General features: G+C 39.8%; 11 protein-coding genes across 11 annotated transcripts; 6 read left to right on the top strand and 5 right to left on the bottom strand.

Moving 5' to 3' along the window:
• Nucleotides 1–60,936: 60,936 nt before the first annotated feature.
• On the top strand, nt 60,937–61,983 carry LOC135477171 (uncharacterized). The gene has a single exon (XM_064757326.1). It carries the CDS (start codon nt 60,937–60,939, stop codon nt 61,981–61,983), a length of 1,047 nt encoding a protein of 348 aa, XP_064613396.1.
• A 4,789-nt stretch (nt 61,984–66,772) lies between these two features.
• LOC135477170 (tenascin-like) lies at nt 66,773–72,551 on the bottom strand. The gene is made up of 7 exons (XM_064757325.1): nt 72,497–72,551; nt 71,793–71,915; nt 70,271–70,408; nt 69,388–69,525; nt 67,987–68,109; nt 67,458–67,588; nt 66,773–66,892 (listed from the first exon to the last, which is right to left on the bottom strand). The coding sequence occupies exons 1-7, from the start codon at nt 72,540–72,542 to the stop codon at nt 66,773–66,775; spliced, it is 819 nt and encodes a 272-aa protein (XP_064613395.1). The 5' UTR covers nt 72,543–72,551.
• Nucleotides 72,552–79,967: 7,416 nt separating this feature from the next.
• LOC135476088 (uncharacterized) lies at nt 79,968–82,054 on the top strand. Its single transcript, XM_064755989.1, has 3 exons — nt 79,968–80,114; nt 80,889–80,975; nt 81,555–82,054. Exons 1-3 carry the CDS (start codon nt 80,033–80,035, stop codon nt 81,863–81,865), a joined length of 480 nt encoding a protein of 159 aa, XP_064612059.1. The 5' UTR covers nt 79,968–80,032; the 3' UTR covers nt 81,866–82,054.
• Nucleotides 82,055–110,119: 28,065 nt separating this feature from the next.
• LOC135477169 (perivitellin-2 31 kDa subunit-like) lies at nt 110,120–112,166 on the top strand. The gene is made up of 2 exons (XM_064757324.1): nt 110,120–110,139; nt 111,368–112,166. The coding sequence occupies exons 1-2, from the start codon at nt 110,120–110,122 to the stop codon at nt 112,164–112,166; spliced, it is 819 nt and encodes a 272-aa protein (XP_064613394.1).
• Nucleotides 112,167–123,883: 11,717 nt separating this feature from the next.
• LOC135476785 (potassium voltage-gated channel subfamily B member 1-like) lies at nt 123,884–134,820 on the bottom strand. Its single transcript, XM_064756917.1, has 2 exons — nt 134,200–134,820; nt 123,884–125,165 (listed from the first exon to the last, which is right to left on the bottom strand). Exons 1-2 carry the CDS (start codon nt 134,743–134,745, stop codon nt 124,302–124,304), a joined length of 1,410 nt encoding a protein of 469 aa, XP_064612987.1. The 5' UTR covers nt 134,746–134,820; the 3' UTR covers nt 123,884–124,301.
• An 8,219-nt stretch (nt 134,821–143,039) lies between these two features.
• On the top strand, nt 143,040–146,007 carry LOC135476713 (potassium voltage-gated channel subfamily D member 2-like). The gene is made up of 2 exons (XM_064756826.1): nt 143,040–143,747; nt 145,693–146,007. Exons 1-2 carry the CDS (start codon nt 143,241–143,243, stop codon nt 145,906–145,908), a joined length of 723 nt encoding a protein of 240 aa, XP_064612896.1. The 5' UTR covers nt 143,040–143,240; the 3' UTR covers nt 145,909–146,007.
• Nucleotides 146,008–161,704: 15,697 nt separating this feature from the next.
• On the top strand, nt 161,705–166,978 carry LOC135477168 (potassium voltage-gated channel subfamily B member 1-like). The gene is made up of 2 exons (XM_064757323.1): nt 161,705–162,220; nt 166,133–166,978. Exons 1-2 carry the CDS (start codon nt 161,705–161,707, stop codon nt 166,976–166,978), a joined length of 1,362 nt encoding a protein of 453 aa, XP_064613393.1.
• Nucleotides 166,979–170,125: 3,147 nt separating this feature from the next.
• On the bottom strand, nt 170,126–172,533 carry LOC135477167 (uncharacterized). The gene is made up of 3 exons (XM_064757321.1): nt 172,513–172,533; nt 171,382–171,480; nt 170,126–171,055 (listed from the first exon to the last, which is right to left on the bottom strand). Exons 1-3 carry the CDS (start codon nt 172,531–172,533, stop codon nt 170,126–170,128), a joined length of 1,050 nt encoding a protein of 349 aa, XP_064613391.1.
• A 4,082-nt stretch (nt 172,534–176,615) lies between these two features.
• LOC135477166 (Na(+)/citrate cotransporter-like) lies at nt 176,616–189,347 on the bottom strand. Its single transcript, XM_064757320.1, has 18 exons — nt 189,189–189,347; nt 188,496–188,611; nt 188,069–188,128; nt 186,849–186,987; nt 186,317–186,387; nt 185,828–185,906; nt 185,296–185,366; nt 184,696–184,826; nt 184,233–184,350; nt 183,628–183,759; nt 183,374–183,502; nt 182,652–182,753; nt 181,297–181,401; nt 180,769–180,860; nt 180,106–180,206; nt 179,746–179,907; nt 177,710–177,847; nt 176,616–176,786 (listed from the first exon to the last, which is right to left on the bottom strand). Exons 1-18 carry the CDS (start codon nt 189,345–189,347, stop codon nt 176,616–176,618), a joined length of 2,076 nt encoding a protein of 691 aa, XP_064613390.1.
• A 5,576-nt stretch (nt 189,348–194,923) lies between these two features.
• Nucleotides 194,924–240,112, top strand: LOC135476285 (nucleoredoxin-like). The gene is made up of 7 exons (XM_064756271.1): nt 194,924–195,313; nt 222,262–222,516; nt 234,534–234,738; nt 236,182–236,270; nt 236,436–236,526; nt 236,718–236,827; nt 237,406–240,112. The coding sequence occupies exons 1-7, from the start codon at nt 195,005–195,007 to the stop codon at nt 237,592–237,594; spliced, it is 1,248 nt and encodes a 415-aa protein (XP_064612341.1). The 5' UTR covers nt 194,924–195,004; the 3' UTR covers nt 237,595–240,112.
• Nucleotides 240,113–245,321: 5,209 nt separating this feature from the next.
• On the bottom strand, nt 245,322–249,029 carry LOC135477165 (3 beta-hydroxysteroid dehydrogenase type 7-like). The gene is made up of 4 exons (XM_064757319.1): nt 248,888–249,029; nt 247,999–248,163; nt 247,208–247,423; nt 245,322–246,860 (listed from the first exon to the last, which is right to left on the bottom strand). Exons 1-4 carry the CDS (start codon nt 249,027–249,029, stop codon nt 246,304–246,306), a joined length of 1,080 nt encoding a protein of 359 aa, XP_064613389.1. The 3' UTR covers nt 245,322–246,303.
• Nucleotides 249,030–280,761: the final 31,732 nt, after the last annotated feature.

The following is a 280,761-nucleotide window of genomic DNA, read 5'->3' as shown; positions in this document are numbered from 1 at the left end:
GTAAGTGCTGGGATAAGCAAGTGTCTACCAGAGCCCTGACCTGTTGGTAACCTTATATCAATAATAGAAGACTTTCAGCTGCAGAAGAAGAGAATGTTGTATAATCAAACTAAACTCAGTAATAACCTCTTCTTTATAGGGAATCACAAAACGGTTTATTTCATAACATGAAAAGCAACATGCACATATGTAACAATATGATTAAAAACGTACAGCATACAGAGCAAAACCAGAGAAAGGACGACTGTGTGATAACTGGCCAATGGTCACTTGTAACCGGTGAAATACGGCTACTTGTCAGTTCACCTCAGTCAGGCTTTTATTCTGAGCGTCCATATGAACGCATACATCGTGGTAAGTCACATGGGCCCTAGCACCATGGTTTAAAGTCAAATACAGCACCTGACTAATGTTAATGTCCACTGAAAGTCTACCATTCAAAGTATCTTAACTGTCATTAAATATTTCTTAGATTTTTTTTCAATACAGTAAAAGTTTAGTGCAACTTCGTCTTGACACAGCTCAGTGCTTCTCCTCTATCGACATGAAGGTGACGTCACGTTTAATCTAGCTCTCTAACGTCGAAGGTGTTTCCGCATTTTAGTCAAAGCAGCAGCCTGTGGCAAACAAAAATTTGTGGACTTCGGCGACGAAATTTCAAGTGATAAATAGTTTTCTTGGAAATTGTACATACCGGAAGGATATTCCTGCCACTGCTTGAACTATTGATACAGTGAGCCTGCTATATCATTTACACTTTAAGTAGCCTGTGGATGCACGGCCGGGGTATTTGTGGCTCAGGTCGTTGCCTCCGGAGGTGTTGTGCTGGTGATTTTGACCCCTATTAAATATTTACAAAATTACAACGGAATTGTTGTACAACGAGATTCATACTCAATGCTGAAAGAAGTGGAAATAATTCTAAAGAGCACTGACTCTGAACTAGGCATTCGATTGTCACTGAATTTTATGCTTCAGTTGCTGACCTAGTTATGGCGGACGTAAGAGAAAGCGCGTCGTCTTGAACACGTCGTTTCAATAATTTTACTGTATTTTATAAAGTAAAACAGAAAATAACCATCCCTTTTATGTAAGACAGAGATAGGAGCAAAATTTAAATTTCTCAATTCTTATAAAATTAGAGAAAAAAATTATATCGTAAGGTTTAATTAATTTTAAGCGTTGTTTGGTGAGATGCTGTCTTCTCACTCCCATCCACCTCCGGCATCATTTATGAATTTTTCACTGACTTCCATATTTGTTATCTAGAAACGGCTGACTAAGCGCTAAAATGAACGAAAAAAATGTGTATTTGGGTCGGTGAACGCGCTTTTGGGTGGGACGGTATACTACTTTTTGACATAATTTGTAATATTACCGGACTTGTAAATCAACTGAATTTACATCTGTGGTGATGCAAACCCGCCCCACAACACTTGGTGAAATAGCCCTCCGGCTACACTTAACTAAATAGTTCTGAACGATTTCAAAATGATGTCTTATGCAGTAGTTCTGTGTTATCGTATGTCACTTCATGGAGGGAATGGGTAAAAACTACGTCAAAGCTTAGGCCGCAGTCTGATAGCGACGTGTTTGATTGGATAAAATTCTGAAAATGTCTGCCCCCATTTACACCAGCCATTTGTGCAGTATTGACATTTTGTTCTACAACTGTTCCGAAATCTCAATAAAATAATAAAGTATGTTACATTTTAGAAAGCTTGAGAATCCCGTTGAACGTTTGTGATCTTGTGAGGGATGTGATTACTAAGACAATTTAAACAAAGGTTGCCTAGCTTTTTTCACCAGTTAGTTTTAGCTGATTTTACTCTTTGACGACAAACGATTTCCAATTCAAAACTCCTCTATTCGTTTGCATGACTAAAGTGAACTAAGGATTTCCCTGGACAATGAAATGAGACTTAAGCCGAATTGAAAATTGACACTGCTATAACTTATTAAACAAATACTTAAAGGAATTTGTCTTGCTCCTGCCTAATTGACAACATTGCTACTCATGAAGTATTAAAGGCAAAAAAAACTGATTAACACGAAGCGCATGTCAAATGAAAGACCTTGAAACACTCTGGAAGAAAATAGTTTGACTTATCTTTTTAGAATTCTTCTAACCGACTAAAATGCATTTAAAACGTAGGATTCAATGCTGGTCTGTTGGTACCCAGATGGTATCAGTGAAGTCACCGCAACACTTTTGGTTTGAAATAGTTCGTTTCAAGACCCATTTGTTGAATGTATTCATATCTGTAAATGAAGATGCATTTTGAAGTGATGAAATATACCAGCTGTGTGTGTCGAATGGCAAAAGGCTGATGTGTTCTCACTGGTTCAACATGGTCAGCAAAAGCCACCGCAGAATTCAAAGTTTTCAATACATTTTACTCTAATATTTATAATACTCTTTATTCTAATAAATAAATCAAACTATTTTCCTGGGCAATATTTAATGGTCTAACATGCACTTCATGCTGGTGTGTTCTTTGCCTTTAACACTTCATTTGAGCAATGTTGTCAGTGAGGCAGAGACAACACGTAAGTATTTCCTTTAAGTATTTTTTTAATAACCTATACGCGTCCAAATATGCATATTGTTTCATGGGTTCAGCACTGGTAGACACTTTATTGTCTTATTTTATTGCTGGTAGCCCGGAAGATGTGCCTACGCTGTTTGCGTGCTGATCTTATTCTGGGTCTTTGAGCTCTTGCCACTTCCTGTCACGTCACTGCTACCTGCGCTTTTATTTCCGGTACTGGGTATATTAACAGCTCGTGAGGTATGCGCGGAATATACTAAAGTAAGTGAACATGAAAAATTTATTTATGACTTTTTTGTTACTTTTATTGTCACTGTAAACCCACACGTTTAGTTCAGAGCAGGTCATTTATGTAAAAGCTGTAGTAGTACATTTGTTTATTTACATGTGCCTTTGCACCCAGCATGCACTGGCTGGTCCGGTATCAGTACACTGTGACTGCGTGGGACAAAATAGCTGGTGTCTTACACGCGGTATTCCAGTAAGGAGCCACCATCGATATGGGGACATTGTAAATGGTCTCTTACATGGAGGTAGATGTATGTTTAAATCAGGAGATTTACCAAGTATCTGTCACTTGGTAAAGTGACTCCCGTTCCCACCCTCCTCCACCCCTCTAAATAAAACCGGTATATGACAGCTGTTATGTGTAAGTGGCCGATGTGCTGTTGAAAACTTGGAGTAATGGAAAAATCTTCAGCTGCATTGTACTGAATTTTGATTGTCTTAGTCTCAGTATCATAATAAAAACGACAACATTACATTAATGTGTCAGTCAAATAATTTTATCAAATTGTCCCTTTTCATCAGGATGCCACCATAACAGTGATTGGTATATTCGCGTTGGTAGCAGCCGTAGAACGTTGGGGTCTGATGCTGTTCGGTACAAAGCCACACTGATAACGTTGCAAAGTGATCGTTAACATATATTTTCTGTTGTTTTCTCTCAATATTAATTAGCATGTTAACAACAATTAGGGCAAGCATTCATTATCAATTGTGGCTTCACTTTCCGACAGATTTTCAAATTTTAGAGCAATAATCCAGGAGCTATGGCAACGTGAAATAATCACAGTTTACGTCAGTCAGGTACCGAGTGTGTCCACTGTTAGTATCAAGAAGAGCGCGAACCGACCTCTCTGTTTTCACGTTACCATAGTTCCTGGATTATTCCCTGAAATATGAAAACATTGTGAACATTATTATTTACTCTATATATTGCTATCACCTGTCGACAAGCAGCTCATTCAAATTTAAAGTTACTTTTAAAATCAGAACAATTAGCGTGTTATTATGGCTCGGTTTGACAGGCTGATTTTGGGGATGTTGGTGTGTTCTTCTGTCCTCTCCATGTTTATCACAGCTGGAGTAGCGGTGCTTATGTTACCCATCATCCGTAGTATGGTGGACAGACTGAAAACCGCAGAGACAGATAACGGTTTGTAGTTTACATTTATAGTCCTATGATCTTCTCACACTGTACCCTAATGCAATTGGGGATTTTCGAGTTCAAACTCTTTTATCCCTGAAGGTAGAAAAAGTCCAAGTGTATCACATGACCTGTCAAAAGTGTTAGGCAACTATATTGTATCACATGCCCTATGAAATATGGGGCCCAAAAAAGTGTCATAAAAGTTATTAAAAGTAGTCGAATAGTAGAGAAAATTAAGAATCTGAACATTTGTGAACTTCAAAAGTTCTTAAAGAAAATAGGTGTCTTCTGTGAAAAGGGTGAGACAGATGATCAGAAAATTAATGTCGGCAAAGGTTGCCTAACATTTTTCACCATTCACATGACACAGCAGGACTGTTTTACTTTTGACGACAAAAGAGTTTCAACTCGAAACTTCCCTGTTCACATCATCATATTAGTGTTCTACTGGTTCTACTTGCAATTATGCAATTATTCATTCTATGAATTTGACCTCAATGTGTAATTGTGTCAGTAATGACAGTACATTAACCCTTGACCAGACCCTGTACTCGAATCCAGCTTTTGGTTGTCATACTGTCTCAATGTGCAAATTTGTCTACGTGTGCTGGAATAATGTATCGGTTTCCGTTATGTTGTTTGTGGTATACCTTATAGTTTTTTGGTGGTTTGTGTTATGCGTCATTTTGGGAATTGACCTTGTGATTATTGACCTGGAACTTTTTTGGTTGACGGCTGGTAGACGAATCTCTGTTTCGATGCATAGATCCTTCAATCTTTATCGGTTTCTGCCTGCCCATCGTCACCTAGGTGAGCTAATTTTGAGTGCAGCACAAACAAAGGTACGATGAATAATTTGAAGGTCATATTAAATTTGGATAGTATTGTTTTTTCATGAATTTTCCTTAGTATGAATATGTTGCTGTCCTGTATCAGTATATCTCTAATTTAGTTAAATAAATAAAGAAGTTTAATCATAGACCAATGACGAATAATTAACTAAAAATAACACCACTGCAATTGTTTACCTAGTTTTACCTTGGACACAGTGCTAGGGGTCATGAACATTGATTGTTTACGTATTTATTTGAATAGTTAGAATAAAACCCTAGCTGACGTAAACTGTCAAGAAGTCCGGGTTTCACAGCTTTACGTGTGACAATATGTGAACTATCACACTGTCACCACTCCTGTGGTTTTACTGGCTTTATGTTGTTATATCTTAATCATGAAATTTCGTTTCTATTTCTACAGCCCTCCACCCGAAGAGGAAACTTCCAGACTGTATAAAGCCATGTGCCATCATACGTGTACATTTCAGGACGCTTCGAGTTTTGTGAAAATCTTCATGTCGCAAACAGGGCATGTTACAAACAGGACGTCACAAATAAGACTGTTCTTGTTTATAAATGCATAATACATTCACGCCTTCTAGTATAAGCGTACAACGGAATTTTGCTCTTTTAGAAATCTGTTTTGTACGGGGATTTTCATGGCTTAATGACCCAGGAGTCTCTCATTATTCTCTATACGTGTTAAAGAAGCAGGGGAAGGTCTACCAGTAGCCTGAGGGAGGTCGTGGGTTTCCCCCGTGCTCTTCTGGGTTTTCCTCCCAAGATAATGCTTTATAAGTGAATTTTCTTGAGTAGAGTATAAAAGACCAATCCAATAAATAAATACATGTGCAAGCTCTACACATGCAAATTGAAGTCACGCTTTGTTCTAGTATAATCGTACGTGGAAATTCCACTTTTTAGGGATTTTTTTTATCTCAGCTTGAGATTTGCACATATTCTTTTCTATCACCTCTTCTATTAAAACCTGCCTTTTTTTCTGAAATAAAAGAGGACGGCATGGCGCGTAAAACACAGAACTGGCGACAGCGAAATAGTTGACAAATTTGTAGGATGTAGAATCAGGAATTTCATACCTTGTTTTGACTCACTTCAGGTTTTATCGACGTTACGGGCTTCAGTCCAAGGTAACTTTCGTTAGCTGGTTAATCTTCGCTCTCCCCATCGCCATTATCGTCGTTGTCCTCGCCTGGATTTGGTTCGTCATTTTCTTCCTTCGAGGACAGTACGTCTTGAACTAAGTTTCAACCTAAAACAAATGCTGCAAGAATATGTAGCTGCATACTGTGTCATTCTGCACAGCAGAAAACTGGCTACAGAGAACATTAGAAAACTAGAGAGAGAAATGGACAGACTAATATACATGTACATGTTAATAGGGATAATGTCAAATAAAATGAAAGCGCAGTAAATCTGGGAGGGTTTCCTCTACAGTATACTTAGTAAAACTTGGTATCAGACAACGAATATGAAGTCTCGATTCCTGTGACGACACCTGGTACATTTATAATTTCCAAAGCAGAATTTACTATCTTTACATGTGAGATATGAAATCAGCTTCTTTAAACATTTAATAGAATAAAAATTGCTGCCGCAACAAGGCATGTTTATTTATATATTTGATTGGGGGTTAACGCGGTACTAGGGTGTTTTTCACTCGTCCCCTTCTCTGCTCCTAAGTCAGCGCGAGCTGGATTTGAGCCTGTCACATCAATGGTCAGATGAGAGTGGTTCCAGCAAAAAGTCAGTAATACATATCTCTGCTCTATGTTCTCAGAGGCTTGTTTAGACGTCACACTATTACAAAAGAAGTTGCAAAATCAGAGGAACGCGTTCGAAAGCATCTAAAGGCAGAGTACAACAGTTTAGGTCCATGGAGGTAATAATTTTTTTTCTTAAACTGTAAATTGTAAAAGGTGAATTAGCAAGACTGTCATATGTTTTACCTCATATTTCTGACTTGTTTTAATTTGCACAAGTATTTTCTAGAATTCAAACGCCCATATAACTATACAAATATCCTGTAACCCATACATATTTTCCGGTAACACATCTATGCCTTTGGGATGTTTTTTTCTTAGTAGTCCTACCGTGTGCATTGTGTGTACTATTCGCTTTATCTCTATCATTCTAAAACCAATAAACTTGTCATGGCTAGACCACTGATTTGGCGAAGGTACGTGTATAACTAGAACAGACAAAACAGCAGGAAGGCGTGGGACGGAGTGGGGTCTGTTTCTTAGTGAGTACTTTCGACTTACACCCATGAAATCATCACATGTGTAGGCCGTCACCGCTTATAAGCCACTAGCATACCCTTGACACGTTGCAAATTTTCAGCCCTCTATGACGTAGCGTAATTCCTGTCGAAGCAATGAAAAACATTGATATATTTTGCTTGGAAAACCTGACACAGGTAAACAAAATTGCTAGGCCGTCGTAAAGTCAAGAGAAACAGTTATCAATTTTATATTGTTTCTAAAACTTTGCACTTTTTGTCACAATTTCAGCTATCCGGAGATTGTTGCCCTCGTGTTTCTGCTTCTCTTGGTAGTTTTCTTCTTCACGCAAGACTTGTACTTTGTGCCTGGATGGAATTCGTTTTTTAAACAAGGGTGAGATTTTCATTTTCCATTACGTGTTTAATGTCACTTCTGTCATTTATCAGTTTAGCCTTTAGCGAACACTCAAAACATAGCGTCATATTATTTCGAGATGCCAAACGACAACGACTGAACTCTTCAAAACACATGCCTTACAGCTGGAGGGGGTTTCACGTTATGATTTCATCGGGACAACATAGGCTCCCGCAGTATACAGTTCGGTGACAGTTGAAATATGTAAAACTATGACATCACAGTTTCGAATCCAACAGTCGTTGGCTTGAGCGTGGGTACACGATCGTGGACGTCTCGACTGTGAAGTTTACGGTAAAGTTGACGAGGGTAGAGTTCACGACGATACAGCTCACGACAGTAGAGTTCAAGACAGTGAAGTTTTCACAACGGTAAAGCTTAAGACGGTAGGGTTCATGACAATAAACGATAGAGTTTACGACGGTAGATTCCTCTCGTGATCCACGAGGTCATATGCCCCAGATGTTGTCGAGTACAGCCGACTCAAAATTGGCAACTGTGACAAGCTCGTCCCTTGCCAATGTGCCAGTTACATTCAAGGTAATTCTGATGAACGAAAATTCTGATGAACGAAAACCTTTAAGTTGAGTGAATCAAAGAGTATGCCATTTGTTCTGAATTTCACAGAGGTAAATTTTGGAAGTATCAAACAGGTCTCAAATCTTTAACATTGATTTTAAATCCTTGAAAGTTGTTTATATTCTTTGAAGAAAAAAAGAACGACGACATTAACAACATAATTGCAAAAAGTTATGATCGCCAATATTGTTTAAACAAAAATTTAATTATTGAAAAATAATTAAATTTTAAGACAAACGCACAAAATGTAACACAAAGCAAAGCTACACCTAACAAGTAGCAGTGTGACTGGTGATGCCCAAACAAGTATAAAATTCATGGCCTGAAAAAACAGAACCTCAAGTCTGGTCAATACTGTCGGTGTAATACACGGGAACTTTAATGTCGTCTGCTATTGGCTCAAATAGATATAGCAGTACAGTTGTTTCTGTACTGTCCCAATCGGGCGGACGGCTGAGGACGGCTCGTTTTTAGTCATTAGGCCTATTGCGTTTCTCAGAAGCCTTTCCGGTGATATAATCTTTAAACACGTTATATTCTTTGAAGCCATACTATTCCTTCAATCATTCAATCCTTATAGGTATGTTGGAAGCTCCGCCCCTTCCGCCTTGCTAGTGGCCCTACTCTTTGTTATTCCCGGTCGATCCCCAAAACAGCTGCTGGATTACAGTTCCAAAGGCGAGGGGAGATAACTCATTACCATGCGTTATAATAGTAATATTACACAAGTTCGGAGTTGTGAAGTGAAATCTGCTTAAACCATGGTGCTAAGGTGGTGTTAACTGATACTGTTTATTTACTTAATTGGTTCGTGTTGGTGAATATTTCACTTATATGACGCTGGGAAGCATTATGATGCGAAGGAATCCGGCAGAGCTCGGAGGAAACCCACGACCACCCGCAAGATCCTGTCAGGCCTTGCCACAGCTACTATTTAAGGAACATATAAATCAAACAATTAAGCGCATTTAACCCTTGAAAAAATCTAGAACAAACTAATGTAATTTTTTTATATATAATTTAGAATTGTCCATCTAAAGAGCATGACTTTGTTTTTTTATGTTTTTTTTAGCTTTCTGTCACTGTAAATAAAATCGATTTGTATTTGTATGAGTTAAAGGCATAAATGACGGCTTCAAACGGTTTTCGTTTATCGCAGACGGTCATGACTCGCGATTTGCCCCAATGGTCACGTGGACAGACGTTAATAAGAGTTTACCCTGGGGCATTCTTCTGCTCATGGGTCCGGCTTTCGCTCTCGTCAAGGCTTCACAGGTGATTACCTCAAGTGTACTTGAAAATCAGATTTCCGAGTGAATTTCTGTCAAACGTCTTGCAAAATCGCCTGGTTACCGCTTTTAACGGCAACATCCAGCTTGTCAAGATAGATCAGTACATGCATTGTCGGCCAGTGGACAGAGTTAGCATGCATCTCGACCAGAGTCATCTGTAAATACCAGGCTTATTTCCTCATCTCTGGCGATACCTGTTATGATTGGTTGTTTCCCAATTCTAACACTTGTTATGATTGGTCGTTTCCCAATTCTGACACCTGTTATGATTGGTCGTTTCCCAATTCTGACACCTATTGTGATTCGTCGTTTCCCAGTTCTGACACCTGTTATGATTGGTCGTTTCCCAATTCTGACACCTATTGTGATTGGTCGTTTCCCAATTCTGACACCTGTTATTATTGGTAGTTTCCCAATTCTGACACCTGTTATGATTGGTTGTTTCCCAATTCTTACACCTGTTATGATTGGTCGTTGTGTATAAATGCAAAGAATTAGAAGACCAACATTAATGAAACAGCTTTTTGGAAATTGAAATTCAGACAAATCTGCCTGGAAATGAAGTGACTGGCCCCCATTCTCTCGCTCAGAGCCTATTTTAACGTAAAAAAAACAAACAAAACAAAAACAAATTGGATCTGAACTTTTTTGGTGTTGCTGTCTTCCTTCAGGAGTCCGGGCTAACTGGCCTGATAGGTGTGTACTTTGAAGGGTTTGTCCACCTGGAACCCTGGCTACTGACCCTTGTAGTGACAACAATGACCACGTTCCTTACTGAGCAACTCGGCTGCCATCACCATGTTACTGCCCATCGTTGGCCATGTGGTAAGAGACTTTTATGAATGCTACAACTGTTCAAGTCAGTGATTGTTCACCATTTTTCTATGTTCGGACTATATCTAAATATTTTCATAAAATGTGGTGATATAATATAGGCATTAAGACCATAGCAGGAAGAGTAAACTCATTATAGCCACGATAGTGTGAAATCCGAGAAGATAACAGCCTATAGTTCAACTCTGCATTAGTCAGTAATGTCTCTCTCAGTAAATGTCCATTCTTTTTTGCATTATTCTTCCATACCATTTGAGTCTAATAAAGGATCTACATGAGATAAGAAAGGGGAAAAAATATACTACATTTTGTGCTAGAGTACAACGTTAAACTCCGGGCATACAAACTATGTACCCACTCCAGTTACTCGCCTTTGGTGTTAATGGTGACTTGTTCTTAGCACAATTGATGACGGTTACATGTATACTGAAGGTAATTTTAAAACTGACTACATGGTTACAAATAAAAACATGAGATTGCCCTTTGAGTACGAAGGCAAACCAATAATGGACACGGGTTTTAAAATCAGGATAAAATGCAACTTATTTCCCAAGGAAAGACTGGCAGGAGAAAATTAACGAAAGCTTAGTAGACATCCGTAGGCCAAATTTGACTCTTGGACCTAGGTTAGCGCGGTCTAAATATGTAGACAGTGTACAGCTATTCTCGGCTTTGATTTTCAAAAGAGGTTTATATCATAATAATGTAGTAGCTGACAACCATATGAATAACACGTTGAAATATAGCCGGCATGCGCATTTTAAGACAAACAAGTTTTACACCCTTGCACAAATAAGATTTACTTAAAGGTGGGAAAACATAAAACAATTATATACAGTTGAGATTAAAATTAGTTGTAAATGTGGTCTTCAGTATTTTATGTTTTGATTTTTCTTCAAAGAGAAAAAGACAATTCAAAATTTTTTTGTATGGTGGGTATTTTGGACCACCTCTTGGCATATGTAGTGTTTGTGTAATCATGATATAAATGAGGATGTAACACATGTTTAATAAATATATCTCCACTATAATTTGGTCATTTCAGGTAAAAAATGTGTTCAGTCTGGATTTTGATCATATTTATATTTTTAATATATTCATAAATGTTATTATAACTCAGATTAAATGCATACGTTTGGATATAAACAAAAAAATCACATTCAGATAAATTCATTAGACACGCATCACGTCCTTGTTTAGAACGTTATTATGCAGCGACGATAAATACCAAAATGTGGTCCAAAATACCCACCATACAAAAACATTTTCAAATGCCTTTTTATCCTGAAAATCGCATTTTGACATCATTTTTATGTTTTCTTCTGCTTTAATGATTTACAATGAACATGCTTATACTTCTTTTCTACAAACGGCTTCAGCACAATTTCTTACACCACAGGCTATACTGGCTAATATGGACCCATTGGCTTTGATATTCCCTCTAACACTGGCTGCTAAGTTTGCCTTTATGATGCCCGTAGCTACACCACCCAACGCCATCGTCTATTCACTTGGGGTACTAACAGTAAAAGACATGGTAAGTGGCAGGATAATCATCCTTTATTTACTTTACAAGCTTTAGTTATGTACTTTAAACCAGACATGTGGCACATTGAATAAAGCAGGGTGATGGCGCGCATGTGCAACATATCAGTACCATTTTGCAATAACGCTTTTTAGCCAGTAAAATACTTCAGTAGCAATGAAAACCTATGTATTTGGCGAATGAATTTAAAATGGGTTTATAGGAACGTCTGGCACATCTAATATGGGTGCTCCTTTCCATTTCTCGCAGCGCCACTTGAATCCACAAAAGAGTGTTTCCAATTTTTTATTGCTACATTGTCCGCCTTAAGGTTATCTTGTGACATAGGGGGAACCCTACAATTTGATTACAATAGCGGTCTGGCTGCTGCTATGAGTTGAGCAGAACAGTGAGTTGACAACAGTGACATCTGCGCATTGATTGAATCAGATTGAACATCGTGAAACAAATATATATATATATATATATATATATATATATATATATATATATATATATATATATATATATATATATATATATATATATATATATATATATATTGGGTCTGATCGTGTATCAAACGAGATTTATGAGCAACACCATCGATTTACATCTCGTTTCCCTCGGATTAACTGGACACATTGTCCATATTTCCTTATAAGTACACAGCCGAGACTCTTACCTTTTTATGCACCATTGTTTTGGACAAAAATATGTTTCGACGTGTGTCTTTATATAGGCCGCCGCTGGATTTGTGCTCAACATTCTAACTCTAGTCACCCTAAATGTGGCTGCCCATACCTGGGGTAAAGCGTATTTCGGTTGGGATATCCTACCGGAAGTGATGAGGGTCAACGGTACAGCGACTCGGAGTTAAGGGGTCTGAATTCAGCGCAGAGTTTGTATGTCTGACTACAACAACGACAACCAATATTTACCTTTTTCAAAATACTTTTGCCTCGATGCTTAAGCCTCTTACAGCCCAATATGGTTTATCCAATAAAAATGCTCACCGGAAAAGTTCTTTGAAGAAAGAGTCTCGTGTTGTAAATTCAGCTGCCATAATAATGTTATCCTTGTTTTTAATGACATGAGAATTTATCATCAGACAATAGCTTACAATTTCTAAATCCTTGTATTTATCTACTATTTATGTATATTTATTCACTTGAGTGTTGTTTAACTCGAGAAATCCTTATAAGATGACGGTCAGTTTTCTGGGAGAATGTAACAGTAGTGCACTGTGGAAACCACTCGGATTTGAAGCCCTAAATATGTAATCGGTAGTTGCATTCCTACGTAATGTGACTTGCTATTTTAAGCCACCCAGGTTACAGTGATCAACTAAAGAAATAGTCCAACACATTTCCCATCAACCAACCAACGTGTGGTACGTTTTTGATCATTGAATGCCAGAAACTTTTAGCAGGTCAATATGACTGAAGTCTTCAGGGGAAACAACTCTCTACTCATTTTGCTTGAAATTCCCCAAAACCACAGATAGTTTCGTTGACAATATCGAGATTAATATTGAGTGACTCCGCCAAATGTTCGACGTGCAGCGCAAAATTTAGATCGTATTACAGTGCGCCATGTGCCATGAAATATTACTCCGTGGAGTTACATACACTGTGGTACTGAGCAGCGCTACACAGCTTGAAGATGACAAAGATAACTAGTTGAGCACAGTGGTGGCGATAAGGTGCAGATTTCACGCACGGCCGTATTGTTAAATTAAAATACTTGTAAAACTGCTGTTGTTAACATGTGCTTGTATGTGTAGCAGTCAAAGGAGTATGCACACAAGCTAAGCTGTCATTTGTGTGCCAGAGTGGCGCAAATAACTAGGAGCCTTTCACCAGTGCCGTTGCTGTGATTTGATTTATTTACTGACTTATTTGGCTGGTGTTTTACACCGTAGTCAAGAATATTTCAATTATATAACGGCGGCCAGCACTATCGTGGGAGGAAAGCGGGCAAAGAAACCCACGACCATCCACAGGTTGTCGAAGGGGCCTTTCAAAGTACAGCCGGAGTGGAAGCCAGCATGAGCTGCCCTTGAACTCCCAGCGACCGCATTGGTGAGAGGCTCCGGGGTCATTACGCTACGCTAGCGCGTTAACCAACTGAGCCATGGAGGCCCCCGCTGTGAGTTGAGTGAGTGAGTGAGTGCTTGGGGTTTAACGTCGTACTCAACAATTTTTCAGTCATATGACGACGAGCTGTGAGTTGAAGTCCAGCTCATGCTGGCTTCCTCTCCAGTCGTACAGGAAGGTCGAACAGCAGCCTGCGGATGGCCGTGGGTCTCCTTCGGTCTTTACCCGGTTCCCTCCCACCATAATGCACATTAGCATATTTTTTCTAAGCAAAAGTATAACAAACATATGATAAAATAGCAGCCGATCTTGTCTTAAGTCAGGTACAAATTAACTACTAGTATTAGCTGAACATCTACTATGGACTATATTCTAGGCACTGTTCAATTAATAAAGCAACCGAAAGTGAAAAGTAGAAAAATCAAAATCAAATCAGGCTCCCAAATTAACGTCCTCTACGCACCAAGCATGGTTAACAAAGGCTATTAATGGTTAGAGAAAGCTCAGTGAAAATATGACTGACTTTCTTGGTGAAAATCCTTAACTTTATCCCCAAAGCAACCTAAATACAAGATCGCGCAGATAAACATTCACATGTTGATCAATCCAATTCATTCAGGGTCGAATAAGTTTGTTACATGAAGCCGAAATTTACATCTACCGTTTCCATGAACCCGGCTTCTTTCGTCTCCCCATCAGTCGGCAGCAGTTTAATTTCTACCGGTGCGCCATGATCAATGGTCACTGCTCGTTCTGAAAATTTCCAGTGCAGTCACCGGAGCTACAGCTACACATGGGGATGATACATGTATTTTCAACAAGTGTAGACTTTACATCACTGTTGTCGGTGCAGGATATCTAGTTGTGGCAAGTCGGTCTACTGACTGATTTAAAACAGTGCTTTTTGACCACTTATTACGCAAAAATAAACGTATGTGATAAATAGATTATCATAAAGGTGTGTGTTCCGCGGTATTGTATCAGCTCTCGTTGTATGGGGTCGGCCTACCGCACTATCGCGGATCACACACTGTTATGATAATCCCTATATACTGTTCAGGAGTTCAATATGATCGAAGACTAGAGCAGCGAAGACAGTGTGAAAGCTGGCAAATGGCCACACCTAACCGGTGAAACACGGCTTGTCAATTTACCTCAGCCAGGGATTTATTCTGACTATTCCTGCAAATGTATAAGTAGTGGTAGCTTACAAGCCCCCTATCACCACGGCTCGAGCAGAACTAAATAAAAAGTGCAGGAATGTTAATTGCAATTTGGTAGAAATCAGTGGTCTAGAATTACCTGTACTATCTTTATTGTTTCTGTTTTGATTAGAATTACATGTACTATCTCCATTGTATCTGTTCGGATTAATATTAATGTCACTAAAATTGTGGAACGTTTTTTCTTGGGGGAGGAAACAGTAAATCACATATTTATGACCCCTCAAATATTTAGGTAAGGACCTGAAGTCGTGCACATTATCTTTTGGAAACCTTTTATCACGTGACTTGCTGACCATGTTGAAACTGGTCGATAACAAGTTTGACAATAATCTCTAAATTGTGTGAAATAGTCTGTCTGATAAAGTTTTGGACGCTGACTTTGAAAATGCATTTTTTTCGAAACCGGACGTGGTTATTTCTTCTTAACGAATGAAGCTAGAGACGCAGTCTTAACATCACCCCAAGGCAAGGAGATGAAGTTTACTAGAGGTGACGTCTTCCAACCGAAAGTACGACATACCTAAAAGAATCGCACACTTTGGCATTTTTCATAACTCAAAATGTGTGTGTGTGTGTGTGTGTGTGTGTGTGCGTGTATGTGTTATATGCTGTTATCTGAAATATGTATCTCCATATTTATGTGTACATACTTTGTTAGCTATTATGTTGTTAATTGATGCTTCGAGGAGATCTCATTAGTAGCCATTAGGCTGGGAGAAATCTTCGTTAAATCAATAAATAAATAATTAAATTAAGGTAGAAATGGATAAAGCGTTGGCTGTCGTCAATCACGTGACATGGTGGCCACGTTGGATTGATATGAAAAGGCTTGAGAGTCATGTTCCCCAGAACCCATTGTGCGATCAACTCGAAACAAGCGTGGGCAAATTAGGTTTTCGCTGATACAGCGGAAATTACATTAGGTGAAAATAAAAACGGAAAATCTTCCTAAACTTAGCCTGACGTATCTGGTCTTATTTATTTCCTGCGACGTGAAAAGTGTTGTCGAGCTATAGGGTGATAAATGCATGCTGAAAATCGTTCACCGTACGTGAAATTGTCTGTCAGCAACCTGCAGATGGTCGAGGATTTCACCTTAGACCGTAATGGTGGCTGCCGTCTTATAATTGAAATATTCTGGAGTATGGCGTAAAACACCAATAATATGAATGAAATCTAACGAAAATGGCTGAAGTGTTTTACGAAAATGTCGGTATGTTTAGGTGTTCACAAACTGTCTGGACATTTGATCGCGTGTCTCTCACTTATGTGTGTGTGTGTTGACAAACTGTTTGAATGAATGAATGAATCCTTGAAAGTTTAACGTCGCACTTGACAAGGTTTCAGTCATATGACAACGAGGATTCATTAGGTGCGTGTATATATACTTTATCTTCTTGTGGCAGGACGAGTCCTAGCCCCGAAAATGCGTATTACGTTTTCTAGAGTTCACAGTTCGTGTGTCTTTAAATAAAACCTGCTAGTCAAGAATCTGCGGAAAATTACGCCCAGTTTCGACTTCTCGAGAATGTGAGTGACCCCACCAGTCTTCCATACATACACATACCTCTTACTGTTTCTTCATCTTTTCCAGACGTTAAAGTCCAGCCATGCAAAAGTGCTCGCCCTATTCAGTCACACTGTCACACAATAGTTTCATTTAACTGATGGAGGCAGTGAAATCCTAAATAAAACCAAGGATTGCCCGGTCCCTGTGGCTTATAAAGTTGCAGCTCCACAGTTGGTTTGATCATTTGTCTACCTTGGTCTGTGAACATCCCATACACCATCTGCTGGTCACTGTTCATAAGCTGTTCACTAATGAAAAAATGAACAGCTCGTTTGTATTGTTCAAAATAAGTCAGCAATGTTTTGGGTGTTCCGATGAACATACCACCACCAATCCAAAGCGAGTTTTGTTTAATCAGCGTCGCTGGTTCAACGCTTAGGGAAGCTTCGGCTATTTTTGTGTACGCTATTTTGTTATCATCAAAATCCCCGGGCACGTGTAAAGAAAAACTGAATTTTGTGTCCCCGATATCCCGGAAGTAACCAACATCCAGCCATGCGTAGTGTGCCGCGGAGAAGGTACTGTTCTGGATAGTGCGCGCGACCACCTCGTACTTGGCATGCTGCGCGCATGGATAGTCAGCCAACACTGTGTTCGGATGATGCTTGGGATAACTGGGATCTGCGAAAATCGTCTGTATACGTGGTCGAAGTTGAAAAGCCCACAAGGACGAGCGATTTTGTATAAAAACAACAGATGTGTGTGCCTTAAGCTCGAGTCGGCTGTCCTCTATAATCTGTTTAAAAGTCAAGTCGTCTGTGTAGACGACCAGATTGTTCTGCATTCTGCCGAACACGCTCGCCCATCCTTTGTACAACTCGGGGGTAAACGTTGTCGAGGAACCTTTCCGAAATGACCCCAAGTTAAAAAAAGCGGTCACAATGGTGAAATTTGGCATGCGTTGAGTGAAATTTGGCATGCGTTGAGTGACGTTTAGCATGCGTTTAGTAAAGTTTGTCATACTTTGTGTGAGCTTTGTCAAGCGTTGAGTAAAATCGGGCATCGGTTGAACGAAGCTTGTCATGTGTTGAGTAAAGTCTAGCATACGTTCAGTTAAATCTGGCTTGCGTCGAGCGAAGTTCTTCATCCGTTCATTGAAGTTATCATGAGGCTCGCTGAGCGGGGAGGAGGTGAAGACCGGCATCTGTCAAACATAAACGTAATTCGTGAATCACAATTTATTATACATGTACTTCAATATGTTTCAAATGTCAGATCGCGGACAGTTTTGTGGTTGGAAGAAAACCTAAACTAGATAAACAACCAACATTTGGCAGGTAACTGGCGAGCTTTCCGACGTGTCAACTCGGTTCAAAGGACAATGAGAACGGGCAAATACTTAACCATTTTCAATATTCCGATGAATCTCCATTTATATCATTTTTGGCGCTCTGCTTTTGTTTCACTTGATAGCAGTCCGTAGGTGGTAATGTTCTGATTTTCACGGCAAATGTACGTATCCAAAAGTGAATTCGAAAAGAGTGTTCGATTACAATTTTTCCGAATTTCACTGTCCACACATCAGATGCCACCGTGCATGGTGGCTACATTCAAATTTTAACAGTTTTAAATCTTTTGTCTTAGTGGTGCTAAAATGTACTCTGTCATTGCAACAGATTATTCTGTTATACAGAAATTTTATTTATTTATTTATTTGAGAAGAGAAAAACAGGGTGTTTATTTAGCACTCTCCAATTTTCTCAACCGATGTAACAAACTATACCATATCTCACGGTACCAGGCTAAGCACTAGAACTTGATTGCATTTATGCAGGCGATCTAATCGGCGACCTAATGGATGAACCGTCCACTACGAAGTCGGGAGACTCGGGATCAACCCGGGTAGGGCTCATACCAAAAACTTAAAAAATGGTACTTGCAGCTTGGCGGTCAGCGTCGGTAGATTAGAGCAAGGAAACATGACTGGTTGACCCGGTGTAATGTGACTTGGTGGTTTTTGTTCAGCACCCCACCCTCAAACGCCTTGTTCAATATATATATATATATATATATATATATATATATATATATATATATATATATATATATATATATATATATATATATATATATATATATATACACACATTCACACATACACACACACTCACGAACACACATACACAGATGAGAGAATAAGTTGATAAACAGACATGGTGACTCACATAGTAAATCGAGGTCCCCATGCAAATAACTGTTACTGCGAGGAAGATTCGCAGGCGACTTCTTAGTCTGGACATGCTGATAAAACGCCTAAAACAAACAAGCAGTGACAACAACTGGCTCAAATGAGCAGAAATTGAACATTTCCCTCCACTGGGTATTAAGTAAGTAATGTAGTTCACGGCATGCCCGTGGATACAACATTTTATCCATAAGGATACAAACCATCACATTTAATACAGGTGCATCTTGTTCTCTGATTACAAACCATCACACTTAATACAGGTGCATCTTGTCCTCAGATTACAAACCATCACATTTAATACAGGTGAATCTTGTTCTCTGATTACAAACCATCACACTTAATACAGGTGCATCTTGTTCTCTGATTACAAACCATCACACTTAATACAGGTGCATCTTGTCCTCTGATTTCAAACCATCACACTTAATACAGGTGAATCCTGTTCTATGATTACAAACCATCACACTTAATACAGGTGCATCTTGTTCTCTGATTACAAACCATCACACTTAATACAGGTGTATCTTGTCCTCTGATTTTAAACCATCACACTTAATACAGGTGAATCTTGTTCTATGATTACAAACCATCACACTTAATACAGGTGCATCTTGTTCTCTGATTACAAACCATCACAATTAATACAGGTCCATCTTGTCCTGTGATTACAAACCATCACACTTACTGCAGGTGCATCTTGTCCTGTGATTACAACCCATCACACTTGAAACAGGTGCATCTTGTCCTGTGATTACAACCCATCACACTTAATACAGGTGCATCTTGTCCTGTGATTATAAACCATCAGACTTCATACAGGTGCATCTTGTTCTCTGATTACAAACCATCACACTTAATACAGGTGCATCTTGTCCTCTGATTACACACCATCACAATTAATACAGGTGCATCTTGTCCTGTGATTACAAACCATCACACTTATTGCAGGTGCATCTTGTCCTGTGATTACAACCCATCACACTTGATACAGGTGCATCTTGTCCTGTGATTACAACCCATCACACTTGATACAGGTGCATCTTGTCCTGTGATTATAAACCATCAGACTTCATACAGGTGCATCTTGTCCTCAGATTAGCCTACAAACCATCAGACTTCATACAGGTGCATCTTGTTTTCTAATTACAAATCATCACACTTAATACAGATGCATCTTGTCCTCTTATCTGAACCTTACTTTTATACACATCCTGGTGTTTTCCATTGCAGATTTATATTTGTTACGTCCCAACATGTAAATTTATAACACGTCATATTCGGATTTAAGACAACATAAATGGATAGGAAACGATGAAACGAATTTAGTTTTAGCTTCATTTTTTTTCAATTTTGCCAAGCAAATGCCCACCGCAGCCATAGCAGGGCATGAATGCAGTCAATCCCGAGTACAGTTTGATATAGTCTTAACTGCTACACAATTTAAAACGCAGATGTCTCAAGTCGATCTTGACTTGTGCTGGAGTGGGGATCCCGTCATTGATTACTGCCTTTAAACCAACCTAAGAAATCAAACTATTCAGCAATTGTGCCAGAAAATCTGGAACAAAATTTGTGTCAGAATTAGTAACTTAAAATGAGCCTCGTTCTCATACACCCAGTGGTTGAGAGCGGTGATACCGTCAGCGCCATGACGTTCTCATACACCTTGCGGTTGAGAGCGGTGGTACCGTCAGCGCCATGACGTTCTCATACACCCGGCGGTTGAGAGCGGTGGTACTGTCAGCGTCAAGAAAACATTCGAACTGCCATACTGTCGTTCAACAACAACCAAAACACATTGAATATTAATCTCCATCTATCATATTAAGTGCATTGCATCATTTGCACATTTACAATACTACTAATGGCTACGTACACCAGGAAATGCGACTTCATGCGCTCATAATACTGGCCACTATGTAAGTAACATTCAACAATAATCAAACAAGTTGATCAAAGTACATAACAAAGAATACATTAAACAACGCTTGCTTTGAAATGTACAATGTTCCATGTAAAAAGTTCGTCAGAAATATGCCCACGGTAGCAGGGTAACGTTTAGCACTGATTTCCGCAGCCATCTATAAACTTGTTATCAATGACAAAAACATGACTCAATCAATTTCACAAACAGCGAAAGTCTTGGTCAGGTTTTACCTCGGATTCTGTAAGAGATATGCAAACACAGCTGCTAGGTCAGGTGTTAGTGACATTATAATGTCACTGCTGGGTATCGGGTGAATTTATGAACTGCAAAAAATCCATACGCAGCTTTATATAACTACTGTCTTCATTGCAATGTTGTGTCAAGAACAACTGCTTTATTTTATTTTATTTTTTCATTTAGCAAAATTTGAATATTTGAACTCAGTAATTATTCATTTCATTTTGCTATTGTCTTGATCTCGCTAAACTGAAATGTGAAATACTAAAACAATGCCTTCGCTTTGTACAGTTACACTTGTGTACAGCGTGACCATTTTCGGCAGGCCGAGTGAGTATTAAACGGAGACACATAGGTGAAGATTTGATACCATAGGGCGACCACGGCGCTACCACGGCGCTACCATTACTACTGATTGAGTGTCACTGAAGGCCCTTCTTATGGTTCATCTATTAACGGTATCAAGCAACTTCGGTGATTTTGTTTAAATCCGTTCTGGTTATTTTAAACGCTATATAACCATCCCAAAATACCGTGTCATCGTCCTGTAAGTTTAGGTGTCTTTAGGTAATGATGGGAAGTCCAGTTCTGCAAGGGCCAGTGACGTGTACGTTGTCAGAAAATCTGAGAAAAATTCCCCTGGAAAAGAAACATCAAAATGGCGTCTATAAAAATGTGCTGTGTATTCGTTCACTATACTTTGTTCTTGTATCATTCACATTTAATACAAAATAACAGGCAATAAGTTCAAAATTTTGCTTACCGTTTCTGGCAAAACGTGGTAAGTTAGCGCTGACATCATTATTTCTCGTTGTTAATATGTGTTCCTTACCTGACAAATTTGACAGTTTCCATATGTGTATTCGATTCAAATCAAGCTGATTAAATACAATTAGCCAATTTGAATGTGCATGTGCTATACATATATCCACGTCCTGCATGAGCCGAAACACGTTTGGACGCATACACTTAACGCGAGTGTTAACACTTATTAGGGGTGGATTCTGACATGTATATGAGGGGCCTCCGTGGCTCAGTCGGTTAGCGCGCAAGCGCAGCGTAATGACCCAGGATCCTCTCACCAATGCGGTCGATGTGACCTCAACCCCAGCTCATGCTGGCGTCCTCTCCGGCCGTAAGTGAGAAGGTCTGCCAGCAACTTGAGGATGGTCGTGGGTTTCCTCTTGAGTACGACGCAAAACACCAATCAAATAAATAAATTAATACACGTATGTGTACTGTACATGCACGTAATAAAAGGTTTGAACCACACCGTTAATTATCTCTTCGAGCATAATTTATCGTTACTAATTTGCGTTAACATTGTCAGGTGTAATTTAAAGTTTGTTTTTTATTACCCTACTGGATATATATTGCTGCTCATTTATTTCAACCCATTCGGTGGTATTGTTAGTTATTCGATAAAGAAAAACATCTCACGTTCACAGTTTTTTTTATCTGAATGATGGCACAAGCTGAACAGTTTCATTCGTAAGGGTGTACCCACTAATAAAATGAGACATTGTATTTCAACACAGTTGGACCTTTTCGGTGGGTTTTTGGCGCCAGTCCAAATGTTGAAACCATGGAATTGACCCAGCACAATTTTCTATATTTACACCCATAGAAACACAACCCTCGATTTCTCTACGTAGGTTTTGTTTCCTTCTGCTCTCACACACAGGTTTTCGTCAATCAGTATTTACACACAGGCTTAATCGGTATCTACACACAGGCTTAATCCATATCTAGACACAAATTTAGTCGGTATCTACTCACAGACTTACACGGTGTCTACACACAGACTGCACTACCTAGAGGCGGAAGTATTTGGCCTGTGGAACTTACACACCTAAGTGACTTTGGAGTAAGACATTATATTTAGGGTGAGTGTCCAAAGGCCTTGCGGTTTTGTACAGTGCATGGCAAGCATTAAGATTATAGGCGTCAAGGAAATGACCTATAAATTCGAATATGAAGTATTTACACGTGGTCTATATAGGCATTTTAAAAACCCCGAGCCACCTACCTTACGTCACAAGTAAACTGTTGCAACTACAGCTTCAGTTAGCAGATACCATTGATACCAGTGTGGCACGGCGTAACACGTCTTAAGCCAACTGAAATTAGCATGGGAGTTTAATATCTCATTACGCTGAATGATTGTATTTCAGGAAAACATTGTTTTAGAAATAAAATTCTCAGCGTTAAGTTACATGTGACTGACACGAGCGCTCAAATGAAGACTTTCAATGTTCTCTATATAGCATTGTCTCAGTCGCTAATTGCTCTTTATTTGGAAAGACAAGACAATGGGAAGCTGGTGCTTATGTCGTTTTATACACTTAGCAAATCCAGCCATAAATCGTTGTAGTAACATTATAAAATAAAAGTCGAATGTGCCTGGAGCTTTAGGCCCAACCCTGTCTAAGTACACTCACCTTAACACGGCTAAGGCTGACGAGAGCCTAACACATTTAACTAAACACTGCCGAGTTTCTGTGGCATAAACCATAGTTACGGTTTACTCATTTACTGTATAGGTGCATGCTGACCACAACATTCCATTCTCACCTAGAGATCATGCTGATGGGGTAGGTTACATTCAACACATCGTCAGAAAAAACACCAAGTACAAACGATTTCCAACACTGCTGAATCGAGGCAACCGTAAATACTGGGTTGAATGACACAATAACTCAGGGCTTCAATGTGCACAACAAACGCAAATCGTGAGGATCAACAAAACGTGTTTTTGGACAACATCCATGTAGTTCAGACAATGTTTTCACCGCCGCGTGTTAGCATGTAAGTGTGTTCGCGCGAGTTAAACGGCCTATTTCCGGATGTCCGCGATATTGAATAGTATATTTACAAGATGCCTGCTATAGCCGGTCACTGTAAGATGTTATCAAACGTGCAGAATGGACAATAGTCTAGAAAAGCTTCCACAAAGGGCATGGAAACGTGTATGTACACAGTTAGAAAAGCTGTTTGGGAAATCTTACAGATATATATTGGAAATTGTAGCGTGTATTTGTATTAGAAATGTGACGAAAATGTATAGGAAACTGAAATATAAACTGACGGTCAAAAGAAACTTTACAAAGATTTAAATCCATTTATTTTGCCAAAGCAAAAAAAAAACAGGATGACTGAAGTTTAATATATTAAAAACACCAATGACTTTAGATATTGAAAGTTTTGAGTAAGAACGGACAAAGAGGCCCTCAAATCATTTTACAAGTGAATAAACAGAGAAGGGGTAGAAACATAGCGATTCCAGCTTGGTTAACAATGGGTAGAGTATTCAAAAAGTTGATTATTTTTAAAATCACTCAATATCAAAACCAATCAATATCGCGTGTGGCCACCCTTTCCTTCAATGCATGCAAAAACTCTCCGATGCATAGAAAAAATCAGACGTCTGATGAGATTCGTTGGCATTCATCTTGGAGAGCGATTGGCTGCAAGATGTGGCCGTTGTCTTACGCGACGACCAATGATATCCCAAAGGTGTTCTATGGGGGACATATCTGGGGAACGCGCAGGCCACGGCAAGATGTTGACGTCGTTGGCATCTAGGAAGTTCTGCACAATTCGAGCTGTATGGGGTCTGGCGTTGTCATGCTGGTACAGGACACCAGGTGGCTACTGTTGAAGGAATGGCAGGACAACAGGACGTGGAATTTCATCCACGTAACGCTGGGCTGTTAGGTTCCCATAGATAATGACTAGTGGTGTTCGTTCTCTCCACAAATCCCAACCCATACCATCACGCTGCCGCCACCAAACGGTACCATCTCCTGGACGCATGATACAGCCGTTCGTTCGCCTCTTCGACGGTAAACTACCTGTCTGCCATCGGCTCGGAACAGGCAGAAGCGGTTTCAACCTTAAACACAACACGTTGCCAATCACGTCGCTGCCAACGGCGTACAATTCGAGCCCATCGCAACCTCTGCCGACGAAGTTCGGTTGTCAACAACTGCCCTCAGACTTCTGGGTTTGCATTTGTAATTTCTTGCGGATATTCAGAAAATTCACTCATTTTCAGAGTGAGATTCTGACCACGGGAATCTAACACAAACGCCTGTCCAGATTCCTGTGGTCAGAGGCATGTGTCAAACCGTAATCAAATTTCCACCGACCAGAAATCGCATGTGAACACTAAGATGAGATTCCGGCGTTCAGAATGCTGTCAGGCGTTGAGAGTGATACATTTTCCAATACGTACCTGTATCTAGGATGTTTGCGACGGTCTGGGAATCATTAGTGTAGACCAGTGAAATGTTTTACACTTCGTTAACGTGAAAAGTAAACGAAGTGGTATTGATGACGTCATGTCGGTGACGCCGAAATCAATTCAGTGACCACTGCTGCTTACGCAGGATGACGTCACAGTGAGTAGACCATGTTATGTGCACAACTGCCGTCAGCTTCTAAATTTAGCTTGCCACTGTTTACATATGCTAAGTTCAGGGCCTGCTGTTTGCCTCTACCTTAGAATGTTCCAGAAAACGATTAGTTCGGTGCGTGTTTGTTTACATCAAGTGTTCAGGAATTTTCTTATTCTAGACAATTCCATCAGGCTATATAACACCTATGAAAGCAGGTCAAAGGAAGAGAACGGAGAATTATTGAAAGTTTTGGATGCTTTCGCTGTGTGCAGGCCTTTTGTGCTGAATTTTGGTGTCTTTATAGCCTCTGGCTTTGTTATATCATATCTCCACCGAGCACTTGTTCAGTTTGAACTTGTATATTTAATTTGTTCTCTTGTGTACACAGTGCTTATTAGTACACGGACCCAGTCTGTAAAATTTTGTGTATATTTCGTCATACACTCAGTTATACTGTGGATTTTCCCTCTAATGAATATTGCCTCTGTGCAATTTTTAAGCATTGTGGAATATATGCGTCCGTTTGGACTTGACGCCGTTGTACATGTAAGTACTTTAGTATTTGTATAGATACTGCTATCCTTTCTTGTTAAACTTAAGTACTTTAGTATTTGTAAAAATCTTATTATCTGTTCTTGTTAAAGCTAATAAATTGTTGTAAAATAAAATCTGCTGGTTTTGGTTACTTTTTTGTGCGGCTAAACTGTCGTGTATTTCGAACAAGCCATCTCTTTATAATACAGACAGTTTGGGTCGTAACAACCATATATCATAATGTCATTTCACTATAAGCCTAGGGGCCTCCGTGGTTCAATTGGTTAACGCGCAAGCGCAGCGTAATGACCCAGGAGCCTCTCAGTAATGAGGTTGCTGTGAGTTCAAGTCCATCTCATGCTAGCTTCATCTCCGGCCGGATTCCTCGCCGTCATATAAGTGAAATATTCTTGAGTATGAGTATGGCGTAAAACATCAAAGTAATGTTAGAAAAAAAGCAAACATCTGTCGCAACATTTATTTATAATAATACTTTTTACGCATGCATTTCCTTTATCCAAATTATCAAGATGCATCACGTGATTCTTAACAACACCTAGGATAAGTTTATTGATAACTGTTGGTTAGTTCCTGGCGATCAGAGGTGAGGCTAAACATAGACAATATAGACAATTCTACCAGGGCCCCATAGATTCCAAGATTCAAGGGAGTGTAGGCAACGACACAAGCGCTATGAGGCGCATGTACTAAAAGCCAAAATACGTTGTCACAGCATAAGAGCAATTAGTGAATCAACCCATCACGCCTCAACCTGGAGTCATTAGATCATTCAGCTCCAAGTATTATAACTTTGAAAGCAATGTTCTACCGAGCAGCTCCATTGGATTGACCCGGTCGTGTACGGTGAGGGCTGAAAACTGGTCTGTTTACTGCTTTATGTCGCAGAGATTTTATCCGCGATGTATTGTCTCTCTTGACACGGGATCCGCGATGTATTGTCTCTCTTGACACGGGATCAGGGTGGCAGTACGTACTGTCCAGGCGTCAGTAACGTTGGTCGGTTCCATCTGGGTGGCAGTACGTACTGTTCAGACGCCAGTAACGTTGGTCGATTCCATCTGAGGTGAATAGATCTCATTGTAAGTTTACGCAAGGTATAGAAGCCTGGAGTAAGTGTTGGTAAGTATGTGATACATGTAGCATGTCATCGGTGGTTTTGGTTGATGTGTTATCCCTGTATTTATAATACTACCATTAAACAGACTGTTGTTGAAAAATGGCGTGGCATTGGTATTATATACACTCACTGGCCATAAGTATTGCAACATACAGAAAATTGAGAAAGCAATTCATTTTCACATGATATTTTATTAATTGATGGCAGGCTCCTAAATCATTTAGTTGCATCGTAGGGCAGATAAGTTTGTTTGATAATAACCGTAACTACTATATTTCACTGATTTTTGCCTGTTTCAATATTTTGTTGGGTACCCTCGAGCTCGTATGATGGCATTCATTCTTCTTGGCATTGTGTCATAAAGCTGTCTTACTCTTTCTGGACTGATATTAGCCCAAGCCATGAAAATGGAGCGGATCAAGTCATTCCTGGTGGTGGGCCTGTCCTTCATAACTGTTCGGCCAATGTCACCCCAGAGGTTTTCAATCGGATTGGCATCCGATGATTGGGCAGGCCAGTTGATATGGTTGATCCCTCGTTCATGGTACCATTCCTGCATCGCAGCAGCCCTGTGGGGAGGGGCATTATCACCCTGAAATACGAATGGGTGATCTTGGTCGCCAAAGATGTTCCTAATAGATGGTAGCAAATTCTCCTCCAAAATCCTTCGGTAATAGACGTGGTTTATATTTCCGTCTATGAGTACGAGTTCACCGACACCATGTATCCCGATGCATCCCCATACCATTATGGAAACTGCATTATGGTGCGCGAAGGTCAGGTTTTCGGGATTATGGGAAGTTCTGATCCCGCGCCACACTCGAATTCTCCCATCATCGAAAGACAAGCAAAATTTAGATTCGTCGGAAAACACAATATGGCGCCAGTTGTCATCCACTGTCCAGTTTCTTACCCTGGTTGCCCATCTCACTCTCGCCCGCCTGTTGACCGGAGAGATAAGCGGTTTTCTTCTGGAAAGACGGCTAAACATATTGCACTGATGAAGCCGCCGACGGGTAGTCTTGGTTGAAATTCTCTGACCAATAGCATTGCTCCACCTTTCAGCCAAAAATTTTGCAGGACTGAAACGAGCCAACCGCGTGATACGCAAAAGGCGTCTATCGTCTCTCGCTGTGGTTTTCCTTTTCCGTCCACTTCTGGGTAATTTGTTACAATTGCCACTTTCGTTATATCTCCTACAAACCCTATAAACAGTTTGACGACAAACACGAAACCGTCTGGTAATTCTCTCAACCGGAATACCCTCAGCTCTCAATACAACAATCTGTTGTCGTTCAACATCTGTCAACTCCCGTGTCTTCGGCATAACTAAACCATGTGAAATGCTCTTGAGCTCTCAGCAGCGAAGAACACTTCAACTTTTTATATAAGGAAGTGCAGTCTTTATTGCGTGATATACACGGCTCCTTAGGGTATTGATATGTTAATAGCACGAGGCCGTGGTTGTTCTCAATTTTCTGTATGTTGCAATACTTATGGCCAGTGAGTGTACATGGAATATAACTCTATGGTAAGAAATCAGTAGATGCGAAATACATAGACAAGTTTTGTGTCTCATTTACGGGGAAAAGTATGTTCTAGAACAGTATCGAAGCCAACACCCGTAAGACATCAAGGTTAGATACTTTTCTTCGACAAATGAACAGATTTTAATATTTTTAGAGTATTTTTAGACAGAATTGCATACTCCATAATTTACACAAAATGATACCAAACACCCGTATTACACAATATTAACCCAGGCAGTGGTAAGACTGTTGATCATATCCAACAATGTGATGCTTGAGTGTAATAGGCGAATACTGTATGAAACAATATCTCTTGTTTATGGCATACATTCACAGAATAGATTTGTTGATTTCACTGTAGTTTAGGGTCTCTTTTATTATTATTTCATTCATATCATGACGGTGTCTCTCTTACAGAAGACTGCACTCAAGACTGACTCAAAGTGCTGCCTCACTGGAGCACTGTGTTCTTCGATCTGGTCCGTATATGGTGGGGCAAGGTACAAAAGAGGGTCGTAACCCTAAGTTGGTTGTAAATCACTAAAGGTCACGGCAGTAGCCTAAACTTACAATCTTAGTTGTGACTTACTGTCAGAAGTTACGATCTGGTCCATCCGGTTGTAATTACGTACAATCACCCCCAAATTAATTTAAAGCTCAAATTATTGCCTTAGCTGGCCTTAGGTACATTCTTACATACAATGTTCGACTCGATTTGCAAAGATGTGCAATTCAATTGTCTGAAAAAGACGTTAAAAGAATTTTTAAAAAAAATATTGTTGTTAGCTGCTGAATCTTTATGATGTGTGAAATGGAGGGAGAATAAGTCATTGACTCGTACACTTTTTACACAGACTACACTATGTACGAGTAAACGATCGTGATCGCAACTCTAGAAGTTTACAACCACCTTGCAATTCCTGCGTGCAAGGGACGTGACTTATTTGTATAGTCAGTTGTAGGCTTAGTTGTAGAACTCACAATCGACTGTAGCTTGGATCTCTTTGTGCAAGAGAGCGCGGAGCACGATGCCTCTGACTCACACATTGCTTATAGCCATTCTGCGCCCATTATAAACAGCCCTACATATCAGTCTGCTTGACCAGTACAAGTGGCAAGTGCATAATTTAGTGATGAACTGCTGGTTAACAGAGGTAGTCACCTCGAAGTACAAGCCAGATGATTCAGGTACAGATACGCAGGTGTCAGTGGTTGATAGATTACAAGTAACGGTAGAAAGTCACTGACTTCAGAGTGTGTTTTGTATCTGGCGAGCGTTTTCAGAACCATGCCCGAGAGAAGGTCGTGGTTTTAAATAATATTAAAATATGAAAAACATTGATGAAACATCAGTTTATCCATAAACAGTATCATAATACTTAATTTGTATATAAAGTAAGTACCGGACGATGTTGTGGAGTAAGACTTTTACATATATATTATTGGAGTGAGTGGTAAAAGACTTTCTCCTTCGGATACACATATGTATTAATTGTTTTCAAATATCACTTCGTAGAGTTGATCATCTTATTTATGTTGTGAAAGTTTGCCTGAACTATATCAAGTAATATGTGAATCATCTTGATAAATTTGGGCTTCAGTGTAGGATGTGGTAACATGAGAACAAAACTAACAGCGGCAACATATAAATGTTGCTTGATGTCTCATAGGACGTACATAAAGGAATGCTCAGCGGGAAAACAGTAGCGTCCATTATGTAAGCAAACTGTGGTCTGAACTTGAGGCGCTTTTTGTAGACTACATGCTTGGTAAGCATTAGCGTAATATACCTCGGTGCTAAATCCCTCGGTTTATTATGTAACCGTTCACGGGGTGTACAACCGCGATCAAAATCCTCTATTATGTAACCGTTCACGGGGTATACAACCGCGATCAAAATCCTCAAGCTCATACGAAAACTCATTCGCATTGCGGGGTATAAATACCTGTTTTTGCGAAATCACAATATTTCTGTAACTTCAACTTTTGCATGGGTGTAAGGTCGGATATGATCACACTATGTCACCCAAAACTAAAGAACGCAGTGCTAAAAAATGTAAAAGATTACGGCAGAGTCAGCAAAACCAGTGCAATGGCAACAGTGTAATACAAAGGTAATAGTCTCACGTACCCTTTTGTGACGCGGACCGCGAGCCGTTACCACGTGACGTCGACCTACGTGCTAGATCTATAGCAGTAATTCAGAGCGCAACCCTCCGAGGGATGTTGATATGTTTGTACATGAGTTATATTAACGTGTTTGTATATGAGTTATTCTTAAACCTTGAACTAGACTCATGAAATGAAATCCACTTCAGTGGTGTAGGGCGGCGGGTAGAGTATAGACATTGCATAAGGCATGGGTCACTTTTGGTTTCTGATGCTTCATTGCTGGTCAGGACTTTACCACTAATTTCACTGGGTGAGATAAACACAGCAATGTTTATAATCGTACAGTCAGCGTTACAACTTCACGGTGCCATCATGGATGGCGCACTACAGTACACATCTAGAGCTACCCTCGCAAGTTGGTATCCGACCATTAATGTGTACAATTATAATCTCACACCCACTTACACAATTATAAGAGACATTGAAATCGAGGGAGAAAAAAGTATTTCTGCCCTACTTTTTCACAACTTCGATCTGAAACACAGGCGACTACGAAATGTGGGGACTACGAAACTAAAGGTTTACATAATGCCCAATAAACGGAGATTCCCATAGATGCTGTCATTAAAAACTATACACATATGTGCCCAGTTCTTATATATAGCCTGAGTAGAAAATGCTTAGAAACATTATAAATGTTTTATAGCATCATCAGTGGAATATGCAGATATAGCTTGGGACAATATCACTGAATGCCGGATAAATACCATAGAAAATACCCAAAAGGATGCCCTTCGTGTCTTCCCTGGTTTAGTTAAAAGATTTATTTCTAACCTACTGTACAAAGAATCAAGTTTGATACAAATGCGTAACCGACGCTACATACATCGCTTGCTTTTCATTCAAAACCATATCAATGATGCTTCAAGAAATGTATTTGAAAAAAAAAAAATTACCACCACCAACGTAACAGCACCAAATCAGAGCAACAAACCACTGGCAAGTTTCCATGAAGAAATCTTCCCATTGTAGTTTGATTTCACTTTTTCTCCATGTAAACGCTTAATCATTGTTCTTTATAATCCTGCCAGGAGTGTACCAGGCTAAAACTGGTCACAGACCCCCATTAATTTTCCATAAGAAACAATGTAAACGTTTAGCGCCGTAGCTCAGTCCCAAACATTCCGTAGCCAATAAGCTTTAGTGCATACCTGGACCAGCCTGTGAGACTTAAAAAATAGACTAGTATCCGTGTTACCCACTGATTTACATAATGAAACTCTTTAAAAGACCACCCAGCCAGGCACCCCCTCGCCCTCCTCCCCCATGACTGCTGACTGGCTGACCAGCTCGCCATGCAAAATCATCCCTACACCATTGTTGTTGTCTCACAGTAGATTATTATTCTGCACAGTCAAAGGGTGTCCTCGATGGACACAGAGTTCCAGCCCAATCTGGAGGATGTGAGTGCACACCAACCTGACACAAAGAGAATACGGCGGCTAAGACGGTGAAAGGTAGATTCCACGGCTGGATCAGACAGAGATCCACATGTGCGGGAATGGGCCACTAAAGGAATGCGACTCATGGATACACAGAAAATGGTGTGTATATGGAACACAGTTATGCTTGAGCACAGTGAGACCGAAGGCCACTGTCCACTGCCCAGGTTAGAGATAGCTGCAGAGAAAAAGTGGGGTCTAGCCTGGGTTGCCACAAATTCTGCAAAGAGGTAGAATGCAACAGACCTGGCCAAAAAGCTGCTGGGGTGAACCAAGCTCTTCAAGTAAGTCTCCAGGGAACACTAATGGGGAACACCCGAGCCAGACTCCTATTCGCAGCGATGGACGTGCCGCCTGCCACCCGTAGGGACATGAATCGCACTGCAAACCATGTCGCATCTGCAATCACCAAGCTGAACTGAGAGAATATGGAAAATAAGGGGGAAGACGTAAAGACACACAAAAGGCAAAGAGGAGAGGATGACAGCACAACAGATCTGGCCATAGATGCTCGCTACAACAGCATTACTATAACCAGCCCCAAGAAACCAGGCCAGAATGTTTGACAGGCCATTTCCCTGGCTGTGGAGACGTCAACAGACAAGCAATACATTGTCTCAGCTGCACTGAAGAATAAATTGTGTTGGACTGGGTCCTGGCTGAGAGGGAAAGGCTTCCAAGCAAAGTGCTCTGGAGGACACGAGGAGTGCACAGCGAACACAAACCCACATGCTCCCTGGTCCGTAACCACGGAGTTGAGCCAGGATGTTAATGCCTGGTGTAGCTTGATATATGTATGTGTGCACAGTGGTGACATGAGGAAAATAAAAGCTTACCTACCCAGGCTTGTGGATGCAACGGTCAGGTGTCACGGTGGGGACTGTCCCAAGTGCCCGCAGGAACAGTGTGGTTTGTTCAGCAGGAGAAACCAAGGGCTGGTGGGAGAGCTCCCTGTTTTTATCCACCAGTAAACTCTGCCCTTTCAACATGAATGACAACGATAGGAAACTATTGACCAAAGTACTGCACATGAAGTAGAGCGAGACAGCATTCGCCAGCCTCCGGATGAACACCAGCACCCAAAAGTGTGAAGCTGTCAACAGGTCACTCAGTGTCTCCTTGCCCAAGAATGTAAACTACAGCAGAAATACGGAGGGAAAGGAGGCGTCCGCAATCTACAGACTTAACAATTGCCAGGACAAGTCCACTGATGCCAAACTCCAATCTGTCGGCGCCAGTATTTCACCTAGCAGCGAGAAAACAGTGCAACAGATTGAAAGGGTGAACCAGTACCACAAGGTTTATAGGAAGCTACTGACAGTTAAGGGGAGATAACTCCGCAATACATCCAGAAATGTCCAAGAGCACATTCAGTTCAGGCTTTCGAATCCAGAAGAGAAAATTGACTATGCCAAGGGTCAACTGGGCAACACCCCAAAAGATCACGCATACGCTAGATATTTGTAACCGCCAGTTTGTATATAATTTGTCAGCACTGTGGTCCCTTATGACAGAAATTATTAAATAAATACAGAAATTGAACAAAACCTGACACATCTGTTTGTTTATTACTTTTAATGAGAGGAAACCAACCTTCTCAGTCTTAAATGCAGCATGCACATTGCGTACTGCCCATGACCAAGACAGCGCCCTACGTTACAACAGCGCTGCCTGTTGGTAATACCATGCGGTTCCACGCTCATGTGGTCGACATTTACACAGCCTGTGTTGTGGCACACGTGTGAACAATCTAGCTTGGGATCTAAATGCAACACCCCCTGCCTGGCCATATAAACAAGTCTACTGATGTATTTTTTCTTCCATCGATGTGTGACGGGGTATTTGTAGGAGGCGAGGCCATATCGGCCATCCATCGCCAATGGTCCAATCCACAGCCGTCAGGCTCCGTTTTCACTATAAGCACTGACATTTTCAATTTTTTCAGCAATTCCTGCTCTAAATATCTCCATTTTCAAGAATGAATATATATTCATTCAAAATCACATCAATAATGCATCATGAAATGTATTTGAAAATAAACTACCACCACCAACATATCAGCGTAACCTGCACCAAATAAGAATACCAAACCACTGACAAGTTTCCAATAAAAACAACCAGCCTTAGTAATTCCTTCTTTTCCACAAACGGTGCGGGGGCAAGAACCATATTCAATTAGAACCATATTCAATCAAGAATTTACCAAGAAATAAAAATAACTCTGGGAAAATGTTTTATCTCTCAGTGCCACCAGTATGGTGTAATTTTGATGGCTGAAGTTCAGATATAACCTTTCTAAAGAGTAAGAAATTAATGTACCTCGCTCAATAACAAATTTTTTAATATAAAAGCATCATTTACTCTCCAAAATGTATCAGTTTGTTTTGAGGGCTGCCTTTATATTAGTTATACCAAAGATTCTAGACCATGTCCTTTTTCTCTTTTTTTTTTATCTGTACCCAGATATTCTCTCAGATTTTATCATTATGGTATATTACTATAGTTCTCGATGAGACAAGCTGAGTACTTAGCGTGCCAGCGCAGTACAATGGCCCATGCAGTCGGGATATAGTTCATATAATCCCAAACCCTGCTTCTGGGCGGGAATTTAATTCAAAATGATAGGACTGATACGTAAACACTAGTCTGTCCGATAACCTGCAAATCTTGCTCTAAAGTGTGATTTCGATTTACATGGAGAACATGGCTCGCCCTCTGACCGATGCAGTCACTGTGGGTTCAATTCCATCCCATGTTGGCGTCTTAAATGGTACGTGGGAGAATCGGCCATCAACCTACGGATGACTATGGGTTTCCTCCGGCCTCTACCCGGTTTCCTGCCACCATGGTGCTGGACGCCGCGGTATAATATTGATATATTTAATAATTCCATAAGGTTGCACTAGTTTGAAACAAAACTTCGAGTCACCGCAAGCCACTATGTCAAGAGAGGAATCAGTGATGAGAAGGGGCAGAAAATAGGTCAAAGTAATATTTTTCCACCTCAGTGAAATTGAATAAACGACGGAAGACGAAAACCATCACGTGATCAGTATACACAATAACCACGATCCAAAAATATATCGGCTCTAGTTCGTTTGCACGGCCTCTCACCTTTGTGACACACGCGTTAAGCAAACACTCTAATGTGTTGTCCTATATAGATTGGAAAAGGGGTCTTGGCTTTAATTCATTCTCTTAGTTGTGTGCAGGGGATGATTTATTCAGTTTCACGCGTCGAGGTCTGTCAGCCACCTGCAGATAGCCGTGGGTTTATCGTCGTGGGTTTTTCCTCCATCCTAATGATGGCAACCGTCGTATAAGTGAAATATTTTTGAGTACGGCGTTAAGCCCTAGTCAGATACATTCATAAATTCAAGCAGGAAATCGAACGCGATGCAAGGAACAATGTATCGTAATTAGAAAGCGAAACAGACTACAAATGTAGGTGACAGCTCCAAACACCCTCGTACAAAGCCATTTTTCAGTACTCATCCAGTTCACCTTTCTGTTATGTGACAAGGGTGCAGCATAACACCAAGCATCTACCGGGGTGAGTGTATATGTGTTTGTTAGCACCCTATAAGTCATAAAGTTACCTTCGCTCATGTAATTCTTGTGCATTTTACAGCTGACATGTCAATTTAGTGATTAACAGTGACATGTGCTCTTAATCCGGATTCGGGGCCTCGGTGGCTCAGTTGGTTAGCGCGATAGCGCAGCGTAATGACCCAGGAGCCTCTCACCAATGCGGTCGCTGTGAGTTCAAGTCCAGCTCATGCTGGCTTCCTCTCCAGCCGTAAGTGGGAAGGTCTTCCACCAACCTGCAGAAAGTAATGCCCTGAACTAATTTGCCATGATGGGAAAAATTAGGGTTTGGAAAACATCTGTTTACCAACAGATGTTAACAAACATAACGACGAATAGCTTTACTTAACTGTCGAAGTACATAGACAATGAACAATTCGACACATTCAACCTGCATGTACAAATTGTAACAGTACTTTACAAAAACTGGCAACATGGAGAAAAAGCATGACAAAAATGAAAAACAATCAACTTGTTTGATCCCTACACTACCAGTTATCATATACAATTCGTCTAGTGCTGAAAACCACCACACCTGTGTGAAAATACCTTTAAAAACTTGTTATTTTTATTCATAGTCAATTAATAAAGTTGCTATATCACAAAAAACAGTAAAGGTAGAAAAATCAAACCTGGCGTTTTCAATATCCAACATATGAAGCAGCTTTGGACGTTTTGTGCTGTTTGGCCAGTCAAGTGGTTTAGCAGCCTTTTTTCAGTTGTATTGGTAGGGTTAAACCATCTTTTCCTGTAAAACGACTTACCACTTTGCAAGTTTTAGGTGGATCGCTGTACCTATATTGTAAAAAAAATCTTTTTGTTTGCTTTGCAAGTTATGTTGTATCTGACCAATGAAATTAGCTAAAATGTGTGTCAAGTCTAAAACTGCTCAAAGTGCTTAAATAAACACACTGTCTTGTACTGCTTAACGTATGGATTGCAAATCTGTAAGAGTTATGTTTTCCCACACCGTGTACATACGTACCAAAATTGACAACCTCCTATTCAAATAACACTGGTGCTTCGCAATAAATAACAATCTACGTTCACTGTATGGTGCAACGACTGGTTGACCCGTATCAGTGTAATGACTCGGGTGGGACGGTTTACTTGCCTTCGGTAAGTCGTCTCAGTGAAGCAGCGCTAGATAAAAGAGCGATGGAAATCCGCCCTGCGACAAGGAGGTACATTACATACACCCTAAGGATTCCTTCGTCGTCATATGACTGACAAAATTGTTGAGTACGACGTTAAACCCCAGGCACTCAATCACTCAAGTCGGATTTTACTTTGGACACTGTGGTTCATTTGTTGCAGATCGTGATGCCGGGTAGAACTATAATAGTTTTTTTTTTTTTTTTTGAAAATAAGAACACTGGTTTCGACATGGTACAGGCAATTCACACGGTTTATTATCTGATATGGATAACGTCTATATTTTTGCTCGTATTAGACATACCTGAGGTTTTTTCAGAACATAGAACTCATAGATTTTATGGTGAAAAAAGGCTGTCTGTGCAGACCGCTTGGAAGCCGTATAACTGCAGGTAGTTCTAAGTTCTCTTCTGTTTTTTGAAAGCTTTAACAGGTTTAAAGAGAAAAGTTTTTATTGCATGTTGTTGAAATTTGGTGATTTTAGGAACAGGGATGCGAGGCAAATTTTGGCTGTGTCTTAGATTTTGATCAACACATTTAAAATTCTTCTTCTCAAGAACCAATGAACGTATTCTTTTCAAATCTGAAATACTTGTACAGTGATCCCAGTTAGAATAAGCTTGAAAAACTATTGGACTTGCATTGGAAACTTTGGAAGCTCGCTATCGGTCGAAACTATGACGTCATAAAACGTGTCTAAGTTTGATAATGTTTTCTTGTATTCTGGTGTATTTGTCAACGCTGGTCCCGAATCTGCTTTCGGATTTGCCTATCTTTATAACTTTTTGAGATATGGTCAAAAACTTTTTGAGTCTCGTAAATTCAATGACCTGTAACTCGAGAACTCGTGCTCAATATCCAGGTGGAGAGACTGCGCTGACTTTCCCGATCGCCGGGGCCGTTGTGTTCGTAAATTTGTGTTATTATATTATATAATCGTGTCAAACTTGACCAATGGACTTTAAAAATGGACCATTCTTTTGGTAGAAAGCTCCGGCGTCATGCAGGCATCTCAATGTCAGGATCATCTAAACCGAATGTAAATACCTGTCATATTTATCAATCTCTTTTATCAACTTTTCTTCTCTTTAGGTTTTCTCTGCAGGAATTGATGGTCTAATTTAACCTGTGGTTTTATTCGTGTTTAATTTTAGATCCTTATAGTAAAGTAACCCTCCCTTTGTTATGCCATACTTTAGGTATTCACCTAACTCATGTTGTGTATAGTATTATGTTTTTATTTTGTGTTACTTTGTTTTATAAGGGAACAATAAGTTGGATCATTTAGGTTAATTTCGTCAAGAAATAATGGTATTTTGGGTGAACAGTTTCAGTTACATTAAATAATCTTGAAAAAAGTTCATTATGTGTTTCTCTGGGGAACTGGGTATTTACGTGGAGGTTTTAGTACTTGTACTTTCACTAGCTATCTCTTTGTTTAGTACCGGTACGTCATGGATAACATAAGTCAGTACAGAGTGGCAATTGGGGCATGACATAATTATATGTGTTATAAAGTGAGTCTACATCTTCGAAAATTATTTACATTATTTGAAAACATGCGAATTATATTCCTGGGAATTGAATCCCTTGCTGGTATATTTATTTTTTTTTCTGTTCTCAGTACATTATGCAATCTGCATTACTCATTAGTTATATATATGGCAATCTTAATGAGGTGTGGTGATGTACATAGAAACCCGGGACCGCCAAATCAGCACAATTTATCTTGTTGTCATTTTAATGCCAGGAGTTTATTGGATTAAGGCGATGATCAGCTGTCGTCTTATTTTAAGTTAGATGAAATAAGACCACTGTATTATCATAGAAATATAATTATGATGGTATATGTGTGAGCGAAACCTGGCTTAGTGGTGATATTCCTGATGATACTGTTAATGTAGATGGGTATTGTATAGAAAGAAAGGACAGAGACAGACGTGGAGTAGGGGTGGCAATTTATTGCAAGAAATCTTTTAATGTTACAAGACGTAAGGATTTAGAGAATGGCAATGAGATGATATGGATAATGGTGGAACAGAATAACAAAAGCGTGCTGATTGCATCATGTTACCGCCCACCTAACCAACCGGTTCATTTAAGTGAGCTTTTTATATATAATCTGGAAAAAAAATTTAACTTCGGTCTTAACAGAAAATCCCGATGCCATGTTAATAATGGATGATTTTAATGATAGATGTCTACAATGGGAAATATACCACGATATGAGCGAATTGAAAATGAGCCTTTATGATATGGTAGCTGGGAAAAGTATTTTTCAACTAATTAATGAACCCTCTCGATATACTGATGATGATGCTTATGTATTGGACTTAATTATAACGGATTGTATTGGTTATGTAATTGGCTACGGAGTTGCCTCACCAATGGCTAATTGTGCTGACTATTGTTCTGTTTATTGTACTATAAACATCTTATGTAATGATAAACAACAGGTTTTTGTATGACATGTGTGGGACTTCAAACGTGCCGATTTGTATGGTCTGCCCAGTCTTATCTCTGTTACACCATTTGATACCGTTGGTCATATTTTCTCTCATGTTAATGACAAATTATTTGTCTGGAACAGTTTGTTTTTGTCATGATGCAATGAATGTATTCCGAAAAAGAAAGTCATTGTTAGACCACGTGACAAGGCTTGGATGACCAAGGATTTTCGGTACAAGATACGAGTGAGGAATTGTTTCAAAAAATATAAACGGGCCAAGTCCGATGGAGATAAGTTTCGATATTATACATCTAGAAGGGAGACCGATAATTCTAAACGTCAAGCAATACCGCGTTACTCCACATATTTGAAAGGTAAACTCTCCAACCCCCAGCTGGATACAAAAACATACTGGTCGATAATGAAATCTCTACTAGGATCGAAAGCAAAACCACCTATTCCTCCTCTTACTGTCAATGGCAAAAACATGTCCAATGACGTTGAAAAGGCGAATGAATTCTGTAAATTTTTTACATCTCAGTCGGCCCCGCACCACACAGTACCTGTTTTATCACCTTTTACGTATGTTACAGAATTACGTCTCAGTTGTATACAGACTGTGAAAATGAGATTAAACATTTCTTTGAGACACTGAATACACGGAAAGCCTCAAGGTATTGATGGTATAAACAACCTCATGCTTAAAAATTCTGCTGATTGTATTGCAGCTTTCGTAACGAATCTTTTTAATTATTCCGTACGGACAGCTGCCTTTCCAGCAGCATGGAAGCTGTCTCAAATCTGCCCTGTATTCATAAAAGGAGACAGACATGACGTTTTTAATTATCAACCAGTGTCCCTCCAACCCTCTCTTTTTAAGGTCTTGGAGAAGGTCGTGTATAAACATCTGTATGAGCAATAAATATTCTGAGGATTTGGTTATTCTAAGAATTATTCTTCCTAACTTCCTGTTGCATGGAAATCGGGGTGCATATAATTAAGTATTACTATTTAATGTGTACAGAGACTAACCTTACTCCACGATTTAGCGTTTTCATGTTGCATTTCAGTGCAAGGCGAGGAAATCCATAGATAGAAAACAACAAATTCACGTCAGTTATTATTTTAAAAAGTTTTATTTAAAAAAAAATACAGTGATGTTAATTGCAGTCTGTAAGACTGGTCTAAAAATACTCAAAATGCTGTGTTGACTCCACATACTAACATCACTGTCCTTGGTTTTACCTATTATAAAATCTTCTTAAGCCGTGGTGTTAGGGAAGTGTAATTTGCTCATATTCAAGCATTTGCATGTAGACTTAGACTAAAACTCTGACTAAGATAAATTGACAAGAGGCTGTATTTCACCGCTTATCTGTGACGATTTGCCAGCTATCACACTGTCGCCGCTGCTGTAGTTTAACTCTTTGTGCTGTCAGTCTCTGTGGGCGTTCAATTTTATTTCATTATGTTTACAATACGTTAACACCTGAACTATGGTCACAAGAAGGCTCGAGTGAGTACTTGAGTGCTTGGGGTTTATCGTCGTCAAGGCGACTCGAGGAGCAGATTATAAAACTAAGGCGGGAACGTGTTTGACGTGAACCATTCACATTCATGCTGGAAGTAGTCTGATTGTTATTTGATACAAGGAGTCGACCATGACAAAGGGCCTCGGCGACCTGTCCATTCAGACTGCTGAACTGGAGAAGACCTACTCGAGCGAATGTATGTACTAACGGCGCCTGACCTTCAACGTGTTCCGGGAACGAGAGGTTTTGCCCGTGGATTCTGGCTTCTGCGCCAGGTAAACCATCTGTGGATGAAAATTTTACTTGCGTTTGGTCGGCATGTCCGAGTTACCATACGGGTGAGTCGTGTTTAAGCTTAACACTAAACTGTCGGTTAATATATACAGTCTTAACTAGGCTAGTTTTAAGCATCCCACAGTGCTAACCGTCACTGCGAGCTGCTGGAGCGTCAGACAAAGCCTAGCTGTAGGACAGGGTGGAACCACAAGCATTTGGGACCGACCAGTAGAGTAAAATAAAATACTCCATTTTAGTCACGAAGTAAGAACCACCCAGATGTATACTGGTGTTCGATTTGGAAAATTCTGTGAATTATCACCTATGAACGAGAGGTCACCGTCGTGATTTTCAAGATGCCCTAATCAGATACATTCATAAATTCAAGCAGGAAATCGAACGCGATGCAAGGAACAGTGTATCGTAACTAGAAAGCGAAACAGACTACAAATGTAGGTGACAGCTCCAAACACCCTCGTACAAAGCCATTTTTTCAGTACTCATCCAGTTCACCTTTTTGTTATGTGACAAGGGTGCAACATAGCACCATGTTGCCAGTGGGAAGGTCTTCCACCAACCTGCAGAAAGTAATGCCCTGAACTAATTTGCCATGATAGGAAAAATTAAGCTTTGGAAAACATCTGTTTACCAACAGATGCTAACACATATAACGACGAATAGCTTTACTTAACTGTCGAAGTACATAGACAATGGACAATTCAACACATTCAACCTGCATGTACAAATTGTAACAGTACTTTACAAAAACTGGCAACATGGAGAAAAAGCATGAAAAAAATGAAAAACAATCAACTTGTTTGATCCCTACACTACCAGTTATCATATACAATGCGTCTAGTGCTGAAAACCACCACACCTGTGTGAAAATACCTTTAAAAACTTGTTATTTTTATTCATAGTCAATTAATAAAGTTGCTATATCACAAAAAACAGTAAAGGTAGAAAAATCAAACCTGGCATTTTCAATATCCAACATATGAAGCAGCTTTGAACGTTTTGTGCTTTTTGGCCAGTCAAGTGGTTTGGCAGCCTTTTTTCAATTGTATTGGTAGGGTTAAACCATCTTTTTCTGTAAAACGACTAATCATCTTTAGATGAAATTTCACTTTGCAAGTTTTAGGTGGATCGCTGTACCTATGTTGTCTTCTTAATTTTTGTTGTACATGTATTGTATGTCAAATAATCTTCTTATACCACAGAACTCTGGATTTAATCGTGGGGATTCGACTGTATGCCAGCTTACAAAAATTGTTTATGACATGTACAACAGTCTTGACAGTGGAGATGACACCTGTGTACCTTTTTTAGATGTGAATAAGGCATTTGATAAAGTCTGGCATGATGGTATCCTGTTTAAGTTAGAGCAGTTGGGTATTGAAGTTCCTCTACTTGCGTGGTTAAAAGATTATTTGTTTGACAGAAAAATCAAGGTTTGCCTTAACCGCACTGAGTCCAAAACTTATCCAATATATGCTGGTGTCCCACAAGGTTCTGTATTGGGCCCACTTCTCTTCTTAATTTTTGTCAATAATATTAGTATGACTATTGAATGTAATACTAACATATTTGCAGATGGCACAAGAAATTTTAGATTTAGCAACATCTGAGGCTAAACCTAATAGTGATATTGAACGTCTATCCAACTCGTCTAGTCAATGGCTTGTGTCATTTAATGCTACCAAAACTGTTTATCTCTTAATATCATTGAAAAACAATCCCTCACATCCGAGATTGTATTTAGATGGCGTAGATGTGAAGAGCGTTCCGTCCCATAAACATCTCGGAATTATTCTGCAGCACAATGGTAAATGGAATGAGCATGTAAGAGCCATAGTTAAAAAAAGTAATATGAAATGGAGTATGATTAGTCGCGCCAGGCGAACACTTACTAGAAAGTGTATGATCATACTGTACTTCGGCTTGATAAGGTCTGTTATTGAATATGGAGATTTTCTATTTGACAACTGCAGCGTTTCAATATCCAACTCACTGGAAAATGTCCAACGCCGAGCAGCACTGTTATGTACTGGAGGCTTACGTCGAACTTCATATAAATCTCTTTTAAATGAACTAAAATGGGAACCCTTATACAGTCGGCGTAGATCCAAGCGCATTCTGTTTTTTCATAAAATCGTCAATGGGCTCTCTCCTCCATACCTAAAGACATTTCTAACTCAAAAGGTAAAACAGCGAAACAAATGCCTACAATCTTAGAAATAGACATCGCTTTCGATTATTTAAATGCCGAACTCAGATTTTCTCTTCTTCCTTCTTTCCTAAGACTACCAACGAATGGAATTCATTGCCCATTCATATCCAAATCTCTTCACTGGAAACAGTTGAGAACGCTTTGTACTCCCAAGACAGTATTAACCGTGATCTAACATCTGGGTATAATTCATTTGACACCTTCCCTCTATTGTGCTCTGTAGAATGAGAATGGGACTGAGCGCTCTTCACGGTGACCTCTTTAAATATAACATTATCGACGATCAGTCATGTAGTAAACGTAAACATAAATGTGAAAATGCATCTCATTATTTCCTTGACTGCCCTGTCTGTGCCATTCATAAGAAGCACATGCTAAAAAGCATCTTTAGAATTATATCTCCTGGAGTTCACCCTTCTGTATGCTTGACTAGTTGTTCTAAACACATTTGTACTTTACTCTTGTTTGCTTCACCTGAACTAAGCATGAATAATAATCAGTTGATCTTAAAATCTGTACATAATTTTACAATCATGTCCAACAGATTCACCATCCAAGCCCAGCAGTAATGTGATTTGATTTTGATCTTTCTTTGTTCCCATCACTTTATTCTGTACATGTGCATGTCATTTGCTCTCTTTGTTTTCTGTGTTATTTTATGTATATACGTTGATCTTATGTTGAGGAGATCCCCTCGTGGCTATAGAGATGTGGGAAATCCTCAATAAACAAATAAAGAATTGCAATTACAACTAAGAAAGCTACAAATCTGAGATTTGCACAACATTATAACCCAAGATATGTAGTATTAATAAATGCGGACGGATTTCCAGGTTACTATGTATTACTACACATGCATTGCAGGTAACCTGCGCAATAGGTCGGCCGCCTGTCACTCACACCGAAAAATGAACAACTCTCCCTCCTCTACACAGCCATCAACGGACAATTTTCAATGTTTGCACATAAACCCATCCCTGTTCGCCATGCATCATGGGTAGTTCTCAACAATCCTGATGGCATTCCCCCCCCCCCCCCCACACCGTGCTATCAGGAATATAAGACTAAAGCCATGGTCAAATATACGAAAAATGTACCTTGAATCATGACGAGCCCAAATCGTGTTACTCTGGTCAAATTCAACCGTTAAAGAATTATCGCGATTTCCAGTTTCTAATCAGGTCTAGACCTTACATAGAGACGGGCTTTAGGGTGCCGCACTAAAAGTAATTACGAAACCGTATCTCTTTTAAAGAAAACAGCTCACAACATCGCTTTTTCCTTCTAACTATTTAGATCAAAATTTTACGTCTTTGTAGTCTAGTAAGATTTCCTGTCACCTACCTGTAGTCTGTCCTCGCCCACTCTCAAGACTGAACTGAGCCCATGCAAACCAGGTGGTACACCAAAGTGGGATGATAGCACACCATGGGTTGAGCACCGTGAAATGTGCATTTTTTACCGTACGTACTTTACTTGGTGCGGTGATCGCCAAGGCCTAACTCGACGCATTGTATATGATATCTGGTGGTGTAGGGCTCAAACCCAGTTTATTATCTTTCATTTTTATCATGCTTTTTCTCCATGTTGCCAGTTTTTGTAAAGTACTGTTACAATTTTTACATGCAGGTTGAATGTGTCGAATTGTTCATTGTCTATGTACTTCAGCAGTTGAATAAAGCTATTCGTCGTTATGTTTGTTAACATCTGTTGGTAAACAGATGTTTTCCAAAGCTTAATTTTTCAGATCATGGCAAATTAATTGAGTGCAGTACTTTGATAGTGTTTTCTTAATTGACATTCCTTTAGGCCTAGATACTTGGCCACCGGTTTCGCTGTAAGGAACGTAACAGCCTTAATTCTAACAGTTCGTGTAAATGCAGAAATAGCAGTAAAATAGCAAATAACATACCACATCCACTCCTCAACTTGTTTGATTCGTATTTTACACCGTGCTCAGGAATATTTCACTTATACAACGGCAACTGGAGGGGGAAACCGGACAAAGCGCGAGGAAAACCCACGACCATCCGCAGGTTGCTGGAAGAACTTTCCACGCACAGCCCACACTACTGTAGTTACATTAATTATACTACGTGATATGGATGTATGATATTATTTAGATTATTTGGACCTATGGTCTGGGTGACAAGCGTTGCGTTATTTGGTCTGCTAGGTGATATTGACTGTTCGTCTCTCTGAACACAGCCTTGTACTACGTTCCATATAAGGAACATTTAGAGCCTTTACCCTTGTGCGTGACATATACAGCAGACTTTCAGATACATTGCAATGGGGCGATCCAGAGTTCTACAGCAGGGAGCAGGAAACTTGTTACCCCATTCCGATAGTGTGGCTCTGTGGCAGTGTATGTTTACTCTTCGCAACAGATAATAGCAAAGGTACAGGTAGAAGCTGCAGTCACGAATAAATTCTTCACAGAAATGTTCACACAGACAGACATTTGCGGATCACTGCGTGTAAATATTGACTCCTTTCTTTCAGTCTAAACAGCATAAGCAATGTGCGTTCAAATGCACTATTGTCAAATATTTTATGCATGTTCAACACATTGCACTCTAAGTGCAATTTTCATCACTTGATTTTGCCATCATCAAGTTGATTGGACCATTTTGTCTGATTTTAATTAACATTTTGTTCAGAGTTTTCGTTTTGAAATTAAATCACTGGCGAACCACTCTCTCATGGACAGAAGCGAATCAAAATGCCTGCGTAGTATTTGTTAGGGACATAAAGAAATGCTGAAAATAAACTCAAAATATTAATCTGTAAACTTTAACAGAAAGTCCTTCCTTTGAGTGATGCTAGAATGTACTCTGCATTCTTCTGTTAAACATAACACACATATTTTATTAATTCAACATAAAGATTCTGATAGACTAACAGGGTATTATCTTGAATATGACAAAATAGTATGTTATAATAACAGAATAAATTCTAGCATCACTTCGACAACTGACGTTCTGTTGTTTGTTTGTTTATTCACCAACTGTCAGAATACAGATGTATACAAAGATACAATAAAGAAGATATTAGTATAAACATTTATGATTATGAACAAATGTTTAAATGACTGCAAGCCGGGAATAAAGTGCGGGTGGACTTATTCTCTTCCCGCTATACATGTAGTTAAAAGTACATACAGTAAGCATAATTAGAGAAGAAAATCAGGACATGCATAGATGTACCGATACGACAAGATACAAGGCTGGCTGATGGTGATAAGATATAAGTTAGTTTAATGCTAGATATCTAATTCCACAATAGTCATGAGACGGTTCTTTAGTTTATTTTTAAATATAGAAAAAGTGTTGAAAGTTTTGAGATATTGGGGAAGTTTGTTCGAATGAGTGGAATATACGGAGAGGTTAGTTCTTGAAAATGGTCTTTGGGGATTTAGTCTTTGATTGCGTGAAAGGTCTACAAATAACAAGAAATCTGGGTCTAGTCGGTTGTTGAACATTGGATAGTCTGGTGTTCTCAAACACCGGCACATCGGGTGTGGTATCCATTATGGTGTTAGTCATATCAGGAAGGTCAGGACAGTAACGACATGTCCAGTGAAACGGCTCTTCATCCTGGACAAACTGCCAGTAGAACTCGTTTGTAATGCCCGCTCCACGTGCCCGTTCTATGTTGCCACCTGTTGCAGGTTTCACACTTTAATGCTGCATGGTCGTCCGTAAGTTCATCTTGGAAAGCAACACAATTAAATTCCATGGCGTTTACGTAGAGGAGAGATGTTATGACGTTCAGTGTTTTTGGTTTAAATACTGGTTTTAGGGTCATTTTCCTGGCGGATACCGTGGCCTATCAAATCAGTGTTTGATTTTTTGAACACATGAATATTTCTGATAGATAATGGCAGTGCGTTGCTATGCTATTTACATATGTATAAGAGTTAATTACTGGAATTAACAGCTGTTTAAATGGATCCTTGACAATCTTGAAGGTCGCATCAAGGTACCATGTCTTAGCCAGTGACAAAAAACTCAGCTGTTTGGAAGTTGCAATCACGAGTTGGCGGTAGCCACCAACCCGTACATCTCCAATCAAGAATTCCTCTGATATATAGCTCTCGTCTAATTGTAGAAATAAAACTAAAGGCCAGCTTCAGTAACTATGCAAGGTTACTTTACAATTAACGGAGATCGATAAATATTGGGTGATCTTGTATATAAAAAAGATTCCTTTATACAAACTGCAGCCGGAATAGATGAGAATGGTTTCTAATTCTTATACACTTGTTCTTACCATGAACGAAAGACCAGTCGGGTCCTTTGGTCGTAGTGTTTGTCTGGCCCTGTTGACAGCTCTGACGATGTTCACAGTGGCTGGCAGAGCAGGACATGGAGTTTTTTCTTCCAAATTTTCCATGACCGCATTCTCTACAAACATTTCTTTTCCAAAAGAAGCCGGAGTTCGCAAACAGGCAACGATGTTTGGAAACGTATACGTTACTTGAACAGAGCATTGAAATAAGAGCATATATACATACGCCGGCATATAAGCCATACCGATTGAACTTGCTCCAAATATAGTGACACTTGCCACCTGTGATGCAACCATTCTTTGATCAGTCTTAATTCAGCACCATTAGCAGGTGTTACAGCTCATTCTAATCTTCTAAGTGTCACTTCTTAGTCATGGTCTAACCAATTGAAGATCGTGTTCGTTCTAATAAATCCGTATAATTATTGTTCTAATCGGTTTCAGATCGTTACCGATAATATCTCATGTACTGTGAAATAAAACAAAAGAAACTCCTCTCTTTTTAGTTGGCTCGGTCAAAAGATAGCTGACACACACTCGTTCATATCATTTGTCCGAGTATTGCTTATTAGTAGTATACAATTTGTTAAAGATTCTCTCGTTTCAAAAGAAACACATTAGTATGAAAACATTTTTGGTGCTGGAATTACAACGTGCTTTAATCCTAGGAACCAAAGCATATGTGGCTTAAAATGGGTACAAATATTTCTAAAACTGTAGTTTATTGAAAATAACAACAGTATATATATCCAGATGTCAATTTATTCTCTAATGTTTTATTCTTCGTGCTTGGCGAGGTGAGGTAAAGGAAGATATCTTGTTGTCCACTTTCAGAACTCCGCTTCCGAGGCTACTCGCGGTCACTTGTCTGAAGAGTAAGAATGGACTTTTCCTGAAATAAAGGCATCAAAAATGAACTACAAGCTCTCAATACAAACAAATGCAGATAAGAAGGAACCAATGATCAAAAAAATATCCACTGCATAGCCTATATCGTTAAGCCACCTGACAGTAGACAATTCCACCTAAGGTATTAGACGATTTGACTTAGAGGAGTTGAATAAATTAATTTTTGGAGTGTAAACTCTTCACAAGTCGCAAATTCGCTTGTAGCACGTGCGTGAGGCTCTTGTGTGTTCAGATGACAGCATGCACACAAGCTTGTCGTGCACATCGTATTACCGATAGACACACGTGATAACACTTAGTCATTTATACCAGCTCTAGTGGCTGTGTTTACCTACCTCTTACAGAATCTGCCGTAACACCTGCTAAATCCGCTATCAACTAATGACGCAATTCTCACAAATGTTTCAAGCTGGCGACTTCAGTCAATTTTATGCCGTTATGACGCTTGATTGACTTGATTAATGTTCAGTTTATTTGTTTGATTGATGTTTATGCCTTACACAAGAATATTTCACTTATACAACGGAACTCAGCATTATGGTGGGAGGAAACTGGGCAGAGGGAAACCATCCGCAGGATGATCACTGTTAAGCGCCACACGCACTGGTAGTCTCTATGCGTCTTAGAATGGTTTGTTCGATCATAAATCGTAGTATTCATTGGCTACAAACAGCTGTACTCCTTAGCAATTCTTTTTCTTCTCCAGCCTTCTGCACTGCGCCTAATTTGTGCTACACAAACCAATAACTGTTAGCTTTATGTGCTGATGTGCTAATCTGGAGTGATAAAGCCTTCAATGCAAAAACAATTGTTCACTATGACGGCCAGTTTTGTGTGTGGTGGGAATCGGGATAAACAACCGCTCTTTGGCATGTTACTGGTCACTTTTTCCATGCACTTTTGGTGGCGTTCTATTGAAAACAGGCACACTCAAAAGAATTAATCTCATAATTTTTAAGACATAGTCTGCTGTCTGAGTGATTCTGGAATGTACTTTGCTATTGCAGCAGTTTGTTCTGTTAAATATGACATTATTAATTCAACATAAAGATTCTAGTAGAATAGCAGGAACTTATATTGAATATGACAGAATATTGTGTTATAATAACAGAATACATTCTGGTATCACTCAAACAGAAGACTTTCTGTAAAATATTGGAGTGCATGATGTATAAAACTGTCTAGTATAAGTAACTAAATAAATAATTCTCTCTATATACAAGTATTTCAAACAATTTTCATTTATGTCAGATCAGTTTACACTTTGCAGTGGTCAAATAGAGCTGACTGCCAGCTTGACAGCGGCGCATTTATAAATTAAGTGGTCATTTCAGGAATTTTGAGCCCACGATATTTTTTCAACTATGTTTATGATTACCCTGTTGTACGTGTTCGGACTACCTACTTCAGACTAGACATTATACAACCATATATTTGTATCATTTTTTTACAAATCACATTAGTTTGTGTGATAATAATTATTATTGTTAAACTCCTACGCGTGAATGAATGACTGGATTAACGCCCCATATGCAAACTAAAGGCCAAGTGGGCAAACTTACAGCCATCTGGAGGTCATCATGGATTTCTGTAGTTATCTGTAACATGTACACACAGTACAAGATTTCTTTGATTTTGATGATGATGTTCGATGATCTTTTTCAGAGGATAAGAAGCACTTTTCTTATTTCTCAGTTTATTCCTAAAGATTCTCACATGTCTCACAAGTCCTATGTACGTAGGTCTACGATCACTCTCCTCATCTTACTTGTCAGTCATAAAAATCTGCACTTTTTCATTCATTAACTCGGTTTTTCAAGTGTGTTGTCCTCAAATACCATATCAAAGCCGTGCGCTACTAAACCATGTTCTTTTTAATTCTGCAATAATCCTAACTTAATGACGGTAAGAAAAACTTTGTTAGCTGCACTTTTCGATTTGAGTCTGCAAAGACTCGTCATGTTCCGCAAATAAGATAAACTTTCGGAAAGTTCGAATTGAAAACCCCATTATGTATGGGAGTCTTAACTTTAATTTTTGATGCAATAATGAACATAAATGAACAGAATGAACTATGAGCAACTATTTTTAAGAATGAACATGGTCTTAATTTCGGGGAAGAACAGCTGAATTTGTAACCTAGAAACGGAGTCACGTGACTCAAAAATGGCGGTTTGCGTAGCATTAATAATGTTATGAAATCATAATTACGTGCTATGTGAAACCTGTTTTCGACGATCAGAGCTTTGAGACTTTGAAGACAGCGACCAGGTTAATGAATGTCACGATGTATCCAAAGCGGTTAATGTGGAGCTGAGCTAGGAACATAACCGATCTCAGAGCTACCTGTTCCCTTTTCGATTTTTCTATCGGGACTAATATATTGGCGATGACATAATACATTGATTTATTGTGAGGCAATAGACAGCGCGCTCTACCACCAGGTGTGTTACTTATTCATTTGATTCGCGTTTTAAGCCATACTCTTTATTTCATTTTTACGACGGCGGCCAGCATTATGTTCGGAGGTTACCGGGTAAAACCCGGGGTAAACCCACGACCATGCGCAGGTTGCTGCTACCTTCCAGGCATGAGAGGAAACCAAGATGAGCTGAACAGCGAATTCAATTAAACAGCACAAAAGGTATGTCATGTACCAAACGAGGTGTTGTGGTTTTCGCTAGGTTCTGCCGTATTTCTGTCACGGATAAACGTGGTTAGCGTCATATAACAGGACCCCGTCACGGACAAAGTACCAATTAAGTAAACCTATAAACCATACATAATTTGATGTGTTTAACTTGAACAGGTGGAGTCTTTTACCTGCGTATGGTTTGCAAGTTAAATTACGTAAACTGGTTTATACCTCTTAGGATGTGTATAATGAATGGTTTGAACGACAGATAATAAACTGAGCCGGTAAGACCCACAATGATTTTAATATTTCAATAGATTTAACACCTTCCTGTCAGCAAGGTTGACATTTGAGGAACATCCAATGTCTCGAAACCATCCCTCTGTATTATGTATATGTCCCTCGGCGTTTGGAAATTTTCAATAATGACGTCAAGAGTGAACTTACCAGCCTAGCGGGAAAAATTTAGGTAAACCGTGGGTGCTACCATTTTTAATTAAGATAAATCAAATGCCAGGTAAGAATCCAAGGTAAACTGTGGTAGTACCATTGTTAATCAAAGGTAATGTATTTAAGATAAACTGTGCTGGGGGAGTATATGTGTACCTTACCATGGTGAAAGAATGTTGCTAACTCAGCAGGACATCTAACATAGAGCACTTGTTGTTCTGGTACAAATGTTGCAAATGTAAGTATATGTATAGCCGCCACACATTGTGTAAATATGTAAAATGCTGTACCTCCCATGCCACCCTGACTGGTCTGAGTGTCATAAACGAACGAACGAACACATGGTACATGTACATGTACGTTGGCATTGTTATTGTGAACTAGTACATGACGTGATGTAGACAGGCTAGTGACTGGGTGACCACTCATACATTGTTCACATTAACCAGGTTGTAGTATCGATTATGCACCGGCAGACAAAAACACATGGCGTTTTGGTCTCTACTAAAAGGGTGGAGAATCCGTTTTAGAGAGGTACGGTAAGAAAGTGCAAATTTCACAACCCAAGTACAATTCTGTAAATTTCCAAATAGAAAGTATGAAACTTGATCAAAACACACATAAAATGTAGATGGCCATAAAGGAGATGTTTGCTTAGTCATAACCCCACAAAACTGTAACCCCGATCAAAAACGCCAACTTTTCGTTCAAGTGAGGCACTGTACTTTTAATTTACAGTGTAAAGATCAACGTTAACCAGAAAACTATCTTTACTGAAACTTTGCTGTGTGTATTTCTACTAGTTGTCGGTGCTTCGATTTTGGTTAAGGTTTGTCTTCATATGTAAAACATAAACTTTATAATGTGATCAGTTTTGTCAAATTTTGGCAATTTTAAAATTCGAATTTCTCTCCTGGCCTCTCAAGCATCTTTCATAGTACACTGGACTAGTGCAATCACTGTGGGAACAGGTTGCACCCACAGGAAGAGCTCGAGTCTTTGTGGTTGTCTTTTTTCTTTGAAAACGTACATTTGTGGGCGTAAAGATATATGCCATGTTGAATTTAATAAATGTTATAATGAATTACAATGGGTAACCTGTGATATTACGTAATATGTGGCAACTATATCGAAATCATAGGTGGATCCTTGTGGAGAGCATATGTGGTTCTCTAGTTATCATTGACATTAACTTACTATGTGTGCTGGAAGTATACCGCTGAATGTTACATTTGTTATATATTTATTTTACTGATTGCGTGCTTAAGAAAGTTTTTCAGAAAGTTACATTTGAGATGCAGCGATTTTCCCCACTCTACAGCATCTTAAAAAATGACATTTCAGTGTGATTAAACCAAGCTACCATTTTTCAGTGCACGTATGGAGTTTCATAAATCGAATACTTGCCGTACAACAGAAATATATGAGTAAAACAGATCCGAAAAAAGAAGTGTCCTTACGAGTGTGGTAGCAGCTGTCACTCGCAGCCACAGTCACTTTTTCTTGTCATTGGTATGTACAGTTTTTTGTACTGGGGCCGATTCCTCGCCTCACCGTACCAGATCGTTTAATGCTGTGCTGTTACTCAATCCAAAACATACCATGGCCAATACGCATTGGTGCATCCGTAGTTCAACCTGTTAAAAAGCGGCCATGAAAATTTTGACTTAGGTTGACTGTCAAAATCTAGACCTTCCAGTGTTACTTTTGTGTGAGTGGACTTCACTGACAGTCACATCACTCTTTGACACACTAGGACCTCTCTCCAAGACTTTGAAACATTCAATGAAATTCATACCTGTGCAAGGTTTAGACAATTTGCATTATTTCCATACCAAGCATGCGCCTGTATACAGAAAATTGTCGGACTGACAATGAAAAAAAACAAAACAAAAAAATTTACACCCTAAATACACTCTAAAGCGGAATTTTCCGATGATCGCAAGTGATAGTAGAGTGCTGATTTTATTTATGGCTATACTACAGTAACCACTGGCGCCAGCACAGATTGTTGTCTACACGTTTTATTTTCTTATTTTGTGACTGCCAAGAATCATTTCTCGAGAACATGTGAAGTTTCACATGATTCCGTCCTAATTTTAGTTCTTGGTGGTATGATGAACGTCGCCTAGAATTGACGTTGCAATTGTTGACATGGAACGTCAGTAATGCAACTCGTATACGAATGTCTCTTTCGACGCACATACTCGGATGCCGCAAAGATTGATTTAAATTACAAAAACAGAAATGCCCGTGTGTGACTGTCAAATGTTGCACCAGTAGAGAAGCAGTCATTGTTTATCTACCCTAAGACCCGGATGAATGATGTACACTGAGCTACTACAGTATGTCTAGTGCCTGGGGAACAGAAGGTTTTTCTGCATGCTTTCTTGAGCAGTTAGAAAGTGTTTAGAAAGAGCCTCCAAATGATCGAACCTTTACATTATCAGTCACGAACAGTTTAACTTTGTAAACCATATGTTTGAAATACTATTAATTCGACAACAAAATTGTCGATTACCTCTAAAATGAGATTGGAACAGAGAAGCATTTCTCCAAATCAGTAAAATATCCGTCTTTCACCAATGTTAAATAATAAAAAAAAACTTGGTTTGCGTTTACGCTAAACGTTGAGAAAGGCGCGGACTGCGACGTAGTGGAACACAAGGCGCGGGTTCAAACCGGTTTTTGGGCAGTGAATTTGCACATTCCCCAGCTCTCATTGCACAAAAGGCAGCACTAGCTTATTATCATCATGTTCCCATAAGCAACCAGAGCGGGCGAATCTACTTTTCCGCCTAATGTCCGGATCTGGAACAAGTCTTTTCTGACGAATTATACCGTGAATATATGGCAGTGATAAACAGATGACCGGTTTAATTGTACGATACGCAGTTAGTGGACGTAAATAGCTCTGAGCTTTCATAGTAAAATACTGTATATAATCTGTATAGATTAAAAATAATATATTGGAACTTACCTAACATATAGCTTGACAATTTATGAAGAATCTTAAAAAAAGAAAACCTTATGTGGTTCAAATTAATCCCCCCAACACACACACACAACTTCACATTGTTAAGCACTACAAAAAACCCCTATGCAATTATTGGAATCGAACTCATTACCCTATTCCACAGAACGGTTTCAAGACACGAATGTTACCACTATGTTGAATGTAGGGTTTCTCTGAATTTCCAAGTTATTTCTATTTATTAAATTATGATTTCTTGAACCAACACGATACGTCTTATAGCTCCCAAACTAGACACTAAATAGGTGGAAATGATTTTGGTTCACGTAATCATATTTTTATTACCAATGGAACTTCGACAGGAAAACGCCTTAAAAGTGGAGAAAACATAAAAATGAAATAAAGCTCAAATGAAAGAGTGCGAAAAGTTATTCCTAAATATGGTCTTCAATAGTTTTTCCGACTTTTGCTTAAGGAGAGAAAGACACTTGAAAATAATTGTTGCATGGTGGGTATATTAAGCTGTGTATTTTTATGTAATTGTACTGTTATCAATGTTGGATTCTTGCAGTTTACCTTACCGTAGATGAGAAATGTTTTGTTGTACATATTTGCTTACATTGCTGCATAATGTCTTTTGATTGACATTCTGTTACTTATCATACATGTTCTTACGTAACTAATACATTTGAATGCATTCTATTAATTAGTCAGAGTGTCATCGCTGGAAGACTCTCGGTCTTTTGTGTGTCGATCAACTTGGCTTGGGTAGACAAGTTTGTGTCAGTAGGTGACAAGCCTCGGCCACCACCTGGTTCTAATCCCTGGAACAAGTTTGGAGTTGTTTCCTTTGCTTGTGGATCAGGAACAGCCTTTATAACCCGGGAGCTGATTACCAAAGTACATTCAAGCTCGGGAATAAAGCTGCTACTGATCATAAACAATTCCTCCATGTTCCAGGTAAGCCAACTATAAAGTATTAATATTTGGAATGAAATGATTGAATATGTACATTCTGATTATGTAATGATTGTGTTCTAAGTATCGTACATTTCCTTAGACATTCAAGCTCGCGAATAAAGGTGATACTGATCATCAACAATTCCTCCATGTTCCAGATTTTTAGAAACGCGATATTGTGCAACTCAATAGGTATTTGGGACCACCTATTGGTATTTATAGTCTTTGTTTAGTAATGTCATAAATGAGGATGTAACACACGTTTAATAATAATTTTTACACCAGAATTTGTTCTTTTCAGCTAACAAATGTATTAAACTAAAATTTGAATCATGTTTATATTTTTAATATGCTCATAAATATTAACATAATGTAGGTTAAATGCACATGTTCGATATAAACAACTAACAAATTTACATTCAAATAAATGTATAAGACAAGCATCACATCCCTATTTAGAACATTATTTTGCAAGAACAATCAATACCAAAAGTTGGTGCCCCATACAAAAATATTTTCAATTACCCTTTTCTCTTGAAAAAAATACATCCAACAAAATATTAAATATTATATTTGCAAATAGTTTTTGGCGCTCTTTCATTTGATTTTGGCATCATTTTTATGTTTTCTTCTCCTCTAAGCTAACAAAATCTGCTTTTGACCGTACGTTTGTCTTTTGATAAAAAAGAGTCTAAATTGAATCACTCCAATTTTTCACACACGTTCTTCAGTAATTGCACTTTATATTCAAGTAAATTTTACTTGTTTTGCTCCATGAGATTAGGGCCTCGCTGCTGCACTGAAGTGGGACGATTTCCTATCTTGTTGCAAAGGGGTCCTTTCATGCTAATATATTACTGCTGTACGTCGTTTCTCCTTACAGTGGTATGACTGCATAAACAAACATTTAGTCCTGTTTACCTAATTTTGCTTAAGCCACGATTCCAGAGGGAATTGTTATTGTTACTATACAAGCATTTACATGAACACTTAGTGTTGTGTATTTTGTATTTTACAATGCTGTACCAGCCGGCGAATAAATGAAATATTCTTGAGTATGTCGTAAAACCCCAATAAATTTATTGATTTCATTATTTATTTGATTGGTTGTTTTAAACAACGGTTAGTGTTTTATGAGGGCTAGCTATCAAACTGTCATGTTTATTTAATTACAGCCCAGTCTCAAGAACCACCAGCCCTGATAATGTAACGTTTATCATTTTGTCTATTTAACGAGAATTTAGTGCCGTGTGTCGTGTTTTAGGCAATATATTTGTGTCATTTTGTCATTATCTGTCTGAATGCTTTATACATGCATTATCAAATGAGCAGAGAAAGTTCAGATACAAAAAAGTATGAGAAATATCATAAGTATCAGCTTTCTGGGCATTGTGTATATACACTGTAAGTACCAATGACACGCGTTGAAATATACACAAAATAACTTATCTGATAAAACCAAACTTTACAGAATGCTTATGTAGTGTTATTGTTTTAAATAGGCATGTGTAAGGGTACCACTATTGGAGAGTAAAGATGAGAAACAATTGGCTTGCTTAACCCTTAGATCAGCGATCTGGCCTTACACAAGATCTAACAAAGAAACACGAAGATGCTTAAATAAGTTCAATACATGTATAATACAACTGACAATAATATAGAAAACAATACAAATAAATACAAAAATGTATAGTCCCTTACTAACGACAGCGTCCAAATCCGGATTGAATATTCCGGTTTACACAGGCGAGTCAGTCTCAGTCAATATAGAATCCACAGTTAAGAGGAATTCTCCAATCAAATGATAACAGTGCGATAAGTGACGAGGGTACAGCAAACAGAATATGGTTGGTCCACAGCTGCCTGTGAAGGTGTAACTTCTCAGGGTGGACGGGTTGACAGTAGCGTCCGTGATGCCGAGCTGGCGATGTATGTTTCACTTCTCGGAAATATACACGAAGTCACTATGAGGGTAAACTTGGATGAAATGTACATAATGGCACTAAGAGACAATAAGCGATACAAACCGCAAAATAACGTTCTCCAAAAAATATAGCAAGTGGCGAAACATAAGCTCACAAAGTGCTGCGTACAGAAAATGGAGTATAAATAACGAATGTCGAATGGCTTGAGAGAAGATATTTCCAAACCTGGAAAAGTTCTTCACAGTGAATGACAGTAAATATGACTGCTCTCAAGTGGACATGGATAATTGACCGCTCTCAAGTGGACATGGATAATTGACTGCTCTCACATGGACTGGAGTAAAATGACTGCGAGCTTTACAATTTTCGATTTGAGTCGGCAAAGACTCGTCATGTTCCGCAATAAGATAAACTTTCGGAAAGTTCGAATTGAAAACCCCATTATGTATGGGAGTCTTAACTTTAATTTTTGATGCAATAATGAACATAAATAAACAGAAGGCACTATGAGCAACTATTTTTAAGAATAAACATGGTCTTAATTTCGGGGAAGAACAGCTGAATTTTTAACCTAGAAACGGAGTCACGTGACTCAAAAATGGCGGTTTGCGCAGCATGAATAATGTTATGAAATCATAATTACGTGCTATGTGAAACCTGTTTTCGTCGAGCAGAGCTTTGAGACTTTGAAGACAGCGAAGGTGACATGACCAGGTTAATGAATGTCACGATGTATCCAGAGCGGTTAATGTAGAAGCTGAGCTAGGAACATAACCAATCTCAGACCTACCTGTTCCCTTTTCGATTTTTCTATCGGGACTAATATATTGGCGATGACATAATACATTGATTTAGTGTGAAGCAATAGAGGAGATGGATTTGTATAGGAAACTTTCCTTCTAACTCCACGCATAGAGCACTAATAAAGAATAACAGCCTTGTTTGACAATTGAAATATTGGTGTTACATTGTAAGCTATATTTAACGAAAACCGAAAAATGTTTACTTAGCGTTAATAATACAGATCTGGGTTCCGTGTAATGTACACACGCAAGTATAAACACATGTATGCATGTTCAATGTGTTAGGAGATAAGCGCGCCGGCGCGGCGCAATGACCCAGGAGCCTCACACCAGTGTGGTCGGTATGAGTTTAAGGCAATACTGCTGGTGTGGTGTTTATCTATAAGCATTTAGATTCGTTCATTCAGTGTTTCTGCTCTGTTGTACAGGACGATGAATACATACATTTTGCGGTAAACACTAGCAGAGAAGGGAAATAGCTTATATCAGAAGACCACTGCTAACTAGCCGACGGGACAGCGCGCTCTACCACCAGGTGTGTTACTTATTCATTTGATTCGCGTTTTAAGCCATACTCTTTATTTCATTTTCACGACGGCGGCCAGCAGTATGTTCGGAGGTTACCGGTTAAAGCCCGGGGTAAACCCACGACCATGCCCATGTTGCTACTACCTTCCAGGCATGAGAGGAAACCAAGATGAGCTGAACAGCGAATTCAAATAAACAGCGCAAAAGGCGTGTCATGTACCAAACGAGGTGTTGTGGTTTTCGCTAGGTTCTGCCGTATTTCTGTCACGGATAAACGTGGTCAGCGTCTTATAACAGGACCCCATACCGGACAAAGTACCAATTAAGTAAACCTATAAACCACACATAATTTTATCTGTTTAGCTTGAACAGGTGGAGTCTTTTACCTGCGTACGGTTTGTAAGTTAAATAACGTGAACTGGTTTAAACCTCTTAGAATGTGTATAACGAATGGTTTGAACGACAGATAATAAACAGAGCCGGTAAGACCCACATTGATTTCAATATTTCAATAGATTTAACACCTTCCTGTCAGCAAGGTTGACATTTGCTATGAGGGGATGTCGGACATCTCTAGCTTAATTGAATGAAGATGGATACTAAGTGTTATGCCTTGGACTATGTTAAGTTAGTTAATACTCAGTGAAAGGAATCTGTGATAATCTGTGTTTAATCCGTGATACTCTTGTTTTACTTTCTTTCAGACGTCAGATCACCATGTTTCAACTGAGAAGATGGCTAGTATTCTTACTTACTGTAACAGTTGTTTGCCTGGCAACTTGGAATTACTATGTGAGTAACTGTGTCTGATTAGACTGTACAAGTGTCACAATCGTGGAGGTAACAGAAGAACTGGATTATTCCAATTCCCAGACATTGTCCATCTTCACACAATATCAAACAAAGAAACGTGAAAATTCGATATTCCAATTCCCAGACATTGCCAATCCTCACACAATATCAAACAAAGAAACGTGAAACATTCGATTAACGCGTTGCTATCGATGAGACCACTGAAACCAGGCGTATGAACACTGAGGTGGCAGACTTGTCGTTTCGTGTAGCAGGTGTGACTAACGGCTTGTGTCAACAGGTTTTTGAGCTACGTGGTGAAGGGATGGAGGCAGAATCTTTGCTGTACTGAGTTTACATGACACAGTTTGTTTTATCGGTTGTTATAGTTCCCTACCACTAATAAACCACTACGTATCGCCAGTATATTATATGATAAATAACGAACCGTTCCCGGAGTGAATCTCTGACTGTTAATAAGCTATTGTCCGTGAACTGTCACACATGTGACACATGTGTATGTCATCTATACCCAAGACCTCAAGAACAATGAAAATACTATTGTGTTGAAAATTCCCTTGCCAGAATGGTATGGAGCTCATGTTCTCATGTACCAAGAGATTGAAAGTTAGGCACTCTAATTGCTCTGCTCTGCCAGCCAGAGCCCTATAGGCCCTCCCCCAACCGCCGACCAATATGAGAAATACTACGTAATCAGTTAGCTTCCTTGTTGAATGATATCTCCTCCTTCTATCCCCAAAACTACCATGACACGTCACCAAGAGGCATCTGATGTTGTGTGGTTAATGTAATAAGAGAAACTGTCATGGGGCGGCTGTTTTCAAATTTACTTTTCAATATGCACCTTTTCGACAAAATTCGTTACCAGAACAATACTACCTATGGTTTGATATTTGACTGAAACGAAAGCAGATCGTACAACTCTAGACCAAAACCATAACAATGATGATTCATCAGAGTATTTAATGTTGAACAATAGTGACAATATGGCCTGTACGTTCATCGGTAAATTGCCAAAATTTATCCCGCGCAGGTTTCCTGCAAACGTAAAACTGACACCAACTAATATGTGAAATATATTTGACTATGATGGCTTTAAACAACAAAGAAATTCATAAATAAAAAGCACACATGTATTGTCAAAATGTATTTTACGAATAATCATTCACAATGACTTTTGGCAGGTTCCCGTCTTCACGTTCCCGATGTCAGGAAATTTTTGCTGGACAAATGATAGCGTCACTCGACGCATGGTAGACTTCACTGAAAGCTTCACTGAACCCGTGACAAATCCCACTCAACCGCTGACAAATTTCACTCAATCCGTCACGAAGTTCACTCAGTCCATTCCAAACGTCACTCAGCCCATACCCAAGTTCACTAAAAGTATGACAAACTTCACTAAACGTATGACAACATTCTCTCAAAGCTTGACAAACGTCACTCAACGCATCACAAACTTAGCTCAGCGTGTGCCAAACTTCACCATTGTGACCGCTTTTTTTAACTTGGGATCATTTCGGAAAGGTTTCTGGACAACGTTTACCCCAGAGTTGTACCAAGGATGGGCGAGCGTGTTCGGCAGAATGCAGAACAACCTGGTCGTCTACACAGACGACTTGACTTTTAAACAGATTATAGAGGACAGCCGACTCGAGCTTAAGGCACAAACATCTGTTGTTTTTATACAAAATCGTTCGTCCTTGTGGGCTTTTCAACTTCGACCACATATACAGACGATTTTCGCAGATCCCAGTTATCCCAAGCATCATCCGAACACAGTGTTGGCTGACTATCCATGCGCGCAGCATGCCAAGTACGAGGTGGTCGCGCGCACTATCCAGGACAGGGTGTTTCCCGCTGCACACTACGCATGGCTGGATGTTGGTTACTTCCGGGATATCGTGGACCAAAAATTCAGTTTTTCTTTACAAGTGCCCGGGGATTTTGATGATAACAAAATAGCGTACACAAAAATAGCCGAAGCTTCCCTAAGCGTTGAACCAGCGACGCTGATTAAACAAAACTCTCTTTGGATTGGTGGTGGTATGTTCATCGGAACACCCAAAACATTGCTGACTTATTTTGAACAATACAAACGAGCTGTTCATTTTTTCCTGAGTGAACAGCTTATGAACAGTGACCAGCAGATGGTGTATGGGATGTTCACAGACAAAGGCAGGCAAATAATCAAACCAACTATAGAGCTTCAACTTTATACGCCACAGGGACCGGGCAACCCTTGGTTCTATTTAGGATTCCATTGCCTCCGGAAATTAAACGATCCTACTGTATGACCTGTATTACAGTATTAGGAGTTGATCCGTTGCGCTCAAACGTTTATTTGTTCTCCAGTGCAAACAAGCTCAAGTGCAGAAATCAGTACACCAGTCAGAATGCAAATGTATCACAGGTTTTAACTAAGCAGATTTTTGCTATATTCGAAACTGTTTAACTCTTTCGCTTCGATAATGCCCGCTGCACGCCCACAAAGCTCAAGACTGATGAAGTTGTCCGAGAACGACTGTATAAGCAAACCACGAAAGCGGACAAAGGCACCATGATTCCGGAACAGTGGGTTCACCACGGAGTGCAACTCTTAAGTTCTGTCACTATCCTTAGGGTACACATCAAGGATACCGGAAGCATCTTTAAATATCTCCAATATCTCGAAACCATCCCTCTGTATTATGTATATGTCCCTCGGCGTTTGGAAATTTTCAATAATGACGTCAAGAGTGAACTTTCCAGCCTAGAGGGAAAAATTTAGGTAAACCGTGGGTGCTACCATTTTTAATTAAGATAAATCAAATGCCAGGTAAGAATCCAAGGTAAAAGTACCATTGTTAATCAAAGGTAATGTAAGCTGTATGTAGTTAAGATAAACTGTGCTGGGACAGTGTCTGTCTACCTTTCCATGGTGAAATAATGTAGCTAACTCAGCAGGACATCTAACACAAAGTACTTGTTGTTCTGGTACAAATGTTGCAATTGTAAGTATATGTATAGACGCCATACATTGTGTAAATATGTAAAATGCTGTACCTCCTGTACCACCCTGAGTGGTCTGAGGGTTATAAACGAACGAAGGAACACATGGTACATGCAGATGTACGTTGGCATTGTTATTGTGAACTAGTACATGACGTGATGTAGACAGGCTAGTGACTGGGTGACCATTCATACATTGTTTACATTAACCAGGTTGTAGTATCGATTGTGCGCTGGCAGACAAAAACACATGGCGTTTTGGTCTCTACTAAAAGGATGGAGAATCCGTCCCAGAGAGGTACGGTAAGAAAGTGCAAATTTCACAACCCAAGTACAATTCTGTAAATTGCCAAGTAAGAAATATGAAACTTGATCAAAGCACTCATAAAATGTATATGGCCGCTAAGGAGGTATTTGCTTAGTCATAACCCCACAAAACTGTAACCCCGATCAAAAACGCCAACTTTTCGTTCAAGTGAGGCACTGTACTTTTAATTTACAGTGTAAAGATCAACGTTAACTAGAAAACTATCTTTACTGAACTTTGATGTGTATATTTCTACTGGCTTTCAATGCTTCGATTTTGGTTAAGGTTTGTCTTCATATGTAAAACATAAACTTTATAATGTGGTTAGTTTTGTCATATTTTGGCAATTTTAAAATCCGAATTTTTCTCATGGCCTATCAGGCATCCTTCATAGTACACTGGACTAGTGCAATCACTGTGGGAACAGGTTGCACCCACAGGAAGAGCTCGAGTCTTTGTGGTTGTCTTTTTCTTTGAAAACATACATTTGTGGGCGTAAAGATATAGGCCACGTTGAATTTAATAAATGTTATAATGAATTACAATGGGTAACCTGTGATATTACGTAATATGTGGCAACTATATCGAAATCATAGGTGGATCCTTGTGGAGAGCATATGTGGTTCTCTAGTTATCATTGACATTAACTTACTATGTGTGCTGGAAGTATACCGCTGAATGTTACATTTGTTACATATTGATTTAACTGATTGCGTGCTTAAGAAAGTTTTTCAGAAATTTACATTTGAGATGCAGCGATTTTCCCCACTCTACAGCGTATTAAAAACGACATTTCAGTGTGATTGAAGCAAGCTACTATGTTTCAGTGCACGTATGGGACTTCATAAATCGAATACTTGTCGTATAACAGAAATATATGAGTAAAACAGAACCGAAAAAAGAAGTGTCCTTACGAGTGTGGTAGCAGCTGTCACTCGCAGCCACAGTCACTTTTTCTTCTTGGTATGTACAGTTTTGTACTGGGGCCGATCCTCGACCCCACCCCCCACCCCTCACCATACCAGATCGTTTAATGCTGTGTTGTACATCAGTTCCAAACATACCATGGCCAATACGCATTGGCGCTTCCCTCGTTCAACCTGTTAAAAGGCGGTAATAACGATAAATACCAAAAGTTGTTGCCCATTACAAAAATATTTTTAATTACCTTTTTCTCTTGAAAAAAATACATCCAACAAAATATTAAAGATTATATTTGCAAGTAAGTTTTTACGCTCTTTCATTTGATTTTGGCATCATTTTTTTTTATGTTTTCGTCTCCTCTAAGCTAACAAAATCTGCTTTTGACCTTACGTTTGTCTTTTGATAAACAATAAGTCTAAATTGCATCACTTCAATTTTTCACACACACATGTTCTTCAGTAGTAAGTAAGTTTTACTTGTTTAACCCCAAGAGAAAAGGGCCTCGCGGCTGCGCTGAAGTGGGACGATTTCCTATCTTGTTGCAAAGGGGTCCTTTCATGCTAATATATTACTGCTGTACGTCGTTTCTGCTTACAGTGGTATGACTGCATAAACAAACATTTAGTCCTGTTTACCTAATTCTGCTTAAGCCACGATTCCAGAGGGAATTGTTATTGTTACTATACAAGCATTTACATGAACACTTAGTGTTGTGTATTTTGTATTTTACTATATTCATGAGTATGTCGTAAAACACCAATAAATTTACTTGATTTAATTTATTTATTTAGTTATTTATTGATTTATTGATTGATTTTGTTATTGATTTTTACTTTTTATTTTTTTTTTTGGATTGGTGTTTTATGCCGTCCTCAAGAATATTTCACTTATACGACCGCGGCCAGCATTATGGTGGGAAGAAACCGGGCCCAGGAAATGAATAAACTATGCTGTTCTTGACAGCCTTGGATAGTTTAATGTCATTATAACATTTTCTGTACGATGCAATCTACACTGTAAGAACTGAATGCAAATTTACAGCCTGAAGCACTGTTAAACTGTAGCAGTTTGACTGTTTACAGTGCACTTTTCTGTAAATGTACACTGGTTTTCTCGGTTGATATGTAGATTTTATTAATCTGCAATAGAGTTAACTGATTATTTGGAATGGTATATATATTAATATACTACTATTTTGGGTGTAAATATGAAACAGCACATCTTGTAAATCCACAATGAAAAGAACTGGTCTCAAAATTTCCAGCATTTTTCTCTGTAAAATGACAGTGTTCACTGGTGTGTGAGAGACAACAAGATATCTGAGATACACTACCAAGAAGTTGTGTTCCATCTGATACGTGTGCCATACTGTTGCTACTTTTCTGGTTTTACTGTCTGTGCAGTAGTATTTTGTTTTGTATTTCTGCGTATACAAGGCTTCTGCTGGTGGAATCATACTCCTTACAGCGCATGCGTCGCTCTCTGCATAAGCTTTACACCACTGCCACGAATAGAAAATTTTGTACAAAAATCTTGAACAACGCCGAGGTCACTGGAGTCACTGATGAGGCAGGAAGTAATGTCATGAAGCACAGAAACTTCATTCTGTTTTACAATACCTTACAGGCAATCTGTCTCTCTGTCAGAAGTATGCACAACATGATTCTAACCATCACCTGAAACAGTTTATTTATGGATGTTGATTAAATAGTTCCGCGCGAGGACACATGCAGTGGTGAGGCCAAGCCTAAGCAAGGTCACGAGCTAGTGCTGGCTCCAACTATCAAACCAGCCTAATCCTGTCAGTGATGTAAAACGAACGTAGGGAACCACGCATGCGCTGTAATGAATATTTGGTGGATTACCATCTCCGTCGCCTGCCCCTTTGCATTGTTTTAATGTATTTCTGCATTGAATGTGACGACAGCACAGCTTTTTGAGTAACTTGAGAAACGTGACGTATTACACATATTACAATTAACATCCCCGCATACTTCTTAAGTCATGGGGCTAATTTAATAATACTTCAGCATTTGCATGAGCAGTAAAAGAACTAACCCTAAATGAAGTAAATTGACACCAGGCCTTATTTCACCGGTTGCCTGTGGTCAGCTCTCATACTGTCGTCGATGATCGGGTCTTACTCTCTGTGCCATAGCCTTTTTACATTCTATATTCGACTACCCTTTCTAATGGAAATTTGACATTCAGCAATTGGCAGATTTCCAGTTAATTTGTGACATTTTGCTTATATGTTTTGCTCTCATAGATAAACCAGATGGTGCCTGTCACTTTCCCTTTACATCACCCCGAACACATAAATGTATATGTAATCCAAACTGTTAAAATAGTTTCCTTTATTAACATTTTTCAAAATCTCATTTATGTTGACCTAGTGATAACATATCTGACATGTAGGACAAAACTTACACAGTCTTTAGGTGTACAACCGAATGGAACACATTTGGTGCAATATTGAATAATGAGATTGATGATCACAATCTATACTCGTGCGATGTGAAAAGAATATATTAAAACACATTCACTTTTGAACAATATTAAGCCGTTCACAATAAGTCTCCGTAATTAAAACTTTGTTAAATGTTGTATACAGAGGGAAAAATGCATAGCATGACGTAATAACGCTTTCAGATAATAATATTGCTGGATTTTTTATAGTGTCTATTCACGATTGGTCTTCAGTAAGGTAATAAAATAATCCAAACATTAAACGTTTGTACGGCCAATTCCGCTTCAATTTCTTGCTAGTTTGTCCATAAATATACCGTAAAGAGACGGAAATACAGAAATTCCGGCAAAGAGACCGTTCACATCATTTTATCTTTATTTTTCAGACATGAGTGTTATGGCCAATGTACGAGTCCATAGTTTGACACTGGTTGGTGCAATTGCCCAACAAGCGGTGATACCAGTGTCTTTGCATTCATCTTCATACTTTTTTGTAACAGTAATCTCCCGTTACTCTGCAAGAAAGAAAAAGCATCACAGCATACAGGGTGTTTAGCGATTTGTGCTGCAATTAGAACTGGAGGATTATGCGAGTGTAAGAAGACACCGGTGATGCAGTCAACTGTGTACTTCATTGGTAAGTTACCATTTGCCAATAATAGCACTGTCCCCACAGCTCTGGTTTTAATCTCAGTGCTGTAGTCTTATGTGTATTATGTACTTGGCAGGCAAAACATTCTCTGTGTATTTCTTTTTCAACATGACCCATAGTTTTCTAACAAAAGGCTTAAGGGACTTGCAAAATAGAAACAACGGTTAACTCCATGCACCTATGTTTAACCGCAAGGAAATAGCGTTGGTTTTGCCCCAAATATCTTATAATTTATAATGGAAATTTCGCCGTTTCTGGTCTGCTTTTCTCTCGAAGACAAGTAACATTAAAGTTCATGCAATTCAAAATCCCGCCACTTAACGAGAGATTTCTCCGACATAACAGAGAACAGAAACAGGAAGCTATTCATGCAAATCTAACCTTCAAGAAAATGAATTCCCAGACAGGAGCTTGTACTGTATACTTACCCTCAGGGGTGCCCCCATTTCCATCACAGGGATCTTTGAACACGAACAGACTCCATTATCGCAACGGGCTTGTCCAAGGAAACAGTCCGTCCTCAACATGCACTCAAAACTGCTGCCACAAGAGCGTTTCTCTATAACATAACATAGTTCTCTACAACATAACACATTTCACTACAACATAACTTATTTCACTACAACGTAACTTGTTTCACTACAACATAACACATTTCACTATAACATAACATATTCCACTACAACGTAACTTATTTCACTACCACATAACACATTTCACTACAACATAACATATTCCACTGTAACGTAACACATTTCTCCAAAACATAACACATTTCACTACAACATAAAATATTTCACTACAGCATAACACATCTGTATTATCTACTATCTATTATTATCTAAGAAAAATACTGTTTCACAATTTCAATATTTTGCACAGTGCGACATCTAACGCGACCAATGATTATAACTGCCGATATTATAATAATCGTTTGCATTGCAATCTTTTATATACCTTTGTTTTCAGACCTCTTTAATCCAGGGCAAGCACAGACGCCGTTTGTACACTTTGCAGAGCCAACGAAACACAGCATTCTGATGGAACATTCCACGTCCGTGTGACACATTGCACGGGGTTCTAAAATAAATTCGAAGTAAAAAATAATACAAGAGTATTATCGTTAGTTGGTTTAACTCTATCTGAGTTTATCGCATTGTAGATACTTCCTGAAGTGACTCACCGAGTTAGGTGCGCGCGCCCATAAAACTTCTACGAGGCAAACACAGCACGGGCTCAATGTCATCTTTGGACAGAGAACTTGCTGATTTGCAGGCTCTAATTGTTTTTTTTGGCCTTGGGGAACTCAGTTACAGTGAAACTATACTGTATAAACCGTCTTGTCTTTCACTGAGGACGGCTGGCCTCAGCCCTTACTATATGCAAATCGATATGTCACAGGGTGAGGAAGTTCGTCAGTAACTGGTACGTAGGTATAATCTTGGCATTTGCATTTTCACCCGTATTACTGTCAGGCTTCTTAAAAGTGATACATATACACTGTGGTGGTGAACAACATTTAAGCAAAATAATCTGTTCGTATATCAAAACCACACGGAACGCCATAAGAACATATAATGTGGAACTCAAAATATGTAAACGACGGCTATTTTACTCTTTAAATCGCAACTGTACGATAAGGGACTGGAATTATTTTCTAAGTAGTACGGTTGTCGGGATCTTATCTTTAATATAGATAGAACGGGAAGTATCCTGTGCTTACAGGTCACGGGTCGATTCCAAAAGCAATTTTCTGACTTAAGACAAAATTAAAATTTCATCAGAGTATTTTTTTTTTGGTTCCGTATGTTGACATTCTGATAAATTTATCAGGAGATAAAATTGTGCTTCAAAGTTTGACTTGCATGTAAGTCAGAAATAGCTCTGTGGATTCGACGCCCTATAATTTAACAAGTGTGCATGTGAAAAGCACACATATATTTAAACAAACCCAAAATCTAATCCACAAATTGTAAGCAAGGCAGCATACGACTTTGATCGGTGTTTTACACAGTACTTAAGAATATTTCACTTATACGACGGCGGCCAGCATTATGGTGGGAGGAAACGGGCGACTATCAGCAAGTGGTTGCAAGACCCTCCTACATCGGCTGAAGAGGAAGCCAGTATGAGCTGTGGCTAGATAAAGCAACATTAATTGCAATCCAACTACTTAACACCATCACCACCCAAACTGTTTGCCTAGTAATTCTTGACGAGAGAGCATCTAAGAATAATTCTGAATGGAAAGAAGATACACAAACAAATACATCAAGATACAATTGATATAAAAACAACAATGGAACGAGATACCGCGGAGGCAACAGTTAACTGCTTCCGGTTCTAGAGAGGGTTTACCTTTTCTTTTGATTGGTTGACTAATCAGACCAGAAGAGCAAGCACAGCCCCCATTGCTGCATACTGGTCGACCGACAAAGCAAGTCATGGAAGACAAACACTCCAAGTCGTTTTGACACGAAGGCAGGAATCTGCGCTCTACAAACCAAAATATATAAATATTTAGGGCTCTTGGCTGCTTACATTTTACAAGAAACTGTCAGATTTGATTTTTATCTGTATAGACGAAATGAGACCAATTTAGGATAGTGTCCACCTTTCGAGTGGTGTCGACTCATTCATCAAATATGTCACTGAAGAACATACATTCAACTGCTGGTGTATTTTTTTATCGTTTACTTTCTATGCATTATAAGTTTGAATATCCTATGCAAAGGCTTGCTCTTACTGAAATATTTGCAGTTATGAAACGCAGTGTTCTTTCCTCAACCCAAAATGAACCGACATTAAACTTTGTGATCATCTGCATATTTTAACCAAGTAACCATAATTAACTATTCTAAGTATTTTATATTGATTTATTGATTGATTCTAGATTTGATTTTTTTCATTTTATACTTTTATATCAGATTCGTTGGTACAAGAAACCTGTAGGCCCGGATTAAACCACCCAAAGCCTCCTTGCTAAAAGTAGAAGCAGCGGAAGCTATAGAATCAAACATGCAATCTCGACTTATTTGTCGTTGCTAACTAGCCCTTTAACCGTCTTAGCCAACCAGGTCTAGGGAGACAACAACAAAGAGAGAACACTGTTGACCACAATGATCAACGATTTGGAGATTTGAAAAAGCACTGTTGGCCGCAGAAATGAAAATATTTGGGAACAATATGATGAAAGGAGACAACGGAGGCGAATGCTGTTTCCCGCAGTAGAGATGTTTACCTTGAATTTCAGCTGGGAGATTGATAAGACCCGACGAGCAGGCACAACCGCCATTTCTACACACAGGTCGACCAACTAAGCAGGCCATGAGAGCCGAACATTCAAAATCGTTTTTACAGGAAGACAGGAATCTTTTCTCTGTGAATTAGAAAACATAAATCTCAAGTTTTATGTACAAGATAACACTGACATCGATATTCTCAATTTACGTGTGATTTATCCATTTTAAGGAGCAATTTGGCTCTTCGTCCAATATTTTCAGAATTGTCCCTCCTCATTTGTACAAGTAATGCCTGCACGAAACCTTCTTGGACTGCAGAAAAATGATATGTTTGAGACATCATGTAACTTCTCGAAAGGGATAGTTCAACGACAGGTTGACCCGTATCAGTATAATGGCTCGGGTGGTGGTGGGGATAGGGGTGGGGGTAAAACAGCACTGGATAAAGGAGCGGTGGAAATCCGTCCTGCAAAAAGGGGGCGCCTTACACCTTGCATGCACTCTAAGGAATCCTTCGTCGTTATATTAATGTTGTAGTTAACAATTTTTCAGTGATTTGGCGTCATATGGAGTCATTAGGTGTGTGTGTACATACATTGTGTCTTTTTGTCACGGAGCAGGTCTATGCCAGTAAAGTTCTGCCGTCATTGAAGTATCTGGCCAAAAGACACCAGACATGACATCCCACCCAGTCACATTATTCTGACACCGGGCCAACCAGTCATGTGTTTTGCTGAGTGCCAAACGAGGCAACAGCAACTACAATTTTTTGGAAATTTTTAGTGCCCGATGCGAATTTGAACCTGAGCTCTCCCGACTTCGAGGCGGATGTTCTAACCATTAATCCACCAAAGCGGTGACACAAGAAGTACATGGCAGTGAACAACTGTGATGATAAACATGATAGATTAAACAACCTATATAAGATTACACAAAATGTTTTTTATTAATGGTTGCACACATCTAATGTATTTGTACATAAACAGTTTCTCTGACGTTTATATTTATTATCAAAATTCTCTCTGGCTGAATTAAACAACGCGGGACAGTCAACATTTGTGATCTGTAATGGTAATGACCAAACCTAGTAACATAAGTTGTCATTCACAGTCATTTGACCATTAATGATCTGTAATGGTAATGACCAAACCTAGTAACATAAGTTGTCATTCACAGTCATTTGACCATTAATGGTCTGTAATGGTAATGACCAAACCTAGTAACATAAGTTGTCATTCACAGTCATTTGACCATTAATGATCTGTAATGGTAATGACCAAACCTAGTAACATAAGTTGTCATTCACAGTCATTTGACCATTAATGGAACTGTTTATTCGGGTTTATCTTTATTACATTTGATTTGAATTTAATCAGGGCATACATCATTTATAGGCCCAGAATTATGGTTATCATACCATATTATTATTGTTATCTTTCCAAGACCATTTCTTTCAATGTGTAGGATCTGTAAATAACACTGCCGTGTAAGAAATAAGATAAAAAGAAAATCTGATTTTACCTTCGACCTCTGACCGCTTCACGGGTGGACACCGACACTGTCCTTTCCAACACTCGCCTATCCCAATTCCACAGTGCATTATGACGGTGCACTGCCAACTAGTGGTGCACGCCCCTACTACATCTGTAAAATGTACAACAATGTTAATAAAGCATAAGTTACTGGGCCACACCTAACATATATTAAAGAAGTAGAGCATGGGGAGAGTAACATTGACCGGAGCAACAACAACAGTGTGATACATGGTAACTGGTCACACGTAACCGGTGAAATACGGCCTCGTGTCAATTTACCACGGTTAAATTTTTTTCTAACTGTTGGTGTACATGCTTAAATAGTTAGAAATTACATGCTCTCTAGCAGGGTAGCAATATGTAATGTCGAGAATCAGTGGCGACAGATATCATTGTTCCAACAATGTCCAAACTTGTATAAAGGGGAACGCAATTTTAGTGAAATGGTTCTCGTTTTTGCTCTCGACCTGTCCCTATGGGCAAAATCGCTGCGACACACCACACAAGATGAAAAAGGAGCTTTATAAAGGTGACCAGCTTGCCTTTCCAAGGATGGTGCCTTCATAGAAATTCTATCTGCTCATAGTTTTCTTTTGTTCTGGGAACCCATCATTTCAGTACGACACATATACAGTTACTGTACATTGTAGCATTATAACATTAATAGAATGCGCCAACAGAATAACTCACCGACAGCGCTCAATAACAACACAAATCCAAGACCGTTCCACAACATGGCGCCGTTCTTGTGTATGAAGACGCAAAAACCAGCAAAAGGAATTGCAGGCGGCTTTATTAAAGAGAGCTGAAATAACACGTGTCTGATAAGAATGTCTATGTAGGCAACAGCGATAAAGCAGCAAAAGTATATAGGCCAAGGGTAAACCAAGGGTGTTCTTTAAGTACATTACAATGATAAATCCAGTAACGGGAGGCCTGATAAAACTGGAAATGTTATCTACCTAGAAATAAAGCTGGACAATTTTCTATTAGGTATTGTTTACTGGTATTAGCATTTTGGGTTTAACGATATCTATAAAACCTACGCCGTTGCATTCTACTTTTGATTGAACTATCCAGTCAAACAGACGACATATCAAACCTGCCTCGCTAACCAAACACTTAAAAGACAAGTTCGTGCCTTGAGTTTGAAATCTTTGTTTTTAACTAAAATTGGTCCCCAAGACATTCAACTAAAACTTAGTACATATGTAAGGTGTGTGTACACAAAGATGTGAATAGAAAATACACATTAATGCAATTGTGTACGTTTCTTTCAGTTAATATATTTTTGTTGTTTAACGCCATACGCGAGAAACTTTCACTTCAGCAATGTCAGTTCGTTTTATTTGAGAAGGAGACCTTTAACAACATACTAGGGTATTGAATATAAAATTACTTCATATAAAACGTTCCTAAATTGATGAAAACTGAGCACGAAACGCATTATACTTTTTTTCATTAAAATATACATAACTCATTTATATTCATGGCATTTTAGTTACGTCTTAACGCCATTTATTTACTGCAAGGGAGCAGCCGGAATTTAATTGTCTAAAGATATAATTGTCACAGAAGACTGCGCAAATTATTTAAACATGGCTACATTATTCAAGGCTGCGCAGTCCGTGTAATATTCTTATCGTATCGAACACGAGTCATGCATATTCATTTGGATAATTCAGTAATTTACAAATCTAATACATTCAAATGCCTGGAATGTGTCAACTATATGCATCAATAGATTTACAACATGCTCAATGTTCAATTCATTTCATGTCGTCCAAAGTTTCATTGAGTCAGGGGAATTAAACCTAAGAATTATAGACAGAGCTACGAGTAGTTTTGTGTAATTCACACATTCTGAAAATGTTTGTCCCACTTTTGGTCGATCTAATGTTCTCAGCGTTATCAATATGGACGAATCAAGTGATGACTGGATGGTTGGTCGAAATGGCAGAATCCATCGACAAAGGTAAGTTTTGAAGAAATTCTTCTTATGTGACGTTTGTAGAATTAAATTTAATTTTTGGAAATTTTGTTCCAAGTACATTGCGCATGTACATACAAAAGAGAAAGTGCACCGGGATACCCGGATGCCCAGGATTCACTTCATTTCCGCTTTTATTGAAAGGGAAAGACAAAAACAATGAAAATCACTGTGAAATCTTCCACCTGCTACTTAGTACACATATAGAAATCACCTGTGAAATTTAAACAAAAAAGTTTATCGGCGATAACAAACCTGTTGAATTAGCTTTGTCGACGTGGCGGAACTTTGTTTTAAGATCAATATTATGAAATCAGCTGCAGAGTTTACGTTATTCATAGCTCTACTGTGATCTTGTATACGTGATTAGGGGTGAATATTGTGACCTACAGATGACCAAGCGACAAAAGATGACACCTAAAAGCAATATGCTGCATGATCCGTTATTTACACGCAGATCCGTTACTTACACATACATTTAACTCCGTGAGAATGAAGTCTGCCTTTCACGTGTGAGAAAGTTCATCATTCAAAGTACAGTGGTTTACTTTGCGTCACACCACACATGACTCCGACTGGCGTGAAATGAATAAAATAATTTTGACTACGGCATATATAACACCAAGGACGCTAATTTCTCTACCAGCTCCAGAAAAAAAGTGTACTCTGTCTACTAAAAAGGGGAGCATTGTCTTATACATTGATTGAAACAGCCGCTATTTGTGAAAAAAATAACTTAAGAAACTCCAAAAACTGAGATTGGTTTTACATTGTGGGCCAGGTAGTTTTTGTCTGCGACCAAACAAAGAGCTTACTCCAAAGCCAAAGTCGTTTATTCCTTTATTTATCTAATTTATGTCTTACGCTGGAGTAGCGAATATTTCCTTTATAAATTTGTAACATTATATCATTATGTCGAGTTGAAAGCAGGCAAAGCTGCTAACAGACATTCCCAAGAAAGAGCAGAAACCCGAGACGACATTTATATCAAAACATATCACGAAATATCCTGTTTTTCTTTGCAGAAAAACCTCTCCAAGTCCTGTTAGCCTTCACAAGAGTTCGTGAACACGCCTGTTTAAACGACTCTGAGATTGAAGACAATGGATCCATCCCCAGCTCTGGATATCGGAGATACCCTACTATCTTAACAAAACCTGGCGTTTACTACCATCTGTACAGTGAGACAGACCCCATCTGTTATTCCTTAAGCGGTAAGTAGGCGATGGGATTAGAATGGAGGTATGAAAGGAGTTGCTGTCGTGTGCCAGACTACAAATGATTACACTATCGGCCATGTTGGATGTCTAACAGGATAATTCCATGGTATCTCCTGGAATATGCCTGTCAGTGTGTGTGCACTTGGTCGTGATGTTCTTCTCCTACAGATCCAAGATGAGAGTTCAATTCATCTTTAAAAGAAGTTACACGTACATGCACCCTAAGGATTCCTCCGTCGTCATATGACTGAAAAATTGTTGAGTACGACGTTAAACCCCAAGCACTCACTCACTCACCCCCCTAAAAGAAGACTAGGGTTCACCCCGAAACTACATACTGTCACATGAGCAAATTTGCTTTATACCTAGACGTACAATTAGGATGAGACAAAAAAGTCCATTGAGGTGACATGCTATTTTGATATATGCAATTACCAACTCGTTTGTCCCGAAAGCAAATATTTTTATACAAGTCACAAAATAAGCCAAGCAAGATAAATCCAACACAGAATTTGGGTTTGCATTTAGCGATGCTTTGAAGTGCTACATGGTATTGTTGTTCATGGGATTTGCTTCCTTAATACGTATACAGAACAAGCCTATTGGGACAAGGGCAACATATGAAATACAATACCTTTGTAGTGAAGATCCGTCGATCAAATAAGTCAACATCTAACTGTTCCTCCGTGATTATGCATAAAGTGCTGTTGATATCTTTTTTTCCTGGTGTGCAGATTTGGAGGACATGGAAGAGGACATCCTCTTCGAGCTTCGGGATATATCGATGTCAGGTGAAGAGCTTGAGGACTCGGTGTTTGTTAGCGAAGAGGATAACGTCATTTGAGAACTGATGCTGTCAGATCCGTCATAACTAGCAGTCTCTCTGCACATTTCGAGAACGTTACTGGTATCTATTAGTTATGAGGTCTCATCCTGATCACCTTTCTGTGTTTAACTACTGCATAGCTATTCGGTTAAAAGCTTCCAGACTTTCTCCTAATATGATACTGTAAGAATAAATGTTCAAAGTCAAAAACAGTTGGGGGCCTACGTAGCCGAGGTGGTAAGCTTGTCAGCGTGGAGTATAGTCCCAGAAGCCCCTCACCAATGAGGTCGCTGTAAGTTCAATCAGATAAATAAATAAATAAATAAATAAATAAAGGATAGGTTTTTGACAGATGAGAAACTTAAAAGGAGGTTAAAAGCTTCCAGGCTCTTTCCTAATATGATACTGTAAGAATAAAGTCAAAAACAGTAGCTTATTACACTCCTAGTCCTTGGTAAATGGCGATAACAAACACTTGTCTACATATTAGGCCGACTTATAAGGAAATGATATATAGGCTTGTTCATTACAGGGTGTATTTTACGAAATAAAAAAACGATGTTTTCATGTAAGAAAAATTCTTAATTTAGTTTGCGTTGATTCATTGGAATTATCTACCTAATAATTTTGTGTTTGATTGATTTTGCGTTGTACACGCGGCCTATTTCAGGGAGCTCATTTAGTAAAATTTCCCCTTAACTACCATGACGACATATGTTTTAAAGATATAAAGTGCACTTAGCTAAGAGCTACTTAACACTAAGTATGCTTCACCGGTCCCAGCATTATGGTGGTAGGAAACCGGACAGAGCCGAGCCCACGACTATCAGCGGAATGGTAGACCTTCCCAAGTACGATCGAAGAGGAAGCCGAACTTATTGTGTCCCCATTAGTCAGAGGCTTATGGATAATTGGGCTGCGCTATCACACTAACAACTCGGCCACAGAGAGTCCTAGCTTGAACTATTAGTGTTTTTAATAACGTACACGATACTATAATCTATGCCTTACACTAAAATTCGTCAGAGGCATGCCAAATGATGGTCGAGTACTCTTGGTTACCTGTATCGATTATACCAGGAAATTGTGTATTGCGTTGAACAACAATCAAATAGAAAAATGCAAAAAAATGTTCATTTATGCAAATAAACTGACCGTAATTTGACAAAGTCACCAGCTAGCTTACATAGAACGTTAAAGAGACATACAATTCCCTTAGATCCATTCATCTTTAATATTTATATTGGAGCTCCGTGCACGAAGAAAGATGTAAACTGTGAAATATTTCAATCACAAATTGCAAAAATTTATGGACAAGAATATTTTGCAACATTGAGACTTTGTAAATGTCAGTTAATGTACATGAATCCAAAGGATCTCGTGATTCTAAATTGAAGGTTTGATTTACAAGAGCTCTATAAATTTTGTAAGTCGTGGTTTTCAGTCTGAATAAGCCCTGGATACCTTTTTTCAAGTTTTTCTCGCATGAAAAAGGTACAGAGTATGCTATATACATACTATTTGCGTTTTTCCTGTTTCATACCCGAATGGATAGAAAAAAGTTGTTGTACAATGGTCTAGTGTGTCACCCAACATTGCTGTGCCGAGAGCAACGCTGATTTATTTATTTGGTTATTGTTTTACGTCATACTCAAGAGTTTTTCACTTACACCACGACGACCGGTTTTATTTGAGGACATATTGACAAACGTTTTCCGATGTGACACACAGTTACATGCATGCGTACCTTATTGGTGGGCGATAGGTCGTTTAACGAATGTTAGATTGTAGGGCGGCCACATCAGCCACGTCAACCGCTTATGTCTATATAATGTCTGCGGAGAGAACGAGAAATGTACCTATGCAAATTCCCAAACTATGGTATAGTGTGCAACACTGTCGTACCGACGGCAGCCTAGAGTTGCACATGAAATAACTGATGTTTATTTATTTGTCTACTTCCGGTTTAACGTCATACTCTTGAATTATTTTCACTTAGCAAAGCAGACATAAAGTTATAAATCTTTCCAAGCCCACGTTTTTATACTCTCCTCAGGCAGAGGCCGTAGCCTTATAGTTGACATGTACCAACTTCTGCCAAAACATCCTGCATATCATTGCACGGGGATCTAGACACCGCTAATTCAGACTGACAGGAACCAACTAGCCCTGAGCCGAAACAGATTGTCATTGTTGTTTCATATCTTTGGTTCAGAAAAATCTGGACACTTTTTTCATACTGTTACCTCTGTTCATTACTCTCCAACCCACAATGCCTCTCTGAACTCATATCCTCCTTACTCTTTCTGAACTTTCACGTTACTCGTTTAAATTGAAAGGACCTCTACTGTGGAACAGCTTGTCAAATCATCTGAAATTTATAAGATCCATTTCAATATTCAAGACTCGACGTGGATGTGAAATGATACAGGGCCGAAATTCTTTGTAACCACATACTTTTGTTCAGTTTCTATAACAGATCATGGGATGTAACCTGTATTTACTAGCTAGGTTGATCTCTTAAATGTTATGATTCAACTTTCAAAAAATATTTTTTTATTATGAGGTCTACAGCTGACGAGGTTTACAGCTGACATAATTTATCTAACTGGGTTAAAACAAACCCCATGGGGTTTTCGTCCCGCGAGATATTACTTCATATATTTTATTATTGTTTTTCGAGTTTATGATTCTTGTATGCCACCTTTATTTATTGCATTATTTAATTTGTTAAAATATTCTGGTAAATAAATCAAAATCAAATCAAATCAAACCAGGCAGCTGTATAGTAAAAAAATACACTGTAGCCTCAACTGTTAACAATTTGTACTGTAAACAAAAAACCTGTAGCCTAAACTGCCAGCAAATTGTACTGTAAAATACACTGTAGCCCAAACTGCCAGTAAATTGAACCGTAAAAAATACATTTTAGCCTAAACTGCCGGCAAATTGTACTGTACAAAAATACATATTAGCCTAAACTGCCAGCAAATTGTACTTTGAATAAGTACGCTATTGCCTATACAGCCAGAAATTTGTACTTTGAAAAATTACACTGTAGCCTAAACTGTAAGCAAATTGTACTTTCAAAAAGATTTATTTATTTATTTGATTGGTGTTTTACGTCGTGCTCAAGAATATTTCACTTATACGACGGCGGCCAGCATTATGGTAGGAGGAAACCGGACACAAGCCGGGGAAAACCGGACACAAGCCGGGGGAGACCCACGACCATCCGCAGGTTGCTGGCAGACCTTCCCACTTACTACCGGACAGGAAGCCAGCATGAGCTGGAATTGAAGTCACAGCGGCCGCATTGGTGAGAGGCTCTTGGGTCCTTACGCTACGCTAGCGCGCTAACCGACTGAGCCAAAGAGGCCCCCTACTTTTAAAAAGATACACCATGTTTTATTGTTTTTATTGTTGGTGTAATAACCTTGTAGTTCAATTGAACACCGACATTAGCATTCCTGGTATTACAGTTTGAATACCAATCTACATATACGGCCTAAGCTGGGAAGGGCTTAGTTATGTAATATGAAAATGTGGTCACGACAAAATAATTTATATATTCTGTATGGATGTGTATACATTCGTAGAATTATAGTAAAACTAGCATGAAACGAATAGCATGAGCTAAGATGGATTTATATTCATTACCCTAGGTAAAAGTTCGTGGTCAATTTCTTGTCCTGTTGCTGTTCTCTTCTACCAATAGTACATTTGCACAGTCAGCGCTGATTGGTCAGTTAGAGCAACTCTCTTACCATTTAATATAAAATGCTTTCAGAAAATTGACCGGCATGTATTTATAACCCGTTGTAGCCAGAGCGGGTCGATTTATTCGGGTAATTGAATATTTTAAATCAATTAAAAGCTGAATGCGACAGTAATGCAAATTGATGTAATAAATATTCCACCTTGATAGCAGATTTTGATTAGAATCAGCGCGTGCCTGCATTCTTTATTGACCTACTGACTGCGGTAATTCCTTTCCATCTGATATTTAAATGGATTTGAGTGTTACTTTATCGTGACAATTATCGGGGACTGTAGGGATTTAAAACGTGCACATTAACGTTATTCGTCACTCAGCGTTTGCCTGCCACCGAAGGAAGTATTGCGTAGGGACGAGATCTAAGAAAATAGCTGTATTTTTCTTATTAGGTAAGAACAACGTGGGATAGAAAATGACACGCTGCCACACACCAGTTCTTGTGTTGACTGCAGTTCTGGTGATAGCGCTGGTAACCTGCTTACGCCCTGCGGACGGTAAGTTAGTATCAGTAGAAGCATAGCAAGTCAGCTAGTTCATTTCCGTGTGATATAATCTAAGGCTTACTGCTGCAACTAATTGCTGATATGGAAGTCCAGTCTTGTCCATAATGTATTGGATCTTGGATATCGTATGTGTCTGCTTATGTGATCTCTGTTACATCTGGCTTTTGGAACTGGGATTTTCATTCACGGTATATTTTTGTCGGTATCTGTTGCCTTTTACAGAACATCCATCTGGTGCTATGGTGCACTCCATCCAAGCTTGCTGACAAAAAAACGTTAGAAAACGAGTCAAGGACTTTATATGTGCACAGTAAAGAAAAACTTCCAATACTGAGAAGATATCGCCTACAAGGAAAATAAAGCCATTTCCTTTAAAACACAAGGACAGATAAAAGTGTTATTATTGGGATTTAAGTACACCAGCATCACTTCCTTGTTCAGTTTCTCAAGGCGGTACTTTGATCATTACACCTTCTTGTGCTCTGTGAAACGTCCTGTCGTTAAAACTAAAGCTGTCGGCCTATACTCGAACCATGATTAGTATATCTTTTTTATGCAAACCTAGCAAACGCTTTATTTCAGTACACAATCCTGTGAAATGTGTGAGTATTTGAGTTAAAATTAATACAGTAAATAACCAATAATTACGACAAATTAACATATTATTTTTAAAAAACGCTGAATGTGATAAAAAGTGCATGTTTTATTTGCTTTTGCTATAGTACATGTATTGTATAATATTAGTATTACCGTTATATTTTGCAGATGTTGGCGATGTTGGGAACACGATAGACAAACTGAATCGTCATCGACGACAGATATTGGTCCGAACCTTTAATAACACCGAAGCTGGTTTGTTAATTTTACATTGTTTTCATTTTTTTTGTGCTCTTGGTCTAAGTGTATTAACACAAGGCTGTCTGTATCATTTTACAGACAAAAATCGAAACGGGCAAAGGGCCCTCGTTATCTTTCTCTTAATACATAATAAGAGAAAGGACAATGTATTTGTCTACATGCAGCGCAGCGATAGCCATTGTAACTGTATAATACTGATATCAAAACGACAAGGAAAATGACCAGAGTGAAATTTGATCTGGCGACATCATTCATAATCTTATGGCCAAGGTACGAAACTTTTACGTTTATTTGTTAAAAGCGTCAAAAGCTGCAATTTTTGCACCTTTTTGGCAGAATTTCATCGTCAAAATGTTGATCAAATTGTGAATATTTTGCTCTCGTTTAATATATCATTCACAGGATGCAATTAAATGGATATAGTCCGGTGCTAAATGTGTTTATAAATCATGGCCAACAATTATTTCTGTTCATAAATGCTTCCTAGGTTATAGTTTCCTGCAGCCGACAATGCGAGCAAGCAGACATTGTAAAACCCTGTAAATCCCAGTGTTTTCCCTTTCTCTCTTACAGGTAACACTGTGTACTTGGGTAGCGCCTCCCTTTCCGTGGAGGAATATGGAAGCTATGAAGACCTGTACCCATGGCTCCTGAGTCAACAGCTGAATAACCAAACCAATTTAGGTCCAACAACAACAACCCAGCCTCCGACAACAACATCTGGGGGTCGTGACCTCACCCAGGCCTGCACGTGCATCGGAGGACGCTGTGTGACCTTCCAGGAGATTTTTGACTTGTGTCTGTCCACCGTTAGAAACTCTGACACATGTCTGGCAAACTTAGACCTTCTCTGCGAAAACGTTAAGACCCAGAGCGCAGGCTAATCTGAAACAAAACAAAAACATAATTTAATAAATGCAACACGAAATTCATCAAATATGCTGCCCTTTCCTTAATACGCGGAAAAAGTTAAAACTCCCAAGTTACAAAAAATCCTTATTAAACCGCTTCCTACAGAAATATAAATTTAAAACAAGTTTATTGTAGTCATGGTAATATTTGTTTCTGATGTCATTTTGTGAAGAAATAAAACGTGCTGGTCACAACAATCTCTTGTGTTTGTTACCTTAGTATATATTATAAAAAAAATTGCTCAAACATGTTCATTCGTCCTTACTTAGTTTCACTGTATATACCTGATCACCTGATCGGCGGCGTCACTAGTTTGAATCCTGCTCTCAGTGGTTGAGAGCGGCGATAAATGTCAAATAAACATATACAACATGAATGAATCGTTAAGGCTTAAAGATGTTATATCAGTTGGACGCAGGTAATGTCAGACTTGGTGTAATAGAGAGCAAAAGATTAATCACTTAGATTTGTGAACTTCTTTTTGTAACAATATAGATGTACTCAATTACATGTTGGGATTAGATGAAAGTGTTTACTTGGTTTACACTTCGGCGTCTGCATGCGTGGGAATACACCACACGACGACCTGAACACCTTCATTTTTGCAGTATGCGATCACGGCGCTGTGACTGTTGACGTTGTATAATTCAGCTATAACCTGCTTGAGATGGGTTTGCTGTCGAGCAGTCAAAAGGATACAGAATCGACGCTGATTGTTTGAAAATGGAGGCATGGTTTCCTTGGTTAAAATTTGCAACCTTGGTCACCTTGTAGAAAAGTGCCACATCTTAAATTCAGCTTAGGCCATCACAAGGGCAGAGAATATGTACATCTTGATACCCACTGATCCGGCCGTGACAAAAATCAGTCGTGTAATGCGAAATCAGCCTTCAGAGCAAGATTTGCAGGTTACAGGGTAGGCTGATGATCACGTGTCAGTCCTATCATTTTTGAATTAAATTCACGTTGTGAATCGAGATTTCGCATTACATGAAGTACATCCCCCCAAATGAACTATATCCCCCCAATGAACTATATCCCCCTAATAAACTATATCCCCCCAAATTGGTCAAATCGAAACTTTGACAATAAACAGGAAGATATACATGAAAGTTTCAGTAGAATAATTTTCTGGTTGACGTTGATCTTCATATAGTTAATTTTAAATGCACTGTGCTTTATTTCAACAAAAATCATTACTTTTGCCATTTGGATATGTTATTACTATGAAACTATCTCTTCTATGGTCGTGAAACTTTAAGGCTTGTGCTGTTCTGATTCTGAAATTTAGAGAATTGCCCTCGAATTGTTAAATTCGCACTTTCTTATCGTACATCACTGGGGGCGATTCTCCGCATGCCATACCATTTCTATTTGTACATCCACAGTGTTGTGCTTCAGTAGTACACAAATTGTGTAAATGTGTACAAGGATTACGATATGAGGAAACTGGGCAGAGCCCTGGGAAAAACCACAACCATCCGCATGATGCTAACAAACATTTCCGACAGGAGAGGAAGCCATTATTAGCTGAACAGCGATCGCATTTTTGAGAGGCTCCTTTGTTAACAACGAGGTCGCCAGTTCGAATCAGTCTGTACTCTTCAGTACCCTATAACAACTCCTGTTTTTCTGGAGGGAATGTAATGCTGTTTATTTTATGGTGTACATTTTTTTCGCTGTCCACCTGCCATTTTTGGTGTATAGGTGCGTGCTTGGTATCAAAATGATGAAAACTGTCTCAACTTTGGGCGGGTATGAGTTTGAATGATGAAAGTTTGAAATTCTGAGCGAGAGGCTGTATGGAGACAGGTGAAGATAAAACTGCGGGCGATGTTCCCTTGGCGTTGCTAGGCACGCTTCACAAAAGAGCAGATTTTATGACTGCTTTTTCACAATGCATACAGCAAGGCTTATTGACCACAGAATGTTTGGGACTGAGATACAACACTAAACACCAACACTGTCGTTTATGGAATCTTAATTGGGGTCTGTATGTACGGGAATGTGTTATTTTCCTAAAAAATAGAGGGAATTATGAACAGACTTTGTCCGGCTTTCTCAAGACTGACCCTTGACCGTAAACGCCTAATGGAAATATTTTGGAGTATGGCGTCAAACATTTATTATTTAACTAGATAAGTGTAGTAGCAGACAAATCCCAACATATCTGTGTGTTTGGGGACTATCAAAATGTAAATTTTAGGTAAAACAAGAAAAAAAATACATGAGAAATTTGTTTTTAGTTGGTTCTTTACTTTTAACTGATTAAAATCTTTTCAGCTTCCCTCTAGGATTTGTAGCAGCCTTATTCGCTCTTTTCTATATGCTGATGTATTTTAATTGGTCTTTGACGCCGCACCTGAGACATTTTTTTACGTACATGACTTGATTGAAGTTGATGAGCACTGGAAAGCCGCGTGCTGAGTGTAAACCACTCCTCTTACCAGACATCTGCCAAATCGCCTGACTTTACGCCACATCCAAGCCAGCATGAGCTGGATTCATTCCTGTGACTTCAATGGCGAGGGTGCGTTCGCCAGTGTCAAGAATAAGGCTTATCAACAAAAAGCCAGGACAAGATCATTAATATGTATGACTGATACATTATACCAGTCTTTGTGTGAACAGTACTCAGTAACACTTAGCACGCGATGTCACGTCTTATTTAAACATCGTCAGCGTGGAAGCCAGGAATACTTCCACAAGCGGGGGTATCAAGCCGTGAAATGCATGCTACTTCATGAATATTCATTGTCTATTAACAGGCGAAAGAGGTGCAATACTAAAAGTACACCCTGACGATTTACAATGAATGTTTTCAGGTATAAGCCTCACCGAAATGAGTTTGCAAGTGACGTATTGTTTGATAAGTGTTTGTTTATTCTGTTATTAAAAAGATCACACAACGCATTGAACACTCAGCTTAAAAACTGTCTTAAGAGTATAAGTTAAAAACTCAACGAAAGTGAACAAGCTGAATGAGGTGAGATCGTTCATCGTCCCCAACAAAAATCAACAGACAAGGTTTGTGCAAAAAAATTGTTTCTTAAACATACCCAATCTGTGGGAGACTATCCGCCGTCCACTAATGTGAAAATACGTCACAATGACGTATTTTCTCTTTGTCTGATAGTAAAATGGGGTTTTACTATCTACGTTGTAAGTTGTTTGTGTCAAACAGATACCAGTCAAGTCCAATAAAACACAGATAGATACCAGTCCATTCCAATAAAACACAGATAGATACCAGTTAATTCAAATGAGACAGAGAAAGGTACCAGTCAGTTCCAATAAAACACAGATAGATACCAGTTAATTCAAATGAAAAGGAGAAAGGTACCAGTCAGTTCCAATAAAACACAGACAGATACCGGCCAATTCCAATAAAACACAGACAGATACCAGTCAATTCCAGTAAAACACAAACAGACAGTAGTCAATTCCAATAAAACACAAACAAACAACAGTCAATTCCAATAAAACACAAACAGACAGCAGTCAATTCCAATAAAACACAAACAGACAGCAGTCAATTCCAGTAAAACACAAACAGACAGCAGTCAATTCCAATAAAACACAGACAGATACCAGTCGATTCCAGTAAAACACAAACAGACAGTAGTCACTTCCAATAAAACACAAACAGACAGCAGTCAATTCCAATAAAACACAGACAGATACCAGTCAATTCCAGTAAAACACAAACAGACAGCAGCCAATTCCAATAAAACACAAACAGACAGCAGTCAATTCCAGTAAAACACAAACAGACAGCAGTCAATTCCAATAAAACACAAACAGACAGTAGTCAATTTCAGTAAAACACAAACAGACAGCAGTCAATTCCAGTAAAACACAAACAGACAGTAGTCAATTCCAATAAAACACAAACAGACAGTAGTCAATTTCAGTAAAACAGAAACAGACAGCAGTCAATTCCAATAAAACACAGACAGATACCAGTCAATTCCAGTAAAACACAAACAGACAGCAGTCAATTCCAATAAAACACAAACAGACAGCAGTCAATTTCAGTAAAACAGAAACAGACAGCAGTCAATTCCAATAAAACACAGACAGATACCAGTCAATTCCAATAAAACACAGACAGATACCAGTCAATTCCAATAAAACACAAACAGACAGCAGTCAATTCCAATAAAACACAAACAGACAGTAGTCAGTTCCAGTAAAACACAAACAGACAGCAGTCAATTCCAATAAAACACAAACAGACAGCAGTCAATTCCAATAAAACACAAACAGGCAGTAGTCAATTCCAGTAAAACACAAACAGACGGCAGTCAATTCCAATAAAACACAAACAGACAGCAGTCAATTCCAATAAAACTCAGCTGACAAAAAAATCTTATTGTGGACATAACTCTTATCTATTTTGTTTCTCAACTACAATATGAGGGCTTCTCTGAGTTCAGTAAACACGGAAATAATTATGTTTATGGGGGCTTCGTTGATATACATGTATCATGCTTTTTGTGTTAAGATAATACATGACCTTATAGCACTAACAGCCAGCTAAATATTAACTTCAAATTATTAACATACATAATTTCATTTAGGGGCAGTTAACCGTGATGTCTATTCACTTAATAGATTTGCATGTCGTCAGTCACGATATAATTCTATTTTATTATGTAAATTCACATATATCGATCCGTTAAAGCGAAAAAGGTCTGCATAATTAATAAACAATTAATATTTTGTCATGCTAAGAGGGTATATACGAGAATAGTGTGGATACTATGCTAATTAGGTAAAATTACGTGCACTCAAGTGGTCGTTGAATTTAAACATAGCACGAATCCGTTGGAGTGGATGCCAGATCGGGCATATATAAACTACGGACTTGTCCATAGCCTTCAAACTCCGGAGCTGGACTCCCGAAGAACATAGGTGAGCAGGCCTCCCTGAAGAACCCTCGCAATTTTCGTTACAAAAGTTATTTAAGCTTCGCTTTAAGTTTTACAAAGCAAAAACTACTTTAACCCAAGATGAAGATTTTCGAGGTTACCTTTTTTTTCATGGCCGCTGGAATGTCTGGTGTAAGGTCATTCGCCATCCCCAACAAACTCAACAGACAAGGTTTGTACAAATAACTTGTTTATCAAATATGCTCAATCCGATGGAGAATATCCGCCCTCCACCAATGTGAACTACGTCACAGTGTGACAGTTCGTTGTAACTTGCCAAAGGTCGGGGGGTTGTTATGGGCACCGGTTTTTTCCAACCGGAAGACTGGTCGACACAGGTAAACAAATCGTTAGTATGGCGTTACACTGCAATGAAATTCATAAATGAATAAGCACATACTCCTCTTTTGTAATGTCAAAAAAGAAAAAAACCGATGTCAGGAATTAAACAGCATTACAGGTTTCTTCTTCCAGTCAGTGCAGCCTCTTGCTATAGATATGTCAGTGTGCAAGCTGGGGTGACAAATTGTCGGATATAATAGGCTGTACTACATGTTCCTTCTTCTCAAAAGTATCCAAAGTATTTCACACTAAAACTTCTCTCCCGAAACAGTAAAAGTAAGTAAATAAATGTATAGTTAAAAGTGAACAAATGAATAACAGATTTAAGCTAAAAACGTAGATTTAACTTAGTTAATAATTTGGAGAAATCGAGTAAAGATCTACATAAGAATGAACAACAAAAACACTATTAAAATCGATTTCCGTGGATTTAGGGCATTCTGTTTTCTTTTTAACGAAGTCTTTCTTTTTTGTAGAGCGCCAGGCGGCATTTCTGGGAAGCGGTGAAAACCTGCAGCCTGGTCTTGGCGGGTCTGGACAACTGCTGACACAAACAATAAGTAAGAAAGATTTTCTAATTATAACATGGTATCAAATTCACAGACTGTAGTTGCAGATTAAATTGTAATACAAGTGGTGCAGCACTGGCCCATGCATGTATAAAGAATGCCCGTATGAATTCATCACTTGCTACATGCCGACACAAGTATATCGGGAAAACAGCACGTGAGAGTCATTTAATCGGACGATGATAGAGGGCATTTACATATAACTTTCGCATTCCCATATGTAACCAAGGTTTAAATGTGTATAAGTTAGGAGTGTACAGTTAGACTGTTCAAGACATCATCTACTAAACATCGAAACACCAATAGCTTGCATTCAGGTTTTGCTTTACATGAATGTGAAACTTCTTTGTGGTACAATCCGAAAAGTGTATTCAAACTTGTGAGTTAATGTCCATATATTTGATTCAGCAAATTACGACTTGAACTTTTGCGTATATTGTGTCCTTCATCAGATGTCTGATCTTAATGATGAACTGTGTATCTAAGTAGACATAGAGATAATCGGTAGCTGTGACATTTAATGTGACTGTATGTTTAATTTGATGACAACACTGCATTTTGAGTACTATTTACTATTTTGAGTTTATTTATTTATTTATTTATTTATTTATTTATTTGATTGGGGTTTTACGCCGTATCCATGATTATTTCACTTATACGACGACCGCATTATGGTGAGGAAACCCACGACCATCAGCAGGTTGCTGGCAGACCTTCCCACGCACAGCCGGAGAGGAAACCAGCATGAGCTGGACTTAAACTCACAGCGACCGCAATGGTGAGAGGCTTCTGTGTGATTTTACGCTGCGCTAGTGCGCTAACCAACTGAACCACAGAAGCCCCACTAGACCGGTGACGTCTGATAAATTGCTATAAACCCCACTGGCTTGGTGAGTAAATTGCTACTACCTATGCATTTACATGAACAGTTCGAATTAAACCATACCTAACGTAAATTGACAAGAGGCCTTCTTTCACCGGCAATACGTGTGACCATTTCCCAGCTATCACACTGTCGTCGATACTCCAGTTTCGTCTACGTCTTTGATTATATCATTTATATATATATAAGAATTTTTCGGTGCCAGTGTGTATTACGATCTTAAGCCTTAAAGATCATATCCATGTTATCATGCATGTAGGATACAGCCTTATTCTGGCAGTGTTGTCGTGCCAACTAGAGGAAAGTCAACCAAATCAAAACGTACACTGGGAAAGTCTTTCTTATGAATGTATAACTTCTTGGTTTATCAAGAAGTCGTGTATCCGTAAGAAAGACTTCTCCAGTTTACTTCCTTCCCAACTTCTAAACGCCACACAAACATGCAAATGAACACGGCTATACAATTTTGATTTCGTCCTAATGTCGTACTTCATATACTTTCTTAGTTGTTAAGTGGTTTGTGTTAAACGTCGTTTTGGGAATTGGCCTTACGATTGTTGACTTGGACCGTGCGTGATCGTTGATCACTGGAATTAAACAATCTACGGCAACAACATTCTATTTTTCACACTATAAAATGTTATTTTATCTACATAGGCCAAGTTAAGCCAATGTTTCTATGTTTTCTACCTACCTATGTATAACATACCTCACTGTTTACTTCAGCCGTTAACGGACAGAATGTGACTGTGCCCGGAGGGCTGTCAGCCGCGTCCTGGGGTGTCGAATCCGGGGAGATACTAGGCATGACTCCAAACTTGACCTCCTTTATTGTCGGTCAAATCTTAGGCCTCGGCAACAACCGGTCCGCCATTCTTCTGGACGATAGAAAGAAACGCCAAGTATCAGCTGCAGGGATAGGTCAGCCCATAAGTAAGTTGGTATGGATAGGCTAAGCGACAGCTTCTTCTTCAGTTTCTACCATCTACGTCTACAGCTATATCCTGATGGACGAATGGACAATTTGGTACATCATCCTAAAATGACGCCTTTGTACACTGATTAATTAACTCCATCATAATTCTAAAGTTAGCTATATGGATAAACACAGTATCCCCTACAACGGTTGCCTCCCTTTGTATGCAATGAATGAGGACACAAGAGTGTTGTTGATGCATTGTAAATTTCTGCATTGTTAGTTTGTTTTGTTTAAAATAGATCAGAAATTTGTCTGTTTTGGACAGAACTGAAAACTTTTTGCTAGAGTTACTTTCCGGGGGGGGGGGGGGTGGAATAAAGAGTATTATTATCAGCCATTTGTTAACCAATCAGTAAACCTATAAATCAACTCATCCATCTCCAGGGGTTGCATACTTGTATTTTCCTGTTTTTTTTTTTCAGATGTGAACGGTCAGAACTTGACCGTGGCCGGAGGACTGTCCGGACTGTCCATGGAAGCCAGCTTCGGATCTCCTGAGCTTGTGTTGAACAGTAACGGGACCTTCTCGGTTTTTCAACCGGCGTTAACCGGTCAGGCCATTGATGTCAACAACCCCGGGCGCTGTTTCTGGGCGACAGGAAGAAACGTCAGATTACACTGGGACAAGGAACCTTCCCAATACCCACACAAACAATAAGTACGTTATAAAGGGGTTAGGTTTGGAGACTAATATTCATCAAACGTCTCGTCTCGTTATCCTCTGGGATTCTGCGTAATGCTAAATGTACCTCATTTGGATCAGGGTGAAGGCGCATAAGACCTTTTCACAGGACGTAGTGAAGTTAACCAAAGACGTTCTATATGCAAGATGTTATCAACCAACAATTACTGTATAGCTGCATGTAACAGGGATATTTTCTTAAATGCCATAAACATTCCCTCAGAAGGGTAGCTATACATATATCGGTGACGAGCGCTATTATATCGCTAAAAGAATAGGAATATACATGGTTTTCTTCGTGGGAGATACATACAAACATAGGTGCTTAATTTCAAGTTTTTATGAGTGAGTTAGTTTTCTGTGCTGTAAAATATACAAAGTTAAGTAAATATTTCCTAAAGAGAACACCTATACATTCAGCCTTCAACTAAACATATCTATTTGTTATAACTCCAGATGTGAACGGTCAGAACTTGACCGTGGCCGGAGGGTGGTCCGGACTGTCCATGGAAGCCAGCTTCGGATCTCCTGAGCTTGTGTTGAACAGTAACGGGACCTTTTCGCTTTTCCAACCGGCGTTAACCGGACAGGCCATCGACGCCAACAACCCCGGGGCGCTGTTTCTGGGCGACAGGAAGAAACGTCAGATTACACTGGGACAAGGAACCTTCCCAATACCCACACAAACAATAAGTACGTTATAAAGGGGTTAGGTTTGGAGACTAATATTCATCAAACGTCTCGTCTCGTTATCCTCTGGGATTCTGCGTAATACTAAATGTGCCTCATTTGGATCAGGGTGAAGGCGCATAAGACCTTTTTACAGGACGTAGTGAAGTTAACCAAAGACGTTCTATATGCAAGATGTTATCAACCAACAATTACTGTATAGCTGCATGTAACAGGGATATTTTCTTAAATGCCATAAACATTCCTCAGAAGGGTAGCTATACATATATCGGTGACGAGCGCTATTATATCGCTAAAAGAATAGGAATATACATGGTTTTCTTCGTGGGAGATACATACAAACAAAGGTGCTTAATTTCAAGTTTTTATGAGTGAGTTTTCTGTGCTGTAAAATATACAAAGTTAAGTAAATATTTCCTAAAGAGAACACCTATACATTCAGCTTTCAGCCAAACATATCTATTTGTTATAACTCCAGATGTGAACGGTCAGAACTTGACCGTGGCCGGAGGGTGGTCCGGACTGTCCATGGAAGCCAGCTTCGGATCTCCTGAGCTTGTGTTGAACAGTAACGGGACCTTCTCGGTTTTTCAACCGGCGTTAACCGGTCAGGCCATTGATGTCAACAACCCCGGGGCGCTGTTTCTGGGCGACAGGAAGAAACGTCAGATTACACTGGGACAAGGAACCTTCCCAATACCCACACAAACAATAAGTACGTTTTCAAGGGGTTAGGTTTGGAAACTAACATTCATCAAACGTCTCGTCTCGTTATCCTCTGGGATTCTGCGTAATGCTAAATGTACCTCATTTGGATCAGGGTGAAGGCGCATAAGACCTTTTTACAGGAAGTAGTGAGGTTAACCAAAGGCGTTCTATATGCAAGACGTTATCAACCAACAATTACTGTATAGCTGCATGTAACAGGGATATTTTCTTAACTGCCATAAACATTCCTCAGAAGGGTAGCTATACATATATCGGTGACGAGCGCTATTATATCGCTAAAAGTATAGGAATATACATGGTTTTCTTCGTGGGAGATACATACAAACAAAGGTGCTTAATTTCAAGTTTTTATGAGTGAGTTTTCTGTGCTGTAAAATATACAAAGTTAAGTAAATATTTTCTGAAGAGAACACCTATACATTCAGCCCTCAGCTAAACATATCTATTTGTTATAACTCCAGATGTGAACGGTCAGAACTTGACCGTGGCCGGAGGGTGGTCCGGACTGTCCATGGAAGCCAGCTTTGGATCTCCTGAGCTTGTGTTGAACAGTAACGGGACCTTCTCGGTTTTTCAACCGGCGTTAACCGGTCAGGCCATTGATGTCAACAACCCCGGGGCGCTGTTTCTGGGCGACAGGAAGAAACGTCAGATTACACTGGGGCAAGGAACCTTCCCAATACCCACACAAACAATAAGTACGTTATAAAGGGGTTAGGTTTGGAGACTAATATTCATCAAATGTCTCGTCTCGTTATCCTCTGGGATTCTGCGTAATACTAAATGTACCTCATTTGGATCAGGGTGAAGGCGCATAAGACCTTTTTACAGGACGTAGTGAAGTTAACCAAAGACGTTCTATATGCAAGATGTTATCAACCAACAATTACTGTATAGCTGCATGTAACAGGGATATTTTCTTAAATGCCATAAACATTCCTCAGAAGGGTAGCTATACATATATCGGTGACGAGCGCTATTATATCGCTAAAAGAATAGGAATATACATGGTTTTCTTCGTGGGAGATACATACAAACAAAGGTGCTTAATTTCAAGTTTTTATGAGTGAGTTTTCTGTGCTGTAAAATATACAAAGTTAAGTAAATATTTCCTAAAGGGAACACCTATACATTCAGCCCTCAGCTAAACATATCTATTTGTTATAACTCCAGATGTGAACGGTCAGAACTTGACCGTGGCCGGAGGGTGGTCCGGGCTGTCCATGGAAGCCAGCTTCGGATCTCCTGAGCTTGTGTTGAACAGTAACGGGACCTTCTCGGTTTTTCAACCGGCGTTAACCGGTCAGGCCATTGATGTCAACAACCCCGGGGCGCTGTTTGTGGGCGACAGGAAGAAACGTCAGATTACACTGGGACAAGGAACCTTCCCAATACCCACACAAACAATAAGTACGTTTTCAAGGGGTTAGGTTTGGAAACTAACATTCATCAAACGTCTCGTCTCGTTATCCTCTGGGATTCTGCGTAATGCTAAATGTACCTCATTTGGATCAGGGTGAAGGCGCATAAGACCTTTTTACAGGAAGTAGTGAGGTTAACCAAAGGCGTTCTATATGCAAGACGTTATCAACCAACAATTACTGTATAGCTGCATGTAACAGGGATATTTTCTTAACTGCCATAAACATTCCTCAGAAGGGTAGCTATACATATATCGGTGACGAGCGCTATTATATCGCTAAAAGTATAGGAATATACATGGTTTTCTTCGTGGGAGATACATACAAACAAAGGTGCTTAATTTCAAGTTTTTATGAGTGAGTTTTCTGTGCTGTAAAATATACAAAGTTAAGTAAATATTTTCTGAAGAGAACACCTATACATTCAGCCCTCAGCTAAACATATCTATTTGTTATAACTCCAGATGTGAACGGTCAGAACTTGACCGTGGCCGGAGGGTGGTCCGGACTGTCCATGGAAGCCAGCTTTGGATCTCCTGAGCTTGTTTTGAACAGTAACGGGACCTTCTCGGTTTTTCAACCGGCGTTAACCGGTCAGGCCATTGATGTCAACAACCCCGGGGCGCTGTTTCTGGGCGACAGGAAGAAACGTCAGATTACACTGGGACAAGGAACCTTCCCAATACCCACACAAACAATAAGTACGTTATAAAGGGGTTAGGTTTGGAGACTAATATTCATCAAATGTCTCGTCTCGTTATCCTCTGGGATTCTGCGTAATACTAAATGTACCTCATTTGGATCAGGGTGAAGGCGCATAAGACCTTTTTACAGGACGTAGTGAAGTTAACCAAAGACGTTCTATATGCAAGATGTTATCAACCAACAATTACTGTATAGCTGCATGTAACAGGGATATTTTCTTAAATGCCATAAACATTCCTCAGAAGGGTAGCTATACATATATCGGTGACGAGCGCTATTATATCGCTAAAAGAATAGGAATATACATGGTTTTCTTCGTGGGAGATACATACAAACAAAGGTGCTTAATTTCAAGTTTTTATGAGTGAGTTTTTCTGTGCTGTAAAATATACAAAGTTAAGTAAATATTTCCTAAAGGGAACACCTATACATTCAGCTTTCAGCCAAACATATCTATTTGTTATAACTCCAGATGTGAACGGTCAGAACTTGACCGTGGCCGGAGGGTGGTCCGGGCTGTCCATGGAAGCCAGCTTCGGATCTCCTGAGCTTGTGTTGAACAGTAACGGGACCGTCTCGGTTTTACAACCGGCGTTAACCGGTCAGGCCATTGATGTCAACAACCCCGGGGCTCTGTTTCTGGGCGACAGAAAGAAACGTCAGATTACACTGGGACAAGGAACCTTCCCAATACCCACACAAACGATAAGTACGTTAAAAAAGGATTATTTTTATAGACTGAAAAATAACTTTGCTGTGGTTTTAATTCTAGAAGAGTTTTGTAGAATAATGCATTGCATTATGTGGATAATTTCATCATATTTTTACAAGATTCAAAGGTATAAAACATATATAAATAAATCCTAGTGACAATGCGTCCATAAAAGCTATTGACGTCAAAAACGCTGGTGTCCTATATTTAGCATGTATTATTATATTTATAATAAGGAAACGTCGTATTACCCTGGGACGGGGAACTTCCCTAAGCACAATAACTAGGCTGAAACAGAGTTTTGTATTGGATTCTCCAAGATTACGTTGTATTCTTGAATTCTGTAATTCTCGAAGAAAACTTTGACCAATATTGTTTAATTGTGTAATTACTTTAAACCATTTTAACATAATTTACATGAATTAAAATGCATCACATTTGAGCCATATTGTATGCTTAATTTTCGAATGTGTAAATCAATAGAATACCATATGTCCACGATATTGGACTTCGTTGACTTATTCGTGCAACTGAAAAATAAAAATTTAACCAAGGATAATGGTATGTTACAAATATTCCAGGCGATTGAGAACGTTTAAAAACACCTTTTTGCCTACTGGTCAAAATGTGCGAATCCTCGACTGTCTGCAACGTAGCATTTTCAGTACAATGGCCACGGAAATCCCTTCGGTAAAACTTCCGTAAACAAATGAAAGAACACAGACAAATTCGACAATGAACCCTTAAATCGGCATTTCTTGTCTCTTCAGATGTGAACGGTCAGAACTTGACCGTGGCCGGAGGATTGTCCGGTCTGTCCATGGAAGCCAGCCTCGGTTCTCCGGAGCTTGTGTTGAACAGTAACGGGACCTTCTCGGTTTTTCAACCGGCGTTAACCGGTCAGGCCATCGACGCCAACAACCCGGCGGTGTTGTTTCTGGGCGATAGGAAGAAACGTCAGATTACACTGGGACAAGGAACTTTCCCAATACCCACACAAACAATAAGTACGTTAAAAAAGATTATTTTAGAGACTGTAGAGAAAGTTTTGTCTGCTATTATTTCAATTCCAGAACCAGGAGAAAGTGAATGCTTGGGGTTTAACGTCGTACTTAACAATTTTCAGTCATATGATGACAAGGAGACCTTAGAGTGCATGTAAGATGCCTTTTATGTGGCAGGACAGATTTCCACCGCTCTTTGATCTAGTGTTTCCTCACTGAGTCGACTAACCGAAGGTAAGTAATGCGCCCCGCCCGAGCCATTATACTGATGGAGGTCAAGCATTCGTTGCACTGTCCCCTTCATGCTGAACGCCAAGTGGGAAAGCTACAACTTCCTGTTGTAAGGTCTTTGGTGGACTTACCCTGGATTTACCTCCTCCCGATGTGTCCTTTCTATCAAGTCTGCTGTCGGGGCCGGTCAATTCCAGAACAGTCGTCAAATGTATCGTATTATGTAAATAATTTAAGTATGTTTTTGCAGGATTCAAAGTTATGTAAAATATATAAATGGATGCTAATGAAGGCGCGTGTATAAGACATACGGAAATCCAAAAAGCCGGTGTGCTGTATTTGGGTAACAAGGAAACGTGTTATTACACTGAGGCAGTCAACTTGTCTTAAACACAAACTGTCTAGGTCGAAACAAAATTACATGTATGTATTAGATATTTGAAAGATGGCGTTATATTCTTCAATTTTGTAATTGTGGAACACAAATTAGACCAATATTAGTTTATTATTGTAATTCTTTTAGACCAGTTTAACAGAATGTACAGAAAATCAAATGTACTACAATTGAGCCATATAGTATGCTGCAGGTACGGTTGTATAAATCAACCCATAGTAATGGTAAGTTACAAATGTTCCAGGCAAGTGAGAATGTTTTAAAACATCTCTCTGCCTTCCGGTCAGAAAGTGCAAATCCATGTTTTCCTGTAAACCCGGATGTCTGCTATATAGCATATGCACATTGCGAAATGAGAGCACTGAATCCTTGAATCGACATTTCTTTCTCCCTTAAGCTGTGTGCTCAGATTACACTGGGACAAGCGACCTTCTCGATACCCACTAACAATAAGTACGTTCAAAAAGCATTGTTTTTAAAGACTGCGAAAAAACCTTTGACTACTGTTTTTTTTAGTTTGTTTGTTTGTTTTTTGTTGTTGTTTTTCTGTTGTTTTTTTTTAATTCTGGTAGAATCATGTATTTTGCATCGCATTGGGTAAAAATGTTATCATGTTAAACAAGTCGAAGATATCTATTGTTTTTTTTATAATTTCAGATGTGAACGGTCAGAACTTGACCGTGGCCGGAGGATTGTCCGGACTGTCCATGGAAGCCAGCTTCGGATCTCCTGAGCTTGTGTTGAACAGTAACGGGACATTCTCGCTTTTACAACCGACGTTAACCGGACAGGCCATCGACGCCAACAACCTCGGGGCGCTGTTTCTGGGCGACAGGAAGAAACGTCAGATTACACTGGGGCAGAGAACCTTTCCGATACCCACACAAACAATAAGTACGTTGAAAAATATTTGTTAGTTCGGGATTGTCCAATTTACTTCTTTTAAAAGTCATCCGAGATGTTTTTAAAACTTAGACAGGGTTTTTCTTTTCAGTTATTGCACTAGACGGTTGATTCAGATATACTCATACTTCATTAGTTATACGGTAGAGGAAATAAATAGGTACCAACAAATATCCTTGGACTCTTTATTCTAGCAGCATGACTTAAACTTGTTCTGTTGATATTAAAAATATCATCTTACAAAAACACACAGATTTTAGCCATTGCAACTCCCATTTCAAAATGGTGACAAGAACCCTCTCATACAACAGTATATCCCATCATTTCAGATGTGAACGGTCAGAACCTGACTGTGGCGGAGGATTGTCCGGACTGTCCATGGAAGCCAGCCTCGGTTCTCCGGAACTTGTGTTGAACAGTAACGGGACCTTCTCGCTTTTCCAACCGGCGTTAACCAGGCAGGCCATCGACGCCAACAACGCCGCAGCGCTGTTTCTGGGCGACAGGAAGAAACGTCAGATTACACTGGGTCAGGGAACCTTTCCGATACCCACACAAGCAATAAGTACGCTGAGAAATATTTATTAATTCGGGATTGTCTAATTTACTTTTTTCAAAAGTAACTGGACTTGTTTTCAAAACTGATATAAGGTTGTTTCTTCTCTCTTATTCCACTAGACGGTTGTTTCAGACAGACCTATACCTCATAAGTTACACTGTAGAAGAATATAAAATACCCACCCTGACAATAAATCGGTACCAACCAATGCCTTGGGACTGTCATCTTGCGAAAACACGCAGATTCTAGCCATTGCTACTTCCATTTCAAAATGGTGACAAGAACCCTCTTTCACAACGGTATATTCCATCATTTCAGATGTGAACGGTCAGAACCTGACTGTGGCCGGAGGATTGTCCGGACTGTCCATGGAAGCCAGCCTCGGTTCTCTGGAACTTGTCCTGAACAGTAACGGGACGTTTTCGCTTTTCCAACCGGCGTTAACCGGACAGGCAATTGACGTCAACAACGCCAGAGCACTGTTTCTGGGCGACAGGAAGAAACGTCAAGTGGCTACCAAACCAGGTTTGTTTCAAATTTGACACAAATCGTTGCACAACTCAAAGAGTTCTCTTCTAAGAAGATTGTATCCAGGTTTATAGTGAAACACTTATACAGTACCCGGGCCCACGCCGAGACTGTTCCCTTAACAGTCGGAAAGTTTTAGACTTCAGATTTCCTGCTAACTAAAAGTTTTGCTTTTCTTGTTATCGATCTTAGGGGGGAGGGGGGGGGGGGGGGCTCCGTGGCTCAGTTGGTTAGCGCGCTAGCGCAGCGCAATGACCCAAGAGTCTCTCACCAATGCGGTCGCTGTGAGTTCAAGTCCAGCTCATGCTGGTTTCCACCCACCATAAGGCTGGTCGCCGTCGTATAAGTGAAATACTCTTGAGTACGGCGTAAAACACAATCAAATAAATAAATAAATAAACCGATCTTAGGGCATTGATAGAAATCGGCACTCCTGTTTTCCCTATTCACACACCTGATTACCCTAAAAAGGAGAAATTCTTTGGTGTGCACCGTTCAACCGAGAAAATTACAGCCATTCTTCCTCCACAGATCATTTGCAGACAGATGTTTCTATATGCTTATACTGTGCGACTTCATTTTTCCGGATATGCTCTGACGAATTTGTGCAATAGATGTCGACTATAAAAAGACCAATGCTGAAATACAATTTAATTTAAAGCAGTAGTGTGCACTTCACGTAACAGTCATGAAGCCAAGCCGTATGGCTTAACTACCTACCAAATACACAAGTGTCTATGTATTTTTCAATACAATGCCGTCATTTGTTTTCCTATTTCAGCAGTTACTCCGGAGGACCTCGTTCTAACAGCTGCCGCTATTGATGTGCAGACCAGAACCTTGTTCCCAGGGGCCGCCGAGGGCGATGACGGAATTATGAGTAACATGGGGTTGGACGGAGAGGGGTTTGACATGGACCGTGAATACGAAGGGGCGATAGACGAGAACTTGTGCGTGTGCTCAAGCCAACTCTGCGCATCCTGGCCAACCTTCATCGACACTTGCCGGAAGATCCAGAGCAGCTCGGAATGCGTGACAGCTCTCGAGCAATTGATGATCGTCGAATGTCCCGATGCTTCTTAAGGCGTTCATGTACCAAAAATTAATTTTTTGCACCTTTATTAAATCAGATATGAATATCTGTATTGACCATTTCCAGTAACAAATTTTAAGATAGTTTTATCATTCCAAACATCACAAAGATGCAGTGCCGTGCTCGGTTAAGAATTATATATCAGTTTTATTTTATTTTTTAATCTGTTTACATTTAAGAATGAACAAGATGAAGATGGGACATTTTTTTACGCCTGCTTAAATTCGTGGACTTAAACACATAATTATAGTAATACAAATTTTATCTGCAGTTTTATATCTGCCTGAATGGTTTTGACATGTTTTAATAACTTTGCTTTATGCAATTTTATATCTGTGTCTGATAGTTATATAAAGTTTATATGCCATATTGTGTGTGTATAGAAATCTGTTTTGAGCGTTTCGATAGCCGATAAATGTAGCCTTTGGCAGTTTGTATATATCGGCGTGATTAAGCGGGCGTATTTATACACATGGCTAGTCTAACTACCTGTGTGAGCTATAACTGTTTGTAATTACGGACGGTATCAGCACAGGTGAATGCTTTATTATAAACATTACTGCTACTCCACGGATCAGTATGAAATGTCGAATTGTCTTTTTTTTTATAGCAGGCATGACACATGTAATGTGCAAGAATATACAATGCTTATGACAGGATCGTTGCAGCTTCTCAAATATATCTCTTAATGCCAATCATTGCCACCCTTATTTATATGACTTATCAGGTATATGTAATCAGATTTGTATTCAAAGACAGAAATTACCTATTATTTATTCAGAAGATATATTCTATTATATTAAATTATTACACATCATGGTTACGTGTCCGACATCACCACCGTGAATTCTAATAAGATGTATTAATTTAAGTATGGTGGCATTTACCCTACATTTACAGTTATTTAATCAGACTTTATATCGTATTATAATAAAAAATCCTTACGCTATGTAGGGCCTCTAACAAATATAGAGATGTCACTAAAGAAAAAAATGCATGTTACAGAGAACAAAGACCCTTTGATTCAAATAATGTATGCTTTCTTATTTAAATTGTGGATTTTGCGTTTGGTGTATAGACTCGTCATCAGGTCATTCGGTAACATTTGTAAACTATGACCGTGGTCGTGCTTGATTCGTTCTTTATGAACTCAGTCATGAAATATGTATTGACCAAATGCTAATAAAATATTATTCCTGCGAAAAAACACTTAAGCTTTATAAATTATGTATTATATCATAACTTCGATAGCCCAGTGGTTAGAACGTCCGCCACGAGGTTGGAATACCTGAGATCAAACCGGAGTAAAGTCATATTAAAGATTATAAAAATGGTACTTGTTGCTGTCTCGCATGACGATTAACACCGAGAACGTTATAAGAAAATGGGACAGGGAAGGTGTCATGTCTAGTGTCTTCGACATGATACTTCAGTGTCCTCAGTACTTTGGGGCCACGACGTCGAAACACAAGCATTTATACATGTGTAAATGTAAACAACGATTGGAGTTTCAGTACTTTTGTGTTTATCTGGCATTTTTGTTATATGCCGTCCGTGGAGCACCATCCACATTAGGTGAGAACACTACTTGTTGTTACTGTGGCTCGCATCAAAAAAACGTCGATCTAGTGAGCTATATAAACAGTGTAAAAATCTCCTTTATGGTCACCCAACTAAAATAGGTGTCTTGTTTTCAAACATGTTTCTGTTACAGTTTAGAAATGAGTCCAGTTGTACACATGAAAAATGTTTCCGTATTTATGTGGTGGATATCTTTTGGTGGATATTTTCAATAAACAGTCCAGTAAAAATCTCTGTCTTCATATTAAATGTGAATGCCACATGCTTACATGATACATAAAACATGTTGACCTACTATGTAAACGCCAAGCGGATTTTGGGGTGGAAGAAACCGGGCAGACACTGGTGAAAACTCGGGCAGACAGTGGTGAAAACTCGGGCAGACACTGGTGAAAACTCAGCTGTACCCCAACAAACAAAAAAGCACGGAATGCTTGTAATTTTGTAGGTTTGACACATCTGAATTCGACACACAACATTACCATCTAGGACAGTTTTTACCCCTCATATCTGAACATTTAACGACCGGTCGATTATAGGTCCTGGATGGAATTTTCCCCTGAAAGTACTTTTTGTCAGCGCGTTTAATGTATCTAAATGTAGATGTATCGATATCAACATATAGTATATAGCGCAGTGTATCTAAATGCATCAAGGTCCACATAGTATACCATGAAGATACACTGTGTTATATACTATGTGGACCTCGATACATCTACATTTAGATACACTGTGCTTTATGCGGTGTGGACCTTGCTATATTTAGGTACACTGTGTTGTATAGTATGTGGGCCCTGATACATTTAGATACACTGTGCTATATTCGATGTGGACCTTGCTACACTTAGATACATTGTGCTATAAACTATGTGGACCTCGATACATTTACATTTAGATACACTGTGCTTTGTACTATGTGGACTTGATACATTTAGATACACTGTGCTATATAATTTGTGGACCTCAGTACATGTCCATTTAAATACACTGCGGTAAATACCAACTGGGCCTCGATAAATGTACAATTAGATACACTGTGATACATACTATTTGGGCCTTGTCACATTTAGATACACTGTGCTATATACTTTGTGGACCTTGATACATTTAGAGACACTGTGCTATATTCTATGCGGACCTTGCTACATTTAGATACACTGGTCTATATGCTATGTGGACCTCGATACATTTACATTTAGATACACTGCGCTACATACTATGTGGACTTGCTACATTTAGATACACTGGTCTATATACTATGTGGACCTCGATACATTTACATTTAGATACACTGCGCTTTATTATAGAATATTTCACTTACATGACAGCAGGGCCCGGAGGAAACCCACAGCTATCCGCTCACTGTGTATCAGTGTATATTATAGCGTTGTCACTCCTCTAGTTTTTATTATCTTTGCTGTAGCCTTTTTGATCTCATTTTTAATTCATTTCTGCCGATGCATTCAAAAATACGTCGCATAATCTTATGAGTCATCAACAGTGTCACTTTTTTTAGCCTTTTGGTAAGAAGTCGCTGAGTCCGCATTCACTGTGTATCAGTGTATATTACAGCGTTATCGCGAGATAGACATAATTATCCAACTTCAAATCAGCAGAATTAGATTAAAATTAATCATCTTCATTTAAAAAACAATTATCTGAATATCTGAACTAGAAACTGTGCTAAATATACATTAGATCCGCACGTTTTGAAATTTCTTAAGGACAAACAATGCCATTGATATATGTTTGTTTTCTGTTTACATTAATGGACCACAATCGCTAGGTCACTGCGACTGTCCAGTCAAGCATTTATGCCAGGGATATCGCGCGCTCAAATCCATCACTCGCTGCATTGATTACAGTGTTAATCTATGGGATTTGCCACATACAAAGCGAAGCGATGTGGTTTACTCTAAGCACCCCCCACGCCCTTTCGTCAACTTTTCGCCTGCGGATAGCTGTGACTTTCCTCCCGGCCCTGCCCGGTTTCCTAAGACTATAATGACTATAATGCTGGCCGCCGTCATGTAAGCGAAATATTCTATAATACGACGTAAACACAAACAAAATAAATAAGTCAATAAATAAAAACATTTGATCGCTGTCACACCAGTACATTGCAAAGATTATTTCTCACCTTCAGCAACACGACATTCTATTTGCATTCTGTTTATACTACACATACCTAATTTTTTTTCCTGTAAACCATGGGTTAATCAGCATAAATTATAACATAAGCGCCTTTCCATTTTCATACAGAAAAGTCAACGTCACGGTGAAATATATTTAAAGAGTTGTGCTTATATGTAAAAATATGTATCAGATATGATTAAATATCTTCTAGCCTAAATATCGTACTCAGCTAAAGTGCTTGCATCAGGTTCACATAGTATAAAGCACAGTGTATCTAAATGTATTAAGGTCCACATATTATATAGCTCAGCGTATCTAAATGTATCAAGGTCCACATATTATATAGCACAGTGAGGAAAGGGAGTCAGAGCAGATGAGAAATCTGCTACCTCCTAGCTCTGGAATGGACTGAAGTGCGCACAAAATTGCCTTGGCGTCCGCAGTAAATACAGAACAGGAATTTGGAAACCGAGTTGAAATGGTTCTGGGCCCAAGGACTGTGGCAGAAGCCACGCCATCACCATTCTTGGAACCGTCAGTGAATATGCGGTGATAAAATGGATACTTTGAACACATATTACTAAACTCCTGCTGGTATACTAAAGGGTTGGTGGAAGATTTCTTCAGGGAGGAGAGCGAGGTATCAACCTGAGGCTCAGGACATCTTCCTGGATGCGTATCGGGGTGATAGTATCCAGCCCAAGTCCAGCTGCTTGCACATGTTCCTGGATGTGGACACCCAGTGGAAGAACAATGGATGGCTTCTGAGCATATAAGTCTTTAAATTCCGGATGGAAGACACAATCAAAGGCTGGGTTGGATGGATTGGCTCTAAGCTTGGTGATATACTGTAAGGATAGTTTAGTTCTTCGAAGCTCCAGGGGAGGCTCTTTTGCCTCAACCTACAGACTCTCCACAGGAGAGGTACGGTAAGCACCTAAGCACAACCGTAGGGCCTGGTGATGTACAGTATTGAGTTTCTTCAACTGGGAGCGTGACGCACCTCCATAAACACTGCAGGCATAGTCTAGCTTAGAACGAATCAGTGCTCGATAGAGCTGAAGTAGGGTTTTACGATGCCCTCCCCATTGAGCACAAGAGACAACCTTCAAAATATCAAGCGCCTTTAGGCAACTAGCTCTGAGATAATTAATGTGAGATTTAAATGTAAGGTGCTTATCGAAGATCACCCCAAGGAATTTTGCCTCTGGCACAACCTTGATGGGGGACCCATCAAAATACCTTGGGGTCTTCATGGGGGAAGTACTTCCGACAAAAGTGTACACAGTTAGTCATCGACTTGGAGAACTTAAATCCGTTCTCCAGTGCCCAGGCATGGATTTTGTTAAGACAAATCTGCAGCTGTCTCTCAATAGTGTGCATACCTTTGCCTCGACAAGAGATACCAAGATCGTCCACAAAAAGGATGCATTCATACTAGGAGATAAAACTCTGGCAAGGCTATTAATCTTAATGCTGAAGAGAGTAACTGATAAAATGCTGCCTTGAGGAACCCCCTGATCTTGTTCAAAGTAGTCAGATAGGGTAGCCCCAACCCGAACTTGGAAATGACGATGGTCTAAGAATTTACGAATAAAGTCAGGAAGCCGACCTCTGAGTCCAAATCCATGCATATCTTTCATAATGCCATATTTCCAAGTAGTGTCATATGCCTTTTCCAGATCAAAAAAGACAAATACGACATGGTCACGATTAACGATACCGTTCTTAATAAAAGATTCTAGACGAACAAGGTGATCAACAGTGCTGCGATTCTTTCGAAATCCACATTGAATGTCGCCTATCAACTCATTAGTCTCCAAAAACCAGACTAAGCGATCGTTAATCATCCTCTCCATAGTCTTGCATGCACAACTGGTTAAGGAAATAGGACGATAGTTATTTGAATCGGTAGAATCCTTTCCGTGCTTTGAGATGGGGACAATAATAGCGTTTTGCCATGAGGCAGGAAAATTCCCGGAAATCCAAATGGTATTAAAAAATCCAAGAAGCACCCTCTGGAAGGTGTCGTAAAAGCTGATAGTGGATATCATCTGGCCCTGGAGTTGAGTCATGGGCCTTGCTAAGGGATGCGGATAGTTCATGTAGAGAAAATGTAGCATTGTAGGATTCTTCATTTGAGGATGTAAAATCAAGAGGACTTGCCTCGGTCCGTTCCTTGTTACGCTGGAACTGAGGCAAGTAATTATCTGAAGACGAATGGTGCGCAAAAGAAGCGCCCAACCTATTGGCTATGTCACGTTTTTCTGTCAAAGAATTATTCCCGTCTTTAAGATGATTGACAGTGACATTGGATCCCTTGCCTTTGATGCGTTGGATCATATTCCGGAATTTTGACATAGGGGTACGATGATTAATCTTAGAAACATAACGTTTCCAAGAGTCACGTTTGGACTGTTTGATAGTCCTCGAGTACGCCTAGCATCGTCTAAATTACCGGGAGATGGTCTACATCGGTACACGCGCTCAGCACGTTTCCTGAAACGCCTAGCTCGTTTAAAGTCCTCCGTGAACCACGGTTTCTTAATACGGGGAAGCACACAAGATTTCGGGATACATTTGAAGGCTACATCGATTAGCTGATCCGAGAATAACTGGATAGGATCAAGTGCATCAAGAAAAAGGTCGCTAGTAAGTGTTTCACCACACAGAACAGCAAAGCGGGGCCAGTCTGCTTTATCATAACTAAAGCGTAGAAGGGAGGAAGATACCGGCTCCTCAAGGGTAAGTATGGTGGGGAAGTGGTCGCTTCCGCACAGATCATCATGGACGCTCCAACTGAATTCCGTCTTCAGCCCTGCATCAGCCAGAGCTAAATCAAGGACTGAATAAGTGCCGTTTGCAGGATGAAGGTAAGTATGTGTGCCATCATTTAAGACGCATAGAGAGTTATTAGATGTAAAATCCTCCAATACAGAGCCCTTCTGGTTACGTTTAGAGTCACCCCAGAGAACACTGTGGGCATTAAAGTCACCCAAAAGAAGACACGGTTTAGGTAATTGATCATATAAATTTTGCAGCTCTTGTTGGTGAAGAGTAGAAGAAGGTGGTATATAAATAGAACAGATTGTATACTATACCCAGTGTGATACGCACCGCCTGCAAATCGGTGTTCAGTGCCATTCTATTGTGTATTACACCCTGCCTAATCAAAAGAGAAGAACCCCCTGATGCCTTTCCATTCGTAGACGTGGCAATAGCGTGATGCGATACATAACCTCAACATTGATAACTAGGATCAGTCATCAGAGTTTCCTGCAAGCTTAAAGCTATAGGATTGAGGTCTTGAGCTAACATCTGGAGCTCTGCGAGGTTACACCTCAATCCTCTACAGTTCCACTATAAGATCATTGTAGTATTATTAATATTTATTTGTTCTTTTTCTTTTTCTGGACTTTTTATACATCGCTGCCCTACACTCAGCAAAATCCTCCTGTGACAACGTTATCAACTTCCTCTGCTTTTTAACCTTGTCAACTTTAGAATCACGTCGCAATCTGCGATAATACGACCCCAGGGATGTTGAGACAGGTACGAAGACCTCACCCTTGCCATTGGTATAGGCAGGCAAGTCTTCGGGTGCATCCATTTCCGAAAGAGATTCCTCCATATTGGATTATCCACCAGCCCTAGACATATCAGATTGCTGAGAGCTTCCCTGAGGATCAAGACAATCTGCTATATCTCTAGTGTCTAACTGTGACATTGTAGACGGGTCAGGGTTGAACGCGCTACCCCATAAGGACGGGCTCTTACCAAGTGCACCTTTGGAGGGCGTCACGCCACTGGGTTGCGTCTCCTTAATGCAGGATGGCGTAGTATTCGAAATTTCTGACGATCTAGGGGGTCCGGAGGTATTCAAGATTTGACTCATACTGACAACCCATTCCGAACTATTTGACGTCTGAGATGCCTCGCAAAGGCTCTGGGGCCCGCCTACTACTGGCGATTCGCTTAACTTACTGACCTTGTAGCATCAATGCGCTTATTTCGAATCTTTGTGTTGGAGGACATGGAGTTAGTGACAACTTGCCACTCTCCAGCTTCCTCGTTATCAGCAGCAGAGTTATCCAAAGTCCCCTTATTTTGTTGACTGGAAGGAACAGACTCGCCAGAAACCCCAGTTTCCATATCATCCCCATGTCCCTCACTATAATTACCATCATCATCTCCTCGACCTTCATTCTCATCTTTATTGTCACCTTCAACTTCATAAACATTACTATCTTTATCATCATCATCATTATCATTGCAATCGTTATCGTCATTATCGCCATTGTCATTTTCATCGCTCAATGGGCAGTCCTTTTGAAAGTGGCCTTCCTGTTTACACTTGACGCATTTATCCTTTAAAGGACAGTCGGCCTTGAAATGTTCTGTGCTATCACAGATGTGACAGGCACGGACCTGACCTTTGTGCCACAAAGGAATTCTAAAATTCCCAACCGAAATTGATTGTGGAATTATCTCGGTCACACCACTCATGTAAATACGGCTCATACCATTCTCAAGTGACCTATCAAAAAGGTAACGGCTGACGTGATGGGACCGTGCCATACCGGGACATCAAACCTCGAATGGTGTCACCGGGCACCTCGATCGGACATCGAGATCTAACCAGGAGCCTTTGCTCCTCCACATCATATATTGGACAATCTACCCCTTTGAATGTGAAGCCGCTAGCCAAAAGCTGCTCCTTCACAGTTTGCGTAGCCACTGTAACATTCCAGACATCTCTAGAGACATTGATTAGTCCCTTTAAGACATTAGGCCCACTCCCCACTAACTCCTTTAGCCGATTGTGTACTTCAACCAGTTGTACACCTCCCTGCATTACAAGCTTAAGGCTTAAAGGTCTATTTACTCGCCCTGCCCACAACATTGTGGGCCAGGGCGAGAACTACTACCCTAAAGAGAGGACCACAACTATGCGTTTGGAACAGTGTGGATGCTGAGTGCAAAATAGATACGATATTACAAAGTGGAAACGCACTAAACTATGTATAGGCTATTTACAGAGAGGCTAGTGAATACGTCCTGCCGCTAAGAGCGACAGAACGTAATGTCGCACCACCCTCAGACTGGGTGACCACTCAACAAAAGCTGAGAGCACAAAGGCTAGTTCCACGGCCAGCCAGGGATCGCATTGGTTCCGGTGTTAAAGCCAGGAGATTTGCCACATACAAAGCGAAGCAATGTGGTTTACTCTAAGCACTCAGATACCCCCCTCCCCCTTCGCCAACTTTTCACCTGCGAATAGCTGTGGGTTTCCTCCGGGCCCTGCCCGGTTTCGTAACACTATAATGCTGACCGCCGTCATGTAAGTGAAATATTCTATGATAAGACGTAAACACAAACAAAATAAATAAGTAAATGAATAAAAAAAAGGCATTTGATCGCTGTCACACCAATTGCAAAGATTATTTCTCACCTTCCGTGACTCGACATTCCATTTACATTCCGTTTATACTACATATATCACATTTTTTTCTGTAAACCATGAGTTAATCTGCATAAATTATAATATAAGCGCCTTTCCATTTTCATATAGAAAATTCAATGCCACGGTAAAATATATTTAAACAGCTGTGCTTATATGTGAAAATATATATTAAATATGTTTAAGTACCTCCAAGCTTAAATATCGTACTCAGGTAAAGTGCTTCCATAACCAGCTCACGTACCCTTTAACCCTACTAACAACATCACGGTCAAAAATACGAGTATCAGTTATGTTCGCCGTCTACAACTTTTGTGGAGTGGACTATTCTCCACGATGTGGATTTATCGTGTGTGAGGCACATCGGACAATTTCTGTCAGAGATGGGTTTACGAAAAATCTAAATCGTGGAGAATACTCTCCAAAGGGAAAATATGACTGCCTTATCAAAATTTTGCCCGCTATTTGGTCTTAAAATTCCCAATGTGAGCAAATCAGAAGCCGACTGTGGTTCACTAAAATCCCTGATTGAGAAAATGTCAGGTAGAAAGCGCTACGGATGTTCCAAATGCCAATAGGAAAACTCACAGCGTTTAAGGAAAGGAGCTTTGTTAAACCTTGTATAGCATACAGCATATAATGCATTAGGCCGCTTCAGTGGGCTAATAGTTAAACCGTCCGCCTCGAAGTAGGGAGACCCGTGACCAAACCCTGGTCGGTTCACGTAAAAGACTTTAAAAATGGTGTCGAAACTAAGCTTATGGAGTTTAACATCATGAACTGGACAAAGTGTTCTAATTTGATTTTCTTTGCAAGAATTTGAACTTAGAAAATATCCATGTGTAGAGCTTGTGTTGTTACGGGTCACTAACTAAAGGTAAGTTTGGTAGCGAGTGTGACTTGTTTTACAGATATGTGAATGTAGGCGACTCCCTAAAAGAAACAGCCTATAATTTAATTGCAGTGGCATGGTCTGAGCAGTGTATAACTTCGTTTATTACTGGAGTTAGTTATACACCCCTTATCACGGCTGTGTTCAGAGAACTTGGGAATACAACAGTGAAACATTGAACAATACTCATGTTTTTGATAATGTACATCTATTACATAGGTATTACAAGGGAACAATGGCCAATTTAATATTCCTGAAAGCGTTAATAAAGTTATTTCCTAACGTATTGTTCTAAACATAGCAAGTGTATTTATACTCAGTTAGCACCACGGTTTATACACGACACTGTTACATAAACAATAACCCGACTCTTTTCGTAAGCCGTTTTCGGCGACTGTGTCAAATTACCGGTGATTTCTACTGATATTTAATCAACCAGTTTGACATAAGGCCGTTGAAAATTATTTTAGCTGAGAAAAAAGGGCGATATCACGTCATGACGAAACCGAACGTGCAGACTGTGATCAGAAATACACCTAATTTAGACACCCGATTATTAACGCAATCTGTATATGACTAAACCACATTATATGACGCTTAGGGAAAGAAAGTAGGCATTTCAGATTAGACCACAGCTCCGCCACTCGACGCACGTACATATACAAGTACAAGCCAGGCTGAGGTGATTCGCCTTCATTCCGGAACCGTTCAGCGAAAACTAGAAACTGAGAACTCAGGCGTAGATCACACACCCCGTCCACCACACATCACACGTGGAGTTTTCGCAGTAGGCTGAGCATGGCCAGTGGAGAGTTCAGGTAAGAAGTCTGTTTTCTTTCTCAACTCAAAAAGCAGTGCATCACGGCAAACATTCTATTCATAAACTGGCCTGTAAAACATGCCGAGCCTCTAGAAAAGTCTTACAGGTATTGTAATTCGTCATTGTTGCTGATAAAGAAAGTAAAATCGGTGAAAGCAGAAAAAGCCACGACCATCCGCAAGTTGCTGAGAGACCTTTCTACTTACGACCGGAGAGAAATCCAGCATGAGCTGAACTCACAGCGACCGCATTGGTGAGAGACTCCTGGCTCATTGCGCCTGTGCGTTTACCACGTCGACCATGGAGTAGCAACCTTTCATTATTTTTTCACCGAATGAGCAAAACGGTTCCCAAATATAGGCAGATTTTGCACTGTAGAATATCCTCATAAACCCACCACTGAAACTATCTAAAATTGTCTTACTTGGTAAAATTGTCTGGAGTCGGATTAAATATAATTAGACGTACAGCAGACAGGGTAAGACCAGAGCAGCTACGACAGTGTGATAGCTGCCAAATGATCACATGGTCCAAAAGGTGCAGTGATGTTACTAGCAATTTATTAGACGTTTTGAATTACCCATAATGCTGCGTTGTCATCACAATAACATTGAACAGATCCAATGATAAAGTTCTGAGGTGGATTATGTTGGCTCCTCACTATAGCAATAGTCAGGAACCTTACCTCTGATATCGCGGGGAATCACGTCACCTATCACGTAGAGGGCCGTCCTCACTGCAGATGTAGTAAGGCGTAATACTGATGGGTGCTCGACAGTCTATTCTGCAGAGGCGAATTTCCATGACGCCGTACTACATCAGCTGCAGAGGCTTGTCATTTACTTATTGATATAATTGTTCTTTAAGTCTTTACTCAGGAATTTTTCACTTATGTGATGGCGATCGGTATTACTGTGCAGGAGGATTAGGCGAGGGCCAGAAGAAAAATCGTCTGACCTTTCACACATGTGGATATTTTTATTTATTTATTTATTTTTTTATTTTTTTTTGTGATTTTTTTTTTGATTGGTATTTTACTTATGCGACGGCGGCCAACATTATGGTGGGGGGAGACCGGACAGACCCTGGAAAACCACAACCATCCCTAGATTGCTGGCAGACCTTCTGACGTAAAGCTAGGAGGAAGCCAGCGTGTGAATATATATAATGACTGGGCTACGATAAACATCCTTTCAGGCAAACTGATTTTGTTGCTCCACTTTCAGGCCATTGCTGTTCTTGGCTGCAATCGGTTATGTCGTCATCTCCGTGTCATCACAGACATCTTCACGGAATACCGCCCGTCGCATAGAGCATATCTCCGTGGGTGACGCCGGAGTATGGGGCATCAACAAAGAGGGTAATGTCTTCTACAGGATCGGGACATTTCGGAGGGAAGACGTCGTCGGGCGATCCTGGCAGCCTGTGGACGGCCGAATGAAACAGCTAGAAGTAGGTCGTAATGTCATTTGGGGTGTTGACGGGGCTTTCGGTGTTTTCATCAGGGCTGGGATTATTAAGTCGAACCCTGAGGGTTGTGCCTGGGTACAAGTCCAAGGAAGGATGAAGCAAGTCAGTGTCAGCAGAAAGGGGCACGTTTGGGCCGTAGACGTCAATAACGACGTGTTCGTGCGAGTTGGTGCAAACATAGGTAACCCAGAAGGGGACAAATGGAGTTACGTTTCGGGAAAGATGGCCCAAATTTCCGTGGGAATGTCGGGGGTTTGGGCCGTTGATGACACTAATAGAGTATTCTACAGACAGGGCACCTTTGGAGATACCGGAACAGTCGGAACTGCCTGGACCACTGTGGACGGGTACTTCAAACACGTCACTGCCGGTGAGGGTACTGTGTGGGGGGTGACGATAAACAACGATATCTTCAGACGCATGGGGGTGACTCGCCAGAACCCGATAGGACTCCGATGGGAATACGTCCCCGGAAAACTCAAGCAAATAGACATGGGCAGATTGACCGTATGGGGGGTGAACAATGAGGGGAACATATTTACCAGCTTTATCTAAACTATCATCAATCGTTGAAGTGAAGTTAAAATCTATGAGTGACATCTCAGAATCAGACCGTTATGAGTGTAAATTATTAGCAAATATTTATAGGAAAATCAGTAATCTGACTTGCAAGAAAATTTCTGCTGAAACCTAAGTGTCTTTCTTTTCAAAGTTTCCAGCCGAATTAAGATATTGCACATCTAAAGAGACATACCGACGAAAGAAATGGGTTACATTGGACACATAACTAAATCTCCTGGGCCTACATTGCCAAAAAATAGGAATAAAGAGAATTAGAAGGTGAAATCCGTCACCGGTGTTAACTGTCCATCCAATGAGATAAGATGTAACCTAGGATGCGCAAAATGAAACGTTCACTCGTGGATCGCACCGGTAAACAGTGTGATAGGTTTAGCGCCAATATTAAGTCCAGTAAAAAAATCTACGATCTTCTTTCCTATTTAAGGTGCATTATAAAGTATTCGTAAGTACCAACGATCTGTACGGCAGAAATGAAGTTAACTGTTAGGCCGCGTAATTACAACACAATACCCTGTTTTATATTTCATATTTCGCTGAACATCTCCCGTCGTTTAGTAAACAAGGGGACCCAGTCAAAAAAGTCACTCTTATGCCATACTTCTAACCATAGCGACTTGAGTGAGTTGACGGTCGAAGGCAAACTCCATATAAAACTGAACATTCCATTGAAATTCCGATACATGTCAGCTAAAAATTGGTAGTCTCATCATTATACAGATGACGTTTAAAATAAAATGTAAATTAATATGTCTCTTTAATAAACACAAGAGTGTGTTATTGGTTTGCTAATCATTCTGAATCTGAGTTTGAACCAACTCATGTGACATGATGCATGTCTTATCTTTTGCGTGCCTGTCGCCTGTAATAAGTCCTTATAATAAATCACGCTTTATAAACATGTGTTTACTTGTACCGTTATATTTACTTACCGTTATATATATATATATATATATATAGGCTTTTGGTAACATGTGAGTTTCCATCTAGGTGAAAAGGTTTCCACCTCCAGATGAAAAACGGTTTCCACCTGGGTGGAAACCTTTTCACCCAAGTGGAAACCTAAGAAAAAGTTACAAAAGTTAGGAAAAAAGAAAATGTGGCATATGGGCCACTGTACGACATGGAACTGATTGGAACTCACATATAATGGCTGAAGGATTTACTCTGCATACGGATGTTTGGGATTTGCTTTGATCTGTGGTCTTTTCAATCGGATTTAGGGATGAATTTCCAGAAGAAACCTAGGTCAAGTGGAAACACGAATAGAGCCTCAGTCCAGCCACAGTGTTATGGTCTATTACAAGGATGAACAAGGTGTCAGTCAGTGAGCAAAGTGCGCTGCATCTCACCATGAGCTCGCTGGTCGCGGGTTCAGTACCGGCTTAGGGCGGGGATTTGTTGATTATCCCACACTCACTGTTCACATGTGACAGCTAACAGTTGATGGTGCTAGCTGGGCCGTTGATCCAGTCTTACAAGGACGTTCCTTAAAGATCAGTTGTCTTCTACTGATGAGGCGTGCAGGTCTGTACGTCAAACATGGAAAAGTTGATATGCAACGCCAAAAGTGGGTGGTTTACTCCGTGGTTTCCACCCCACTCCACCCATGAAACTGACTACCATCGAAAAATAATATATAAACCCAAATCTACCGACAACAGTCAAATCTATGAGCACACTGCACCGCTTTGGTGGCTTAGTGGCTAGAGCCTCGAAGTCCGCCTGTAGACCCCCGGATCAAACCCTGGCCTGGTCATACCATAGACTTTAAAAATGTTACTTGCAGCTGCATCGCTTGGCGCTCCGTACTGAGAGACAAGGAAACATGACTGGTTGACCCTGTGTCAGTATGGTGTGACTGGTTGGAGTGTCATGTCTGGTATATGTAAACATATCAAATGACTTCTCGTAATCATATGACTGGAAAATTGTTAAGTACGACGTTAAGCGTACATACGTACATACATACGTACGTACATACCAAACACTGCAACGCCGATTTTCTTCCGTGCGCTCAAAGTACATACTCTAAAGGTGGATAAAATGAAAAAAGACCAGGGAAGGCTGTATCTGTGCATCATCAGATTGGCTGTTTTAATGCTTGGGTTTCATTAAGTATTACATGAAGAGATTTCACAAAACTGGGCTTGGGTTGAAACAAAAATATCAAAGTTTCTATACTAGTACCAATTTTAATACTGAAACACTAAACATCCCATTATACCACAATATGGCCAATAAAGCCCATTTTTCAATCCGAACATTTAATTTAACTTTTTCATGAATCATGAAAGGAAGAGGAGATATGTTTACACGCAATATTCTTTGGACCTTCTCGTCGAGTTTTCTTTTTCTCCGCCATCAAGACTTATGTAACTCCATGTCAGGGTAAAATGGTTTATCAATTACATTAAAACAAAGCTGTGTTCCCAGACAGTCTATCCACGCTGTTCTGTTGCACACTTGAACATTTCTGTATACCTCTGTTGTATTAATGTCTATTTATACATGTATGAACACCATGAAAACAATCCCAATGCAGACATGTCGGCCAATGTGAGCATTTATTGGTTCTTTCAGCCTAAGTAAATTGCACATTGTTGAGCAACTTCAAAACTCACCAGAAAATATATATAATTTTAAGAAAGATGAAACTTCAATAATGCACTCTGCAACAGTCTCAAACAATGGTTTAAGCGTCACTTTAATGACAGCTGAACGTGGTATCAAAGTTCATGTATATCAGAAAGCCTCTGTAAGTTGACAGTTGCTCGTCAACGTAACAAAAGAATAGGAAGCAGTTAAAATGACATGTTATTCTCTCGTTCGACTTCCGGTCTATAAAAGCCAGACTCTTCCAAGCCTTCGTATTCGGACTGTCCACCGTAGAACAATCGTCTGCGCAGCGACAAGGGGCGGCGATCAGCTGTTAACAACTCTAGCGTAGATGGACTAGGTATCTGCGGGACGGCCGTCGTTCCCACTACTTTTTCTGCTGGGGATCTTAAAGCAGCTGCCTTAAGAACAAATCTGTCAAAGAGTTTCACGAGTATCTCATTGGCCAGTTTCCTCAAGAGAACTTCCGTTTCAGACATAGTGGAAGTCTGTTGCGGTATGGGAGTGGCCATTAGTGGTGCCTCAGTCACAAATTCTGCGCCTCCCGTCGTACTATCTACAAACGACTTAACTTTTGACATATCCGTGAGCTCTAGTAGTAGCTGTGCTTCTGGGACAGTCATGTCATTACCTGATAGCGTCGTCTCTCGATGGCCTGTCAGCAGCGCATCTCCTTGCTGCATGTTGATTCCTGTTGAATTTGATATGGTAGAGTTATCTCCCGTTGTTGACGTGTTCTGGTTCCAGTCTGTATTGTACATATCTTTGAAACTCGATCGAAAACTAGTTTCGTTTGGACTGGTCGAGTAGTTTCCTGTCAAGGGTTGAGTTGAATTGAGCCACATGTCAGTAGTTTCGTTTCCGAATAAAGTCTCTGAAAAATACAAAACCGAAGGCGACATAAAGGTATAAATAGTTGAGAATGTAAGATGATGTAAGCATAATGCTCAACTCTATTAAACTGTGGTACAGAAGCGATAACTACCTGCAGGAAAATATCTCATTTTGCACGAAAACAGTAGATGGGATAATGAACGAAATCGGCGAAGCGTATAATGGACGAAAATAATAGTGCAGACAGAAAATATCCAAACGTCAACCAACAAGTCTGTATTGATAGGATGTTCATACCTGTAACCGCAAAGCAATAAGTATATAAAATTACAATGGAAACAGGCACAAGCCAGGTTGTAGGGCGAGCAAATCATCTGAACAGAAACGTCATAGAAAATATAAAATGACAAGAGAAAACTAATTAAAGGATTAGATTTTCTGAGCCTCACGGTCCTGGTTAGCTTAGAGGGAAATTTGGGCTGACTCCTAGTGAATATATCCACCGCCATGGAGTTATAAATCTAAGTGTAATGCGAAATACATCACGCGAGATCATTTACCTTGTACACAGCCACTGCACTAAATCCGCATTTAAAAATGGCAATCTAGTTCATCTCATGTCATGTTAATATCGGATGAAATCTACAGCCCCATTGCGTTATGTGTATTTTTCCTCTCTAGCTTGCATACACATTATTTCACTTTATTTTTCCCTCTCAGTTGTAAGTTCCGGCAAATACGCATCTGTTTTGTGTTATAACAAGCAAAATAATGCAAAGAAAATCAGTATTTATGCATGACAAAACAAACTATGACCTTAGATCAGCGCGATATTAATACAATAAATCTGTGTTCAATTTTATGTAATACTTTCTGCATTCGTGTAGTCATGCTTAAGCTAGGGGAAGTTGAAATTCTGCACCACTGATCGGGCATATATCCGTGTGTCTATAATGCATATTCATGAATACTGAATATATCTTCAAATAGTGTGCAGCCAGACGTGAATAAACATTACCACAAAGTCCCGCGCACAGGTGTATGCGCACAGGCTACTTCCTGTTGCATACATGCATCAATCGCATCTCCTTACTTTCATAGTTAAGCCCGGGCAAATTAAAACCGCTCTATTACACATACGTGTAATTATTATTTTACATACCGGTAATGTATGGCGCATTTATTGCATGGTCACCCAATGACTTGGTAGGAAAAAATCGGATTATACAGGCATCAAGCTTGTTAAACATATTGTAGACATTTTCCGCAATAATCCCGCTAAATTTAAACATGTATGCTCTCTTTTTAAGTATGTATTTGTGTTGTTGTGACAAGTCTACTTTCGACAGAGGTTCTACATGTTAAACTGAACCCCCCATCTTGTATTCTACGCCCCTGTCCTCTACAAATCAACTTTCAATTTGAAATTTTGACGAGGCCATGAGAAACGCCATGTTAGAGAAACCGGAAACACAATGCCCCGTTACTCGTACACTCAAAAAATCTGAGTGATGCTAGAATGTATTCTTTTACTTTAACGCAATAATTTGTTATATTCAGCATAATATCCTGCTAGTTTAATACAATTTTTATGTTGAATTAATAGAATATGTGTGTTATATTTAACTGAATAATCTGCTTCAACAGAAGAGTACATTCTAGCATCAATTAGACAACAGATATTCCTGTTAAAATAAACCGATTAATTTTTTTGAGTGAATTACACGCACATACGACTAAGAAGGAAAACAGCGTTCGCATGACGTCAGCGAGAATAGCTGCATTCTCAAGTTATAGAAATAACGGGGGTTTGACTGGATAATATTATAGTCTATTTCTTTTAGAGAATCGCTTATATTCAGCTGTCTGTAAAATCTGTCACACTCGCTAAAATTCGAAAAAATTGCCTTTAGTCAGTGGCACGTAACAACACAAGCTCAGCGCATGGATATGTTGGAAATCTATATTATTGCTAAGGAAATGAATTTAGGACAATTTTTCTAATTCATAATGTTAAAATCCATAATCATAGTTCCGACTCCAGGAACTCATTACCTCGGATGACGTCATAATTATTTAAAAGCAAGCTGCATGCTGAACAATTGGCGTATAGAGTAATTTGTTTTACAAATGGTTACACCACAAAGCAATGAGAACATCTCCACGCAATAACACAATCTACATTACTGTCTCAGCCAATATACTACATGTCATTTTTCTTTATAATTCTTAAAATCCAGCTCTACCATACAGCCGTGAAATAAAATTCATTTATTAAGGTTATATCATACTACAACGTCTAAACAGTTTCTAATATGGTGGTGTCAGTAACAAGATTTACAGTTAAGTCGATAGCACTTTAGGTAACTGGTGTCGCCCTCCTTCAAAACACATTGAACTCTGGTCAATATCCAGCATGCCAAATGTTTTTGAATAATTATGACATCCCCATGGCAATGGGTTCTTGCCATCGAAAACTAGTTTATGGACTTTAACATTATGATTTCGAAAAAGTGTTATAAGTTCATTTTTCTTGAAATAATATAGAATTCCAACATATCCGAGTGCAGAGTTTGTGTTGTTACGTGTCACTGACTAAATGCAATTTTCGTAGCGAGTATGACTGATTTTATCGGGAGCTGAATATAGGCGACTGGCTAAAAGAAATAGACTTTAATTGCGCTTTGTATTTTTTCAAAGTGCGCTGTTCTGCTTACTTTGAACTGGGACATCTCGTTGATTTAACGTCACAAAAATGGAAACATATGCTTTTGTAATTTATGTGGAATCTTTTATCGATACATGTATACATTTGGCCTAGTGATGACTTTTCTATTAATACACTGGAGGCTCCATTGTTACCCATACTAGTTTCAACAGTTTCACGAGAGTTCATAGCTGTGACCGACCTTGCTCTCAGGCGTAACCCTTCCCCCTGTGAGAAGACCTTATGCTTCCTGGAGCCGTTCAAAATTCTAATAAAAAAAACCTAACATTTAAAAAAATCTCGCAAATGATCACATAAGGATTTGCGTTTAAATTTTTCGCATATTTTACCAACAGCGTTTAACTAACTAACCAAGCGTACAGAAAACTTCGGCATTACATATCTTCCCTTTTTCTGTAAAAGCACTCTATACATAAACACATTATACATTAAACAGACAGCTACTTGACTTACCCCACGGGACTTGAGTGTCGTTTACTGGAATAACAAGAGCGCCTGTTATTCCACATAACATTAGTCCGTAAAGAAGTTCTGGAAGAAGCATGGTGTCCGTGGAACAACGGGATATCATCTGAGGTAGGTACTAAAACCAGGACTTCGAGCAAATCAGGGAGCGACCATTGTTCTTATATAGATACCTCTGCAGATGCGAACCCGTATGGCTAAGGTTACGCACTACCCTGGAATTACCTGTTGTTGCGTAATCCACTTCAACAAGGCTCTTTGATTGACACGTTTACGTAACTGACGATAGCAAGGAGTGCGTTTTGCGAAGAAAGTCCTACCGCGAACTGGATCAAGTCATAAAGGTACAAGGCAAAGATTGTGAATTTATTAACATAAAACTTTCTTTATGCTCTGTACAATAAATATGCATGAAGGCTGACTTTCTCTACCTGTGGCGGTAGTAATATTCCCCTTCATAATCAGATTGTTACGTTTCTACATATGTTTGCCCACATAAAACACAATCACCATAAATTAATGTTCGGTATACCTAATCCTGACATCCATATACATAGTACCCAGGTGGGATGGCAATATGGCTATGTCCAGGTTCAACAACCTGTAGACGGTAAACATACTGTATAAAATGGGGAGGCAGTCGAGCGTTGTAATTCATATACACACCTGTCAAACTTAAGCGTTATAATGTGATCATTATGCCCGAATATTCATACTCCATGTGACGTATATATGTTACAGACGCTGTCCTTTCGCAGTTGAATAATAACAGAGAATAATTTATGTATTAATAAGAAAGCTCCGGATGGCCGCATCGCCTCAACCGCCATTTTTTCCATGGCGCAATAGGTTGTGAGTTCGAATTCACGCAGACATCACAATTTGATACATTCGTTATACGGGCTTTTGGGTACTGGTAAATATTTCTTATTCACGTTATGTAATATGAATTTCACGTGATTTACTTTCAAATACAGACACGGTCATTCAATTGAATAAAATCGAAATTGTTTTACTCATTCATAAAGATAAAAATTTCATTGTATTTATTTAATGGAGATTACTAAGGGATTACAAGCTGTCTTCCGTGAATTTCACGGATGACAACAAGAGAGGGCCCCGCATTTTCATCGGCTGAGGTGGCATGGTAAATAGAGCATTTGTCTCGTAAACTGCAGATCCGGGATTGAATCACACCTAAGACTTTAATATCGACAATTGTGGCATAACTTCTCTAGGCCATCAGTATAGAGGTAGGAATGGACCAAGTACACACACGTCTGCATGGTGTCAGAATAATGTGGACTACATGTATGTGTCACTATATACAGTATGCCGAGCGGGACGCTATTCTTAACTATATTCTTAATAATCAAAGTTAACACAACATCCATTAATTTTAAGGAAGGACGGGGTATGGGTAAGTCAGAATGACGGGGGCGAGCTTACTTAGTGTTCACAGTATTGTAAGCTCACTAGAGGTCTAATTTCTCAGGTATCGTTAACCCATCTGTCAAGCCGTCCTCACTTCTCTCGTTTTACTCTCCGTGCAGCAGTGTTTTACATTGTATGCTTGTATAAACCAGGATTCTGCTGCTCGACTAGGTGTCCCCAAGCCTTGCTCCCTTTGATTTACTTATTTATTTGCTTTGTGCTTTACGCCGTACTCAAGAATATTTCACTTGTACGACGGCAGCTGCTCCCTTTGAAGTGCTTTCATGTAATTTTTGATATGATGATAACACAGCATTTTTATTTATTTATTTGATTGGTGTCTTACCCCGTACTCAAAAATATTTCACTTATACACGGCGGCCAGCATTACGGTGGGAGGAAGCCGGGCAGAGCCCGGGGGAACCCACAAACAATCCGCAGTTTGCTGACAGAACTTTCCGCTTCCGACCGGAGAGGAAGCCAGCATGAGCTGGACTTGAACTCATATCGACCGCATTGGTGAGAGGCTTCTTGGTCATTATGCTGCGCTAGCGCGCTAACCAACTGAGCAACGGAGGCCCCACAGCATTTTTGGTTTAATTCTTAACAACTGATGTGTAGTTTGACACATCACTGCATTTTGTGGGATCTAATTCTGCTCAAGCCATGTTGCCAGGAGGGAATAACTTATACAGGCATTCACATGAACATCGAGAGTAAAACATTAACTGCGGTAAACCGAAAAGAGACCAAATTTTACTAGTTATGTGTCGCTGTTCTGTTGCTATTTTCCATGCTGCAGTCGTTTATATAGTATTGACACAGGATTACCTAGTCCAACGTGTTATTGTTACACGGTCGCTGTGAGTTCAAGTCCAGCTCATGCTGGCTTCCTCTCCGCCCGTAAGTGGGAAGGTCCGCTAGCAACCTGCGGATGGTCATGGGTTTCGCACGGGCTCTGCCCGGTTCCCTCCCACCATAATGCTGGCCGCCGTCGAATAAGTGAAATATTCTTGAGTACGGCTTAAAACACCAATCAAATAAATAAATAAATAAATGTTATTGTTACAACATAAAACACAGCAGCATAGAGAATATAACGAGAGCATCGACGACAGTGTGATATAGCATCGACGACAGTGTGATATAGCATCGACGACAGTGTGATAGTTGGCAAATAGTCTCTCGTATCCGGTGAAATACGGCCTCTTGTCAATTCACCTCACTTAGGGTGTTATTCTCTTATTCTAAAATGCTTACACAGTACCAGCTTCGGTCGCTGTGAATTCCAGTCCAGCTCATGCTGGCTTCCTGTCAGGTCGTACGTGGAAAGGTCTTTTAGCAGCCTGCGGATGGTTGTGATCTCCCCCCCCCCCCCCCCCACACCCCACCCCACCCCCCGGCATTGCCAGATTTCCTCCCACCATACAATGATGGCCGCTGTTGTAGAAGTAAAATATTTTTGAGTACGGCCTAAAACATCGATCGTAAAAATAAATAAAATAGAAGCAAATTTTAGGTCTCCTGTAACACCATGGCTTAAGCAGAATTAGGTAAAAATTGCAGTGATGTTAACTGGAATATATCGTATGTCACTAATAGAAAACTACTCAAGCCGAGGGACTGAATGTTTTCAGGTGTTAACGACGAGGTACCAATATTAGCCTGTGAAGCTTCAATCCACGTGGAGCGACATGAAGCTTTAACCTCTAGTACACCCCAGCTACTGTTGTGAAACTTTTTGAACACATGAACGCAATAATGGTCTGGATGTCAGATAGGTTAGAAGGTTAAACAAACTTAGGCGATAGGCCTAACAGAGCATAAATGATACCATTAACTGGCGTGCCATTGCCAGTGTCAGTGATTAAAATATGACTGCATGTTCCGTCAACCAGGTATGTTCTAAGTTGGGGACCGTCTCCTCTGTACATAAAACCTAGGCTCTTTATTTATGCTGTTTGTGCTTTACGTGGTACTCAAGAATATTTCACTTATACAACCAGCATTATGATTGGAGGAAATTGGACAAGGCCTGGAGGAAACTATCCGCAGGTGCCAGCAAGCCAGATAGGTGCGCGCAAAGTTATGACTAAAGTAAAAGCAAAAATTTTCCAGTCCTCGGATTTTTGAGACGGGTTTGAGACAGAGAAATAGAAGAACCCATTCCCAATTTACCCACACTACTAGGTGCCTTATCAACTATGAACATGATATATATTAACACTGGGGTGAAAAAGCATCATTTGAATGCAATTACGTACCATGTAGATGTAAAATTGTCAGCCGCCACATAGCCATTTTCAACAGTTAACTATTGAAAAATGACCTCAAAAATGTCTGCTAATGCTAATCCCTGCATTAGGCGAGCTACTTCAACCTCCAGCTTTGACCCGGGCGACATTTGCGACGGTGGTATATAAGTCAGTTCAGTAACCATCGGAGCAGTGCTCATTTGTCAAAAATGTGGTCTTCAATATTTTTTTCGACTTTTCTGTGAAGAGAAAACGACATTTGAAAACATTATTTTTGGTATGGTGAGTATTTGGGACAACCTTTTGGTATACATAGTCTTTGTGTGATAATGTTAAAAATGAGGATGTAATATATGTTTAATAAATATATTTACACTACCAGTTGGTTTTTTCAGCTAACCAATACGTTCAACCTGGTGTTTGATCATGTTTATATTTTTAATATATTCATAAATATTATCCAAATTGTATCTGTCTGTATATAAACAGCAACTTTACATTAAAATAAACTTATTAGACATGCATCACATCCATACTTAAAACATTATTATGCAACGACGAAAAATACCAAAATGTGCTCCCACATACACACCTTATAAAAATATTTGCAAATATCCTTTTCGCCTAAAAAGAATGGGAAAACTTATTACAGACCATACTTGCAAATAAGTTTTTAAGCTCTTTCATCTGACATTGGCAACATTTTTATGTTTTCTTCTCCTTTAAATAAACTGCTTCCCCACTTAACCATTACTGAATGCATTAGCGATGATGTAATGCTAGTAACGAAGTGGTGCATTGCCCTACTTACGTAAGTATTGCTTTACGTGCTACATTCTTCTTTTGAGTTTAATGTGGTACAAATAAAATGAATTTTTCCTCGTATACTCTTAAATCAGGGCTGCTGAGCTGAGTGTCAATCATAATGATATGTGCCAGGTGGCATCACTTCCTCACAATACGACTGATCCATTCGAATTCATATATACTCATATACGTACGTCAGTGTATGCGTGAATTAAACAGGAATGCCCGAAATAACTATCCACCGCTGGGCAAGTAACTGGTGAACATTCCCTGAGTGTGGCCACGGATTTTCCCCTGAAGAATGAGTTCATAGTATGCTGGTATGACGGAAGGCATCTCATGCACACACCTGCAGTTCTATGCATATTCTGCATACCAATAACTGTCTCAAAAGTCTTTAGATCAGTGGAGAATTCAGAATCTCAAAATCCATACCCAATATGAAACAATCATAGAATTAAAGAAACTACAAAACACATTGTTTTTATTTTTATTCTGTGAAAATATCGAACCATTAACAGCCTTATCAGGATTTGCACATCGTTGTTCGTTCAAAAATATTGCAAACCATATGAAGTCCATTAGAATTTTATCAAATGACGATCGTTATTGTCACTAAGGCCACAGAGGCAGGGAGAGCGGTGAATAAACTACATTGCTAAAAGTTAGTGACAAGCCAGAATACGGAACGGCCATAAAGTGTGACGTTCGCGAGAATGGAATGTGGGTGACCGTTGTTTGGAAGTTGTGGTTAGGGGCAAATGTCACAGTATCGTTCCACCACGGTGGGTGTTACAGTTAATTGTCGGTTTCCCCAAAGACTACGGGGAGAAACTTGGAACTTGAATTCTTGAAATGCCAATTGCCTTTTTCCAACTGCTACATTACAACCGCGCTTCAGTAAGTAGCCAGTAGTCAGCACTTTATATCTAGCACCAGATATCAGTTTGTTAACCTTTATTGAACCTTTCACATTGAATCCTCTTTCTTCGTGTATTTTCCACACGTGGGTAAGACGGGCAATCCCTGTCCATTGTCTTCCAGACAAACGTCCAATTTTGATTCCTTTAAATATTCTCGCTCTTGGAAGCCATAGTAGAGGTGGAAATTGCTGGCGATGATGGGGATGGGTAAGGCCAGTAAGATCAGACCGGAAATCGCACAGAAAGCCGCTATGATATAACCCGCAATGGAAACAGGGTACGCGTCACCGTAGCCCACAGTTGTCATGGTGATAATGGCCCACCAGAACCCGCGAAAAGCACTGTCGAAGGTTTCGTTCCCTGCGACCTCGGCGCTGTAGATCAGGAAACCGAAGAACATAGTACCGGTGAAGAGGAAGATAGCGAGTACGCCCAGTTCGCGGAGACTGGCTTTCAGGACGTAAATAAGTATGCGCATGCCCCTGAAAGTCCAGGCCAGGCGAAAAACCCGGAAAAGTCGCGAGATGGTGATAACGTGCAGTAGGACCATACCGACCTTTGCACTGGTTATCAGTTCGTAATGGTGCCCGGAGAGAATAAAAATGTCCATCGCCAAGCCCGGGATGAGGTAGAGAAGGTCGCATCCAAACATGAATGTTTTGATGACTACGGTCATTCGAGGAGCAGAGTACAGGCGTAAGACGAATTCGATCGTGAAGATTGCCAGGCAGGCCAGATCAAGGGAGATAACTATGGTGAGAAATCGACCAGCGCTGTCCAGGATCTCCCGCTCAGTTTCGTTAGCAGGTGGCCGCTTAATCTTGTACAACTGACGGACTCGAGGTAAAGTGGCCAGCGAGTAACAGAGAACGGAGACGAGTATCAGAGACACAGAGAGTATCGTCCATACCTACAACAAGAGCAACACGAAATAGGTTAAACACAGCACAAGTTAACAGTATCCATTGTGCATGTGGACATATATGGTTGACTGATCGATTGACTGATAAATTGACTGACCTACAAACTGCTTGTTTGCTTGATGCATTTGATTGTTTCCATTTATCTAGCCCACCATATCTATCCATGCTGGTAGCAACTCACTGTCCTTGTCAGTTCGAGCCTGCAACCTTGTTGGCCAAGTATCGATCAGTTTGAGGACACAACTAGGCTTCAGCCGGGTGATCCAGTGAGAGTTCTATAACGCTCCACCTGTTATGAAAGGATTTATTTATTTATTTATTTGATTGGTGATTTACGCCGTAAAGGAGAGTTATGAACTAAGTGACTGATGTTACAGCTATCGGTGTTGTCAGTCAGTAACAAATCACTTTTCCAGACTTTTGAAAAAGCTGTTCATCGCATAGAATTAAGCCTTGGTAAAAAAAAAATTAACAATGACATGAAGAAGTTACAGATCAAGTTTGAGATTTGCACTGTTCAGTTCATTTTCGACGTTATTATTTATGGTCGTTTTTTGCCTGTGGTGAACTGTGATAACAGTTTTCCGGGCATATAAAACGGTTGGATATTGTGAATTAAAAGCTACAAAAATGTTTGAAATACGACCTATTCTAGACCAAGTTCGAGCATTGGATCGTAGCGTCCACTTTATATATATATTCCACAGAAAGCCAGGTCTCCTCTTAATAGTACACAATCATGTACGTTAGAGGACCGTCAGCCTGTACTACGTCCAGGTTCGGTAAGATTGGGCGCCCGAAAACCGTCAACCTGGTACGATTGGTTAGCACATCGCGTGGCGTGAATTCAATAGCCGAGTGTTTTAATTTCATTTTCCACTAATACTAGTACTTTGAAAAAAGTTGTCATTTGTTCGAATTTGGTTTAATGTAAGGGGTGGGAGCGGGGGGGGGGGGGGGGTGAGTAAGCTTTATCCAAGCTATGTGCATTCACTCAGTCTACCCATTACCCCTGTTCCCGTCACGAAAATGTGCTAACGTCCTTAGCTACTTCAACGGCACTTTGGTGATGGAACGTCAAAGGTGATATCAATAAATGTCATTCTCTTGATAAGGGCGTTAACATTCTCACCAATACTGCCGTCCTTAATAAACGTAGATGCTGAAATCCACCAGAAAGGTGTTTTGTTTTCTATATTATCCGGGACCGTGGAGAAATGTAATGTAAAATACAATAAAACATAACACAATTACAGCTTCGAGAGCAAAACAACGGCAGTGTTTTAGCGGGCAACTGGTCACACGTCTTCTTCACTATGAGTTTTCTGGGACATCACCTTTACAAGTAAAGCCTGCACACGTAGTAGACTGACATTTGAACGAGGCGCAATGTTTAAACAAAATTGTCATTGGATAAAGGGAATGCTTGCATATTAACTGAATATCAATCTACAGTTATGAATTTGTCCTCGACTAATATGGTCCACTGCATACTAGAGAACATGTGCGCCTTCATTTTTTTTTAATTGGCATATATTCTTGCAATCGTTTTAACTTAAAGATATAGGTCAAGAACTGATTGGCGCGGCATCTGTATTCTATGGCTGTTTTAGTTATGAAGCTTGGTGTTTATAACATGGCATTCCTGTGACGCACCGCTGTTGGCGTGCTGCATGGAGTATGGTCTGCTTCAGGAAAGAATGAATGACTGACTGTTGGGGGTTTAGCGTCATAATAATTTTTCAGTCATGTGACGACGAGTCATTAGGTGTGTGTACATGTACTGTGACTTTTTGTGGAAGGAATTGACCATGTCACCAATGTGATGTCGTCACTTAAGAATCATGCCGAAAACACCAGATATGACACCCCCATCCAGTCACATTATAATGACACCAAGAAAACCAGTCCTTCTCTTTCCTCTAGCCTTTCAGCGCTGAACTCCAGGCGAGACAGCGTCAGGCTTTTTAAAGTCTTTGATATAACCCGACCCGGGTTTGATCCCGGCTTCGAGGCGGACGCTCTAGCCATTAGGCCACCGTAGCGGTTCCCACTGCTTCAAGACAGAGCCCCAGTGTTACATGACACAAAAATACGTCATAAGGCACGTTTAACCCAAATAAAATTCAGACTAACTAAAATACTGTCAGTACGGGGCAGTTTAAGTTTGTTAATGCGCGTGTGGTATATATTTATTTATTAATTGGTGTTTACGCCGTACTTAAGAATGTTACCCTTATACGAGGGTTGCCAGCAGGAGTAAGGATGAGGAAACTAAACACACTCAAGGGAACCACAACCATCAACAAGTTAAGGGCAGACCTTCACACGCAGGACCGGAGAGGAAGCCAGCATGAGCTGGATTTGAACTCAGAGCGATATAATTGTGCTACGTTAGTGCACTACCCACTCAACGTGGTTTGTAACATGCAGCTTTACAGCACATATATATCCAAGACGAGCACAAAGATGCTTTTTACTTTATTTCTGAACCGGCAAATTATTTATTTCTGAAACAACATTTCATCGACAACTAATACAAACCCATTATTTTATTTACGCCAACTAAAAATCGTTCCCGTGTCAAACAGTGCGGGGCCATTTATTATTTATCTATGCGTTATGCTTCATGTGTGGTTATATCACCGACCACAGAGAAAATTCTACCCACATTATAACACACATCCCAAAATGCTTGTGTACACACTCTAACCAAAGCTCTAGAGGGTATGGACAGATTTTTCATTTAGTCCAAATCACACGGACAATACAGCAATTTACTGCCGCTGATAAAAACACTTTTATAAAATATTACAGTGTTAAGGGAAATATTCTTTCCATGTTACTCCATCGATCAGGTGTAAATGATGTCAATGTTAACAGATGAAACGCTTTAAACAGTTGTATCTGGTTATTGACACGACACCCTTAATTGATAATTCCTTCCATTACTATGGACCTCATGCATGGGTGAAATATGAAATCATTAAACAAATCGTACACTGCAAACTCTGAGCTCCATGCAGAAATCTATCCCTGTGGGTGTTTGTACATAAATATATCTTTTTTAAAAGGTTCAGTTGTAGAAACGGCACTGTAAGAGATTCACGTCTGAACAATCACAGTATATTACCTCAGACCTTAGTCACCACCCACTCCACCACCTCCTCCATCACCTCCAGCTCGCCTATCAACAACCACCTCTAGCTCGCCTATCAACACCATCTCCAGCTCGCCTATCAACACCACCTCCACCTCGACTAGTAACACCACCTCCAGCTCGCCTATCAACACCACCTCCAGCTCGCCTATCAACACCACCTCCAGCTCGCCTATCAACACCACCTCCACCTCGCCTATCAACACCACCTCCACCTCGACTATTAACACCACCGATATCGCAGTCGTGGCGACTGGAAACAGGGAACTAAGGGAGTCATGGAAGTGCGTTTTCTGCTGTAATGTAGGAAGTGTGAACAGCTTGGACATAAACTCCTGTCAAAGTGTAAATCCTCCTCCCCCTGGTGTCTTTTTTCCTTTCTTTTTTAAGCTTTTTTAAAATTCATTTCATTTTTTTCACTATGCCATTGTTAATTAGGGAAGGTGTTTTATAAAACATCCGGAGTTCGTTCGTTTTTGAACTCCAACCCAGGTACCACCCACGGCTTTCCATACGTGCACGGTACAGTTTTAGATGCGGGACACGAACTCCTCACTTGACCTTATTACTTTAGCCCGTTATCTTGGCTATCGTGGCTCATTATTGCTGAAAAGCGGTTTTCTCTCAATACAAAGGACTGCCATTCCTCACTGTGGACGGTAAATTTGATCACAAGGCAAGCCGAGATTTTAATTAGTGATTATTTCTGGATCATAAGTAGATGGTTTTTGCCGAACACTCCGGTTTCCCACATCCATAAAATTTACGGCCATCTTATAATAATCCCGAGTACTGGGTTAAGCAAATAAATCAATGTGCCTTTCTTATAAGTAATGTTATTATTGCCAGACAATCAAAAATAAAATATGTTTTTTTGCAGACATTTTTAATCTTAGTTAAGCCGAAATGCTATATTGCATGAGTTAACAGTGTTAATTGTTCTTGCTTCACTAACCAAGAATGACCATGTATCATATAAAATAAACGGTAGCTATTAAATTTCACAGTTGACTTACCAAGGTACCGCAGATAATCAAATCAGAACGACCCTAGAACATTATACATAGGCCGTACATAATCACACCACGTGATTAAATCCTTGCTGGTAAATCCAGAGAGAGACAGGAAAACGAATGAATGAACGAATGAACGATTGTGGCTTAACGCCACATCGGCAATTTTGCAGCCATTTCGTGGCGAGAACAGGTTTAAAACAGGAGCCAGTGAACGGTTTTCAATAAAATGGAGAAAACCTAAAACCAAAATAGACCAACATATTTAAAACCACTTTATAAAAAAACCAAACCTTAGTTAAAAATCAAAAACCACAATATACTGATAACAATGTAGAAAATCGTATGTACATATAATTCATTTGTATATATTAAGAACTATATTATATGATATAGGCCAACGGTTTTTAAATAATTTATGACAGGGAAATAAAAAGACACGACACCTTTTTCTTCTAATGTAAACAACTTTGATTGTTCGGCAAAAGTGTGTACCCTTACATCCACTTGATTCAACTGTATCGTTAGTACTCATTCTATACACATTTTACTATTATTTTCTGGATTACTGATGATGATACTCTATCGTTAGTTTTTTTTTTATTTATCGCCCTACATTGGCCAGGCTAACAGGGTGGGTTGTAAGATGTAGGTAACTGATAAATGGCGTATTTTCACTATAACCAGCAAATATCCCACTGCCATCTTTAAATTATTAGCGAGATGATTTATTTTAAGCTTTTCGATTATGATGTAACGCGACAGCCAGCAATGTAGGGTAAATTAGCATATGAAAAAAGGCACAAAGTTCTATGTAAGTGATTGATCGATTAAAATAATTAAACACAATTATGCATATTCTTCTGTGCCAAACTCCTCACAGCCTATGTGCCAATCTCAGCCTATGTGCCAATCTCCTCACAGCCTATGTGCCAATCTCCTCACAGCCTATGTGCCAATCTCCTCACAGCATATGTGCCACTCTCCTCACAGCCTATGTGCCACTCTCCTCACAGCCTATGTGCCAATCTCCTCACAGCATATGTGCCACTCTCCTCACAGCCTATGTGCCAATCTCCTCACAGCCTATGTGCCAATCTCCTCACAGCATATGTGCCACTCTCCCCACAGCCTATGTGTCAATCTCCTCACAGCCTATGTGCCAATCTCCTCAGCCTATGTGCCAATCTCATCTCCTCACAGCCTATGTGCCAATCTCCTCACAGCCTATGTGCCAATCTCCTCACAGCCTATGTGCCACTCTCCTCAGTCTATGCGCCAATCTCCTCAGCCTATGTGCCAATCTCCTCACAGCCTATGTGCCAATCTCCTCACAGCCTATGTGCCAATCTCCTCACAGCCTATGTGCCACTCTCCTCACAGCCTATGTGCCAATCTCCTCACAGCCTATGTGCCACTCTCCTCACAGCCTATGTGCCAATCTCCTCACAGCCTATGTGCCAATCTCCTCACAGCCTATGTGCCACTCTCCTCAGCCTATGCGCCAATCTCCTCAGCCTATGTGCCAATCTCCTCACAGCCTATGTGCCACTCTCCTCACAGCCTATGTGCCAATCTCATCAGCCTATGTGCCAATCTCCTCACAGCCTATGTGCCACTCTCCTCACAGCCTATGTGCCACTCTCCTCACAGCCTATGTGCCGCTCTCCTCACAGCATATGTACCACTCTCCTCACAGCATATGTGCCACTCTCCTCACAGCCTATGTGCCAATCTCATCAGCCTATGTGCCAATCTCCTCACAGCCTATGTGCCACTCTCCTCACAGCCTATGTGCCAATCTCCTCACAGCCTATGTGCCAATCTCCTCACAGCCTATTTGCCACTCCATATCGCTGTATGTATACATTAGTGCTACCGCAAGACCACAAGTTTGACCTTTCGACCATTTATAACACACCTGTTGTTGTTTTGGATTAGCCTCAATATTTACATGCCCTCGCGCGGATCCACAATCATATTTCATTTAAATATGAAACGTTAACTTTTTCTTGGAACTAAATTTTCCATACTTTGTATAATAGATGGGGAATTATGTATGTATATATGAATGTGAGCAGGCTTGACGCCGAATTTTTGTTATTTTTTCTAACATCACTTTCTGCCTGAAGACCGTCACCTCTGTGACCTTGGCCTTGTTCATGATGTCTTTTTTTTACAAAAGTTACCATTGGTGGCAGGAGTGTGTGTATGTGAGTGGGGGGAGGGGGTGTAGTGAGTGGTGAATGCACTGTGAGAAGTATGCTAAACAATTACAAGTAGCAAAAAAATGGACTTTGTGTCGGAGTGATGAGATCTTTTCTCCTCAACACTATACAGCCAAGGGAGATAGCTTCGTATTGACCACTACAAAAAGACCACGTACATATATTTGTTGATCACGTAAACTGCCAATATTGTGAATTTATTGATAAAATATCACTTAGTGCAATACTTAACAAAATTACCAGGTTACTTTTCAACGCAGGCCTGTGACAATCTTCTTCTTTTCACACTGCTATAAGTTTAACCACCACACATTATCGAGATAATTGCAAATAATCATGTCTGTCTACACCTTATGACTCCCGATCGTCAAACGACGTAAGACTCCAAGCATTCATTGTGCATACTTACACTAATACATACAAAGAATCTCTTAGCGGTCCGGAATTTCTCCTAAACATGGTTTGGCCTTCGCTTCGCCTTGGCATGATTAACTAGTATAACAGACTTTTCTGACCTCAAGTCCACATATACGGATACACGTTAAACTATCTTCACGCATTATCATACATCGCGCTGCCAGAAAAAAAAACTTAAGTACAACTATCTATATACTCTAAAACGGACATAGACAGTACATGATGTTAACGCCAAATTCTGAGATAAAAGCCCACTTGTGACCAGGTATCATGGACGAATGAGTTACGGTTAAGTTATGATTTATTTATGATCTGACACTCACATTTTCGTGTACTCATCGCGTAATTTCGCTAAAAATGAAAGCATATTAAATTTATTTTCCAATTTGAAAAAATACAAAATTTAACACGTGAACATCACCAATACGGTTTTTATTGACAGCGTAGTATAAGCTGGTACCGACGAAAATAACACCCATGTAGTTACAGGATGTAATTGCACAGGAAGCCATTTGAAAGTTGTATGCCATCGGTCGATTATCTCAGTACAAAAGGCGTGGGCCTAGGGGCCGCCTGGGCCCAAGAAAATTGGGATGCTAGACTACTGGGGTTTTATTCTTTACATTGATCCATTGTTGTTGTATGTGCTTAACAGCCTACAGTATACATGTATGTACATGGGCCTTCATTTTGTTGGTCGCCATTAAATTCGTTCGACTTGGTTACTTGATTTTTTGTATTATTTTTTTTTTTTTTGCTTTTTTACGTTTTTTTTTGAAAATGGTACGGCCACCCTACTGGTTTCGATGCCACTGAGTTAACATGCTCTCGGTTGATGCTTTGCAACAGAAATATTTTACCGGGAAATTCGCAGATGTCTGCTTCATATGACTCTAGCATACAGAAAAGTTGCCGATATTCGACAAAGATTCTGCTCAATGGTGATTGTGTCTCAGTATTTAAAGACTGTCGGCCTACTTTTGTATAATATGTTATCAAATAAATATGTTTATTTTGTTATTGTTGTTATTGATGTTTGTTTATTTTTTGTTTTAGTCTTTTTGTATACTTTGTTTGATTTCTTTATTGCAAAAGTATGGTTGAAATACCATCGAGGTGGCATAATGCCAGAGCTATTTATTCACACAGAAAACTTCGCCCACCTGCTCAGTTTTGTGACTCCGACTCATTAAACACGTACATTGAACAAAGCAAATTGCAGCTCCCAACTGTTCGTGTTAATATTTGTTTTTATACCTGAATGACTGTAACCAACTACCTTGTGGTATGTAAACAGACACGTTGCATAACAAAAAGCTGTATGGAGCTATTACCGTCAGGTATTTACATGAGTGTGGGTCGTTTATCAAAACGAAGCAAGTTGTCCGTGAACATAACTTAAGCTCTGAGAAGATAAAAACACGTTTGGTTCAACAATTGCGTTACTTTCTTGTTTGCAATATATGTGATAGAGCTTGGACAAAGCTACTATCGTTGATTATTGTGTGTCTGTTCGTTGACTTCAATAAGTGGTATATAAGTGTCAGCAATTCACCCACAAAAAGATCCCAAATTCAGCGAAAAGCATCACAGGGCCTAACATAAGGCGACAGAGAGTATTTATCTCTTTCTTGATATTAACATACTTACATATTGACACTAGTATTACTTATATTTTATTACTTTCCTAAGAATAGCCTAACTTATGTGAGGTTAAAACGTGTGGGTATTAAGAAGCTACCACTGGCGCTGTCAACCTTGCTCTAAGGCGTCAGTACCTTCTGAATATGAACAGCTCAACTGATAAGCGTATACAGTACATAGGAAGGCATGGGCACACCTGTTTTTTATCCCATGACTGTGCCCCCGCCCTCTTCTATCTTTTGCCTGAAGGATGTAGGTCGAACAGAATATAAACAGTTCTATAAGGTTGAAGCATAGACTGAAACCTGTATATCTGCACAGCCATTACTTTATATGATAAAAGTACAGGTAGATGTGTTTAGAATTATTCGGACACTTTACGTACATTATTTTCAGTATTCAGAAAAGCAGGTCGCTTGACGTGAGCTTTTCTGTCTGGGCATCCCTAAGCTGGCTTCATCTCTTTGGTTAGTGATGAATATTACAGTATATAAGTAAGTATGTACTGAAAAATCGCACTGGAATGCATATGCGTAGGCGGTATAGAAGCATATATTACCTTAGCAGCAAGTGATGACGAGGGACACTCCAAAATGTTCCAGATCGTAGATCTAATGCTTTGACTGCCAGGGTCATTTATAGGTCTTGTCGATATGCGAGCAAACTGTTTTGCTAGACTGTCGTCGACTTCAATTTGTTGTGATTTGCGAGAGTAGTTCCTCCAGCAGCAATCCCCAATCCAAGTCTCCGAAAGCTGCCAAAAAGCCAACTCTTCTCTTACCACACGGGAACAGTAGTTTTCCGGAATGTGAAGCTCTCCGGTCCTATAAAACCGAATGATTTGAGAGAAAAATTCCGGATCTCTGTCGAAGAAATATTGTCCGCTGTGAGGCAGATAGCTCTCGTCCTGAGGGGAGAGATTAGCTAACCTTCCCACCCCAGCTGCCTTCAGTGTGGCCGAGCGCGTTAGGGTAACGCGACCACCGACGTTTAGAGTAATAAGAGTGTCGTCTGCTAATACAGTTTTCCCTGAATTCTCCTCATTCCCGCTCACATCGCTGAGGTCGATTGGTTGGGGATTCTGTGTGGTGTCACCGTCTGTCATACTGAGAACTGAGAACGGTTACACGTCTTGTTTCATTGCACGCTGTCCCAAGATCATAAAGATGTAGGCCTACGTGTATTAAGCGCGGGCACTGCCTCGGCCGAGAACTTCTAGAGACGCGTTTGTGTGCCTCTGCTGACAATAGAGTTTCATTCAGTGCGCAGCGCGCTGCCTTAGTCCGTTAGCACAGCGTGTCCTCCACGGTCAACTAAACATACTACTTCCCGCCTAGAAAACTCGGGTTTTCCACAATAACAACTGAATCTGTACCCTTTCGGCCAACGAATTAAATTCTTTAAGTCACATTCATTACATAGACCTTACCAGTATTGATTCATCGGAACCCTATTGAATTTCAAACGCCACCCTTCACGCTTGTATCCACTACCCCGGATCATACCGAATGCTAGATAGTTAATATAGGTCGCCGGGATTAACATGTGCCTGGGTCAGGCTTATGTTTACACCAGACAGAATACGCTCATATGTTGTAAATACTTAGGCAAAGTGTCTTCAACTGTAGTGAGGAGAACGCCAGGGTCTCAATAGGCTATTAAAGTGTCCTCCTGTTTTGGGTTGCCTTTTCTTTTTGTTTGTAATACAGCCAGAGCGAAAGTGAAATACAGTCCTGAAAACGATGTAAATTGGCAATCACAGGTACAGAAATAAGATAAGAATCTTAAGTTACACAGTACAAAAAAAAAAACAAGGTTACAACCCTTGCTGTAAAAGAAATAAGTAATAGACTCGTGTCAAGCGTCTTTATGCTTGCAACTAATGTCTTATTAGCCAGTTAAGTGCAGACCCATTTTACCTTGCGAGCTCCCATCTGGACTGAAGCCATATCACATAATATTAAGATATATTAATGTCTTTTTATAACTTGCGTAAATCTCTCACAATTAAGATATCTTACCACCACTGTATTTACCATCGAACTCGATTCAGATTATTATGTTCCACATTAGATTCAGTTTTATTTGCCTCCCATGGACGGTGCTGGCTGAACGCCCCCAGAGACGACAACCTTTTTAATGCAGTTCACAAAAGTAATTCATTCACTTGCACTTTTATATAAGTATATGTCGGAATTTGATAAGGATCAAAGAGCATTTGATGCTAACGGCATAAAGTATATAATATGTTATCGTCATTTTCACATACGGTGTATGTGCAACTTTTGTTTAACTTCTATTTAAAACTTGACTCATTATGTATACAGAATACTCAGTTCCCCGGGCTCTGCCCGGTTTTTTCTCGCCATAATTCTGGCGTAAAGCAAATCTAACAAACAAACAAAATGCTGCATTCATCAGTGTGTATTTTTCTAATTATACTTTTTATACATATGTCAACAGCGTATGTCTTTCTGTGAAATTCTGTGGAATTCTAGAATTTAGTTCATTCCATAAGATTTTCATATCACGTCTTATGTTCTGGGCAGATTTATTGTTTTGAAATTATTCTCCAACTGTATATGTTGTTCGTTGACTTCTGTCCTGTAGATCGATACCCTTTATGCAGAAAAAAGTTTAAATGATGAAAAGTAGTACAGGTATTCAGTTGTGAAGATGAATACGTCAACTGGAAATGTACAGACACGCCGTGACAGACGTATGAATCATCACAGAGGGAACAGGTATTCAGTTGTGAAGATGAATACGTCAACTGGAAATGTACAGACACGCCGTGACAGACGTATGAATCATCACAGATGGAACAGGTATTCAGTTGTGAAGATGAATACGTCAACTGGAAATGTACAGACACACCGTGACAGACGGATGAATCATCACAGAGGGAACAGGTATTCAGTTGTGAAGATGAATACGTCATCTACATAACGGGATAAACCGAGACATTGGCATGACATTACCGAAACAATGTTCAAAACGGCGTGAATGCCCACCTCCCAACCACCCCTATAAGCAATCAAGCACTCATATTTTCTGTATTCGGACATTGTCCTAATATTGTCTCCATTCTACACAAACAATTAGTGCATAGTGAGTTTTAATTACACGTCGCAGTGTGTTTATCATCACTCTAAGTGGCGTGGCCATCCCGGGTAATGGGTGTGCATATTGTACATGAAACAGCTATTTTTGGGTCTACGATCAGGTTTACAGGTTAGGGATTTACATTTAAAGGGAATCTATAGTTAGTTTCAATTGAGCGGATAAGTAACACCCAACACATAAAAACCGGGGACTACAGGGCTATAACCATTATACACTGCTACTGATGGAAGAGTTCTGTCGACACATCACAGTGCCCTCTATGTTAGATCCATTTGACAGAGGTATTCTGTTCTGGGCTTGACTACAGCTTGTTTTGTGTCTGTGTACTAACGATTTAATTGTGGAGACACCTGCCATTAAGAACATCAAAGAAAACATTTCTTTTCCCAGTTCACAGGTATAAAACAAACAGCACTCTTGCTGTTTTAAATACGTTATATCGTTTGCCAATAAACCGGATATATGGTAAAGTGGAAAATCGTCCCCAGAGAAGTGTAAATTTCAAAATAAGAACAACAATATTTGGTCAAAGCGCCGATAAATATTTCGTGGACATCAAATTTAAGAGAGGGTAACAAGGTTATCAATAAATTTTGGTTGAAGTAAGACGTTGTATTTTTAATTTACAATACGAAGATCGGCGTTAACCAGAAAAGTATTTTAATGGAACTTTCCACTTCGGGTTCAAACCGGGCGTTAAAGGAAGGAACAATCTTCATCAAGAGCCGCGCGTGTAGTCGGCGAAGGCAATTGATCACAATCTCTTCATGTAAAGCTACCCGAAGCAGCCTTGTGGTCGTTATTGATAGAATAGTGCCACCAAGAGAAAAAGACAACCGTATGCATGACAAGTAAAAACCAGAGCAGCGACGACACTGATAGTTGACAAATGGTCTAACGCCACCGGTGGAATTCGCTCCTTGCCTTCGGGTTTTATTTTAACTGGTCATGTAAATTCTTAGATTGTAGCATCTGAGAATAATGGCCCCCTACTAGGGGACATCGGTCACATTCAAGTGTCACTGTCAAACTGTAATTGTCGGATGGTCGGTTCACCAATAACCACAACGCTCCAGACACGGGTTATGTAATTCTAGGTAAACCGCCCAAGGTATATAACGGTCAAACAAACATGTGCGGACAACAAACCGATTCGGTAATAACACCATACATGCATTGTGTGAGTTGAAGTGAGGTAATACGTAATTACAATCGGCGAGATTTATACAGGCTTTAGGATATCACGCTGTTACAATCGTGAATGAATTTCTTGGAGGAGATTTCTCCATTCGGAGTTCCAGAACTCGTATTATTTGTCCCAACTTTTAAGTGCAGGTTACGTAAAGTTGCCCTATGCCCCCATGTCGACGTTTGACCCCTGTTTCTAATTTTTCCCCGTCCACATTTTTCTTATCTTATTGTGACTGAAACTCCCTGAAACGTCAGACAACTTTACACACGTATTTAATAATTCTAATAATTAAGCTATTAATTTTAGGAAACAGCCTGTTGTCTGAGTGATACCAGAATGTATTCTGTTATTATAACACAACGTTCTCTCATATTCAACATACAATGTATTATCGTGTGGTTCTAATAGAAAATTTATGTTGAATCAATACAACATGTGTGCTATATTTGTCAGAACAATCTGCTGCAACATCAGAATACATTCTAGCATTACTCAAACAACAGACTTAAATTTTTTGTGCGTACTCAAACGTTTGAAATGGACAGTCGTGAATGACTGGTGTGTGAGATAGAAAACCTGTACCATTTTAGGTTCGCCAGCCCTTAGAATTGTTTGGTGCGATGCCAGTTGTGACCAGTAATAAATGCATTCACGCAGGATTTCCTATCTCCCCTGTCGAAACTGTTGCAATCTATAGTTTCTTCAAGACAAAATTGCAAAATCAAGTAATAATCTTTGTTTCTATAGGAACTATAGCATATCAGTTTTCTGTAGGACTGAATTCAGGTTTTTCTTTCTTTTAATATGTATATGTAAGACATTTAAAACCAAGGTTGACAACATGCCTAGGGCCAGGGTAATTCTACATTTCCACACTGCCTTTCTCTACAAGTCATTTATAAAACCCGTGCAGGCAGGGATCTTCAGTTTAGCACCAGTCAGATACCTCTTTCAACATTGCCTACATCTAAGCATTAAGTATACATATATTTACCTCCCACCTGAGAATATACGCAATACATTATAAATCAAGCGCACTAAATCAAACACAGGGTTACACTGTGAGAGACAATAGCTGCAGTATTTACAAATCACAGAAAATTTTAATAACGAAAGCAGCAACAGTAGATCTCACAGCAACGCAAAACACTGATAACAGACAGAAAGAAAAACTCGAATTGGAAGCAAGCTATATGTGTATACAGAAGGTTATAAGAGGTTTTGGCACTCCGTTGTTCAACGCAAAACATAATCGGCTATTCGGTGATATGCGCATGTGTCATCTCGCCAGCTGTTTCGTTAAGATATGATCGACTATCTTCAAAGCGGGTGTACATGTGCACACGGGGATAATTATTCAGTTCACACCAGGGTAAATTGTTTGCTGACATGCGAGGAAATAGCGTGCACTTTCCCGTAACTGTTAAATACGGCATTTGAATGACACGCCTGAACTCTCAAACGAGAATCCTTAACGCTGTTACACGTATGTACATCTGAAAACGTATAAACTGTTATATGGTATTTTCAACACTTAAATGTTACCGGCCGTCCAAAGTTGATTAACCCTCTCAGGATCTTTGTTTTTTCTGCACCTCAAGTCTAATTACCTTTCGTAGTGAATATCTTTTTTATTCCTCAGTCACATGTGTTTAGCACATGTACCTCTAAGGTAAAAAGCTAATTAACAAGTTTGTGCATTTCACATCTATCAAATTTAGCTCTTCACAAAAGCTAATCAGTCTTCACATTAATTTCGTTCTCCCCAGACTAAAATTTTAACTCTCCACAAGAACCAAATGTATTTTCGATTTTCTCTATCCCACAGTTTTACATCTCCCCAAAGCCAGTCAACCGTCGGTGAGTTAGGTTTTGTTTTCAGTCTACACCTTACCTCTGCTTTAAACATAGTCAAATTTCACCTGTATTTGATATTAGCCAAAATATGAAATACGATATTAGAGCATTTTGAGGTGTGGGGCGAGGATTGGCGGAGAGAAATGTTCATTTGGACGATCTAATCAGTGTCACCTTATGGCAAGTGTGTCAAAATCTTTATTTTCTGCGCCGAATATTGACCCTTGTGATGAGATTTAAACTTTTGTCTTATGTCAGAAATATCTTTGTGGAATATTCCGGGTCTACCCAAAAGGTTGAGAAATATTCCAGAAACAGTAGAAAGTTTGGTTTTTATAGTGCTTGAAATTTGTAACATTCCAACGCAACTGCTGTATCAGCCTGGTGCAATAAACATCTTGTATTTAGAAGTCTGGTTGAGACCGTTCTAAGTTCTTTTTGTAGTTACATTGAACTAGATTAGACATCCCAGGTCTGTTCACTGTTGTCTCCGCGTTTTTCGGGCCTCTGCTCTTCAAATGGCTGTTGGCTACAATATTGTAACAGCACATTATTCAAGTAAATCTTTATTTTTGAATAACCTTCAGTTGCCATGTGAGAGACGAATAACAAACAGCACGCAGGCACTATATAGTAGGCACTATACAGTAAAAAAAACAGACAAAATTTTTTTAAAAACCCAATGGAATTGCGGGGTATTAGACCAGTGTAACGTTTGTGCAAAACATGCTGGGTGTTGAGTGCCGTAAAGCGATAGATAGTAAAACAATATATTCAAGAGGGTTGAAATTATGATGTTCAGGAAGACTGAAAGTAATTTTACCTTTGTGACAAAGCATTCAGGAGGATTGAATTTAGATTGTAGTTTATATCACGCCAGAACGTTCACAGATGCACAATGTGTTGTGCTAAAACAAGTATATATGTTTATGCAACTACATTTATTAACCAAGGTATTGTTTTATTGCTATATATGATATCGTACATTGAATTTCTATGCATCGTTAGCCATTGAAATTGTATCTAAATCATTTCATACAGTTGTCAAAATTCCACCTCACTGACTCATTTGATGGTGTCAGGTTACCCTTCTTGACCTCAGATCTGAGAGCATCATCTACACAGCGATTGTCACACAATGGTGTTCCACATTCGCAAACTAGGAATCGCCAAATTACACGAGATCTCGCGTTAACATTTCTTCTTCAATTATCACGCACATTAGCTTCCCTATTCCATTAACTTGTCTCCACTCCAGTTTGAATGAATTTTGTCGTCGGATTTCGTAGATAGCAGACAGTGCCTAACGACAGTGTCATTGTCTGATGATGCTTGTTGACACTGTTCATCTTTGACATTCACGTATTAATAGCTGCACGGCCTTCCATGGTGCTGCTGGGAATTGTGGTAAACGTATTTGTAGGCCTGTGACATTCGTTATAGTCTGGGTCACATGTGCCTCGCAGATCATGTAGAGCATGCGCCTATTCTACTGAATATCTCGTAAACAGGAATGGATGGGTGGGCACGACTGCTGTGGGAGATCGCCACAGCTGATACTCGAGGGAATTAGCGCTGGTTTATTGATATCTTAACTGACACAGTTCTAAGGGATCATTCATCACAGGAAAATTTTTCCTACATAATGTACTTCAAGTCAAAGCTGCGGAGTGTATTGTTCATAGCGATGACGATTTGTCGCGAAACTTACTCTTCATGTACTGCAAGGCAACGATGGTGAATCCGAGTCGAACTCCTTGCTAACCAAAATGTAAAGACAATTTGAGAATAATTAGAGCAGCTAAGTACATTTTTATCTATAACATTACACTATACTAACCACCACTGTCGTGTTAATATGTGTGCACATGTTCCATCAATGTCCTCATTTTGATGTGTATTTGTCTTGTACTGACAATAGTTTATTGATTGATTTATTTATTTGATTGGTGTTTTACGCCATATTTCACTTATGCGACGTCGGCGAGCATAATGGTGGGAGGAAACTGGGCAGTCCCCCCATGTAGGGTTAGAGAGGAAGCCAACATGAATTGGACTTGAACTCACAGCGACCGTATTTGAATGTAATAATTAAACAATGCAAGAGACGAAATATATGCGCTTATGTGTAACCGATGGGATTATATCTAATGCAACAAGATTTATTATTCATTTTTGGACGCTGTCCAGAATAGCAATCTATAAATGTGTTCTTTGGTTCACCAAGAACACAAGCACAGTGTGGCTATTTCAGAACTAAAGACAGGAATTACTGTTATGTCATGTATACTGTGGTGTTGTCTGGGTCTCTTGGAGGAACAACTAGTACGCTCGGCCAATCAAATCCGTTTATACAGTGTGTATGAAATGTAAGTGTTGTTTTTTTAATCGGTTCACCCATTGTACATGTAGGCTGCATGAGATCAGTCCTTTTTAAAAGTAAATTGCAAATGATCCCTTAAGTAGGCCGATACGCACAGTAGAGCACCGTGCGTCATAAAAGAATTGCAACGTGGAACGGACTGACGAGCTGTGAGCCTGTCGCCTAAAGCCGTGGTACACAGGCGGAGTACGGGAATATCGGAATTATACATAGCAATACATCGCCTCTCGTCCGCCACATGGTATGCCCGGCTCATTCGGGGACCTCGGGCGATCAGGACTAGAGCAAAAGCTAGAAAGGCAGCTCGCTTCAAAGGGAAAGGCGAGGACCCAACCCTTATCCAGTGAGAAGGATATTCCCGATAATAGCACAGGAAAAAGACGGCGACGTCACCCAGTGCCGTGCATGCATATCAAACACATCAACGCTGGAGTGACAGGCAATGCAATTAGATTGTCAGCAATTGATGTAGTTAGGAGAGTTTGCGTGAGGCAGGACACTGTTGAGGTGTGAGGTGTAATACCTTGTTACCTACTGAGCTGATCAATAGACGACAAGATCTTCCCACACATATACCTTTAGATGTTTCGGGTCACTGAACCTCATTGAAAGTACAGTGGGACTGGCTAATAACCAGGCTACCGAATGGAGACGGGATAACTTGACCCTCGACCTAGGCTTTATTTACGGAAGAATGGCCAGAAATCCGGTTTTTCTGTCATAAAAAGCAACCGATGTTGTTGTCGTTTTCCTACTGCGGAGGGGTGTTATTACCGAGTCGGTCTCACCGCTTTACAGGGCAGCTGTACCTCCGAGTTGGTGTAGCAACAAAATAACACTAACGCGTGTAAGTTCTATGTGGTGAACAGTATCTCACAATAACTGCCCGTCTTATCGTACGTACAGCAATCCATTAACGAGTTTGTCACAGGAATCAGGAAAGTACCAGTTGCATGCAAAGCGAGAACGGGTTTTGTAAAAGACTGTTTTCAGTGAAACAGAGCAATACAACCGAGAGACTTGTCAACCTTCCCCTGTTCTCATGGAGGCTACCGCTATGTCTGCCGTAGTCCCGTCATCTGAAGATTCCACTCTCGACACCATCCTGCGCATCAACGTTGGGGGGTCAATTTTTATGACCAAGTTACAGACTTTGAGGAAGAGAGGAGTGGGGAAGTTAAGCAAGATCTCGGAAGATGACCCCACTTTCATTAACAACAGAGGCGAGTTCTTTTTTGACAGAGATCCGAATTTCTTCAGCTATGTCCTTCAGTTTTATCGCACGGGAGAGCTGCACATTAGCGAGACTTGCTGCACGAAAACCATCAAATCTGAAATGGAATTTTGGGAATTGGACGTGGACACGATAGGCGACTGTTGCTGGGGGAATTATTGCAGAGCTGAGGAGCAGATGGAAAGCACAACTCGACTTACCAAACACCTGAAGTTCTTATCCGAAACGACACCAACAGACACTGGGAAGCCCCTCACCTGTAAACAACGCCTTTGGCTCATGCTAGAAAACCCAACTTCCAGTATTCCTGCAAAGGTAAAGTCTAAATCATCACTAAATGCATAGATATTTACCTTTGTAACCTATAAACACTGAACAATTTAACCTAACATAGTCTTGTGTTTCCTAAGTGATATTAGGCTATATTATGTTGCTACAAAATATGCCTACTACAAAATATTGCTTCAATAACAAAACGTTTTTATAGTCTGAACTCTGCCTTCATTCAGATATCATACTACACTGGTCATGTAACAGATTATTTTTGGAGTGTAATGAATGGACCATATTAAATAAGAAACATACATGTATACATATTTATAAGGTTTTGGATAACACTTACTTTTAAGAACTAACGTCTGTAACAAAGGGTGTAAAAAATCTGACATATGTATATCAGTCATAGAACCGGCTGCAACTTCTCTTATAGCAATGTACTCGACTGAAGTATCGTTATCGCTGAAGCTGTTTGTCCTTTGACCAGTAAGATCGCAGGTTCAAATCCAGTTCTCGAACTGACCTGGTAATATTCGTCTGAAAATATATGGGACAACATCTCCCCAACAAAAGGATAGTTTCGAGTTCGAAATATTTTCACGTTGACGGTAAAGAAACAGTCTTCGTCTATCACGTGACTTGTGAAAAATGCTAGGCCACCTCTGTAGACATTAATTTACCCATCACTCACTCCGTTCCACAGGAACAAGTCACACATTCTTAGTAGAAACTTCTCGAGTTCACAAAAGTTCAGCTCCTCAATTTTCTCCATCGTTTGTCAACTGTATATTACTTTTTTGGGAACTTTTTTCAGACGCCCATGTTATAGTAAATACAATCCGACAATACAGCTGTAGTTGCCTAACATTTTTGAAAGGTTACATGATACAGTAGAACATTTCTTGGACATTTAACTCCCCTGTTCCCCTGTTATCTGATGTACACGGTTATGCGATACGATATAGGCCATATGCTTATGAACTGCGGTCTGGAAATGTTCCAAGAAAATTTGCTAAAATTGTTGGTCACATGGATCTCTCGCACATCCTAATCTAAACTATTTTTAACATAAGCAAAAGGCCATCAGTTAATGAAATCCTAGCTGTACCCAACCAGCCTAAATCTGTGTGTCTCTGACTATTTCTGACTTCTATACTGACACAAACTTTAATGTACACAGCATCAACTGAAAGGCCCAAATCCAGCAATAATCAGCATGAACTACGAAGTTGTATCGCATTTCAATCCCGAATACTGCTCATGTACATGTAATTTTCGCGTAATGTTGGTCTTTTTTTCTTTAATATATATTTTACTTTTGAGTTCGTTCGAAAGAATTAACGTCTATCGCCGTGCTCAAGCATATTTCGTTTATACGACGGTGGCCAGCATAATGGTGGATGGAAACCGGGCAGAGCCCCGGGAGAAAACACGACCATCCGCAGGTGGCTGACACACCTTCCCATGTACGGCCGAAGAGGAATACAGCATGAACTGGATTTGAACTCACAGCGACCGCATCGAATCGAATGGGAAACAGTATACCCAGCAAGTCTACGAAGTTGTATCGCATTTCACTCACGCATACTAGCCATGTACATATAGCTTTCGCGTGTTGATAGTCTTTTTTCCGGAATATATATTTTACTTTTGAGTTCGTGGGAAAGGGAAAGAACTAGCGTCTAATGCTTTTGCATATATTTAAGTGAATCTCTCCACCATGCTGGTTCTTGTGTACTACAGCTGCCGAAAAATGACTCCTAGGAGACCGAGCGTTCTGACCCAGTCAACGTTCGCTCGGATACTGCTGTCTGTGTCAGGAAGTTCCTCTCTAAGTACTGTTTAGTACGTTTGTTTCAAAAAGGGCAGCGCTAGGTTTCCTCCCTCGATAAAGGTTATTGGTGTTATATCATTATGTAATAATTTTGAGGAAGGCGGGAAGCCCTACAACAATAACCTTTTTTTGACTTTCTTTGTTTTTCAGATGTGGGCAGTCGTATCTGTGATACTTTTGATGACGTCAATCTTGTGCTACGCTCTGACGACTCTTCCTCAGGCAAAGCGAGGCTATTCCAAAACTTTGATCAAAACAACTCAATGTGGACGGACGCCGAAGTTGAAATACTCAGAGAACTTCTTGTTCACTGTGACCGTTGTAGACATATGCTGTCTCGTGTTTTTCACCGTTGACTTTTTCTGAGAGTGTTCTCCATCCCTCGTAAACGAGTGTTACTCACATCGTTCTGTTTTACAGTGATTTGGTCTTCCTCATTCCCGGGTGGATGCTCGACCCTTGTCATCCTCTTCGGATTTGAATTTCTGGTAGATGTCGCTAAACAGAACAATGTCGTCATCGTCATTGTCCAGATCTTCACAGTCACTCGGCTCTTCCGCATTTTCCGTCTGGCGTGCTACTTTCAGGGAATCCGCATATTACTGTACGTCTTGAAGGCTAGTTTTAGAGAGCTGCTGTTGTTAGGTGTCTTCATCTCTATAGGAGTTCTGCTGTACGGCTTTCTTATTTACGGCGTCGAGGTGGGAGAAAATCAAAACTTTGACAGCGCCTTCCGAGGTTTCTGGTGGGCGATCATCACCATGTCCACGGTGGGCTACGGAGATTTTTACCCAGTCAGCACGCTTGGTTACATCATTGCCGCTTTCTGTGCCATTTCCGGTCTGGTGATTATCGGGCTTCCAATTCCAATCATTGCTAGCAACTTCGATTTGTACTATGGCTTCCGAGCAAGGGGTAACCAAAAGAATATAATAGCTGATAGTAAGGTACAACCATCAGCTGATGATAACAACACAAAGGAGACTTGTAATTAGGAAACTGTATATATATTATCGGCTATTGAGAAAGTCCGAAAAAGCTGTCGAAAGCTGCATGTATAGAAAGGGATTAACCAAGTCGTATACTTGTATTACACATCATGTCATTGCATATGTTATTGTTTAACATTGGGAAGCGCATGTTGGCTTCCTCTGCGGTCCTAGGTATGAAGTAACCTACGGATGGTCGTGGTTTCCCCCCGGATTCTGCCCGGTTTCCTCCCACCATAATGCTGGTCGTATATAGTGAATATATAAGTATAAGTGAAACATTATTGAGTAGGACACGGCATAAAACACCGAATAAATACATCAATAAATAAATAACACTGAGGCTTGCTTTGCAACATTGGATCTCTGGAGGCATTTTCCCCATATGTATATAACAGTCTATGCAGGAGTGCGTCTTTTCAGCCTGATATAATGATGTAATTGTTTCCTAGGTCCAAAGCATTGCCTTGTGCATTAGGCGAATTATTGCAGGTGCATACATCCAGAAAAAGATAAATGATTTTATCACGAACTCGGCGTGCCTTTAATATTCTGCTTTGTGTCGTATATGCATTTGTTACCAGCGGATTCTCGATTGGCAAAGAACATTTGGCCGCCTGGCAAAGAGTCACACAGACATATAACAAGAGTCACACAGACATATAACAAAGATGTCAATGACTGGGTATACTGAGTGTACGGCCTTGACATGAGTGAATCAATAACCAACTGCTTTAGATGCTGCTCGATGGCGTGTCTACATTTTCCAGTATAAGATAGTCAGGAGAGTTTCGCAGGTGTCAACCTGTTGACGAATCGTTATGTTACATGTGTGCAGCCTGTGGCTGGTGTTTGACAATAGAGCAAGTGCTCAGAGGCGAACATATTATTACTGTGTAAGGAAAGTCTGCCCTAACCGGCTATATTATACAGAGTATCTTTCTCCGTGCAAATGGCGACTCTGGTTCTTGCTCGACTGACTCTTACGCTCTTGAAATACTAGGTACAACTTAGCTTTTGTATAATTGATACATTTTCGACTGCAATTCACCATTGTCCTAAACATTGACTTGAAGGGAAATGCAAACTTAACATAATCACTTCGTTAACTCCTGTATGTACTGGGCGTTATTGAGACTCCGGATGTGGAGGTTTACTGGTTGCTCGTCGATTTTTCAAATTGAACAATTTTGTTAAATCACGTTATCATGATGCACATGCATCAACGGTGTTTTGTATCTGAAACGTTGGCGAACTAAACTTTTTATCGTGGATGACTGCTTGATATAATTCAGAGGAAATTTATCCTTGAATGTATTGATTTTTAAACTCTCGTATACCATGTGAGAGGGAATTTTGAGTGAGTGAGTGTTTGGGGTTTAACGTCGTACTTAACTTTTTTTTTCAGCCATTCCGCGACGATGGAGTCCATCTGATGCACGTACGTGTAATGTGCCTTCTTGTTGCAGGACGGAATTCCACTGCTTTTATCTAGTGGTGCTTCACTGAGACGACTTACCGAAGGCAAGTAATCCGCCCCGCCCGAGCCATTATACTGATACGGGTCAACCAGTCGTTTCACTTTCCCCTTAATGCTGAACGCCAAGCGAGGAAGCTAGAACTTTCTCTTTTAAGGTCTTAGGTGTGACCTGACCCAGATTTGACCCTGGGTCTCCCGCCCCCGTAGCGGACGCTTCCGACAGGAATTTTTTGACCTGATATGCGCTGTTTATGATTTAAGTGCCTTTAAATGGTTGGTTGCTTGCGTTTGATGTTTCTTGAGACATTCGTTTATTTTGACACTGATAATAAAGATGAACAATTACGTTTATAATGATTCTGTCGCCATTCCTGTTTATCCACCTAAACCTTTAATGTACCCTTTAATATTTGTCGAATACTGTGACGAGAATAATTAGCTGTGTCGTGTCGTCTTATCATTTGCAGAGAAACTCGCCGGATGAAGTTTTGCACCTTATAAGGGACACTACACTAGTAATACAACGCGCGTCTTTGTACATGTGCCAAAGGAACACTTTGACGGATTGATTAAGGAATTCCTGTCATCCTGTCATTATTTTCAGTGAATTTAACAGTGTTGAATATGGAAGAATTAAAACCGCTTGCGTCCTACTTAAGTAAAATGCAATGGATGTTCGCTTTGGGAATAACGAAAACCAATTTCGTCTTCATAATTCATGGCATGCATCATCATGTTTGGATTCGAACTCTGTCTCCAGGCCATGCCGTCCTGTCCCATAATTCTAAAAGTATCATTCACCCCACAGCCTTTCAACTCTCTCCCGCTCTATGGTTTTAAGTCTAGATTATGATTATGACTTCAAATTCCAATCAAGTAAATAGCAAACAGAAAATCACCAGGTCATTTGCTTTCAATGGTATACACGCACATGACTGGAAAATGTAACAATTTACATTGATTTTGTCCACGCCACAGAACGCGTACAAAGTCAACTGTTCGTAGATGTATTTTAAATGTTCTCTTGTTCACTCAAAATAAAACACTTAATTAGGTATTAAAGGCATTAAATATCTGTACACACATTCAATCAACCCCAAGCAAAAGTCAAACAGCCGTCGTTGTTTCGGGTGTCCTTGCTTTCTTCTCTTTTTCTCGATTACGTCCTAGGGCCGGTTGTTCACAATTGCATTTAAACGTTACGCTCAAAATCTTAATACCAGTCTATTACAAAACCGGGCCCAAACTAAATACCGTACTAAACTGCCAATACACAGGGTAACTTTATACTTCAGAGTTAATAGCATGAGACATTCCATTTATACAAACTGGCTAGTATAAACAAAGTGCTATTGTTTTATTTTTATAATCACGTAAAACTGCATAACTTTACAAATATGTATAGAGATATGCTAGATCTCTCTGTTATGCTTCTTGAATTTCACTACGGGTACATGCTGAAGAGCAGTTTTTGACATGCACCAAACTCCATCGTTATTATGGACAATAAAGTCTGACAGGTCGCCTGGTTACGGCGAACCGACTCATGACTGTTTACTAGACTGGCACTATATAGGTATATGCGACACAGATGACATATCCTTTGTGTTCATGGATAGGACGACTTTGGCCCCTGGCAAAGCCTTCTGCAATGAGCGGGCTTCATCATACTGAAAATACATTATTTATCGTGGACACATGCTACAATCGCCAGGGGAAATCGGCCTTTACATCAAAGGTCATGACTGTAATCCTCTAGTAGACGACGCAGCGTCGGCTCAGTAAAAGAAGGAAAGATGGCGAAGTGGACAGACTGTACTAAAACCCTTGTGCGGTTGGTGTCGAATGGAAGAGATATTGCACGCTCGGACTTTTGGTCAAATACCGCGTGGTCGTCTTTAAATTACAAACTAGACACACAAAAAAGTAACAACCTGTAAAGAATACCAGTTATGTACATTATAAAATGTCAGGTTAATATGAATTCGTGTATTAAGCTGTTGGTTGGTTAAGGCGTATAACACCAATCAAATACACAAATAAATAATCTATTAACCTTCAGTAATTCAGTAAATATATACATTCAGGTAAACTGATTAAACCTGAGTACATCATCGATTGGCTGTCGTAAGGCATTTTTGGTAAAAGCTAGCTCCATGTCGCGTCGTTAGGTTTCGATCATAGTCCTCACATCGCATGTGTCGCTCTCCACCTTTCGGTTTACATCACTGCCACCAATAGCCAATTTTGTACAGAAATCTTGAACAGCCCCGACGTCACTGAGGTCCGTCTCAACCTTTGTCTCTAATAATATTCTACACACATGCAGTGTTTTTATATAGAGTATGTCTTACATGATTCTAGGCAAAACCTAAAATATTTTTATTGTTGAATGCTGATTATGTAGTTCTTCAGGAGGAAACAAGGGATGATCCTTAACAAGCCTACTGAAAGTCAAGCTTGTGAAATGGTGGCAGTGATGGAAAACGAAAGCAGTATGTCATACGAGTCGTTTGCAATCAGTCAGGCACACCGTAGTTAAAAGGTGACCTGTGAACAGCGAAATTTAAGCAGCTTTCGAAAACTGTATGTGTTAAACAAACCAGAAAACAAAACAAAAAATGTTCCTTCACATCGAGGTTATTTCCCTCATATGCAATGTACATGTATATCAGCAGTAACGTTATCATGGGTTACGGTTGTCGGCTGCTGTTTGCTGCGTGGTGTTGTGGGTATAGTATTTAGCACGCGACACACAGAGCCGGGGTTCAGTCCCCACTCGTGTCATACCCAAGACATTAACAAACAGTAATGTCACCACCATAAATATGTCTGCAGGAGTAATGCTAAGTTATGCCTTAACAGGAACAACACATACCGGTGCACAGTTTACGGAAAATGGGTGAAGTCAACTGGATACTGATTCCAACATGTGAATTTATTATTAATCATATACTGAAGAGCAAGAGGTTATGGACATTGATCGTTGATCGGTCGAGTGTGACGTGTATTCATTAACACGCATTACCACTGAGGCCATTCTATTGGTGTCCAGTAGACAATACCAAGGCCTCACATACATTGTGCGAGATAGACTTTTCCATTACTGCGATGTGTCGAAATCGACGAATACAATGAAAACAGGACAAGCGCTATTTCATACGACATGTTGAATACAACGAATCGCGTCATGTGAACGTTGCATGTGAAACACAACTTTTCCTATTTTCATTGGACTAATCATGACAATGGAAACGACAAATCGCACTTTGTGAAGGCAGCATTGTATAGACAAAGCCCATTATTCCCAGTGTATTGTTTGTCGACTATATAATACTGTCTGACCGATGACGACAGCGCATTTTTTTTGTCAAGGACCAGTCATTCAGGTGGTGTGACTTTACGCCTCCAATATCTCATTGTATTCGTGTGTCTAAGCCCTTGCTTGTCCCCAGCGGCATCTTATATTCCATATCCTGTACAATAGTAGAGCACACATGTCGCGTGAAGGCGAGTGCAATAGTACGGTTCCACAATTAACAAGGGATGTTTCCAATGAATGCGGCTTCTCGCTTAGAGATGTCGAAACTGTGGATTTATTGTATGCTTGTCAAAATGATAGGTTGGTTAGTGCGCTTGCGCAGCGTAATGACCCAGGAGTCTCTCACCAATGCGGTCGCTGTGAGTTCAAGTCCAGCTCATGCTGGCTTCCTCTCCGGCCGTACGTGGGAAGGTCCTCCAGCAACCTGCGGATGGTCGTGGGTTTCCCCCGGGCTGTGCCCGGTTTCCACCCACCCATAATGCTGGCCGCCGTCGTATAAGTGAAATATTCTTGAAGACGGCGTAAAACACCAATCAAATATATCAAAAAAATCAAAATGACAGTTTCCAAAGGAACAGTAACGGTACTTTGGTGTGTTCACTTGCACTCAGGTGCGCAAGTCATATACTAAACAATCTTTCAATGTTATCACGAGGAGAAGTCATTAGGTGTGTCTTCTGGTGGCAGGGAGAGTTCATGCCGCCAAAGTGCTGCTGCCACTGAAGTATCATGCCGAAGACACCAGACATGACACCACATCCAGTCATATTATACTGACAGCAGGTTAATCAGTCCTTTTTAATTGCTCTCCCCTCTTAATGCTAAGCGCCAAGATTCACCGACTTCTGAAAAGTCATACATCTAAGGAGCCCTGAGACTCTTCTTCGGCATCGTCTTCATTAACAACAAATAATGCTGTAGATTTATTTAGACGTTTAACTTACACGACATGTAACGGTTGTCTGACGTGACAGAAGCTATCTGGCTTTTCAGCAATAATTGATTCCAAGGTTTTGTTTCGTTCATTTCGTCATTGAGATGGTAATCCAAATCGTACATCGTAACATACTTAAATGTAAGGGCTATGCTGTAGTAAGACCACAAAGAAAACAAATAACAGTTAATTTCGGTAAATCGCTGTGAAGATTTTAGATCTGTGAAGATCAGCAGAACTTCTGCTGATATCGGTTTCGACATTGTCAGGAAATTTGTGATGTTCCTAGTTGGTGGTAATGGTTTACCCCAAACGCTCCCGCTCTCCCCTAACGTAAACTATGAAATTTCCATCATGTTTATATTTAATGAATCTCAATTAGCCAAATCAAAATCACTACTTTACATCATTTTGCATCCTCTCCATACAAACACACTTTACACCGATGTCTCCAAATTTACTTTATTTTTTTTTTAAAGAATCTGAATTAAGCAATGATAAAAGCGACTAGTTTAAAGCATTGTGCAGATCAAATTCACTTCAAATCACTTTATGGGTCACAACGTCAGGCAGTATCCAAAAGGATCATCAAGTGCTTTAAATTGCATTGGCGAATGTGGTCATATTTAATTTTCTATCACAAACGTAGGCTTCTAGATGTTTGATAATTGTGGCCCAAAACTGAAAAAGAAAGCGATAACATGAGAATTGCCCTGCGGAACCCCAGAAAATTTAATGTAAAAAAAACGTGCCTATTGTAAGTCATAAGGGTAAAATGAAAACATTAGCAGCCAGATCATTCATCCAGATATCCTTGATGAAGCTTCCAGGTGACCAGATATCAATGCTACCGTGAAAGCGAAAATTGCTCAGCAGGTAATCAACTGCTGCTCTTCAGTTGAGTTCATTTTGTTACGATAGATAGTTTTACCGTAAAATGGCTTTATAAACTTGTATTTCAGTGACATTACATCAGTTTGAACACTGACTATGTTTAGCTAAGAGGTGGCGATGCTAGATCTGCCAGTTATCACGCTGTCGTCTCTGTTGTATATTTACTTTCTGTGATGTTGTAGTAGTTATGAGATAAGATCTGACAACGACAGCTACGACAACGACGGGGGACCCATGAAAACACCATGCTTCGAAGTCTTCACTACAGGGCATCCACAGCTTGAAATACTGGCCTCCCCCCACACATTTAATTAACAGAGGTAAGGACGTTATATCTCGTTGAATACCAAGTTGGATTGGAAACCCAGGAAACACAGGCGTACAAAGCGAGAGTAAAGCTGCCCTGCTCGTATCTAAGGTACAAATTGTTTAGTCTGATTTACATCGTATATCCCTCGCCTATCCCAGGAGGAATGGGAACGACCATGTAAGCGTTCACCAATGACTTTATAATTCCTGCACTCCAGGTATGTCTTCAAGAGACCAGATATCCTAACGAGATGTCGTAGTTGACCTTCTCATCTAGCACACATTTTAATCTCCATAGGGGCATTACCTTATTGAGGGTGACAAGCCATCAAACATATTTTGGTCGACTGTGTAACCCCGATAGGCTGAGATGATGCTATACAGTCGACTCTGTCTTGAATTGTCAGGCTTCAATTATTATTTTTCCATTAGTTTGTTTATTTGGTCGTTGCCTACCGCCAGATTTATCATGTGGTTATATCATAAGATATACTGCACATACAAAAACATGTATAAGTGGATATTTAGCATTGTTTTCAAATTTTAACTTTGTTAAAAATTTGAAAAAAAATTAAAACTTGTTTTCTTTTTCGTATAGCTCGTGATAAACGTGTTTATCTTGTTTTCTTTGCATTCTAGTTACTGGTTCTAATCTGTACCCCCTCGAGGTGTCTGAAATACTGCTATTATTGTACTAAACCTTATCATTCAGTCATCCATCCATTTGTTCACACATGTCCACAGTTTAGATGAGGTATCCAGTTAGGCTGTTCATAGAGGCTGCTATATCTTTTAATACTTATTTTCAGTAAACACCAAAAATTAATTGTTGATATATTTAATTAGTACGCTTTGCTTCATGACTGTTTCTACTTCTTATCCCTCGGCAAGGGGCAATATCTTCATCGTGTTCAACAAGATCGTCACATGCTGGATATGTGAACAGTTGCAATCAAGGTGGAACTGAGCTACATATGTTATTACCGACAACTTATGGACTAGCATGATACACAATTTGAATGCTGATTTCACTTATTCGCGTAGTTTATGCATTGCGTCTTTCCAACATCATTTTAAACTGTTGACTGCTTCTCTTTGCTTGACTCTGTCCTAATTTCGTACTTCATATGTTTTCTTAATTCTTTGCTAGTTTGTGTTAATCGTCAACTTGGGAAGTGGTCGTGCAATTCTTTACCTGGAACGTCCATTTGGTTGAATGCTGCTATACGAATGTCTGTTTCGACGCATAGATTTAAAACCTGCCACTAACAATTCATCACTGGATTTAAAACCTTCAGTATTCATGGGTTTTAAAAAATGCCAAGGCGATAGTATTGTAAGGGTTCGGAGAAAAAAGATGAGAAACAAATTGCTCAATTAACTTTCGAGTCAGCGATATGCCTTACAAAAGATCAAACAAAGAAACACGAAGACTCTTGAATATGTTCAATACATACATTTAACCAAACTAGACAAATATTGCAACCGACAACAATACACAAAACAATACAAAAAAATTACAAAATATATGGTCTCTTACTGCGCCCAAATCCGAACAGAATATTCCGGCTTCCAAAGGCGAGGCAGTCCACGTAAATATAGAATCCACAGAGAAGATGAATTCCTCAATCTTCGGATGACAGTCCAATAAGTGGCTTATTCCCCCACTGCTCAGGCTGACAGTATCGTTCTTGATGCCGAGCTGTCGATGTGTGTTTCACACCACGGACATATACACAAAGTCACTTTCTGGGTAAACTGAGCAAGTGGCGAAACACTAGCTCACAAAGTGTTGCGTACAGAAAATAACGAATGCCGTGAAAGCCGATATCTCCAAACCCAGCAAAATCTTTCACAGTGAATGACAGTAAATATGACTGCTCTCACATGGACTTGAATAAATGACTTCTTTCAAGTGCACTTGATTAAAAGACTGGGAGCTTCACAACTAGACGCTCATATTTATAGACTAAAGAAAATTCTGGATGGTTTGATCGAAAACATGTTTACAACACCGACACATTTCCAGAATGTTCATCATGGCTTACAATGACACTAAACTCATAAACACCAAAGCCTCGAGGACGCTCGACTGAAATAAAAAATAAACTAAAAAAAAATAAAAAAAATATAATACAATGTTTAAAGACACGGTTCGTAACAGCATGCCAAACATGTAACACAACACCTTTTTTCGAGAACAGACGAATAATTAATCGTATCGGGAGGGTTTTAACCACATTGGACATGTTCACAAGAATTAAATCAGAAATGCAAATGTACACAACACGGAATGGCAATGGCCTGATGATTATACAACACCAACGAGTTGGAGTTTTGAGAGAAAACAGACATCCATGTCAGCATTAACCAGTGGCGTGTAGAATTCCAAATAACAACGAGGCACAGTGCAAAGCCTTATACCAACACAGTACGGGAAAAAGTAACGTCAATAGCTGAGCTGATCCGCTGAGTACAGTGTAATCATTGTACAATCGATTTCTCAGCTTAAGAGAGAGTTCCAGACAAGAAGATTGAAAATCATTATATTCGGGTATTTTCATTCGCTCTTCATTAAATTGTCTTTTTCCCTGTGTATCTCACTGAGAAGAAGAAATGAAGAGCGGATAAAAGTTATTGACAGGGCGCTCATATTACGTCGTCATGTTGTCTCCATGAGTGCTGACAAAGTGTCTGAGTGCTGACTATAGCGTGCTAAATCGCACGAGGCAAAGTTAAGCAAATAATTTTCAGTATATTGCACCTAAAGAGAAAAAGAAGCATTTCTCTGTAAACACCGGCACCACAGTATAAGTCTCCCTGTAGAGACGGCGTGACATCATCATTTTTTCTTTAACTAACATGTTAGTTTGCGACTAACCGGTTTTTGGGAGAAGAAGTACTCAGCGGGTTTCAATATCATTTTTATCATTTCTTCCTTCAATATCCAGAACTTTACCAATAAAGTAGTGCTCTCAAAGAAATTATATTTGTGATAACTTTCAGCAAGTTATAGCAGGATGACATAACAGCCCTACATGTCCAGCAAATGGGCCTTTGAGGGTACTTCACATCCAACATGTCCAGCAAACGGGCCTTTGAGGGAACTTCACATAACAGCCCCACATGTCCAGCAAACGGGTATTTGAGGGAACTTCACATAACAACCCTGCATGTCCAGCAAACGAGCCTTTGTGGGGACTGATCGGCTGCATCAAGGACACTCATCCGAGGCCAACTTTGACCAACTGTATTATCTTTAGGAGATTCTTTATTGTATGGCCTCCAACAGGTCCACATTTATAAATGTATATACAGTGGTTTATTTGAGTAATCGGCTACCCTGAGTCAATCTTTTCATTGTAAGTAATTGGAAACACCAGGGATATTAACCACTGGGTCTAAAGCCAGGCTTTGTACACGGGTCTCAACAAAGCATTCAGCAAAGCATCTGTGCACTTTCGTACATAATCAGTGGATGGCTTTCAGTTCCAGGACATACAAACAAGCCAGAGAAGACGGCGGTGACATCAAAGACCAACAGGTGGGGTGTTTACCAGGTCACACACATCATTTATCCTTCACAGACCTGGCAATTAGTGAGGAACATAATACCGGTGTGACAGCTGATCACCTGTAATGGACTGGTAAACAAGCCCTAACAAGCTTCGTCATAAAACTGGTGTATGAGTATGGTGAGAGAGCTCACAAAGGTGTTGTTACACATCATCTGCCATATGTTACACACCATCTGCAATTCCGCAAATCTGTATCGCACACTGATCTATAGTGTCAAAACAAGACATTCAGATACAAGTTGTTAATCATGATGTATGCTCCTGTTCAAAAATTCCCGTCCAATTTCAGTACGATGTTCTGTGCAGTTCGAAAAAGAAAATGCATAAAGTAAGACAAATAGGACAGATTCATGTAAAAAAAAAAGCAGTCAGCAGTTTCCTAAAATGCTGGAAAGATGTGCGGAATGTTGCATGCGTATCCATTACTTGTTCTTAATAAACATAGGTCTATCGGCAACGCTTTGACTGCTTCTGTTTACATACTTGTATTCTACGTGGCGAATCGTTACAAAACAGTGCTTAGGAAACCTTTAGCCTAGTGCCTTCTTCCCTTCACAAAAGTTTGAATCATGTAGTCGGTTTTTTAGTCGGAAGGCCTCCTTCATGCCATATCCATTCCTGAAAATCCGAAAAATATTTTTGCTGTATTAAGAAGATAGGATTGACTGGAGACTGGAGAGGATTCACAACTTTATGTTAGAGGATAATAATATACATTTTCATTCAACCTTCATTTCTAATACGACAGCTGTCAAGTTTTTAGCAGGATGAAACGGGAGTGTACAAAGTAACCTGACTTAAAACTGTCGCTGATGAGGGAACCCCAAAATACCTCAAATCTACTGAACAAGATTGAGTTCCACGGCGTCAGATATTAAGATTGTATTTAACAACACCTTGCATAATACCTTTTGAATGTCGACCTACAGAAATACAGAAACAAAACAAGTCTATATCTAGCCCATCTGACTTTGTTATCTTATAACTTTTACTGTGTTTAATCCATAACATTTATGTTCTTCACTGTGTTATTGAGTGTATCGATCAGAAAGTTATTGCATTTATTATGTTTTTAAAAATCCGAACATTTAAAATTATCCAATTGCTCTATTCTCTGAAAATAACCTCAGTGGCTAACTTTTAAAACTTCTCATCAAATCCTCACTGGAGTGGCATGGAAATGTCCACATTGATCTGCCTAATTCCTTACCTTGTGCCGGATTATACACATTATTGATTTATTAATTGTTGAAGTCCGCCATACCTTAGGCTTTAAACACATACCATCGAGGTCAGATGATTGCCTGATTTAAACCACCGACAGCTGGCACGTTACTGACGAACTTTCCCACGAGTGGCAAAAAGATTTGCGTCCCTTATTAGTGCGACAGGTGATCGCAAACGAACCTAGCACTTTTAATATTGCCACCAAAGCTTCTGTATGGCCAGTGAGAGCAGAAAAGTCAACGATTCTACCCGATCGTTCACTGACATCGGGCTCCCCACTACCTAACACCACCGTTCAGCCCGATGATGTCCTTGGAGAGCTTTAACCTAATGACATATTCAAGGCTCCAGGACCAGACGGAATTTGTGAAAAATGCTTTTTTGAAACCAGAAATGAAATACCTCCAATACTATCAATCCTCTCAAACCACGCTTTAGACTCTGGTATATTCCCGTCTTCAAGGGAATTAGCAAATGTAACACCCATTCTCACATCTGGAAACAGCTCCGAAGCAAGAAACTTTAGACTGATTCCTCGTTTAAGCTGTGCTAGTAAAAGTTTTTTGAACGTCTAGTATTCCGCCAAGTTTTTGATTACTTTCACTCAAGTATTACTCTTTATCAGTATGGTTTTTATCGTCAAAATCAACGGTTACACAGCTCCCTGATTTGTATTTTGATATTGATAAAGCCTTGGATGAGGGAAAGAAAATTTACTTTATATATTGTAACATCTGGAAAGCTTTTGTTTGAGCATAAAGGCATTCTGGCCAAATTATCTTCTTTTAGAATGAATTATAAACTCCATACCTGGTTTGAAAGTTGCCTTGACCAACGGAAAGAAACAAGTTGTATTGATTGAATTCCATTCAGACCTAAAGCAACTTTTTGCTGGAGTTCCACAGGGATCTGTCCTAATGCCTTTTCTGTTTCTGATATTGATTAAAAATCTCCCTCAGAACATTTAATCACTATTAAACCAGGGAAGCCACGACGATATGACAGTTGGCAAATGATCACACGTAACAGTTGAAATACGGTCTCTTGCCAGTTTACCTTCATTAAAGGTTTTATTCTAGCTGTTCATGTAAATGCTGAAATGATAGCAAATTACACGCCACCTATCGCCTTTGCCTATGTCGCCTGATCAATACTATAGAAGACGTAGGCCTACATTATAGAGAGTACATCCAGAGCAGCGACGAGTCCCCTGGGTGGCTGATTTTATTGTCTGAGCTACATTCTTATCCCCAAGGTACTGCATGGACCACGATGAGAAGCCGTGCTCTACATTCCCCATCTATAACAAATATGCAGCTGATAACAGCGGCATTAATCATGGATTTACACCATTTAACAACAGGAAAATATTTCAATGATTTGTTCATTACACCTGCACTGACTTTGGTCATAGGAGGACATTGGCATGATTATCCGCCATTCAACGCATGGCTGATCTGACTCGTAGACGACACTATCTTTAGCGCCGAATGAATAGACATGTATTAAGTATTGGAGAAACGACGACAAACAGTTGATCCTTGAAAAAAATCGACAACATACGGAAAGGAGACAGGTGTGGATAGAATAATGACAAATACAACTGGGGCGAACTTAATACAGCCCTTGTAAAACTGCCTTTATGTATAGGAGCAAAGGAGTTGAAGCAAAGGAGCAAAGGAGCAAAGGAGTCTCATTTTTTTTATCTGTGTGGCATTTGTTATTTTTTTTTTTTTTTGGGGGGGGGGGTTGTTAATTTAGTAAATCAAGCCCGCATGCATAGAAAAGATAACGCCTTAAGCTCTTACAGCAGACGTGCTATTTTATTTCATCAGCCGGCTTTTAGAATTAAATACACATGTACTTCTTTGTCAAATTCAGGTTTTCTAATCATCAGGCTACAGCAGAAATTACAAACAAAAACTCGAAGTAAAACCTTCAAATATCTCGAAAGTCTTCACACTACACACAAAAACGGCTCAAAATGAATTAACAGATAAAAGGCAGATTTAGCAAGCCATTTGAATATTCTGTGGGAAAGTGAATAGCCGCTAATTAATTAACTATCAGTTTTCCAACGGAACCATATCATACCATTAAAAGTCACACGGCATCAACCAAACGGTTTAATGCACACTCAGTCTAACAAAGACGTTGAAAATTTCAGTTCAGATAGAATGCACGTCCGCCTGGTCGACACACAAACACTTTGAATATTGTGAGCTTGCATGCAACAATCCACTTTTAATAGTTGCTTTGAAATGTGCACATCTTTACTTTGTGTTGTGCAAGTTGCATGACAATTACTTCCTATATTACATCCCTAAAACTTGACAAATACTCTCTGAAATGAACACAATGATATGTGGGATTGATAACACAAATGCATGTCTACCAATACCAGACTTTTTATCACTGAGGCCCTTCCATTTAATTAGATCGACTTTTCATCTTGTTTGTTGTTTTTTTTTTTCCTTGTGTTTCTTGCCCAGATGAACGACCTTGAACGTCAATTTTGGCTGACGGCTGGTACATGCATACACATGTCTGTTTCGATCCCTAGATTCCACCTCTGAATGCCCGTTCTGGTTGTCGGCAGATTTATGTATACAAATATCTGTTTTGACGCCTAGATTTCTGAATGTCTATTTTGGTTGACGACTGATACTTGTATACAGATGTCTGATTTGAAGCCTTTGTTCGAGCCTCCCACCGCGTTGAGCAATCAAGGCCCGATGAGTTACAACGAGTTATGCTTGAGCTTACTGAACCAGCTTGTGCCGCATGCGGGACTAAACTTCTATTTATTTATTCATTACTTATTTATTTATTTATGTAAGGGCATACCAAGTAAAGTGCTTTTATGTGTCCTTATCAAACGTGTTCTTTGTTTTGACCGATCGTCCATGTTTTTAATTCCCGTTGTGTCCATTATTTCGCTTTACTGTTTGTAATGATGAACGGAAATATCCATCTGTGAAAGCGATCTAAGCTTAAAGATGTCCCATGGGCTGGATGTAAGGGTTCGGCAGATGCTGTGAGTGTGAATGTTCAAGCACCAGAGTGATTACTCTTTTGATGAGTTCATACAGTTACCATAGAGATGCTTAATCTTCACACGGTATTTGTTGGTATCTTTCTGGTAGCGACCTTTCGGTAGCGGATGTATGACGCGAGAGATTGGTGAGGACAGAAACAACCGTATAGCGCGTGTGTTGGCGTCATTATGATTTCTGCTTATAAACATACACGTCACAGCACGATATATAGCGCCTTCAGCCGTAACGATCATTTGTCCTTGTTTGCATTAGCTAGCCATGGGTGGAAATAACATTGGCCAGTAGCGGCTGGGGGCTGAACAAGAGCATGTGAAGCCACCGGGAAGATAGACCAGGCTTTCAATTGCACAGTATATACAGCTATCAGGCGATGATCCCGGACAACAATGACCGCAGTAAACCCATGGATTCTGGTGAATGTCAGACAGACACTGCAATGGACCAAATGATCACGTTTAACATTGGGGGAAAGATTTTCCAAACCAAATCAAGCACATTGAATAATGTCCGTGTTGGATGGTTACCGACTCTGTCTAGGGCTCATCCTGCTTACAACGCTGACACAGGAGAGTACTTTTTTGACCGAGACCCCAACTACTTCCGATTGGTCCTGCAGTTGTATCGGACAGGTACGTTACACGTAGAGGGTAGTCACTGTTCAAAAACTCTGCAGTCTGAATTGTCATTCTGGGGCCTTGAGGACAAAGATGTCGGCGACTGCTGTTGGCGGAACGTCTGTGAAGCGAGAAATCGGGAACAGGAGTTCCGGCAACTCAAAGAAATGGCTGTTACAGCCTCCTTAAGACATGAATTGTCTAAAGAAGCCACCTGGAAAGAGCAGCTTTGGATGTTGTTAGACAATCCAAGATCGTCAATTCCAGCAAAGGTAAGTAGCCTGTATTCCGTGATTTTACTACCTGGCTAGAGATTTAGAAGAAGCCATTGTAAACATCGATTTATTTAGAGGTCCCCGTCCCATGGCTATGAAAAAGTGATTTCACGGCGACATGCATACTGGGGCTGTAGGGAACAAAAGAACTGTGGTATGGAACAACCAGCAGGCCTAGTCAGACATGGCATTCATGGGAGAACATTAAATATCAATCGACATGTTCGAATGAAGTCTATTGTGTTCACTCTTTACAACAGGTCAAGATAGAGCTGTCAAGCGATGTTACGGTGGACGAACACGTGGATGCAACGTCCGATCTGATGTCATACGAAATAAAAGTTAAGGGATATAAATCAATAAATAAATTTGGCCAAATGTTGCCCCAGCCGCCAGCCCTGTTCGTTTACGCGGTATACACCCCACTCCTCGGTCTATTTTTTCAAGTAGTTTTTTCAGGTGCAACTCCCTGCATAAAATTTATTATGCCCCCCTCAACGAAGTTCATAGGGGGGCTGGGTGGGAGGTGTGGGGGTATATTGGAAACACCTCGTCCGTTTGTCTGTCTGTAGAGGCGATTTTGTCCATGAATATCTTCCCAGACTGATTTCAGTGAAACTTACCATACATCTTGCCTATCAACTTGTGCATGCATAACGTTAAGGACAATCGGGTAATTATTTTTATAATTACGACCATTTAGGACTTTGCGCAACAGTGCTTTCCATGTATTCAGATTTTGCCTAGGCATCTCCTCCTAAACTACTGGGTTGATTTTGATGAAACTTACTTTACAACTTACATATCATCTGAATTTGTGCATGCTTAAGTTTAATAGCAATTTGGTAAACGTGTTCATAATTACCCCCCATTTAGGACTTTGTGTAATAGTACTTTTCCATATATTCAGATTTTGTCCATGAAACTCGTCTAAAGTACTAAATCTATCTCTATGAAACCTGGGATACTTTTCCCTATAATCTAAACTTGTGCATGCATAAGTTTAATTGCAATCGTGTAATTATTTTTATAATTATTCCAGCTCAGGTATGTAGTGCATTAATGGGTTTTCATGTCCACTGTGTCCTCGTCTGATTTTCTCCATTTCTCCATTCAGACTGGATGTACCAGTACTGCAATCAGTGCACACCAGAAATGGCCCATGAAACAATCGATATGAAGCCTAACTAAGCAAACTAACGCTCTGTTATTTCTTTCAAGGTTTTCTTAGTTTTCTTTCTTTGATTTTTGTAAATGTTGGGGGGTGGAAGGGGGTATTTCGGACATCTGGATTCCGGCTGCATATCGTTTAGCAATTTATGTCTTAACATTATGTATTGTACACATGTGAATAACTGATTTATGTAAAAAATAGTCTGTCTTACATCAATTGGCTGCTTGGCGTAATCTATAATAAGTTAATATAATGAAATATGATATATTTTTAACGTGGTTATCAAATGTGTATTACTCCAACAAAGTATAGTAATTAGGAATAAAATGATATGATGCAATGTGAATTTATTTGCCTTACCTTAATAGTGTGACATAATATATAACAAATTAACCAAATATTATGAATATTTGTTGTTACTTTAACAGGCGACACAGATTAGCATTAAATGTAACACAGCAGCACGAGGTAACAAGTAATCAGTCACAAGCTGGAATAATGTATAATATATTAACAATGTTAGCAATATATTATAAAATATTTTGCGTTTCCCAGCAGTCTGATATAATGTGTAATAAAGTAACAATACATTATGAAATATTTTGCGCTTCCCAGCAGTCTGATATAATGTGTAATAAAATAACAATACATTATGAAATATTTTGCGCTTCCCAGCAGTCTGATATAATGTGTAATAAAGTAACAATATATTATGAAATGTTTTGCGTTTCCCAGCAGTCTGATATAATGTGTAATAAAGTAACAATATATTATGAAATGTTTTGCGTTTCCCAGCAGTCTGATATAATGTGTAATAAAGTAACAATACATTATGAAATATTTTGCGTTTTCCAGCAGTCTGATATAATGTGTAGTAAAGTAACAATATGTTCTAAAATGTTTGCGTAACCTCAGCATGCTGGAGTAATTTATTTACGTATTATTTATTGATGTTTAGCACCGTTATGTAGAATGCATGCCTTTTAAAATGTGTAACATTTGATTAACGTTGTACTACAACGTTAAAGATGGATAAAGATGGATAAAGATTAGCAAGCCTACTACTTGTGTAATTCCACGAATGCAATAACGACATTCCATATGCGTACGAAAGCATATAAAGAACTGTATAACAGGCTCGTCATTATTGTTTTGTCTCTCTCCTGACAGCAGATGAACTAAAAAGCTACGGAGTTTCAATCGAGATCAATTCGAAATCGATAACTCTTTAGAAAGGATTCGTTTATCCCAGGGTGTACTTTCAGTACGCGTCCTTTCATACATTTGTACCTGCACACTCAAGGCATATCATATGACTAACCACTCATGCGTGCTAGGAAACATAACGCCTGATCACACACATACCGATGTTAGAGTTTACTAGGTGTAAGTAAACAGGCACGCAGTCAAATACAGTCGTGTTAAGCAGTACTCAGCGTCAATGGGCGCGGTTGTTCAAAAGTGGATTAGCTAATACTGGTATTAAGTCAAGTGATGTATTGACAATTTTAATCAACGCCCAGCAACCAGATTATAGTTGTACAGAAACCAAATAAATCTGCAGCAGATTTAGTTCATATCTAATATACATATTGTATTGTATATTGTATATAATATTGTATATAATATACAATTACACAATTAATATTGGGTCAAGCACAAAACTGAAAACTCGATTTAAAGTTAAATCTAGTATTAAGTCTAAATACAGCTTTGAACAACCAGGCCCAGACGAATCAGATTATTAATGGCCGTGTTAAGTAGTACATTTTAATGCATACACATTCGATTGTTTTTATTATCTAATTCTGCTTAAGACTTACGGATGGCGGAGTATGAGTAACTGAGAAAAACTGACAGTTCACTGAATTTCATCGGTTACGCGTGATCATTTGCAAACTATCACGTTGTCGTCCCTACCCTGGTTTTACTCGCTTTTGTGCAGTATTTTGTATTGAAAAGGCTGTCAAAGTGCAACCACAGTCATTAGGAAAGGTTTCTACAAATCTTCAAGGTTAACAAGATTTTGTAACATAGTGTAAGAAACGTAGTGTAAGAAGCCAACTGTAGTAATGCCAACAGCAATAATAATAACAGCGGCAAAAACAATATTTTTCTTACTCTTTTAACAATGCTATTACAATTATTATTGTGGTTGTTGTTATCAAAAATAACAATAATATGTTGCAATTAGACAAACTTTACTTGCTGATTTAACTTTGTTTTTGTGCGTCCATTCCTATAGTCCAATACACGCCACTGTAGTTCAAAGTTAAATTCTTATTCGGGCATTTCTGTTGTAATATCATCTGCAGAACTGAGCACCGGCAACTTGCCAATTCTCACCTGACAAATTGTAAATATGAATACCGAATATGATTTCGGTCAATATACAATAGACTAGACTACAATAGGTAGGGTACGAATGTTGCCATTAGGTATCACGTTCGAAATATGTCCGGGGCAAAGTCAATGTTTACAAATAAAACCACCTTTGTTATGTTTATTTTTAAAAAAACTGTAACATGGAAATTGACAGCCGCATAAATAATCTCCTAAAATTATAAAGCTTTATCGATTTAAAAAAAATAAAAGCAACGCTGATTTAATAATTTAGCACACCTGCCTTTCTTCTCCACATTCTCTACAGTGTTCACTCGATGGAAGCATTAATATTTAACTAAAAACCCTGGAAAATGACATATATATAATATATATATATTTTGTCGTTGCAGGTTTGGTTCCTGATTTCTATTGTACTCATCCTCCTATCGATTTCATGCCATGCTATCAACACTTTACCGTCTATCAAGTCAGCCATACGGGAGAAGATTAGGAATCCGAAAGCCGGGCTGGAAAACTGTAGTAACACGACGTCCACTCAAGACGCCGATCGAACGCTGTTTATTCTCAACGTCGCTGACGCCTGTTGCCTGACGTTTTTCACTATCGACGTCGTCTTGCGGATAGTTTCTGCCCCACAGCGCGTGTGTTTTCTCAAATCGTTCCTGTTCATCAGCGACCTTTTTTTCCTTATCCCAGGATGGATTCTGGTTGGTCTTATGTTCTCAGACATGTCCGTCTGGTTACCAAAGCTCCAGGAAAGCAAAACTTTGCACCTCCTGCAAATTGTAACGCTTGCTCGTATTTCGCGGGTTATACGGTTGGGCTGGTATTCTGATGGATTTAGAACGCTGGTCATTGTGCTGAAAAGGAGCAGCCGAGAGTTACTTGCCCTTGGGAACATTTTAGTTATCAACGTTGCCGTGTTTGGGTTTCTCGTCTACTCCGCCGAGGTGGGTACAAACAAAGACTTTAATAACGCCTTCCAGGGTTTCTGGTGGTCTGCTATAACCTTGACAACAGTTGGATACGGTGATATTTACCCGGAATCTCCGCTAGGCTGTGTGATAGGTGGTGCATGCGCAGTGTCCGGTATAGTGACAATTGGCCTCCTGATACCCATCATTGCTAGAAACTTCCGGGTGTACTATAGATTTCGTAACACTTACTTCTCTTCCACGACCAACCTCAACGCAAAAAGAAATGATTCGGAAAAGAAAGATCTCAGGAATGTTTAAGCGAAAGGTTTACTAAAGAGGTGACCACAAGAGCCGCTATAAAGCTATACCGTGACACATAGCGCGTTGGTAAGTGTCAAGACTGGATTGACCTCTTTTTGAAAACAATGGACTGATCCAGATACATACAACTGACGAATTGCTCAGTGCATGATCTCACAAATGGACTTAAAATATAGATTTGTTTTGAGATAACTGGTATAAAGTAAATCCACCTAATCCCAACAATGGGTGAAGAACTGTTTTGAAAACTGGTATAAAGTAAATCCACCTAATCCCAACAATGGGTGAAGAACTGTTTTGAACGTGTTTTTGAACCATTCATTTATACATACTTGTGATATCTTTTATTTTCAATTGTGTTGTGTCCTGGTAACCACGTGGTACGGAGACACGGGATCATAGTAATATCGCATGACACAGTCTGACTCTGATCCGCCATCAACGACTCATAACAAGTGAACAAAGCACTGAGCGTTTGGTATTTCGTTCTGGCACATTTTCTTATGAGCCATTACACATATCTGGGTGCATATTAAGAAAGGTATGTAAGTAAGTAATGCAGGAACAGCTCAGGGCTGGTAAACGGCCATTAGGATAGCATTTTCTTCTTTGTTGTTCGACTATTTATTTATTCATTTATTTCTTTGACTAGTGTTTAACGTCGTACTCAATAATTTTTTTTTGTTCTATAAAAAAAGCTTTGGTCGGAATTTATCGTCCATTAAAGGTAATATTTTATAAATGAATGCATAATTTTCTATTTTTATGTGTATTTTATTTTAATTAATTCGTGCACATCTAAATGAAATAAACAAGATTGTTAGTGACGAAGTTATATATTGCATCGTGGTAGGAATCACCAGCCGATTGTATTTGTTATAAGGTAATGATTGTTTGCGCTAAAGGGAATCAGGGGTCGAAGCTGACACTAAACTGTTGGTCCCCTTTGACTCATCATACTATATCATTAATCTGCAGGTGTGCAGCAGTAGTGTACTGTTTTTAAGTAACTGGCGCGTAACTAACTGAGAGGAGTTTTGCATGGTTTTTACCGGAAGGCTTGCTGGCACAGCTGCTACGTTTTTCAACGGGATTATTAGGCAGGACAGCAGGATTAACAGTGGTTTTGTGCTTTCATTTGATTACATACAAGTTGGTCTGTAGTCACAGGGTTGTTTTCATTCCGGTGAAAATAAGGATTTTTTCATGTCTCTCCGCCCACTTGCAGTGTTTAACACCCTGAACGCCGTGCAATCGTTTCTGTTCACCTGGTCAATCGGGCACCGGGGCATCTGGGCATGCAGCTCTCAAAGCCTACTCATTACAGGGCAAACGTCGCTCTTTAGTTTTCGCTTCACATCACTGCCACCAATGGCATAACTGGTGATGAGACAGGTATAGTGATGTCAGAAAACACAAACAATCGGTGTCAACATTTGTCTCTAATCTATACACATCCATCTCTTTATCTAGAGTATGTTCTACATGATTGTAACCAAAACTTAGAACAATTTTATTGATGAATGCTGATTAAATAGTTCCGATGGAGGACACAGATTATGAGGCTAAACCTAAACAAGCCTACGTTCGTTTCACAGGCTCCAAGGGTGAAGCTTGTCTATTGGTGCCAGGGATTTAAAGAGAAAGGTAGAGAGAGATGCGTGCGCTGCAAAGAGTATGCCCTCCAAGTGTGTTTCCACTGACGACCTTGTTTTCAGCTGGGTGGAACACGTGTTCCGCGGGGATGTTTGTGTGGGTCCTCGCGCCTTAGGGTGAGGGTGCAGGAAGTTTATTTACTGAAGGACTTTCGATCACGTCCCAGTAGACCTATTATAAGGTCGTCCAGAGTCGTGTAAATAAAATGTTCCTGGGTACTTCCCTCTAAAGTATGCCAGATTCAAAAAGTTATTATAACGTTTTAATGCCCAGTGAAACAAACGTGTGATTAAAACAGTAGTGCCTGTATATATTCGGTTGTCTTATTAAGCTGGGGATCCACAAATAATTAATGAACCATAAGCTGATTAACCAAAGGAAAAGCAAATATACATAGAGAGAAAACGAAACACAACTCCAAATATTCATGTCAAGCTGGAGAGCTCCTGTTATTCCAGATAATGCAACCATGCATAATTTGGGGTAGTGGGTGTATATGGTAAGGTCATTCTTCTGGGCGATTCGAATCAAAATTGTTCATGAGACCAAGCACATACCGTTCATCACGGAAAGTCTGTGTCTTCAGGTAACGTGGGTACTCGGATTATGTCGGCACTGGAGTCATGCATATGTTTAACCTCATAGCTGGGTAGAGTGTTGATGTGGAATGTGTATCATAGACAAACCCGGCATGATCATCCCAAAGACCGTTTGTCACTCATTATAAGTGGACAGACCTAAGTGGACACTGTGTCTTCGACAAGGTGTACCACACAATCGTCAATACAAAAATCTCCAAGTAGACAATGATGTAAAGAAAAACTCAAGTTCTTCTGGACTGGCCCGAAGTGAAATAGAATAGTATCACTGGCATCATTTACATATAGTGTCTGTTTGTGAGGCACTGGCGACAACTTAATTGTTTTTTTACCAAAATGATGTACATATCTCTACGTCACATGCGATAAAGATCATCAACAACTTACCGAAAGTCTGTGGTGTACCACGAGCCATTCGAATTGTTTAATTATTTATTTGATTGCTGTTTTACGCCGTACTCAAGAATATTTCATATATACGACGGTGGCCAGCATTATGATGGGAAGAAACCTGACACAGCCTGGGGCAAACCCACGACCGTTTGCAGGCTGCTGAAAGACCTTCCCACTTACGGCCGGGGAGGAAGCCAACATGAACTGAACTTGAACTCACAGCGACCGCATTGGTGAGAGGCGCCCGGGTCATTGCGCCGCACTGGTGTGCTAACACACTTGGCCATGGAGGACCCACGAGCACTTCGATTCCCCCCACCAATAATACTGAACGTCAATTGTACAAGTGAAAACATCTTGAATATGGCGTTAAACAAGAATCAAATGCAGTATATACATAATTAAATATTTGATTTAAAAAGTCTTCACGCAGTATAATACATATGAAAAGCGATACTTTTATGACACATTATGCACCTCGATTAACTCGACGTATTCAAATCATAGTACCGATGTCTTGGTCTCTTGTGGACTTGACACGCCAGAGGCAGCGATATCCTAGATAAAACCACGGGTTGTGTCCCTTTGGTGGTCTGTACGGTTGTACTTCCACAGATGGCTGCACGAGTTTCCGGCCGTTCTCAGTAAACATCGCACACAGTATCGTCTGGTCTACATTCATTATGCCGAGCCGAAGAGACAGTTCCACAGCTCTCTGGTACTGCATGAAAAATCCACGTAACTTCTGTGCGGTACCAATGAACATACCGCCACCGACCCAGAGTTTATTTCTGACTATAACTGAATGGAAAGACAGTTTACTTTTAGGCCTCTTAATTTCAGTGTAGGCGATTCTGGAATCGTCAAAATCATGTGGGACGTCAAGGCGGTATTGGGCATTTGAGCCTGAAATCCCACGGAAGTAGCCCGCATCCAGCCATGCGTAGTAGCGAGCGGGGAAAATATTCCTGTTCAACACATCAGTGATAAGCTCATACTTTACGTGTTGAACACAACTATAATCTGCCGAGACGGTGCCCGGATAATATTTTGGATATTTGGGGTCGTCATAAATTCTCTGTATCTTGTCTCTTAAGCTGAAGGCCCAGAAAGTTTCTCTCTTTTTAACATATATTACCTTGGTGAGGTTCGGTAAATGTGCACGGCCAGATTCAATGAGAGCTTTGAATTCAACGTCGTCGGTGTAGAAGACCAAGGGGTTAAGTATCCTAGTCAAGAATGAAGCCCACTGTCGGTAGAGTCCTGGACTTAGCGTCGTTTTAAAGCCTTTCCTTAGCGTTCCCAGGTTAAAGTAGGCCGACACGATGGTAAAATTACGATGGTCCCTTAGCGTATATTTCAGATCCCGATATCTCGTGGGTGTGATCCAAATTGGTTGCAGTTTTGAACTTCTTGTATATATAACCTAAGAGATAGACGCAAACTTTAGCATTACGAATCATACCGTGTTCAAGTATTTTGCATGAGACGGCGTATTTACCACCATGCTGTGCCACATGTGCTTATACATCAACAAATGCTCTCAAGAGAGAATAAAATTTTATGAAAACGTACCACATAATTATACACCTCATACGTCCACTTGCACGAAGCAATCTTAACATTACTGTAACGTAACAACTATGCCCACATATGGTCTACACAACCTATCTGATTGATCAAGGCAGTGACATGTACGAAAACGTTGGAACGGCTTTGTTCAAGCCGGCCCTCAGTTCTCCATTCACTTACACATAAAGCTCCTAGTCCCAGCAAGACTAAGATCATTACGAGGACGATAGGTCGGAGTCCCATTATAAGACGGGCTTTGGGGGGACCATTCGGCAGAACCTTGAAAAGAAACAAAACAGCAGTATATTTTTAGTCGGGCCACTGACTGTGCTTGTGAACCAATTTCCGTATGAACTGAAGTTCAGCTGAATTCCAACAATGACCAAAAGGACAATTTAAAAGGCCATGCATTTTGTGTGTGTGTGGGGGGGGGGGGGGGGGGGGCAATGATATAAAGCCTTCCCAGTGGTAGTCTGTTGTGGGCTTCTGTTGATAACATAATGGTTTGTAGCAACAACATAATCATTTTTGCCACCAAAATTTAGCATTTTGTCTTTTTAACAGAAGAGTTTTTAGGGTATACATGTATTTTTCTCTCCATACAACAATGCCTTATCCAGACATCCATAGTTTGTTCTCACACCTCCTGAATTTTCTCCTCATATACATTGTACCCTAATTTCTACAGGTACCTGACATAACTTAGTTAAACGCCACCTTCATAATTGTATTTCTTGAATGAGGGAAACAAGCTAGGCCTTCAGAACAGGGACACTATGTCTTATCCGTTTGCCAGAAGGCGCTCCAAACTTCGCCAGTGTAAACGATTGTCTAGATCCGAAAGTATTGGTAAAGTTTGTCTTAGCAACCGTTTTAATAAAAAAAAAATAGCAACAATAATATAAACAGACCATGGATTTTAAAACAAACACCCAGATATATATATATACACATAAATAATGAGCAGTAAATAGTTGAATGGAATACAGTAACATGCCGTCAAACGCGGCTCTCTATCAACACCGGTACCAATAAACGAAGGTGTAGTTTTCCTCGAGCTCCCGCTATTGCACAGGTGGAATATTTTTCGAGCACGGCGCCAAACACTAATCAATCATATACGTGTAAGTAAGTAAATCTTTCGCTTATTTATTAGGATTTATTTACTACTTTGATTGTTGCCTAACGTCATAATTCAAGGATGTTTCAGTTATACAAAAGCGGCCAGTATTATGTTTGGCCGCTGGCCATAGAACACGGGGCCATGCTCAGAATATTTTATACATAAAAATCCGTTTTCATAACACTTACCCTGTGATCAGGTAACCCCATATCTTACGCATTCGATCACCTTCCACGAGGTTTAAGCGGACAACTTTTTCATGTCAAAAATTGTGATCGTAGGTAACTTTGAACGTTTCTCACAGCGTTACAGCGGTCACCAAGGCTAACAGGTAGTATATGGCTTCCCAAGAACAGTCACGGCCTTGACATCTGACCGACTTTTAGTGCATTCCGGTGGACATAAAGTTGTCTCCTTGGCGATTGGGTGTCAATGAAGCTCATTGTTATTCGGGTGCAAGCCCTACACATATTTCTGTGACTTCCAAATCGGGGTCTGTGGTTAAGTAATGCTATAGAGATGCTGTCTGACCCGATGAGAGTGATGTCCATCAATGGCAGCACACTGTGATTGATGTCAAAGAACATACAAGCTATCTCAGAGAACGAATCTGTTACGCTAAATACCAAAATCCTTGAGTGAATCAAGCTAATTTTTAACTTGATTTAAGAGGCCACACATTTTGAGTTTTAACGAAATTGGATATTATTTGATATAATTATTGTATCTAAACCAACGACCAGTCAACATTACGAAGGTTAGTTAATATTCAAAACTTATGTTCAGGATCTGATGTTGCACTATTTCCAAGGCACTGCCCTGATACCATCGACCTATGAGTAGGTTTGCAACATATTCACTATATGTGCCACTATTCGAGATCGCAGACATCCTGGCATTTGACGTTTTTGCCAACATGCTTACTCGCTGACACACCGCTGTGAAAACATTGTCTAAATAAAATGTGAGTTAATACAAAACTGTTCTTCACAGCGTCATAATTCCAAAATCGTGTTTTAGTTGACCTTCACAATTTATATATGCTGTGCACATGTTGTTCTGTCGTACTTCTCAGAATATCGTCCAGTGTTGTTCATTTCCTTGTACCTTCCCCTGTTATCTTTCACCTTAGTGTCTGCTTGCCACTGCCTCGTGTGAGTGAAGTAGCCGGTGTCCGCGGTCTCGAACACGTAGGATCAGTCTGGTCCACGAACTTGACCTGACTTTCCACAAATCACAATCGGGCAGCTATTGGAGAGGTTATTGCTTGGAAACGAACGCCAGACAGTCGGAGAAGACACATACAAATTAATACCTCTCTCTTTCGCCAAAGGAAGGGAAAAAACAGAAACACACAAGCATTCCTTCATCGTTCTGATTCCTTTGCGTGGTTTGCTAGTTAGTTGAACATGAATATATGTAGGTTTATTATGTAATAGCACAGATCAAAACGTCCACTGATGGGAAGCTCTACGTTCTTTTTCCATCTAAGACGCACACCGAACAGACAAATAGTGTCTTGAAATAGAAGCATATTCTCACTACTGAAAAGATTTTATTTCAAAGACTTAAGGTGTTTTTTCTGTAGTCCTATTTTCCTATTTGGCCGAGTGGTTAGCGTGCTTGTGCAGCACAATAAAACTAGAAGCCTCTCCCCCAATGCCGCTGCTGTGAATTCCAGTCCAGCTCTGACTGGCTCCCTGTCCAGTCTTAGCCGGAAAAGTCTGCCAGAACCATGCTGATGTTCGTACGTTTCTGTTGGACTCTACCCGGTTTCCATCCAGCCTAAAACTTATCAAGGTATAAGAAATTCCAACTCCAGCAACCATGTCTGAATGTATACTCCCCACAGTGCGGGAAATAAAAGGTATACTATTGCCAGCAACTATAGGCAAGTCTGACCCTTTGACCCCCTACAACAGACATACACATGTAAGTTTGCTTAAGCTCTCTCTGGCAACTAATATTAACATTCAGTAATCAAAAGATCTTTAGGTGATAGAGCTGCTCAAGATTTTTGTATAAAATTTGCAGGCTTGTGAAGGTGGAGAAAACATAAAAATGACAAAAAGTTCAGATGAAAAAGTGCGAAAAGTTATTCCTAAATGTGATGTTCAATATTTTTCCCATTTTTCCATAAGAAGAAAAATTTTAAACATTTATTAGACAAGGGTCACATCCCTATTTAGAATATTGTTATGCAACAACGATAAAAGTTGGTCCCACAAACCCACCATACAAAAATATTTCCGAATACTCTTTTCTCTTGAAAGAAAAAGTTTCGACTCTCTTTCAACTGATTTGGCATCGTTTTTATGTTTCTTCTCCTTTAACTGGACATTTGCCTCTAGGCTATCCCCCTTATATATACGGTTGACTGTTGGCGGCATGTATTCAGACATGACGACAAGAGTTGGCGATTTGTCCAATTTGCCAAACTGAATAGCCCCTGTGGATTCGAAAGAATAGAAGAGAGAGAATATCTAGAATAAAACACAGTCACAGTTTAATGAGCATATCTGAAATATTAGTATACTAAAGAAAAATCGTACCCTTTTTATATTCTCAGAGCAATATTCCCCATGTCACATCATCATGCGCCAGAGTCATACGGGCAGGTATATGGTGTCAAATAACACAATAATCCTAGAACAACGTGCAAAACTAATTATGTTTTGAGTAAAACAAAAATCAGGAAAATTGCGGTCCTTGATTTTTATCTATTTTTGTAAACGCCTTTGATTATTTGACGATAAACGGTACGGAAGCGGCGGAGTCTTCATCCTTCAGCAGGGAAGGAAATTAGTTTGTAAACACTCAAATAATCCAATGTAACTTTTACCGCCTCGAGCCAGTTGGGTCTAAGGTGTATAATCTGTTTTCTATTCCAGTCTATGTAATAACGTTTTCTGTGCAAACGCGTCTAACGCGTTACTCGTCCATTACAAAGGAAGAACGGCTTATTCAGATGGGGCCTAGATACCTTAGAGTTGGGGAAAATTTTTCCTATTTTCGTCAGTATTAAACATCAGTAGATAAAAGTTTGCTACTCTTGTAGTGCAACAGAGTTGGAAAGCAAGAAGAAATCACAAATAAATAGACGAGTTCATGGGAAATATAGAGAAAATGCACGTGCATGTATGTTGTAATATTTATTTATTTATTTATTTGTTTTTGCATCCCCTCGTACATGACAAGCCGGCTGTCATCAGAGAATGGTACATCATTATTTGTACCTTTCAAACAATATACACGTACACGGCCGTTTCGGCAGCCTATTGGTTATACCGTCCGTCTCGAAGTTGGAAGACCTGGGATCAAATCCGCGTTGGATCACGTCAAAGACATTAAAAAACGGTATTTGCTGCTGCCTCACTTGGCGCTCAGCACTGAGAGGTTAGTGCAAGTAGACATGACTGGTTGACCCGGTGTCAGTATAATGTGACTGGGTGGGGTGTAATGTCTGGCGTTTTCGGCAGGATACTTCAGCGACGGGAGCATCTTAGCGACATGGGCTCGCTACCTCACAAGCATACACAGTATATGTGGACATTTATTTGTACAGCGAATACATGAACAAATAAATGTCCTTTGAAAAATATACCACCGGCCAAGACCTGGCTCATGTTTGATTTTTGCATGCTATAATCCATGCCACACTACATATGCAATTCTTGACAAGAAACAATACAAATAAATATCGAACATATGGGGCAACAGATATATTCAAAGATGCAAATATGAAAAAAATAAGCCAGAAATACAATTCCAAAACAAATCATTAAAACTAACAGCACAATTCTTAAAAAAACATAATACATGTACATGTCCAACAACAAAGGCACGTAAAAAGACATGAAGTTCTGATGGCTGTATAAAGATTCAAAGATCGGGACTATAACATATCAATGCGCCGGTAGTCTACTGATTGTGTATTTTAAATTGGTAACATTTTTGGTGAACTTAACTGAGAAATTTTTTATTGCCAGAAGACAAAAAATCCACGGAAGATTCCACCAAGTGCTTTGTCTTTTAACAAAAACTTAAAACTCGATATAATACGTAACTCACGGTCCAAGTGATTGGAATTTTGATATGTTTGTATTAAAATACCACTTAATGAGTGTTACCAATTTAAGTCAAATTGTCTAAAAGTAAGCCTTGAATCTTTTCTTAAATTTGGATCTATCAGACTGGTTTTGTGGATTCGGGTCTTGCTACGAGTTTTACTGGCGTTCTGGTCAGACTGTGACACCACACACTCAATTTGGTGCTGCACATGCGTGTTCTCTTAAGCCGTCTGGCCAATCAGCGTGTGATTTTCTGTGGTGTCAGTGAGAGTCCCGTTCACCCTCAAGGCTTCCGGGAAAACGTCCCAGCCGAAATATGCCCTACCCCAGGTCTGACTTCCTACGTTCATCACCAGCAGGCAGATCAGGTTGACTACAAATCCTGCAATGACCTAAAAACAGAACGGGTTAATTTTCACCTCGGTAAATGTATTCACTTAATTAGCTCGGAAAAGGACGTAGGAAGGTAACAGCAGGTAAGACACTGGATAACATTTAATTTCAGCATCATGAATATTTCTGACAGTCTGACAAATCATTTTGTAAAACTGATCGTGAAGTTTTAAGGAAAGATTTTCGGATCAGCATTCACATCTGAGGTCCTGTCAACTCAACAATTTTACCAAAGAAATTTCCACCACGGGAACAGACAAAGATACGCTAAGTGTAACATGGTCCACATATCGAGTTACAATAGTATAGTTGCGGAATTACCGTTAAATACCGTGAATTTTATTGGACAGCAACGGTCACGTGGAACATGCGTACACTGCGGTATCTTCTCAAAAAGTAAACAAGGAACTAATAGCTGAGCCTAATGTTACATTAGTTCCGTCAGAGAGTAGCCCCTTTTTTTGCTGTTTTGTTACCTTACCTTGCCAGACCGTATTTATCAGGAAGAGCCACAAGTACGCGTGGATACCTTAAAACACAATATCTTGACCTCCAACAAATGCGGTCGCTGTGATTTCAAATCCAGCCTATGCTGGCTTCCTCTCCGGCCGTACGTGCGAGGGTCTGACCGCAGCCTGCGGATGGTCGCGCGTTTCCCCCCGGCCCCGGCCCGGTTTTCTCCCACCATAATGCTGGCCGCCGTCGTATAAGTGAAATATTCTTGAGTATGGCGTAAAACACCTGTCAAGTAAATAAATAAATAAATAAAGTCTTCATACTGACGCATAACAATAGCTGATCTCGCAATAGGATTGATGTACAATTGAGGTGATGTAAAGCCAGAATCAACTATTCACAGACTTTACTTCTACCAGAATGTTAAGATATTATCACGACATTGTGATAACATGTCCTCACTCACCATATCCCTGATTTTGAGGGCTCCCATGGAGAACACAATGGCGTTAGGAGGAGATGCTATGGGTGTCATGAACGCAAACTTCCCCGCCATGGTGATTGGGAAGATCAGCGACATGGGATGTAAGTTTAACTGGATAGCCTAAAATAAAACAAAGACGGTTTTGAAAATGTATTTTTCACTAGTCATTTCGTTCATTCATTTATCTGACTTTTATCTGTTGATAAATTATTGACTTTAAAGTCAATAATTTATCAACACGTAAAACGCCGGTAGGGTTTATGCGTGATTTATAGCGACCTCTATCCTGATTCGTGTTTGTATTCTCTGTTTTAGCTACCTTCCCCAAGGTTTTGAATAGATAGGTCGAAAGTCAGGCCTTTAGATAATATTCAGCGATTAGTCGGATTTTTCAGAAGGTATATATGTCTGAACACGGGACAGAAAATGTATATTTGCCAATAATTTCGTTTCTTCATTCATATGATGTTTTTAACGTCAAGTCAAGAATTTGTGAGCACTTCACATGGCGGTGAAATTTATAGATGGCGGAAAGAAAGAGGAACCCGGTACAAAACCAATGCACTCCTGCAGAACCGATCACAAGCTTCCCGGCGCACATTCGAAACACTTGGTAGTTTAATGTAGCTATGATATACCATGGAGGTTTGTAGATGTTATAGTGTCGTGTGTTGCCTCTGTGATGGTCAATGCCCAGTGTAGGAGATATTTGCTGACGTGGACCATGGTGGAAACATTACAAACAGTGAGCCCGGTAATGACATGCTCTACTGTACACTCTCCGGCCGTAAGTGGGAAGGTCTGCCAGCAACCTGCGGATGGTCGTGGGTTTCCCCCGGGCTGTGCCCGGTTTCCACCCACCATAATGCTGGCCGCCGTCGTATAAGTGAAATATTCTTGAGTACGGCGTAAAACACCAATTAAAAAAAAAAAAAAAATCTACTGTACATCTGTTATTTTCGATATCGAGAGCATGCTCCGTTCGGAAATCTGAACCCTGGCTTGAGTAGATTGATCACATGAACTAAAACACTATGTACAGTATGGAGATCGCGAAAAACCAGAGCAGCGTAGACAGTGTGATAATTAGTAAACAAATCCAGCAATACATCGTGTTTTACTCGATTGACTCAATTTACGTCTCCTACTAAAGATACGAGAATGAACAGCAGTTTAGACATACGATTCTGTCATGAATAAAGTGGCTCACAAACAACACACTTCAACTAATTTGTCACGTGTGACAAGCTCCGCTATAAGAACGATGAACAGCACGGAACTGAATGACGTGCAGGTAACAGCTTATGGAAAGCTCGTTTCGGTTTCTCGCCATTAATTATTCACCGTTTGACAAGAGCCTATCAAATTACAAGTCCTGTCACGTGGCTATTATGTCACCCCCTCCCCTCAACGACAACTTGGCCCTGGTGTCTAATGAAAAATGCAGTTTACACGTCGATGAGTGACACTCCTAATTGGTAAGGCTTTGTTCTACACGGGCTCTGTGCATTGTTAGAATACACGAGTTATTTATTCATTTTTATATCCCTGAACTTACAACTGAGCATGTATTTAGCACTGCACACTGTACAATGTGCAGTATCGGTACCGTGTCGATTTACGAGAAAAAGATTGACCACACAATATCAATACAAACACATCAGTACTTTGAAAGTGCAGATGTGTATACCACCAAGAATCACCCCCCCCCCCCCCACCCCCCGTTCTTTGTTTGTGGAATTAGACAAATATATGATAAAGATTCAACGAAATAGCCTTCGTTCTTGAATTCGCCCTGACATTTTACATGGTCATTCTGTTTTATCCATTTAAGGAGTCCCCGTGAAGTGACATACCACGTGCTCTATAATTACATGTATCACGTGATGCATGTAGCTACAATGTACTCCGTACTGGGTGGTTGTGTGCCCCACAGTCTGGCACCATGCGGCTTGTATTCAGTGCCACAGGACAGTATCCGATGGAAGTTTGGCTGTGATTTCCAGCATTTTGCTCACCAGTTCGCCGACAATAGGCACCAGCATCGTGATGGTGGCCGCGTTGCTGGTGAACTCTGTCAAGAAAGCCGTTATAGCACTCAGTATCAATGTCATCACCCAGGGCTCCAATCCGGAGAACACCGAGAACTGGCCTCCGATTAATGCGGACAGACCAGACCTCTGTAAGCAAAAAACGTAAATAGTATCACCAGCTGGTACGGTTTTCAACAAACTGGACACGAGAAGTGGTCCACCAATCCAGGCTTTACACAGGGTTCAACAACATACAAGCAGGTGTTGATCTAGGTGTTAACAAAATACATGTATGCTGGAATCATGTCTGTTTTCAACTCTGAAGTCAACACGACCACTGCATACCTGAGAAGCGAGGACCAGAGCAAAGCCTCCCCCTAATAACCAGATGACACCCCAAGGCACTGTCTTCGTCACATCGGACCAGGTTATTATCGGGGTGAACTCTGGGGGAAATAAGGAAAAACCTTTATTAAAAGTTAAACATGTTTATACTACGTTCATGTATACTACTCGTGCAGTCTGCAACGTGGCCTAAAATTAGTGAGTGAGTGAGTGCTTGAGGGATAACATCGTATTTAACAAATACAGACATATCACGACGAAGTGGTCCTTAGAATGCATGTAATGTGCCTCCTTGTTGCAGAACCGAATTCTAAAGTTTTTTTTTTACAGTCTCTATTGCTTCTTCAATGGGACGACTTACCGAAGGCAAGTAAGCGGACCCGCCGGAGCCATCATACTGATACGGGTCAACCAGTCGTTGCACTATCTCTTTCATGCTGAACGCCAAGCGCTATTGAGGCCAATCCTAAAATTAGTTGTTGTCCCTTAAACTGGCGTTTTCATAGGTTTGCTTATGCCGTTTGGTAAATACCAGGGAACACCCTTTTTGCCACACAATGTGAAATTATCATTAAAGTTTTCACAGTCATGTAAGTTAATTCTACGTAAATGTTTTATATGGAAATAAATTTATATGGACTATACCATAATTATAGTTCTTACCTCTCTTGTTGATGAACTCTCTAGGAGAGGAGGCTGGTATGACGAAGAGAACCATGGCGGCCAGAATGGTGGGCGCAGAACTACCAACATAGCTGAAGATAAATCACCGAGGGGAAACTAAAGAAACGAATCATGGCATGGCCATATACTATTGTCAGTAATTATTGAAATGATGATGAGTACGATTGTCATGATGATGATGATGATGAGAATGATGATATGGCGATGGCGGTGATGACGATGAAACTGGTGATGGCGAAGTGGGTGATGGTAAATAAAATGGCTAGGCGATCATGCACAATGGACGTGAACAACTACGACGTCATTCATGTCGTTTTACTGTTAATGCATGATGGTAAAATCAAAACTGACACTTTTAATCGCGCCCATTTTCAATTTAAAAAATGGGCATTTTCCATTTTGATAAGTGTAAAACATGCGCTTATAAACATTACATATAAAGTTTCTCAAAGTGCTACTTGGGGAACTATCAAAATGTTTTTGACAATTATGAGCACATAGACCTACCCTTTTTTAAAAACGCTGTCCCAGCCAGGAGCGAGGTACAGATCTTTTGTGATGTAGAGAAGAATTAATATGACGAGATCTGTCAACACAATGATTTCCGGATATCTGTAAGTAAAGTGTAATGTATAATGTGGCATGTCGGTAAGAATGGTGCATGTTAACACACGGCAAATTTTAAATTAATTCAACCTGCACATATACATGTAGCGAACGAGGGTTTCCAGCGATTGTTTTCTTTTTCTACTACTGGAGCGGTAGATCCAGGGTCAATCCTGGGTCGAGTGACACCTTGGACTTTAAAAGAGGAAGTTGTAATTCCTCGCTTGGCGTTTAGCTTGAAGGAGATAGTGCAACGACTTCTTGACCCGTATCAGTATAATGGCTCGGGCGGGGCGACTTATTTCCTTTCTGTAAGTCGTCTCTGTGAAGCAGCACTAGATAAAAGAATGGTGGAAATCCATCCTGCAACAAAGAAGCATATTACAGAAAGAGAATAAATAGAACTTCTTGGAGTTTCAGAGCTTCCAAGTAGACTGCTGGAATAGAATTCAGCTTCTGTTTCAGTAACAGAGCAGTCTGCGACATGACAATGACGCTTGTCCATTGAAATCTGGCAAGTGCAAATAGATGTGATTGTCCATAGGTTTAGATTTAGTGAATGAGCCAAAATTTCTATTTCTGAAATAGGGAGATGTCTATTAAAATTTTTTATCGTAGCTCAAATGTGTTCAGAAACCGCGGAAGGAACATATTCTGGGCTACAATTTGGTGCAAATTACAAAGTTCGAGCTCTAACAGATTTCCTTTGACAAGGACAGAAATTACGTAACTGCCAAACACCAAAATTAATTACCTTTCAAAAAGACACGTCCTTAGACAAAAAACAAAAGGAGATTCGGAATGACAGGCCCGAAATACACCGGAATACATCACGGTTACTGTCAAATTTAAAACCTTTAAATTCTTAAGTTTTTTAACAGATTTTAATGTCTTCTTCAATCTTTCTGTTAGTAGTATTGCTCTACATGACTGCCATACTTTCGAAGGATCCGACCATTGATTTTTGAGAACATTTTTAAAGATTCGAAAATCCAATATGTCCGAAAAACTAAGCGACCTTGAAGAACAAAGTTCAATACTGTGCAAGATTACATTGCCGAGAATTTTCCTGACTAACTTCAAAGAGCTACAGTTTGTAGGTTTCCAGAAAAACAAGTTTTTAATCGAGCGAAAACAACAGGTTTCAAAGCTGAATCGGAAACATACCGTATATATTTCGTCAAAAGACACACTGGTCTCAAATTAATGAGTACGCCATTAAATATGTATCGAATATGTGAACAACTAAAGCTCACGTGATGGATCCCATATCGGCGTATTCCTGCCGGATGTGTTTCATAGCTCGCTCTTCAGCCTCTGCCCTAGCGTCGGGATTATGCCCTCGTCTGATACAGCCTCTGTAAGAATAGAACTTTGAGGAGGCCTACCTGCGGTGACAGTATCATGTTGATGGATATTTCTTGAAGGGTCCATGTATGTTCACGCATTATAAAAATGGACTGTGTACAAAATGTGCACATCCACAAGCACAATAAGTGGTACATGTGCATAAGTAGTACAAGCAAAACTGATTGGATGCGAATCTTAGCTACCATATATGTATACAGGCCTACTGTGTAACCCTGCTACATACTGTGGAGTAAGTGAGAAGGTCTGTCAGCAACGTGCGGATGGTCGTGGGTTTCACCCGGGCTCTGCCCGATTTCCTCCCACAATAATGCTAGCAACCGTCGTATAAGTGAAATATTCTTGGGTACGACGTAAAACACCAATCAAATAAACAAATCAAATACATACCGTAGTTCTTTTATATAACGGGTCAACAAGTGCTCTCTGCTGAAGATTTGCTAAATTAATTTTGAAAACTCGATGGAATTTTGCACACTCACTGAATTATTTTCTTGTACCTTTTGATAAACATATCATCCTCTATTGTGTTCAAATATACCTAACCCATGCTTTGCCCACAAAATACAAGTCTAAGGAAGGTAAATGAATAAGGCAGACATGGACAAACCTGCATTTGAGGAAAAGGACGATAAACCACAGCCAGGTGAGCAGTGTGATGATAACAACCATGGGGAAGGCGTACACAAACCAGTTACCAAATGTCACACCCGACGTCAAACCGTAACGCTCGAAAAACCTGATGAGATAGAAGGTGAGACACAGGTACATGTCATTACTTTTCATTACGAATTATAACCATCAAGGTAAAGGAGATCTTATAATTACTTCTGTGATCTCTGTGGTATAATTGCGGTAACTTACTGATCCGCCAGGCCTTGCATAACCAGATTGACAGGACCACCTGTCAAAGTGGCAGTCGACCCCAAAGATGTTCCATAAGCTATACACAGACTGAGCGCTTTATAAAGCTCCGCGTTTGTGTCCGAAGCAGACCTGTAAAAAATTCAAAGCATACATATTTTCAATTCCCGATGTTAAAACAAGCCTATGTCCAACGATGTTGAATCATTCAAAAAAATAAAGATATCCAAACACATCATGCACAGCTACCGCCTCGGTAGCCTAACGGTTCCAGCTTCTGCCTCGACATCGGAACACATGGGATTAAAACCGGGCCGGGTCATATCACAGATTTGAAATGGTACTTGTTTTACACTCTTTATGCATCACTACAACATCATACCAATTATTTAGGGACCATTTCCAGTTCATCAATCAGGTTGGATTTGACAATGTGTGATCGAGGAGTTTTTTGTATCTATTTTCCTTTCTAACATGATATATTGTTCGATGGTTCAGTGGGGGTATATGTTTGATCATATATACTTTAATACAAATCTTTCAATTTTCGTTTAGTGGGGTACAATGACATGAGGTACACAAAACCTAACCCTACTGACACATACCGTGATTGTGTTGAAGAACTCTCAGCCCCATGCGGATCAGTATTCCGATCAAGTGATGACTTCGTGTCCTCTGTTCCGTTTGGAGACACCTCCTCAGGAATATCTGACATTTCAATATCTGCAAGTCAAACAGACATATGTGTTACACTGTATCATTTTCTGGACTGCCTTGGCTATACTAAATCAAACTCAACTCCTTTATGTTTATCTGTAAATCATGTAAAACAAACGTTCATTTTGATTTGGTAAAACTAGAGCTTGGGAATGGTGCACCACGGCTTATATTGTTAGCTACATTTCAATTACTATACATTCAGGCAACATTGAAATTTTGATATTTTTAAATTTCCACATACGTCTAGCTAAACTCAGGTGAGTGGAGTGAGCGCTGAAGTTTAACGTGTTAAATATATACCTACATGAACACTTGGGTCTGACATAAAACAAAAAACGTAATAACAACCTGGCGAGGAAATCTCCGCCTCATTCAGTTTGTCCACCAGGGTCTTCATAATTGGGATCATCATCACTGCTACCCCCGCACTCATCCACATGGAGAGGAACACATTACACACCAACAGGCCCAGGATCAACCTGAACACAGAGGTACACATAGTGAGAAACATTTTACACACCAACAGGCCCAGGATCAACCTGAACACAGAGGTACACATAGTGAGAAACATTTCACACACCAACAGACCCAACATCAACCTGAATACAGAGGTACACATAGTGAGAAACACATTACACACCAACAGGCCCAGGATCAACCTGAACACAGAGGTACACATAGTGAGAAACACATTACACACCAAGAGGTCCAACATCAACCTGAATACAGAGGTACACATAGTGAGAAACACATTACACACCAACAGGCCCAACATCAACCTGAATACAGAGGTACACATAGTGAGAAACACATTACACACCAACAGGCCCAACATCAACCTGAATACAGAGGTACACATAGTGAGAAACACATTACACACCAACAGGCCCAACATCAACCTGAATACAGAGGTACACATAGTGAGAAACATTTCACACACCAACAGACCCAACATCAACCTGAACACAGAGGTACACATAGTGAGAAACACATTGCACACCAACAGGCCCAACATCAACCTGAATACAGAGGTACACATAGTAAGAAACACATTACACACCAACAGGCCCAAGATCAACCTGAACACAGAGGTACACATAGTGAGAAACACATTGCACACCAACAGGCCCAGGATCAACCTGAACACAGAGGTACACATAGTGAGAAACACATTACACACCAACAGGCCCAACATCAACCTAAATACAGAGGTACACATAGTGAGAAACACATTACACACCAACAGGCCCAACATCAACCTGAATACAGAGGTACACATAGTGAGAAACACATTACACACCAACAGGCCCAACATCAACCTGAATACAGAGGTACACATAGTGAGAAACATTTCACACACCAACAGACCCAACATCAACCTGAACACAGAGGTACACATAGTGAGAAACACATTGCACACCAACAGGCCCAACATCAACCTGAATACAGAGGTACACATAGTAAGAAACACATTACACACCAACAGGCCCAAGATCAACCTGAACACAGAGGTACACATAGTGAGAAACACATTGCACACCAACAGGCCCAGGATCAACCTGAATACAGAGGTACACATAGTGAGAAACACATTACACACCAACAGGCCCAACATCAACCTGAACACAGAGGTACACATAGTGAGAAAAACATTACACACCAACAGGCCCATCATCAACCTGAACACAGAGGTACAAAATAGTGAGAAACACATTGCACACCAACAGGCCCAGGATCAACCTGAATACAGAGGTACACATAGTGAAAAACATTTCACACACCAACAAACCCAACATCAACTTGAATACAGAGGTACACATAGTAAGAAACACATTACACACCAACAGGCCCAGGATCAACCTGAATACAGAGGTACACATAGTGAGAAACACATTGCACACCAACAGGCCCAGGATCAACCTGAATACAGAGGTACACATAGTAAGAAACACATTACACACCAACAGACCCAACATCAACCTGAATACAGAGGTACACATAGTGAGAAACACATAGCACACCAACAGGTCCAGCATCAACCTGAACACAGAGGTACACATAGTGAGAAACACATTGCACACCAACAGGCCCAACATCAACCTGAATACAGAGGTACACATAGTGAGAAACAAGTTACACATCAACAGGCCCAACATCAACCTGAATACAGAGGTACACATAGTGAGAAACACATTACAACCCAACAGGCCCAACATCAACCTAAACACAGAGGTACACATAGTGAGAAACCCATTACAAACCAACAGGCCCAACATCAACCTGAAAATAGAGGTACACATAGTGAGAAACACATTACACATCAACAGGCCCAACATCAACCTGAACACAGAGGTACAAATAGTGAGAAACACATTGCACACCAACAGGCCCAGGATCAACCTAAAAACAGAGGTACACATAGTGAAAAACATTTCACACACCTACAAACACAACATAAACCTGAATACAGAGGTACACATAGTAAGAAACACATTACACACCAAGAGGACCAGGATCAACCTGAATACAGAGGTACACATGGTGAGAAACACATTGCACACCAACAGGCCCAGGATCAACCTGAACACAGAGGTACACATAGTGAGAAACACATTGCACACCAACAGGCCCAGGATCAACCTGAATACAGAGGTACACATAGTAAGAAACACATTGCACACCAACAGGCCCAGGATCAACCTGAATACAGAGGTACACATAGTGAAAAACATTTCACACACCAACAGGCCCAATATCAGCCTAAACACAGAGGTACACATAGTGAGAAACACGTTACACACCATCAGGCCCAACATCAACCTGAATATAAGAGTAAACACAGCGAGAAACACGTTACACAGAAACAGGCCCAACATCAACCTGAATACAGAAATAAATATGGAGAGAAAAAACGTAACACACCAACAGGACCAACATCCACCTGAACACAAAAGTAAACATAGGAAAAAACAGGTTACACAACAACAGGCCCAACATCAACCTGAACACAAAAGTAAACATGGCGAGAAACAAGTTATACACCAACAGGCCCAAACATCTACCTAAATACAGAAATAAATATAGAGAGCAATACGTTACACACCAACAGGCCCAAGATCAACCTGAATACAGAAGTAAACATAGTGAGAAACACGTTACACACCAACAGGCCCAAGATCAACCTAAATACAGAAGTAAACATAGAGAGCAATAGGTTACACACAAACAGCCCAAGATCAACCTGAACACAGAAGTAAACATAGCGAGAAACACCTTACACACCTACAGGCCCAGGAGCAATGTGAATACAGAAGTAAACGTAGAGAGCAATACGTTACACACCAACAGAACCAACATCAACATGAATACAAAAGTAAACATAGAGAGCAATATGTTTCACGCAGACAGGCCCAAGATCAACATAAATACGGAGGTAAACATAGAGAGCAATACGTTACACACCAACAGACCCGACATCAACCTGAATACAGAAGTAAACATAGTAAGAAACACGTTACACACCTACAGACCAAAGATCAAACTGAATACAGAAGTAAACATAGAGAGGAATACATTACACACCAACAGGCCCAATTTCAACCTGAATACAGAGGTAAACATAGTGAGAAACACGTTACACACCAACAGGCCCAAGATCAACCTGAACAGGGAAGAAAAGATACAGAGCAATACGTTACACAACAACAGGCCCAAGATTAACCTGAACACAGCAGTAAACATGGCGAGAAACACGTTACACACCAACAGGCTCAACATCAACCTGAATACAGAAATAAACATAGAGAGCAATACGTTACACACCTACAGGCCCAAGATCAACCTGAATACAGAAGTAAACATAGAGAGCAATACGTTACACACCATTATGCCCAAAGTCAAGCTGAACACAGTAGTAAACATAGCGTGAAACACGTTACACACCAACAAGCCCAGGATGAAAGTGAATACAGAGACAAACATCGAGAAAAACACGTGCCACACCAACACGTGCTCCTCAAGATCAACCTGAATACAGAAGTAAACATAGCGAGAAACACATAGCAAGAAATGTGTTGCAGCTTACCTTGTGCATAACGGTTGCTGACTTGATGATTGCGTATATGGTAACATTTTAGACTACAGCTCACCATTGGGGTTTTGTACCGAAGATCAGTAGTATCCTGAGTGCTAATCTCTTGTGAAGGTTCCATCGCTCAACCCCTGCTGCCACACAGAAGATGCCCAGGACGATAAAGGTGGAGTCCTGTCCAACAGATTTGGGGAAAACAAACTCAGCTCTCTGTTCTGGCGTATGATCACACCAGTTTGACGCACAGATTATTCTCGTACACAACATTCTCAGACTGCAAAACAGGAGCTTCATCTCCGATTATTCAGTTTAAATAAATTTCACGACATCCATTAGACTTATGAACTCCGGGGGGCCTATAAAGACATGATATAAGAATGCAGACATCTGCTCTGCTGCGAACTTAAATTATGCCACTTAAACCCAGAAGCACAATGTATTCATTTAATTATTTTTGGGTGGTGTTCTTTGTCGAAGTCAAAATTATTTCACTTATATGTTTATGACGGCAGTCAGATAAGAGCAGAGAAGAAGAATACCTGCGCACAGCATACATGTAGATTATTGTCTTCAACAACCGATTCATGATTTTATGACAAAAAACCCTTCATTAATTCTGTAGTACATACACCATTAAAGCCATGAACTGTGCTGAATCAGATTTTAGTGTGCAGATAAGGTGAACAAAGAAGATTGTTATGTCCGTCCTCAGACGTGATGATCCCTCAAGCATCACCATGCCCATGGTTACCTTGACGTACTGGGCGCATACGTCCCTGGCGGAGAGGATTCCTAAGATGGGGAATAGCACCACCGGAAGTAGAGAGGTTACGGAGATTGGAAACACCTCCAGGATCCAGAAAACCGCCATCATCAGCGTGGCGTACGCGCACTTTCCCGCCTGTAACATGTTACGTTAACGTAACAGAGTGGCCATAAATATAGACGACTAACAATATAGAGAGAAAAAGCAGAGCAGAGAAAGCAATGTGATTATTGGCAATTGGTCACACATAACCCGTGAAATACGGCCTCTCGTCAAATTGCCTCATTTTAGGCTTTATTTCAACTTTTCATTTTCATGCTGACCTGTTGCAGCAAACTACACTTTGGTCCTTTTCATACTCCTTACGGCATATGCTCCGCCCCCTAGGTTCGCTTTACATCACTGCCACCACTTGCAGATTTAACAACGCCAACGTCACAGGGGTCACGGTGATCATACGGGAAGAGTTGCTAGAAAACACAGTCACTCTGCCTCAACCTTTGTCTCTACTTATACTTAATACAAATTATACATTCGCTTTATATAATGTATGCACAGCATTCCAGAGGACACCTGAAACATTTTAATTGGAAAATTCTGTTCACAGACATTAGTGATGAGGCTAATAACAAACAATCCAACGAGCATCGCACAGGCTTTGTGCGCCAAGCAAGTCTGCTGGTAGCAGGCATGTAAAAAGAGGATAGGGAGCGATAAGTGCACTGTAGGGATGAACAGGACTGTACCTGTTTTACTTCTTGTTCTATACTTACATCGCCCTCTATATAGTAAATGGCAGGCAATAAGACAAGGGGCGTAACTAATGTCATTATTAGCCCGCGTATTGCCCAGAGTGCCTTCAAAACATCTTTTCCAGCCATGGCTGTCAAATTATGGGTAATCTTCTTCGGAAATGTCTTAACTTTGTTAAGGTGGATCGGACCCTGTCAGGCTCCTCTAATTCACGCTGCGAGACACACTCCCAGTGAATAGCGGTATATAAACCATCATCCTGCAGAAGATCAAACACAGTTCCAGGCTCGATCAAGGTATGGGGCAACTGAGCAGTGACAGACAGGATCCCCAATGGAGAAAACGTAGTTGTTGTTCCTCAGTCAGCAACATGGATGAAATCAAATGTCCAGCAAACAGTGCACACACTTGTCCAGCAAACGGTGCACACACTTAACACACTTGTCCAGCTTCAAGTCCGCTTTAGAGTGGAGGATATTTTAAACCACACTAGAAACAATTTTTCATGGAATGACTAACAGGTACATAGAGGCGTCGTGATCAACCCGACCCTGGGCTAACAAACCTCTATACGGTTTTAGGAACACCCGAAAACTGTCAACTCATTCCTCCACCTGGGGCACGCTCGTCTTTCAACTGTGGGGTCAGTGCATAAACACTGGGCTAAGTGTTTGCTGTTAACCCTGGGGGTGTAGCTAGGACAAGTATGAACTGCCAGTTCTTTGAACATCTAAATAAACAGAAAATACACGAATTAGACAGTAGCTCTCCAGATTGATCTTCGAGATACTCACCATAAGATTCCATGACTAATTATAGTGCTTGTTTGAATGTAGAAGTAAAACCGTATATAGGTCACGTGGGTTTACTTTGTTGTATTTAAAACATCAAATCCACAGCCAGGACATATATTTTAAAGCAATAAATGAAAGAGAAGAACGAGAAGAAACTCATCTGTCAAATAATTATGGAGGGCTATAAAGACAATGCATAGTTACATGTGCCTATTCTGAAAAATATTTGTTCTTTCAGTTTAAACAATAGACAATGCCAGATCATTAAAGGGTGTTAATCTGTATCTATGCATGGTGGGGGTTATATCTTATAGTGTATGCATACCTCTTTGTCTACACTCAGTGAGATGAGCGTGAATTTGGGTCGAGATGGGTTATATCTGGAAATCTAACGTGTAAATATGATCGTCATACACATGTAGGTCAGGTTTACCTGAACGAAAGCTGTGGGCTTGTTTGAACACTGACAAATGATAGCCTTTCTGCTCGTACCCACTACTTACATCATTCTATACAGCGATATGTTATTTTAATAAACGCAATCAATCGAGTCAATCAATCGCCAGGTTACACATGGCGCTGGTTCAAATCCGATAGTGGGAAGGAGATTTGTGGAAGGTCTCCAGCGGATGGGTTTCCCCGGGTTTTGCCCGGTTTCCTCCCACCTTAATGCTGGCCGCCGTCGTATGAATGGTATATTTTTGATTACGGCGTAAAACACCAATCAAATAAACAAATCAATAAATAAATGAATAAATAAATAAATAAATAAATAATTGAAACGGACAGGTTTTTTTAATGCACAATTTATGTATGTATCTATAAATGCATGACATCATCGAGTTTTGCTTTGGGAAATTTACATTAACTGAAAAATGGTATTTGTGACTATCGACTTCAAATTCAGACCTTTCTCGCTTATGCCACTTGTGAAACATGACATAAATGTGTTTGATTTATAATAACTTTGAGATTGTCACGTGTTACGATCGCGTGACAATATCAATAAACAGCTCTCAAATGCGATCAAACTTGACCGTTCGATCAAATCAAATACTGAGGTTGAATTTTTACAACTGTATACATGGTCAAACAAAAGAATGAATTAAACCAACAAAATGGCCTATACCTGTAGCTCTATTCTTCCTGTGACGGTATGCATTTACGATCTCTTGCTGTCTTTGCTATGATTTGTCGACCGTGTCTGTGACAGCAATAGATTATTCACGTAATAATAGCAAGTGAAAGTGTCACTCAGTTTACATTACAGCTGTATACCAGCAATCACAACAGCTGGAGGTGAACCATTGAAGCCTGATAAGAAAAGATACCGCTAAAAAGGAATTACACTTTTGACTTCTTGCGTGCGTCGGCGAATATTTACCTCGTTGTTTTGTTATTGTTGATTTTGTTGTTTTCTTTCTCTTTAATTTTTTTTCTTTGTTTAATTGTTTTTTTCTGTAGATTCCTGTGACAACCGTGTTCGTTGTTTATAGTAATTTTATCACCATCCCACGGTCAACCCCCCGCCGATCGACTATATACAATCCTGAAGATAAAGACACATACATGCACACAATTAGCGTCTGGTTGTCGATGGTCAAAAGAGGCCAGTCTCAATCATTTACGCTGTATAAAGAGATCAACGCTCTTTTCGGAAATTAATATGCTAATTTTAACAAAATCTGTGGTCTGAGTGTTGTATAGAGTATACCAAGTATGTGTACTGTATAATCTGCCGCGATAGCAGAGTGCGTCCTAGTATCACTCTAGTATCACTCAGATTCTATAATACACATACTTGGTACACTCTATGCAACACACATACTTGGTATACTCTATACAACACACATACTTGGTATACTCTATACAACACACATACTTGGCATACTCTATACAACACACATACTTGGCATATTCTGTGCAACACACATACTTGACATACTCTATACAACACACATACTTGGCATACTCTATACAACACACAAACTTGGCATACTCTATACAACACACATACTTGGTACACTCTGTGCAACACACATACATGGTATACTCTATACAACACACATACTTGGTGTACTCTATACAACACACATACTTAGCATATTCTATGCAACACGCATACATGGTATACTCTATACAACACACACACTTGGCATACTCTATACAACACACATACTTGGTGTACTCTATACAACACACATACTTGGTATACTCTATGCAACACACATACTTGGTATACTCTATACAACACACACACTTGGTATACTCTATGCCACACACATACTTGGTATACTCTATACAACACACATACTTGGTATACTCTATACAACACACACACTTGGTATACTCTATACAACACACACACTTGGCATACTCTATACAACACACATACTTGGTATACTCTATACAACACACACACTTGGTATACTCTATACAACACACACACTTGGCATACTCTATACAACACACACACTTGGTATACTCTATGCAACACACATACTTGGTATACTCTATGCAACACACATACTTGATATACTCTATACAACACACATACTTGGTATACTCTATACAACACACATACTTGGTATACTCTATGCAACACACATACTTGGTATACTCTATGCAACACACATACTTGATATAGGCCTACTCTGTACAACACACATACTTGGCATACTCTATACAACACACATACTTGGTGTACTCTATACAACACACATACTTGGCATACTCTATGCAACACAAATATTCTTTTTTATTCAACATAACGATTCTATTAGAATAACGTGGTATTACGTTGAAATTGATAGAATATTGTGTTATAATAACAGAATACATCCTAGCATCACTTAGACAACATATTTTCTGTTCTAAATAACAGATTACCGGTCATTGTTAGAGTGTATCGTGTGAATGTTTGGCTCTGGCCGAGAGGCGTGTTTTATCTGGTTTTTCTACATGTCACTATGATTGACAATGAAAAATCTGGCCTCATGAGTACAGCATGAAACCCGTGGAATCTAACCATAGATGACTAGTAGCCTCAAGCAAATTCCAAAGTCACACACGCGCATAACCCAGTTCAAGGGCGACTACTCTAGCTGCCACACGACTGCTGTGTTAGCGCCATTATGGTGGTACAACATTGTAATACTATCAGCCCTCTACGCCAAGACCACATGGCAATGTACGGGGCATTCTACAAACGTGGTCAGAAATGCAATTAAATGTCCAGTGAGTAGTCAATGGCTACAAAAGAAAAAACAAAGACAACAACAACAACAAAAAAAAGCTGATAGTAGTGGATGTTGCTGTATGTAGTGTGTTGGAAAACATATGAATATATGCCCTGTTGTGTTATCGGCGTTTAAAGGAAAATCGTATGGCTCATGCTGCACCGAAGCAACAACGTCCCATGTTCCAGTCTACGAGATTCATGATGTCCGAATAATACACATAACTGGGTTAAAAGGGCAGATAAACGGCAGTGATACAAGTAGCTAGCCTCTGTGTTCACAATAATTCTTTATCTAGTATATAAGCCGATATAGATAATTTGAATGGTTCATATTATCCACATTTTTAATAGATGAAAGATTCTGGCTTTACGTCGCTTGTTTGATTTTCATCGTCAGTATATGACAGTCAAGATCAGCAACCAGTCAGCAACCTGCGGATGGTCATGGGTTTCCCCCATGCTGTGCCCGGTTTCCACCCACCATAATGCTGGCCGCCGTCGTATAAGTGAAATATTCTTGAGTATGGCGTAAAACACCAATCAAATAAATAAATAAATAATAAGCCATCCTTAGACCTGAGTAATCAAACTAGACCCGAGGTATATGAAAAACTCTTGTATTCAGGGAAACGGAAAAGACTATTACAGGTCTGTTACTTTGTTACAGATGGCCTGTAACAAAGCCATATACATATAATAAACTATGCATGATGTACAGCGGGGATTTCCAGCCTCGCCTGTCATGATATCTTTGTTTCCAAGCACGTAAACATTAACCGCATGGCTAATTATAATATTTACCCTCAAACCAACCGTAAGCTGTTTAACTCGAGCTGGATTTGACCAATGGAAAAAGTCGTCTCACAGCTGACATAGGTACCAGTGCCCCCTGGTGGCAGCGGACCGGCGGGAGTGCGTGAGAACGAGAAAGGACACACGGTGGCTTGACAGGCCGAATTTTGGATGAAATCTGTCAAAATTTCTCCTGGATTTCGGAGAATCTTGCTCACACCATGGCTGCAGCCTTGGAACAGCTGCTAGGAGATTTCCTCATGCGTGGACTTGAAGAGAAAATAGCCACGAAATTGCTGTTTGGCAAAGGGAAAGTGTTGGCTCTCTATTTCTCTGCTCACTGGTGCAAAGCATGTCAGAATTTCACTCCGCTTCTCAAAGACTGGTACAAGAAAATCCGACGATCTGACAGCGGCAAAAACAATTTCGAGATCGTGTTCATTAGCTCTGACAATGAAGAGGATGAGTTCAAGGAGTATTACAATGAAATGCCCTGGCTGGCTTTGCCGTACGTGGCCAGAGACAAAAAGGTGAGAATGGTAAACACAGAGATGCATGCTGCAGTTTGGCGTCAAGATTGAGCAGGCGTTGTTGTTAACACAGCTCTGAGCGATGCAGTACTTATGCGACCTGCGCGGGTGATCAAACACGTAATGTGCTCTAACATAAACCGTTGTTGACAGATATTCAGTTCCATTATCCATGCTGCGAGAATAACCATGTGCAGATTAGGCAGAGATTGCGGGAGTTGTAAAGACTAGGTTAATATTTATGTGTTGATTTTCACGTGCATTCTGACGTCATTTTTTTCCTCACGGCAACGTGCTTTAACTCATTTTTCATTCGTTAAAATTGAATGGGGAGATGTTGAATTTGCATACAAAGAAAAACAGCGGAAATGAGACGTTTTTCATTTTAGATACTGTCACGTGTCACATATCAGATTTCTGCGCTATGTTATTCATGGCTTATACATTGTTGAAAGGATTTCAGTAGTTTGTTGTGAAACGTTCTGGATTCGAACTTCCATCAGACAGCCTGTCGGGTGCGTAGCCGGTTGCTTATACTACTACACCACTCTAGTAGTTATGCTAGAATGTGGTTTTTGGACGTGTTTCATACCGATGAACATGTTAAGGGTTGAACGTGTGTGTGTATCACATGCTTTTGTCATGTGAACTACATCTGAAAAGGGTCTTCTCAATATTTGGCCAGCCTCATTCAGGAAAGCATGAATAAAGTAGTGATGTAAGTAGTGATGTAGAGAATTACAGGCAAATATCACCCTAGTCTTTACAACTTCTTGAGATTGCTCTGGCCTTAGGTTTGGCCAAATTTTGTTTGGCCATGGATAGTCCAGATTGCTCTGATGTTAGGCTGGGCAAAATTTTGTTGGCCAAGGATGGCCCCAAGCCAGCGTCAGAGCGTTCTCCATTTAAAAACCTGATGCACTTACTGTGACAGTGTGTCACTGCATTTGAGACAAAAATTATCTATCAAATATGTCTTCACGGCCTTGAGTCTGTACATCTTTATGTTCCTTATGTTTTGATGTGTCAATTTAAGCACAATGTTGATCTGTTATTTCCTACGCCACATTTACCCTGTTTAACAACAGCTTAGTGTGGAGAAACTCCTCGCTGCAAAACTCTGCTCAAAATGAACAGTACATGCATTAGCCAGACAGAACTCCAATAAAATATGTTCACATTCTCTGTTCCTCTGCCAATTTTTTTTCCATATTCTGTAGTCTTTACGACAAGTAAATCCAAGATAATTCACAGTTATGACTTACGCTCACATGCCGTATCAACATCGTGACCTGATCAATCGGGTTGTTGCTCCCCACGCATGCGTGGTGGACCATTCACGATGTCACTATGTTTTGACCAGCTGGCTGTCCATTCTGACAGACAGAAAGCTACATGTATGTGACTGCGGAGACCCAGATTTGCAGTTGACTGAAGGCTGTGCATTAGAATGACTGACATAGCTTGTGCGAACTGTCAAATAAAGTTTACAGCAAACAAAGAGGGGTTATCCTCGGCATCTGCTACATTCGAAATTTTATTGCTGACCCAAATTTTAAAAACATAGCAGCATCTGGGTACATGCTAAATATGAGCCTGTTTTGGACTTCAGCTAAGATTTACAGGAAAGTGGTGATGTACAGTGTAGGCAAGTAGCGATCCAGTAAACCTTATACTAGAATCGGTTCCACACAGCTCTCTGGCTAAGGTTGACCAGTGTTCCCTCAGACTGAGGCCTCTAGCTTCACCTCTTGTGTCTAGCTTGGACATCCCTTCCTCCCTCCCTCCCTCTCACTCCCCCTCAAAGGGAAATTCAACATGATCAAGAAACTAGGTTTTCTTGAGAGTTTGTGGAAATTTTAATTGCGCTGTGAATGTATGTGTTGGCTGGGATTATTCCACTTTATCCACGAGCAGAATACTGATACGTGTACAGTGCTGTTGTGTAATGTGCGGGCTTATTGGGCTGCCCGAGCCATGTTCATTGTGTAATTAAAATGTGGGCTTTACTCGCCTGGGTATCAGGCTTTAAAGGATTAGCACCACACGATTCTCATTGGGAATTCGGGAATGGGGAGATAATGCCACAAGTTGGTGATCTTAGCATTGTACTTGGTGACAACACCATTTTCGCTTGTTCAGGCTAGTTCCGCCCCAGCATTTAAAATACAACATTGAATATTTCCAGCTCATGTTCTTGGACTTTGTGAAGTAGGAGACATACATGTACATGTAATTTAAATCATTTGTGAAAAGGAGCATGTATGCTGTGATCAAATCTCTTCTCAGCAGTTTCAAGTTTCTTCAATTTTATTTATTTATTTATTTATTTATTTGATTGGTGTTTTACGCCATACTCAAGAGTATTTCACTTATACGACGTTGGCCAGCATTATAGTGGGGGGGAAACCCACGACCATCTGCAGGTTGCTGTCAGACCTTCCCACGTACGGCCAGAGTAGAAACTGTACTTGAACTCACAGCGACCACATTGGTGAGAGGCTTCTGGTTCATTACGCTGTGCTAGCGCACTAACAAATTCAACTTTAAGTCAGAAATCATCTCGTCCAGTGTCCTTCCTATATCATGTACTTATCAATTCATTCTTACTTGCCATAGTAAAACTTCTATGACTAAAGATCAAATAGAGTCAATGGCTTCTACATGTTACGTCCAAATACAAAGAGTTATTCTTCTTGAGTCTGATGTTGCCTACTGAACTCCTGGAACTCTTACTCCAAAGCATTTTATTTGTGCTGGCATAGTTTTTAGTAAGGATAACATTGGCAAATAAAATAAGATTTTCAAGGCTTAAAGTGAAGGACTAACTGTAGACACATGAATGTAACATAAGTTTGACTTGTGCAACCCAAAAACAACCTGACTGGAGTTTACTGTTTACACGACATTTGTCGAGTAAAATAGTAAGCACATTACCCTAAATGACCAAAATTTTGTCCATGACTAACCTGCCCATTTTTCCAGGCTCTGAGAGTTCTGTTGATTTTAGAAAGGTGTTTTAAGGTGTGCTTGGAACATGGGATGATATTCTACTGGAAAATTGTAAGCTTCAGTACCAAAAATAATATTTTGTGACATTTATTTGCCTCTAAAAATGCACTTTTGTGGGCGAATTTTATGTCATTTAGAGTAATCTATTATTCTACCCAGCTGTTAGTTGTGGGCCATGTGCAAATATACATATTTAATAGAGATGACCTTTCAAACAACGTCAAGTGTGATCACGCAACACACCGGCCGTTATGTTTACCTCCCCAATATCATTCCATGCTGTTTATTTCTACAAATAAAAGAATTTGAGTTTATTTGTTAGGTTTGCTTTTATGGTTTATATTAAGGCGAACTATAGAAATTTCCTACAGTGATAAAAGTGTTAATTTTTTCGTACAGTTTATAGATATAGCTTTTGTTTTTATATTTTTGATGTTTTACAACAAGATGCTATGACATGGGGAAAAAAAACATTTGTTTTATGACGTTTCAATCTGAGGTCAGTGGTATGACGTCATAATACATATTCAGTAAACTTTTACACTTTACATCACACAGCAATAAGACACGACATCACATATACGCAGCTTTAATATATCTAGGTCAATTGCAATGGCCTATGCTTATTGTTGATTGGTCTAAATGCATGACCTTTGCTGAGGGAGTAAGCGAGAATGGCAGCCTGAAATATGCCGTTTTTTTGTGTTTTTTTTACACATTTCTTCATGTTTTGGGTAGAATAGACTTTAACATTTTCATTTTGGTGTTTGTTGTGTAACCTAGTACCGCTGAACCTTGTTTCATTCCAAATCAGATGTTTTCGAGTCGGATCCTGAGAATGTGCACTACGGCAATGTTAAACCATTCAGTATAAATGAGTCATTGACATGCATCAAGGTGCATCTGCATGTGATTGTCCCAAGTCCCTGTGTGTGACAGAACGGAAATTGTTATGAAGCTGTCAGCTGTCAAACCATAGGAGTAGGAAGGGTGAAAAGCACTAAAGAGGACAATGTATATACTATGGTACATGTGTGGAAGTGTCCCCTGTGATCAAAATATGAGTCAAGACAAGTTTCTGGAGTTAGAAATATTCACAGTGCCTGGAGAGAAACATAGAGAATTTAAAGGAAAATTGACATTTGTGTGTTTAAATAGCATGTGAGGTCACATGAAGAAGAGTTTGAGACTTAGCCTGCTGAGATTGAGAAGTATAAAATATAACAGGCTATTGGACATCTTCTCAGTCCAGTTGTGCTGTACATGTGTTGTCTCTTTTGTTGTCTCTCCTGTTTATAAAACTGAAAGTATTGGTTCTTTTCTCCAGTGCGGATTATAGAGAAGTGTGTCCAAGGTGTAAGACGTGGTAGACATGTGCATGGACAAGCTCATGTTCTGTCAGCTAACCAATTATCAGTGCACTATGCGTTCGACATTTTACCATTTTAGTGCAGGGTAGAAATCAGAGAACCAGTTAAAGCAGAGTAAAAGTGACAACATTGTCCTCGAGTGAGGGAGAGTAAAAGCTTTTCTGTTATAGGTACAGGTAATTGCATGTCCTCTGGTGTCTGTTGCACCATTTCATCACCCCATTATTGATGATGCCTACATCATTTTGAGTACATGTATACCCAAAACCCAAAATTCTGACACCAAAGGTGGTGTTTAAATTTATTGTAATTGATACAAAAATTGACATTTTCATGAATTTTGAATTTCACATTGCCTTTGCCACTTGACCATGTTTCATTGGTCCTGTTACTGGTTTGGATACTTTACTGAGGCAGCACTGAAATTGTCACTGTTGTCTATTTGAGAAAAATTATTGTAATCTTTCTTATCTATATGTGCACATTTGTACATTTACATAACATTTGAGTTTTTATTGGCATTCAAATTGAGGCTGCTTTTGTAGCTACTATATTGCTCTCTGTCATACGCAGAATCCAGGACTAAGAGGGTTCTATCAGGAAACCCAGTTTACTGACTAGAGTGCTCTCCTGTTCATTCCCTCCCAAACACCACCCTCCCACCCAATCCAACTCCACCTCCTCCTCCTCCTTACCCCACTGGCTGCATTAGCCAGCTTTGTCCTGTCCCACTTGGAGGAGATCGCTGGCAACAAGGCGGACAATGATAGCTGAGGAATTAATTGATCAGAGAAGTGGTATGAATTAATCACCGCTATTGCATGAGGTCTGGGGTTGGCTTCCCCCTCAGTGCTGGCTGGCTGGCTGGTTTGTTAGAGACCAGTGTAATTACCATGCACTACATCCCCTTAATAATCTGCCAACTCTGCCTAACTGCTGACCCAGAACACTCCTACCCTCAGGCCAACTGTTGTAATTCATCCCCTGTACATGTAGCTATAGCCCAGGTACCATGGTCATATTTTTTGTACATGTGCCCTTAATACTTCAGTGGAAATATTATTTGCGTACTGTATGATTGACTGATTGATTGATTTTAACATCATGAACTACTGTAAATATGCATGCATGGCAGGAGTTAGTGAACAGTATATTTGAGGTTAAGTAGAAAGATTAGATGATACCTTCAGACCCTGCTACATGAGCTTGTACTTTGTTTAAAATTCTGTTACAAATATGCATGTACATGTACATATATACATGTGTGTGTATATTTAAATTTCTAACAATGACAGATTGAATAATGAAATTGTTTGTGCATGTACAATTTAAATCAAGCAAAGCTCACATTTTGAAAAGCAAATGATTTTATAGATTGTGTGCATGGTCTCTCAATATTCACTGCTGACGCAAGCCATACAGTACAGCCCACATCAAAACGGAAATCTAACGCGTTAGACCCGCGGTAGATAGAGGATAGATAGTCGATAGACACGCGGTAACAACGCGATATCTCGTGCAGAGAAAAGGGGATATCCACCCCATTCGGCGGGCTCACGAGTACATCAATCGGTGAAAATGTAGTCCAGCTGTGCGTAGCCTGTGCTTACAGCTGCAACGCTCCACATGTGGTCCGACGGCGCACGATGAATCCACAAGTCGGGTTAACATGGCATACGGCCTACCGGTATGTCTGTCATCGGTCATTGCTAGATATTCTTCAGTCTCGCTTTCACTCATATACAGTAAAATTAAAAAGGATGTAAGGAAAGGACCAAAGGATATTGAACACGGCAGACGTAAACGAGTAATCTGCTTACCGCAATAAGGATGACCTTGCAAAAGTCCTTGAATTTTTAAAGAGCCAAGTTTTCGGGTTTAAATCTACAAATACAGTAGTGTATGAACATATTTACGTCAATTTTTAAATCTTGTCAATAAACCACCGGTTCTGTTTCAAATGAATGAAAATTTAAAATAAAACCTATTTCGGCAACTCGTATTTATACGTCCATATTATATCGCTCGAAAAAGGCCTAATCTACTTCAACAAATAAAGCAGAATGGGCCGCATACGATTTGCAAATCTTTAAAAATATTGCAAGATGTCGATTGAATTTAATATAAACGCTACCCAATATGCGCTTCATAAATGTAAGGAATTAAATTTTAAGGAGAGCGCATACATGTAGGCCTGTGTGTATTTGTATAGCAATACTTCATCTCGGATCTTGCATGTGAATCACGATTGTTATCAAATTGTTGCACCCTCCCCCATCTCACCCACCACAAATGAAGTACTTGTATTTTAAAGGCAAATCATTAAATCGCTGACAAACATATTGCACTATACACAGAAATTTGGTGAATATGTATACCGCAGCTTTGGAAGACTTACACGTTTATGAAACAGAAGGCTAGTTTAAACTACAGATAACAGGTGTAAAGGTTTGCCTAATGCGGACTAATTGATTCCAGAAGATGGCAAAGCATATACTATAAGTCGTGTTGCCAGAAAAGATCGTTCAACTATTTCCATTTCAATGGAAATAGTTATGAACACGAAATACATCCGGCATTTGGGGGAGAAACGACACTGGAGTGGTGTTTTCGTTTTTACCTCGGTGCAAATAAAGAGAGTTTTATTGTAGGCCTACAGATATTTGGAAATCAAAAGGAAAAAACATCGGAGAATGCACATAGTCCTAAGCCGTTGTGAAATCTATTAAATCTATCTTGCATGCACATGTTTTGCATTCACCAACATGACGTAAAGATGTAGTAATGAGAAAATTCTGGAATAATAGTCTTGTGTTTTGAGTGCTGATAATAAGGGATAATCCATCTAAATAAGGCCTCCGCTCCATGCAGTAATCCACAGCATCGCCAGTAATCCTCCAGTTTACAGGAACACGGCATGATGTCGTCTCCGAACTCAAGAATATACTTACCACCAACGAATCAGAAAATATATACAAGCATTTCATATCCACAAAACGTTTACTAAAAATGTACAACAGTTACCAAGACAAACGTTTGGAATACATCAGGCTAACTTTAACGGCCATTATTCACCTTTGTCTTTGGCGATCCTTAAAATGCCAAAAGTTTTGATGAATATTGCATTTATTAATTACGTGAAACTGTAAAGCACAGATTATTAGTTTGGTAATCACAAAGATGGTTCGGATATTTTCCTATTTGGAAGAGTTCTGAACTTTAAACGCATCCCCTATATATATACATGTATATAACAGAATGGGTACGGAAAGGCCGTTAATTCACCGGCGATAGCTGATATCTATAAATTGTTATTCAATGTTATTTTTATCGTCAATTCGGATCAAAGAGTAATTTACCGTATAGATTTTTGGTATTAGAAAACCAACAGAAATGTTCAAAGAGGATTTCTTTATAAGACGTTGTGAAAGTTATTAAAACAATCTTGTATGTACATGTTTTGCGTTCACCAACATACAAGTAATTGGTATACAGTGTAGTAATAAGAAAAAATCTGAAATAAAGTCTTGTTTTGAGTACTGATAATAAGATATAATCCGTCTAAATAAGGCCTCCGCTCCACGCAGTAATCCACAGCATCGCCAGTAATCCTCCAGTTTACAGGAACACGGCATGATGTCGTCTTCGAACTCGAGAATATACTTACCACCTACAAATCAGAAAATATATACAAGCATTTCATATCCACAAAACGTTTACTAAAAATGTACAACAGTTACCGAGACAAACGTTTGGAATGCATCAGGCTAACTTTAACGGCCATTATTCACCTTTGTCTTTGGCGATCCTTAAAATGCCAAAAGTTTTAATGAATATTGCATTTATTAATTACGTGAAACTGTAAAGCACAGATTATTAGTTTGGTAATCACATAGATGGTTCGGATATTAACATATTGGGTACGGAAAGGCCGTTAATCCACCGGCGATAGACCTGCGATAGACCTGTCGATAGATAGCATGCTAGGCTTACACGGTGTGCTCCCGGGACTATGTTGGCGTCTCGGACCGCCCCTCACCTCCCCACCCCATGACAGTAAACAGTCTCGGTGATTAGGCTGGCGGGGGGTGGGGGGAAAAACGCGATAACAACGCGAGAGAAAGCCGAGAGAGAGTCGAGAGACACCCGATAGATACGCGAAAGAAAACCCGATAACTTTCCGTTTTGATGTGGGCTGTACTGTATTTCCAAGATGTGTAAATTCACACCTTTCTGTGCTGCACTATATTGCTTGTGATTTGTATGTGCCTGCACCTACCCTAATGCTTTAACCTTGTCCACTGCCTCTGCATGCAATATTTTAAATCATTCCGAGAGAACTGGGGGGTGTAGAGGCATGATTTGCACAGTTGTATGGAGCTTGCATACTCAGGACACAAACAAATGATTGTGGGGTGTAGAGGCATGATTTGCACAGTTGTATGGAGCTTGCATACTCAGGACACAAACAAATGATTGTGGGGTGTAGAGGCATGATTTGCACAGTTGTATGGAGCTTGCATACTCAGGACACAAACAAATGATTTTTAGCATCATTTACATAATAATTGTATGCATAAATTCCAAAGAAAAATATGCTTTTGAACTCTTCAAAATGATGACCAATGAAACGTGTGCTCATCCAGTTCGATTTACATTATATACATGTACCTGTCATTTATAGACATTTTGAAACAGTCTTGCAAACATATGTGACAGAAAAAGCCACATACATAAACACATCAGACAATATGTGTAGAGAAAAAGCCACATACATAAACACATCAGACAATATGTGAACAGAAAAAGCCACATACATGAACACATCAGACAATATGTGTAGAGAAAAAGCCACATACATAAACACATCAGACAATATGTGAACAGAAAAAGCTACATACATGTATTTCAAGGCTTTAGGTCAAATTTTGTGTGCCTGATTTTGTCAAATTTTGGATTGCTGGAGGTGATAGGTAGGAAACAAAAAATTATACATATTTCTAACCCTGTATTACACAAAAGAACAAAACAATACTTCACTTGTACCAGGGTTTTTTTAGGCAGGCTATGTCCAGATTTACCACATGAAGGTAGATGTACTGTGTACTTCAAGGCACACTGTTGATGTGCAGAAACTTACAGACAATTGCTTCTTTGCATTAAACCAAGCCTTTCTACTTTACCTCTGGGAAACGTTTGCATGTACAGGGGATATTGAATCCTGTGTTTCTGTAATTCTCAGTACTGATGAAATTGGCCATCCAGTTCATGTATCGATTTTTCAGAAACTTTAGAAGCCTTTTATCTACGTTTGTTACATTGTAATTATGAGTGGCTTTAATAATGAAAAAAAATAATTTTATTACAAATGTATAATTTAAACATTTTGCCATTGATTATCATTGTAATAGAGCTGAGTTAATTGTTCCGGAAGGTTTAATTTGAACTATTTGTACGACGGGATGTATGTAAATGGGTTATTAATTCCTAGCTGGTTTTGTTTTATGGGACTGGATCTTGTGCGATATTAACTCTACATCAATCGATTTATGTAAATTGATTGCCTGGCCAACTGTGACAACAATAATTCAGAGCGGGGTATCCCAGAATTTGACAGTTGGGAACAATGCTCATGACACTCAGCATTAAAACTTGAATAGAACTAAATTTCAAAGCTTGTCTGCTCAAATCTGAGTTTGTAGTATTTAGTGCCATATTGATGCTGACAATTATTAAAACGCATTGCAGTGATTAGCATTTCTGTAGCCAGTGGAAATGACAGATGTGGGTTTGTAGCTGGGTGTTAGCCTATATCTGCCCTGAAAAGGGATTCATAATTTGCCAGCTACATTGCTTGATTGGTTTGACAAGGAAACAACGCCTAAATAATGGTGTTTCTGAGTTCACCTATCACTCATGTTTCATGGCTTGCAGTGCTGAGTATAGGCAAGCCAAGTTTACATGTCAAACCACACATCTGTAAGTCTATATGTGGAGTTTTATTGAGACTTGAGTGTAGGTTCAGTGTAGAGAAGGCTGCTTATGAGTTATATGGTAGAACTGCAGTGTAACGATAGTCACGGCTTACATGATGAATATGTGTCCAGGCTGTTGATGCAGTCATTTGGAAGGCAATGTGAGGCAATACATCATCGCAAAAACCTCTTTAATGAAATCATATTTTCTGACGCCTTTCTCTGAGCCCTCACCTTGGGTGAATGCTTTATTGCGAAAGGGTGAGTTTTTGCACGGGGGCTAATGAAGACATTGCATCTGATAGCTAAAGAACGACTCGAGCGATAATGTGAAAATTATGCCAACGACTGCGGAATTTGTGTAATATGAAGGAAGCTGGCCTGGAGAAGCAGTTTGTTGATAACTGGTGAAATGAGCTAGAGAGATCGGGCCACCAGATATCAGCCATAAAGCGGTGAATTCTAGATTTCTTGGCAAAACCCTGGGTGAATCACATGTGGCCAGATGTAAGAGATTGCTGGGGTTACGTTGCCAGTAACAGCACGAGATCGGCTCATCACTAGACTTGCAAATTGTTTCCTTGCTACAGTTTTAGGCCCCAGAACTTTTCTCTTGGCTGGATTTCACTACAGAGAACTTAAATTCTTCCACGTTCTCTTCCTCAGTTTTCAGGGTCACCAGTCATCTGCCACAAAACAGGTCTCCCTACAAGCCCCAGAATGGCGTATCACAGAAACAAAATCATGCTTGTGGTTGTACAGTCGCATTTGTTGTTAGTGCTTTTTAGCAATTCCTGGTTTTGCTGCAATTCCGTGGTGAAGTGTTTTGGTACATATTCCCAGTGAAGTATTTTGGTACAAATTCCTAGTAAGACTGTTTGCTGCAAATTTCTGATGAAGTGTTTTGGTACAGATTCCTGGTGAGGTGTTTTGGTACATTTTTTGTGAAGTGTTATTGTACATTTTTTGTGAAGTGTTGTGGTACAATTTTTATGAAGTGTTATGGTACAATTTTTGTGAAGTGTTGTGGTACAATATTTTGGTGAAGTATTTTGGTACATATTTCTGGTGAATTGTTTTGGTTCAAATTCTTCGTCAATTTCTGGTGAGGTGTTTTGTTACTAATATTTGGTGAGGTCTTTTGGTGCAAGATTCTGGTGAAATGTTTTGGTGTAAATTTCTGGTGAGGTATTGGGGCACAAATTCCTTGTGAGGTGTTTGAGTTCAGATTTCTGGTGAGGTGTTTTGGTGCTGATGTACCTGTATCTGTAACCACCCTACAGGTGCACACGTAACCACCCTACAGGTGCACACGTAACCACCCTACAGGTGCACACGCAACCCCTGCACTGCCTATTTTACTGAGAGACTAAAAACAAGTAAAATTTGAGTAATTTATTCATCTGCTCTCATAAATCTTTTTGAGTGGTTGACCATAAAATCCAAGCACTTGTGGTTTCCTTCTTCAAGTTACTTGAGAGGCATTTTATTAAGTGAAAATTAGAATGGCAGCAATGGAATAAATTTACAATGAGGCCTTATTTGGAAGCTACACTGTATCTGCATAATTTTGTTTCTAAGAATAAAAGAAATATTCTAATGACAATTAGTTTACATTTACATTGTTACAATTTGTGCATATAGATAAAACGTGTCAACTGCTTTTTGAGAATTCCACACGTTCTAATCTACAGCTGCATTTGTGCATGCAAACAAAATTAAGATTGTCTCCTTCCTGGTGGTGGGGCAGAACCTAAATGAAGAGTCAGGGTTCAAGTGTGGCAATATCCTGGCCACAGACTGCTGTTTATACACTACACCAGGGGTCTAACTGTGCAGGCTGGCCCACTGACTCCAGATGCTACTGCTGCTACTCCTGGTACTGCTGATGGACTTATCTGTTCAATCTAACCAGACATTTCACTTGTATCTAGACAGACACTCTATTAGATTATAGCCAAGACTTTCCTGGTACAGATGTCACACAAACAGTTTAGCATTACTGTTTCCTACAGCTGGTATACTGCCAGGGGTTGATAGGTCACTAGCAGAAACTAGGTGGCCAAAATAGGGCCATTTCTAAAGTATGGGAGGGCAGATTACATGTCACGTTCATGTGCAGGCATGGTTATGTATTTGGTTGTCTCCTAGGTGAAGAGTGAAAACGCATGCATGTTATTACATGTATATCTGTGGTGCCCTGCTAAAATCAGAAGATTTACATGTAATTACAGGTATATACGGGGTGCCCTGCTAAAATCAGAAGATTTACATGTAATTACAGGTATATACGGGGTGCTGTGCTAAAATCAGAAGATTTACATGTAATTACAGGTATATACGGGGTGCTCTGCTAAAATCAGAAGATTTACATGTAATTACAGGTATATCAGTGGTGCCCTGCTAAAATCAGAAGATTTTCATGTAAGGACATGTACATGTACTTGAATTTATTTATTTGTTTGATTGGTGTTTTATACTGCACTCTAGAATATTTCACTTATATGACGGTGGCCAGCATTACAGTGGGAGGAAACCTTGCAGAGCCTGGGGAATACCACGATTATCTGCAGCTTACTACAAGTATGCCACTTGTAGTCCATACTATAGGTGTAAATGTACAGATTGTTTACATGTACAAATGTTTAACATTTATGAAAGCGTATGTATTTGGTACCATGTTAAGCTGTACTCAGGCATCTTGTCACTGATATGTTTAGTATGTGGACTGTGTCATTTGATGTACACAGATTGGGTGCTGTTTTTTCAGTGTACTCCAGAATATATCACTCTCACTGCTATAGTGGCCTGCTTCATGGGTTGCAGCTCCAAACTGAATTGAAGTGCCTGCAGTAAACCCGCAGCATTTGGCAAGTAACTCAGACTTTCACACATGTGTTAGATTTCTCAAATGTGTTCTCTTGGGTTTTCTCACATGCATTTCTTGGATTTTCTCACGTGTTCTCTTGGATTTTCTCATGTGTAGTCTTGGATATTCTCACATGTTCTCTTAGATTTTCTCTTGCATTCATGTACATGCAGTCTGACACAGTGTGCTCAGTTATTATTATTGGATTTTTACACGGAAAAAACAAGTGGTCTCAAAAAACTTCATGTAAGACCATCTATAAACCTGACCTCTCTCCTTATAGCCAGAATTCTTTGCTGTTAAACACCAATCAAATAAAGAACAAATGGAAATGACAATAGCTTCTTCAGAGATTTATGTGTATTATGCATTGCACTGTACATGTATTAGTCCTGGCTTCAAAACCTTGGCTGCCAGTGTACAAAGTTTCAGTTGTTTGTGTAAGACTTCCTCTGTGGGATGTTTGTAGAGCTGGCTGTAGCTCTGGAATGACAGGAGATTTATGTAAGGGTGTCTGGAGGCAAGTTTGATTGGTGGCCAGATGGTGATGGTTCAGTGGCCTGATAAATCAGTGTGGCAGAGGTGATACAAAGGTTTACCACATTCACAGTTGTGAATAAGAAATTTCCTCGCTCTCTTTCTCTGTCCATCCCTGTCCCTCCCTCTTTCTCGCGGAGAACCTCTACAGAACTATTATATATATATATAATATATATATATATATATATATATATATAATTTTTACTAACCTATGGCAAATACAATGTTGAATGTTGCAGCTCTCAAAATTTAGGGTGAAGGATCGTTGAGTTCGTGCAGAGGTTACATAAAAGGGCATAGAAAAAGAACAAAAGGAAAAAGACTGAAGTAAAAAAAGATGTGATGTAATCATGTCTGCCTCAGTTATTAAAGTGGGCTGATAAAACTTCATCTGCTGAGGAAATTGACAGCGAAGCGTGCTCCACATGTTATATGTGTACCCATTGATGGATGTCTGGTTAAAAAATCATCAAACTGAAAGTCTGTTACCCATGAAAACAGGTTTGGCTACTCACTCAGTACTGCTTAGTAAACAGTCAGAACAGTTAGTTGTCTAAAGGCTTGAGTTGTGCATGTAAACTTTCTCATGTAGCTAAATGGTCAATACATGATCGTACTTTGGCAAACCCCCTGGGTGTAGCAAAAATAATTTGCTTTATCAAACTTTGCAAGGTAAATTTCACATTTATAACCTTTTTGCTGGTAAGGCAGATTTTTCAGATATTGAAGGCTAATGTTGATAATGCAAGTCTGACAACAGTAGTGGTAACCTTCAGCGTAATGTGCATAGATTCTGTGAGGACATTGAAAACCTGTCAAAACAGGATCAGATTGGTGTACAAGTAGATCACATTTATTTATGACAGAATTTTGAAAAATTTCATGGGAGTTATTTTTATTCAGAATCTAAAGATGATGATTTATTCATGAATGTACGTGTATTTTTGTACAGAATTATAACTTCTGATGACCCAGTGTATGCATACTTCTTACAGCACATGCGTCGCTCTCTACATTAGCTTTGTACAGAAATTTGGAACAACGGTCACTGGGGTCATGGTGATGAGGCAGGCAGTGATGTCAGTTAACACAAAAAAATCCATCTCAACATTTGTTTCTAGTAATGCTTTATATACATGCACCCTTGTGATTTCAAACATGTACAACATGAGTCTATAAACCAAAACCTGAAACAATTTTAGTGATGAATGCTGATTGGAAATTTTTGCTCCAAGACAAAAGTGGTGAGGCTAAGTGTAAACAAGCATATCTCCGTCTCACAAGCTCCAAAGGTTAAGCTTGTCTGTTGGTGGCAGTGATGTAAAGAGAGTGTAGAGAGCGGCACATGGGCCGTGAGGGGTATGAATTGTGTGTTCAGACTTGTTCATGTACACATCCTTGTCATGAAACCCAACCCTGAGTCAGATGTATGTAAGAATCTATGCTGTCATCTAGCTTTTATGGCTGAGAATGTTTTATAGTGTTACCAGTATGCTCTAGGCTCTGTTATTGTTACTTTTACATATATAATTGGCTCTTGTCACAAAAACAAAAAAAAATGGTTACAATTATATCATGATGCACAGACTGACAGATATCAAGGGGAAGGAAAAAAATCCCAAATACATGTAAATGGCAGAGAAACATTTGTGGTCTTTGATAGAGCTCAACGCACAGATGTTACTTGGCAACTTTAGACATGGTTGAAAGACTTGTTTATCATAAATTTAAACTGACATTGACGTCAGAACAGTTCGCCTCAACAGTGGTGTTTTTGTGAACTGACTGATAGTTAAAGTTTACAGAAATCAGGCATCAAATAAACTTTCATAAACTGTATGAGCAACATAAATGTGTAAATAATTAAACTATTGATGAAACACAAATCCTGTAACTGACACACTGTAAATATTCAACCTTTTCAACTAAAGCAATTTTTTCAGGGGGATTTATTCATACAATTATTATGAAAATGTCACTAAAATGATTTGTTCATGTCATTAAAGATGTGAACTTCATAAAACTGTGCAAATTATTTCTCTACATCCCATAACTCTTTCAGAATGTTTCAAAATGTGGTTGCAGAGTTGGTTGAAAAAGTTTGAATGAATGAATGAATGCTTGAGGTTTAACGCTGTACTTAATTATTTTTCAGTCAAATGATAACAAGGAGTCATTAAGTGTGTGTATATATATACTGTGTCTTTTTGTGGCAGGGTAGGTCCATGCCGCCAAAGTGCTGCCACCAGTAAAGTATCATGCCAAAGACACCAGACATGACACCCCACGTAGTCGCACTATGGTGACACCAGACCAGCCAGTCTGGTTTCTTAGCTCTAACCTCTCACTGCTGCTGCCAAGCAAAGCAGCAACAAGTACGAGTATGACCCGACCTGGGTTTAATTTTGGGTCTCCCGTTTATAAAGTCTTTGGTATGACCCGACCCGGGTTTGATTCTGGGTCTCCCGTTTATAAAGTCTTTGGCATGACCTGACCCGGGTTTGGTTCTGGGTCTCCCATTTATAAAGTCTTTGGTATGACCCGACCCGGGTTTGGTTCTGGGTCTCCCGTTTATAAAGTCTTTGGTATGACCCGACCCGGGTTTGATTCTGGGTCTCCCGTTTATAAAGTCTTTCGTATGACCAGACCCGGATTTGGTTCTGGGTCTCCCATTTATAAAGTCTTTGGTATGATCTGACCTGGGTTAGGTTCTGGGTCTCCCGTTTATAAAGTCTTTGGTATGATCTGACCTGGGTTTGGTTCTGGGTCTCCCGTTTATAAAGTCTTTGGTATGACCCGACCCGGGTATGATTCTGGGTCTCCCGTTTATAAAGTCTTTGGTATGACCCGACCCGGGTATGATTCTGGGTCTCCCGTTTATAAAGTCTTTGGTATGATCCGGCCCGGGTTTGATTCTGGGTCTCCCGTTTATAAAGTCTTTGGTATGATCCGACCCGGGTTTGATTCTGGGTCTCCCGTTTATAAAGTCTTTGGTATGATCCGACCCGGGTTTGGTTCTGGGTTTCCCGTTTATAAAGTCTTTGGTATGACCCGACCTGGGTTTAATTCTGGGTCTCCTGTTTATAAAGTCTTTGGTATGATCCGACCCGGATTTGGTTCTGGGTCTCCCGTTTATAAAGTCGTTTGGTATGACCCGACCCGGGTATGATTCTGGGTCTCCCGTTTATAAAGTCTTTGGTATGATCCGACCCGGGTTTGGTTCTGGGTCTCCTGTTTATCAAGTCTTTGGTATGACCCAACCCGGGTATGATTCTGGGTTTCCCGTTTATAAAGTCTTTGGTATGATCCGACCCGGGTTTGGTTCTGGGTCTCCCGTTTATAAAGTCTTTGGTATGATCCAACCCGGGTATGATTCTGGGTCTCCCGTTTATAAAGTCTTTGGTATGATCCGACCCGGGTTTGGTTCTGGGTCTCCCGTTTATAAAGTCTTTGGTATGACCCAACCCAGGTATGATTCTGGGTCTCCCGTTTATAAAGTCTTTGGTATGACCCAACCCGGGTTTGATTCTGGGTCTCCCGTTTATAAAGTCTTTGGTATGACCCGACCCGGGTTTGATTCTGGGTCTCTCGTTTATAAAGTCTTTGGTATGTCCCGACCCGGGTTTGATTCTGGGTCTCCCGTTTATAAAGTCTTTCGTATGACCAGACCCGGATTTGGTTCTGGGTCTCCCATTTATAAAGTCTTTGGTATGATCCGACCTGGGTTAGGTTCTGGGTCTCCCGTTTATAAAGTCTTTGGTATGATCCGACCCGGGTATGATTCTGGGTCTCCCGTTTATAAAGTCTTTGGTATGATCCGGCCCGGGTTTGATTCTGGGTCTCCCGTTTATAAAGTCTTTGGTATGATCCGACCCGGGTTTGATTCTGGGTCTCCCGTTTATAAAGTCTTTGGTATGATCCGACCCGGGTTTGGTTCTGGGTTTCCCGTTTATAAAGTCTTTGGTATGACCCGACCTGGGTTTAATTCTGGGTCTCCTGTTTATAAAGTCTTTGGTATGATCCGACCCGGATTTGGTTCTGGATCTCCCGTTTATAAAGTCGTTTGGTATGACCCGACCCGGGTATGATTCTGGGTCTCCCGTTTATAAAGTCTTTGGTATGATCCGACCCGGGTTTGGTTCTGGGTCTCCCGTTTATCAAGTCTTTGGTATGACCCAACCCGGGTATGATTCTGGGTTTCCCGTTTATAAAGTCTTTGGTATGATCCGACCCGGGTTTGGTTCTGGGTCTCCCGTTTATAAAGTCTTTGGTATGATCCAACCCGGGTATGATTCTGGGTCTCCCGTTTATAAAGTCTTTGGTATGATCCGACCCGGGTTTGGTTCTGGGTCTCCCGTTTATAAAGTCTTTGGTATGACCCAACCCAGGTATGATTCTGGGTCTCCCGTTTATAAAGTCTTTGGTATGACCCAACCCGGGTTTGATTCTGGGTCTCCCGTTTATAAAGTCTTTGGTATGACCCGACCCGGGTTTGATTCTGGGTCTCTCGTTTATAAAGTCTTTGTATGACCCGACCCGGGTTTGATTCTGGGTCTCCCCTTTATAAAGTCTTTGGTATGTCCCGACCCGGGTTTGATTCTGGGTCTCCCGTTGATAAAGTCTTTGGTATGACCCAACCCGGGTTTGATTCTGGGTCTCCCGTTTATAAAGTCTTTGGTATGACCCGACCCGGGTATGATTCTGGGTCTCTCGTTTTCTATGTAAAGTCTGAAGAATTAGGGTAAACCTGTATATGATGGGAGGATTGCTGATATAGGGTACTCACTGGATGAAAATCCTTAGAAAGAGCTTACCTAGATCTTGACCGATCAGATGGTGGACTCGAATGCAGCTTCCAATTGGTCACCATCATTTTCAGTCAGAAGGTTTCTCAGATTCCCAGTGAAGGGACCATGGTTATTGCTGTCAAAAAGTGTGTGTGAAAAATTTTTCTGCAGTGCATCAAAACTTTTGCAACCTTATTTATTTGATTGGTGTTTTACACTGTGCTCAGTAATGATTCATGTATACATGTACAACTGTGGCTTACATCATGGTGGGAGGAAAACAGGCATACCTCAGAGAAACCCAAGACCACCCCACGAAACCCACTAGGGGCCATCATATTTTACCTGTCATTGCATACATGTATTCAGGGGCTGTCTTATTTTACCTTTCGCTGTGCACCTGTGTTTAGGGGCTGTCATATTTTACCTGTTGCTGTGTACATGTGTGTAGAGGCCATCATATTTTACCTGTCATATACATGTATTCAGGGATCATTGTTTCATTACCTGTCACTGTCTATTCAGGTATCATTATGTCATTAGCTGTCACTGTCTATTCAGGGATACTATATATCCAGTCACATATACTATACTGAATTGATAAATAAATTAGGCAAGCACTGGTTTTCTTTGTCCTTGTATTTCATTCAGGTTAATTGTATACATGAGATTTTTATGATTTATTAAGAATTTGTCTAATTATTTAGACAAGATCAATGCGCATTGAGCTGTGCGCAAATCTTCACTCGTTTGATAACCTCTGTGAATGGGAATAAGGTCAGCTATAATGACAACCAAGAGCTACTGCTTAATGCAGAGGTACTTGTATGACAATGAGCATAAATTACACGCACTTCTGTCTTTGTTGAGATATTGTCAGGTATTTCCTGAATGAGATATTTTATTAGATTTATAACCCCATTGCTTTGTGCCGTTATACCTGTGTACAGGTGCATTATAGGTGCACCAGGGATGGATTAACATACATGCCCTCAGGGGTTAGACAGTTTGATGGGTGTTAGCATTCATACAATTATTGAACAAAATGGCTCCAAGCGAGGTGTAAGCAATTTATGAAGTTAAACTCTGCCACGTTACTTCATGTACTTAGCTGCACTGGTTCTTTACTCATTTCTTACTTATATATGTATTTGTTATTTAAAAAGTAAGTTGTAGACAGTTTTGACAAAAAATCATTTTATGAGTTAGTTCCCTGAGGGCGAACATTTTTCATCATACACAGTGCCAAGATGACAGTTGTATACTGTACATATGCATATATATAGTTGTTGTGCCCTCTGACATGTTTGGTTTTGTGCACTAAGCCGGGATGAGAATTGTCAGCTGATCAGCTGATTACAAAGGAAATCGGGATTTTCAAAATATCTAATCCTTGACCAATATGGCCAAACCTCATTGGTGCCAGCTACATGTATTTCAACAATTTGACCTGAATTTATTAGAAAGTGTTCTCTTCCCTGCCCAAACATATTGTGATACAGAGCATTATTCTGTGATATAGAATGAAGTCAGACTGCTTAGAAGTTACAGTACGTGTATGAAACTGACGTTTCAGTATGTGGTGTTTGGTTCAGAAGGGAATTTCACTCCTACGAAAAGGGTCACTTTCATGAATATTTGTTGTTTATAAAGGAGAAACAGTGCAAGTAACTATTGAATGCACACATACTGTACATGTACATGTAAGACAGATAGTTAGACAAACAGACAGACAGACAGACATTGTCCAGAGTGCAGTACATGTAAATGCATAGCCATATTTGTGGCCAACTTGTCACCTTTAACAAATGTTCTCCTATTCAACCTGTTTAGTCTGCGTGGAGTGTACCTAATTGATTGACAGACAAACATCTGAACTACACATCCAAGATTCTTTAAAGCGTCTGTAAAAGCACATGCTGCACAGGTAAGTGCCTGCATGGTGTTAAAGTAATGAGGTTTTTTAAAGTTCAAGAAACAATTATTTTAGATAAAATCATGACAATTTATAAAAGGGAGCGCTTTTCTTTTCCTACATATGTGTAACTTCTGAACGTATCCTTGTTAAAAATAAAAATAAAAAACGCTTCATGAGAAATAGATGGACAAAGGTTTGTGTACATGTAAGTGAGCTGAGGCTGGTGTACTCTTTCCTGCCAAGGTCTAAACCCTTCACCCCCCTGGCTTCTCAGAGATGTTAGGAATCCCCTGGGGCCAGATGTAAGATACATGAGCAGAGATCAGGTGGATTTCACCTGTCAGGCTCTAATAAACCATCCTCTTAAAATACCATGTTACAACAGCAGATCAGTTTATCAGCTGGCTCCAAGCACAATGGGTTATCCATGTGTGGGTGCTAAGTGGGGCAAGGCTGGGTTAGCAGATCAATATTACCAAACTAATCACTTTAAAAACAATATGCTTTGAAAGATACTCCAAAGAAAAACTGATTCTATTTTTTGTTACATTGTAAACAATACATTGCATAGGCCCTGTGCTTACATGTCAGACAGCATAACATTGAAACAAAATGCATGAAAAGTGACTATAGAAGCAAAACCAAACCAACCCATGCTGGATTTGATACATAGTTTTCAAGGGGTTTCTTGATTTTAATCTATGAAATGTTTTGAAGAAGAGGAGCAGGACATGACTCCAGCAACAATTAAGAACCCACTGAGAATTTAAATTTTAAGCTCTCCTTGTTTGTGAGGCTTTCCTTGGTGACATGTACAGTGTATGCCTATGTGTGTTTACTGAGGATCAGATGACATACATGTAAGACAGGGATAACAATTGTAAAGACAGAATCTGCTTATACTGTTGATGTCTACACACTGTGACTTGAGTGCATATATACATGTACTTGTTTCATCAGGATGAGAGTAGGATGAGGAGGCACTGTGAGGACATGTAGGATTAGCATAGGATGTGAATATAGGATCGTGTTATAGTGTATTGTTTGTATGAATGTTTGATCATCAGGCTGAGAGTAGGATGAAGAGGCAATGTGAGGACATGTAAGATTAGCATAGGATGTGAATATAGGATCGTGTTATAGTCTTTTGTTTGTATGAATGTTTGATCATCAGGCTGAGAGTAGGATGAAGAGGCAATGTGAGGACATGTAGGATTAGCATAGGATGTGAATATAGGATCAGATTATAGTGTATTGTTTGTATGAATGTTTGATCATCAAGATGACTGTAGGATGAAGAGGCAATGTGAGGACATGTAGGATTAGCATAGGATGTGAATATAGGATCGTGTTATAGTGTATTGTTTGTATGAATGTTTGATCATCAGGCTGAGAGTAGGATGAAGAGGCACTGTGAGGACATGTAGGATTATCATAGGATGTGAATATAGGATCGGGTTATAGTCTTTTGTTTGTATGAATGTTTGATCATCAGGCTGAGAGTAGGATGAAGAGGCAATGTGAGGACATGTAGGATTAGCATAGGATGTGAATATAGGATCGGGTTATAGTGTATTGTTTATATGAATGTTTGATCATCAGGCTGAGAGTAGGATGAAGAGGCAATGTGAGGACATGTAGGATTAGCATAGGATGTGAATATAGGATCGTGTTATAGTGTATTGTTTATATGAATGTTTGATCATCAGGCTGAGAGTAGGATGAAGAGGCAATGTGAGGACATGTAGGATTAGCATAGGATGTGAATATAGGATCGGGTTATAGTGTATTGTTTGTATGAATGTTTGATCATCAGGCTGAGAGTGGGATGAAGAGGCAATGTGAGGACATGTAGGATTAGCATAGGATGTGAATATAGGATCGGGTTATAGTGTATTGTTTGTATGAATGTTTGATCATCAGGATGAGAGTAGGATGAAGAGGCAATGTGAGGACATGTAGGATTAGCATAGGATGTGAATATAGGATCGGGTTATAGTGTGTTGTTTGTATGAATGTTTGAACATCAGGATGACTGTAGGATGAAGAGGCAATTTGAGGACATGTACATGTAGGATTAGCATAGGATGTGAATATAGGATCAGGTTATAGTGTATTGTTTGTATGGATGTTTGATCATCAGGATGAGAGTAGTATGAAGAGGCAATGTGAGGACATGTAAGATTAGCATAGGATGTGAATATAGGATCAGATTATAGTGTATTGTTTGTATGAATGTTTGATCATCAAGATGACTGTAGGATGAAGAGGCAATGTGAGGACATGTAGGATTAGCATAGGATGTGAATATAGGACCGGGTTATAGTGTATTGTTTGTATGAATGTTTGAACATCAGGATGAGAGTAGGATGAGGAGGCAATGTGAGGACATGTAGGATTAGCATAGGATGTGAATATAGGATCAGGTTATAGTGTATTATGTGTATGAATGTTTGATGAGGATAAGTGTAGGATAAAGAGGCAATGTGAGGACTTAGCTTTGCTTTATACTTTGCTGTTTTAAAACCAATATCACCCAGAAGGCTCTTTATGAAGATGGATTGACTGTTGAGCCTGTCAGCAGAAGCTAAAAGTAATGTCTGGAGAGATTAGTGAGGGTTGGCAAGGGGCCTGACTCTATTATCACACCCTTGGCCACATGGGGGTCTGACAGAGGTCCTGTGGTTGGAGTATTGAGGGGGAGGGAGAGGAGTGATAGGAGATTTATTACATCATTGCCATACAGTCACATGTGGCACATTTTATACTGAATTACCTGCATGTAGTTCCTTCTATGTAATGTACATTTACAGGTGACCATGTATATACATGTATATTAATATTGAGGCCAATTAAACATTCAAAGATCCAATTTAGTTTCTTCAAGACATTGCATGATTGAAAGATTCTAGACCAATTAGTAACAGATCCTCCAAAGCCTGCTGACAAGACTGTTGAGCAGCCTAGTCTGTGAACATTGCCTGATGTGCTAAGAAAGAGATCTATGTGTCCATCTGTCAGCCAGCCTGAAACTAACTGTCAGCTCCCACTGTATACATGTCCCTGGTATACCCACAAAAACAGCTCCTCAGGCCCAGGGGACAGATGGGGGAATATTACCCTTGAAGTGATAAGGGTGAGGTAAACCTGGCCTCTCTAGACAAAGAGAGACTAAGGCTGTAACACTCACAAATGCAGCTAACATTTTAGCAGCTATGAAAATGGTGGAAGCAGTCTGACAATACAGATGCACCTGAGGTATCCATTTTACAGGACCTGGCCTGAGAATGAGCAGAATCAGCATTCCCTGACTCTCCGGAGTTCAAGCTTGTTTGGAGGAGACAAGGTGGGACTCTGACAAACTGACACAGCTAAAAGGTCTGATTTTATGGTATATGCTAGACTGAATAGTCATCTTGCATAGTTGGATCTGCTGTTAGCAGCCACCGTAAAATCATGTATTGTAGCTGCGTTAGTCTACAAGAGCCCCGACCTTACCTGTGTCTTACACAGGACTCCCGAAATGCTGATTTGGCTTGTTGAAGGCACAGTACAATTCAACACATGTATATGTATGCAAACTTAGTACAGTGCAAAGTTTGTTGAATGATTAATTTGATGAATAAAACTTTATGTCTGCAACTTTGCATTATTTTTCCTTAACAAAGTCAGATTTATTATGGTGAACATACATGACACATTGACAAGACACTTGAGTAAATGTTCCCATTGCTCCATGTGTGTTTAATACCAGGTAGGGTGTTAATGAAATGTTAGGTGTTTCATTGCAAATCTCTTACTACGTGCGTGTAATTGTCCCTGCCATGCACCAGATTGCATAACTATTCTGAGAGTCAATTTCGTTTGGAATGTTGTTGTTTTGTTTTTTTATGTCTGGTACATGTACATGTAATTATAGAACGTAATTGTTTTTCACAAAATTGTATGTACTTGTAAATGATTTATGACCCCTTTTTGGCCCTTCACTCTCAGTAGTGTCATGAATAAAGATGCAGTCTTGAGCATAATATTGACAAGATAGATTATGTTATGACACATGTACTAAGTGACACTGTGTTTAATTTTCTACCCCCAAAAATGCACGAGAAAAACATTCAGAAATACTAAAAATGACAAAATGTGAGTGTGTTGTGAAGTTTCCTTCCCAGTGTATGTCTCATACCTGATTTTAACAAGCTTATTGACCCCAGAGGGGCCCCCCATGGATGCGGCGGCCAAAGATTGATATGGCTGTATCATGGATTGCAAGTACCCGCGTTGCAATTGGGCAAAACTTAGTGTTAGTGAAATATTCTTAAAGTGAACATCAAGTCCACCCTATGTACTCATAGACAATGTCCACCCTATGTACTCATAGACAATGTCCACCCTATGTACTCATAGACAATGTCCACCCTATGTACTCATAGACAATGTCCACCCTGTGTACTCATAGACAATGTCCACCCTGTGTACTCATAGACAATGTCCACCCTGTGTACTCATAGACAATGTCCACCCTGTGTACTCATAGACAATGTCCACCCTATGTACTCATAGACAATGATATAGGTCACACTTATCACCCAAAAATATGGGAAAAATTCTGTCAAGTTTTGAAAGCCGAGAAAATGAAATTCAGCGTTCGGGATGTAGCACAGATGGACAATCCACGCCGAGTAGCCATGTTGCAGAAGCCCTTATGAAATTGGCCAATCACTAGCGCTGAAAGCAGCACGTGATAATTTGTCACGTCAAAAAACCTGTTAGCTCTCATTTGTCAGTGTGGTGTCTTATAGTGGAGAGACAGATATTGATGCAATAAATTGGATTTCGTGGTTAGTTTAAATGTTAAACTGATGCATTTTGAACCACACATTTGTGAGCAGGGAACTGAGAAGGGCTGCCCGTCTCACAATGGGTACGTGTTGGGCAGAAGACTGCAGTAACTTGTCAGGGTGACCTGGCAAGGAAACCGTCTTGGGAGAGTCATTGCTTAAAGAAAAATATTGCAACTTTGCATTATTTTTCCTTAACAAAGTCAGATTTATTACGAAATATCTCCTCAAGATCTGAGTGAAAGTGTCTGTTGTCAATCAAGGTCCTGCTATGTTCAGTAAATTCCCTAGTCGGTACAGCCACCGAGGCCTAGGCCTCACCCTTTGCCGGACCAGGATGAGCAGGACAACTAACACATGACGTTTGTGTCCACAAATATCGTCTTGACCGAGTGCCAGACTAGAAGAAACATCTGCCCTTTGAACTCAGGAGAGAGCTGATACTCTTTAAATGGGTATCAGGTGTTAATGTTGTTTTTCACATCGTTTAATACGGATGGTACAGGAGAGCTGTTAGGTTTTGTGACGTCACTCAAATAACATGGCAAATTGGCGTCACCAAATGAGTGGCCAGGTACTGAGGATTGTTTGCTATTTATTTTATTAATGATGGTGTAGAATTTTTAAAATATTTTTAAAACATTTCTGGAATATTACTTTATTAATTAATTTAGATTGAGTGGGTGTTCACTGTAAACTGTAAAGGAGATTTATACATGTACCTGATTGATTAAGGAGACATATTGCCAATAGCGAAAACATTGTGCTGCTATTTTAAATATTGTCCACGTAAAGCCCTCCAGAAGCCTACTGACTTGTATGGAACAATCAAATGTTCAGTTTTATCCAGGTTTCCCTTCGACCATCAACTCATTCAAGTCGCTATGTTTAGAAACAAGGCAGAAGATTGACTTTTTTGACTGTTACCTCCCTTTGTAGTGTAGACGACTGGAGATGTTTAACGAATTTGAAGATCAGACATGGTATTGTGTTGTGATTATGTAGTTTACCATGTAATGTACACGTGACTTCAATTTTGACGACAGATTGTTGGAAATTACAAATACACTATAATTCATTATAATTGTTAGAATGGAAGATCATATTTGGTTTACTAGTCTCATAATTCTCTGTCAGTCTGTGGTAATGTTGTGTTTCATGCACAATCCACATGCCAAGGTTGCATTGTCGTCATTTTTGTGCTTCCTCGTTTGCAGGTTATCTTGTTGGCTGACAGGTTTAGACGATTGATGGAATTCCCATTTTTAATTTTTGTTCATTGAGATTTAACACTAAATACAGACCCAGAGCATTTAGTTAGGACTCAGATCTATCTCATTTTTGTATCTAGCTGAACCAACACAAAAATTCTGAATTCCTTTGGGCAAAATGTCACTTAACTCCATAATCCATCCCGTGGGCTGTTGTCACTTGTAATGTAAATGATTCTTCAGTGCAGTATTGTACACTAAATGAAAAAATAAATAAGCAGTTACACGTATGTAAATATTTCTTCATATATGGGTACATTATAATACATACACAAATCAGGTGTTGACGGATTTGATGACATTTGTTCAAGAATAAGGAAATTTTTTATGGTTTTAGTTAACCAATTTTAACAATTTTTTTTCTCCAGACAAAGCTGGCGCGGAAGTTTCGCATCCAAGGCATTCCAGCGCTCATAATACTGGACGCAGATGCGGGGACAGTGATCACAACAAGCGGGGTCGCCAAGGTTACCAACGACCCATCTGGGGCAGAGTTTCCATGGAAACCCAAATTGTTCAGTGACATAATCAAAGGGAAACTGTTAAAGAACAAAGTAGGAGAAGTGGATGCCACGACCGCCCTTAACGGGAAGGTGGTGGGACTGTACTTCTCGGCTCACTGGGTAAGACAAAATTTGATAAAAAACTTTCTCCTGCACCATCATGGTGGACTTCTTGAAAATGTGATACCACATGTAAACTGACTGAGAAGGATTAAGAGTTTAAAGTGTCTGTACATGGGTTAATCAACACTTCAAACAAAGGCTAAGGCTATGTTAGAAATCTGAGTTTTAAAGTTTCTATTGATTTTTGTGATGTTTAAAAAAAAATTTGTATGAAACTGTGCATAAAGTGCAGGGTAGAAACAAATGCACACCGCTTACAGTGATTTAAAATTAATTATAATTTGGTCAGAGCTTCGTCATAGTAGAAGTTGTTATGTAGATGTATAAAGGCTCAAACATCATACAACTACGCCCATGTACAGGGTGTGTCCATCCTGAGGTTAATTATAAGTTTGCAGGAATTTTGCACATGTGTACATCCTCTGACCTCTGACCTCTCATTTTTCTTGCCAGCTCATAAATCCATTGGGTTACACCTTTTGGGAAAATGTAAGGCCTTACCAAGTGTACATATATATAGCCGCACCATTGTCGGACCATGTTATTTTCTGATCTGGGCTCACACCTTGATAAGGCACACAGGTCTACATGGTACATGTTGGCACTGGAACAGTATCCTTATCTGTCAAGCTCAATACAATGTTGTACTGAGAAGATCAGTTAGCTGTGACAGGTAGTAGGGTAGGATGGACTTATCTCTACCTCTGTTCCCAGCCTGCTGGTGTATAGACTTTCTGTTATGTACATGTATTAGACAACTAGACACCTGACGTGTTACTCTCTAAAAGTCCACACCTCGTTCTGATTGGCAGATAACACTTTGGACAGGCTCCAGAAACCTGTGGTGCAGCCAGTTGTCTCACAAGGGGCAATCACTCTTTCATGCTCAACTCTAAGAGACTGTTAACATATCTCCATGATTTTATGTATGCACGTGTATCTATGCTTCGTGTTTTACGTCATACTTCACAATTTTTTGGTCATATGACGACGACCGGTGATTTTAGGCTTAAAGTGAATAATCATTAGGGCACTGGTCCATCTGTCGTTGAATCCCAAACTCCTAATCTTGGACAGGAAGTTTGTGGGAATTAGTGGCCTACTGATCTATGGCTATGTTGGTGAAATGGTTGGCAACAGTTTAGGGCTATTTTGGTGGTTTTACTTGATGCCTGTTGGCAAGCATGTCTTCCACCTTATACATGTACACGTAAATGATGTTCGTATATGTGTTTTCTGGAAAAGGGGATTTCAACAGATGGATTAATACCTGAATATTGTACTGGTACTGAATTCAATTCATTAGCTGAACCCAAGCTCTACATGTACAAGAAAACTTTTGTTTTTTTGTCCATCTTATGGCCAGTGTCTCTTTAACATGATGCTAATCCGAGATAGTTAGTGCAGTTTTCCTTTAGAAGTTAACACATGCACATGTACATGTAAGTTGATTCCGGTTACGGACCTAAAATTCCATCTCGCAAAGAAGTGCATTTTTAGAGGAAAACAAATTTCATGAACAAAAGTGCTATTTTTGATGCTGAAGCTTACATGTTTCCAGTAGGAAATCATCCGACTTTCCAAACCGTCTTCAAAGCGCCTGTCTTAGATCAATAGAACATTCAGAATCATAATCATTTACAGGACATGTACTTTGTAGGTTGAATTTCTTGTCAGTAAGATGCTGCCACATTAAAGGAACTTGGGATCTTCAACACCACCAGCGATGTTAATTGTGACTTCTGCAATTTGAGCTGGAGTTTCAAGCTGAAGGTCTGCTTTAATAGGAAATGCATCAGTTATCATCTTACTATCATTATGTCACCATTTACAGCATGTCCTTGCCACTGTGTGGCTGCAATATTGCTGAAGTGGTGTTAGGCCACAGCCATTCATTCATTATCTGTTGTTGTGCCAAACATTCACATGGCATTAAGCCACAGCCATTCATCCATTCTGTGTTATTGTGCCAAACTTTTACATGGCATTAAGCCACAATCATTCATCTATTCTGTGTTATTGTGCCAAACATTCACATGGTGTTAAGCCACAATCATTCATCCATTCTGTGTTATTGTGCCAAACATTCACATGGTGTTAAGCCACAATCATTCATCCATTCTGTGTTATTGTGCCAAACATTCACATGGTGTTAAGCCACAGCCATTCATCCATTCTGTGTTATTGTGCCAAACTTTTACATGGCATTAAGCCACAATCATTCATCTATTCTGTGTTATTGTGCCAAACATTTACATGGTGTTAAGCTACAATCAATCACTCTTTATGTGTTATTGTGCCAAACATTTACATGGTGTTAGGCCACAGCCATTCATCCATTCTTTGTTATTGTGCCAAACATTTACATGGTGTTAAGCCACAATCATTCATCTATTCAGTGTTATTGTGTCAAACATTCACATGGTGTTAAGCCACAATCCTTCATTCATTGTACCAAACATTTACATGGTGTTAAGCCACAATCATTTATCCATTCTGTGTTAATGTGTCAAACATTCACATGGCGTTAAGCCACAACCCTTCATTCATTGTGCCAAACATTTACATGGTGTTAAGCCACAATCATTCATCCATTCTGTGTTATTGTGCCAAACATCCACATGGTGTTAAGCTACAATCATTCACTCATTATGTGTTATTGTGCCAAACATTTACATGGTGTTAGGCCACAGCCATTCATCCATTCTGTGTTATTGTGCCAAACATTTACATGGTGTTAAGCCACAATCATTCATCTATTCTGTGTTATTGTGTCAAACATTTACATGGTGTTAAGCCACAATCATTCATCTATTCTGTGTTATTGTGTCAAACATTCACATGGTGTTAAGCCACAATCATTCATTCATTGTACCAAACATTTACATGGTGTTAAGCCACAATCATTTATCCATTCTGTGTTATTGTGTCAAACATTCACATGGCGTTAAGCCACAATCATTCATTCATTGTGCGAAACATTTACATGGTGTTAAGCCACAATCATTCATCCATTCTGTGTTATTGTGCCAAACATTCACATGGTGTTAAGCCACAATCATTCATTCATTGTGCCACACATTTACATGGTGTTAAGCCACAATCATTCATCCATTCTGTGTTATTGTGCCAAACATCCACATGGTGTTAAGCTACAATCATTCACTCATTATGTGTTATTGTGCCAAACATTTACATGGTGTTAGGCCACAGCCATTCATCCATTCTGTGTTATTGTGCCAAACATTTACATGGTGTTAAGCCACAATCATTCATCTATTCTGTGTTATTGTGTCAAACATTTACATGGTGTTAAGCCACAATCATTCATCTATTCTGTGTTATTGTGTCAAACATTCACATGGTGTTAAGCCACAATCATTCATTCATTGTACCAAACATTTACATGGTGTTAAGCCACAATCATTTATCCATTCTGTGTTATTGTGTCAAACATTCACATGGCGTTAAGCCACAATCATTCATTCATTGTGCCAAACATTTACATGGTGTTAAGCCACAATCATTCATCCATTCTGTGTTATTGTGCCAAACATTCACATGGTGTTAAGCCACAATCGTTCATTCATTGTGCCAAACATTTACATGGTGTTAAGCTACAATCATTCTTCTATTCTGTGTTATTGTGCCAAACATTTACATGATATTAGGCCACAGCCATTCATCCATTCTGTGTTATTGTGCCAAACATTTACATGGTGTTAAGCCACAATCATTCATCTATTCTGTGTTATTGTGTCAAACATTCACATGGCGTTAAGCCACAATCATTCATTCATTATAACAAACATTTACATGGTGTTGAGCCACAGTCATTTATCCATTCTGTGTTATTGTGTCAAACATTCACATGGCGTTAAGGCACAATCATTCATTCATTGTGCCAAACATTTACATGGTGTTAAGCCACAATCATTCATCCATTCTGTGTTATTGTGCCAAACATCCACATGGTGTTAAGCCACAATCATTCATCCATTCTGTGTTATTGTGCCAAACATTTACATCGTGTTAAGCCACAATCATTCATCTATTCTGTGTTATTGTGCCAAACATTAACATGGTGTTAAGCCACAATCATTCACCCATTCTGTGTTATTGTGCCAAACATTCACATGACATTAAGCCACAATCATTCATTTATTCATTCTGTGTTATTGTGCCAAACATTCACATCGCATTAAGCCACAATCATTCATTCATTCTGTGTTATTGTGCCAAACATTCACATGGCATTAAGCCACAGTCATTCATCTATTCTGTGTTATGGTGTCAAACATTCACATGGCGTTAAGCCACAATCATTCATTCATTGTACCAAACATTTACATGGTGTTAAGCCACAATCATTCATCCGTTCTGTGTTATTGTGCCAAACATTCACATGGCATTAGGCCACAGTCATTTATCTATTCTGTGTTATGGGGTCAAACATTCACATGGCATTAAGCCACAATCATTCATTCATTGTGCCAAACATTCACGTGGCATTAAGCCACATTCATTCATTCATTATATGTTATTGTGCTAAAACATTCACATGTTAAACTTACAACCATGATAGTTTGATGGAGCATTAATTTAATGGCTATCAACCAATCATACCAGGGTTTTTTATTCGTTTGATGTTTTTTTTTAGTGTCTTCTTGATGGTATATATTTCCTGTAGCCTATGGAAATGTATTAACCCTGTGAAGCCGTAAACCGAATTCCCCTCCAGCTGCCCAAGTGTTTTTTCTGTTTTTATTCTATGTACCATCACTGATGGATGTGATGAACTGGGAAGGAGTTAAATCTAATGGACCAGTAGCCAATGAAAATAAATCACCCATTTCTTGCTTTAGCAAATTGAAGCAATTGATTTTATAGCTCATAATGAGTTCCCTTGTTGATAGACACATTTGCACCTCATCGATTTTGCTTGAAGAAATGGCAAACAAGATAAAAACAATAAAATGCCTGTGAGCGGCAATTTATCTTGTTCCATTACATGACCCACTGGTCGAATCCAACTGGGTTAATCTGATCTGCGTGAAGGATCCGTTTTTAATATATATACTAGTAAATCAGTAGGAAAGAAGACTGACAAAATTGAGACATTTTATTTTATCTGATGTATTATCTGATTTATTGTGTATAATACATGTACCTCTTCAGCGTTACTTGAGACAGCATGTAGATGCAGTGAATTCCATCAGATTGTGGATGTCCTTGAGACGGGGATTAAGTAACATTATCATCCCTAGGACATCCACAGCTCTTGCTGGCCTTTATGTGCCTGTTATGAAACTCACAGTGGTCTCAAACAGTTTTCATCACTTGAATAAGTGCTATACATGTGTGTATGTATATCCAGTTTACAATTGTACCAGATAACTGTAATAATGTTAAATATATACATGTATATACATGTATTTGTGCATTTTGTACCCTTGGGCACTTACACATGTATCTTTTTAATATAGAATGTATTATAAAGGGGACTTCGGACCCAGGGGTCGGAGGGGCTTCAGTCCACAGACAAAACCCTTCTTCTAGAAAGCAACCACTTAGCACATAGGCAGACTCCTGGACCCTCACCTAGGTTCGAGGCTTAGACCCCAATGAGGAAATGGCTCCATTGTTCCTGATATGCACTTCTGCTATCCCAGAAACAGTGAATTACCGGAGTGGCCTGCAGGCCTGAAATGATGCTGTTAAGTTGTGGTTGAGTTAGTGTAAGCTGGTGCTTGTTTAGAGAGTAAAGGAGTAGGGGGTGTAGTGGTCTGGAAGGTGTGTTAACCCCACCAGGAAGTAATCTAGATGGGTAGTTTTACTTGTACCCTCCAGGGACAGGGAATAAACCATGGAATTATGCAGAATATCACAGCTGCTAATGTAAACCAGGGTTAAGTAAGGCTCCAGCTGAATTGGTGCCTGTTCCAACCAACTCACCACTTTATACACATGAGAGAATGAGTAGGGACCACATAGGGAAGTACTGAAAAATTTAAATCAAAGCTGCTTGAGGCTGAGTCTGAAAAGCCAGTTTTGACATTTATAAGTCAAAATGTAGTCAACTATAATATCATGAGATATTATATATCAGATCAGTATAAAAACCCATTAAAAACTGTCCACAAAAAGGAGTTGGATTTATTTTTCGAGATTTTTTTCAACTCGGAAAATGCATTTGGAACTTTGGATTGTATGGATAGTCTATCTGACCATATTGGCAAAATTGATGTCACATCAGGTTTTTGCCATGCACATAGGAATGCTCTGTCCGAGTGGAGTTTTAAGGAAAACATACTGATGTGACATCACGGATACCCTTTGGGTGACTACAGACCACCATGGAATCTGGATGTGACATCACGGATACCCTTTGACTACAGACCACCATAGGTTCCGATCTTTTAAAACCATTTTACTCGGTTGGAAAAAGTTTTTTTTTTCTTTTTAAATTGAACTATTTTCATGGACAGTATTTAATGATCTTTCACTTGATATGCACTTAATTTTAACATTTTCTTTGCTTTTAAAGTAACACTTAGATTTTAGTTTTTCAAAAATAAGCATTCAAATTTCAAATTTTGCCTTTAATCAGTGGAAACGCTGTGTGGGATTGAAACTGCTCTTGTGTCTTCAATATGATCAGTATTGCAATTGTTCAACATTTCCCCATGTATGCAAGGTGTTTATTCAAGCATATTCTGAAGGCATTATTCTGTACAGAGTGATAAAACTATACTTGTTGTGAGAGCCTGAAATTGGCCAATCCAACCAATGTAGTTTTGTCTCAGAAATCTAAATATGTATAAATTGCGCTGAAAGTTGCTCTTTCATATATGAATAGTTGAGGATTAGGGTAATTAACTAAGCCAAAGTGTATTTTGCAAAAAAAATCTTTGTTCTCACAATCTGTTCATAGAGACAATTGCAGTCAGATGATTGTCTTCTGTTGTAGGGTCACATATAAACAGAATTCATAGGGTCACACATGAACAGAATTCAAAGGGTCACATATAAACAGAATTTATAGGGTCACATATAAACAGAATTTATAGGGTCACATATAAACAGAATTCATAGGGTCACATATAAACAGAATTCATAGTGTCACATATAAACAGAATTTATAGGGTCACATATAAACAGAATTCATAGGGTCACATATAAACAATTCATAGTGTCACATATAAACAGAATTCAAAGGGTCACATATAAACAGAATTTATAGGGTCACATATAAACAGAATTTATAGGGTCACATATAAACAGAATCCATAGGGTCACATATAAACAGAATTCATAGTGTTACATATAAACAGAATTCAAAGGGTCACATGTAAGCAGAATTCATAGGGTCACATATAAACAGAATTCATAGTGTCACATATAAACAGAATTTATAGGGTCACATATAAACAGAATTTATAGGGTCACATATAAACAGAATTTATAGGGTCACATATAAACAGAATTCAAAGGGTCACATATAAACAGAATTCAAAGGGTCACATATAAACAGAATTCATAGGGTCACATATAAACAGAATTCATAATGTCACATATAAACAGAATTCAAAGGGTCACATATAAACAGAATTCTTGTTCTTGTGCATGTACGTGAAGCATGCTAGATATTACAAAATGTAACCATCAGGCTTACTCACTCAGGCCTGTCCACAATGACTATGAAACAAAACAGATGTAAAATTAACTTGAAAGAAAAACAAATGAAATGATGACAGTTGTAATTTGAATAGTTTAGTTCTTTAGTTCATTTTAAATAGTTTAGCCTTGAGTTTAATATCAAGTTCTTTGAAGGACAAAATGACAGTGCCTGTGGAATACTGCAGTGGTACTCCTTGGTTGTGCATCCATGTAGGTCCACTCCTGCCCATGAATCCAGTTGTCCTCACACCCTATAAGTTACCCCCTCACCACTCTCCCTCTTCACTCTCCCTCTATACCCTCCTCTCAGTCCATCCTGACCCCCACTGCTCTAAGCTTTCACCAGCTCTCTTAGATGTCCCAGCTGACTCATTAAAAAGCCATTGGCAAATTATAAATGGTAATTTTTCCATCTGGTGAACTTGTTTGCTGGCTGTGACTTATCAGCCCCATATGCATGGTGTTTAGACAGTGACCCTCTACAGCTCCCCTACCCCCACCCCACCCCTCCCATCAGTCACCCATCACTGATAGCCCCAACCATTAGCCTCTTCAGATATTTACTTTGAAATTCTAAACAGCTAAAGACTGTGCAAGTCAAGTGTTTTTAAAGTACCACACATTTTGGGGCTCTAGTCAGTGTGTCTCTAATTTTAGTGTTGACAGAGAACCAAAGATTTTGTATTCTTGTGTATAATATTGGCCTACCAAGACATTCCGCTGAATGCCCCTTTAAATATAAAATGCATACTGAAGAAAATTTCCAAAACATTGACTTTTGTGCAAATATTGTATTTGATTTCAAAATTCAGCCCCAAAAAGAGAAATTTTTGAGACAAGTAAAGACCATAATATTATTTATTTATTTATTTATTTGATTGGCGTTTTATGCCGTACTCAAGAATATTTCACCTATACGACGGCAGCCAGCATTATGGTAGGAGGAAACTGGGCAGACGAAACCTTTGACCATCCACAGATAGTTGGCAGACCTTCCCACGTATGGCCGGAGATCAAGCCAGCATGAGCTGGACCTGAACTCACAACGACCACATTGGTGAGAGGCTCCTGGGTCATTAAGCAGCGCAAGCGCGCTTAAGCCAACTGAGCCACAGAGGCCCCTGACAATAATCTTACATTTGGTGCTGAATCGTTTAGTTTCAGTCCACATGTACATGAGATTATCGTGCCTTCCAAGCAAATTCCAGGACACCTTATTGAGATCAATAGAACTGTGAGAATTAGGCAAAATGAACAATTTTGTCTTGTGCAAAATGCTACAGTACAGTATTACAGTAATGACAGTACTTTGTATTGAGTTTTAGGCTTTGGAAAGATGGATGAGTTACTATTCATTTTAGTACATGCAGCTTAACCCAAACTTATGCATGCACACAGACAGTGGGCACGTTTTCAAAAGAGCCCGAATGTTTTGTATTAAATTCAGTTGAAAGCAAAATGATAGATCTCCATGTACATGTAGATATATGTATGTATTTTGTGAAGTTGATTAGATGAACACTTTGGGAAAAAGCAAAAGACATTCAAATATATACCGAGATTGCTTTTTTGTACATGTAGCCAATTACATGTGCAATTCTTGTATTCAGGGTAGATTTGAAAGAAAAATAAGCTGCAATCCTCTTTAGAAGATGTAAAGAGGTTGTTGTGATGTCTGCCTACTGGCTAAGCTCAGTTGTATTGCACGGCGTATGTCCACGAAACTTTTACAAACTTCCCTTTGTGTCACGATACCATCTTCACCAGACAAGCTCTTAAGCTGTGGATATCCTGAAAGCTGACGTTGAGTAGTCTTTTAAGTAGATGTACTTACACTGAACAGCTGACAGATTTTGCTGTGGGGTAAAGAAGATGCAGTCTTCAGAAGATGCGCTTTATCACAGCTCAAGGGTGTACAGCCTTGTATGCCTGCAAGTTTTCTGTACACCTTGACAACTGGTAGGGACAGTCTTTGGCAGCTCTGGTCCTTGAATATAGAGATGTAACTTTTTGTCAGGTCCTCTCTTTTTGCAAGTCTCTGAACACCTGGTCCCATACATCATCTTGTTGTGTGTTCTTCGAGGTAAAAATTTAGCATTTTGTGCATTTGTAGAAAGCAGTGCATTTAGTCTATTTAAGGTGTCTACATTCATCTGTTAGACGAGCTCGTTGAGTGTGCATATATTTGTGTATATACATGTGCCTGTATTTGTACACATTTAGGTGTGAACATTGAGTGTGTATGTGTTTTTACACATTTAGGTGTGAACATTGAGTGTGTATGTGTTTTTACACATGTAGGTGTGCACCTTGAGTGTGCATGTATTTGTACACATGTAGGTGTGCACATTGAGTGTGTGTGTATTTGTACACATGTAGTTGTGCATGTATTGTGCGTGTTTGATGCTATGAATCCAAGCAAACCAGTCCAGCATTTGTTTTCATTTTGATTTATGCCATGCCAATTTTTTATGGAAATTTGTTGTTAAAATAATCCTTGATTCAAAAAATTTCAGTTTTTATGGTTTGTATATTTGTAACCATATTCAAAGAGTAGAAGGCTGCATTGCACTCTTGCCTACCCCGGTATCAAACAATGAATAGGAAGAAATGGGCAACTGACATTTTACATAGTCAAGCAAGCCAGCATTCACGGTAGATACAATCTTCCTTGCACTCTGGCCGCTCATTCAGTGAATGGCCAATGTTGACAGATATTATGACAAAACTTTAACCAACTGATATGTTTTCTTACTGAAGTTAAATAATGCACTCTAATTGTGGAATGGCATGATGGATACAACTGCCAAATTGATTATAGGATGAGACTCCAATATCATTTGTGAATACAAATGAACATGCGCACGTTCAGGCTGCCAGTGCCCCAGTCCTCATGATGAATTTGTCGTGCAAAGACCCATCAGTTCAGAGCAGAAGACAGGTGTTCAGGTGAATCGCTTCAACCATGTGTTGACCATTATATTCACAACACAACAGTAGCTGAGATAACCTACACAGCAGACACATTTGACATCCTCTGCCGGATTGGAGAATATATCTGGACCCCATGTGACTGTTGTTGTCCAATGAAAAGCAGAGTATTTTCTCTAATGCGGGATAAATGTATAGACATGTGACATGATTGCATGGTATTGGTACATGCATTTGTCATGTCAACAGGTCAGGTAGCACATACCACTGACGCCAGTTGCGCATAACATGTACCTGTAACTACCTGTAATAAATCTGCTTCACTCCACACTAAAGCTGGCAGCAGACCACCGGTTTAACCTGAGCTCCATTACACAGTATAAAACCAGATGCTGAGTCCCCTTGGTTTATGGGGGTTGCAGCAGGCTGGGGAATAACTGTGGTGAAAAACACCACCCACAGTTAATAGCCCAGGGTAGCTGCCCTACACTCAAGGTGACCCCCCCAACAGGCTAGGACAGCTTATCTTTGCCATGAGGACTAGACAAACAGGCTAGTTGTATCTGTCTTATCACAGGCCAGAGCTGTAAATCTGCCTCTCATAATTATCTCCCTTGATTGCCTGTAAGGGTAATGGTCCATGTACTACAGTGTTATAAGACCGATGTTTTAGGTAGTGACGAACACACATCACCGAACACTGTGTATCCTATGTACACAGTTTCATAGTTTCCTTGGTTTGTGTACGTGGGTATATGTCCTTATAGCTTAATTTTTAACTTACCTTGAAGAAGTACTAGCATGGAGTTTCCGTACATGTTTTGCTGAATGCAGTCAAAGGAAGAGGAAAATCTAGCTGTCACTGCTTCAGTTGGACAAGTTAACAGATCAGCGGAATAAGAAATGAGTTACAAATTAAATTCAGGTTGCACCTCTGTTGCTGAGAAGTCCAGCTCATGCTGGCGTTCTGTCCGGAAGTACATGTGCATGATGAGGCCTTTCAAAATAGTCATGAGTATACTCCCATCTCAGCCCGGTTTTCCTGCTGGCTGCCGTTGTATAAAGGGTATAATGTAGAGTATGGCTTAAAACACCAATCAAATAAGTGAATGAATGAATAAGAATCTATTAGTTTTCTTTGTACATGGATTTAATTTACAAGTAACGTGGATGCAGACATCTACAATGTAGTGAACATCAATATATATGCAAAGAGAGTAAATACTTTTATTACATTTAGTACAATTTTGTAGGAGAAACTATTAGACATGTCAATCCGCTACCCCAGACAACACCTCAGTCCCTATCTTACACCTGTAAGCTGCCTGAGTATGGTCATTTGTGTGATACTTTCGTTGTGTGTAAATCAGACAGGATATATCGGAGAATCTTCTCCTTTGCAGTGTCCACCATGCCGTGCCTTCACCCCGGACCTCATCGGCGTTTACAGCAAAGTGCGCGCAGAGGGGCAAGACTTTGAAGTCATATTTATTAGCAAGGACAGGAGTGCGGAGTCGTTCGCGCAATATTTTGAGACAATGCCCTGGCTAGGCCTTCCCCATGGAGACAAACGGACGGAGGACTTGATCTCACTGTTTGGAGTGGAAGGTACAGTAGCTGTTCAGCCTGTAATATATATGTCAATGTAGTTCATAGAATATTTGAGATGATTTCACTTTTGAGGGGGTGGGGGGGGGTACAGTAACTGTTTAGCCTGTAATACATGCGATTGTAGTTTATGGGCATTTCACTGTTCAGGGTGCAAGGTACAGTAGCTTTTTGGCCCGTAATACATGCGATTGTAGTTTATGGGCATTTCACTGTTCAGGGTGCAAGGTACAGTAGCTGTTTAGCCTGTAATACATGCAATTGTAGTTTATGGAGTATTTGATTTCACTGTTCAGGGTGCAAGGTACAGTAGCTGTTTAGCCTGTAATACATGCGATTGTAGTTTATGGGGCATTTGGGATGATTTCACTGTTCAGGGTGTAAGGTACAGTAGCTGTTTAGCCTGTAATACATGCGATTGTAGTTTATGGGCATTTCACTGTTCAGGGTGCAAGGTACAGTAGCTGTTTAGCCTGTAATACATGCAATTGTAGTTTATGGAGTATTTGATTTCACTGTTCAGGGTGCAAGGTACAGTAGCTGTTTAGCCTGTAATACATGCGATTGTAGTTTATGGGGCATTTGGGATGATTTCACTGTTCAGGGTGTAAGGTACAGTAGCTGTTTAGCCTGTAATACATGCGATTGTAGTTTATGGGCATTTCACTGTTCAGGGTGCAAGGTACAGTAGCTGTTTAGCCCGTAATACATGCGATTGTAGTTTATGGGCATTTCACTGTTCAGGGTGCAAGGTACAGTAGCTGTTTAGCCTGTAATACATGCGATTGTAGTTTATGGGCATTTCACTGTTCAGGGTGCAAGGTACAGTAGCTGTTTATGCGATTGTAGTTTATGGGCATTTCACTGTTCAGGGTGCAAGGTACAGTAGCTGTTTAGCCTGTAATACATGCGATTGTAGTTTATGGGCATTTCACTGTTCAGGGTGCAAGGTACAGTAGCTGTTTGGCCTGTAATACATGCGATTGTAGTTTATGGGCATTTCACTGTTCAGGGTGCAAGGTACAGTCACTGTTTGGCCCGTAATACATGCGATTGTAGTTTATGGGCATTTCACTGTTCAGGGTGCAAGGTACAGTAGCTGTTTAGCCCGTAATACATGCGATTGTAGTTTATGGGCATTTCACTGTTCAGGGTGCAAGGTACAGTAGCTGTTTAGCCTGTAATACATGCGATTGTAGTTTATGGGGTATTTGATTTCACTGTTCAGGGTGTAAGGTATAGTAGCTGTATTGCGTTTAGTACATGTCATTGTACATGTAGTTCATAGGATAAAGTGGGGTTACCAATAATCAGAGAAGCAACATAAGAGCCCTGTTGTATGAATTAAAACTGCAAAGCAGTGACTGACAAAAGGTATACAATTGCAAAAACATGTAGCCTGAAAATGCTAAAGTTTGGGTGCGATCTATGATTTGTTCGCAGGAATACCATCCCTGATAATTCTGGAGAAAGATGGCTCAGTTGTGACTCGACATGGACGAGAGACGGTTCGGGCAGATCCCGATGGAAAGGTATGGTATTAGGTGATCATTCTGTAAGAACAACAAGGCTTCCCTGCAAATGTGTCTTATTTTGTGTTTGGTGGTTGAAACTCAAATTTCGTGAAACCGTCATCTTAGAAGGAATGTACTGTATCCAAATAAAGGGTGAGTGTTGTTGCTGTTGTATTCCTACAGGAGTTCCCATGGTACCCCAAGGCTATGAATATGTTAACCATGGACCATGTCAGCCAGCTCAACCTCTCCCCCTGTCTCATTCTCTTCACTGGTAAGTCACAACGTGTCTTGTTTGTCTCTAATGGTTATGTCCTCTTAATTGGACATTGTACAGGTGATGGTGGAATTAACTACATATTCCAAAAGTATGGAAGCAGGTACATGTCAGTGTAGTGTAACTTAGAAAAACTTTTTAAACTTTTTTGGATTTTTTTTCTCAAAATATTTATCTCAATTTTGCAGAGGGTGAGGAAAGCGATATTGTCAAAGCTCAAGAAGCACTGCAGGCGACGGCTGAGAAAGAACACCAGAAAGGCTCTGAACAAGAACTCCTCTTCTTCTACAGTAATGATGTAAGTTGACTGCTACATTAGCATCGTCTCCATGGTGATAAGGTGGAAAACCACAGGCCTTTAGTAAAGCAAGATACTGACAAGCATTTTCACATGTGATCTACCCGCAGTTTCTCACCCACACAAATTCTGTGAAGCTATCTGTTTAAGAGCATTGAGCTCAGTCAGTTAGCGCGCTAGCGCAGCGCAATGACCCTGGAGTCTCTCACCAATGCGGTCGCTGTGAGTTCCAGTCCAGCTCATGCTGGCTTCCTCTCCGGCCGTACGTGGGAAGGTCTTCCAGCTACCTGCGGATGGTCGTGGGTTTCCCCCGGGCTGTGTCCGGTTTCCTCCCACCATAATGCTGGCCGCCGTCGTATAAGTGAAATATTCTTGAGTACGGGGTAAAACACCAATCAAATAAATAAATAAAAGCATTGATCCACAGTCATTCATGTATATCTACTTGAAATCACCTTTCGCAGGACTGTTCAAAATTTTGTTTTACCTACCATACTGGGTATAGGGAATGATTCATCAAGGTAATTTTGGTTATAATTAGTTGTGGTTGGTTATGATTTTAGGTTTTCTGTTAACAGGATGATTTCAGTGACTACCTGCGCGACTTCACCCTCCTGGACGATCGTAATCCCCTACTAGTCATCCTGGACATCCCTGGGCGTAAGAAATATATCCACCCAGCCACGGAGATCACACCCGAGATCGTCAAAACGTTTGTGGAGCAGTACTTTAGCGGGAAGCTCACGCCAGAAGCCATCAAGACGTAACTTTGGTCTCCCACAAACAAATCCTAGTTTTTATGCCCTGTACATGTATGCAAAATTTACATTTTATTACCTGTAGATATATAAATTATATATTTTGTTATAAGTTTTTGCCATGCTGTTACTATTTGTTAAAGCTTTAGCATATATGAGTATTTGAGGCATTTTGGTTGCTAACAGTTTTACCTGTATGTGCAGTCCTTTTTTACATTACATTTATTAGCTACACTGGATATGTAAGTATTACACTCCATATGTGTAGCTGAAACGGAATAAAAAGCTAAATTTTAAGCTTAAAGTGCCAAGTATTTGTAGCCAATAAATGTGCCACAAAGTGGGATTAGAATTTTAAAGATGGTAACAGAATAATACGTGAAAAGCTGGTGCGTTGCATTTGTACATTTTCTTGTAATTAAATCCCTTACTGATGGTTTTTGGGTATTAAGAAAGTATTTTAGTGCAGGCAAATCTTGCAGAGGCCTGAAAAATCGTAAAATGTTTTTGAAACATGTATACAAGAGGATATCAGTAGCATATATGACTATAGAGTGTTTGATTAGAACTCTGAATGTTGAAATTATGACAGATGTGTCTCTCTGAAGTAATCCGATCACAAATTGCACCAAGTTGAGGCACGCTGCCTAAAGGCATGTCATCATGTGAGTATTTTAGCAAACAGCATAATCAGTGTTTTGCATAACATTTCGTAGGAAAAACTTTCCTGCATCAGTTTCATCTGACATAAGTTCAAAATTTAACTCACCCACACCTCACCAATTCACAGTCTTAAACATGACTGTGTTTGTTTTGGATGTTGGCTAGGTCAGGGACTGTATGATGAATTATTTTTACTGATCTTCATGTACTGGTGAGAGCAGATCTCCTCTGTCACAGAAACATGTCTTTCTTTTCTGTTTATGCATGCTTTTTCCTTGTAAATCGCTATCATTATTACTGGAGTGTAAACGCCATCCTAAATCTGTGAATGTCATTTTCTAAATCATTTTATGACGTTGGGAGGGATGGCATGAACTTGTACCTCAGCAAAGAGAATGTTTGCATGTGTTTGGATAAACCTGGGGATCTTCTACCTAAAATTTATGTCTTTCTCATGTTTTTATAGGAGGAACTGTTTAGTACATTTCATTGTGTAATTCATGAAGTTTGTTTTTTTTTTCACATCTTCATCTACAGTCTCAACTTAAAGTTTATGAAAGATGTGTATGTATGTCTGTTACAGCTCATATCTGTTACAGATTATATGTCTGTAACAGCTCATATGTCTTACAGCTCATGTCTGTTACAGCTTATATGTCTTTTACAGCTCATATATCTGTTTAATTGGATAACTCAAACATCAGTTAACTTTGAATCTCCAGTTTTGGATGAATGTACACATATGTATTGGATCTGTTGTACCATTGTAGGAAATCTGTCAAATCTGAATGCGCGCTTTCAATGTTTTCATTTCTGCAGAGTTATTGCCCTTTGCAAAACTTAAGCAAACTGGCTAATAATAAATGCATTGACCTCATGAGATAAATTTCTTTCAAGTGAGTAGTCCCAAACATCTCTTTGTCCTTTAGTGTGACACAAGATACACTTTTGTGTAAGCATAAATGTAAAATACTTACTATCATGGCAATATAGCCATCATATAAAATAAGCTTGATACAGTCTCTTAATTATGAGTACCAGTATTGGTAGAAACCCTGTCTGAATATGAAATTTCCTGTGAGAAACTTGAGGAACCTTATATAGAATGTGAGTTAACCAGCTTTGTGAGTTTACAAGCGTGTACATATGCACCAGTACATTATATCATTGTATGTATGATTGTATATAACAGTACTGAATATAAACTTCTGCTCACTGTTAGCTACCTTGTGGCTCACCTGTCAGCCGTTCGTAGGGCATTGTTCATAGGCATTGTCACCTCCAAGAGGAGTAGATCTGAGGTATTGGTGTTTTTTTGTAACATGAAGGTGCAGTAAATATGTAGTTTGGTTGACAGTATTCTGAAATGTAATTAGACTAAATATCTGTTGTGTGTTAATTAATTTCATTTTAGCCCTGGTAATTTTGTTACACCCAAAATGCAATTTTTCTGGCTTGGAATACTGTCTTAGTTTGGTTTGTTATGTTGACTATGACAATGTGTGGTAGTTTTGGCCAAACTATTGGCATATATTTTATAAGAACACATGTATCATAGCCTTCAGGTAAACGTTGCAGCAGTTGGATGTCAGATACAATGAATCCGTTGGCTTTCCATATGAAGCTTGTGATGGGAAGGTTGCAGCAGTTGGATGTCAGATGCAATAAATGTTTGCTTTCCATATGAAGCTTGTGATGGGAAGGTTGCAGCAGTTGGATGTCAGATACAATAAATCCCTTTGCTTTCCACAGGACGCTTGTGATGGGAAGGTTGCAGCAGTTGGATGTCAGATGCAATAAATCTGTTTGCTTTCCATATGAAGCTTGTGATGGGAAGGTTGCAGCATATCTGATTTTATGTGAAGAGAGTGGGGGGGGGGTGTCCCTGTTCACATAGTGATGTTCAGCATAATCCTAATCAGCATTATCATAATGTCAAATTTAGTACCTTTATCCTGGTCCACTTTCTTTCCATTATATATTTATACAGATGTGCCGTCAGTGGGAAATCTCTCATTTTTCATGTTTACAATCAGGCCTAGTTTAATCAGCAAAGTTGACCTCTCCTGCAGTCATGTTCTGCCGGTAGTTATCGGTACAAATCTTACGCCAGAAGTGATTGTTTCTACTTCTAAATATTCATGGTATGATATGGGATCTGTTTTTGAGTAATTAAGATCATGCATGTCAGATGTGAACATTGTTTCCTCTTTGACAACATTGTACATTTGTATTGATTTTAATAATGAAGTGATGTGATCAGATTTTTATTGGTTAGGCAGATTAGGTCAGCTAGATTTATAGGCATTCAAACTGATTCTGTGTGTTCATTTTCGATTCAGTCTGTACATGTGTAAAATAATTTTGGGTAGTGTATCAGACATCCTTATGAGATATACACATACTTATAGTCATGCATTAAATGCTAGTGTTCTGTCCATATAGAAAGCCCCTGTTTTGCATATGCACTTTCGGTTTCCAGAAAGCCACCTTCTACATGTACTTCACCCAAATCAATTGTGAAAATAGCCTAATGTGTAGTGGTTTGCTTTCCTCAAGTACCTCCTCTACTCTACTCTGGACATTCATGTTTCATCCACCAGAAAACTGGCCATCATCACACAAGGGGCAAATTTTTATCTATAGCATCAAACACCAATCGACTGCTCAATCAGTCGAACCCCTCCTTAACGTTAGTCACTCTTTGTGGTAAATGTACTTCACAAATGCCACATCCTTCAGGTATAAGCACAACGCTGCACTTGATTATCAACCAAAAATGTCAAATGGTAATGTACCTCAGACAGTGTATGATGAAGCGATCAAGTACTTGTAATAGTCTTCGTTGTGATTTGTTACAAAACAAATTGAAGTGGCTTTCAGTAATATTTGAACCTAATTTTAGTGGAGTGTCTTTCATTGTGATTGGTGAACCAGTGCAAGTGGTTTTCAGTATTTATTAGACCAGTTTTACAACGTTGTTTGTGGTGATAGAAAAAAGAATGTTGAAATCATTTTTCTTTGATATGCAGAAAAGATTTAAATCTTTAGACTTCTGTTAAAAGTGACTCTCTATTGGCATGCTTTAAATGATTGAGTGAGTGGACAGGCAGTTCACAAGTTTTGACTTTGACCTGTAGACCTTCTGTACTGCTGTATAGGGTACTTATCCTTTGTGCCTGGTTTATTTGCATTCTTTTCATAGTATTGGCAACAATGCAACCGATGTTTTCTGATATTTATTTTATAAAAGCTTACAATTTTGGCAGTACGTATTTCAGCAATTTTTCAAGTTGTATTAATGTGAGGATATTGATTTTATAAAAGCTTACAATTTTGGCAGTACGTATTTCAGCAATTTTTCAAGTTGCATTAATGTGAGCATTTACACTTAATACTGGACATGTATTAACTTAGCTAAGCCTTCTGCCTGTTGATGTTTATACCCAGCTTTAAGCTCCACATTTCTATTTAAGCAATACATAACCTAATTTAAACCTAACTTATGCATTTCAGTACTATGATGCTGTAACTTTATGCAGTCCCAATAAATATTTGTAACAATCTGGGAACTGCGTGATTCTTATCATGTCTTGATGAAGATCTCTGTGGCTGAAGTTTGATAGTAGGAACTTGGTGTCAGAAGTCGGACAGTTGAAGTATGCTTTCAGAAGTTGGATATTGGAGCATGGTGTCAGAAGTTGGATAGAAGAAGCATGGTGTTAGAAGTTGGATGGTGGAAACATGGTGTCAGAAGTGGGATATTGGAAGTATGTTGTCAGAATTTGGACAAGTGACTTATGGTGTTGGAAGTTGGATATTGGGAACATGGTGTCAGTATGGGGATGGAGAAACATGGTGTTTGAAGTTGGGTAATGGGAGCATGGTGGCAAAAGTGGGATTGGGGAAGGATGGTTTCAGAATCGTGATTGGGGAAACATGATGTCGGAAGTTGGATATTGGAAACATGGTGTCATTATTGGGATGGGAAAACACGGTGTTCGAAGTTGGGTAATGGGAGCATGGTTTCAAAATTGGGATTGGGGAAGCATGGTTTCAGAATTATGATTGGGGAAACATGATGTCAGAAGTTGGATAGGGGAAGCATCCTTGTCAGAAGTTGGATATGGGGAACAGTGTTAGAAGTTGGATGGAGGGGGGTCCTACTTAAAACTCTGGCAGACCTGTTTACTCTTACGAATTTGGCGTAATTGTTACGATTTTTTGTTATTAATTACGCAATCGCCGAAATAAGTTCGAATAATAATGTGTTTACGCCACGAATTTTGGGGAATTAATTCCGTACATTTTCTTGACAAATATTTCGGTTTACCTCCGAGTCCCGACCAAGGGAAAGAACTCTTTTAAACGACTGAAATATAAACATAAGTGATTTCCCATAACACCGCATCCTCCGCGCAGGGGTGCCAGTATTGTTAGTATTGAATACAGTATGCCGATGTGCATTGCACTGCACCGGGGAGAAACCTGACTTGCCGCTCTTGCCGCCAATTCACTTCTAGCAGATTTGTTGCTAACCATGTCAAGACGCGCTCATGACTCCGATTCTGATATATCCGATTATGACGAGATACCAACAAAAGAGACACGCAAATCATCCAAGCAGGGATTCCGAAGGACATATACAAATGTGTGGGCATGTCTTGGAGGACTCGCTAAAGTGGAGTGTTATATGCATTGCCTATTGTGCTGAAAAGATTTTAGTTTTTTAGGAGGACAAAATGACTGCAGAAAACATATCTCCTTATATCACAAAAACATCGTTTCGAGGGCTGCTTCATCAAGCACCATGACCAATTTCCTCGTAAGGAGTGAGAAAAACGGCTAAACAAAGCTACAGCAACAAATCGTAAAAGCTGAAGTGATGACGTGCGAAGTCATTGCAGGGCTGAATTTACCGTTTGCCACTGCTGACTGGCTAACCCAGTACTTCCAAAGGGTGTTTTCCGGCTCAGAGATAGCTAAAGGTATGGAATTCTTCTTGGTGTTTACCACCATGTTGTCTTTTGGTCAGCATCTGGACTATCATTACCGTTGACATCATACTGTTATGCACAGTTGGTACCGCAGTGTAATATATTTTGTGAAAAAAGGTTACTAATCTCATAGATAGTAACCATTTTATTCTGTGATTTATTGATTTTTTTTGTACATCACACTATACTTCGTCCTCTTTTTTAACTAAACAAAGCTGTTTACCGAGACTCCCAGATTAAAGATATTAATCTAAAGGGAAAGGGTAACAAGATTTTGCTTAAATTTTATCTTGTGTGGACACAAGTCGCATGTGACTTAATTGGCAGCTATAATTTTGTAATCCTGTGTTAAATTGGAATGAAAAAATATAAATATATATCCTGTTTTAGTGGAGAAGATTTTGTTTTGTGAAATTAGTAAGAACATACATTATACATAAATATAATATAGGCTTATTATAGAAAAGTGGTATAAAATGTGTTCAACTGGTAGTGATTCAAACTATAATTTCATTATTATATATATGTACTCGTATATTTTTAATGATTTATTTGGAAATGCCCAGTGCCAGCTTGAACTTCAGCATCTGCTTGTACATGGATTGTACCTAGGTGTAATATCATATTGAAACCTTTGGTTTATTGCAGGAACGAACTGTTCCAGAAAAAAAACCACATGACCATTATTAAAGAAATAGAAAAAACTACCCGAGAATCTCTTATTGAGAGAATGAAATCAGAGCCATACACTATTTCTGCAGATGGAAGTAATGACAGTAGTAGTAAGCAATTCCCAGGAGTGGTGACGAACCTAAATTGAGAAAACCAACGAAGTCACATCCGAATTGCCGCAGAATGTCAATCTGCAATAGATTTGCCACAGCTATTAAAAATAAATTTCAGTGAACAGAAAATTTATTGACCGTGGATTTTTGAAAATAATGCTCCAGGTTTTCTAAAACTAAAGGTTACGATACTGTCACTTTGATTAATGATTCATGATGTAAAAAATCTTTCTGTTTTGATCATCAACAGGTGAAAATAAATTCAAGTTACTGGGTACAGAGGTGAAATCTGCTGGATTGAGCTGGACAAATTGACTTGCTTTGGGCTGTGAGCATGGTAACGTCATCGTCGGGCAGCACAAAGGACTCTCTGCATATGTTAAAGATTTATATATTTATTTATTTATTTATTTGATTGGTGTTTTACGCGGTACTCAAGAATATTTCACTTATACGACGGCGGCCAGCATTATGGTGGGCGGAAACCGGGCAGAGCCAGGGAAACCCACGACCATCCGCAGGTTGCTGACAGACCTTCTCACTGTTCGGCCGGAGAGGAAGCCAGTATGAGCTGGACTTGAACTCACAGCGACCGCATTGATGAGAGGCTCCTAGGCCATAAAGCTGCGCTAGCGCGCTAACCACGTGACCCAGGGAGGCCCCCTTATGTTAAAGATAACCATCCAAGTGTGCTCCTTGCTGGTTGCACTTTGTATACCATCCACAAAGGGGCACAAAAAGGTGCAACTGTGTGTCTGCTATTGGCAGTAGAGACTACAGTCCATCTGGACTAGACCTCTTCAAGTCTGCATATTACCTTTCCGTGACTACCTACTGCCATTGAACTGTCGTCTTTTTGTTTCACTGTAAAAATTTTTAACGATGTTTTCATTCCTGGAGAGTAAAACTTTCTGATAAATTGGTATATCGTGTTTTGTATCAGTGAGTTCTTTAGTTCTTGTGCTTTTCACAAGTCATTGCTTGAGTGTGTTAATATAAACAAATGAACTTTGTGTGTAATGGTTTGTAAGAAAAAAAATTGGTCTCGGTCTCCTGGGTTTTTATTTTTTATTTTTTTATTATTGACTGTCCGTAAGACCTTGGGAGTATATAGACATCCTAGCCATCTGATGGTCAACAATAAGTTGTTTTGCTCAAAAAACTACTAATTGTTGTCTCAGATTGCTAATTTTTGTTACTTTGATTACTCCCAATAAAATTTTGAGGTAAACAGGTCTGCTGTCGCTTGAACGATTGATGAACGCTTATAATTAAAGATTGTAAAGGTGGGTCACTGATATGAGAACTCGGGACGACATGGTAAAACCACAGCTGATACATTACATATACAACCAACAAGAGCTATACATCTGAGATTGCCACTTCACTGGATAAGGGCTAGTAGCCTTCTGATATTAGTGTTATATTAGTGGGTTTGGTTGGAGTGTTCCTCGTTTGGCCAGAAAAATGGTAAGCGGAATAAACTTCTCTCTGGATTATAAGAATATCCCCTAAAATTTATATTGCTCAGGTTTGATTAACTTGTGAGAAAACTCCTTAAATCACCACGTCCTGCACGATACATTTCTAGCCCCGTTTACATGGAACAGATGCGTTAGAATGAAGAATTTGTGGTAAAGCATCGACACAAAGTCGGAAATGCAACAAAAAAAGTAAATGGCACAAAGATGACGATCTTGATCGTATAAATATTTTGTAAATGGTCTTCACGAATTTATATATCAACATGGACGTAGAAGAATATAGAAGATAGTACGAACACTGCGGTTTGCAAGCATAAGAATACATTAAATTAATTTGTTCAATACGCAGTAAAATAAAAACACCAAAGCACGTTTTTGACGCCTCATAAGCCATTGTAGTAAACAAGTAATAAACCCTCTTCACCCTGGTCTGAAAATTAAAGATGTGTAATATTTTGTTTTCACACTGATAAGGCTAAAGCATACATAGATTGGGCCCATCCCATGACATAAACTTACCACTGGCTTAATCTGCACTTCAGAACTGTTTGCTGTGCTACATGCAAGTTTCTAACATTTTCGTTGTAACGCAATTTTAGTGGCAAACTGGTATGAAAAAAGTGCAATTAGGTCGTAAGCCATAGTCTCATCTACGACTAAGCCAAGCTTCCGCTCCATGGTTCCAGGGATAGGTAAAAGCAAAAATCATACAGCAATTCTTATCATTTTCCATCATTAAGGCACAAAATGCACAACCCCAGTTTGCAGAAGATATTCAGCGGTTTCATCTCATAATTTGGTGTCCTTGTAGTACTGAACTGAACGCTTAATGGACTGTACAGGGGTGTAAATAGGCTTGTAGCCAAGTAGTTTTTCGGCTTTGTTTCTATTGAAAAACAGTGACATGTTGGAATAAATGATGCTGCAAAGAGGAGTGTTCAGGTTGATCTTCACAAAGGGGGAGATAATCCAGAGCACTGTTTCGGTCAGGTACATGAGACAGTAGAGTAGCCAATAGGGAATGCTCCCTTTAGAGAGCTTGTACCCACGAGCTGTCAAAAATGGGTGCATGAAATCAAACACGCTCTGAATTGGAGTGTCATCAGGGACGAAGAAAACCTGACCGCCCACTGTTGTTGGTCGTCGTTTCAATGCACGATCGGCGAGAATAAACGCCCAAGCCACATTGCCCACATATGACTGCTGGAACAGGGCATTTCCATTTCCAACTTTGTATAGCGTACCCCCGGCCTTCTTCGCAGCCGCCAAGGGATTGACCACAAAATAAGGGTCCCCTTCCCCGTACATTACATTTGGTCTCAAGGATAAAGTATGAAGTTTTTTACCTGACAAGAAAAGAAATGACAGTTAAGAAAATCTCTGCATCAACGAAAGATCCTAAGGGAATAAAAAATGGTATGGTGAGTTACAAATGTTGTTAATCGTCTGGAACTACATCACAAAAAGCGATGAACTTCCTCTCAAATACTCACGCTGATTAATATGTCACTACTTGCAATCTGACTACAGAGTCTTGTAAAAGTAATAGACAGCATGACCGCATGAATTTACACATCTCTGTGTGAAGTTTAGAGTTGACAATTGTCATAAGTGTCTTACACTAGGTCACTTAGTCCCCATATGTGCTATATACCTCTCGCACACAATAATGTAAGTAAACCGACGTGCATACCATTAGGTAGTTGCTGAGAGTTGGCGTCCAATACGCTGAGCTCTGCCCGATGCTTTGTGTCAGGGTATCCGGGAAACAGGAAATGTTCTGGCTTACACGTTGTCACTTCGTCGCCATCAATGATTTCATCGAAGCCGATTACAACGTCCACGGTACTGCAGAAAACCAGTCGAGAAACGCTCTGCTTGAGACACGCCTCGATGACATTCCGAGTTCCTGAAAACCACGCAATGGATTCAATACAACTACAGTTGATATAAGAAAGAAAAAGGATCAATAGTTATGATACAAATGAAATTTGTGCATCTCTTCAAAAAGTATGATACACCAAAAAGATTGTCCAGCTCTGTTACAACTTGATGTAAGCAATGCAAAGGGGTCATGGTGAATTTTGGACCACCAGCAGAATGTATTTTTGGAGCAGTTTTCAGTGTTCATGTATTATGTAGTTACTTTTCCTTTGCATGGAATAATATGGTTTGGCTTTCAGCTCCCATGGTTGTTTATTTTCGCCATTCAGTCTAAAGACTCTTGTCAAATGAATAATTCTACACCCGTGACGTCTAATAAATTGCAGTTAACATAGTGCTATGGGGCATGTAATTTGATACTGTTTATAAGTATTTATGTTAACAGAATAAAACCTCAATTGAGGTAAACTGACAGACCGTATTTTATCGGCTCGTTTTTGCTCTGGTTTTGTTTTCGATGTCTTGTATTACATTGTTACACGATGACTGACAAAGTTGGATCACACAGCATTGGTAAACCATTCCCAATGAAATAAATACCTTCCACATTCACTTTCTCCATTCCTTCGATGTCTGGGAAAGTACCGAAGCTAACCAAACCTGCTACATGGTAGACAGAGTTCGCTCCCTTGAGGGCAGACACCACTTCGTCAGGGTTGCACAGATCCCCAACAATGCTCCACATAGGCGTGTCCTCTTTATGACCTAGAAAAAACATGATTTTTAAAAACTGCCAATGGCACAGTCGACGTGCTAAGCGTGGGTATCTCAAGACAACAGATTTGAGGTGACTTTTTGGTGATTATTTAGAGTTTAACCTTGCATTCAACCTTGTCACGGTTATATCAGTCTTTTTGGATAATCCCAATGCTAGCACTGTTACATTCGATGCCACCTATGGGTTACTGGAACGCCATGTCAATGACATCGCAAGCCCCGCCTTCACAAGATACAGTCCATGGAAACCGCGTGTCCCCTTATACGGAGCGCAAAGCAAGCAAGAACAGGTAGGTCTACACGAATGAAGATTGATATGTTCAAGTTCAGAGGATGACCCTATACAAGGGAATGAAAATGAGACGAACGCTCTGGCTTCCGATTTAACTTTCACTAGAACAAATCGGACAGACCACAAGATCATATGTATGGTCAATGCAAAAAATAAACAAATTTCTTGGAAGACATTTAGACTAAGACACAAAGGGACAAAAAAGCGTCCATGCTGTAATTAATTTTTAAAAGCGTTGTGTTTCGAATCAAAAGTTAGCGTAAGATGGTGACAGACCCCAGATTTGTGACGACGAGTGAAACTTTTGTATTTGATGTAGCCTACAACTCAATATGTTTCAAGAACTAATTCCATACTAAATTATTGACTGCAAGCTCTCCATTGCCCACATTAGTAAATACAAATTCGAGTAAAACCTACCCAGCCTGTTTTGATACACTTTTCTGTCAAAGACACGTATCTCTTTTAAGTTATCTCCCTTTTCCTGGAGATGTTTGACAATGTGTTGTCCCAGGAACCCGGCTCCACCGGTTACAACAATTATCTCCCCTTCTGACGACATGGTACATATAACCCTGGAGCTCTTCCACTGACGACTGGCAATGCTACAACATCTGTGTACAAAAAGCATCGAAAATGTATTTGAACTTGAAATTTTCGTATTTTCCGCTGTAATATAGTTTAAAACCTCGACAATTCTAGTAATGCCTGTTACACTGTAGCCCGATTCTGAATCACCCACACAGGATGTTCCATCCAGCCATGTTAAAAAACCGCTCGACCATTACGTGGCTGTGCGGTAATGCTGAGCACTATAATTAAAGACGTATACGGAGTAAAACCAGATCAAAGATGACAGTGTTATCGACGTGCAGTATAGAGAGGAAGACCAGAGCAGCGACGAAAGCGTGATAGACAGTGGTATCGACGTGCAGACCAGAGCAGTGACAACAGTGTGATATACGTACAGCATAGAGAGTAAGACCAGAGCAGTGACGACAGTGTGATAGACGCACAGCATAGAAAGTAAGACAAGAGCAGTGACAACAGTGTGATAGACGTACAGCATAGAGAGTAAGACCAGAGCAGTGACGACAGTGTGATAGACGCACAGTATAGAGAGTAAGACAATGTGATAGACGTACAGCATAGAGAGTTAGACCAGAGCAGCGACGACAGTGTGATAGACGAACAGCATAGAGAGTAAGACCAGAGCAGTGACGACAGTGTGATAGACGTACAGCATAGAGAGTAAGACAATGTGATAGACGTACGGCATAGAAAGTTAGACCAGAGCAGTGACGACAGTGTGATAGACGTACAGCATAGAGAGTAATACCAGAGCGGTGACGACAGTGTGATAGACGTACAGCATAGAGAGTAATACCAGAGCGGTGACGACAGTGTGATAGACGTACAGCATAGAGAGTAATACCAGAGCGGTGACGACAGTGTGATAGACGTACAGCATATAGAGTAAGACCAGAGCGGTGACGGTAGTCTGATAGACGTACAGCATAGAGAGTAAGACACTGTGATAAGTGGTAAATGGTGAACCGGTGAAATACTCTCCCTTGTCAATTTGCCTCAGCGATTTACACGCCCCTCAGCTTAATGACAATAATGTATGTAGGTAATATAGCCACTAATACTCCAGGGCGATGCTGTATCATCAAAATAAATACTCATTCGTGTTGCTGTATCACCACCACAACACTCAAGCGCGATGCTGTAGTCATCACACGACACTCAAGCGCGATGCTGTAGTCACCACACAACACTCAAGCGCGATGCTGTAGTCATCACACAACACTCAAGCGCGATGCTGTAGTCACCACACGACACTCAAGCGCGATGCTGTAGTCACCACACGACACTCAAGCGCGATGTTGTAGTCACCACACAACACTCAAGCGCGATGTTGTAGTCACCACACAACACTCAAGCGCGATGCTGTAGTCACCACACGACACTCAAGCGCGATGCTGTAGTCACCACACGACACTCAAGCGCGATGCTGTAGTCACCACACAACACTCAAGCGCGATGCTGTAGTCACCACACAACACTCAAGCGCGATGCTGTAGTCATCACACGACAATTAAGCGCGATGCTGTAGTCACCACACAACATTCAAGCGCGATGCTGTAGTCACCACACGACACTCAAGCGCGATGCTGTAGTCACCACACAACCCTCAAGCGCGATGCTGTAGTCACCACACAACCCTCAAGCGCGATGTTGTATTCACCACACAACCCTCAAGCGCAATGCTGTAGTCACCACACGACACTCAAGCGCGATGTTGTAGTCACCACACAACCCTCAAGCGCGATGCTGTAGTCACCACACGAGTCAAGCGCGATGCTGTAGTCACCACACAACACTTAAGCGCGATGCTGTAGTCACCACACGACACTCAAGCGCGATGCTGTAGTCACCACACGACACTCAAGTGCAATGTTGTAGTCACCACACGACACTTAAGCGCGATGCTGTAGTCACCACACAACCCTCAAGCGCGATGTTGTAGTCACCACACAACCCTCAAGCGCGATGCTGTAGTCATCACACAACACTCAAGCGCGATGCTGTAGTCACCACACAATACTCAGGCGCGATGCTGTAGTCACCACACGGCACTCAAATACAATGTTGTAGTCACCACATAACACTCAAGCGCGATGCTGTAGTCACCACACGACACTCAAGCGCGATGCTGTAGTCACCACACAACACTCAAGCGCGATGTTGTAGTCACCACACAACACTCAAGCGCGATGCTGTAGTCATCACACAACCCTCAAGCGCGATGCTGTAGTCATCACACAACACTCAAGCGCGATGCTGTAGTCACCACACAATACTCAAGTGCTATGCTGTAGTCACCACACGACAGTCAAGCGCGTTGCTGTAGTCACCACACAACACTCACGCGCGATGCTGTAGTCACCACACGACACTCAAGCGCGATGCTGTAGTCTCCACACAATACTCAAGCGCGATGCTGTAGTCACCACACGACACTCAAGCGCGATGCTGTAGTCACCACACGACACTCAAGCGCGATGTTGTAGTCACCACACGACACTCAAGTGCGATGTTGTAGTCACCACACAATACTCAAGTGCTATGCTGTAGTCACCACACGACACTCAAGCGCGTTGCTGTAGTCACCACACAACACTCACGCGCGATGCTGTAGTCACCACACGACACTCAAGCGCGTTGCTGTAGTCACCACACAACACTCAAGCGCGATGCTGTAGTCACCACACGACACTCAAGCGCGATGCTGTAGTCTCCACACAATACTCAAGCGCGATGCTGTAGTCACCACACGACACTCAAGTGCTATGCTATAGTCACCACACAATACTCAAGTCCTTTGCTATAGTCACCACACAACACTCAAGTGTTATGCTATAGTTACCACACAACACTCAAGTGCTATGCCATAGTCACCACACAATACTCAAGTGCTATGCTATAGTCACCACACAACACCCAAGTGCTATGCTATAGTCACCACACAACACTCAAGTGCTATGCTATAGTCACCACACAACACTCGAGTGTTATGCTATAGTCACCACACAACACTCAAGTGTTATGCTATAGTCACCACACAACACTCAAGTGCTATGCTATAGTATCTAAACAATATTCAAGCACAATTCTGTAGCATCCACACAATACTCAAGCTATATCCAATACACTGGACACAGACTGTCGATATATTCTTTTACTTACTTTGCGTCTGTAAGAGCACATATGGATGTAGATAGAGGAATGCAAGATGTCGAATGTGTGTGGACAGAGGAATGATCAATGCCGAATGTATGTAGATAGACGAATGATAGATGCCGAATGTACAGCACATGTATGTAATTGAGCATGGCAAAGAATGAATCTGACAAACCAGGCCGAAGGCTTGATTCCAACACTTCAAAAAGCTAAGTGTTTGACATGCATACCACTCGGCCAGCGCTGGCCTTTATATTTACACATACGACATATATAAACACAGAAGAGAATCCTGAATAGCATGGCTCATGTCCTCCATAACACTAGACGAACTGAAATACTGTATGCCATCAAATTTCATTGAGTGGAACACTGAAGCTTAAATGCGGAAAAACAGCTGTTGCTTACAGCTGTAAATACGGGGATAGGAAGTCTGTGTCAAGGGTATTCTGTGATTGATATGGTCGTTGAACACAGCAATATGTCGTAAATTAGGCTGGTGCCGCAGCCTTACATGCTGGCTTCCACTCTGGTTGTACGCGGGAACGTCTGCCAGCGACCTGCGGACGGTTGGGGTTTCCCCCGGACTGTCCGTTTTCCTCCCGCCTATAGTCTATTAATAAAATATTCTTGAGTACGGCGTTTAAGACCAAGTAAATATTTAGATAAATAAATGTATGCGACATTTGGGAATTTTTTTGCAAAATGAGATGACCAAAGATCAGATTCTTTCTAGTTTTTGGCGGTGATAACTTCGGGACCATTTGTTGTTAACAGTTCCTAAAGTTTAAATAAACTAATATATTTACTTATTTATTTAAACGGATTTACTGATTTGATTCGAGTTTAGCGATATATTTAAGTTTTTAAGGCTACAGCGAGATAACAGAGGACCTCATCCACCTATGCTCGATCTGCTGGGGCGCTCTAGCCATCATAATGGACCCATACATATTTGCCAATCGTCAATAATATCGGACGTTCCAGAACAATGTTTTAAGTACATTTATTTAATTTTATGATTGGTGTGATAATGTTTAACTATGACGGCGGCCAGCATTATGGTGAGAGGAAAATGGGCTCAGAGAAAGCCTACGACCCTCTCTCTGCAGGTTGCTGAGAGACTTCCCCACGGACGACCGAGAGAAAGCCATCATGGACTGAACTCATGGTAATAGCATTAGGGAGGCTTCCGAGTTATGATGCTGCGCTAGCAAGCTATCCACTCTGACACGGAGGCTGCTGTTTTATTTACTTAAGGTTCACCTCATATCAGCATTGAATCAATAACTAAGAGGTTGTGTTCCCTTTTAAGGCTATGGAGTTTCTAAACAGAAGTTCCTTACAGGCTGTGCTTGACGCAAACCATCCAGCCCAGTTGTTTGTTACATTAACAGATAGAATGAAACTTTGACTGATGTAAACGGACAAGAGGTCGTATTTCACTGCTTATACGTGTGTCCATTTGCCAATTATCACACTGTTGTCGCTTCTCTGCAATTTACTCTTCATGCTGTACATCTTTTGTTATATCACCACGTACAAAATTATTGCAAGGCAAATCCAAATCAGATCCCCCCTCCCCACCCCTACCCTATACATACATGTTTCCTCGGGTCTGCTTAAAGAATGCAGTACTGGAAATAATTTTGGTTAATAAATAATAACTAGATGGCTGTAGGGAATTATTAAGAAATTTTAAACTGTAATGTTTTACGTTAACTATTCAATAATGTAATCATGTATATGACATCTTCATGTATATACTGTGTTATAAACTCGAACCACTCTGAGAATTCCAGGCAGGCATATTTAACTCAGTTACGTTAGTTCATAATTTTAACAATTTGCTTACACATATGCTTTCCTAAAACCTGATCCGTTTAAACTGTTGAAACAACGTGATCTATTTAAACGACAGTAATGATTGTTAGACTGTGTGCATGTAGGTCATAGTACAGAGTGGATGTACATGTATATCCATTGGCAGGGCAATGATAAGGTCGTGGTATCAGCTTGTACGTGTGTAAGTCCACACGTATATATCCCACTCCTGCAGAATGCACGATTCAAGCTAGAAGTCCATCAAATACAGATCTATGAATAATACAATCTAAATCTGCATAAAAATAATGAAAATGTGCAAATAAATGTATCTTTTGATGAAGCTTATGATGTGTCTAAAAAAAATAATAAAATCCTTTGGACTATGGCTTGCTTACCTGATTGTGTGAACGGCACTTGTTACAAACGCTGAATATCGAGTCACTGTGAGTAACCGCACAGGTAAACGCGTGAAGAATAAAGGCATGAGTAACTCACCGTCACGCCGTCACAGCTGGGTCTGCCGGCCTCTTCTACCACCATAGCTATGGGAGCTAGATCAGCTCAGACGGAATCGACTCGCCATTAGCATCTGCATAACTGCGTGTCCCAGGTGTCGCTAAGTCAGGTACCTGAGGGAGGGAGAGATGTGGGGCGAGGGGGAGGGGTGAACAGCCCCCGGATTTATAAGCCAGATTGGGGAGACAACTCTGATCTTAAGAAAAGCTTTTCGCATAGTTAACGCAAGGCGGGGAGGCGTGTTTCATAAACATCAGTATCGCCGGCTTTTTCCACACCTGTGTTTTAGTGTTGGGTTGCCTGTCTTGGCTACCTTAGTTTTAATGACCCACAACACACATTTTCAAATATATAGTTCTCATGATTTTTTGTCAAAAGCGATAATTTCCGCATGGCATAGGGTTAGAATGTCTTAAGACGAATTGAGTTACAAAATAAAATCTTAGGATTTGTGTAAGTGATTATCTTGAGACAGATTCTTTATCTTCCGCACCCGGGGGTGGCGGGGTTGTGAACCTGTCTCTCATACATTCATTCGCATGTAAGAGAGGGCTGATTTTACCTAACATGTTAGTCATGTCTGCTTGGGTGAGAAAAAATATCAGCCTTGCCTGTGAAGTCAGAGAGGAATAAATTAGTGTGACTATTCTTTACACAAATGAAACCACAGTACAAAAGTTGAAGTATCAAGGCTTGTTAGCTTTATACACAAAACATATCAAATACAAGATTACTACCCATCAGACTGAAGTCTTGTGACCACATGATAGATGTTAACCTGCAGTGTATATGTCTTCAATAGACAATTGGAAAATGATGTTTCTGCCATGACGTTTTCTCCGGTGTTGCGCACAGCGCCGTGCCTATAAAATTCGCTCCGCATGCAGCGATTCTGTACGGATTTGCCCAGTGTTCCCACGTACGCAGACTCATTCACACGCATAACGGCAGCCGGCTTAATAGGGAAGTTTAATAAACTGCACAAAATCGGCAAATTACTTGGAGTCACGCAGTTTCATTTCATTATTTCTATGTTTTCTATATATACTGGTTGTACGGCAGCTTATCAAACTGTTTATTCATAAAGTTTGTCATTGCTTTTTTTTTCAAAATAAAATACTCTTTCACACAGAAAATAATTACTTTTAGTTAGAACAACATTTGTAGTCAAAATAGGATTTTTGTACAAGAAAAATTAAAACTTTTACAAATTTCCTCTCGTTTTTCACCAAGGAAGTTGTATTTTGTACGTGAAATTATCTTTTCCTAGTGGAAATATTTTAACCACTTCATAAATATTTTCCCTACAAAAAAAAAACAGAACAATTTTATATGTAGCTTTCTGTGTCTAATATTAATTTCTCTTTTCGGACAATTTCTTTAGAAAGCCTACTGGTATCTAAAACGTATATGTAGAAAACATTTAAAAAATCAATGAAATTCGGTACCACAAATAAAAAGTCGTAAAGTTTTAATTGTGAAAGGTAGAAACGCCGAATAATTATACAATGCTTAGAATTATGTCTAATACGGACGTACAGGATCCAGTCCAGGACAAAACATTCTTACGAATTGGAACGTTGGTTAGTAATCTCGAAATCCACGGGAATAATTTTAGCAATTAGATATTATTATAAATATTGCAGCTGGAGGATCGTAAGCATATAGCTGTTATGTGCAACATCTCTGTACAATCAGTGGTGTACATGAGGCCCAGGTGTAATGCGCAAGCCCAGCAATGACACCCTGCAGATAGTTTTAACAGGCCAGCTGTGGCAGGGTCAGCACTCTCGTAATCCTCAGCACGAGTCCCTGTGGGGAGTTAATCTCTGCCCCTCTGCCAGATCGGATACCATTGTGGCACAGATAAACAAATCCACTGGTTTGCATGCACGGATACCATGTGGGACAGTAATATCAAAGATTACAGTACGGAGAGCAAAACCAGAGCAGCGACGACAGAGTGGTATAGCTGACAAATGGTCACACGTAACGGGTGAAATACGGCCTCTTATCAATTTTAGGGTTTTATTCCAACTTTCCATGTAAAAGCGCTTAAACCATCAACGTAGACGTGTCCCCTACCAGCATGACTTAAGCAGAATTATGTTTAAACTGCAGTAATGTTAAGGATTATATAAAAATGGAGCAGTTTTTCTTCTTTAAAGTGAACATAAAGTCTTCCACTATAGATACATAGAAAAAATCATCTACGACACAGTCATCACAGAAAAATATGTCAAAAATTCCATAAAAAATTTAGGTCAAAGTTTTGAAAGCCGAGAAGATGTTGTTCAGGATTGGGGGTATGGCACTGACGATTCACTACAAGAAGCCATGCTGTAGAAGCCCTTAGGAACTTGGGCAATCCCTAGAACTGAAAGCCTCACGTAATAATTGGGCGTCACGTCAAAAAACCTATTAGGTCTCGAATGTCAATGTGAGTTCCTACAGTGGAGAGACCGATGCCCAAAATTGGATTTTGCGCCTAGTTTAAGTGTTAAACCGGTGTATTTTGGACCACACATTTATGAACAGAGAACTGTGAACGGCTGCCTGTGTCACAATGCGTACATGTTGGGCAGGAGAATGCAGTAACTGGTCACGGTGAGCTGGCAAGGAAACCGCCTCGGGAGAGTCATTGCCTGAAAAAAATATGGTGACTTTGCTTTATTTTTCCTTAGCAAAGTCAGATTTATTTCAAAATATCTGCCCATAATCTGAATTAAAGAGTCTGTTATAAATCAGAAGGTCCTGCAATGTTTGGTAAATTCCCTGAGGTCAGTACAGCCAGCTAGGCCAAATGTTTACAACCATGTGGGACGAGGACGAACAGGACAGCTAAAACACGACGCTTGTGTCCACGAACGAAGTCCTGACTGAGCACCAAACTAAAAGAAACGTCGGCCCTTTGAACACGGAACAGAGCCTGTACTATTTGCTAGGGCACCAGGCGTTTTTGGTTGTATTCTCTCATTGTCACATTGTTTAAAGGAGAAGAAAACTTAAAAACATGGCACTGTAGGCTGAAAAGAGCATAGTTTTTTTCTATCTGGTGGTGCCTGCTGGATAATTTTGCGATATTTCCTTGCCATACACGTAAAGCCTGAAAACTGTAAAGCTGGCATAAATCGCTGAGTCTATCGCGCCCTCCATCTTTAAAACCCTGTAATTTATGCTTGGGGTGTGTTGCCTCTCAGCCAGTGATAGTCGTTAAAACTGACGGCTTGTTCGTGTGAACTCGGTACCTAGGTCCAACATTTCAGTTTCCCGATCGTCAAGCGGAAAACGAACTCTACTGTTTGTTACCTTCTGAGAAGAAGAGGTCTACCAGAATGTACAAACTGCACTTCGATGGTTTCCGACGGAAATTCTGCACCTCACACAGAAGACTCCAGGACTAGTTCTTAGGCAACATGGAGTCGCCCACAACGGATTTTGGCGCTGACTTTATTTATTATTTATCAGCTTGAGGTGCATGTTAGAATTTTTATGGCATGCACCTACGAGGAAATGCATACTCTTTTCAATGGTATTTGTTTGATATTTACATTTTCTTCTCCTTTAATACCGAGGGTACGTGAAAGCTCCACTATTTTGTGACGTCACTCTAAATAGCTATAAGATGGCAAAATGGCGCCACCAAAAGAGTGGTTAGATACTGACGATTGTTTGCAATTTATTTTGTTGATAAACGGTGTAGAAGGTTTTTTATTATTATTTTTAGAACATTTCTGGAATACTACTTTATTAATTAATTCATATTTAGTGGCTGACTTTATGTTCACGTTTATGACTGACATTGCCAACTAAGGATGGAAGAAGACTTTTCCAAAACTGCATGGGAAATAATCCGATAACGTATATCTCAAAAAGACGAATGGCAACCCATGCGTATTGCATGGTATGTGCAAAGGGCGAGAGGAGAAAAAAAACTTGCTGCGCTTACTCGCCTTCGGTAAGTTGTCTCATTGAAACAGCACGAGATAAAAGAGCAGCGGAAGTCCTTCCTTCAAACAGGAGGTACATTCTAAAGACTCCTCCGTCGTCAGGTGACTGAAAAATTGTTAAGTACGACGTTAAACCCTAATCACTCACTCACTCACTCACTCCCCATATTTTGGACCCATCGTGAGTAAAATGAGAGATGTAGGCCTAAGCACCTACATTCGCAAACTACTGGTAGATCATGAAGTGCCTTCCAAAATGGATAATCACACGATCCATTTATTTAGAAATAGTATATAAACTGTCAATAGCTGATAAGTAGTCAACAGATTTCAAAGATGCAGAAAAATTGTTAAGTACGACGTTAAACCCCAAGCACTCACTCACTCAAAGATGCAGGAAAAACAATAGTTTATCTGAACAGTAAATCTAGTTCAAAATTAAAACCCGTAGTCCGTGAATAATCTTCAGGTCAAATACAAATCTAGGTACATATATGTGAGTGCTTCTACGGCATTTATCACCGGAACAAGGCGGAATTAAATACTGTAATGACAGAGATCGCGAGAGATCCCGAACTCACTGTCCATTTTCATCTCCGATAATTCGCCTCTTCTTACCCTGCACGTATATGTTTAAATATTCATTTTTAGATTCATTCAATCTACATTTTTCAACGCGAAGTTACGTGCACATAAAGCTACACAAGACAAACATATGACATCAGGTTTGTTTTAATTGAGCAGGTAACACTTCAGGTAATCTACATCAGCGTAATAATGTGGGTCTTTCTTTCTTATACATTATATGATTTGTTCACTTTATTTGACATGTCTTTAGGGCAGCTTTTTAGCAGTCACGGATATTGTTGTTTTTATGCTTGCCTTTGAACACTGTAAGCCATATTTTTATACTTATGTGACCTGGGCCTGGGGATTTTTTTTGGTTTCAGATATATTGCATAACTGAATTGCTGTCATAAGATTTGTATGTGAGAACAAACTCCAGTGTGGAAATAGACTTATAGACAAGCTAAGGGCGAGACACTTGCCTTCTTCACGCCCCATGTGTACAGACGCAGATCGCTGAATACACAGCTTTGTCCACTGTTGTAGCCACATGAAATTCCACATATCCCTCGAGCCCACTCGAGTAAATTAAACGCTCACCTCCCCACACCCAACCGGCCCGTGAACTGTTAACAATGACGTAACAGCCTCGAATCCATCTCTTGCGGCCTTGAGACCGACTTATATTAGTTTGCGATGTGTTCAAAGAAAATGCATTTAGAGTTATCTCCCCTTGACTGTACGAAATATATCGCCCTTTTAGAAGAAACATTATTGCATTTTCCCGAAGGCTATATTTAACAATATATTTACGAGTAAAGCAGTGTTTGTGTGTGTGTGTGTGTGTGTGTGTGTGTGTGTGTGTGTGTGTGTGTGTTTGTGTGTGTGTTTTCATTCCTCTTGTGTCATTCTGTTTTTTTTTTTTTTTATTTCATTGGTTGCGTGTGATCCATTTGACCATCATGAGGCTATAGGGTTCGCAAAACCAATCATGGGATTCGTTTGAATTCACAAAACTAAACTCTCTTTAAAAAGAAATAAGTATATAAAATAAATAAAAATATTTTTACTTATTGTTTTCACCTTTCATTTGAATCAGTTGGTTAAAGATGGCCTCGCGATTTTGAATTTTCTACTTAGGGAATTCGTGACGATATTGCCTCTGGAAGAGTCTGACCATAATTTTCCTGTAAACTAAGGGTCAGTGACTTTTGTCCTCTACTGAACTGACAACTGTTTCTCTGTGTCCTTCTTTGTGTCAGAGGAAATGTCTCACTATTTTCTGAATGAAAATAAAAAGAAATTACTGTTTGTAATTGTTCTGAAAACCACAAGTTTGTTTTCATTGTCATTATGTTTTTTATTGTCAGCATTTTTATGGATCATTGCTGAGGTGGATTCGACCACCTCCGTTCCTTTGGTCTGGCACAATCGGTGGAGGCGAAGGCAACGTTTTAGGAACCTACAGTACATGTGCATGCATGTAACCTCTACAACGCTAAGTGTATTGTAAGGAGTAGGCCTAAAGGTTGAGCCTTATGCCTCGGGTTTAGAGGGATTCGTTACGCCTGATGGAAGGATGTACAAACCGGAAATTGACACTTTTTTCTTTACTCACCTGACAAAACCACCAGAAATTACATGAACACACTCATTCTTCTTCATACTTATGTAGAAAATTGTCAAATTTAACTCTCCAAAAATAGCCCCATAAATTTTCTCGCGGAGCTATTCCATGCCACCAGATGCAGCTTGCACTTTTCTCTACAACAGGTCAAAAAATTAATCTATCATTACCACCATTTTAGCTGTTGCTGCTAGAAGCTAAGTCATACCATTTGGCCAAATTTGCATAACCTCCAGTGAGGTAAACTATTTCAGTTCTATTCAAAACAGACAAAATCTGGATGTATCTTAGTTACATGTAAGTGCAAAATAACAACGCAGAAAAGATCATTTCTATGAGGCAGTATTGTTCCGTCGGCGCCCAAAGATTATTCAGTTTGGAAGCATATCTTGAACCCAATACCACGAACTGCGCATGCGTATCATATTCAGGCCTGCATGTCTCCGCCACAGGCATACAGCTGTGTCCTCGCTCTCCCTACCGTCCTTACAATACCTGATCACGTCTCCTCATTGATTGGAACACGTTTGTTGCGTGACTTCTCCGACATCCAGACAGCTTTTCGCTTTGCTGACTTTCTAAATAAATTATTAACAAGTATTATGAGTTGAACCCTTTGAAGTTGTGCAAATATACGTGTGCCTTCCATCGGGACATCATCCGACTCCATGAAATTGTTTCAGCTATGCGCGGAGGTGCGGAGGTGCGGAGGTGCATATCAGCCTAGCTGGGCAAAACAGTCTGATTACCTTGAGCTTGACGCCGGTTTTCATTGATGTGAGTTGAAATGTAGCTGTCTTTCATGATGCCGTCATCTAACCAGTGGAGTTGCTGATTTGGTGTAAACTGTAGGCTGTAGGCTAAACGCGTCAATCACTCACTCACTCACCAGTCACTTACTATAGTCGTTCTCTTCCATCAGTCTTTCATTCAGTCGTTCACCCACTCAGCGAGGCGAATTTACTCACCTTATATAATTATTTCCATCTCCGCTACTCCGTCACCGGCCAACTAACTCTATCAATGATTCACTCACTTACTATGCACACTCTGTTTCACTCTCACTCAATGTCGCATTCACAAAGTCACAGTCACCCACACATTCACTATGTCATTCACCTCATCTCTTCATCCGACCACTCGATCTATCACCCAGTCAACCACTTAGCCACAAACTTGCTCACCCTGACTGGTTCTCTACCAAATCTACACCCCTCTTTGGGAAAGTCGGTGGATTATCCCGGGTATTCCGATTACTTCTACCCATAAACCGATTTGGCGTTAAGCCCTAATCAATGATTCATTCATTCATTCTACTCCTAAAACTGACCACCGACAAGTAAGTGAACAAATCTTGTGAATGACATTAAACGACATGAAAAATAGAAGAAAAATAGCAGATATTCATATGTAGCACAAGAATATTTCATAGCGACTGATTGATCCGTGATTATGTGATCGTTCAAATCAAAAACTCATTTAATCATTGATCGTTTTGTGGGACTGATACTTTTTATAAAGCGTCTATTCACATTACCCGTTGTAAATTAAAACAACGACGTTTGGGATTTCTGGTCAAACGGCTGATCACTGCCGTATTGGGGTGGTTACATGTTTACATTTCAGGGAAACGTGATGAGCAAAAGCAACATTAACACCGATGTATTAAAACCCATTTTGTAACAGGGATATCGATAAAACGGTTATAGGGTATTTGTTCAGAAAAGAACGACATATTCTGAAAGTCTAATTTGGATTTTTACAGAAAGTGAACCTGACCCTAAACCATAATGGCGCGAACAATTACGTGATGATTACGGGTAGGGAATTATTAAGGTCTTTTGTGAACAAACAGACGTATGTGTTCAGACAGTTTACCAGAGCAATATTTGAGTAGAATATTACAGAAACCGTTTACAAAATCTGTAATAGCTTACAGGACAGTTTCACAGGAGGAGGGAGGTAAGTTATATCACAGGAGGAGGGAGGTAAGTTATATATGCTGAAGCAATACATGGCTGGCCGTACAGTGTTAGAGTTTTTTTTTTTTACAATGTAACTAAGTCAACCAGACGATATTAATTGGTTTTCATGGGACTAAGGGGAAGCCTTCATACTCTGACATGCATTTGTAAAACGCTATGTTGTATAAATCGTCGTCGTATGAATGAAATATTCTTGAGTAATCAATAAATTAATCTTCGCACATCAACATTTTATTAGACTTAATATTAAAACGATACAGCGTGGCTAAATTTAGGCGTCAAAACATTCGTACACCTGCCGTCGACCAAAATGGAGGATCCGGGAATATTCGGGCCACCAAACACCACTAAAGAACTAAGAAAGTATTAAGAATACAGAGCGGGTTTGTGTAAAGAGAAGTAGTCAATGATGATTGAAGCACCCAAGGAATGTTCTAGGAGAATAAATTAAATCAGCATCCAAAATATGTGTCAACAGTTTAAATATTACACCAAGTATTGTTTGTTTGCATCTTGCAACATCAAGGTAGATCACAAGACAATTTTAACATCTATAAAGTGAAACGCCTCACGAAGGAGAGGAGTACAAGATCAAAGTGTTACATTTATATTAGGATAGTGGTACATTATACGATTTTCTATGCATTTTATAAAATGTTAAATATTTACTACTGTATTGATAGCCTTAATGTAATGTTATAAATAGGTTTCTTTTCTCCGTCACCGATACCAAAAACATTGGATTTAAATTTATTTAGGATATTTATTTATTTATTTGATTGGTGTTTTACACCGTACTCAGTAATACATTTAGGATATAAAGTATTTCAAGTTTACTGAACGGTATATCCAAATTACAAAGCTGATGGGACTACAGGATCAGTAGCCCCCCATCCCCCTCCCAGTAAGGCAACACTCCCAGTAAGACAGCACACCCTACAAGGCAGCACCACCCCCCCCCCCCCCCCCACCTCCCAGTGAGGCGCAATTCCAGTAAGGCGAAACTCCAGTAAACATCACTTGTGAGGTAACACCTCGAGTAAACACCACCGCATGTAAACAGCACCTCCAGTGAGGCAGTATCTTAATTAAGAAAGTACCTCCAGAAAGATGCCAGATCCAGTAAGGACGCACATCACCTGAGGCAGCGCCCACGGTAACACAGCACCTCCAGTAAGCAGCACCTCCAGTAAGGCACCCTATTCAGTAAAGCAGCACATCGGTAAGAAATCACATCCTGTCAGGCAGCAACTTCAGTAAGGAAGCGCATACACTGAGGCAGCACCTTACTAAGGAAGCACCTAGAGTAGTGCAGCACTTCCATAAAGATGGCACCTCCATTCCAATAGAGAGCTGACAATTCCTGATTCCTAATTCCCCGATTGTTTACTTTACAATCAGAGAGAACAAAAGTGGAACTGACTGTTGTAGAATATCCACACGAGATCGTTGTATATTGGCTCGTAAAGTTGTGATATACCATCGTGAGTTCATGTCCGGATTTGTCCTGTCTGTGAAACTTAGCTGACAATAAAAGATAATTTAAAAATTTGTTAAACCATTTGTGAAGAAATCGATGCATCGTATATGAAATGTTTCCATGTGTTAATATATGTGGCGTGAACCGTGCAGAATACATGACAGCCCTGTTGACATTGGATGCTAATAGCTAGAGTATTGAATAGCACTGGATTGACTTAAAAAATAAAACGATGCTGTTCGTGGTTACAGATGATTGACAGCTTTTACAGACATGTCTGGCACATTCCGTTTCAGCACTTACGGTTTCCTTATCTCTTTGTTATAAACTGTTACAGTATCAGTGATAAAATAATGTTTCTGTGCCATCGGCCTAATGGTAACTAACCATCGGTGATAAAACTCTTAACAATATATGTCGCATAGGAGTCTATAACATTATCGTTCACAACGCCATTATCGGGCAATCAATGCGGTTGCTGTGAGTTCAAGTCCAGCTTATTCTAGCTGCCTTTCCGGCCGTATGTAGAAAGGTCTTTCAGCAACCCGCAGATGGTCGTTGATTTCCCCCCGAGCTCTGCCCGGTGAAATAGTTTTGAATACGGCGTAAAACACCAATCAAATAAATAAATATCGGTCAAGATGTAACCTGTTATTTTAAGCTACCATAATAATAGTTGTTTCTACACTATCAACCGCCACAAAAAGGGTGATAAATCTGCCCATAAACATAATGTCACACCTTCATATTTATTTACTTATTTGGCTGGTGTTTTACGCCATACTCAAGCATATTTCACTTATACGACAATTGTCATCATTATAATATCAGTATAATGGCTCGGGCGAGGCGGCTTACTTGCCTTCGGTAAGGCGTCTCAGTGAAGCAGCACTGGATAAAAGAGCGGTGGAAATCCGTCCTGCAACAAGGAGGCACCTTACATGCACACTAAGGATTCCTTCGTCGTCATATGACTGAAAAATGGTTAAGTACGACGTTAAAACCCAAGCACTCACTCACTCCATCATAGCAGAATGGATCGTCTGATGTTTTGCGTTGAAATTGTTTAGGGTTTATTGGTTATATTTTCCCATAGATCTTGATTCCGTGACATCTTGTGTATCTTGTCCAAGAGTTCCCACGCTGACGAGTAGGAAGCTGGCGTGATTTGGTATAACCTAAAACTGTCTTAAGGATCTTAAAATTTTATAACGTTATTTTTGTTCATATTTCATTTAATTTCATACCCATTTCATTTAATAGGTATGCATGTGCTGATAAAACTATATATGGACTTTAAAAAAAAAGGGGGAAAGGAAAAAAAACAAAACAAATGAAGGCACTTATAATTCAGTACATTGGGCCAATCTATCAATCAATCAATCTTTCAATCAGTCAAAAATATTTCAATCAAACAGTCCAGGAATTCACAAGTTTACGTTCTAATTGAACAACGTGTTTATATTCCTTTTACCTACATGCATGTATGTCTGGTGGGCGAGCAAAACTGATTACCCTTTTCAATACCCAATTCTTTACAATGGTTTAAATGTAAAACTTAAATATTTGACAAACATTATCCCATCGATAGTAGACACCTTTACACAAAAGCATAACGGCTATGTGTATGTATATGCTTTATAATTGTTATTCTACCCCTCCGTTAGTTATGGGTCGTGTGCAAATATACATATGAAATAGAGATGACCTTTCAACCAACAATGAAGCGTCTCACGCAACACACCAGAAACAGTGTGATTTCCTACTGTTTATGTCCACAACTAAAAGAACTTGAGTTTGTTTACTTGTTAGATTTGCTATTTTGATTAATACAAAAGTCAACTATCGGAATTTCCTTCGGTGACAAAACTGTTATTTCGCACAGGTTGTAGATATCGTTTTTATTTTCTCATTTGTGATATTTTACACCCAAACGTCATGACGGAAGAAACATTTGTTTCAATCTGAGCTCAGTGGTATGGCGTCACAATACATATGCAGTAAACTTTTCCATTTCTGTGTCACGCAACAATGAGACACGATGTCATACAAACGCAGCTTTGAAACATCTAGGTCAAATGCTATGGCCATGTGTGACCTCTGTGGAGCTTGGGAAAAGGAACGGCAACATGAAATATGCCGTTTTTGCTCCATTTTCTCCATTTTTGGGGGTAGTTTAGACTTTAACGCCCTCGTCTTGGTGTTTGTTGTATAAACCGATACCGCGGAACCTTTTTCCGTGCGAATTCTCGGAATTTGACTCGGTACGAAAAAAGGTTTAGGCCTAGCGGTATTGGGTTACACAACAAACACAGCTACGGCGGGGTTAAACCCTTTATCATTTTCTTCTGGCTCACTTGACATATGCCACACCTAGCCCTATATGCATTCGCATTGTGTCATCCCGAAGCGGCGAGTACCGTACAACGACATTACCATATTGATACAAATCTCTAACATCACACACCAGTATTTGTACAAACCTATTGAAACAGTAGGAAGAAATATTAATTCTTAATTGAGGTAAATACAAGATCACAAGGACTTGCTCCGGACATGAAATACGTGCTGCAAACAGCCATGCAACCATGCAACCATGTAGTACAGTAATGACTTAGCTAATGGCAAGGTTTGATGTTGGCGACGTTGCTAATGGATGCTATATTAGAGGCGTATGTAACGTGTTTGATAATAGCCCGTCCACTATATAGGTTATATAAAGCCCCGCTTTCACGGTGACAAAACGCCGGCTCTTTGTTTTCACAGCTATTTGAACGGATAATGTAATCATAATTATTTAACTAGGTATGGCGCATCAAAATTAGTTGCAGTGGACCACGGGCTTTCTATTTTCCAATTGATGTGCATCAACATAAGGATGCCTCGACTTACACACTAACGAGAGTGAGTGAGTGAGTGCTTGGGGTTTAACGTCGTACTCAACAATTTTTCAGTCATATGACGACGAAGGAATCATTAGGGTGCATGCACGTGTAATGTGCCTCCTTGTTGCAGGACGGATTTCCACCGCTCTTTTATTTTAGTGCTGCATCACTGAGACGACTTACCGAAGGCAAGTAAGCCGCCCCGCCCGAGACATTATACTGATACGGGTCAACCAGTCGTTGCACTATCCCCTTCATGCTGAACGCCAAGCGTTACAACTTCCCCTTTTAAAGTCTTAGGTGTGACTCGACCAAGGATTGATCCTGGATCTACCGGTCCCGAAGCGGACGCTCTACCAACTGTGCTATCTGGGCCGGTCACACTAACGAGAGATCATGAGCATAACACGCGTGATGATATTATAGTCCCTACACGATCCATCGTTTCCTTAGGGTATAATTTTGTTGAGCTTTGCACATTGGGATGATAACAACTATCCTGGACGAGAGTAATAAAACTGTGAAGTTTTCTGATAAAATAGGATTTTCACCTCCTACAAGCAGCTCTGTCAGTCAGAATGTTGACATGTTTTAACATGGGCCATTCACTAAACAGGGGGCCTCTATGGAAGACGACATCAACTGGTTGCTGCATTTCACAACTCAAATGTGTCTTTGAAGAGTATTCTGTGTTTCAAACTTTCGGACACATGGTGTATTGGTTCACCACCAGTCACGCGTAGGTATTCTCCTTCGCCTCCATTGTTTTCAATAAGTAGTTGAGCTCGTACAGTTGTTTAGGTTCGTAATACGTGACGTTTACTACCGTTCCACAGTTATGATGTGCACCTTGGGCTCACTGCGTGCTCTTTTAATTGATTGGACACACGAGATATGGTTGGAATACCGGCAGGGAATTCGTATTCCCATTTGTTTCTGCTTATACGGCCGTGGTAAGAATATGAGCGGTCTGCGACGATTGTGTGGCCGATTGCGCAATCTAGCGTACGTTGAAGACCACTTGTGTTCACAAATATGGTATGGGTAATCATGTCAGCACTCCACAAATAGGAAAGTTTGTCAGTGACTTACCTCCAGTCCCCCCACCCGCCCCCCAACCATTATACCGACCCCGATCGTGGAGGTGAAATATTCTTGTGTACTGCGTTGAGCAACAGTCAAGAAAATTAATATTTTGTGAGTTCGTGGGTGGTGGCTGACTCTTGAAACACGTGTGTTGCACTCGCTAGGACACAGGGGGTGTGGGTTAAATCCTGTCCATGAACAAGACGTTTTTGGGATTCCTTCGTCCTCACTGCCCTGTAGCTGTTTGATTAAGAAATCATTCGTTACAGACCACACATCTTTTCCACATATTTTTTTGTAAAGTGAACTGGATTCATTAATCACACGTGGGAATGTTCGTCAGTTACGTGGAAAAAGTCGTCCGTTACGTGCAAAAGGTCGTCTGATTAACCCTAAACTGAGTGTCGGCGTGTAAGTGAAAAAATGTTGAAAGAAGGGTTAAACAACAATCAAAAAATTAATGAATAGATATTTCAAAATTGTTCACCAGACGATATCGCCAATAATACAATATCATAAGCACACGCTGTCATGGTGCCGAACAGAGCGACGGGAAATTGGTTTATTCCCTTTCACGCTCACAGTTCGACGTAAATAAAGTATGTCAGTAAATGCGAAGTATGCTAGCATCAGATCGGGTAACATTATGGCATTTGAATACATGATACGCGTATATTGGAGACTGGCCTCCGGAGACGCTCAACGTAATGTGGTACTATTAGGAAAAACAAGCCTCCAGTGATTTTAGTTTTAATTCGTATCAGCAGGGGTAAAATCGACATTTTATTCTCGCCAAACTGGCGACATGACTCCATGAGTAATGTCCTTTAGTTGTCAGAGCGAGACAAATTGTTTGGTCCTTGTGTCTGGTCCTTGTGTCAAGACAGTTCAGTTCCTGGGTTTTTGTTACCCGTTCCTCAAAACATGGGTTTTGTACCATTTTTACCGACACTGTCCTAATACCATGGTTTCATTGTTTAAAGATATTCACTATGAATTCAGATGCCATAAATGCCACGTTGTGAATTGTTAGGGAGAGGGCAATCCCTTATTAATTCTCCCGGAGATGTTTTTCTAATCTTCATCGGTCGTCCACCAAACCTCTCAAATATACCGCTTTGACGATGAGTGTTGTCCATGGGACATATTTTGTGCTCATGGGTTTTTGTACCAAACCAGTGGCATGGTGCTCGTCGCATACCGGTTAGGCTTTCTTTGATCCCTTAGAGTAGTCTGTTAGTTGATGATGCTGTGAGTTAAATTATTGCTACCAAGTTTGTCGTATTAAACCCAGTGCACACAGACAACATTTGTTGTCGAAAACGAGATTTCTTGATCCAGAGCACAAGAAATCCTCAAACCTCGAAAAACAATAAGAATTCCTGAGTCTGGAAAACTTGATCCAAAAATCCAGCTTGTTTAATTTTAGGTAACAAAAAAATCCAGAAACAAATAAGTCGGGCGCAAGATTTTGCTGATTTGCCGGCAGTCGGGATCTTGTGAGATCGTTGTCATCTACATCAACCAATCAGTGTCTATGGAATTGTCATGTGAGTACATACAAAATGGAAGCTGTGACACAGTCACCTTGAACGTATCATGTGACAGTTTTACGCTGCTGGAATCTGTAAATATGGACAACAAATGTTCCTCGTGTGCGAATAACCGATATTCCGGATGTGAAAATCCGATTTTCTTCAGACAACAAGTGTTGTCGGTGTGCACTAGGCTTTAATAAAGGTAGTAACACGAGCGTCATCGCCCGTTTATTTTTACCCAGGCCTCAGAGAGACTGAAGGGGAATCTGCAAGTTCCCAGTCCAAGGTCAGGTTTGAACCCGTACCCTCTGTGTAGCCTATAGCTATTGAAAGACAAACAACTTCACTAGATGACCCAAGACCCTGCTCCCTGATTTCATATCAAGACGATTAGCGAAGTGTTACACCGTTATAAAGCAATATGCTTACAGACGTTTCATTCCACCGGGCTGGTCTTTAAATAATGTGTTAAGTAAAGGTGCCAAATAAAAAACCTACGCTAAATTAGATCGTCTATTTGTGTAGATAAAAGCAGTTTTTGCTGTTTTGACTGCGACTTTACAGTAGAACGTTTATCGAGTGAGTGAGTGCTTGGGGTTTAACGTCGTACTCAACGTCAGTTGACGACGAAGGAATCCTTATGGTGTATGTAATGTGCCTCCTTGTTGCAGGATGGATTTCCACTGCTCTTTTATCTAGTGCTGCTTCACTGAGACGACTTACCGAAGGCATGTAATCCGCCCCGCCCGAGCCATTATACTGATACGGGTCAACCAGCCGTTTCACTATCCCCTTCATGCTGAACGCCAAGCGAGGAAGTTACAGATTAAAGTCTTAGGTGTGACTCGACCAAGGATTGATCCCAGATCTACCGAAGCGGACGCTCTACCAACTGTGCTGTCCAGGCCGGTTAGAATGTTTATCGAATACATGTACGTGATCAAAGTCGTACACTCAAAAAATTCTGTTATTCACCGTCTTTATTGCTAATTAATTAATGAATCAATTAATTAATTAATTAAGAAAAATATACTAAGTAAGTTAATTTAACGAAAATCTATAATAAAGCTTGTGCGCTTACAAGGTAATTACACGGTATTGAGGGGGCTCATTAGAGTACAAGAGTATACGATCAGTGGGTTGAACCGAAAACCTCCACTGGGCAATGTATGATGCGACCCCTCCCCAACTCACACACACATACTGATCCTCTTGTGGCGCACAGTCTCCCGAATCCTTTAAAACGAGTGAGTGACTGCTTAGGAATTAACGTCGTACTTAACAATTTTTCAGTCATCTGACGACGGAGGAGTCCTTAGAGTGCATGTACGTTAATGTGCCTCCTTGGTGCATTGCAGATTTCCACCGCTCCTTTATCTGTTAAAGGCAAATAAGCAGGCCCACCCGACTCATTATACTGATACGCGTGAATCAGTCGTTGCACTACCCCCTTAATGCTGAACGTCAAGCGAGGAAGCCATACCTCCTCTTTAAAGGTCTTAGGTGTGACCCGACCCAGGATTCACCCTGAGTCTATCACCCCCATGGAACTGAACTGAATAATAGATTATTAAATTAGGCCTAATATTTATCTATATGTCCTACCACATGTATCTATACCTGTACATCCTAATATATATAAACATACATCCCATTATCTGTTGTCACATCTTTATAACCAGAGCACGAAAAGTATATATACAACGACAACGCCTCTTAAGAACATTCATTTCTTACTTCTAACTAATTTTGCCTTATTTACCGTTCCAGTTAATTTCTAACACGGGTAAAAAAGTAGGGGAAATTACAAAATAGAAATTATTTAGATTATATAGAGAGTATTTTAGTTCTTCTTGTTTTAATTTACCATTTTTCTTCGTTCTCATGTAAATTAGTTAGGCAATGAGATCGTCTGCTTTTAAAGTCATCCGTGTTATATTTGGCTAAGGCTTATGGGTAACGGTTATGTTCCCAGAAGACAACACAATAATACTGTTTGGTTTTAATTTTATAGGAATTTAAATCCTCATATTATATGTATTTTAGACTGGAACCACCTTGTGGTTGTGACATTGTAATCAGGTTCATAAACTGGTGTCACATTGCGACACTCCAAAGGATTGGGCTCAAGACTGGCGTGCCATTGTCACAATCACAGTGGTTTAACCCCTAGGCTGGAGCCGAGTGGTGGTCTAATGTGCCTTTTATCTTGGTGGAAGGATATATTTGACGGGCATTGCCTTCGTCACAATCCCCTGATATATTTGTTCCATTTGCATTTGAAAGAATACGAATCCCGTATTAGGAAACGCGAAAAGTTGAGACACCATGTCGTTCAAACACCATGTTGCACTTCATCTGTTAGGTTTCAGTGACAGTAGGTTTACATTTTTATCATCTTTTAGGTGCTAAAGCAAGGACGTCCAATATACAGTCGTGAATTACTCACATCCTCCATCCGAGAAACGTTTACTTCTCATCTCACGCGTATCTGTTACTCCCAACAGCCATATGCACAAGTTTGCTTGATTTGATTCGGTTCACGTGTCCGTTTACTCTCTGTAAAACCATCATGGAATTACGTCTATAATGGGAAATTATATAGTCAACTTTCAGTTTGACCGTGTATAAAGACGTACAAGGTAGAGGGTAAGACCAGAGCAACGCCGACGGTGTTATAGCTGGCAAATGGTCACAAGTAACCTGTGAAATACAGTGTCTTGTCAATTTACCTCAGTCAGGGTTTAATTCTAACTGTTCATGTAAATGCATCAATAGTAGCACTTTACACGCTATTCACTAATGTTATTACGTGATAATATCTGTCCAACTTCTCAGGTTGCGTGCCTTGCTGCAATTCATCTTTACCTCCACGCATCGTCCCCAGGGGGAAGTAAATGAGCCGTTCCAACTTACATCACCATAGCGTGTCTCCTCATTTACATAATGGTAAAGTAAACACAGCAATTAGTCCGCCTTGTATCATAAAAGCAGCGATCGGGTTTGATATCCTTAGCGATATCGACATTCTATTTCTCGGAATTCGCAGACTTGTTTAACATCACCAACTGCTCGCTCGGCTGTACTTAGGTCGAACCATTATCTTCAAATACAGTCCTACTTGACAAACAACGATTTCAAAGATTAAAAATAATGGATTCCTGAATTAATCGTTTCAAACGCTAAGTTTAGGTTTGTTTACACATAAAACGTTTCCGATGAATTATAGCGCAACTAAGTCACACGCAAATGTGTTTAGATTGAGACGTAATTTTCCTGATCCAAAAAATAAACCCAATCGGGACTCAAGCCTGAGATCCATTTAACATAGTCGGTTTTGACTTCAATAAAAATTATAAGTTTGATTTAGACTTAATTGTTAATATTTAGAAAGCGTATTTATATTAAAGGAGAAGAAAATATAAATATAAAAATATAACATTGAAAAGAGTATTCATTTCCTCGCAGGTTCATGTCACAAAAAATTCTAATGTGTTCCTCAATTTGATAAATCATAAATAAAGTCAGCACCAAAACCCTGTGTGGGCGACTCCATTTTGCCTAAGAACTAGTCCTGAAGTCTTCTGTGTTAGGAGAAGAATTGCCGTCGGAAGCCACCGAAGTGCAGTTCGTACATTTCCGGTTGAACTCTTCTTCCCAGATGGTAGCGAACGGTACAGTTCCTTTTCCACTTCACGATCGGGAAGCCGGAATGTTGGACGTAGGTTCCGAGTTTACATGAACAGGCTGGCCATTTGAACGACTCTCACTGGCTGAAAGGCAAGACACCCCAGCATAAATTACAGGGTGTTAAAGATGGAGGACGCGATGGACTCAGCGATTTATGCCAGCTTTGCCGTTTTCAGGCTTTATAGGTAGATTAAAATGTACTCTTTTAAAAAAAAAAATCAGCCTATAGTGTCATTTTTTAAAGCTTTTTTCTCCTTTAAGTGTTGTATGCCAAGACAAAACCGTTAGTGTTTCGAAACTATGAATTGTAATGTCTTTTGAAAACAATACTCCAACACAAAACTGTTACTGGTTTGACGTCTTTTCACCGTTAACTAGGCATTTCGACAATACTACACCAAGACAAGTTTTTTTATACTAATTTAACTTTATTTTTAATGTACAATACACATGCGATGTAATGTATAAAATGTACATTGTCACAAACGTACATTTGTCACAACAAGACAAAAATGTTTGTATTTTGATTTGTTGTGTTTTTTAATTTGTTTTGTTGTAAACTGTGCATCGTGATGTATTTTTAATATGTTACTACAAGACAAATGTGTCTTCATTTTAACTCGTTTTTTTTTTTGGTAAACTGTGTATTACTCCGGATGCTAATCCCAATGCTGCCGGTGATACCATCTTTCCAGACAGATGGATGGATACTTACAAAATGAGCAGACACACAATTTTTAACTTTAAATCAGTGGTGTATCTATAATTTACTTTGAATGAATTTCTAAAAACTTTGCTAAACCCAAAACTGCAAAACCTTAGTGCAAGATACGAGGTCTTTTGTTTGTTGTTATTTTGTATTAAATAAAGAAATTGTCGTTGATATAAAAGTGTATTAGTTCATCCTGAAAATTAACAATATGGTCTATGAGGTCTATATTAGAAGTCAGATAAACAAATTGATTTATCTCTGTTCAGGAAATGGAGGATACTCGAAAGCAGAACCCTCTCTAACACCTCAATATACAAAATTCCCCACTACAACTCTGCATCTATGCACCACAGCGATGTGGTGAAGAACTGTTTAAAAAAAATTCCCCTGATCCAGGGGTCACTTTCACAAAATGTCAGAAAAGAAATTTCTCTTGGCTTTCCATGTAGACAGCATTGTCCAGGCTATATGGCCATGTACATACAGGAGAAAAGTACTAAAACTTGCTGAAGTGGCCCAGATCATGACAATTTCAAATTTTTACGTACTGGCGCCTGACGCCGCGCATTCACCAAGCTTCGCTAAAGTTTAATCCAAACCCGTCCGTGACTGTTTACGTATTGATGTCTGACGCCGCGTATTGACCAAGCCTAAGTTTAATCAAAACATGTACCTGACTTTTTACGTAAAATGACTGTCAAACCAACAGACAGACAAATGAACGCCGGTAAAAGCAAAATTTACCTGGGGAAGCTAAGTAGCAAAAAAAAAAATAAGGTGAGATATGTTTGGATGCAAATTAGCAGTGTGGTATTTGGTGTTGACGTCTTTTTTGTTGCCTTTTCTGTAACGATCATCGAGGGCTGATTAACCTTCAAGGGAGGGGACGTTTGTGGCTAGAAGCCCTGTTCAGACTGGATTCGACAGGTTGGCTCCCGACACAGTACACGACGGATATTGTCTGATCATGACTAACGAGATGCATGCTCCATATGAGCACACCATTTTCTTTGATAACGAATGTCTTGGCACGGGCTTAAAAACGATATCTGCATAATCTGAAGAACTTCATTGTTTAAGAGATAACAGCGGATAAAAATGCATTCAAAGCAGAATTTGTTGCTATAGTGCGCAATTCTCCATTTCATACAAAAGGGGTTAAGCTACTGGTTTAGTGACCAGCTCTTATTCAGGTGATGTCATTAATACTGAATTATTCGATACGCTTTGCCGGAGTTTCGGGTGTAATGTTCCTGCCTCGCTGATGTATTTATGGAGTGCCAGACTGATACTAAATGCGCAGCGCCACACACATGTAATATGAGTAAAATGAGTTAAAGTGCGTATTGGTTTCTTTTTGTTTTGGGTTTTTCCATTTTTCTGTATTTAATGGAACACTTGGCGCCGGAAACTAGATAAAAGAACATCAGTTGGCCCATGGTTTAGCGACAGCCTTACAGAAAACACAAGGCCAGAGATGACAAGGTGAAAAAGGCTCATGTACAATGCGCATCTCAAACATGAACCTTTGGAACACATTCATAGAGCTTTCATGGATCAAAACTCCTACTGTTTAGAAATTTAAATGTGAAGTACAGAGCTGTGTCACTGTGAAGCCAGCTGCATAATCTCCTTAAGATTAGTTCTGTTTTTTTTTTTGCGTTTACTCTTTTATTCTAATAACTGGGAATCTCCAAATATGGCAAAGAAGAAGATTTTACATTTTGGATTTGAGCTATTTTCTATGTTAAGGTCATTATTCTGTTTTGTGTTTTTTACTAATCCTTTTGAACATTTAACCATTCACCTTTATCAAAATTCTCATTTTATTCCTGCCAAAAATTTTTATATTGCTTTGCTGGATAATTAAGTAAAGAAAAGTGTTGGTCACTGTAAAGCACATTAGGAAAAAAAAAGACAAATTAACGTCAAGAGGTTAAACAAATGCCGAGTAAAAAGTAATGCTAAATATCAGATTGATTATGTGATTATGTAGAAGTGGTTTGACTACAAAAAATAGAAAAAAAACATGTAAATGTAACATACAGAGCCGAATGTTACTAGTCATAGATGGCATACAGAACGACTGGATGACTGAGGTCGTGCAACTTCATGCAGCACAGAATAAAGAGTCCAAGATTGGTGAACACAATAACGGGCGAAATACTGACAGGCTTACATTAAGCTACCGCGCGATATTCTGATATAAGCGTCATGTCCGACATTCGTATACCAGTTCATAAAGGGCGTTCCAATTCGATAATCGCAAGATCCATTTCCAAAACAACGTTTAACACTAGCTCCCAAAGACAAAGCTATGTAAGAAATTATACAAATAGGAAATAAAGCCGGTAACACACAAGAGAGAAGTGGCCATCAGTTTTCAATGAGACAGTTGATATTCCAGGCATAAATTCCATATCAAAGTTCAAATTCGCAGTCCATGAATGAGTTCCAGGTCAAATAACAGTTAAACAAGGTATCTCAGACGCGTTTTGATTGCAACTGTTCATAACGGCATCATGCAGATGTAATGAGCATGGCTGCCTTTACGGCCCCTAGCCCCAGGTTAAACGGTATTAGATACAGTTCGAAAATGACGAGCGTTACAGACCTCACAGAGCCTTACAGACCTTAACGTTACAGATGGCTGTAACTAACAATATCTTCACGATGAATTGGCCGAGTTATCTCTAGCTGGATATTCAAAATAAAGTACCCCATTTGTTGTCTATTATACCTTAGGTGGCTTTTTTGTTGTTTTTTTTTTAAGTTGTTTGCATGGAGTTTTCATGCGCCACCAACACGTTTTCGGTTGCTGCCCCACCCCATCCCATTGTATTTTCTTTCCGATCCCAGCCCCAGTAGACTGTATATAGCGATGTCGCTCTGAAGTGAAGGAAACCGGAAAAAATCCTTACAAAGTCACCACCCTTCCCTTGGCATCAGACAGACCTGCTGACATAAATCTACAGTCAAACTAGAGAGAAAAAATTGCATCATGAGAAACTTTAAACCAATGAAATAAACGTCATTAACCAATGACAGAACGTTTCATGGGAATGTATATATATATATATATATATATATATATATATGATAAAATCTTATATATAGGTGTATTATTTAAGTTGCAGTGGAATAGGTGTGTATTTTGACTGCTATCACAATGGCGATGTATTTCAACTATAAATCCACAAAGGCCCTGCTCATAATTGCACTTAGCTGGCTAATTCTATAAAGATAATGGATATACGATGACACGTGCGAATTACCTGCCATTTGCGTGAAGTGCAATCGGTGATACAGGCCACTGAGCGACCATTTCCCGTTTAGATTAAGTATTATGCAATGATTTGAAAGTGGTAATGTACGTTAATTTCCATTTCTATACATAAAGACTTTATAATTACTGAATAGATTATAATAATCTATCTCGGAAGGCAATCTATGATCATTTCGATGCAACTGTCATTTAGGTTATGTGTTCAATATAGCAGAGGAATTGTCAGTGCGTCCAAGTGTGGCGTAAAACGCATATACAATAAATAAATCAATGCTCCCAATTCATAAGTTCAATACCCCGGAATCAGCGTCGAACTGGATCATGAAATTCATTTTATACCTTTTAGAGCCAGATTTACATTTTTCAATACATGTGTTCACGTGCCAGTTCTATTCTATTGACGTAAATTCACGATGAGAAGAGAGGTTTAGCATCACATGAACTGCATTCTTAGATTGTGGTTTAGATTTAAAAATAGCCAGTTACTTTGGGCCCAGTATAAAAGGGTGGGTAGGCCGTAAAGTAGAACTTTATGTACCTGGTGTCAACGTACGGTATAAACGCCAAGTCCGCTATTTTTCTGGAATGGTGTTCAAATGAGGTAGCATACAGCAAATGCAAAGGTTTACAGACAACACTGGAATAACGTGAAAACTGACGTTATTCCCGAAACAAACACCCAAAATACAATTAAAAATTAATAACAGTGTATGATCAATGCATCCAAGTTAGTCGTTGTTAAATTTGAACTGTAACCAGGCTATTCACCATGTCACTCATTACCGTGCCAAGAAATCAGACAGTTTGTAACGCAATATGAAGTTCTGCGATTACATAGAAAAACAGATACGCAGCTGAACTTAAAGGAAGAAACGCCAGCAAAAGTCTTTCTCCACACGTGTTAGTTGATTAGCCCGCCAGTAGTGTAGGTGCATGGAGGCACGTGAAGGGCACGGGATAAACCATCTATCATAGGCGATCTGCTGGCGTACGTCACATTGACAAAAATCAATTACTAGTGATTTCCTACAAGCTTCATGCCAAACCACACCAGAGTTTGTACATGCGCATTCTCTTCTTTGTCCTTTTTGAACGTCACGCATGAGACATCAAACATGACACAACACTCGGCCCCTACACTCGATCCCTACACTTGACCCTTACACTCGGTCCCCACACTTGGCCCTTGCCCTCGGCCACTACACTTGGCCCATACTCTCGGCCCTCACACTTGGAAAGAGATATTTATACTCAACATTTATATTCAACGCTTTAATAATCCGAAAACACAATCAAAGTGGTCTAGTTTGAATATCTTTGCGTATCCTCGGGCCATTTGTGAAGCGTACACTCTGTCCCGTCGGCGACCACAAACATTCATTTGGTTTGATATCTCTCCTTCATACGCATGATTAATTCCGCGTAACCTACGGCCAGGGGCTGTATATTCATCGTGATGAATTAGCTTGCCACATTGGATAGTTGCAACCAAAGGGCAACCGAGATACATAATTTCATTATCGACAACTTAGACACTAACACAGCACACGATCTGGATAGGGGTGCTGATTTGGTTCTGTCACATACAACCTTCACTGCGTCAGTCCATCGTTACTGAAAATTGTTGACCCTTGTTGAACTTCGTATTTTATATACTTTTCTTGGTGGTTGTGTTGAACGTTGGCTGTGCCGAACGTTGTTTTAGGAGTTGACCTTGTTATTATCGACCTAGATCGTCCGCTCAGTTTGACGGCTGGTTTACGAATATCCTGTTTTCATGCCTAGATTTAGATGCTTTATTTTGTACATATTTAGGATCGGGGTAAGGCTGGTGGGTGAAGGAAACCGCATTGGCCGGAGAAAACCACATTGCCCGGAGAATACCACATCGCCCGGAGAAAACCACGATGCCCGGAGAAAGCCACATCTTTCGGTTCCTGGCCAATTTCCTGGTTAACCGCCGAACGAGTAAGCAAGAAATAAGTTGGGACCGGATACCTCATTCGTAAAGAACCGATCGCTTTAGTGAAGCTGACAGATTGGAAAGGACGACTATGTCACCGTATACTCGTAATAAGAATTGATTCCTGTTCAGAAATATGAATAATTAATAACTCAAATTAAGAGACACATGTTTTACTAAGCAAGAGAAAGTTTTTTGGTTGTTTAAGAAGATGGATCATGCGTGAAATAAAAAGTTTATAGATGAGTGAATGCATGTCACATTCCGATGCTAGTTCTGGACAGTACGATTATAAGACGAAATTTAATCCACTTGGTATGCATGACTGAGAACTGTCAGAACAATTACGTACTATTCCTTGGCAATATCTTGAGTCAACATACGGGGAAACTGCTTAAGGATTTCTTTCTTTATAATAGCTGTCAAATATTTGACGCATTCGTAGCTAGGCAGTCCCCGAGGGGTATTGCGAGACGCCAAGGTGGTGAACGTCGATTGCGCGCTGACGTGACAATTAGTGGTTAGCGCGATTTTCTGTCCTTTCCCCAAGAACCCACCGACGACTTCACAGTTTTCTGTCGCCATAAATCTCCCAGTCACACACTGGACATGTATAACAAACATTTCTGTGACGGTCTGCATGTGGGCCAAGCCCGCCCTGCCTGTCTGACGGGGTCCAACGTACCAATCACGTCTACGACATGCATGGTAAAAAAAATCCTGAAAAAAATCGGTGCAGTTCAGTTCTTATTTATCGCCAAACGAGGGAATTACAGATAGCCTGTTTCTAATGCAGTGCTTGTTCCGCACTTGTAAATATTGGAAAATGGTCTTCCATTTCATTCGTAAACGTGTTAGTGTAGTGTTCATTCAATGACATCATTAATGAAGATTTTAGGCTTTGCTGGAGAATGAACAGCGAAAGATGGATTTGAATTTATTGTCTGCAGGAAGAAAGGTGCTTTTATAAGAGACTGATCTTGTAGCCCACCAGGGATTCGCCTGTGACAAGAGAATAAGATATAGTCCCACAAAACCACGTATTATTTCGCGCTGACGTCCAAAGGAAAGTTCCGTGACGTAACAGACAGCGCTTATGATTCAATAACAACCGATACTTATTGATCATTGATTGTCTCCGCGGCTTGACTTGTGCTGTGACGTCTTCCGCTTTCGTAGAAAGTAGGCGTGATAGAGGAATAACTGTGTGCACACGTCTTGTATGGATGTAAGACATTCAGAGACCACGTCATGTGTATGTTGTTGTTGCAATCGGAAGGTTTCAGCAGTTCTGCCAACAGATTTTCAGCTTGACACCATACCAGTAATGCGAGGCAGACGATATTGTACTAGGCTGACAGGCTGTACTTGACACAGATTCACTCTCAATGCATAGTCCATCATATGAGACACTGTGCCACAGCCAGCATCATGC

This window comes from Liolophura sinensis, chromosome 10, assembly GCF_032854445.1.
Source record: "Liolophura sinensis isolate JHLJ2023 chromosome 10, CUHK_Ljap_v2, whole genome shotgun sequence".
Taxonomy (NCBI): Eukaryota; Metazoa; Mollusca; class Polyplacophora; order Chitonida; family Chitonidae; genus Liolophura; species Liolophura sinensis.
Note: the sequence above shows the minus strand (reverse complement) of the source record. Positions and strands in the feature narration are given on the sequence as shown.

Excerpts from the sequence above, each read along its gene's own strand:
- LOC135477171 (XM_064757326.1), top strand. The coding sequence starts at position 60,937 with ATGGTAGACTTCACTGAAAGCTTCACTGAACCCGTGACAAATCCCACT.
- LOC135477170 (XM_064757325.1), bottom strand. The coding sequence starts at position 72,542 with ATGTTGTGGAACGGTCTTGGATTTGTGTTGTTATTGAGCGCTGTCG. Across the intron at positions 70,409-71,792 it reads GAAGCGGTCAGAGGTCGAAG|AGAAAAGATTCCTGTCTTCC; the intron begins GTAAAATCAGAT and ends TCTAATTCACAG. Across the intron at positions 67,589-67,986 it reads AAAGAGGTCTGAAAACAAAG|AGAAACGCTCTTGTGGCAGC; the intron begins GTATATAAAAGA and ends GTTATGTTATAG.
- LOC135476088 (XM_064755989.1), top strand. The coding sequence starts at position 80,033 with ATGACACGCTGCCACACACCAGTTCTTGTGTTGACTGCAGTTCTGGTG. Across the intron at positions 80,115-80,888 it reads CTGCTTACGCCCTGCGGACG|ATGTTGGCGATGTTGGGAAC; the intron begins GTAAGTTAGTAT and ends TATATTTTGCAG. Across the intron at positions 80,976-81,554 it reads CTTTAATAACACCGAAGCTG|GTAACACTGTGTACTTGGGT; the intron begins GTTTGTTAATTT and ends TCTCTCTTACAG.
- LOC135477169 (XM_064757324.1), top strand. The coding sequence starts at position 110,120 with ATGGCCAGTGGAGAGTTCAG. Across the intron at positions 110,140-111,367 it reads ATGGCCAGTGGAGAGTTCAG|GCCATTGCTGTTCTTGGCTG; the intron begins GTAAGAAGTCTG and ends CTCCACTTTCAG.
- LOC135476785 (XM_064756917.1), bottom strand. The coding sequence starts at position 134,745 with ATGACAGACGGTGACACCACACAGAATCCCCAACCAATCGACCTCAGC. Across the intron at positions 125,166-134,199 it reads CGTCATCACTTGCTGCTAAG|GTATGGACGATACTCTCTGT; the intron begins GTAATATATGCT and ends CTCTTGTTGTAG.
- LOC135476713 (XM_064756826.1), top strand. The coding sequence starts at position 143,241 with ATGGAGGCTACCGCTATGTCTGCCGTAGTCCCGTCATCTGAAGATTCC. Across the intron at positions 143,748-145,692 it reads CTTCCAGTATTCCTGCAAAG|ATGTGGGCAGTCGTATCTGT; the intron begins GTAAAGTCTAAA and ends TTTGTTTTTCAG.
- LOC135477168 (XM_064757323.1), top strand. The coding sequence starts at position 161,705 with ATGATCCCGGACAACAATGACCGCAGTAAACCCATGGATTCTGGTGAA. Across the intron at positions 162,221-166,132 it reads GATCGTCAATTCCAGCAAAG|GTTTGGTTCCTGATTTCTAT; the intron begins GTAAGTAGCCTG and ends TTGTCGTTGCAG.
- LOC135477167 (XM_064757321.1), bottom strand. The coding sequence starts at position 172,533 with ATGGGGTTACCTGATCACAGG. Across the intron at positions 171,481-172,512 it reads TGGGGTTACCTGATCACAGG|GTTCTGCCGAATGGTCCCCC; the intron begins GTAAGTGTTATG and ends TTTCTTTTCAAG. Across the intron at positions 171,056-171,381 it reads TGGGACTAGGAGCTTTATGT|GTTATATATACAAGAAGTTC; the intron begins GTAAGTGAATGG and ends TCTATCTCTTAG.
- LOC135477166 (XM_064757320.1), bottom strand. The coding sequence starts at position 189,347 with ATGTTACAGGCGGGAAAGTGCGCGTACGCCACGCTGATGATGGCGGTT. Across the intron at positions 185,367-185,827 it reads GGTTGATCTTGGGCCTGTTG|GTTGATGTTGGGCCTGTTGG; the intron begins GTGTGTAATGTG and ends CTCTGTATTCAG. Across the intron at positions 180,207-180,768 it reads AGAGTTCATCAACAAGAGAG|AGTTCACCCCGATAATAACC; the intron begins GTAAGAACTATA and ends TATTTCCCCCAG.
- LOC135476285 (XM_064756271.1), top strand. The coding sequence starts at position 195,005 with ATGGCTGCAGCCTTGGAACAGCTGCTAGGAGATTTCCTCATGCGTGGA. Across the intron at positions 234,739-236,181 it reads CTCACTGTTTGGAGTGGAAG|GAATACCATCCCTGATAATT; the intron begins GTACAGTAGCTG and ends ATTTGTTCGCAG. Across the intron at positions 236,271-236,435 it reads GGGCAGATCCCGATGGAAAG|GAGTTCCCATGGTACCCCAA; the intron begins GTATGGTATTAG and ends GTATTCCTACAG.
- LOC135477165 (XM_064757319.1), bottom strand. The coding sequence starts at position 249,029 with ATGTCGTCAGAAGGGGAGATAATTGTTGTAACCGGTGGAGCCGGGTTC. Across the intron at positions 248,164-248,887 it reads AGTGTATCAAAACAGGCTGG|GTCATAAAGAGGACACGCCT; the intron begins GTAGGTTTTACT and ends TGTTTTTTCTAG. Across the intron at positions 247,424-247,998 it reads GGAGAAAGTGAATGTGGAAG|GAACTCGGAATGTCATCGAG; the intron begins GTATTTATTTCA and ends CGTGGTTTTCAG.